Below are 286,491 nucleotides of genomic sequence, written 5' to 3' on the forward strand. Positions count from 1 at the left end.
ACTGTGCCAGTGATCAGATGGATAATTCCCTTTAAAATTATTGTTTTACCTCACTCCATCCAATTACTCAAGTTGTTTTGCTATCCCACAGATCTCTCAGTTAATGTCAACAAAATGATTATAGACTGCAACAGCGTCAAGATGTTTCACCCACAGGAGCACTGGTGAAATGTTTATGGCACAACGTGTTGAAAGCAGCGTTTGATGTGTAAATGTCAGGAATAATCAGCTTTCCTGTCACCAGAACCTAAGCGCCCAAACACAGGCGCTGAAAATGTCACTTGCATGACCAAAGAGCGGCTTTATCACAGGCAATGTAAATTGTCATGCAAATGGTCAACATCTGTGTCGAAGATGGCGTGAAAAAGCCATTTTTTCACTTTTTTACTCTTTGCTGGAGGGGCTGTGCAGGGCTTCTGGTCTGTGGCGTGGTCCATCCTTTGGCCTCGGGGTCGGAGCTGAGGGTGGGGAGAGGGATGGGGGATGATGGAGGGTGGCAACGCCGAACACAGACCTCTCTGAGGGAGAATCAGCTTTATAGAGGGTGAGGCTGCACCCTGGGAGCCACCTGGGCTAGCTGGAAATGGGTTGCGACGCCTTCGTGGCTGGGGGGGCTCACCTAGACACCTCCCGTCTTGGCAGGACCTGCAGAATATGGTTTTGTAACAAGGATGAGCGTTTGCAGCCCCTCACCCCTTGCATGGTGGGCAATGAAGTGCAGTGGTACTGCCGAGACCGCGGGCAGCCTGGTGCCCACACAGCAGGGTGGTGGGGTACTACGGCAGCGGGGCTGGGGTCCCCTGTCCCCATCACCCCATTGCCATCCCCCACCTGTGCTGGTACTGGGGCAGAGTCGCGCTTTCCGCTGGCAGATGGGTGGTTGAGTAAAGGCTGCTGCCAGGCTGCTCAGGGCTTTGTGACTCCAGTCCTACTGATGTCAAGGGCACCCAGATCCACTGACAATGTTTTCTGTGAATCCCACAGACTGATAAAACCCACATTATTTTCTCAAATAAACCCCAATGAACCCCCTGTTGCATCAGCACTCCTCATTTCTTGGTAATAGAAGCTACAAAAAAAAAAAAGTCTGATAAACCAAGCCAGATCTGAAGGCAGAAGATATTGAAATCTGGAAGATTTAATTTAATATTTTTATTACATATTTTTGGAGCCCTCATTATACCCTCACCCTCCAGGAGTTTATTTACCTAAGGAAAATTATACTACTGATTACAAGATTGCAGGTTCATTTTCACTGCTGAGAATGTTTTTTTTTTTTTTTTTTTTTTAACAGCTCACATTACAGTTGCATGACTTGTAAAGTTTTGTAACATCCTGAAATTTTTAACGCTACATTGTGGAAAGGTACTTATATATAGATGAACTAGCCAGAATACTTGCTTTGCAGTCTTTTTGAGGGGAGAAAAACTTAGTTTCTTGGATTGAATAGGCCTGTAAAGGGTTTGTTTGAGCTGTTGGACAGTGCGTTCACAGGAGCTGCCTTGCATTTGTCCTTCAGGCTGGCTGCAAAGCGAGAGACTGAGACAGGTGTCTTTAAAACATAAGAAAGGGAGTGCTTTCTATAGGGGAATAAAAATAAATTATGCAGGAATTGTGACTATAGTGTGCATGAAATTATACTGGCAAGATCCCTGTGGTAAATATTTGACAGATAGGACAACCATTTTAGTCAGAATCTCAGTTTTTACAATAAATCATTGCACCTGGGCCTTTTAAATCATAATACAAGTCAGCCAGCACTGAGTTAAGGTCAGGAGGGATTTCCAGATGTATTATGATGATTAGCCAACAATTCAGTTAATAGAGCCATAGAATTGGATGAGATTTTTGCCAGTTCCGATGTCACAGCAACAGAGACCTTTGACTGAAACAACATCATGAATATTGGATAAGATCCTGCAGTGCTGCTCCTCCATGTTATAATACTACCCAGGGATGAAGGTTATAAACATGTTATACCGTTCACTTTCCAGTGGGTAAAAACAAAGAAAAAAACCCCCATAATCAAGTTCCAATACACAACTAGAGATAATATAGCTTTTTCTTTATATATATATCTCTGTATATATATCAAGTAAAAAAATCTAAAATAGTTGGAAGTAAAAAATGAAAAAATAGCTGATTGTGTTATTTTTTTTTTCTTTACAGTGATATGGTAGCAAATACACAACAAATGAGTAATAAACCTTTACATAAGGAGCTCTGGTCCCACCTCCATCAATAGGGCTCAGACTAGAATAGAAAATGGAACAAGGTGATGTTTGGTTTTTTTGGGCTGCAGCTTCTGCAAGTGACAAAGATGATGTTGATAAGACAGAAAGAAATTATACCTCTAAATAAAATAAGTCCAAAGTTTTCCAAAAGACCTTAAACACCATAGGGTACAATTTGCTTCTGAACTGGGGAAACAAACACAAAGCATCACCAAGTCCTACTGAGGCTGAAAATACCGTATGTTTATCCCGGCCTCAAAATATGTCCTGTTTGTGCTATCTTACTGTAAAAAAACCACTGTCAATGATTTTTTTTTTTTTCCTCTGCAGCCAACAATAAAAAACCAAAGCCACAAATCCATTGAATGGACTGAGCCAGACACAAGACCTCAGCATTGAGCGAGTGCTTGGCTGCCCTTTGTCCGGTGGTGAATTTTCCCCAGAATCCTTTATGCTGAAAATGTTAATTGACTAAGCTTAGCAAATGGTCACACTGAGCCCTATTTTGGCCATACAAAAGAAAGAAGTACTAGTCTCAGCATAAAACAAGATCATATAGACGGTCAACACAAAACAGTATTTTTTTTTTTTCAGTGGTCTGCATAATAATAACATGTTTGCATATAGAACAGCTTTTGCATTATTGCTCTACTTATAAGAATATAGTAAGGAACTTATAACAGACTTGCACATTACAAACTTAAGGTTCTTTGGTGAAGAATGAGAAAACAGTATTTTCGCTGTAATTAAATATCAGGGTAGTTTTCTTTTTTTATCTGTTGATCCTTTGGATCCTCTCGCAGAGGAGGGAAAGGTACTGAGTCAGCTTTACCATCGCGACGATAGCGACCCCGCCGATCATCATGCAGGTGGGCCAGAAGAGGGAGTGAAACAGCACGTTGGAGCTGTACAGTTTGGTTAATATCACATTCTTCTGAACGCCTTCGGGGTCGTAGAAGCAGGAGAAGCGTTGGTATTTTCTAAAGTTTTCCATCACGACGTTCACGAATGACATGGATTCCTCGTAATTCTTGCCGCACTTTGGTATGTACGAGCACTGGGAAGAAATTAGGGGGATAAAAATGCATCTCCAAGCCAGATACAATGTCTGTTTTCAGGTGGCAAGCAGGAAAATCTCAAGATGATTATGCTTTTCATAGTGAGTGGAATACTATTAAGTTAATAATAAATATATTGCAGACAAAACTCAATATTTTGCACATCTACAGAATTTCCCATTGGAGAACCTCCAAGAGCTGTACAAACATTAATGCTTTAATCTGCAGAGCAGCCTTGTGAGATAGGTGAATATATTATTACTGCTAATTTACACATGCAAAAATGGAACTGATGAAGTACCTCTTCATCTTAAGTGGCATGCATATGCTTGCAGTTAGATGGGTAATTGACTCTGTAAATACAAATCTGGTGGTTTAGATCTCAGTTGGGTGGGATCAAAGTGAACATGCTGGGCAGAGGCGAAGGCTGATGAGAGACCTTTATACAAATTTTCCCATGGGGGTAATGCCTTGATTAGGGACAAATAGATAGTGTAGGAGAAAACACAGTTTTCCCACTGAGAAGCCTCGAGCTGAAGATCAGCCTGGATACCAGGGTGGTTCTTTGTATTGTTTTTCTCAACACCAGTGTGAAGTCCAACAGTTCCTTCTCTCTGAAGATGCTGCTTGAATTGCAGTCTCAGTCACAAAGAAAAGAAGATATGGGGGTAGCTCTAGCTAACATAGTTTCAACCTGGCATTCCCAAAGAATGCTGAAGGCAGGCTAATTAAAAACTAGGTTATGGACTCCATGCATTGAAGATATTCTATGGGACTTGTAGGACAGTAGCCCTGGGCTGTGCTGACCATTCCCTGCAAAGAGCTGACGTGGACTGGGGAGGTGATGGGCAGACACGCCAGGACTGAGGCCACAGCTGAGTTTTGACCTAGAGCAGAAACATCTGAACTGGTGGTTGCTGCTGCTGGTCTGGGAGGAGACTGATGGGAGCAGCCCAGGGCCCCTCACCCCTCCTCTCTTCTAGACACATCTGCCCCTCCACACCTGAAGGTTTTCTACACCTGCATAGGATTTTGATTAACTGCTTCAGGATGGGTGGAAATCCGTTGCTTAACTTCTCATTGAATGTGCATGGGGGGAGCTGGCAGGTCGCGGCTCCCTCACTGTTATGGGGTGGTGGTGGGTCGTGCCATGCCCCCTGCCTGCGCTGCTGGGCCTGTGTGTCCTGGGTGAGCACCAGATAATTCAATGACATAAAGCAAGTTTTGCAAAGGAAAAAAGGTGTTTTGATTAAAATAATGTGACCCGTGGCTTTTGATTACTATTGTTTTAATGTATATATTTTATAAACGTCCCTCCATTCTTTTTCATGACGGTGCTGTGACTTCTTTATAATGTACTGCAACAAATCTCTAGTCCTAATAATGATCAAAAGATTAACCTCCTAACAGTATTTGATTGATTCATTGGCAAGTTTATTAGCACAGAATATGATTTCAAGCATGGCAGAAAGATTGTCTGGTGTTAGCAGACTGGAGCATTAAGGGTAGAGCATGGCAGTACTGCCATTATGAATATTTCATAGAGCTCTAGAAATTAGAGATGGAAAATATCAAAGCAGTAATATCTCATCCATCTTCCTGCTGGTGCAGGTCTGCTCCCTCCAGGTTATTCTCTTGTACTCTGCCCAGCTTTGTCTTAAATGTCCAAAGCCACACGCTCTCTTCCAGTGCCTAAAACTCTTTAATAAATAATAATCTAATAAGCAGGGGAGATTTCTCAGTGAAGCGTACCTCATTTTATTTTACTAAATTATGTGCTATCACTGTTGTAACAGCAGTATTTCCAGCTCAGATTATTTTTTTTTTATTGCAACATTGTGCTGTACATTTTTGTTTCTTGAAATTCCATGAAGTATATTGAGGTAGGAGATTAAATGAGGAGTTGGCCCCTCTTGTCAAGTCCAGCCCTTCCCCCTTGACAGAAAACAGCAGACATGTAAAACACCAAATACTGACAGATTCCTGGATTCAAAGTCTGTGGAAATGTCCCAAGGGTGCAGCAGGGACAGGTCTGACTTTCTGCAAGTCCGAGTATTTCCCAAGCATTTTCAAAGGAGACCTGGTGCTGAAGCAGAACTTAAGCTGTTCCCACCTACCCCTGATGGCACAGAGCCACCATCCAAGTCGGGCTGGCTGGGTTGCCCATGACGTGAGGGTCTGGAAGCGTGAAGCTGTGAGATGCAGCTGTGCAAGGGAGGTTGGTTTACTTTGCCTCTCTGCCAGGCTCCTTGTGCTGAAACTGTCTCTCTTCAGGGTATTGTCTCCCATGCGATTGCCAGGACGTGGGTGCCCTTTACTCCATGTTCTATCTGCCCTGCTCAGGTTCCCTTGAGCTCCTGGAGGCATCTCAGCCTCAGCTTTGAGGAGGTCCTCAGCACAAGGACTCCCTCTGTGCATTAAGTTGTGGTTGTGGGGTGCTCCTGGCCTCTCCTTCCATGCCTCAGCTTCCCCAGGGATAGCACAGGGCTGGCTCTGCCATGCTGGTGTCTGCCCTGTTGCATAGGTCATCGGTGAATGGGTAGGTGGACGTGGAAAACGGGATATTTTGATGTTTTCTTTGGTTTGATTTTCATTTAGTTTTCTCCAGTGCATGGCAGGGAATTTTGTATCCACGATTCTTATGCTGTAACTGTGAACGTAGACTACTAACTCTGTGCCATCTTATTACACCTCTGCATTGTCAAACACTTAGAAATCTGAAAATCTGAAGGTAAACAATGTCTGGCTCTCTACCTCAAGTGAGGATTCTGTGATACAATGTGGGAAAAGTGCTTGTGTTACTTGCAATCTGGTCACAAGAAGGACATACTAGACATTTACAAAGAGAACTTGTTACTGAGTTTCCAGCTCTACTTTCCTAATTTAAAGGATTGGATAGGCAGACTGTATGAGCTGCCCACCTCTGGGCTTGCCCAGTCCAATGTCCTGCGCAGCGCAGAGCTGCTCAGGGACTGGTCCTGCTGAGTTATGAATAGCTCCAAAGATGGAGATTGCACATTTCCAAGCAAGCTGGGCACAGTTTCATCTAAATCAATGGCATTACAATGAAAATGCTGTTGTCAGTAAAGCCCCCAATTCAGGGGGTTACATGACTCCCATCAGAAGTCTGCAGCTGGGGATTGTGTCCATGCTGAGCCTGGAAACTTTGACAAGACGTGCTGTGGCAATCTTTGTGAGAAAGTGGTCAGGGCATCAATTTACATCTCTTTTGGAAAGTGCAATGGGTTTGAACCAAGGGCTGAAAGGGGAGCTTTGTGTCTGTGTTGGCCTGATACTGATTCCAGACTGAATTCTCCAGTCCCAGTCCAGACGTGGGTCTGCTGGGAATGGCAGCTGTACATTGTTGCTTCCCCCTGCACCAGGCAAACTCCTCCCTGGGCTATAAATACCTGAACCTTCGGCAGGAAACCATGAGAACCCCCATCATTTCTGAGTCTCAGGCTGTTGTAACTGGCTGTAACAGTGATTCTGGTGATTAAATCCTGCTTGTTATCTCACTTACAGAGCATGGGTGTAAAACAGCAGTAGCTCCAATGACAGGAAAAGAATCAAAATGATACAGTAGGAGATCAAAATGGGGCCTCTAGAATTGCTTTAACTACCGCAGCCCTTGCTCAGGGTGACAGCCTGGCTCCGTGGTGCAGGCACAAGGGGACATTGGCTGATTTACCTCTGGCAGAGGCTGTTGCAGCCTCTGACAGCTGAGGAAGGGAAGCGTAGCTGGCTAAGCTGCTATGGTTGTAGTATTGGCAAGGGGCTGGGCTTGTCCTAAAGGCTAGAGATGAAGTACACACAGCGGGAGCAACAAAAAGCCGTGAAAAATCTCATGCGCTTTCCTGGGAAAGACTTGAGCAGCTCGACTGGAATCTGCTTACTTCCCACTGATTCCCACCGGAGACTGCCGGCAGCACGCTGTAGATCTCAATATAAATTGCACCTACTCCTTACTGCACCTCGTGGGCCGACAGCTAGGTTAGACAGCAAGTCTCCTAGATTAATGATTATTTAAAATCCATGTGCATTTTTCTCCATCCACGCTAGCTGGCGGCGAGAGGAGAGAGACGGGCTCCAGATGCTGCTCTGCATGTGCGGCGGTGCTCAGCGAGGCAGAGAGGTTGGCGGGGGGATGCTGACGTTTTGAAGGTCACTGGTGCTGGCCTCAGAGGGTAAGCACCGTGCTCTGCAACGTCCCCAGTAATGTCAGGGCTCAGTGAGCCACGGATGATGCATTATTTTTTGTTTGTTTATTTGGCAAGGAGGAAGATAGGAAATGCAGACCTGAGTAGGTGGATAGAGAGAGAGCTAGTACCCAGCTGGAGCATCACAAAACAAGCCATGCCCAGGGCTGCTTGTCCTGCTGCGCAGGGCCACTCTCCAGCTGGGGGAGAGGGAGCACCTGTCCAGGGAGCTGAGGTGGGTTGTGCTGATCGGAGCTTGGAGTCTCTGCAGATCCCAGCCAGGCACAAGAAGCCTGGTATTTTATAGATGCTGCAAACTTCCATTCAAAACTGCATTTGGATTCAGGTCACACAGACAGCAGCATGTTAGGAAAACCTAGGAATCCTCCTGAGAGCAGAGCTTAACCTGTAAAACAACCTTGGGCTGGAGAAGTATTAACTGTGCCTACATTAAATTAAGAGGAGGCGGCATCTGGGAAAATTTCAAAGTCCATTTCAGCAGGCAAAAATCATCAGTGACAAAATGTGGAGATCTATGGTGAATCTGTTGATTTGTTTGAAACCAGTGGAATGCAGAAATCAATCTGATCTCTTTTAATCAAATTGCGGCGTGAGCGTCACTGGATTTTGCTTCTGCCCCAGCAGAAAGTGGGGTCTGTCCTGTCACAGGCTTCACGAACAGCGAGTGTCCCCTCTGCAGTGACGATGAGGGGAGGGTGGGGTTGATGAGCCAGAGGGGAAGGTGGGGATACTTTTCTCCATTTCACACTTCAGATCCAGAGCACTTTGTCTCTCAGCTACAGGAGCTAATTATCCAGCAGAATAACTGGCCCAGTGCAACCACGCTGTTCTTTGACTAATTTTAATATCGCTTCATCTTAATATGCAGAAGTAATTTGGTCTACTGAACTGCTGCCATAAATAGAACCACAATAGGTTACGTTGTCAGCAGCCTGAACTGAGGCTGTGCTGTTACGGGCTGTGCTTTGCCAAGTGCCTGTAGTTTGGGGTTCAGTGACCTTGGATAACAAAGCAGTTAATGCAAATCTGGCACTTGTAAGTTTAATGACTGAGCTGCACCCGGCTCACTGCAGCTTGTGGACTTGGGTACCCAGGCACTGTAGATACGAAGGAAGGAAGGTGGGGAGAGGGATGTTTCTCAGTCCGACCCTGCCTTGTTACGTGGAGGGAGCAAAAAGCCACCTGCGAAGAGGCGGTTGCTTGCTTGGGTGTGATGTACAGCACTGCGTCAGCTGCACAGCTGTGGCTGCGGGCTGGTGAGGAGAGCCTTCTGTGCATCCACTGCGTTTGTTATAGCCTCCAGACAGGAGCTGTCTCCATCCCACCTGGATGGAGTTACGCTGAATTTTGTACTTGCTGAAGCAGAGAGGAATTCTTCTGCAGATTTGTTAAAAATAATTTTTTTCGGTTCAACGTCTAGAATCAGGGAATTTGTGCAAGAAAGATGGGCTGGCCCCTTAGCTTATACATGCCCCAAAGCCAGGCCTTCTATTTTTCTGCTTCTGCTTTTATCTTGACAGTCCCTGCTCAGTAAACTTTCAGCATCTTTGCACCATAAACAGGGGTAAGTGCTGTGCCTTGAACCCAGCAGCACAGCTGACTTCAGCAGAGATGCTCAGGGCACAGAGTTTGTCACCAGAGATTGAGATGGAGACATGACTGCTGTTAGACACGGAGCCCTGGTCTCTCTCCGTTGTCCTGCCTGGCCCCGCAGTAATAAAACCGTTTCTGTTCTCACTGCCGCAGATGCTCGGTGCACATCACTAGGGGTGTTTGCTATCATGCAGTTGTACATGGGTGGGTAGTGGGTTGTCCGCAGCTCCGCAAGAGTATCAATGTGACAAGTGCTCAGCGCTAGCCTGCGCCTGTAAAGCACTTCCAAAGGATGAGGGGAGGGTCTAGCCCCCGGGGGACATCACCCCATGTGGGACCAGCTGCGGTCCCTGCATGGGATGGAGGTGGAAAACTGCCCCAGCTAGAGATACGAGCTCAGCTTGTGCACTGATTTCTGCTCTCCGAGCTCCTGTTTTTACCAGCGAAGCAGGAGGTGGAAGCCTTATATATTGTTTTAAAGTGAGAAATGGGTATAACAAGATCAGCAGCCCTCCAGAAACCCATTTAGGAAGAAATTTTATTTTGTGCTCCTACCTCAGAATTAATTTTCATTGTTTCCTCGGTGTGGTAAAGCAAAAGCTTCTGGCCAGAAGAGGTGAGATTAACGTACACCTGGAGGCAGGGGTACTGCGAGATTTTCCAGCAGTCTGGGCCGCAGCTAAATGAGCAATTGAAGGTTTCTGTGATGGATGCATTGAGAAGCGAGCACTGAGCCTCCTCTGTCCAGACACTGAGAGGGAAATAAAAGAGATGTTAGAGCATGGCTAGAATGGGCAGTAAGCACTAAACACAGCTCAGGCTTTCCATATACATGGGTGCATCTTGTAGGAGATGGTACGTGTTGCAGGGCTTTAAATGAGGGCTGGACTTTCTCACGTTGCAGACAGTGTATTACTCTGTAGTATCCAAAGTTTGTGCTTTGGGCACAAAAGTGCCTGATTCACTTATGTCTTATATATAAATGAAATATAGCTCTGGAGAAGGTATTTTTGAAACCAAAGGGAATTGGCAGAGGTATCAGAGAAGCAAACTGAGCAGCCTGCCCTGGGAGAGCACAGCGCATGCAGTGCTGCATGACGGGACACTGTGGACCAAGACTTGGACCAGTTCAATTTAAAGTGGAAGGTGGGACGATGAGTTTGAATTACCAGAGTGCATATACTCATATGCATGAAGACACAGTAACACACAAGTGGTACCGCATGCAGCTCTGCCCATGGAAAGGCTGTTTCTAGGGGCAGCTCGCTCGGCTTTCTGTAAGTGAAGTCGGTGCTTGTCATCATTCTGGAGGCTTATTTCCAATTCACGAGAGGCTAAAAGTGGAATGATGGAGCCTGGGTGTGCACTGGCAATGTTCACTTGGATTTCTTGCATGTATTTTAAAACCTACGGCTGTATTTTCCTTAGGGAGCAGTGAGAAGGGCACCCTGAGGGCTCTGTGAAAAGCCCTTTGGGTGCTGGGGGAAGGTTTCACCCTAGGGCTCCCCTTTAGTCCCCCTCAGCTCACACCTACCCCTCACCATGAACAGGCTGAGGGGCTGCTTTGCTCCCTGCCAAATGTACAAAAGGCTTTACGTGGTAAGTGATATCAAAAATTTCTGACTAATTCTCTAGCTATTTTACTTTGGCAGTGATTCTGCTTGCATATTCTGTTTTACATTTATAATAAATTATGCTATGATTTCTGGGGGGAAATTAAGTGAAAGGATTTTTAATTTTTTTTTTTCCCCTGCCAGGCAGTATTTTGTTGGAGGGGTGTTGCTGTCTGTAAAGGGGAATAACCCCTGAGGAGATCTGGCTGTGCAAAGAGAAGTGACAGCAAAGACTCCTTGGTTGTCGTCTTCTCACTTTCACCTTTCTCATTGCCGTTTTATTCATGCACGGGGCAATAAAGTAACACCTACCTACAGCAGACTTGTGAAGGTGGAATATTTGATACTTCATAGGTGCTTTGATATCTTCTGGCAATTTTTCACATAGTTTGTAATATAAATCATCTCTTTCCACATGAGCAGTTTTGACCTTAGCAGCCTCTGCAATTGACCCTGATATTGCTGAAAGGTCTGGGAGAGAAACTTGGAAAAGCAAATGCTGGTGGATACTTAAAAGGTCTTGATCTCTGTTTTCAAAATCTAAACTCTGCCTGGATTTAAAAAGGGACTAATAACTTTATTGCACAAATAAGATGCTGCAAATCAGTACAGTTCAGCCTCAGGCATCGCTAAATTTTCCTTATCATTGCAGGGTCAAGAAGAAATACTGTCCTGCAGGTGCACCAATATAATTAAGGACGTTCGTACCAGTTAATTCCAGGCACTTATTGTACCTGCCTAAAGAAGAAGCCTGAGGTGGATCAGCCAAAATGTGCCAGGTATTGGCCACTGCCTCAGGGGTGATTTTGGACATGACAGACTAATGTTTTGATCCCCAGTTACACATTTTTCATTATCCTAACTCCACTGATCAGGGCAGAAAAAGCATTGCTGACAGTCTTATTACAGTTGGGGCAGGATTTTAAATAGGGCTGGTGCTTGAAAACTGATTTCAAATGCTGCTAATGAATCACAGGCCAAACTTTCTGCTCCGTGGCAGAGAAGGAAGCCAGAGAAAGCCTCAGAAAAATTAAGTGCAGTGTAGAAATGATGAAAGATGATCTTTCCCTTTCAGCAAATTAATACATTTCAGGAGGATTTCACTTGTTAAAATGAAAGTAATAACCTACATGGAAAACGACATGCTACAAAGCAGCTTGATTTGTTTTCCAAATTAATTCTCCATTCTTCATTTGAAAGTGCGTTGTTTCTGAAGCTGCTAAATATTTTTGCTGTTTTCTCCTGAGTTTGGGCTTCGCAACAACAGCCCCTGGGAGGCTTATGGGGTTCAGCAGACTGCCGACCAGATGATATGGATATCATACTGGTGCTAAACTCTGGCAAGTCTAAAGCCTATGGGTCAATATTTTGTCAAACAGGGACAATTCTTCCCTTGCCTATGCTGGTATTACTCAGCTTGCTTTTGCTGTAGTGATGCCTAGTTTATATGGGAAGTGCAGAATCAGGCCTATGGTGTCCAAAGGAAAACTTATAAAACTTTAGTAAAAAAAGCCAAATGCATAAGCCAAGTGAAGTCATCTGGAGCAGAGAGTGTGAGACAGGGTAACCATCGTGAAATTACCTTTGCATGTAAGACCGCAGCAGGGTGATTCCCAGGAGAAAGTACATCATGATAGAACACACCATCATGGCCAGCCCGAGGAGTATGGCCCGGTCTTCTCCGGCTTTTAGGGCTGTGACTGTTTTCCTTTTGTCCAGTAGATCGTGATCCCTGATTTTTTGGTAAATATTTCTGAGGTTGAAAATAATACATTCTTATGTGAAGTTCATATTTAATCAATGAAGCCTCTACAAGGTGGGTAGTTCCACCTCCATACCCATCTCATGGGAGAGAAAGGCTTAAGGGTCCTCGGGTGTCCTTTTTCATCGGATTCACTCTGACCTGGTGGAAACTTATTCATCTCCAAAATAAATTACGACCATTTCCGAAAAGGTAAAAACCCCTTATAGCAAATATAAAGATTAGACATGTGTGCCAGCTCAGTAACTCCTCCTTTGGTACAGCTTCATTGGTTCAGCTGAGTTATACCATAGGTGAATGTGACCTGTCAATGCCACCTGAGGCCACTAGAAGATGTTTAGGTATATGGGGTGTCTTTCTTCAGCTGCATGTGGTAACAAATCTTATGTCACCGTAGGCAGAAAATAGCCTGAAGAAAGTTGGCACTAAAATTATCTGAAAGGGCCACGTCCCTCTCTGATCCCCTACAGACTAGTGGCTTGGGTAATTTTCCGCCCTGAGTGTGATTCAAAGCTCACAAAACACTATGGGGATTTTGCAATTGATTTCTGTAGGGTTTTTGATTGGGAGCTTATTTACTTTATTTATAAAATAGCTTTCTGGAAGCCCAGTTAGTCATTACAGTGAAAACCCTTGCAGAAAATTATCCACCGGAGCTATTTGTTCTGGGATTAAAAAAAAAAATAAAAAATACAACAAGCCGTTCCCCCTTCAGCAAAGAGTCCTTTGCATTTTCTAACCATAAGTCCTTCTTTCATCTCCGAGCCTTTGATGATTCAGTGGGTCACGAGGACACAATGGTGAAGAAGGAAATATTTGAGTACATTTCAAACACACTCAAACTTTGTGGGTTTAAAATGTACTTACAGACCTGAGGCTGGTCAAAATCTCCTGTGTTTTCTGTTACGGTTCTTTTGAATCATCCAGGCAGCACCCGAAGCATGTGAACCGCACGCCTCTGAGCCCTGGCACCACCATAACATGGACATAGTAGTACACGTGGAAGAAGTTCCTCTTCTCCTGTCTGCAAAATGGCAGGTGAGTAACATCAAAATCACTTTGGGCTCTAGCAAACCCACCACTCATTTAAGCTGAAACCACCAAGTTTCACTCAACCTTGGAAAAAAGCACGGTGTCACACCAGACATGTAACTTACATTCGCTAACAGGGACAGAGAAATAGAATTGACAGAAGTAAAGTCAGACGTAAACACAGTAGAAATGAGAAAATAGGTTTAATCATAAACTCCCTGAAACTGGAATTGAATTTGTGTTTCGATGATGACTCATAGTCAGGAAAAGCACATATGGTGTGGGGTTTTATAACAACAGCCTTGCTTAGATGGTACTGCAGTCAATAGTCTCCCATTCCTAAGACCCCTTGAGGCTTCTTCATCCAACTGTATTTACATCTTTAGATGTCCATGGTTTCTCTTCAAAACCATCCTTTACAGCTTGTCAATGTTTTCCTAGTTGGAAATGAAATGGTAATTCAGCCTGTCAAAATTTTCTCCAGTGTTGGGGAGAAAAAATATATCGTGAACTGGCAGATGCAATTGCCTTCAAAGAAGTAATGTAGAGTAATAATCTAATGTTACTTTTCTATTATTATTTATCAAAGTGTGTTTAACTCTGAGAGCTGCTATTAGGATCTGCATTGCTCCCAAATGGAAGCAGGCAGGAAGGCAGAGATTGTCATGCAGTTCCAGCACATTAACCGATCACACAGCATAACTTATGTCAGCGCGTAGACATAAAACAGACACAGTGCAATTGCTCACTAATGTCATCAGAGCAGCTAGGACATAAAAGGGATACAAATGGACAGTTTAAAAACAAATAGCTAATTGGGAATGGTTACAAGTGCTTCCCACGTGGCCTTGAGCTGAGAAACATGCAATGAGAGGTAAAAAAAAAAAAGGATGGACTGAAGGGTATGTTGTAGAGATGATCTACCTGGTGGGTGACTGGCCAAGGGGACAGTGCATGGTGACCACCTGCCGGGCGCGTGTCCTGTGCTCACCTGCCGCAGTAAATAACGCCCTGTCTCCGGGGTTGTGCTCGGAGCACCGGCTAGGTTGCTCTTCTGCAAATATTTGTTATTCAAAGCCCCAAACAGAAAAACTGGTAGCCTGGTGCACCATGCCGAGGGCTTTTTTTTTTTCTCCTGAATCCCTGCCAGGAGCCAGCCTGGTAACAGACACGCCAAGGCATGTGGTGGCTTGGCACGTGCCAGCACGTGAGGCACCGGCCCCGGCGCAGCCCAGGGAACACATTGAGTAACCGTTCCTCCTCCTCCTCCTGCTCGTGCCTGTACCAGGGAGGCACCAATTTTCTCTGTATGATGCTGGGAACACCTGCTATTCCCAGGCTTCACATTTGTGCCCCCGAGAACCTGGTTGTGGGGGACGTGACCCATTGTGCAGAACATTTTGCCACTAACAGAGCAACCTCAGCATCTCCCTAGCTGGGCTGGCAGCGGTGCCTGCACACGCGTGTGCGCTGCTCTTGGCGGGTGTGTGTCATTTTGTGTACGTGTGAACTTTTGGCACAGCCCAGGGACCTCTTTCTGCTCGGTGAACTGGAAGAGTGTCGTGCTTAGCTGGCTGGTTTTGGATCCCAGGGCTGCACAGCCACAATTAGCTGACTGTTGCGGTGTGTTTAAGTACAGATCACTGCGTTCCAGACACTGCTCATCTAGGCGACTCCGTCTAATACTTGTGACTACCTGTGACAGCTCCCTAGATATGACACTGAGGGGGTCTGTCTGTTTTTAAAGAAGTCCCAGCTGTCAGAAGATGGGATCTCTCTGCCCTGTGCAAAGACATTTATTAGAAAGGAAGCCCGCAAGGATAAAAGGTCTTTGCTCCCTTGGTCGTTTCCAAACTGAGGTTCTCCCCTGCTAAATCTCCATGCTTCTTTTGCCAAATTGCTCAGAGGATATGGGCTGGCTGCTCTACCCGGACTCAGCTGCCAGAGAGGGAATCTCAGCCATGACCGTGCCTGCAGGGAACAGAGCAGAGATTTCCCTCTCCGTATCTGCCTGCCCAGCAGCAGTGCAGGGATCCCTCTGCAATGTGGTCAGCAGCTTTTTACGTGATCTCCAGAGGAAGACTTAGGGAGGACCCGTGTGATGAAATTAGGCAACCCAGGTTGTGTTAGCCTGAACACGAGACAGCCAGGGAGAGTTACAATGCCAGTCTGAGCTCACCAGCCTTAATAAAGAAGTTCTGCGTCTTCTGTAGGGTTGCCCATATTGGCTGCACCCAGGACCTTTGTTTGCCACCATGAGGTACTTGGCATTTCAGTACTTGCTTATGTGAAGGACGATGCGTACCAACTTTGCTGTGTGCTCTGCTGGCACAAGACTGCAGCGCTAGGGATATGATTAATTTATTGGCATGTATTAGGAATGGTCCTGTATGCAAAGCGTTTGCAACTGGGCACTGCCACGTAGACCAGGAGTGACTAAATTAATGCTCCTTCTGTCCCAGTACAACAGTTCTTCTTTCACTCCAAAATGGGTAGATCTAAGAGCTCTGCAAAGGGGGTCAGTTTCCTCACTGGAAAGCTAAAGTAGCCAGGCACCTGCAATTACTTAAAAACCCCAAACAACCCAATAAAACAAAACAAACAAAAAAACCCCCAAACACAAATTACCTACCCTCAGTTTCCTTCCCTTGCAAATGAACCACGGTGTGGTGCTGAGGGAGCTGTTACCGGCTCTGGCACTGCGTGGTCATGGGGCTTGTCAGATGAGGATGCCTGCCTGCCTGAGTCATTCAGAGTGACTTTGAATTCACATTCATTTCTCTGGTATCACAGTTGTTACACAGATGTCACTCAAATTACCTCACGTTGAGGTGTTTACTGATATCAGAAATCCTTGAACGCAAGGGTCAAAAAAACCCTCCTGTATCTTACCCGCAGAATTTACAGTGCTCAGGAACTTTCCTGCTCAGAAGCCAATTTCATTACATTTTTCTTTATGGGGTATATTTAGCCACATCACTTTTTGTTATTAGAGCTATGGAAACAGGACATCTCTCTGGAGCTCTCACAAAAGTCTCAGTGATGGTTGTAGAAGGATTCCTATTGATATGAACTGATTTCATTCACTCAGTTCCTTCCCTGTCCCCCACCACACTGAACCAAACCAAACCAGTGCTTTGGTTTTCCAAGCTTACAGTTGTGGAAAGCCTAACTGACAGCTGCGAAGGAATGAGGGCTTGACTAGGTTTTTCCGAAGCATAAAAAGTGGCAGTTAGGGAACAGTGGACATCTGGATCAGCAATGAAATATATATGTTTTGGGCTTGGCCCTGCAAAAGGAGATGCCAGAGATGTATATTCCACCCAGTATGAGGTGATTCCTCCACAGCAAGTGACCCATTGCTGCACAGGTTATTATTACGGTACAATGCCTCAAAAACCTGTGGTTGCAGCATGTGTTAGGTGACAAGTTTGCTGCTCCGTGACAGTTTTCCTCTCTGAAGTTTAAAGAACAAAAATTCCTAGGAAGGGGTCATGTAGGGGAAGCAATTGCTCTAAAATGCACTGCCTGTTTGATATAGTGATGCTGCTGGTGACCTTACACATGTTAAAATCACTGCCAGACACTGGCAGATGAGTTTCTCCCGCTACCAACACTTGCTCTGTGTTCACACCTCTTTTCTGCAGTCCTGAGGCTGTGGTCAGCACTCTCCTATTTCCATTTTCTCTTCCTCCTTTTCCCCCCTGCATGTTATTAATCACTCAGAGGGCATGAACAATTCCTTCTGTACAGAACCACCCACAAAATAAAACCACCAGAAGGCTTGAAAAGGCACCTGAAATTAGCAGGGCTGGTGTGTAGGTATTGAGATGCTGCTCCCCACCTCCCTGTTTCTGCAGGCAGGCAGGGGTGAGCTCTGCCCGGGGCTGAAGCTGCTCAGGCACCGACGAGCCCTGCTCAGCACAGCCACAGCGCTCAGCCCGCGTTAGCAAGTCTCGCTGAAAGGCAGGTGTGACTTGAAGGCCATGCTAATCAGGAGCATGTGGCTTCCAGCCAGCCCAACGTGTGGGCAGGTGTCTCCTCCAAGTGTCTAACCTTGGACCATCCTCATCCTGTCCATGACAGTGTATTAACACAGAAGAACATTAGCCTGGGGAAAATTCAATTAAAAAGGAAACTTGCAGAAGTACATGAGGCGTTTAGATAACTGGCTCCAACTGAGAGTCCATGGGAACCTGCTGCCAAGCTGGCCTGTGTGGCTTCAAAATGCCTGTTTGGGATTGCATTATCAAAAAAAGCCAAACACCTATGCAGCCGTTGCAGAAAAGTTCAGCAAATGGGCAAATTCTCCAAAGAAACTCGGCGTCCTGAGGGCAGCTCTGCTGCCTGAACTCACAAGTGCATTTTTCCAAGCAGATGTCAGCAGTAATGTCTCATTAGAATAACTGAAGAGTGTGTTTTGCTAATTGGCACTGTAGCTACATTGACCTCTGGTTTTGTTTCGCCAGTCTGATTTTTTGTGATTACATTTAGTAGTGACTGCAAGAGGAACTGAAGGAGAGGAGGCAAGGGAGGGAAGGGGGATAGAAAAGAAAGGGAAATGTGTCTGGTTGCGACAAGGCAAGCTGTCCAACAAATGTCACTACAAAGGAGAGAGGTTTTGGAAGGATAAGTCTGAGCATTACTGCAAATTGTTCTTTCATCAGTGACATTTAACTTTTTTCTTCCCCGAGTGCTGCCTTTGCCTGTGGACTCAAATTTTCTCTTTCCCATCCTTCTCTTCTGTGTAATTCCCTGCTCCCCTGGGAGATCCACTAACTCATTCATTCCTCTGTCTCCTTCTGCTTATTCCCTCCAGCAACACCACTTAAGTGGGTTGGTGGCTACCAGCTCACTTTCATGCCACTTGCTGTCTCCCAGCTATTGTGCGATGTATTGCACACATGCGCATCCTCACACACGTGTGCATATAAACAGAAAACATCTCTGACAGCTGCATGCATCATCCAGATGTGTAAAAGTTATGTAGGGCAGTGATCTGGCTGAGGGACAGGAGGCACGGTATGTGTGTGTGTTTTGAGCAGGGTGCAGGAGCAGTGTGGGCCAACAGCTGGAAGCAGGACACTTGCAACCGGCATGAAGGCTTCATGGGGGCTGGAGCTGCAAACCTGAGGCTGGAGATTAGTGTGCTCTTCAGTGTGCGATGTGTGTGCTGACCTCAGAGATGGTCACAGTGTGCTGCTGATGTCCTGGGAACAAGGAAAACTTTGGCCATGGCTCTGGCATTGTCCCTCTGCTCTGTTTTGGCTTGGCACATTAACCCTGGCACTCATCAGCTGGTCCTGCTGTCATGGAGCAGTAGCTGGCAGGGTTGGAGGAAGGGCCAGACACCCTTTGCATCCCTCCTACTTCTCTAAGTGCCACCACTGAAGAGAAGCTACAGGCCACACTCCTAAAGATTCAAACCTGTAAGAGACAATCAGCATAGATGCCGTTTACCTTTTCTCATCATGTCTGTAAGATGTAGAACTTCGGCCACTGGTCCAAATAAACATTTTAGAGGATTGCCCAGTGTTGGCTTTGCTTGCTGCAGTGGGACGATGGAAGGACCTGGGGGAAGAGGGATAATTTTTGTCACTGCCCATCCAATGTGGCAGACCACGTTATATCCAGTGTACCAAATCCCCTGTGGCCGTGCCAGTGTGCTCTGAAGATGGACCGTTTGTTAACTCAAGGTGAGATGTGAAATAATGGGGATGACAGACCAAAGTGTGGGAATGAAGGATAAATCTTATTAGCCCCACTGGTAAAATGTGATCCTGGGTACTGTACAGGCTTAGCTATGCTCCACACTGCATGGACAGGAAATTATCAGTAGTTTAAGGAAAGGTAGTAGCTACATCCAATGTTCTTATGGCAGTGTTTCTGGGGGACAAAGTGACTGTTGTTTAAGCACATAAGTTCATTACAGTTTTTTGGTTGTACTGCAGCTCTCAGTAAGGTGAGGCTCCCCAGGAGCTGTCTGGATGAGGCACAGCTATGAGACATAAATGCAGCATTTTGTGGAAATGTAACTGATGTGGAAAAGATTTCTTTTCCCACAGATAAGTGGCTGTCCCAAGGCCATTTGGCCAGACCAGTTAGAATCCTGCCCAGGGGCTTCTTTGTTTCACAGCAGGGTATGAGACCTGTTGCCTTCTCTCAGGGTCTTCTGAAGAGGGGGAAAGTCTGAGGGATTACATTTTAAGGACTGAATTTGACCCTGTACTTTAATTAGATCTCATAGAATCAGAAATACAGAGTTGAAAGGCTCTCGGGAAGCGTTGCTGCTCTCTTGTCCTGGTTCAAGGCACACTCACTGTATCTACGTCATTCCTAGCAGAGTTTGGTTACGCCAGATCAACTGCATGTGAACAACTATCTTTCCAGATGGCAACTTCATTGCCAGGCTGGAAGCACAGGCTATATTGGACTTGCTGGTGGGGCTACAGGTCCCCTTGTAGCTCCTCCTAATCTGGTCCTTGTAGTATAGTGAGACTCCGTTAAAATCTCGATCTCTGAGAGCTGCCTGGTGAGGGCTGTGTTTTGCGTTATTCCCTGGCACAGCACATTGTGCTTTTACTGCATTCAGACCAAAGCTTAAGAAAAAGAAGAAATATTACAGATATTGAATAGTTTAATGCTGAAGTTTTTCATTGACTGGGGGCCATCCTTTAGTTCATTCAAAAATAAACCTGACTGCTGATGCTGTCAGTGGAGAAGGCACATGAATTCCTCAGTGCTCCTTGTCAGAAAAAGTCTGTCACTTTTTTTATATTTGCACATAATCATGCAAAGGGCTAATTTCAGTATTTGCATAGTGGTGAACCTGGGAGAATGCTTAAATCCCGTAGAGATGGCTGCAGGGGAAGACCAATGTGGACAGGGGCCAAAATCCATCTGTATGTGGACAGGTTGATGTGTGCCAAGGGACTGGGATGTCCATCTGGAGTCAGCCCAGAGCCCCACCACGGGGTCTGTCATGCAGATCCAGGCCAAACTCACATCCCCTTTGGGCTGTTGGCTGGGCAAAGTGGCCAAATGGGTGACCCCATCACCCCCTCCCTGCTGGCATACTGCTGCCATGCTCAGGGATGCTGGCTTGGCCCTGGGACTTGCAGGCAGGGACCTCGCTTGAAGTAAGAGATGGCAGTATCTGATGAAGCTTTTGTGCTGCATTCATGTGCAGCAAATCATACAAGAAGGGAAACAGAAAGAAGGAGGGGAATCTCCCCCAGTCCTTTCCCTGACTCTGTGGTCATCACTGCAGCTCTGAGAGCCAAAAAAGACTTTGCTTTTCTTACAAGCACTGTAGTTAAGTATTGGAGAATAAACAAGACGAGGCACTTCCTCCCTGAAATAAATATAGTTTAAAGGGTGAAATAGCATCTGCCAGAATCTAATCAATATAGCCACCGACTAAGAAGTGTTTTTGTAGCGATGTTGGCCAGAAATTTGGGTTGCAGGACCTTGAGTCTAATCCTCCCTCTGGTATGTAAGATTGCACTCACACTGCCACAGAGAGCACAACAGTGACTGCCAAGCCTGCACCAAACGAGCTGGTGTTTCTGCATCGAGCAATGGGGACGGCTCAGAGCAAATATCCCAGGGCCTGGAGACCACATCGGATATTGGAGGGAGACCTGTCCCAGGCTGAGTCCCTTAATGCTGGAAAATAAAATTACATGTTTACCACTGCACCCTTTAGGGTGTCATGTGTGAGCTGCATGACAGGAAAGCCTGGCTGGCTGCGCTGCCACAGCCCGAGTGGTCCTGGAGCCACCAGGAGATGGTGGTGAGTGCTATTAGAGAGTCTGTTCTTAATTAAGCAAAACTCGGGCACACATTAGAGGTGATCAGCAGCTCCTGCCACCTGTCTGAGTCTACGGGGACACCTGGGCTGGACTGCCTAGGCAGGGAGGCAGATTTGCAAGCTCCAGAGCAAATTGCAGGAGCACTGCCAGGGTGAGAGGTGGGTGAGAAGGGTCTGTCCCACCCAGGGGATGCCAGAGGAGGAGAAGGGCTGTCTCTCTTCCCGCCAAAGTCAGAGTGATTTCAGACTCCTTTACAGTGCCAGTGCCCTGCAGCAGTCCATATGTGATAGCATTAATGCTGTCTGCTTCATTAGTTGGGCAATCCAAGCTAACCATCACTATTTAACACACAATTGCATGCCTAATTTTGTGTAAAATCGTGACACCAATGACATCACAGCAGCTGTTCCAGAGGTCAAATGTAAGCAACTGAATTTCTTGGCTCCTTTAGGCAGGGGTTAGCTGTAAGGTAAGAGCTTTTGTGATAGTAAAAATGCAAACTCCCCAAGACCCTCCTTTGAAGACCTTTGGAGAACCTGTAACCTAGAACGGTTGTAACTTACACAATGGTGTCCTGCCCCACCAGGTCAGTTAGCCAACTTCCACGCCTTTCTCCTCCCTTAAATTAATCCCAAAGCACAACCGTGAACCCTGTTCCTTCCCTGTCTCCTCTCTCTTTTCTGAGAAAACAAGTAGCACTAATTTTTTGCCCATTGCCTCTCTGAGTCAGCTGCTGGCAACTTATTTTTATCACGCAACAAGTAATCAGCCTGTGAAACTCATTACTGCAGGATGTCAGCTTAGCATCTAGAGTAAAAGTGGATTGTGCTATTGCTTGAACAGACGGAGCACCTACAGTCATGACAATACCTGTTACAAACATTTAGAAGAGGTGCTTCAGACTGGTTTTTGACTGTCAGGAGGCTGCAGGGGATATTCCTATAGGGCAGGTTACCAGCACACTGCTGTACTTGGTGTGACTTTTGCTAGAGTCAGGATGCTGGAATGGACACTGGACTTTCTGCTTGACTTTGCCTGAACGTTGCTGTCTCCTTCGTTATTTACCCAGTGTGGCATCAACACAGTTGTCTCTCGGTGAGGTTGCTACAGAGACAGGCAAGGAGGCCAAGCTTTGGTTTTTATAAAACATGCCTCAGGGGTTTTTTTTATGTTTGAGTCTATCCTGAATAAATGCACAGCATTTAAGAGAAAAACACAGCGTAAATAAGTGTACAATCTCCTATGGACACATGTACGACTGTGCCCAGGTCACCTCACTGCTCTGCACTGGCCAAGAAGCAGCTCTAAGGGCCCATGATGTTCACCCAGTGGGGATGTCCAGGGCTGCCCTACTCCTCCCATCTGTCCCTGCTGTCATCCTCCTCTTGAAAATTGTCTTCTGGTGAATTTTATAGAACTCACTGGAAAACCTGACAAGCTTTCCACTTCTTCAGCCATTGCAAGATGAAGACTTGAGATAGTTCTTACAAGATTAGAAACACTCTGCCCCATCCTAAGGAGCATCAACACATCCACCCAACAGCAACCACCTGAGAGAGGACTGCAAGGTGAAGAAAACATGCTGGGACACCATTTGCTTCAAATTGCTCCAAAAAAAAAAAAAAAGTTATTCTGAGGGTGAATCTCAAAATCCCTTAGCTGGTACCTTGGGAACCACATTATATGCTCTGTTGTCCTCACTTTCACCCTGGGCTGGCTGCTTTGCTTCCTCAGGCTGCAGTTTAGGTCATGGTTGGTATGAAATGTCCCTTACCTCTAGGTCACCACATCTATGAACAGCCAAAGAGGAATATTGCAGACCACTTTTTTAGATGGAAAGTTGGGTTTTATATGGATGTTTATTTGTAATTGCCTCTGTCAATGTTTATGTTAATAATAGCATTTCTGAGACCTTGGAGAACCATTTATGGGACCAAACTAATGAGCTTTGCTCCTCTTATGGCATTTCATTTCCTGGGCAATGTGGCCACTGTAAAAAGATAAGCACTTGCATTAATTTTGCCTCATAAAAGACACCCTGAGTCATCAAAAGCAAACAAAAGCTAAACATTCACCTAAAGATACAATCACTGACCTCTTAAGCTTTGTCTGGATACACCCATGTCCTGCATTGTCCATGCTGCCAAGTGCTCTTGGTGCTTCATCCCAATATTTCCCAGCCAGAGGATTCATTTGAACCCCAAGGCACTTCCCTGTGAGCCCTGAAGTTTTCCTGCTAATCCACATGCCAGCCTCTCCCTGTACTACAAGACTGCGTCAGTGCCAGCTCCTGCACAGACAGGGCAGCCGCTGCCGAGTGATGGAGATCTTTGGTCTTGGTCATGGTTGGAGACACTTTGTTTGGGGTGGTTCCACCCCCCATCACCCATGCGAAAAGGAAGAGGCAAAGACCAGGCATCAAAGGCAACCTGTGGGGGGGGATGGTGATTGGCTCTGAAGTGAATTTACTGAGTACAGACAGTTAGATTTATGTCCCAATAGGTCTTGCCCACACCTATGCCTGGTGATAGTATGTTTTCCTATGGATTTGCTGAGCCAGAAAACAGGGAGAAGTATTGTGTGATGAAGGATGGGAGAATAAATCAAAAGGCCTGTTGGATTTCTGATGCAAAGTCAGGTAGCCTGTCATTCAGGTGCCTTAGTGAGTGGAACAGTTTCCCAGGCAGAGTGGCGGATGTAGCTAGTATATTAAGAGGGTCCCGTCTGGACCCAGGACTAAAACTGGTGCCTGAAATTCCTGACTCCCAAGTATGGTCCGTGGCAACATGAAGGGGTGGATGGAAGCAGAGCTGCACCAGGGAGAGTGTGAGAGACCCAGCTGGGTGGTAAACACTGAGCAGGCATCTGCCGGGGGTACCTGAGTGAGACCGACTGTGGCCGTGGCTGTGGTGTGACATGAAAGCCCCAGCACACATCTACCAAGGAAGGTCTCACCCACTAGCACTGAAGGTGCAAACCAGAAACCAGGTGAAGACCTATCTGGCAGTTCCTCTGTTCTGACACAATTCAGAGGGCGGTGCTTCTTGTATCATGAAGATACCTATTTTCTCTGCAGGTCTCCATCACAGTATCTGCTCGCCCTAATCCTACTTGTCTGCGGCCATAATGGAACAGCAAGCATGGACTAAGAACAGCAATAAGCTAACTCATAAAATAAATGCATCTGCATTAGTAGAAGACAGTTACCACTTAGGGAACATTTAACGCTCTGGCAGCAGCAACACTAAATTGTGAAGCAGCAACAGCAATATCAAATGGTGTATTTCTGCCTCGTGACTGGCCTTTGCTGTGCTGCAAGCTAATGGGCACAGTGCAGGACAGGGTGACATAAATAACTGTTCTCGTTGAAGCATCTCAGGAGCTCTGGCTGTACTAACTGACTAATCCAACTGGCAGATGACCTTGAATTTGGGGTTCCTCATTATGGCAAGGGGAAAATGGGCGATGGGCAGCTGGTGTTAATGTACTGACAAGAGTTTAGGAAGGCTAGTGGTTAATGATGCGTCATTAATGAATTCACCTCTGTTTCTGGCCCTTCTCCTAAATCTCCCCAGAGCTCAGAGCTGAGTTCTCCATCTAGTTTTTGAGTTGAAAGAGGGAGACACCCTGGACCCAGGGCAGTCTTTCTGGGCTCTCATTGCACTCCGTGTCCAAATGAGGAGGAGAACAGGGCTGCCAGTGACAACTGAAGCCATCACATGGGCATGCAGCTTAGCTATGTGTGGAACATAGTGGCATTTGGGTTTATTTAAAAAGGTAAAATTTCTTTTAACTTCAAGTCATCCTGTGCGATTCCTTGTTCCCTCTCCCCAGTATATACAGGAGTAGGGGAGAGATTCAGAAAGGCTGAGATATCTATACCTCTTTGCTACACGACTACATGCAATATATTCACACTTCAAAATTAAATATTCCAAAGTAATTCCAGGTTTCCGTCTCACAATGTTTTCTTCCCCAGTGCTGGCTTTCTGTGTTTTGAAAAAACTTTCAAGCCTTCCCACTTAATGCTGCCTTTCATCCCTAGGCTTCCCCTTTCCCAGGAGCTAGCTTCCTAGTATGAGTCTAAGTAGCCCACACAGCACGTCTGTAGACTTTATAGTCTTTATTCTTCCTGATCTTTTTAACTTCAACATCCTTCTCCATTTTTTCTTTTCTTTTTTTTTCCAGTGACTCTTCCTGTACATTACTATCCTCATGACGACTTGTTTCACTCACCTTGGCCACAGTGTTAGTCTTAATTATTCTGATTTAGTTGATTGAAACAGCAACTTCTTGAAGAAGTTCCTGTGTTCCCAGGTCAGCTACAAAGGAGGGAGCTACTATTTGTCATTGTAAGCAAGAAGAGTTCCAACATCTCTTCTTTGGGGACCTTCTGGTCACCTTGAAGCAGTCTGACACACTGGCCTCAGCTTCCTCATCTGTACAAGGGATGCTCTAGTCCCACCACAGTATGTGGCAGAGGACACTGTCAGGCCATCTCCAGGTAGCAGAGCATCTAGCAAAGAGCCAGCCCTTATTACCATCTTCATGTTTTGGCGCTGGTGAGTTTGCAATCCAAGCACGAGGCAATGCCTCTCTTGGCACGTTGTGGCCACTGGGGATCAACATTTGTGAGGAACAGCTGAGGATAATTGTCCCCTTTGCCTGTCAGGACTCTGCAAACATTTTTAGCTTTCTGTGCTGAATTTGAATTTACATAGCAAGTGACACATTGGACAAGCACAATGTTCATCATTTCAGCTGCTCTCTGGCTTTGGAAAAGGGCACAATCTGCTTGTAAAACGGGCTGGCTTTGGGATGGGGTGCATCAGTGGCAAGGGCTGGGTCACCCGCACTGCAACATGCCCCTAGTCAGTTAGGCCAAGAGAGTTTTATGGGGAGATTTGCTCTGCCAAAAACCAGGTAGCATTGCGCTGATGAGGAAGGATGCTGGGAGTGCTAATGAAGGCAGTGAAAGTGCTGCACTACCTCGCTTGATGCTCTCCTTTAAATCTTAGCGCAACACTCTGTAATTACAGAGGGATATAGAACTTGGGTGCTGCACCACACAAGACCTATATGGCCCTGAATCAGGCTGGCTGGCTAGAAGTATATGGGTGGCAGTGAAGATGCTCTGTTTATTGTGATCATGCCATGATCGATCAAGTGGGAAATGGAGAGGGGGTGAGAGAAAGGAGACAAAGGGGACTCTCACTGCTGTATTGATCGTCCGCTCCCAGGGCTGGGAGGTGTTTCCAGCTCTAGCTCCATGCTGAAATTAGTCTCTTTGATGGTCACCAGGAGGGAATGACCTTCTCCCTGGCTGAGGGTGTGTGCATATCCACTTAACCAGATCTTAGAGGAGGTTCTTTTCGATACTAAAAAGACTACTTCTAAGAATAATTCATTGCACAGTGGCAGCTGGACACCTCTGACTATGCTGAAGTGAAGTGGCTTCTGACTCAACTCATAAGTCCCTGTACCAGTGTCAGCTCAGGGTCCTGGGATTAACACCCCATACTGTGAAGGAGCAGGGTGTGGGCACTGCTATTTTGCAGACGATGAACAGAGACACAGAGGCTGCTGAGACTTGGACAAAGTCTCCTAGGAAGTCTGTGGTGGATGTAGTGGAGAAAATAGCCTAAAAGATGGTGGACAATCACTTCCCATCCAGCAAGGAGGGAGGACAGCCAAGACATATACAGATTCCCATGCCAGAGAGCAAAGGCAGAGCCTTGCTTTGGGGAAGCATCAAGTCACATCCATGGGGACATCCCCTCCAGCTTTGTGCAGCTGTGTCTCAGCTTTATGCCCCTCCAGAGAAGACCTGATCTAAGAAGTACACAGCTTTCAAATATCCCTGAAGAGAGCGTTCCATTTTGGAAAGCAACGCTAAACCCCTGATTTGTGGGTGGGAGCACAGGGAGGGGAAGGGTGATGAGCTGCTGGGGACCGGGAGGACACTAGCAGCCCTTAGGGAAGCCACAAAGTAGAAGCAGATCACACAAGTAATGTAGCTGGGGAGGGAGGCAAGGGCAGAGAAAGATAAACAGATGCAAAGCAGTACCCAGGGGAAAAGCACAAACCAGCAGGGCAGATACAGTGGGAGTGGTTTTTCTCCCACCTAAATCCTTGAGCAGGTCAATCATCTTTTATCTCCTTTGAGTCAGTCCCCGTGCCATTGAGAGCACCAGCCGGAACAAAGCAAAGGCAGAAGCGAGCTAAAACTACTGCCCAGCGGGAAGTGAATGCTCTGGCACTATTTATTTTTGAGTCCACATTTGGATTAGCTGTAAAGAGCTGTGTGGATAAGCAAGCAGGCAATTACAGCTGGGACGTGCTGCTCATGAATGGAAACAGCTCCAATCTGCTCAGGACATATTGAAATTCTAATTCAGTTAGATTCCTTTAGTTACAGCGCTCATCACAGACACTAAAAGAGATGGGATTAAAAAATAAATACGACTCATGTTGCCTTTGGTCTGCTTTCGCTGCTCCCCTTTGCCCCCTCCCCTCCCCAATTTTAGCTGTCTGACTTTATTTTCTGTGGCAAAATAGAGCAGTCCGCATTTAGTCTGCTTGTTAATCTTTACGAGGATCTAGCAGACTGCAGCCGGCCAAACACGCGCGCCGCTAGCGGGTGGGCAGCCAGCACGAGCACTGCCCCACTGCTGAGGTTTCACATGTCGCATCTTCCTAAAGACCGTTAACCAGAGATGCCTGTTAATACTGCAGAAGTACAGGTGTGACACTGGGGCGCAGAGCAAGGGGCTGATCTGCACAGGCTCTTCACTGGCTTCACCCCTGGTTCAGACCAGGGCCCAAGTGCACCAGCCCGTGCTGCTCCCCCAGCAAGCAGGCTGGCCGCCTGCTCTGGGTGTTGATGTAGAGCCACTTGGCCATTGCAGGCAACGGCTTTTGTTGTTCATTGCACACTGGGGTTGTGCGGGAAAGTTAGTAAAAGGTCTGATCCAAAACAGTGGCCAGGGAAGAGAACCAGGAGTGCTAGGTCAGCCCTGCCAGCGTGACCTGAAAAGTCAAGCAAGTTATTTAACTACTTGCTGGTTGAGTTTCCCTGGCTGTCAATGAGTGACGTTGTATTAAATCTGCTGGGATGTGCAAGGAACAGTTAGTTGAGATCTAAATGTCTGAGGCTGCCAGGTTGGAGGAGTGAGAGGAGCATGAGCTTGGGTGTCCAGCTGCCTGACAGTCATGCTTCCCTCACGAGTGGTCCCCTGGACCTGCTGGAGGACCTCTGGATGCAGAAGGATGTCTACAGACAGGTTGTGAATAGTACTGATGGCACCAGCTCAGAAACCTGGCTATGACAGATATTGGGTAGAAATTACTTGCCTGCCTTGAAACTAAGACAAGGGCTTGATGGGGGCACTGATACAGCACCTCGATAGTACTGATACCGAGGCATGGAGCTCTGAAATAAACACCTCTGTGGTAAAAGCAAAAGCCCAGCTTGGATCTCATGAGTATCCTTCCTCTTTTTCATATCACAAAAGGGTGCACTTTGCACCATAAACACCCTGCAGTGGCTCCTCATCCTTTCAGGACACAGACTTCACCATCTGTATCACTTAGTTGAATAAGATCATTTGTGTCAAATTCACAAAACAGAATTTTGTGCCTAAGTGCAGTAGAAAAGCACCAGAAAAAAATTGTTTCCTGCATACATTTCATGTAATTTTCACAGAATTGAGTATTCTAAGTGCCCTTATTTTTAAAAGCCTAATTCTGTAGAGTCAGCCACCTATTGGCTCTTGAGTCTAAGTGTATTATCGCTACACCCTCACAGACTGTTCAACCCCTGCACGTGCTCTCCAGAGCTCCCCGTTTGCTTTGCCCGCTGGTAAGGATCTCCAAGTCTCATGTTAGGCATGGAAACCTATTGCTTGACTGGAAAAACAATGCAAAACCCTGATTCCTACAGGGAAGGTGCATGCTCCAGAGAACAATTTCCAGTGTAAGAAGAAGAAAGCATTTCTAATGGATTCATTTGTAGTTAGGACACAGATCAAATCCAGCCTAATCAGCAAGACTGGGAGAAAGTTAGAAATTAAGTGGGTTACGTTAAGGCAGGGTATTAGAAAGACAGGGAACACAACATAAAAGGTAATAGTGATGTGCACACACAAGAGAAGTATGAACAGCTGCGTATTACAAAAGGTAGTAATGAAGTCTATGGAAGTATTGGTATGAAGTGGGTGAGAAATCTGGCGGAGTAAAGGGGTAAAATGACTACTGAGATGAGCCAGGCTTAGTACAGCGCTGCACCAGTCTATTAGGTCAAAAATCAGTGTAAACCCTGAATCACCGGTTTTGTGGATGAGTTCAGTGCATCATACACTGGACAGTACAGATGCAGATTTAGCTCCTTAGAAAGCTAATAGCTTGAGAGCTCATGCATCTCTTTGTAGGTGTGTTCTTGTAATATACTTTTTTAGTATAAACCCAATTTTTCTTGAGAGTCAGGGAAAAAAATAGTGAGAAAACCAAAAGCAAAGTCTCTGTAAGAGGCAACAGCATATGTATGCCCTCTACACAGTTTTGAACCGAGTGAACAAGATCTCTGCAATGCTCTGAGGCCAGCAGAGCACTTCGAGCAGTGAAGGGGCCATGTCCACAAAACAAATCCCCAATGTATTTTTGTCTCATAACTGGTCTAGAAAGAAAAACAATGGTAGGAGCAGGCACAGATGCTTCCATTCTTCATATGGCAATAATCTATATTAATTACAGCGAGCATCCAGCTTTGAACTATGTCACTGCAGAGCTATTACTGTTGAAGATTATTGAGTTTCCAAGGAGGTGAATGTCTTTTTCTCTTTCTAATCATGATTACTTGGCTTAGTACTTGGGCAAAGCTTTTGTTTAACCAAGATAAATGGATATTTCCAAAACTAGTGAGTTAACACTATGCATCACATTATTACTCTCTTCTCAGATTTCTTGCCTCGTGTGCTATTTTACTTGTCTGCTAAACACAAATAACAATAAGAATAGGAAGGAGGAGCTGTGTAGGATCCCATATGGATTAAAGATCAAAAAAATAAATAAATCTGTTTTCGACCCATTAGTTTGTCCTATTCTGTGCTAGCATTTTCCCTCAATCAACGTAATATAACATTATATTTTGTCCTACAATTTCCTTTTCTTGAAACATGAGTGCCCACACCACATTTTTGCAGACACCACCAGCCTATCTGACTAACATTTTGCTGCCTTCTATTTGGAATCCCTATTTATCATTTAAGCTTATGTGCCAATACTGTAGGTTAACATTCAGAAGAGCAGATGGGGAATTAGAGGCAAAACTTCTGTCAGTGACAACGGGACTTCCACACTTCATTTCCCCCCGGGCAGAGTGAACGTTTTCCTTTTCAATAGTGCTGCGTAAAGCTGCCTCAAGGAGCCAGTGGCAGCAAAACTGTGTGGTGGTGATGCACTGAAATTGTCAGGATGCAGGAATAGATTTTTGGTTGCTGGGCCATTTTGGGGAAGTTATTTTGTAGTAGCCCCTGGAAGATACCCATCTCGGTACAGAAGTTCAAGTGCGAAACAGCTAGCAAGAATTGTCTTTCTAGCAAAGTCAGCGAGAGGTCTGGCACTGAACAGCTTCTCCTACGCAGGTGGGTTCACCTGGCCATGTCACTGCCCAGTGGTCCAGCTTTTGATGTCTAGGACAGGCTGCAGATCCAGGAGAGGTCCTAACTCAAGTCCCTAAACTCACAATCACTTTATTTCATCAGCTATCCTGCTCCCCACTCCTGCACCGCAGGGCTGGGAGGAACTGCCAGGCTGTGCATGGGCATCTAAGTGTGGGTGGGCGGCTTCGTACCCACCTCCCACAGCTCCTTACACAGTGGTGGTGTCCAGGACATGCCATGTGTCCCTAAGTGTGGGTGTGTGAGGTCCACACGTGTTGTACCATTTGCCAGGGAAAAAAGCTGTTACTTCTCTTGAGCAGCTCCGTGTGCCATCCCCTTGCACACACTCAGTGGAATCGCTGGTGTGCTGGGGACCGGCACTTGCGGTATGAAGGACTTCACAGAGTGGGAAGAGGTTCACCTGCTGTAGGCACAAAACTCCTCACCATCAAGGACTGACAGTTGAACATCCCTTCTCTATCTTGGGGAGGTTCCCAAGCTGGAGAGCCCCATGGCACCTCATTGGGATTGATCATCCCCGTACTCTGCTGGCTTTGCAGCAGAGCTGCACTGCCGATGCCGGCCAGCTGCCGGCCAGCAGTTGCTGAATGACAGGAGCTATCAGGATCAAGAAAAAATTCACTGTCCTATCACACCAAATGTCATGCGGGAGATTACAAGCAGATTCTGGCTGCTAAAATGTGCATTGAAGACATGCTAGAAATCTGCTCAGAGAACAAGAGCTTGCCCCTGCCCTTGAGTGCCATGCAGATGGGATTTGTTCAGAAAATTACTGCAGATACAGCCTGCACGATCTTGCCTTCCCTGGTCTTTTTCTAGAAGGTGTCCATCATTTGGCCAGCCTGCACCCACCTTCTTCCTAACAAAAAAAGGCTCTTACCGAGGACTTGATACTGAAATTAATGAAACAAGGAAATAGATGTTGAAAATCAGAATGTGTGGGCTATGTCTGTGTACTCTGCTTTTTAGGGCAGTTTAAGAGTTGCCTGTTAATTTTCACCCTTTTTGATGCTTTTATGAAAGCTCCTCCTGCCTCTGTCCCTCCTAAGAATACCTGAGCCCCAGGAACCATGTGAATCACATTTGAATCAAAATGCAGAAAAGCTGTGTTTTCATATTGACCTTGAAATCCTGAAGACCAGTTCCACCTCCCACAGGATGCACTGGGTATTTCATTGTCAAGGTGCTTTGGAGCTTAGCTCGTGACTTCAGGAGGCTGCTAAGGTAAGTTTAGCCAAAAATGTTTCTCATATGTAGATGTTCTCAAGATCCTATCTTTCTACTAAAAGCTGGTAATTTAATTCTTAAATTTATTTAGATCAATTTAAGCAAACATACCTGTAGGAAAACTTGTTAAGGCACTAGCTAACACCCTGCAGATGTCTTGAGTTGTCCCAGTTGTAACACGTTCTGCCTCTCGCTGTAATACAGTATAGTAGATAAATAAAAGCCGGTAGTTTTCCTCCTAATGTGTTCAGAGGGCTTTTCTCCCATATTAATTTGATAGTAGTAATTCAATTACAGAAGATATTTCCAGCGGCTGCTGTAATATGGACTGCATTTTTATTTCATGGGGGTGTAAAATTTAACTTTCATCCCCACCTGTTCCTCTTTCTTACACTGGAAATGCTGTCATGAATTCCCCAGCTCAGCTATTTTTTTCTTCTTTGAAAGCTGATGTACAAGCTTAATGAAGTCTATCATTTAAATGCTCTTTGACAAGTACTTCAGAAGAGACCAGGTACTTGATTCTCTTCTTATTTACATCAGTGAGGTCAGGAGCTGTATGCAGAAGCAAAGCAGCAAGGCAATGCCACAGAACCTGTCAGCACCAGAGCAAAGGCATTTCTTTGGTTTGCTGTGGTCCCTTAGGAAATCCTAACAGCTGGACTGATGTTGGATGTAATTGAAGAAATACTCTCCTTAAAATGGCAGGAGGTTCAGTATCTAAATATAATCCCTGCTGAAAGAATGCTTAAAATCTGAATTTTGACCTTCATGCAAGGCAAAAAAGAGATTTTTCAGTATCTGTAAATTTAAAAAATGATGCAGAACGTTTTGTCCAAGTAGTAGCTTTTTTATTTCTTCATGCTGTTTGTATTTATTTTTACCTTTGCCACAATGGAAATTCAAGTCCAATGTTCAATCAAAATCAAGTATTTTATTGCCTTTCCACTCAAATGCCTGAGTCAGATGCTTAAAATGTAACACCACCAGCACTGTGAGTAGTGGATAAAAAAAATCAACCTTTTGCACTAGAGCCCAGAGAAGTGCCTTTTCTTTTTTTCTTTCTCCTGGTGGAGTCATTTTCTGTCAGAACATGCTGCCATCAAAAGCAGTCCGCTATTGGCACCTTACAGCTTTTGGAAAATGTTGCTGCCAGAGTCTATCTGTTGCCAGAGTGCTCCCCAGTCAGACCAGTTTGCTGGAAGAAAGCTCGGAGCTCGCAGCGGGAGCCCTGCTACCGAACGCGTTACTGACTGGGAATCAGCCACTCGCTTCCCCTCACTCAGGTGCAGAGAAAAGCAGTTTATTTAATCTGGAAGGTGTAAAGCTGGAGTGGAACAAGAATGACTATCACTCTGCAACTTTCCAGCTTCCCTTTACGTCCCCAGCACTTTTTTTTTTTTCTTTTAGCACACCCTCAAAAGCTTTCGCTTCCTCCGGCGCTGCTGGAGCACCGTGCTTTCAGCAGCCAGCTCCTCCTGGGGCTTCCTAGTCCCAGGCTTGGTCTAATATGAAGGTCACCATAAGGTGACAGAAGATGCTCATCCAACCCATTGCTACCATCAGTCCTACCAGACAGGACACTAACACTGGTGTTAAGGTGGTGGGAGAGGAAGGACTGACTAGGAGACAACACACCGAGTTCCGTTTCTGCAGGTTTTGACGAGCAAAATAAATTCCCATGGGATATGCAGGTATTGAGCATTGACCACTGAGCAAAGATATTCATGTGTGGGTTCTTACTCCACGTACCCCACAGTAAACACAAACCAGTTGACTGACCTGGAAAGTCAGGCTGGCTCCAGGAGCACCCCCCTTTCTGCTAGTCTCTGAAATACCATCACCCCAGGTGTTAGTCTGGCATTACTCGCAAGAGTACCAGCCATTGCAATAAGTATCTGACAGTATTTCCTAAGCATCTGTATTTTCACTTCTATGGAAAGCATGGAGCTGATGTAGGAATACCTAATTTGGGAGCTTTAACTCAACAGTGGTGACAAGCAGCGCTGGAGGACCACCCGTGGATTTCAGCAGGTCAGATCCCCTGTAGTTAAACTAAATGTCATCACAGTGTACACGGCTGCTGATTTCAGGTTTGCTAATTTGTAAAACAATGTGAAGAAGATGCTGCAGTTGTCAGCGGAGCAGCTGAATTATAGGTACTTAAGCAGCGCTGTAGGGATATGAATTCTGTTTATTGCACAAACCTGCCTCTATAATTAATAGAAATAGTAACATTTCCTTGCTCTGTTTTCATTAATTCAGACCAATAGCTTTGGAAGGTAAGAACGGTTTAGGAAACACATTTTGGAAGAACAGGAGAGAACCAGAGGACTTTCTTGGCTCTTCAATATCACTCCAGATCTTCAGTGTGCAAGGAGCAAAATTACTAGCAGTGCTCTGTGTGTAACAGACCATCTGTCACCATAATCCTAGCTTTATTTTACTTTTCCCTGCTTCTGGGAGAAAGGATCCAAACTTCTCTAGCTACCTGCCTGAACTGAACACTATGAAATGTGTTTTAAACCCCTGAAAACCAGCCACAGTCAGTCCAAAGCCCACTTAAACCCCAGCAGCTCTCTAACACCCACACCAGCATCTCCCAATACAATCTGGCTTCAGGGTTTACCTAACAAGCTGCAAACGATTCGAACAGCCATGCGTCCTTTAGCGGGAGTTTTATAGGCCTTTCCTCCTCTCTTAGGAGGCGTAAACATATGAAGGTTTAAAATTGTGCTTTGTCTGTCTGCGTGGTGTAGTATGATGTTCCCACAGGACTGCTGATGTTGTGCTGTGGTCGGGAGGAGGGCACTGCACGGAGCACAGCTGGTGCATGAGCCACGGCTGGCGACAACCGAAATAGAGCACCGGCTTTAGTCTGGGCATTACTTTATCTTTTAGATGCATCAGGGACTGGAATCAAGGGGTGTCCAGAAAGAAGCACGAAAACCAGGCAGCTGAGCAAGGGTCAGTGGCCTTCACCTCTCCTGGTGGAAAGCTTTGCCCCCGGCCCCATCCTATTGGGGTCAGAGGCAGAGGAATAGCTATGTCAGAGATGGCTTATTTTCCCAATGCGCCATTGAAAAAAAGTATTAATCTTAATAGCTTTCTAACATGGAGTATGTACCAACCACTGAACCGCTCTGACTAAAGAGGGCCTTTTATTGATACGACTCCTTAGCCAAATGTAATGCAATTAAATGATTGGATTTCATTACGTATATTGACATGGTGTCAGTGACAATTTCCATTCTCCCTATTATTTCTATAAATAAAGTCATCTGCCATAATTAGAAAATATGAACGTGCTAAGACCTCCATTAATTCTCCTCCATATTAATCTAAGAGCTGGGCAGATGTTTATTAATACCTTGTTACATTGCGTTCATCAGCTGTTACCAAGAATAGAAAGGCTGAGACCTGATTTCACACCGAAGGTTAAGTAAGAGCAGATCTGGCCAAATCTTGGCTTCTGGCTGATTTTTTGACAATATCTTGGGTTTTTATAAAAATTCTTTTTAAACCTTTAACCACTCGCCATCTTTCTTCCCCTCAGTGTCCTTTGGACCATATATGAAACTCTGCGGTGTTCCCCTCCTTCCAGCACTGAGTTCAGCAGTCCTTTAGCTGCATCCTGATGTCTGGTTTGACTTCGATGGAGCTGAATTACATCAGCCTGTGACCTGCCTTCTGCTTCTCCCTGCTGGAAGGTATTTAAGGAGCAGTGGTGCCAGGTGAAAGCTTGAGTCCACCCCATTCAATGCAGGGCACCCAATGCTGAGTGCTTGGGATGGGTGTGAGGAACAGCAGGTATGGATGGACCTGCACCAAGATGTGAGGGGTGCTCTGACCAGCCTGTGGGACCTCATGCACCCTCCCAGTATCCTGCATTTGTTAGGTTTCAGAGCTTGTCTAATCTCTGTCCCAAACCACCTCCCACTGTCACCTTCACCGGGTCTTCTGCCAAGAAGCTCCATAATTTAATTATGTTCTCTGTCAAAGTACTTTTTTCCCTGTTTCTTCTAAAAATCATGCTCGATAACCTCAGGTCACTTCCTGGTCTTCCTCTTCTTTCCCATTTGTCTGGATTTCTCTGTCTCTTCCCATGGTCTGTTCCCTCTCACCGCTACCTCGACCTGTTCTCTCGGCACTCAATGCCCAGGTTGGGTGCCCATCAGGGCACCTCCGCCAGCTCTGGAAGTGCTGCGTTGACTTGTACCAGCAAAACAACTGTCCTGTAACCTCTGCAAGCACGGCATATGCTTGGCTTTGTCCACGTCTATGTGGCTGTACCAAGGAGCTCTGAGGTTCAGGCCAGTGCCAAACTCCTGCTCGTTCATGTTCCCAGTGTGCTCCAGCTGCCTTCAGGGAGCACCTCCTGGTGCTCATCCAGGCTGGGATGAGCCAAGGGAAGTGCAACCAGTGTTAAGTACATCAGATATTTACAGAAACAGTACACAAAATACACATCTATTTTACTGCATTGAGGCTGCAATGGAGCCCATTTCCTTATTTTAGGAAAAGTTTAAATCTTCCTGGCAAAACCTAATGAACTTCTCCTGAAGGACTCAATCTTCCAGGCTAAACCAATTTTTTTTCAGCTGATAATTACTGTATTTTTTTGCAAGCTCTCAATATTTTGATGTACACCAAAGTGGATGAGATTAAATTGTACATGTCGCGTGACCTTTTCTCTCCAGAATACTGGGCTGTTGCTGTGCGTCATTTAAAGCCAAGCAAAGCATGGCTGTTCACAACTGGGATTTATTTTGTAGGGTAAGATGTAACGCGCTGAAGTGGGTGAGGCAGCGCTTGGTCTGAACCTGCCTTTATATTTTTGGCTGGAGCGCACCTGAAATGAAACTAGAGCCTGTTGTGAGTTGTCCAGGGCTGGAGCTGGCCTTTCGTTACTGCTGTACCCAGCACCAAGCAGCTGAGGCTCCTGGGCTTCATCAGGCCTTGAAGAATCTAAATACTATTTTCAAGACAGGCTGTCTGTACTACAGTGGAGGACAGGCATGACCCAACGCTTACCATAGGGTCATCAGCCTAAACCCTGAACTGATGAACTGGCTGATATGTACTTTGAAAGACTGGTGGTGGCGGCTGCCCAGCCTCATCCCATCCTGTCCTGTCCCATGGTAGCTTCAGAGGCAGCCAAAGCAGATGGAAAAATGGCTCAGCAAACCAGACAGGGTTCACGTTAAAACTCCTCCTAACCATAGAAAAGATCATGGCTGCAAAATTAGACTGCCCAGCCACAGAAAATATGTGTATGTGCATACCCATGCCACTCCTTTACTCTCCCCAGGCTAACTTCAATGACAGTGCTCAGACCTTGTTTTGTAGAAAGTATTTTTAAATTCATATATATATATATATAAAGAAAAAACCCAGCATTGCTTCCATCACTTTCTATCCCTTGCCTATCTCTTTGACTTGCATGCTACTTGTCTGTTCTCTTGTCTACCACCTCTGAAATTATCCACTTACTTTTTGCACTCTTTTTCCCTTTCTCGGAATTGCCTTTGCAGAAATGCATTTAAACAGCTATTCTTCAGGTCAGCATTTCAATTAGTTTTAAGTTGTACGTTTCTGTTTCCTGGGTCTTTACTTATTTATGATTATTTTTATTGAATCTGTTTCTGAGTGTTTACCTTGATTCCGATAACTCTGTTGGGTGTTTATCTGTATAAATAGATCAATAGTTTTTGGACTGCTCTTACTGAAGCAATAGACTGAGAGGCTTACTTTGAACCTGAAAGCTTCTGTACTGAGTCTATTAATACAGCAAACTATTACACACGTATGATCCATAAAATTACTTCAATTGCACACTAAAGTAAGTGGATTTTGTACCTTTTCTTCCTGGCCAGCTGTATTTCAGCAGTTGCCAATCTTACACCTCCTTTTTCCATTACAGACACCCTCAGTTCATCAGGGAAAGGACACTACAGACGTCATGCCAACACTCTTTCCAGAGTTGACAGGGCTGGGTTCACTGGTGGTCCAGCAGACAAGGATGTGTGGATCATCCTGGGCTCCTCCAAGGGACTAATATAAAGGGAGGATCTAACAGGACTCAGTCTCCCATGTCAAATGAGAGATGTTCCCCTCTCTTAAACTGCAGTAAAACAAATCCTCCTCTAATCTGATCCAAATTAAAATCAGGCACAAAGCAAGACTCATATTTCTAGCTTACTCAGGCTAAGGCCTCTTTGCACTGCCTTCCTCCAAGCCAATTTTGGGCTAAGTGAAAAAAAAACAGTTCCACAAAATCTCTGTGTGAAGCCACCAGGAATGCAGCAAGATAATAGTGTAGCAAGATAAGGGGGATTAAGATTCCTTCTGGGCTTTTTAAGAAATAAGGGGTGAAAAAGTTAATGGAACACTCACTGGGAGGCATTACTGGGAGCTGCAAAAAATGATAGACCAAGATAGCTGGGTGCACAGCAGTTGCATTGTATGAAATGCCATTGCATAGCCAGCCTTTTCCATGTACGTTGAAGCCTGCAGAATTCCATGTGGATTATGGCATGGAGCCTTTAGGAGCTGTGGGTAACAAAGCTGATCATTTCCAGCTGCTGTGCGCAATGAAGCACTAGCTGAAATACGATGAACTGGCCATTAGTGAAATGAGAAATACAATGGCTGGCAACACAATGGCATCTTGGTGCAAGATGGGTGCCCTGCCTCGTGTTGACTATTCATGGATCCCTCAGAGGATGAGCCTGGGATTCTTCTGTGGCATCTGCCTATTGATTACATCTCATTTTAGAAAGTCTGATGTCTGCCTCCCACCGACTTGTGATTTTTCGGGGCCAATTTGGTTCTCGTTTAACAGAGGAAACGGCTCTGGCACAAACACAGCGGTGCCTCCTGCGCTTTGCGTTCAAGAGCAGCACATATTGCGAATTTGCTTGTATTGTTGTGGAAATTAGATGTTACTTTAATTGCCGTGGCAAGTTTGAGTGGAATATTCTGTAGGGACAAGAACAGCCACCGACAATTCAAATCCAGTGGACGCCTGACCTGGCTCGTATTGAAGTTGATGAAGTATTTCTATTGTACTTAATGGACATTGGCCTCAGCCTCAAAAGAGTGCACTTCAGATTGAACTTCTCTGCTTTTGCAGAGATCTTATTAGATTTGCAGAGTTGGTATTAGATTTGCTCAGTTGTATGAGAACATTACTATTCTGTTAAATTACTTTTCCGCTTAATAATTTATTCTTTTCTACAAGGATTTTTCTTTCTTAAGTCCTTTTTACCTCTTTGCCTTCAGCTGGTTAGGGAATTCATTCTCACTTTCTACCTTGAACTACTACACACCGTTATCTTGCAGGATTAAACAGCTTTCATCCAGTTCTTAACAGAGTGCTCTGTATGCTAAACTTTATTTTTATTCCTTGGGCTGGGTGTCTCTTTTCCACTGGTGGAAGCAAAACAAGAAAAGCCTTGTGAATTACAAGGAAACCTAAATCAAAATAGGTTCTTGACCTTGAGGTCTTCCAGGGCAAGGCTCAGCACTAACTTCTGGGAAGCCCTCCTTATACCTGGGCCTTTTCTATCACAACATAGAGGTAAGCACATTCCAAATGAAACAGATCTCTGAGATCCAAACTGTATTATATTATTTGTAATATTTACACCTGTAATACCAGCAGCTTGCTGAGCGCTTTGAAGAGATGGTGGAAGACAAAGTCTCTGCCTAAAGAGCTTAATACTCATATTTTATTCAAACTAAAAAATATCCATACTTTGAGTCTGTAAGATATCGGATTAAAAAGGCTTTTCTCCTTAAATTAGCTCACAGAAATATAACCCCCTGAAGGGAGTGAAGGAGACAGCTGTGGAGGGAAGGGAGCCAGCAGTACTGAGTACAAAGCGACTTTCAGCTGCCTCATCTGGAGATGCACTTTCAGCCTCAGCCTGGGGTCCTTACAGACACTTTTATCCATGGGAGCCCGGCTGGGATCAGAGAGGATCCAGTCCGCCATGCAGAAGCGAGATCCAGCCCCGCTTCATCTGGGATGGGGGAGCCAGAGGCGGTGTGATGGGAATGCAGCCTTTGGATCTGCCTGTTCGAATGGCAGCCCCCACTATCGGAACAAAATCAGATCGCTCATCCTTTTTGTCACAAGTCAAGGGTGTGTAACGCACAGTTTCTTAGTTCTGACTGCTGTGCACAGACTGCACTATTCCCAATATTTTGTCACAGTACTATTATTTGCTATTTCTATGTGCAGCACATCACAGTGTCAACAGTCTTTATAAAAATATATTAAATTATTTAAAAACAAAGGAGAACTAAATAATAGCATATGAAGAAATCTTTTGGAAAAGGTCATATTTCTGCATCAGGTATATTTGGAGCTTAGTGGAAGCAGGATATGTTTGCCATAATGGACTACAGTGAGAGTGAAATGGAACATAGTGCTCGGGAAGGGCACAGCGAACGTGACCAATATGTTTTTGAGGAGAGGAAGGCAGACCCACCATTATATGTTGACAGCTGAGAAACAAAGCTGACAACTTTTGAAGCTGTAAGTTCCAGCTTGTTGCAGAATTTTAATGCGTTTCCATATGAGTGATATTTGGTTAGATATTGTAAGCACAGTACTGGAAAATTAGGATTAGCAAATGAGTAAATTAAACTGAAATTGTTTCCATTACAGACACCAGAGATTTTGCAAGGAAATCTGCTGGGCTTATAGAAGACCAGTAACAGAACAACAACAGGAAAGAAGTAGGTTGAAAGTGATACAGTTTTGACTTAACAATCTCTCTTTTTTGAAATGCTCATGACAGAAAAGGTTTCTGGGCTTAGTTCCTGGCCACAACACTATGGCAAAAATGCTTAACGCAAACCTCACTGCATCGTTCCCGGTTCTTTAGAAAATGCCGGTTACACGGCCAAAATCCACATCTGTCTTTGCAGGGTTAATTATTTCTGAAACCGAAGCGAGACACAAAGCAAACTGCAGGACATAAATAATTCCGGCTATTAGCTGCCCAGTGGGGAAATCACCCAAAGGAAGCAGGCAGGGGAGACAGATCCCTGGGGGATCCCGGGGTATGCCCGAGCACCTGGACAGGAGCACCCTGCCAAATGCACCACGCTAAATCCACTTCCGAACAATGGCACTTTGATGAACACAGAAGTTGGGATGCCGTGCAAAGCAGCCTCGTACTGACACTGAAATGAACCAGACAGCTCAAATATGAGAAATGGAGAAAGCAATAAGCATTAGTAAAAGAAAACAGCAGGCTGAGCGCAGCCCCAGTGACTTTGTCAGTATATTGCTTTTCCCGTGAAGGTCTGGAAGACCTGACATTTTTTGTATTGGTTCTCAGGGAACATTGCAAAAATATTACAGAGAGAGGAACAGAGGTGCAGAGCAGTCCGACAACTTACCACGATAGGACCTACCGAGTCAAAATTACATCCAAGGCTTCCCTCTCCAATTTGTGAGGTTAGATCATGCTGATTTTATCAGCAAGGTCATTTTAGCACCCGTGCTTAATCCAAAATCTAGTCTGATATTTGTTTAGGAGATTTGAGTAATCTCTTTAAGAGAATTAACAAGTGCTGGAGCCCTAAAGAACAATCTTCTTTCAGCTCTGTCTGGAGCAGAAGGATTTGAGGTCAAAGCTAGGTGAAGGGGTTTTTAAGGCAGTCTGGAAAAAAAGGAAATTCTCTTTGGAGCCAGTCACGTTATGGAGAATGGAGACACAAGGCCTGCAAATTATTTTAAGTTGTTTTTTGGGTTTGGTTGTCTGGCTGCCCTGGAGGCAACCCGTGATGTGCTGCATGGTGCTACAGTACAGTATTGATAACGTGATATGCAGAGGGGCTTGCTCCGACAGCTTTTCCCCTCTGAGCCATGTACACCTCCAGTCAGTGGTCAAACAACATGTGAACATGTTGCTGCCTTTTTCCAGCATCGCTGTATGCTGCCTTTTGGCCCTTCGTGATAGAGTGCTGGCCGTGGAGCTGAGTGATGGGCACTAACTGCTAGTTAAGGGAGCGGATGGGAAAATTCAGTGAAACAAAATCACTGATGTTCAAAAGCCAAGCTGTTAAATCTTCAGAAAGTCTTAGTTCAGAAACCAGTCATCTTTTTAAAAAAAAATATTAGAAAAATAATCAGCGGATATAAAGTCAAATGTTCACTGGAGGCTCTTGGGCTATATTTTGGGAAGGGCTTTGAGGAACTGGCTTTGAGTCCTTGCATCCAAAGCTACTCTGTGTTCTGTTTGTTGGATGGTTCTAAAATTAACCATTTCTACATGTTCTCATCTGAGAATATGTGGTTCACATTGCATAAGATTAGCCCTTCTCTCACAGATCCACCCAAGGAAATAACAAACACCCCACAAAAGCAGCGTTCCCACGAGACTCCTATCATGTCAGGCAGAACAGTCACCTAGGAGCTTGTGGCGTTGTTGTACTATTAACCTTTACAGCCTTTTCCTTCCCAGAAGGCTGATGAATTTTTATCTATATCCAGAAACAAGAAAAAATGTCCTGGCCCACGGGGGCGGATGCTCGGATGCTCCTCTCAGGCACCCTGCTGTTTCACAGCTGGCAGCAACAGATAAATTTGTCAGTTGACTGAGCCAAGGTTCACCAGATGCAATCACATCCCACTTAGAGGGAAGGGTGGACTATTGCAGCCTCAAGAGTAGATGCAGGTTTGGGTATTAACTCATTTCAGCTTCCAAGCTTGGACTAAAAGAAAATCTGGAGGAACATAACGGGGAATCCTGAGGCCAAATACCCCAAACGTAAGAGCACATAATGCAGCAGCTGCAGGTGGAAGGGTGAAATAACTCACTTAGCAAAGTTTTAGAGTGAACTTTGGTATCCAAGTTCTAAGGAGGTTGTTAACCTTGTGTGGCTGATAAATAGCAACAGCAATGATTTTACTGTAAAAACAAGCAAACCTCCTGTCAGACCAGTGAGAAGCAATATTAAATCTCATTCTTCTACACTTGAGAGACATTTACATAGAGGTCTATTAATGGTTTGATATTTGAAGAAACGGCAGCTTATACAAGCAAATGGAAGCACCTAACATAGCATATAGGTTATCTCCTCGGCAAGGCCTATAAAATCAAAGTTAAAAGAGGTATGGTGAGTGTTGGCTAAAGCAACACAATATTTACAGAAAAGACAGTAAGGAATATGGTAAATATGAAAGAAATTGTTGATAATTTCAACACCTCCTTGGCAGATCCTCTGTAGGACTGTGAAGGACCCTTGTCTTTAAGTCATCTGCTGCATTTGTTGAGATCTACCTTTAAATCATGTCCCAGCTTCTTCCCTGTCTGGTAGCTGCTTCAGAGGAGGGATGTGGTCAGAGGTGGGAAGAGGACATTGCGAGACTGCCCGGCCTTGGGGCTCCAAAGGTACCAAAAACAAAAACCCGACTGTAATGCAGGTCCTGACATGTCTCCTTTAAAATGAATGATAAGGACTTGCTGCAAGGCAGCCTGGCTGAAGGAAACAGGCATATATCCAAGGGCCTGTGTAAGTGTGCCCCCAAAACCACTGCTTAAGTCACTCAAAGATACGGTGAGCCAGCCGAGCTGGCCCGTCGGGGTGGGTGCCCTGGCGTGAGAGGCAGCGCTCCAGCAGACGGTCAGCTGGGGCACCCGTGCTGAATGCAAGCCCTCGAAGGTTAAATACTTGTCTCAGCACTTGCAAACTTCCATCATAAGAAAGCTTTGAAAGAAAGCAGCCATCTGCTTCAGGAAAGGCATCGTGCAACAATCTGCTTGCATCGCTTACCAAAGCAGTGAGACAGGGAATCAAAGAAGACGGGACCAGGCAGCCTAAACCCTGACTACGCTTTCAAGCTCCATGGCAGGAGCTCAGCTCTGCCCATGCTTTCATGGTGATTTACATTTACAAAATTGCCCCCACGTAGCATCCTCATGAGACATCCCTAAACATCCCAACAGGAGACCGGAGCCAGAGGTCACAGCACTGAAATGCCCAAGTGCCAGGTTCCCTGGCTGGGGGTTCTGGCAGGGGCCAACCAGCAGCTCCCACCAGCGATGCCTCAGATTTTTCTTTTTCTGATGATTACAAAACCGTCTGATGGCAAAATGAAGAAAGACGCAGTCCAGCTCCTACTGCATGGGAAAATGAAATGAGCCCTCAGCCAGGGGAAGAGGAGAGGAAGGAGGCATGCGGCATTTCCAGCTTTCTCAGTGCCGTGTGGGAGCAGCCGTAAGAAATGACCCTCATTGTTTAAGCCCTTAACACTTAGATACTTTCTTCTATTAATGCCAGATGGAAAATCTTGAGGTCTGAAAGTGTAGTGGCCATACCTTACAAGCAGGCACACAGATTATGCAAGTCATTGAATGCTCATTTCTACAATTCAGTACACCTTGATGCACCATTTGCTTCAGCAGAAACGCTACCAGCTCCCTGGGATCCACTCCAGATCTATTCCAGGGGAATGCCGAACAGGTATTGCCCAAACTAAGGGATCTGTGAGGTTGCTAAAGAAAAACACAGGGGTGAGAAATACCAGCTGCTGCTGCCCAGCTCAAAGGTTTGACTTGAATTTCAAGAAGGAACAGAACTGGACCTGATTCAGACTCCTGGTCATTGTATCTTCTCGTGGTCAGTCAGAAGAGCTCTGGAACATGGTGGAGATCTACAAGGCTCTGAGAGCTCAACTAGGCTTTTGAATGATTATCCAGATAGAGCCTTAAGTACAAGTATGTCATATCTCTTAACATTAGTGAAAGCTTTGTAATGGACTTCTGTAGTATTCACACTTCATAACAGCCAAAACCACCTGGTTCTATATCAAACTTATCACTATTTGTAGAAACAGAATCAAGACATAAAACTCCTGAAACAAAAAAAAAAAAAAAAAAAAAGAAAAAAGAGGCACTTCTTTGCTGGCTTCTCAGAGACAAGGCGCACAAGGTTTTACAGGGACCACATCATTTACAGGTGGGGAGCATATGTAAGTGTCATATGGGCATCACATTCACGTACAGCACATTTCTGTATGTAAGCACACCCTACCGGTTTGGTAAAAGTTAATAACCATGTCTTTCTCTTTTTTCAACCATCACATCTCCAAACTGAAACCTACTGCTACCACTAGTGCAACACACAACTCACGCAAACATCTATTTCTGGTGATAGTTTCAGAAGTGACTAGGCATTTAGAAACTCAGGCTTTGGCTGTATCATGTGAGGGGAACTAGAAAGCACTGATATTCAGAGTATTCTGTCACCAAGACATTTTTGACATGACATATCTTAATGTTATACCCTAACATTGGTGGGACCTGTAACAGTGTGTGGAAAAAACAGTGGTTTTATTTTCCCTATGTGTATTTGAAAGGTTAGATATAATTATTAATATACAGCGTGCTGCTACCAGAAAAAGTATTAATATAGATCTGCTACTGCTAGTGGCTGTTGTTATTAGCTGCTGCTACTAATGTATATTTTCATAGGTGAGTGGAAGTACACGATAGAGGCATTCCTTAGCAAGTTTTTGCAGTTTGCTCTCCAGCCATGACTCACACCTTACTCTGAGAAGCAAAACCCAAGTGACCCAGCTGCAGCGAGCACACAGGCACCACCCAGGCACTGACCTTAGCAACAGGAGCCACACAACAACATCCCAAACTTCTGCCTCCTGCTCACTGTCCCTTGAAGTTGTTGCTCAGTAAGTGTGTGCTAAGCCTCTTACCCGAATTTCAGATGTAAAATCAATGGATCACAAAAAACCCCCAAACCTTTTTCTTGCAAGCAAGTTAACTTTAGCTACTATCCTGACTTCAGGCTTAATAGGAAAAATAGCTTCCCCACCCCCCATGTTATTGCTAAATGCTGTCTGGGCTCCTAAACAAGACAGTTGTAGGTCCACAGCTGACCCCAATTGTCATCAGGGATCAGGTGAAGTTAATTGAACTATGGCAACTCAGGGCAAATAACCCAGGGTGTGCTGGGTGTCTGTGGGTTTCAGGTGTTGATGATCAAGGCCAGATTAAGCACAGATGAATAGTTCACCCAGTGACAGTAGCGAGGTGTTTTCTGGATGGTTCTGTGGTGTTTCTTGCTGAGACATTTTGAAGGAGACTACTTTTTGGAGCTGTTGGGCTGAAGAATGTGGAGCTGTTTGGGGAGAGATGCTTGCAAGCAAGTAGAAAAGTGCTGTTTGCACATCCAAGGTATTGTGCCTGGTAGTCTGAAGTATTTTTTTTTCTCATTTGAGTGTTGATTCTTGAACTATCTTTACTTCTTATATTGCAGCTTTCTGGGGTGAAGTATGTATTGTGGTACTGCATCAAGATGCCAGGTTTTTGTGTTCATTGTGATCTGCATTAAAGTTCAGTAAGGCTGAATGTATGTGCTTTCCTCCCTAGGCAGGCTTGTAGTCATGGAAGAGCTATGCAGAAATGAGTGTATTGATTTATGTCTATCATTGTTTGATAAGAGCAGATGGGGGTCCTGGTGTTTTATTTTAGCTGATGGACTGTACTAAGCATAGCCTGGCTCTGCTGCTACGATGTGTGAGTTAGCTTTGATGCAGCCAAGTCACTCCTGCAATGTTGTAGAAGGTGGAGCAGAGCCAGCTTTATAAGCAATAATAACAGAATGATATTATTTAGGCTAAAATGAATCAATATTTGGAAAATTCCACGCTTATTATTAAGACCTTTCCTGAGGGAGGCTGGTTGGTGCTGCCTGTACCAGATGGGTGGTGGGCTAGGAGCATGAGGCAGCTCAAGGGCTCCTGCGGCCACCAAGGGGTGATGCTGGGGGCACATGAGAGTGCAGCCAGAAGGGGCATGTGGGCACCAGGTATCTCAAGTTAGGAAAACAAGACATGAGGAATAGAGCTCTGCTGTAATGTTGCAAAGGGGACAAGTGCTAGTGGTGACCTGCTGGGTGGTGGGAGAGGATGAGGTGCAGAGTGAGCATGGCACAGCTGCAGGTTTCAGTTAAAGGTGGAGGAGGAAAGGCAGACTTGGAGATGGTGTAAAATGATAGAGATTTGAGCTCTGGGGGAGCTTGTCCCTGATAGCCCTTGACGGTGATCCTGTTCCCACCTGGCGCCCACCGTGAGGCTGCATGACCTGCTTTTCCAGGGCTGCTAGCTCCTGCTGGCATCAGAAGCACGAGGCCCTGGCTGTGTTATGCTGACTCTTGCCCTATAAAGCTGACAGCCATAATGGATGATAAGTCTGTACTTCTGTAGTATCTTCTTCAGGTCACTTAATAGCATGTCATTGGCAACGTTGAGGGCTGGGTTTCTTGAAGAATAAAGTTTGGCCGTGGTCCTACAACATGGACTCCCAGTCTTTAGTGCTTAAGATCAGGGGTGAGGGGCTTGCTTTCCCTTCCTGCTGACTACCTCCCCCAAAAAAACCACCTTTCCTTACAGCTTATGCTGTATAGCCAGGACTGCCTAGAGGGTCTTTAGGGATGTTAACTGCTCAACCCGAGCAGCTAGCTGGTCTTGGCTTGATGCTCAGACTCTGAAGCCACCTCCTAGTTGAACAAGCGTACATGTTCTAATCGGCGTTATTGGTGGGAGCAGCTGCCTGTAGTACCAGGCAGCAGAGCTAATGACACCACCAGAGGAGTTCTGGGCTAGACTATAGCAATAACTTATTAAATATCTCTGAGAGGGCCAGCTTTGCTAGTTTTGGAGGAATTACAAAGAATTGAGAAATAAATGAGTCTTCTTTGTGTCCTTGGTCCATTGCACAGGCCAGGACTCCTCTAGTTATTTGTGGGCTGAATCTGTTATTGACTGTTGTATTCCTTGGCATGAACTGAAATTTCAGCCTCCAGGTTCATGGCCATTAACCATGGCGAAAATAAGTGATGCATTTGTCTCACTTGATGAGTTTGCCTGTGGAAGCTGCAGATGGCTTGATTGACTGCGGCTGGGTACTTGTACCAGGTGCCTAGAGAAATGGCCAATCTGGAATGGGTGCGTGCTTGGGTGATGTGATGGGCCTTCCTGCAGATGCTGGGCACTTGGCTGGGAGCAGTGCTCCAAAACAGCTGTGGCTTTCTGGTGCTCTGATGAAATCTGCTGCCCCTGGGTTGAGAGTGTGGTTGTAAGGATAAAAAGGGGACTGGATTGAATGCACCTGATCCTTTATGGTGGATTCTGCTAGAGCTGTTCTGCTTGGACTTTGCCTTGCTTTCCCTGACACCTCTAATGTTAGTCACTTGCTGGTCTTTTTGATTCAGCAATGTAAACCAAAACGGTCGTGATTTCTGCCGCAAGAGTAAGGACGCGAGCTGAAGCTTTCAAGCACCTTATGAGTATGCAAGGGAGACTAATGCACTTGAGGCTGTCACTACTTTAAATCCTTGAGTGTGGGCCTGAGTGGAGTTTGAACAAGCTGTGTGCTTATGCAATTAAAGTGAAGCTGTGCTGCTTCTGGACCGCTTAGAGCCCTTGATAGGGATTCAGACAGGTCAGCTAACTGCTGTGTGGTCATCTATTTAATCCCCAAATGGGGAGAAATTGGCACCTGTGCTGTGTGGAGGAGGCAGTGGGTTTCTGTCTCGGGCTGTGTAACTGCAGGCTTGGATCCTGAGCAGTGATTGCCATTTCAGCAGCACCTGTGCTCTTATTTTGCTGGTGGTGTTGCTTATTTTTATGGATCAGGAGGCTGCAATCAATTCCAAAAATACCAAGAGTACAGTTTGAGCCGTGAGATCAGGAGTGGATGTGCACTTCGGAGAAAGCACTGAAGAAAAAATATTTTGAAAAGAGTATCAATTTTATAATTACTGTAAAGGATTGACACAACAAGGGACTTCTTTTTTTCACAGAGTGAAATGGAAAATCTGAAAACAGATTCTGGAAATTTTGATTCCTTGTTTTCCATCAACTTGTGTTTGGGAGCAAACACACACCTTCCTTCCCTGCTTTTGCCTTCTGTGGACAAGGCAGAGCTGTGGCTGGGAACGGAGCTGTGCTGTGGCTTTAAGACCACAGTGATACAGAAGAACAGTGATGGAAGGTTTTGGTGGATGCTCCTATGGAGATATGAAATGATTAATCTGCAGGCATTTGAGAATGCTTATGACTTAGCTTTTGGTCTTGTATCTGTTATTTTAGTTGTGGGGCTGTTAATATCTTGTAATGCACATCAGGTCATATCTTAATGATTAAAAAGGGTCTGTTTTATCTGTGACTAGTGAGAAATGCAATTATTTTTAGCGTAACTTCTGTACCAGTCAGAAGTGGTATTAAATGGGTTTAATAACTTAGCTGGAGGTTTGTTCTGAGGCATTGAAAGCGCGTCGTCCCTCAGACCAGCATGTTAGTGCAGCTCTGGAGCTGGTGTGAGGGCAATGCAGAGGGGCAGGGGCCCTGGAGGCCAGGAGATGGAGGGCAAGGGGGTGGGGGTAGGACAGCTTACAGTATCAGGTGTAGTATCTTAGATTCTACCTCCCCAGCTGTCCTCAGGCTAATGGGTCAGAAGTCTAATAAGGGTGACAGAGCTGGGGGACATTGAAGGATGGGGAGGGGAGAGGGCTGGAGAACGGGCTGAGGGGGAAGGAAAGGTCTTTTCCTTTCACACAAAGACCTTGTGCTGACAGTAAATCCCATGCAAGAGCAGCCTTAGCATCCTAGTGCTGACCTGCTAACTGCTGGGAGGCAGCCCACAGTGCTGAGACCCAGCGGGTCTGCTGGCAGCAGCGGGATTCTTCCTATCGCAGCCCCACATCTCAAACTGCCAGTGCTTCTCAAAACCACGCAGCTTCAGTCAGACCTACTTAAGTGTGAATTAGTGGAGGCAGACTTTGGTTTTAAGTAGAACAAACCCAGCTGTGAGCATGTGGGTAGGATGTAGATGGGCTTAAGTTATTTCTGAGACTTTTCATTCATTTCTCCCTTGTACGAGACTTATTTTGTCTCCTCACCAGCCTTTACGCATCAGCAGCAGAGTTAAGACTTGGAAACAGAGTAAAAAATGAACAGTTTTCCAAGCTTGTCACATTCTCTAGTGTGAAGGGCTGCTGTTCAATTCAAACCCAGTACAGAAGCTAATTGCTGAGAAACAGTGGGATCTTTCAAAGCTCTAATTAAAGGCAATTTAAAATCTCCACTGATATTAGCAAGAGCGTAAAACTACTGCTGGACACATACCAGTTAGAAAGACCAGCTTACTGAGGGGTGCAGCTGACCTGTTTTAGAAGTGGACATGGCTGTGCTGGGCAAATTGGGAGTTAAACTGGCAAATATTGTATAGAAATTTGTCCTGGTACCCCTCCTGCACACCCCTGGCAGTGCAGCTGGGAAATGACACTTGTGAGCACTAAGTGGCAGGTCATGTGCTTGTGCTGGAGGGCGAGCGTGGTGCTGAGCGAAGCCAATTGATCTGAACTCAGCCCAGCAAAGAGCATAGACATGTGCATGAAGCACAGGGGTAACAAGCATCTGTGGGGCTGTATCAGGGGTGCAGATTTTCAGTTCTGTACTGGAGAATCATTTACCTAAATGATAATGAAGTAATTTTTTGCCTGACTCCATACTTCCACGTTCATTTCTAATGTAACACTTACTGAAATGGCATTGCCTCATACTTTTGTTAATGACCAAATATCCCACCCCACAGTGTTTACCTGCATGTGGGCACATAGAAGTGAGCCCCTGCCTGCATGGGAGCTGGAGGGAGTTCTGCCTCAGAGTTCAACTGGCACTAAAACTATTACTGTGAAAGTGCATTTCTACAGTTGCACTGTAATATTTTTTGCTCTAGACCTCTAGTTAAATGCATGTTCAAGTCTAGGATTAAGCCACCTGGCAGTAAATTAATGGTCCATAGTGTAGCTACTGCTGTGATACTTCTCTTCCATTAAGAGAGGCAATGCTGCTTTTAGTGGCTTGTATGCCCAGAATAATGGTGCTTGTGGCTTGCACCTGCATAGGAGAAGATGCTTGTTGCATTTAAACAAGATTACATGAGTCAAAAGGCATTGCTCAGCCCAAGAGGCACTGCAGAGCTGCAGTGTCCCAAAGGGAGACTCTCGTGGGAGTGGAGGCTTCTGGCATGTCCCTCTGTGCATTGTGCCTGGGGGGGGTGGGGTGTGTGTGTTCATGTAGACCCCTTCACTGATTAGGGTCTGTTCTCTCTGCCTGCCCTTCACCTGGAGGGGTATTACAAGCATCAATACTTCTGTGTTTGTAGCCTCTGCACAAGCATGCAAAAACCAGGAGACTCCTTTGCTGCCACTGCCCGTCTGCTGGCACAACATGCAGCACCCGGTTATTCATGAGCTTATCTACCAAATAATCCTTAAATATCAAGGGGAGAAATGTTGGGTCATTCTGGACACACACATGCAATGCTCCAGCCTGCTGGGCTGCCTCTGGGCTTTTGAACAGCAGCCTGGAAGGCAAGGTTCAGTACTCGGCATCGGGGTCTCCCCAGTACCCTGCCACTTGGCATGCAAAGTAGCACAGGGAGGGGGGGACTTTTCCGGCTTCTTTATAAGAAAGAGTAGAAAGGGAAATAAGAGACATTTACCAGCTTTGAAGGTGGGAAGGGTGCTGAGGCCTTCTGCTTTCTTTTCCCATTGCTGTGTTCCTTGTCCCTCTTGGGCCCCATGTTGCAAATCCTATGCTCCCATCTGAAGAGCACTGGCTGTGGGCTCCCTCCAGAGCCTGTTGATGCAATCTGGGTCATTCAGAGAAGGTTGTCAGGAAGGATTCTGTGCCTCCCCGCTGTGCTGGCACTGAGCTTTGCCTTCCAGGGCATGTGAGGGGCCCGGCTGGTCCTGAGTCCTCCGCCCAAAGCTGGCTTGCTCAACCCACTGCAGCCTTGGGACTCCCAGGGCGTCCCCTGGAGCGAGCAGCTGAGGTAAGGGGGATCATGCTGGGGACACAGGGAGACACCCTGTGGGATCTGCCTAAGCCCCTTTTTTGGGTGGGGGGGAAGTCAATGGCTGGAGCTAGCGCAGAGCATCCCTGTGAGGCAAAACCCATCTGCCCTGCCGAGGGGCTGCTGGTGAATAAGGGGATTTCTAGCAAGGCAACAAAGCCCTCCTGGGGGACTTCTTCAATTGGGACTGAGTGGATTATGACAGAGCTAATCTGTATGGTTGTTTCATAAGTTTCCCCAGTGCCTGGATTCTGAGCTCAGCAACGGACTCTATATGCGCCGAGAATAATTGATTTCTCAAACACCATATAAGAATATGTGCATGCAGAGGTCTGGAGCAAATTACATCAGTTTCTTTGTATTTCAACTTTATCTGTATCAAAATCTCTCCCTGTTTCAACACAAGTTTAGTACTGAGGGACCAGATTTGCTGCCAAGCATATGGCTTGGTGGAGGCCACCCTTTACCTGGCAGTTCATATTCCTCTTGAATCCCCACCTCTTTCCTTGACTTTATTCTCCTTATTACACAGGCAAATGCTTGTGGCAACAAACCTTAAACTCAAAAGCCAGTGTTTAGACCACTGTCAACCTCTTATTTATTTGCTGCTGTCAGTGTTCACAAGCAAAGAGAGAATGCAGGTGTTGTCCAGCCCAGGGACCACACTGTACAGGGGCTGTGCCGCCCTTAGTCCCCGTGTCGAGGCCAGCTTTGCTGCATAGCCAAAGTCACGTGAGCGGTGCATTTTCAAGGCTTTCCAGACCAATAGTTACTGCAAAGCGGCGGAACTGAGGACTTAAGTTCCTATCTGGACACTTTTTCTGTTCGGCTGCAGTTTTTTATCCAAATTATTTAAATGCTCACTGCCTCAGTTTCTCCACTGGTAAATCCCTAACCTGCCTGTTTGCTGTTCTTGGATTAAAAGCACTCTGTAAGATCCGCTTCATGTTCTAGCAACTGCTGCTTGCACACATTTGGAAAAACAAACTCTGAATGCTTCCTGGGGAGTATGGATATCCCAAATCAGCCCAAGGCTGGAATAACAGCACTCTTGTGGCATAGTGTGGTTTGTAAGCTGAGTCGTCCGTGGAAGTTTGTGCTTTGCCTGTGGGAAGTTTGTGTGCAGTTACAGCTTTCTCAGCCCTTCCCTGTTTTAAATGCAAACATATAAACGACTTCAACTTAACCCTAAAGTGAATAAAGATCATAAATATGAAGTCAAACAAGACCAAATAGCCCATTAAGTGCATGAATGCTGGCAGCCTGTTTTAATTTGCTGCTACTACATCTTTAATTTGCCTGGCACAGCTGGGAAGGGCAGCAAGTGAATGCTGTACGAGCCCCTGTATGAAGCTGGAGGGGGACGGACAGTGAGTTACCCACTGGCTGTGAGCCATGGCTTGGAAATTCCTGACAATTTTTTTTGCAGTGCCAAAAGCAGCTTGCTGTCAGCAAGTGTTTCTTGCACCCCTTCCCTACCCCATATGCTGTTTTCAGTCTCTATTGCAGCATTCTGGAGTATTTTTGCTTTCTAAATAAGGCCCGCTAATAAGTGGTCCTCCCATGATAACATCACAATATGCATCACTAAAATGTTACTGTAAGCCTCTAGCTTCAGCCCACAAATGCTACTGACAGCTAATTAATTTCTGAGATGAGCAAGTGTAATTTATATCTCAAAACAGCACTTGAAACTGTTTGCTTATAAGAAGCCCTTCACTCAAATCCTTGGTTAAAGCCTGGCTTGTGCCAGCCTCTTGTCGGACACAATCGCTCTAGGAAAATCCTTTTCCAGGGTGCGGTAAAGCCTGAATTTGCTCTAATACATGTTTTAATCTTCACTCCCTGATACTTCACAGCAGCCCATCTAAGCTCTCGGCACTGTCCCAAACACCTCAGCGCATCCTGCAGCTTCCCCCGGTAAGGATCAGGTTTACCTTAGTAGCAGCGGAGCAGCAGCGCCCAAAACGGAGATTTCAATGGGATCTGACAGGGAGATTTTCCCTCTCATCTACATACTTCTGTAGTTTCCACCTTTGGGAAAACAGCCTATCTACAAGCAGGAGTTTTCCATATATCTTGTCTCTTGATGTCTCCAAATATTTCTCGCTGCTCTTGCAGTTCCCAGGCAGTTTTAATTACTTTGTTTTTAAATGCAGGCGAAGCACCAGGGTTCAGTAATTATTCAGAAACAAGATGCCAGAAGGAAGTGGGTGCAAAGACCATCTGAATCCAGTCAGCCCAAAAAAGCGGAGCTTTTTCTTGTCAAACTTTGTTTCATGCAGCTCCTTGTTATTCCCACCTTCATAAAATCTCTTCTTCTCATCTGCTGTCTGTGTATCCCTGGCTGCCTGGGCTCCTCCGGGGCATGATGGCCACCCCCACGAGGGCAGGATGCTTGGCACGGGGTCAGTGCCTTTGCTGTCATCTGGTGAAATTCATCTGTCTCACCCGCTCCTCAAAAGAAAACTGCAGGAGTCTGGCAGGAAAGCGGGCTCAGGGTTGGGGCAGTCCCAGTATTGCGCTGTGCCCGTGGCCAGCACACGGATCGGCAGCACCTCGCCAGGCTGTGCAACCTTTACTTTCCAAAATGCCAGGGCTGTGCAGAAGCAGGCATGCAGCTCTTTCTCCAGTGCTTACTCTTCCCTGTGTATCCTTGCACGTGCCGGTGTGAAATCAGGGGCTTCCCAGCCTTCCCCTCAGTCACCTCCATCGGACCACTTTGTCCTTGGGTGGTATTTGCTTTTCTGAGTCAAGAGTATGCTGGAGAGACGCTCCCATTCATCTCCGGCTGCTCACTGATTTCCCACACTGTGTGCTTGCTATTTGTTCCTATGGCAAAAATAAAAGCTGCTTTTGCTGGCGTGGTCCATGGCTGGTTGTGATAGGATCTTTTCCCCCCTGTTTAAAATGTAAGGTCTCACAAATTAAGAAGCTACAGCCTGTCTAGATCTTATACCAGTCAGTGTCTGATTCATCAGAGAATCTCCTTGGTAACTAGCTGTTCCTCTCTGATGATTTGCTACAAAAAAGCTCTCTCAATTTAAAGATAAAATACAGTGAAAGCAGAAGAGGAGCTGTACCATATAGGTACCTTATACAGAAACATATGCCTTGTGTGCATGCAGCTGTACTGGCTATTTTCTGGTGTGTGTGGGAAGCATTCTCTCTGTGAGACAGCATGGTATCATCCCATGGATGGGAAATGTGCCCCAGCTGCACTATCTCTGCTAGAAATCTATTTATTTTTTTTTTTTTCTCCAGGGCCAGTAACCCTGCCTACAGGGTAAATAATCCCACAGGTGAAGATGTTGTTGGCATCTAACAAGGGGTTCAGCAGTTCATGCTTTAATAAGCCTGATTTCTGGCCTTGTATGGGACTGATCACCAATTACAAAGATTCAGAGAGAGGGTGACTTTCTGCAGGAGATGTGCCTGGTCTGCTTGATGTCGCTTCGCAACCCTCCTGCTCTGGTAATGAGCCCCCACTGCGTGACCTCTCTTCACCCTGTGGCAAAGCACTGCCTGTGCTCTGGTGGCTGCTTGAGTTGCTGAAGATCTGTTTGTTTGTTTTAGTGGTTGGTTTTTTTCCCTGGAACAAGCATTGCTGAAAAAGTTGATCCAAGGGAGGCTAAGAATGTTCTGTGTTTCAAATAGCTGGTAATTGCATTCAAAAATCAGTGTAAGTGAAGCATTTGACCTGTGAATGCCCAAGGCTGGGCAGCTCTGTGGTGAGAGCTGCCTGGAGTTAGAGGGATAAGGCGAAGGTACGGGGCTAGAAATCTGTTTGTTGCATGTGTCCTGGGTACCCCCAGCCAGAGAGCTCTGACTTTCTGTACAAGTGCTGCTGTGTGGGGGCCTCTGTGCTGCTGAGCCCACCAGGGTGGAGCAGAGGACAGGCAACTGTAAATGAGTGCAGCTGAGCTGCTTTCAATTCTTTTTACTAGATAAAGTAGGAATTGAGAATCATTCCTAGATTTCTCTTGCAAAACCCTTCCAGCAGCCTTCAGGTGACTCTTGGTAGCAGCCAACAGAGGTCTGTCCCTGTTAGCTGAAGGATCCCTTTGAGGCTGGAGTAGGGCAAGTCCACAGCCAGGATGCTGGGCAAGGTACCTTCCTCGCTGTATTTCCTCAGTGGCCTTATATGCCTCCTGTCCTGTGACACTAATTCCTCTGAATTAATACAACAAACAGCAACAAAATGCCAGATCCATGATGTGTCTGTTTTCCCTGCCTCTGGCTTTGAGCTTGCTGTCAAAGCTCACCCAGCAGCAGCAGGGCTATCGCATGCTGTGGGTGTTGGCAATTTGGGACAAAATCTTTGTTCCTATAAAGTGTTATGGCATCTCTGATGTCCGGGCAGGATAGACCCAGGATTGTGCTCCCTGCTTGGGATCCAGCCCATGGAGGGAGGTCAGGTCCAACAGCACTGGTGCCTGGTGTTGGGGTGTCTAGTATCTGGTGCCATTCTGTGACCATGGCGTGGCTGAAGCCACCAGGCTGGGAAAAGCAGGCTTGGTTTTGTTTGCCCAGGGGTAGCAGGAGCTGCATCTGCCCCAGGTGAGTGCCAGGGCAGAGCCTGGGTGCCATGTCCTACTGCATGACTCTCCTGGAGCAGGGGATGCTCCCTAGGAACCTGCACTGTGGAGGCAGCGAGCAAACCTGAGGGTTGTCTGTTTACCCTCGCTGGAGCTCTGGAGTAGCCAGACAGGCAGATATCAATTTTTGTTATATGTTTTAATCATGCTGTTGTGACTTGGAGCTTGGCATGGGGAGAAGTGGGATAGCATCAAAACCTGCTTGTTCCTCACCCCTGACCTGGTTCCTGCAGCCATCAGCTGGTTCCCCTGCATGCTCCTGCAGACAACATCTCCCCGGCTGCATCACTGCCTGCCTTGGGCAGCTTTGGTTACAAATTCATGTTTATTTAAAAAAAGACACCAAACCTTATGTACAGTGTTTTACTGTTTCTATCTCCTTTGCAATGTGCTTCTATTTTTGGAGACAGAGCAAAGTGGCTGTGCCTATTTATAGCAGCGGAAGGTGTGTGGATCCCACAGCCTGGGGTGGGCACAGGGCTGCCTGCCTGAAGGTGGTGCGGTTGTGCCCTGCAGTTGGAGGGAAATTTTTTTTTTTTTGCTTTTCTATGACTCTTCCATTTTATTTCAATTGCTGGTCTAATCCTAAATCAGATTTGAACTTGAAGAAATGTCAGTGGCAGTAAGAAAAAAAACCAACCAACCAAACAAAACTGACAACAAAAACCCTGAACGAAATGTGTACAGCCTTGGCAAGTATTCTTTATGAATTGGATTTCTGGAAACAAAAGCTTTGTTGCTGTAAAACAATGAGCCTGCTACACTCTCAGTAGTACAAAAGGGTTACGTTTGTGTTAAGAAGATACAGGCTTACTGTTTTTAGTCTGTTCCTGTAGCATCAGGAATGTTTAATGTGATAATGAATGTAATTGAGGAACTGAAAATACAGAAAACTGCAACATTTTCAGGGGTGATAATGATTACAACTATAGTGCTGCTGAATGGTTGGGGGGGTGGGTACAGGTGTGGGTAAAAGCAGACTCTGATCCCAAGTGTGGGTGATCCCATGTCCTGTCACACTCCATGGGAAGGCCCCAGGCAGCTCCAGCGCAGCCCTGGCTCCAGGGGCTGGACCCTCCTGGGTGCTGGTGGGATGTGCCCACCCCAGGATGGCTCTGTTGTGAGGGCACAGGGAGGAGGAGCTGCTGCCTTCTCCCCTGAAAGCAGAGGTCGCAGGAGGGACAGTGTCCCCTCTGGGGTCTGGTGGGAAGCAGGGCATCCAGAAGCAAGCCTGGCTGTGGAATTTAGCAGCTACGTTTGTTTGAGTAGGTCTTTACTGAGTGTTTGCAAACCTTGATAGGTTCACAATTTGACCAGTTTTGCAGCTTTTTTTTCCCCCCAAAATAGCAAAAGGGACACTTCTGACACCAAAACCCTCCTCCTAAGTACAGGGTTGCTAAAGCTTTTCAATTAAATGCTTCAGAGCCTTTAACACGGACAAAACGTGGCATTTTGTCTCCAGCCCACTGCTCGGAAACTGTGAAGCTGTTCTGTGAAGCTTCCCCCCCACCCCACCCCTGCCAAAATAGTCTGCAGCAGGCGCCCACCATGAATATTTTCAGCCCAAATTCTATGGAAAGCGTAAGCAGCAAACTCATCGGAGGGCCTGCCAGCTATAGGTGGGGTCACCTATAGAACTTTGGCCACTGCTCACATGAGCCCTGTCCCACGCAGCTCCCGCTCTGGCTCTGGGAGGCTGCGGGTTGCCACGTACCAAATTCGACTGCTCCTGTACCTCCAGGCAACTTCACTGCTAATTTTAGTCCCTCTGCGATACAGTGGGGTGTTTTTTTATTTGTTTGCTGGTGATTTACTGTGTGCATTAGTCTGCAGCAGAGCTGGCAGGGAGGAAGGCGATTCTGCTGTGGCCACTGCCCCCGGGGCAACAGGGTTGAGTGTGGGGCGGGTGGGCTTCTGTTTGAGCTGCTGGGCCTCAGCCTGGTGGTGATGGGTGAGAAGAAATATCTGGGACCTAGGGGAGATTGAATATATTTTAGATGCAGCCTCTGAAGCCACTGAATTCAGAACAAGCCTGAAAGAAATGACAGCCTGCCAAGGGTGCAGTTGGGTTTGTGTTCAGCCCTCTCCAATTTTAATTTGTTGCTCTTAGAGGAGGGAAACTTTCTCCATTAGAAAAATTGCCTCGTTCTAGCGGTTTTCTAATAAATTATGGCTTCAGAGAGCAAAAGTCATTTGGTGCCCTCCCTTTCGAGGAGAGCTGATGAAGGTCCCCTCGCATGCCGGGATATGCTCCTGGCTGGCGGTGCCGGGGGCAGTGCCCGGTGCTGCTCCGTGGGGCTTTCTCCCTTTTGCTATGGTCTTGCACAGACGGCTACACAGCAGCTAGGTTTGTCCATTAAACCGACTCCCTTTAGCACATGCAATCAGTTGTGCCATGAGTTCCATTTAAGCCCACCGCAATCAGAGGGTACTTTGCCGAGGGGAAAAGACCGCAGGCAGGGCGGAAGGTACGGCTGCGGTGATGCATCGGCTGCGGTGTTCATGCTCATAATGCAATTGCTTACATTACAAAGCAATTATCAGGGCTTAAAATTCCAATAGCATTTTGAAGGCGTATATGCCTAGGGGTTTTCCATTTGCAGAGATGTTTCTTTTATTGTACCTCCTTGCCTAATAACTTCACCATTTTAAACACATTGAGGTGGTTTAGAAACCTATTTGTGATCTTTGTTGAAAAACAAAGGCAATCCTGCCAGCTCCACACAGAATACGTGCTCTGTTGCAAGCTACTCCTAAGGCCTGATTTAGGTTTTGTGCAGGTTTAATGAGGTAAAACCCCTATACAGTGTTTCCTGCCCCCTGCCTTAATTTTTGGCAGCACATCCTTCAGCTGGGGCAGAGCGCTTTGGTGTTCTCTCCATCACTGTGAAAGCACCAGCTTTTCTCAATCTGTCCACCCTCCCAGGAGCAGCAGTCGGTCTCTCTTGCAGTAAATTTTCACCCCAAATACACATCATTCTCACAGCCCGTTCCTGATGCTCTGCAGACAGGCTGGTATAGGCTGTGGGAAGGGGAAATTTTTTCCATCAGCTGTTGAAGAGGAAGTTTGCTGGTATTTTGAGGTGGTGCCCTGTTGGAGAGCAGGGCGTTGGGGCAGGCTCTGGGCAGCTCTGGAGTCCAGCCCAGAAGAACTGAACTGGGACCTACTGGAGGAGATGATTCAGGCACCCCTTCATGTTTAGCAAGGGAAAGGCTTTCTGCAGAGGGTGGTGTCCAAACTTGATGATTCAGCACCTCCTGGGAGTGCTACAGTTCCCTTAAACAGTATCAACAGACTATCACACAACTGTTTATCGTGTGCAAAATGCGTAAGAAACTGCATGAGTAATTTCCATAGTAACCATAATCATAACCTTCCTATGTAGGGATTCAATTGCCTAAGAATGATGCATAATTGATAGTTGCATGTACATATGTGTCCTTGCATAAAGCATGCATTCTTCTGGCAGCCAGCATTTTGTTTCTGGTCTTCCACTGCTTGCCTTATAAGCACTCACAAAACCTTGATTACTTGTGTGTAATACCCTTGCGCTAGACATATGCTTCCGTAATGTCTTAAGGTTATGTGGAATTCTATTTGCAATCCCTTTTATAAATAATAATACAAAACACTTGCTGCTAAATCTGGCTGTCAGCGAGCAAATGCCAGGAACCAAAAATTATTATTATTACTATTATTTGCACTATTCCAAAATCCATTCATTTGCTTGTCGCGGTGTTAGGTAATGAACGCTCTGCAGCAAGGTCACAATTCCGTTTTACATCAAATAACTATCTTTTCTCATGTATGATACATGAAGCATATTTCTTGCTTAGGGCATGATGTTTTATTAAAATTATTTTCCTTTGTTCTTTCTTACAGATTGTCTATTATGACTCTAAAGATTGCCTGCATGACATCTCTTTTTAAATTCTATGCGTAATTATACAAAACAAATTCATCTGATGCTACATTAATAAACCTCTCATCACTTTCTTTGAACGGGGACACACACTGCTATTATTTACCAGACAACATGGATTTATCCAAGCTTCATGGAATTTTTCAGTCACTGACACGTGTATCAGATAGGGGCAGAGCAATGATGGAAATAATGTGAAGGCAGACTGTTCAGTTCAAGCTGAAAAGACTAATGGAAGCAGTAAAAATAGTAGAGATATGAAAGCAAGGACTACTGAAATATCTGAGATGGGAACTTGCAGGAAAGGTTCACTGCAGCTGCAGACGTGCCTTGCTGAGTGTCAGCCTGGGTTAATTTGCAAGGTGACAGATGTCTTGGGAATGGGCAAATGCTGAAGAAAAGAGATGGTGTCCCTTGGCCATGTCTGTGCATGGAGCTGAGCTGCTTTCAGGTGTCCTTGGAGCATCACTGATTCACTGCAGTTGTGGCTTTGCTTGTTTTTGTGCATGATTATGCAATCCTACACCTGAAGTTTTTTTAATTTACCAAGAATGCAAAAATCCTCAACCTGCTCCTGGCAGCACAAATACAATTTTAACTGACTGACCGACTCTACACTGCTGGATCTTTTTCATCCACTTCAGCTGCTCTTGCCTCAACCCCCAGCTCTTCCTTTGAGCCCAATTTTCCCTCAGTTGGTTGTAACATTCTCTTGCTGGGCTTCTAAGTGTTCCTGCCAGCCACCTTGCCCAGGTGTCTCTGGTTCCACCAAGCCTGCTCCTAAATACCCACCCATGTTACCCTGAGATGTGACTTCACTGTCTTCTCGCTGTGACTGGAGGACTCTCCAGGATGTCCCCAGCTCTCGTAGCATGCACCACACAAGGACAGATGAGCAAAGTGGTCCCCCCACCCTAAGTTTGACTCTCAGTTCGCAGGAGGTAAGTGCTGCTGTTACCATTTTGTGGCTAGAAAACCTACTGGGTGTCAGATATTAAGTGTACGGCTCAAGGTCACAGTGTGTATCTTGGAAATCACTTGATAAACACTTCATTCTCAGCAAAGGATGTGCTTTGGGCTGTGATCTTATCCTATAACAAAAGCTATGTTCCTCCTTTCATTCTAGTCCAGTGGTGTATGTTGCTCACAATAATAGGAAAAAGATCATTAACTTTGCCTTCTGATATATGTTTTTAATTTCTTTATTCATAATGAGTTCATTGCTGCAGTGGCAGGAATGAAATATGTGAGACTACTGGAATTTCTTTGCAGTTCAGCATTAATTAATGTCCACTTCTTACACAGCGTTAACAATAACATGCCTAATCTTTCAGAGGCCTTTGTGAGAAATTCTTTGTTCTTTTCTAGTCGGCAAGAAGTGAGATTTGCATTTTAGCCTCTTGTTTAAAACAGCTTCTTAAAGGCTTTGAAGTGTTGTGTGTTGTAGGAGAGTTGAATGTAACATCCTCGTTGACTGACCCTGCACCATGTAATTGGGATTCCAGTCGATCTGCTCGCCTTGTCCTTCCCTGCACCGACTGGCAAACATGAAGAGACACTTCATTTCCACAGAGGCCATGATAAACTTCTTATTAGAACAGCAGCTCTGTCAGCCTTTATTCCTTTCTTTTTCCAGCAGAGTTTTAGTTAAATACACTGTGTCACCCACTGTCACTGAGGCTCTTTGCCACTGCTGGGGTGGGATGGACTCCCAGGTCTGTGAGGTGCTTTTTCTCACCTGTCTGTTGCAATAAGTGTGCTGCAAGTGATGTTGGTCTCTGGCTCTCTGGAGGGTTAGACATGAAATGGAGTAAAACTGGCCATGCAGTGGTAGAAATGACACTAAAATCAAGTTGCAATTTCTCTATACTGTGAGACTTGCCTTATAATACCATCTCCAGGTTAAACCTGTTTCTTCACAGGTCAAGGGGGATGGATTTAGTGGTCTGAAACACCGATTTTTTTTCAGCACACCTTGGTGCTGCTCTGGGTGTGCACAGAGTGTGCACAGCTCCTCAGCCCTGCCTGGGGGAAAGGAGGGCTGGGGCTGGGGAAATCCTGACCTGGGGATCTCAGTAGAGCCTGGGGAATAGCCAGGCTGATGGGTTGTGGCTTATAAGCATTGTGCAGCCCTCTGCACTTAATGATCTCTCCAGGTCAGCAGCAGGATTAGGTAGACTTCAGGCCTTCAGCACCACGCTAAATGTCTCTGTTGTGAGGATTAAAGGAGTAATTTGCTGTCAGAGGTCAAAGGCTGTTGCACTCTCCCTTCCTGACCCTTTAAAGCATGGTCTAGTGTGTCCTTTTTCAGTGTGGACAGAGCAGAGAACTTCATTAATGCACTGAAATTATGTGGATTTAAAAGAGAAATGGCTTTTCCTTTTCTGAGCACCCTGTAAGGCTGTGTGGGAGTGGGGGGATGTTGCATGGCAAACTTGAGAATTTCTGGGTGACCTTGTTACTAAAAGCTTCATCTTGCTGCACCAGGGAATACCACTGAACTTGTGCATGAACTCTTAATTTTTGCTGTTCCTAGGCTGCTGGATGAGTAGCTGTGGAAAACAATGGGTTTGAGCACAATTTCACTCCTAGGTGCAATTTTCCACTGGTTGGTTCTTATTTTTAAAAGCAGGAAATCTGGTGATCTATGCAGGGCAGATCCTCCTCCCCGGGGCCATGTGGGAGTTGGAAGCTTGTGTTCTCTGGGGTCTGCATGTTGCCTGTCTGTCCCTTCCATGCCTGGATGGGCTGCTGGGGCTCTGAGCACCCTGTTGTGCACAGCAGGCAGTGCCCTGTGTGTGACATGCCTCCTAGGGCAGCATGAATTGCCAGGGTGGCTCTGACCCCTCTCCAAGGGGGACAGCCAAAATATCACTGCCAGCTGGAATGTGCTGGCATGTATTGCAGGGGGTTGGACTGGTTTCATGTAATAAGCCCCTTCTGCCCTAACTACACACACCACCACCCCCCAGCTAAACTGTTTTCCATGGCTGCAAAAAAGGGTATATGATGTAGCAGGAGAGCACTGAGGGAGCTTATGGGCTTTACCAGCTTCCTCTGCCGCTGGCACCACGCGGTCCTCCCTGGACAGCCCTCTGGCTCCCCGGACCCAAGCTAGAATGAGAGAGCGCTGCCTCGCCGTGCTAGACTAGGAATGATGCCAGCATTAGGGCAGATTGCAGGAGGTGGGGGATCTGGGGGAGGGTTCAAAGCTGGACCTGGCTGTCTGCTCCTGCCTGAAGCCACCATCTCAGAACTCTGCATGCCACGAAGGGAGCTCTCTTGGACCTCCCTGGATCAGGCAATGGAGAGAACCAGCCGTGTACCAGCCTGTGTGAGGGCAGGGTGGGCTGCTCATTTGCTACAGTTTTCCCTGTCAAGGCTTATGCTCTGCATGCTTAGGATGGCATTCCCAAAAGCTCTTGCCATGGCCAAGGTCAGACACACCCTGTGTCCAAGGGCAGCTTGGGCATGAGACAGCTTCATGGTGTGCAGGGTGCTAGAGGAACCTTGCTCCTCACAGTGTCCCCATGGCCATCTCTGATGCCTTGCTGTGTGCATTGTGTATATCTGAACTTGAGCAGTGGCTTTGCTGGCTGGGACAGATGCAGCTGTTGGGAGTCCCTCGCCCTAGGAAGAGTTCTCTCTTTGCTTTTCAGCTTTCCAGCCCTGCTTTGCTCCAGGTTGGAGTTTGCCCAGTACTTGTGCAAAGCAGCAATTGCAAAGCCAAGTTTTGGGGAAGCTGTGGGCTGGGAATGCAGAGGCACTCGGAGCTCTCCTGCACTGAGGATGCCCAAGAGGCACCACGTCTGGCTGCTGGGCCCCAGGAGAGCAGCCAGGGCAAACTGCTCCTTTCATATCTTTGCACTGTCACGTCAGAAAGGAAATTGGAAGTGACAGCTACTGCAGTTTCCCATCCTAGCTCACCAGGGCTTGGTGCTCGCTGTTACAGCCAAGCCTGCCATCTCCTGACCCAGCAGCCTCGGTGGGAAAATTCAGAGGGTGGGATGCTGGATCCTGCTTTGCAAACTTTCCATTAGTAAAGTTTCTTCCTTTTTGTTTTTGTGTCTAATTTGGAACATGTGTAGATTTTGGTTAAAAAACATTAACAATGAAGAACCCCAATTACTGCACCCCAAGGACAATGGCATCAGCTTCCCCATACTGCATCTAACTTTTATTGGGGCTGGGGAGGGGCTAAATGCAAACTCCAGCAGTGGTACAGGCTCTTCAGTAGTTATATCATCTTGTTTCTAAATGTGCTTTGCAGAAAAAAACCCTGCTTTAAAGCTCCACTGAGAAATGTAGCCCTGATTTAATAAAATGCTGTATTTCCAAAGCTCCCATTTACATTTGTCTATGTTGAGTTTTGTATGCAGAAGTTTATACAAAGAAATTGCTAAAATTCCCAATGAATTTGGTTATCAGAGAGGCCTTTCTAATAAAGATAATATCTGCCAGCTCTACTGATGTATTTCTTACTGGGGCGATTTTTCATTGAGTCTAGAGTAGATGTTCTGTGATAAATTGTTAGTACTGTCACTCTTGGTCTTAATGGCATGAATAGCCATTTAGCTTGCAAAACAGAGCCATTTAGTGGCTTGTGGGTTTTGGCATCATGCTCAAGTGTTCTCCAGCCTTTCCTGTCTTTTGCCAATCTCTCTAATTCACTAACTTTTTTTATAATGCAAGAGAGGCTCCTGCTATGTCTCTCTTAACCTGTGCTGCTCAGACTCTTACAATGGATGCGGCCTACTTTCAGTGCAGGATGTGATCACTGCTGCAGTTTACCTGGCTGTGTTATCAAAGAAGCATGGATGGAGTTAACACTTCATTTTTAGAGCATCTCTAAGGCTTGTTTTGTATCTTTCCCTTTCAAAAGCTTTTGGATCACACTTCCTCTCTGGTTTTTGCAGCCAGTTGTTGCTCTGGACCAAACAGAAGCCTTAGAGATAATCCATGCTCTGTATTTTTTGCACAAACTATGGCAAGTTCGTTCATTACGGGGGCTGCTGCTGCTTGCTGAGCCAGTGCCAGCTAGATGCGTATCCCTTAGGCATCACAGTCTGTCTCGTTGAGGACCCACAGCCCCAGGCTGTGAGTCCACAGCTGCGCTGTTCGCTTGCTATCAGATGTTTGCTTACTATCATGATGACAATGACCTTGTTTCCCTGCCTGGGCTTGAAGTCACCACTGTTATACAGGGAGTGTACCCTGCAAATGGGGACAACTGGGAATCTGGACGCAGCCAGCCTGTGCCTGGTCTCTGGGACTCATGCTCACGCTCCTTCCTTGCTGCACAGTAGCAAGTGGTGGGAGGTTCTTTCTTTATTTCTTCTGTTAAAGTATCTGTTGCTGATCTTATATGTCAACACACTCTGGTGTCTGCAGGACACAATATCTTAATGAGTTGTTTAGCATCTGTGGAGATCTCAACAGAAACAAACAAAAAAGAGTAAATGTTGTGCAGTTTAGGGAGACCTGTGTATCAGCTTTATCTAATACCAACCTTGCGAGAAGTCCTTGGATGAAGTGAACTTGCTCTTATTGCTAGCAGAGATAATAAAGTTGAAGCAGTTTATACCAGCTGTGCACCTGGTCATTGTATCTAACGCTGTAAAAGCTGCTGTGGAGGCACAGGCTAAAATGGCTATTCATCTTTGATCCCTCAGCAATATGAGCCTCGCTAGTAATCTCCAAGACTAAGGTTAGAGAAAGCTCAAATTTTACCTACAGTTTGCTAAACCCTGTTTACAAAATCTTTCAGTTCAAAGAGAAAAGTACTGCCCAGGCAGCATTATGGGGGTCTCCCCTCCTTCACCGTGCCCCTTCTGGGCTCTCAGGTGTGAGCACGTGGTGCCTCGGGCGTCTGAGTGTGCAGTGCTGCGGGTGCTGCACCCAGCACCTGGTGTTCCCAGGGGAGGGGGTACCACATATTTACCAAACTGCCTGTCCTGGGGGAGCAGAGATGGAGCCAGATGGGCTTTGAGAGAGTAAAACTAAGTTGGAGGAATATACTGTCCTCCAAGACCGGGGTTGTGCTTTCAGTGTCAGCTGGCTGTGTGGCGAGAGGCACTTCGAGTTTCCAGGTGGTTTTAATTACACTGCCTCTGTAGAGGAGGGTGTGAAACACAACTACACAAATAAAAACAGCAGTTGAACTGCTAGGATGCCTGGCTGCAGGCTTTGAGCTTCCAAACCAGCATATGTCCCAGCCCCTGTTTCTAGGTTCTCTGTGTATAAATAGATGTCTTATTAAAAGCAATTAATGAGAAGGGTTTCAAATGCCAAGGCAGAAAGCTACAGAGGCCAGGAGCCAGCTTGTCTCTGGCTGTCTTGGGCCAAGCCTGGGCTTGCTCCCTGGGCTTCGCTGGAGTGGCACTGGGTTTGCTCTGGGAGAACAGTGTGCCTGATCATCAAGAGAAAACAGCTTTCAGACTGCAAAGCAGAACTGGGTGAATTTTGTGGTTTGCTTGCCAAAGTCTTGTTTTTGAGTGTCTGCTTTGTTCTCGCGTATGATGATGAGAAAGGATGAATTTGGTAAAGGTTGGAGTGCTTCAGTGATGGATGGAAAACTGTGTTGGTATTTTTTTCCCTCTCAGCTTGTAGTAGTAACACTATGTATCTGTTCAGCAGTTTCTTAGGAAACTGTTTGCATCCCTTCCTGCAGTACTTGGTACCCTGGGTATCTCAGACTGCAGGAAATGTTTACTCTGTCTTGTTTATCCTTCTCCCAACAATGCACAGGCACAAAAGACAATTTGGAAATGCTTCTGCCTTTTGACTGACAATAGTAATCTTTGCTTTGAGTTTTGGCAAAAGGTTCATGGTCCCCAGAATGCCTTTCTGTTAACTCTCATTTCATTTGCATGACTAAACAGTGGTTCTGCATCACTTCGTTACAAAAGGTTTGCAGAGCTCCAAATGTGTTTCATTGCTGGAAAAAAATCCAGCAGTTAATGAAGCTTCTATGTATGGTTAAATTGCTTTAAATTAAAAATCTCAATAACACAATTTCTTTTATCCCTTTAAAAGTTGCCTTAGGCAATAGGAGGTGGTAAGGCTTCGAGCTCCATAAGAATCTGGGTGTGGATGGTGGAAACAATGAAGGATGTCTTAATTTATAAAATAATCCTAGTTACTGTCAGCACAATAATGTGAAACACGGATGATTCACTGCTGGAACTTGCTGCCACATCGAATGTATTGTCATGAATTATTTAGTGAATCTAATTGAATGTTAATTTTGCTGTTGGAGATAAGTAGCTATTGAGTTTAGTCTGAAAAATCAATTTATATATGTTGTAGTACTGATATCCCTTGGAATGTGCTTGGGAACATCCATAGTGCTGCCTCCTTCATGCTGTGGTTTTATGCTCTTCTGTTGGTACTCCAGTTTGGCCTGGGATGTCCAGCAGCCCTGAGCTCCCTGATGTTTTACCTGTGGGAGGATGTAAATCTTCCTGGATTTCCAGGGTCAGGGGACATCTTGAACACCTTCCCTTTTCTGGAGCACTTATAACGTTTTTGGGCAGAACATTTTGGACAGAAACACCTAGTTCACTGAGCAGCGCAGAAGGGCTTGAGTTTGTGCCGTGCGGCCGGCAGGACTCGCAGTGGAGATGCTGTGGATCTGCTGAGCCACAGTGGAAGTGAGCCAGGATGTAATAAAGCTGGAAAGTAGCTCTGCAATGGAAGCTAGGAAACAGTGTAAAGAGGTTGTGTAGGCTAAGAAACCTAGATTTGGTCTATCGAGGTCGACATAATCTACTGGGGATTAGGTAGGATCAAGTAATTAATGAAAAGGATAATTTATACCAGTTTTCTAATCCCTGCAGGCAGACTAGATGACACACTTCTGCTGTCGACCCTTCTATATATGGTGTTTTGTGAAGAAGTGCAAGGAAGGGTGGGCAACAGGCTGCAGGAGTTTTCACTAGCGCTTCCCAAGTACTCTTTTCTGTCAATCCAGCAGCCCCCCTTCCCTGCAGACATTTGGTATGACAAACTCGATGCCTTTTCTGGTAGCCTGAATGCACGGACATGCCAGTTTCCTCTGGGACCCCTAAAGCATTGCACGGTGCAACCCGTGTCTGCCCCAGCACACCGCTGCCATGCCCTGGGGAGGATGGTGATGCTGCTGAGTCAGCTCATTGCTGCAATTACCCCTGGAGACATCATCGTAAGTGATACACGCCTCCATCGCTGTAGTTCAATAATTTGAAAGTATCAGAAAAAGCAGCATCCTCAGGGATGTCCAAACTCTGTTCTTAACTACGTGGTTTAGCCTAATTGCCTCTGTGGCTCACACAACAGAAATATTTACATGGGCACTGGTGTGTGACGGGGCTGGAGCTGCAGGCCAGCAGGTTCTGCTGCTCTGTGTGAAGGGCTGAATTCTGAATAAGCAGCTATCGCTGTTCCTGGATGTTCTTGTTGGCTCTAACTAGGAACGTGGGGAGAGGTATCTTTCTTAGTATATACGTCTGAATGACAAAAAAAATAGTTGCAGTCAATGATAAATTGACCAATGAAGGATTACCTACTCCAAAATTATCCACCTGGTCCATGAACAAATGGATCTGCCATCTTGTGAAAGGAGTCTCGTGTCAGGTAGATGTGCAGGTCTTAACAGAGTTATAGTCTGCTATCTCCAACAGTAGGGCTGAATGAGTTCTGTGAAATTTTTCTGCTTAGAAGTACTCAAACATTTTGCAAAAATGGCCTAAATCAAAGTGATAATTTTGGCTGCAGATAGGACGACTTCTGAAACTGTCACTTTGTTTTGAAGCTCACAAAAGTACTGTTCCAATACTTTCACAATTAAACTCTTGGACTCTGTTTTGAAGTAGTTTTCTAGCTTAAAAACATCCCTTAAATTTTTTTAAAAGCTAGATTTTGAAATATTTAATGTGGATTTTAATATTTAAATGAAAAAAAAAAAGTCCTTTTCAGGTCAACTGCAACAAACTTTTTCCACTCTGACCTGCTTTGTCCATCAGACTGGAAAATCCATTATTTCTCCTTCTCTACAGGAGGTATTAGGTACTTGGCAAGCAAAAATGCTGAGCTCCCAAAATGGGTGCTGCTTCTGCCAGTACCCGACCTGGACCTTGACTTGGGAGAGAACACAGCTGGGCTGGCCATAAGAAAAGTTTGCACCAGGGAACCCCCTGCTGGGTTTTGAGGTCCAGAGGTGTGATGTTTCATCACAGAACTGCATTGCCCTTCCTGACATAGCAGCTTTGATGCCAATGAAGTAGAGCCTGAGCGATCTGGTGCTTGCAGCTTCAATATGGATAGCAAAGGTTTGATTCCCACAATGTTCTCACTTTTATTGCTGAAACACGATACTCCAAACTACTCAGCTGTGGCATCTGGAGCCATTTAGCTGTGTGTGAGCCTGTTCCTGGGCGTACATCGCAGGGCTGTGCCTGCTGCCACCATCCTGGTCCCCTGCTGCGAGGGTGACTGTCCACCCTTGCCAGCCCTGTGTTGTGGGGAACCTTAATGTTAAATTAAAGGTGAGGCGTAGTGGGGAAATCAGTCATTTCCTTGGTGCTCATGTTCCTGCTTTGGCTGGAGGCTGCCAGCACAGGAGCAGGCAGAGAGCAGGACCTCGGCTGCAGCTCCCACGCCAGAGCTGCAGGGCTCAGCAGGGAACAGCCGGGTGCTGCACCCACAGATATGGGGATCTGGAGGTCAGCTGGCACCAAAAGACATTTAAACTGCTCCAGCCTTCAAGGAGAGATGGTCAGATTTGGAGGCAGCTTTGGTCCTGCTAGGCGAGGCTTTGGTATGCTTCCCTTGCTGTTTGCATTCTCATTTTATACAACATGGGGCACTTAATGTCTCCCCTGCTGTATTCGTCTCATCTCTTCTAAAACTTTTCTGGAAGTGTGAGTTTTGTTTTGCCTCTGACATCAAAGACATGGTGCACTTGCACCCTTTGAAATCAATGTCTGAAATACAAAGTGGCATATTTGATTGCGCTGGATTTGGCCTCTGCTAGGCAGCTCTTAGTACCTCTGCTGCGGCAACTTGCTCAGAAATAATGTTATCAGATTAGCATAACCAAAGTGGGAAGGGCTCCAAAAACACTGGTAGAGATAAAGCAACAGAATCAGATGCAACATGCCTGTTTCCCCCCATCCATGCAAAGAGATGTGATACATGGTCACCCAGGCAAAGGCAGGTAAGAAGTGCCTTGAGCCAGAGAGAAGAAAATAGACAGCTATTTCCCACTGTTTGTACCAGTTTGTAGAGTGCTACAAATTAAACTCTGCATTATTTTTAGCCTGTGTTATTGTCAGCCTGTAGCATTTGGGAATGTTCTTGACGTGGAAACATGTTTATGTGCACCCTTTTTTGTCTTTTATGTCACTTTACAGCTGTGTGACATACCACTGAGGCTGCAGCTGGGTGAGGAAGCTGCTAATGGGGCTGTGGTGGGGTACTGAAAACAGAATGGGATCTTTTCTTTTGGAGGTGGAATTCCATTTCAAATGTTTCTCCAGGAACACAAGCCCTTTCCTCCATTGTCAGCTTCACCTTATCCACCTCAGAGTGAGCCTGACTCCTGGGGACCCTCACATTCCCAGCAAGACCTTTGCATCGTTCTGACCCTGGTCCTCTAAAGCCTTGCCTGTGTATTTTGCATCATATACCAGAGCAGTCCTGCTCCTATAGCGCTAGCCCTTTGCATGCAGGGATGAGGGATGGTGGTGCAAGGTATCTCCCAGCCAGGGAGGAAGCTTTGCTCCCTGCGTGTGGGTTGTGCTCCCCATGAACTTTGCGCACAGCCTGGGCTGGGGGGCTGCTGCTGCGCTTACAGGCTTGAGCGCAGGCAGCAAACGGAGCCTGAGAGGTGCTGCCATAGGTCAGCAGTGGCTGTTTGGCTGACTGCATGGCTGTCGTTCTGCTTGGCAATTTGTCCTGCCTCCCTCCCCGTTTGGAGAAGGTATTAATTTTTTTCTGGGAATAACCCCAGAGACACTTTGATTCCAGTGCTGAGGACTTAAAGCCAGTGAATCGGCGTAATGCCTTGCGGGCTGTTACTGCACTTCATTGTACAGGACCTTCTTTACAGATGAACAGGGCAGTTGCTTTGCTCTTGCTATATTTTGTATGATAAAGTACTGACTTGTAGGGGATGGTGGTAAAAGCTAATGTGAAAGTGAGAAGAGTAGACTGAGAGAGCATAAAACGGGAGCAGCTCAAAAGCTTTGGGACTTGCAGACGGACATCCAAAAGCAGGATGAAATGCAGAGGTTTTGCCAGCTGAAGTGGGAAGTAGCACCTGTTAAATTTGTAAAGAGCTGTTGGGAGAAAGGCCAAATTCAGCAGCAGACTGTCAGTGGCCAGTGCCTGGGCCCTGTGCCGTAAGCCGCCAGCCACACGGTTTTCTGTGGCCCTTGGGATGTGCAGGTTCCCTCGTCCCCGTGTGGGAGCAGGGTGGTGGTATGAAGTGACTCTCCTCCAGGAGGCTTTGTGGGCAGGAATCCCACCCCAGCTGGGCTCCCCCTGTGCAGGGGACCCCTTTGACTTTACTGCCTGCTGTGTGTGCAGCTAAAGGCCATGAAGACACTTACAATCACCACCACTGTCACCAAAATACGCATTTAAAGCTGCTTTATTTCTCTTTGTTGTTGTGTTCTCTGGGCACTCTCTCCTGATAGCATGGGTATTGGGGGTAAATTTACTTTGAGGTAACGGTAATGGTTATTGAGCCGTACGCTGAGTGTCTTTGTGCCCATTAGTGGCGCAATCAGCACTAACAACTGGCTGCCCTGCAGGTATAACTGATTGAGCAATACAATGATGTTCTGACTGGCACAGGGATCCTTTTGGGATGTGATTTAAAAGGTTATCAGTGAAAGGAGGAGGAATGGATGGATCCCATAAAAGCGAGGGCACGGTTGGATTGAGCTCTTTCCACCACCCATTCATGTGGTATGATACAGCAGAAATGCTAAAATGAGTGAGCGGGCTGGGCCAGCCTCACCGCTGGCTGGGGAAGGGGATGACTTTCTGCAAGCCTGGACTTCGCTGACCCACCCCTGGCAGCTGTTTTGGCCTTTGCTCCTGCCCAGCCTCTTGATGCTTCTGGGCTTTTTCCTTTGCTGTTAGCCCAGCAACTTGCAGCAGGAAAATGGTTAGCTGGGATAGAAACCTCTTGAACGACTGGGAACTGTTCTGTGGTGGATGGCAAGATGGAGAGACAACAGGGAGCAGGGAAAGCTGTCCTGGGATTGCCTAGAGGGGGTGGGCAAGTGGCTGGAGTCTGGGGGGAGTAAAAGGAAAACTGAAGGAGGGGCAAGAAACTAATAGCCCTACTGCCTGGTTTCATAGGTCCATGGCAGGTTAGGGCTGTCCTGAAGAGCTAATGTGGAGTTGGAGCTCCAGGAAATCAGTCTGCAGGAGCTTGTGCATTGATCTGTTTAGAAGCATTAACCTGAGGAATTTCTCCATCTACACTTGTTTTCATTTGGGTGTGTGTTCAGAGGCATTGATTTTCTTAAGATCTGAGCATTGAATTAGATGTTTTTTCTGGATGTACTGGTTCAACCTCAGCTTTTGTAAGGAGCTATCAGCTGGGATTTTACCTAATTTGACTTTGTTATTGAGATTCACTGACAGTAAGCAGTAGGTTTGTGACTGCATTTTTCTCAGCAGCCCTTGAGAGGGCAGAGAGCTCTCTTATTTGTAAGACTTAACTGTGTTTTCACCCAAGTGCTGCAGAAAATGGGGGCCAAGCCCAGCTCTTGCTGTGCCACAGCATTGCGTGGCATGACATGGCCCTTGACAGGTAAAGACAACACTGAAGAGTTATCTTTTCTTGGGAAAAGTAATGTGTGTAGATACATGTGATGTGCATGTAAATACATGTGTGTATGTTTTTTTCCAGAGTTGCTTTGTGGTCCTCTGGCCACAGAGGAATGAGAGTGGAGCCTTAAATAAAGTGAAAGCCTGGTGACTCTAGGCTGTGCAGTTCTGGTGAAAAACACTTCTGAGGAGAAAAGGAAGCCACAGGACATAGCAGAGGGTACAGGAGAGGCTCTGCCACTACATCTGCTTGGTGCTGGTGCCGCTTGTCTTGCAGCTGATCGTGTTTGGGTGCAACCACGCTTGCCTCTCACTGTGGATCTTGGCAAGTACCAAGCCCCTTTGATGAAAGGAGTGGATATCTGTGCCAAAAGGTGAACACAGGCATTAATACAGTCTTGCTTTCCCTGTCCACCTCCCCCAAGGGCTCTTTACCTGCTCCTGCCCACTGCTTGTCACTTAGCCCCCATGTTCCCAGGATGGGCTGCCCTGAATCACAGAGAGATTGCTCCAAACCCAGCTGTAAACAGAGCCGTTGCATAGGTACAGGACTAGGAGTGACTGTCCTCTGTAAGCTTAGCACCTCTTTACCTTGAACCTCTGAAGAGCTTGACATTGCAGGGGTCACGTCAGAGTGAGATAAAGTACAATTCGTTTCAATGTGGTTTGGATGCAGGGTCTGAGCTCAGGCACACTGTCTTACCGAAAGCTTATAACAAACAGATAGGAAACACCTTTGAAATGTTAACTTATCCTGAAAAGCCCATTTCTTGAATACTTCTAAGCACCGCAAAGCTTCATCCTAGACATTTGCTTCCTTCTCTCTATTTTAATAAGCAAGAAGCATAGCATATGGCTGGAAAGGATGTGACAAATATTTTCACATTCACGAGGCTCAGGAAAGAAGGGATGATGAAACTGGGATTTCTTGAAGTTTTGCACAGTGCAGAGTTGAACAGACAGAAGAGAAAGCTGGGAGCAGTAAGCTCTTGGGCAGGAGTGTGCTTCTCCCTCTCAGCTGTATGGCCACATCTTTTCCCTATGGGCTATAAGTGGCTGCTTAGGCCGTGCCCCTTCCAGGGGATATTTTATTTTTAATCTGCATTACAAGAGCAGCCAGAAGACCAGGTTTCTGTCATGCCAGGCTCTGTTTAACACAATACGTGCTTGCTCTCCCAAGCTGCATTTTCCCTGTGCTCCTTCTGAAGTCGGGTTCACTGCTGAACTCCTTGTGTGGGTACACTGTGACCCATTTCAGTTCAAATGAACTAGGTTAGCTAAAGCAGTGTAAAATGTAGGTCTCCTGTTATTTTGCCTTGCTTTGAGTGAAATCCATTGGATGCAGAAGACCAGTCCCTTGGCTGATGTAAGTCAGTGTACGTCCTTTGACTTTGATGGAGGTTTGCCTTGTTGTTCCAGCTGCAGATCTTGCCTGGCATCTGGTACAATCTATCCTGTGTGGTGTTTATTTTAATAGCCCGATAAAACTATTATTCTCAAGGGGAGATAGCGGTTGGTAGCTGTGTGTTTAGCAAAAATCTGCACCCATACAGATTCCATAATTATTTGCTTCAAAGATGTAAACACCACATTACCCAATTAAAGGAGTGTGCTTAATAATTTATCAGGCAATTAAAGTATTCATTGCCCTTTATCCCAGAGAGTTCTACCAGTGATATATAATCTGAACCTAAGTTAAAATGCTATAATAAATGAACAGTGATGCAATGTATCAAACGTAATGAGAACATTAAGGCAATGAAGGGTGGTTTGTCAGGAATGGAGGGTATAACACAGTTAGTGGTGCTAACTTAATTTCGGGAAACACCATTGCTCTTGGAGTGGCACTTAGAGCGGGGATGTCTGAGGAAGATATCTCAGTAATACATTCCAGGGAAAACTTACCCGTTACAAAGTTAGAGATGGAAAAGTTCTGTCTCCACAGTTTGTTATTAATAAGCCTCGTGAGAACGTAATGAGAAAGGGAAATGAGTGACTGAAAGAGGGATTATAGCAGAAGCAGCGCTTCAGCATAGCTCTGACTGCTTGTCATAGTACAAATTTGCTTTGTACTCATGTAATAAAAAAATCGAAGGGATAAAAAATAGAAAATGGTTCTGTTACTAATTCAGACCTGGATGTTTTAAAAGATGACCCAAGAGGTTATGAGTCAAATTCACACTGAGTTGTAACCAGATTTGGACAGTTCGTTTCCCTTTTGAAAATCTCAGTTGCTATTGTAAAAATGCTAGAGCCTTGGTGGTACCAAATTTGCTGCCTGTGCTGTTGCCTGTTCTCCTGGGGAGCTGCTTCTGATACTGTTTTGTGGTGTGAACAGGTGACCCCAAAATATGTAGGCCACGTAAACATACAGTTGGGACATGTTGCACTGTGGATGGAGGAGGGATGATGATTTTAAACTCCCATTTGTAATAGTATCTTGAGATGAAGGGATGATTAAGGGCCACTATTACTGCTTTTGAAGAACTGTTATTGAGGTATTCAATTCTGGATATGAAAAAGAATGGGATGGAAGTGAACAGAGATATGAAAATGATAGTCTCATAGTTCCCCTTTCCAAGCTCTGATGCTCAAACATGTTGGCAAGTGATTTGCTTTAATGGGAAAAAACCCAAATGAGACTTGTTCTTTAATCGGAGTTTGATACGAGCTTCACAAATATTCACAGCTACTTTGGTTGTGGGCACGAATGTGGTATGCTTCGAAAACGGGTTCCCACAACAGTGCTTTTAGTGGGTGCATCTTTGATCTTTTTATGGTGACGCTCATCTGCCAGTTTAGGAAAGAACTACCCTGTCCAAGGCACTATTCCATGCTTGGTGGTTTATTTGTTAGCCTTTATAGACCTGTTATGATACCTAGGGGAACACGGTTATTAATACTGGAGTCTTTGAAGAGCATCTTGCATTGCAAGAAGCTGACTGACCAAAAGGCATGTTGTGGAGTCCATTGCATGCAGCAAGGACAAGGAGGACATGGGCTCTATCCCTGCCTCAGTTACTGACTTGCTCCCTAACCTTGGACACTTTGTGCTATTATTATTTTTTTCTTTGTTTATTTGGTCTCTTGTGAACTCTTTGGAGAACGAACAGCTGCTTGCTGCAGGATTGTGTGGTGCTTAGTGCTGTTACTATACGACAACTCATAACAATAGCAGAGAGGGCTGTTGGATAGTGAGCTTTATATTAACTAATTTGGAGTGGATTATATGGACTAGAACAGCGTAATTGAATGCAGGGCTCATCTTTTCCCCACCACTCGCAGTATACATTAACTCCATTTATTTATACTGCTGTGTTTTCTCCTTGGTGTGATGCAAAGGAGAGTCAGCCTCCTGTTACAAATTCCACAAAGACTTTTGGGGCTACGATCTACCCTTTGCTATGCACCAGAAAGCTGTTGCAGTTGTTACTAGTCTCTGAAAGAAGCTACTTCCAGACGTACATGCAACTCTGCCATCCTAGCCTGCACAGCAGTATCTGTGCTGGTGCACTGCGCTACCTGCCCTCCCTGGAGTAATAGGCTGGGGAGCTGGACACTTCTTTGCACCCTGTCCTAGTTTAAAAAATAACCACATTATAGAGATGAAATTCTCTGGTTTGTCAGTTCACTTAAGAATCAACTTTTTTACTGGACAAAACCTAAGGACAGGAGAATACATTTAAATAAAAGCCATAAAAACAATAGCAAAATATGCTTTTAATTGTAATAAACCTACAAAAAGTTGTTTGTGTGAAGTAACTCAGACAGCATTTAATTATTTGTTGTAGGTTAAAGCAGACATCTTCTCTTGGCTTCAGAAAGGAACAGAGAAAAAGCGATATCCCCGTTTCTGCTGTTAGGAGTCTGCATGTCCTTGTCTTTCCTTCTTCCCTTTTGTGCTTGGTTCCCTTCTTTTTGCAAATGAACATTTGGATGCCGTTCAGCCCGATGGGGGACTACAGCTGTTCTTTCCCTCCTCATCATTCTGGTCATTTGGCTGACATTTCTACTGTGTACCTAAACTTTCCCATTCCTGGATTCAGTCTGCTTTTCTCTACACCTTTTTGAAGGCAGAGCAGTAAGACCTTTTGTATTGTTATGAGCTTCAAAAGGAAAAAAAAAAAAGTACCCAGGCTTTTTACCACAGTCATTACTATTTTGTTGTGACTTAAGATGCTTAAATGAGAAATGGTTTGTGTGATTTAATGATGCTCCATCTCACTGTAAGGTTATGGGGAGTGCTGAAGGTCCCTCTGCAGCTAGATACTGCCACTATTTCCTTTGTGTAACTGCTATTGGTTGGCATAAAACTTAGAAGAAGATCTGAACCTAAGCCAAAGATCCAATATCCTATCCTCAGAAAATCAGGAAAAACTCAGCAATAAATTTGCTGTGAAAATATTTGATTTGTGATGAATTTCTGGTGGAGGGGGCGGCAGGACGATGGAAAATTGCTGCCTTGCAGAAACCCCAAGAATTTCAGTAGCTTACAACAGAAGTGTTCTTCTTGATGACTGCCTGAATCCTTCTCATGTCATATAATTTATGTTAATTAAATGCTGATGGAATCTGAATAAGCATATTGGTGGAAGATGTATTTGAGATACTGTTATTAATTCATCATTCAGTAGCTAGTGCGTGAAATAATGCATTCCTAGGCTCTGATTTAGGACATTTCACTTTTAATATTACCAAGATGTCTGTTTCCTATAGAAATAACCCTTTAATCTACAGTTGAAAAAGCAAAACACAGCAGCACAAAAACAAAGCGCAAAAAACTCACTTAAAAAGTCATTAGAGGCAGCCTGGTTGAACAGCTCTGAAGCAGTAATTATTTACGCACATTCAGAGCTACAGCACAGACGGATCACAATTCTCCAGGCAAACAGACAAAACATTAATTTAAAAATAGTTATTCAAGTATGAAGAAGGAGAACCTCTAAACTCAACAGCATGTGCTTTATTGCACCCCAAGTTTCCATTTCAGCAAGCATAAGGGCAGGCGACTTAACAATGTGGCCAGGGCTCAGCATCCCCCATCCAGCTGGTCAGAGCTGAGGTGGCCGCAAACCTGACCTTATGGCAAGGTGGTGTTGGGACATTGGTTGTGTCTGCTTGATGCAGGTGACCTGGTACTGTTCTATCAGGCAGCCGGTGGCCTCAGGGGTCAGGGATGGTCCCTGCCCCTGCTGAGTCTCTCCTCCTGCCAGGGTTTCCACCAGCACCAGTGCCTTGGGGTTAGCCTTGGCTGACTGTGACCTGCCACTGCAGGGACTTCAGCAGCCAAAAGCATGGAAAAGGGGCAAACTTGCCGTAGCTGTTGGGTCATCGCCTCTCTTGCACAATGGTGTAATTATAAGCAGTTAGGCCAGAGGAGTCTATAGCACATCCCAGCTGGTGCATTGCTGCTGTGCCCTCTGCCAGTGCAGGCGTCTGACAGCAGAGCAAAGTAAGGATGGTCTGGACACCTCAGACCCTCAGCTAGAGCTGAGCTAGGAAATAAACTACAAAACAGTGGAATGGGATGTTTTGGAGTGCAAAAGGCTAAGTACCAGTGGTAATGATAGTCTGATACAAACCTGAAAGCTTGTCTTCACTTAAGGAGGAGCATTTCTATTGACTTCTGTGGTTTGGATGAGGTCTCAGGTGACTTGAGTGCGCATAAATGGATTTGAATAAGGGAATAAAAGCAAGGGAGCCAGCTTCCCACCATGTCATGATGTTTACTGGTGCTGGAGTTGGTTCTATGGGTCATCCGTAAATGTTCAGCGAGTACTTTATAAGCTCATTTGGGGATTCAACACTGCCCAGAAACATAACTGCATCCTCTGTCCTGAGCTTTACTGGAAGAAGGGAAGCAGTTTGATCTCCAAAACCTACTGTTCTTTGCTAAAGGTTGGCTCTGCAAACTGTTGTGCTTAGTTTCCCCAAGAGGAAGGACTGACACATGTGCTGGGGTTTTCTCAGCTGAGGGACGGGGAGGTCTAACCCCAAATCCAGGCACAGGCTGATGGGAGGCTGTGATGTACAATTCCCACCAGCTCTAGAGTGTCTCTAAAAGGCCTTTGCTGATTTGTGGGGTTGTGTGAAACTGGGTCCTGATTTGTCTGCAAAGATTTTAAGGTGCTCACCCAAGGCTTACAGCTTTCTCCCCTCTATAAAAGCGACGTTGCTTCAGGAGGTGGGGAGGTGCTGATGTTGACAAGCCTCATGTTAATGCATGAGGATGTTCACGCTTTCCCCATCACTGCTTTGAGCCCTGGGGATGAGTTCAGAAATGATGGAGAAACCTAATGATGAGCTTCTCCGAGACAATTACAAATGTAATAGAGAATGCAATGAGGTAAGCAGTGAAAACCAAGGTGAAATTTGCTGAGTGACTGGAGCTGCACTAACTGTGGGCACTGCTGAAGGAAGCTATCCTATCCCCTGCTCCTAGGTGTGCAGGTTCTGCCACTTTCTTCACCCCATACCATCACATGGGTGGCAGGCTGAGTTGGCTAGAGCTCTGGGGTTCGGTTTCATGTGGATCACTGAGCTTAAGCAAGAGCAGAATCTCCCACCAACTTAAGATGGAGCAAAGTTGCAACATTGCCAAACTGTGCTCTACAACTGAAAGTATAACGTGACAACTGGTAATGCTGTAGGTTGGGTATGTGGGCATATGTGATAGCTATGCTCACTCTCGGTGGTGGGGAAATGTTGGTTTTGGCATGCCCATAAGTAACTGGAAGTATTTAATACTAGGTTTTAGCCTCAAGGGACCTTTGTATTGCACCATCGAGAGAGAAATTAGAATCTGGGAAGAGGTTTCTCTGAGCATCTGAATGGAAAGGACAGAGGTGCTCCAGATTGCAAGCAGCCACTTTCCCCTTCTGCTCCCTGAGACTTAACAATTCCAGAGTCATTCTGCACTTTGCTCACGAGCATTCAGACTGGTGAATTCTTTTATTTAAATGTAATTCTTGCAGCTCTTCAAATGATAGCTGGAAACCTTTCCTCGTCTCCACCACAAGGAATCACAAGTTGCTTAGAAAAAAGCACTTTTAGCCCATTGCACTTGGCAAAGGAGATTGTGTTATTCAAGTTTGAGGGAGGTTTGCAAAACAGTTTCTGTGTTTGCATACAGCAGGGAGGGGAGGCTGCTCACTGTAATTCCTAGTTAAGGCTGTGCTCGAGGGAGGCTCTGACTACCCCAAAGATCAAAGGTGTCTGTGTATATAACCTACTTCTCTGCTGCTTTCTGTGCCTGGCCCAGCTACTGGCAGTTGTAATACATGGATGGGTCTATGTAAAAGGCACAAAACTGGAAATAGGAATCGCTCTTTTCCCCCAAACCATTTGGTTCACTGGAGGATTGACTGGAAAAAGCCCTCACAAGAACATGGCTAGGAGCTACCTGCATCTCATGCTGGTTGCACTCATGGATTTGTGCATCTTTATAGCCTGCAAACCTGTATTTTCTCTCCCTAGCTGTAATTCTTTAGTGTTAATATGTTTTCATGATAACAAGGCTTGTGACTATTATTTGCCAGGGATGGCATTTGCCTTTGGTTTTGGCTTCTTTGCATCCCAGGGTGGGGCACGGTGCATGAGCAGAAGCTGTGCAGTCTGTAGAGCAAAGCATGAGAACTTCTCATCGCGTTCATGTCCTCTTTGGTTTTGCATTGCTATGGTTTTATGTACATCCACTTGCCTGGGGACTTGTCATCTTATTTGTAATCTATTGTTTTAATTATTTTCTGTGAAGGTGCCCAAAGACTTTGGGGTATTGAGACACAAATACATTATTCATTAATTATTCATTATTGCTAACTACTTGCTACAATGTAGTTGTCTGCAGTAATGTGTCTGGGTGAACTTCCTCCTGTGGATAAGAGGGCAGCTGTGTTTTTTGCCAGATACTCCGTGGTAAAGGGTAAGATTGCTCGAACGACTGGGGGAGTTGGGGTGGAAATAGCTCTATATTTGATTTGGCTGATAACTGTTTTTCTGATGTGAATGTCTGAGTTGACCTAAAACTAACCAGATGGAACATAGGTCCCATAATCAGCACCTGGGTGTCATTACCTATTGCTGATTTGTCCCAGAACTGCCAGGAGAGGGATTTACCAGGTGGGTAAAAGGGCTTTTGTTGTTCTGGTTATCGCTCCCTTTTCCCACTTAAGAAATGTCTCCTCCTTCCTCTGCAGCTTCACCTAGGTCTGCAACTGCTCTGGTTACCTCTGCAATTCAGAGCACAGGGAGTTGTCTTCCCTGTGTTCTGTTTGAAATGCAGAAATAAACACAGAAATGTTAAAAATAGCAATAACCCTGAGCTGAAATGATTTCCCCTTTCTGGCTGACTGCTTTGCACACCAGACTTTGGTCATATTTCAGCTGAGACTGTCGAGTGCTGATCTCAGCAATGGTTCTATCATAGAGATACTTGGTCCCAAGTACTCATGGTCTTTTATTCCTTTCTTGTCCTCCCTGTGATCAGATTTCCATGATTTCCCTGCACTGATGGTTATGAGAGGGGCCTGCAGCAGCCCTCCAGCTGCCATCCTGCTGATTTCCACAGCAGGAGAGGCATCTTCTTGGCCAAAACGTGGTGACTTCAGTCTGCCTTTCTCCCTGACACTGTGGTTCGCTGCATCCCTTGGTACCAGGGAGTAGTTGTGTGGTTTAAAACTCCAGTAGAGGTCTGAGCTCTGGTCCTGGTGGGGGCTGTGCTCCTTTGGCAGCCCGACTGCCCTGCGGCTGTGGGTCCAAGGGCTGGCACCCCGTACGGCTGCTGCTGGAGGATGTGCTGCTTTGGGGCTGGTCAAATACAAGTCTGAGCAACAACTTTAAACAAAGCCCTCTGAAACCTCAGGGAAGTTTTCACAGGCTGTGAGAGATCTGTTTTAGTGTTTTGTTGGCAATGAGTAATAATTGCTGGACTTTTGATTTTTAGCTTGAGGGGAAATCTCTTAATTAGTTAATTGATTGGTAGTGGGTCAATGAGGTTGAAATACCTCTGGCTGATTGATGAGACCAGACATTCTGGGGTTGGGAAGACAGACTTGGAGAGGTTGGAGTTGGATGAGAGCTGTGTAATATCTAGTGACAGCACTTTGTCCTCCCAAAAGAGCATCTTCTCAGGACTCTTGCAGCAATCTGGATTTGCATGTGCACTTCTGGAAATAAAACCTCCATGCAGGAAAATCAATGTGGGCTGCCGGGCACTGCTGCCATGACTAGTAGCAAGTCTGGTGAGACTGTTGGAAGGAATATTTTTTTTAAGTATCTTGAGATCATTTCTGGGAGCTCTGAAACTGAGAGGAAAACCTCTTTGGCTTCATAGTCTCATCAGAAATTCCCCTGGGACGCTGTGGTCACCGTGACTGTCTGCTCAAGAAATGTTTGTATCTGCTTGATTAGTGTGTTGGATTGCTACAATAATCAAGGAAATTAAGTCTTTAGTGATATGGACAGATTTTCTACAGCCCTGAAGTGGGAAGAGAGGAAGCCTGGGTAAAAGATCCTGGTGCTGGAAGGGTGAATTGATCACCCAGCGTTGCTGTCAGCTGTTTGATGGAAGACAGCTCAATCACTGGCAGGATCAATCCCTATAGATGGAGCCCACGGCTGTTATTAACTTTTCCTATGTCCTTGCTGCTTGTAAATTTAACCCCACCTCTCAAATTTTAAATAAAAGCATGGCAGTGCTGCAGAGAAATCAAACAAATTGTTTCCCTACATGTTGCCCTGCCTGTTATCTACACAGATTTGCAGTTTCAATTTGTACACTTCGCTCTCTGTTGTGGTTGAGCACAGCCACAGTGTGATACAGCTGGGATGTACCTGTCTCTGCCCATCCAGAGTTATGAAATCCACTTTGTAAACACTTAAAATGTTTTGGGGCAGCACAGCCCATTACACGTGGCTGTGAATCTCTCTAGCAGAATTGCGTGTATTAAATGGTTAGTGCCTTAGATGTTTTGCAGGTACTTCTCCCTCTATTGCTCTCCAGTACTCCCAGTGTTCCTACTCTCTTGGAGCTGTGTGAAAGCAGGACTTCAGTGTTTTCGGTCCCTTGCTGATCTACCTGGAGGGGTCTAGAAAACAAGGTGGGAAAGTGCTGGGAATGGGGTTATCAGCACTCTTGCTTGTACACTTGGGAACAGCTGTGGAGCTGTGCTGCTTGGCTGCCGCCTCCACTTGGGAGGACCATGAGGAGGGGGTACCAGTGACCACCCTAGCATTGTCGGGGCAGTGGCTGAGTGCTGCTGGGAGGAGATGGGCTGGAGCTGGGGTGAGGAATGACAGAAAAACCTGTCCTATGGAAGTTCCAAATTTGGCCTGTGGGCACACAGCGAGTATTTTTAGATTTCATGCTCTCCCTGACACTTGGGTGTTGATTTTATAGTGCCCCGATCTGTTTGCCTGCAACTGTCGGTCTCGCACAGCCCTGCTGTCCACTCCGCATCAAAGCCAGGCACGTAGCCAGTGACTGGAGGCATTGGATGTGGCAGCAACAGGAGCATCCTATGCCAAAACCACCTCCTAGGCCTGGGTTAATGGAATAGAGCTCAAATGCTCGCTCAGTTTAACAACAACAAAAAAGTCAACATGCCCTGGCAGCTGAAGGCCTTAGTGTGTAATTGTGTAGAGACTAAAATTGTGCAGAAAGTGATAAACTCTGAGAGTGTCTTGGCATTTATGGGAATGAATACACCATACATTATTACTGGACATTATCATACAAATTATCACCTTCTCTATACCTCCCAATTGTACTATAATGTTTCATAGTGCTGCTCCTCAGCGTGCAAGAAGCAATGAGGAACCTAGTGCTTCACACTGCTTTTCATATAATAAAAGTGCAACATTATTCTGACAGCCATTCTGTTTGATGCCTGGGTGCCTGGAGCACATCCAAAGCATCTACCCCGCACCTGCGAGACAAGCAGAGCTAATCTGACACTGCATCTGCCTACGCTGTCCGATGCTTTTCATAAATAAAGAAACAGTTCAGACTGACATCTGTAGAAACTGGATTTTACAAGCCTTGCTGCCACATATTTCAATCTTAGCACAAAGGAGAGAGAGAGAACCAGGAGTCTCGAAGGATCTTACCTTTGACGCATGGTTACCATAGTAAAACCAAGCTTCTTCCATGCAAAGGGTGTGAAAAAGTAAAAATCTGCACTTAAAGCAAGTAGGTTCATTACAGGAAAAACAATCACAGAGGGAAGACCCACAGGGAAGGAAAGCAACCCTTCAGAGATTTCATCATGCGAGACAAAGGAGCTATTGAAAAAGGCTTTAACAAGTCTCAATTATGTTGCTTTCAACAGGTCTTGCCAAAGTCTGAAACCACAAGCTTTCAGGAAGAATGTGGTAATGATGGAGATGGGGCTCAAAAATTCAAATCCTGGAAACTGTCTGATGCAGGGAATTTCCTTGAGGTTGTTTTGAAAAACACCATTTCTTTCCAAATCCTACCTGTCTTTGTCTGTCAAGAAGATATAGACATGTATATATACAACGTCAGAAAGATATATCACTGATGAATAAAGAACTTTGTAGCTGGATACCTGCAGGTTTAACACATAAACAAACCCTCTTTGCCACAGTGCGTTGCTGCCTGTTGCGATCTTCTAGTGAGCAAAAATACGGTATGGAAAGCTAGCAGCTTTTTGCCAGCAGGTCGTCTTCAAACACATAATTGGTACGAAGTTGTGACACTACAAAAGCTAGCAAAAACTGTAACCAATGATCAGAAAGAAGCATTTCCTGGAGAGAAAGAATTTTCTCCCTGGTTTTATAGACCCTGTTAATTTAGCTGACCACGCAGGATCGATGAGTGCTGCAGCAGCTTACAGCTTTCCTGCTCTCTCGGTGCGTACAGCTGCTCTCCAGGTTCACCTCCTGTCTACTGCTCATGGCTGCTTTGATCCCAGGCATATTCTGCAAGCACTTGAGAAGGTGTGGGAAGTGGCATTGCCCCATCTCCAGCCAGGATGGTTGCTTGCCTTCTTTGCTTGACATGGGAGCACTGGAGTGTGGGAATGGAGATAAAAGGACACTGCATGGAGAGGTTTGGGGATCCTGCCATTAGAAAAGCAAAACAGGACCCATCTGCAGGTCTCTTCCCTGTATGAAGGCAGGTTTTGTTCAGTCTTTCTATTTGTTGTAATAGGCATCCCTTGACCTGTGATAAGTGATCTGTGAAGATCACGTGTGCAGTGATTGCAAGGTCGCTTCATGCAGCGTGGGGCAGAACCTGAGGCTTTTACTCAGATTTTTCTCAGCCATTATTTCAAGCCAAAGATCTCCTTTAGACAAACAGTCTGTAATTACAGCTGAGCTAATGTTTGCAGCATTCCTCCAGCAACCTTTGCATTTCCAGTTCCCCTGCTTTTTGCCTTGCAGAGTGCACCTGGCTAAAGACCTCTTTGTGCCTTGAAGGAGCTCAGAGGGAGCCACAGTGAGGTGCTGTGATTTGACCTGACTCTAGATGAAGTCAATGCAAATTTTTTTTCTCTCATCTTATTTGTTTAATATGCACCAGGGTAAGGTTTTCCAGGCGGTGATTATGTTTGCAGTAGCGCTATGGCATGGTAAATAAACATCTAAGCTGACTGTGCCTATAGAAAATAAATTTGCCCCAGTGAGCTTGCCTTGCTGAGCAAAGGTAGCTGCAGTATGTTGAAAAAAGGCACCAAATGTAAGGACCTGGAGGTAAGAATAATCAGCAAGAAACTCTGCTCCACATGTACATAGGAAGTTTCTGATCAAAAGCAACACATTTTTTACTTTTCATAAATAATTTCCATAATGTATCTGGGGATTTTCAACTGGCACAAATTAAAGGAACTTGTCCTCCCCTCCCTGCAATTTGTCAGCCTCCAACTTCTCACCTTCTGGTTGTACAGCTCAAAACTGGGCTTTTATCTAGGGAAGTGAAATCTAGGAAAAAATATTTTTCTAAAAGCAATCTGATCCCTGTGACTAGAGGGAAAACACTACAGCTGTAGTATTTAATATAGTTTAGAAGCTGATTACCTTGCATGTGGAATAAGTACTTTTCATAAGGTTTTCTACTACGTATGGTATGTACTGTAATTCGTATTAACGGCTCCTAAGGAGCCATCATAGTTTATCAAGAAAGTAATATGCATTTTAAAAACACTCAAATAGAGATTTACATGATAAACCTTAATGACTTGGGGATGCATTATTAGCTATTGTACACTCCCAGCAGCAGTCACTCACTTCTGGCAAATTAGATAATTCAAGAAGAATTCAAGAAGCTATGAAAAAATCCAGCTCAGAATTAAGCTGCTGTTCAGCCACTCTCTAGGATTTATTTCATGCATTAAGGGGCACTTTCCACCTCAGCCTTTCTATGGCAAGTGGCTATTTTGTGCATAGGAACGCTGCTATGATCCCTTCTGAAGCTTAACAGGTTGTTTTCTTTAGAACTCATTATTTATCATATAATGGCCTTATATCTCTGGCAACATTTCCCTGCAATTGTCCTGTCAGCCAGATGCTAAGTAAGATATCAGTATAAACCGATTTCACAATATCTGTGAAATATAGCTGGGAGATAACAACGTTACTGAGATGATGTTTTAAAATCATGACAAAAGCCAGCCAGTAAATTGATAGCTTCTGTAAAGCCAATGGAAAAATTAATGCTGTGGAGAAGTGGGGCAACTGCATTTCCCCCCAGCAAGATGAGATCAAAGCAACTGTGAAAATGAAAATTCAATAATTTTTAATTGTGTTGAAAATGAAGACACACACTCCCCCATGACACAAAGACTCGCACGGAACTAGAGAAAATACATTCTGGGGAATAGCTACATGCTCCTAGTAAAAGGATTAACTCACCTTTCTCTGTCCTAGTCCAGATATTTTTTACTTTAAATGTACTTCCTAGTGAGACTAGTCATGTCTTTAAAAATGAGTGATTTACACTCTTTTTTTTTTTTTTTTTTTCCCCATGGAATTCTGAACTGGCATTTTCATGCTGTCACCTCTCCATTTTCTGACTATTCTGTATTTGCAATTATTCTTTTGTGGACAGCCTCAGCACTAGGGACGCGCTTTGTGCTGCTAGCTGCTCAGCCTCCTGGTGCTGCCTGGGCATGGAAGGTGGCCTGCCCAAGGAAGGGGGGAACGATTTAACTGCCCAGACCCGTTGCTTGCATCAGCGTGCAGCCGGCGTGGTGCTGAGCACTGCCTAGGAGATTCCCATGCCTTAGGCGTGCTTCCTTGGTGGGCTGCTTGTGCTTGGCCATTTTACACCTTCTCTGCAACTTTGGAGGAAAGCAGTCTGGAGCGTAGGTTTCGGGGACTTGCTGCTGATGTCTAGAGAGAATTAACGAGAGCAGAAGAACACGTTTTAAGTGCTCTGTACTTTTTAGACACTTAGATACCAGAGGGTCTTAGCTGGAGCAAACTCTGATAGGTAACAGCTGTCGAGGGAAATTGTTCTGAAAGATGAAGAGCCTTAACTTATCTTGAGTGGCACTATATACATCTACCCACCTTTGCATGGCATATGCTGCAAAAGATCAGCTTCTTCTCACTGTGGTTAGGGGAAGGATGTAGTGAGGGCAAGTGGGATCAGAGGGAAAAAGGATAATTTTACTGGAGTGATCTGTTCTTTACCCGTGTCCCTGCATGACAGGACAGTGCAGAGAAGTGCATGCAAGGGTGAACTACAGCTGAACGGGGCCAAGCAGGAGCTGGCAGAAGAATGGGCTGGCTGGCTCACAGGGATGGCCAGTGAGTGCCCGGCAGTAGGTGTATGGCTTGCGTTATCCAAAAGTTGTTATCTACTGGACTGCAGAGCAATTACTATGGCAAAATCACATAGCTGGCTATTGCAGAAGCAGTTAGCACAATGTACTGATTACTCCCCACCTGGGCTTGATCACAAAGGGGCCAGCCACAGTGCTGTGAGCACCGGCTCTGTGGCAGGTGAAAATTCAGCTAGCTGGCAGCGGGATTATCCTGCCCCGGGTGCCCAATAGTGAAGAAGCATCTGGAAAAGGCTGCCTCTGGGGCATTTCTGGGGACTGGCTTGGATGGTTTGTTGTTTTTAAAGGACTGTATAGCAGGGGCTGAAGGAGGAGGGTCAGGTTGCTGCATACAAGGAAGGGGATTGCACCACCTTTGTTCTTTCAAACAAAAAAACCCAACTTTTTTTGAGTTCTGTGTATCTTGTAGGGCAGTGATAATTGAGTCGTTGCTTTTGGAGCCCCTCTGCCCAGGCTGCTTTCAGGCCATGCACGAGTCCATTGCAACGGAAGCTTTGCTGCAGGAAAAGCAGCAGGTCTTGGTTTATCCCCAGCTGACCCAGGCTTGATGTTACCTGTTTATAAAAGGGCTAAATGTCTGCAAATGCAAGTGCAAATCTGAAAAACTGGGCTGCTTCCAAACGGGCTGCAGCTGCCTTTTGGGTGTATGATACACATTTTGCTTCTTGCTGGGAAGCAGACAAGAGGAGGTTTGGTAAGCGCCACACTCTGGGGTCTGTGCGATCTCACTGGGAGCATTGCTTGCCTTCCCTTGGGCAGGGTGGCCCCGAAAACACCATGGTCCTGCCTTGGTCCTTGCCTTACAACCCCTTTCATCAGAAGCAGAGAGGGTGAAAGGCCACTTTTAATTTACATCTGGTCCCTTCAAGGTATGTCTTTAATGAGGTACTAAAGAGAAAGCATGTTCATCATCCTGGCTGTAGCCTTCTCACCAAATCACAGAATGGTGAGGGTTGGAAGGGACCTCGGGAGATTGTCTAGTCCAACCCCTGCTAAAGCAGGTTCTCCTGGAGCAGGTACCTCCTTCCTCCTTTCTTGGGAGGAAGCCTGGGCTTAGGGTGGAGGAAGCTTTCTCCCAGCGAGGCCGTGGGAAGCAGCAGAGGGGACTGCTCCAGGGTATTTGGAGGTAGCTGGAGAGGGAGTGCTAGACACAGATAAGGCATGAGTCCAAATGGGATGGATGACTTGCACCCTGGGGTATTTTTCCTTGACATATGAGGGGAAGGCGTGGTGAGTCTCCCACTGACATTTCTTTGTTGAGTAGCAGCTCAAGAAAGTGAAAAACAGACGGTCTGGACTCATCTTTTCTTCCCCTCCCCTGTGTGTCTCACTAATAGCTGCTTAGGATGGATTTCCAGCTGTGATAATTATGTCTAATTGGCTGCAGCTTTCTGGCCAGCCTCACCTCCCCACTAGGAGGTGATGGCCAGGGTGGGAACAGGGGTGACCTGATCCAAGGCTGAGAAGCTGCTCCTGCTGCTTGTGGCCAGAGACCCCCTGCACATGTTTTCCCCCTGCGCTCAGCGCTGAAACACTTTGGGCATCTTAATATCTTTGGGTACTCAAGGGAAAAATAAATGTTTTAACTCCCACTAGTTTGACAATAACTAGTAATATGTAGATAAAAATGATGGGCTTTCCATGTGGGTTTCTTGTCACACAGATTTCCTTCAGCTGCCTGATTCTGCTGATCTCAATTTGAGCATTATATGAGTTTCTAGGAGCTGTAATGGGATAATGAACCTTGAAAAGGGAGTTTAAAGTGTTCCTATAAAGACACAATGAAGTTTTCCTTCTCTCCTACCCCAAAGCTAGACTTTGTTTTGTGTGCTTGAATAAAAAGCTGGTTAAAGTTTTAGGTGCATTTGGTATCTGTTTATGCAAAATCTAGGGCTTAGCTGTGATGAGATAAAAGTAAATCTGGCTTTATTGTTTCTCTTCCTCATTTAAGTGATCACAGAAAGAGCAGCCATAGCCCTAAATGCTCAGATGTGCTCCTTTCACGTTTGGTTTTTGCTTGTATTAGCGTAAGTCAGACTTTAAAATCAATTTTCTGCAAATTTGTTTGTATGAAGTTCGGCACAAAGCAAATTCAAAACTTGGCATGGCAACAGTGAAGGGGAAACCATTCAGAAATGCAGAGAAAAAAGGCTGGCAGCCGTTCAGTGTTATTTACCTTGATCTAAAATCTCACCTGTGACTGCTGGGACTAGTCAAAAATATGCTGTGCTCCTCTCTGTTCTCCTCCTCCGTTAACCTGGTAGTACTCGTTAACTGACGAGCCAACTCATATCACCCTCTAACATTCACTGCAAAAAACTGTGTTAATTAAATAGGTTACCAAATGGTATGGTTTGGGAGCGCAGTTCCTGGGGTGGAGTGGACATGGCTGAGGGTAACGTGAATGCTTTTGAGTAATAATATCTAGCACTAATAAATCAGATTTTGGAACGGCTATAAAAATTCATGCTTCAAGGCTTAAAGTTAATCTCTGTCAGGATAAGACCTTCATTGGCATAGATTACCCTGCATTTACCAATTAAGGAATTCCTTGTATCTTCCTTGGAAGACCGTTGCTGTCTGGCTTTGAAGACAGAATTGTGCCTAGGCAGAGAATTTGTCTTACTGAGATGGCAGCTCTCATACCAGGTGCACCGACCCAGGGGGATAAGGCAAAAATGGGTGTGATGCCATGAATGTAGGCGTAGGAGATGTGAATTGAGGTTTAGTCATTGTGTTGGGATTTGGGAGACTGACTGCTAACTTTGGTTTAGGCTTTATGTTTTTTTGGATAACATGGGTAATTTTTCTGTGCCTTTGCTCATCTGCTTTCAAATACCACCACCCCTCCTCCTACATCTTTTCAGTTAAACCACTAACCCTTTACTGAGTAGCGATCGGTTCTTGCTATGGGCTGCTATAGTAAGTACCTGGCACTGTACAATCATGGAACATTGACTGAATGTGAGGATTTTCATTTTTAGCTGTGGTGCTGTTGACGCTCTTCACGATAAGGATGATAGCTGTAGCTCTGCATTTTCTGAAGTTTATTGGTTTCAGCATTTGTTTTTATGTTTCATATTCTTGTGTTAAAAACCACTGTTCACACATAATAGCCTGTTTGTTTGAATTTTCAGTTGTGAGGATGGATAGTAAAGACAATCAGGAGACAGCAGAAGGTGAAGCAATCTGACAATATCACTAGAATCTGAATGAAGAAATCAGAGTTAATTTATGATGAAACACTTCTTTTGCAACACATGTTCTGTCCTGTTCACACAGATTTAGCAAAAAAAGATACCACAGAGCAAGATACATCTGAAATCTCAGGAGCTGGGGAGATGCTGTCAGATATAATTTCTAACTGTTTTTTCACGTCTGGAAATAAAATAAGTTATAGATGAAAAAGACGAATTAGAGAGGAAAAGGAACTCCGTTTGGATAAGCAATGTTTCCCAGACATGTGCATGTGGAAGCCAGAAATATAACACATAAGAAGGAATGGAAAAAACCCCAACAACCTATCCTGGGAAATGAGTGCCTGAGAATCTGAAAGGCAGATACTGCTTTAGAAAGGGAAGATTTGCGTCTGTAGTTACTATGGAGCCTCATGAATGAAAATGTCATTCTTCTGGATTTATATTATTCAGTGCAATTTAATGGCAGGTAACGAGCTCTTTGAAAGAAGAGCTGATGGTCTGGTTGCTGCGATGCTGTAAATACACCCCTCCACCCAGGAAAAAACATAGCCAGAGAGAAAGAGCTAGAAAACAGTACGGTCTCTGATTACCCCTCCACTTTTTGCTTCCCTGGCCAGCCCACTCTATCTCTGCTTCTCTCTGCCCCAGGATATTAGTTATCATCCAACCAGCCTCAAATAGCTGCAAAATAATCATTCAGTACCTGCAACACGGCGATTTGTTTGCAGCTTCCACTGTCCCAATCTTTCATCCCTCTCTGCTGCTCACACCAAACAAGAAATAGGAATAGGACCCTCCAGGGAAGTGAAGCAGCGAGAGAGAACGTGCGTGTGAGCTGTTGCTGGGGTCTGTGCAACTTGCCCTGTGCACGGCGCAGCACCGGCTGGTGGCTCAGAACGCTCTTGGGCTGCACCTGGCGCTGAGGCAACACGCTTGACTCTGCAGGATGGCCAACAGCCTGCAGGAGCAAAGGTGGCCAGGGGTTACTGCTTTCATAACAGCATACAGCATGGCATCTGGAGCCAGCATGGTTTCGCTTGCTGCACATCGTTGGTTCGGCACAGTGTAGGTATCTCTGTGTTTAAGGAGCACAGAGTGGCCAGCAGGATAATGCCAATGGTACCTCAGAAATGGCAGCAAATTCTGAGACGTTGCAAAAATAGTTCTCTAGGTGCAAAACTCACACAGCAAACCTGCATAGGCTTAGGGTTTCACTTCTTCTATGAAAGATACTCAGACCTTCAGATTTCAGTTGATTTGCAGTCCTGCTCAGGAGGGCAAGGAATGGGGTAAGAAGTGCCTGGGTGAGGTTGTGGGAGGGCTCTGGCTGCAGTGAGGACATCAGTCCCACCAAAATCCAGCCTGGGGACTGGCCACGGGTCATGACAGGGTGTGATAAGCTCATTTTCCTAGGAGGTTCCCCTCCATGCGGGATGCTCCTCAGAACATCTCCAATGTACCTCTCCAAAGCCCACTAGTGCATTCACAGGGGTGGTAGAAATAGGGTGCTGCCTCTCCTCCTACAGCTTGGGCAGTTCCAGTGCTTTTTGCAAGTGTTGCATTCATGTGCAACGTCTAAATGCATTTAATCGGTCTTTATGACCATGTTTGTCTTCCACCTGGCACAGCCTGAGGCTTTAATTGGCTACCATGTCACACACATCAATAATAAATATGCCAATGAGATAAAATTATGCTTATTAGTTCGGTGACTACTTAGTGTTATGTATCATGAATGAAGGTACACAAATGTTGCTGTACGCTAGCTGTGCAGTCTCACAAACCAAATACGTAGATGTGCATTCAGATCTCGTGTCGGGGACTCGCTCCTGTGCCTCTGCTTTTGAAGCAGCTGACAACGTGTTTCATCACAAGAATAGGGACTTTCAATAATAGGTGACACTGTTACAAAACAGGTTTGTGTGACCATGTGCAACCTCAAAATCCCTTGCCCACATCACGCCTGTTTTCTAAGCTCCAGGAAAGGTGGGAGGACTGATGGTTGGTTTATAGGGGCAGGCTGAAGATGAAAGACCAATGCCCCTGTTCTCAGTTCTCCATTTTCCAGGGAAGTCTGAAGGCACTCTTGATGCCAAGCTGCTTTGAAAATCTAGCCCTTAATTTTGGCAACTCTTTGAAGATAAAGTGTTGCTCTTGTTGGTGTTTTCAGCTTTGAGCAGATCCCAGATTTGTGGTATTGTGTTTCTGTCTTCCACCAGCCAAAACAAGGCAGTGCACAGCCACCTTGTAATGAACAGAAGAAAAGCAACTGGCTTTGTCATACCTCTCATGAAATACTTGTATTTGATTTTTTATCAACTTTGAGACAAGAATCAGGCTGGGTTTTGTCCAAAACAGTTTGTTCATCTTTAGTTGACAAGCAGGACTAAAAAAAGGTCTTTATGCTCAGTCTCGTGGCTCTCGTGGCACCGCACTGTATAATCCCTTCTGTTGGGTTATTGAACTCCGTCATAAAAATAGTCAGAGCTTTTCCCCTTTCTGTCACTGGGGATACTTTTCATATTCTAATCCCTTTAGGGTAAGGCGATTTGACACCTAATGTAGTTTTCAAGGCAATATATATTATGAAGGCAAAACTAAACAATAACATTTATTCTCTAATTGCCTTTATAAACTCCTAACACATCTTGACGCAGTCAGCTTTTTTTTTTTTATATTTGACATGCACACGAGGGATGGAAGTTATCGGTGTAAAGAAATGCAAAAGTCATTAAGGATGCTGTCACATAATATTTATTTGTGCACATCTAGGGGGCTTCTAAGGCTTATGGTGTGGTTCAATAGAAATTACAGGGCTGGGGTTATTTTACTATTAACAATTGTTAGATGTGTCAAAGCTAGTGAAGTCAGAGGAGCTTTGCGAAGACAAATGTATGAGAAGCATGACAGCTGGTGAAACTCATTGATGAATTCTAGTAAGATTGATTGGAAAGAATCACCTCAACTTCTTGTGTGCTGGTGGATTTTAAATTAATTATGTTTTAACTGCTTTGGAGACAGACCTGAGAAGAAATTTGTGGAGCCAAATGTAAGTGGCTGCTCAATAAATGAGAGAGGAATAGGAAAGTAATCAGTATTTTAGCTGTGTACAGAATGAAAAAGAAATCAAACACTGAAAATATTATTACAATGCCATTAACATAAATCAATTGCCTGCTTTATCCTCAGGATCTTTTTTCATTTCTGGTCATCCTATTTCATAAAGCCTTTAATGGGTATAAAAAGAGTAAAGAGATTGACAGTGAAAATGATTAGAGACGTGTAGAGATTTTTGTACAAGGGAGGCAACGAACTGGGACTGCTTAGAAGAAAGCTTTAGCTCTGAGAAGAGACAGGACCAAGGCAGGTTGTAGGCACAAAACGTGGTCCCTTGACCACCTTACCTCCTCCCCAGCCCTCGTGGTCCCTAAACTCCTTAAGGACACTGGGTTTCTAGTTTGTGGCCCTGGTGGCTCACACTTGTGCATCTGAGTGGCAGCTGTTGCTCCCGCTGTGGGTCACGGACCCTGTTGCTCCAAGGGATGTGGCAAGCAGGAACAGCTCGCCCCTGCTTGTGGGGCAGGCACAGCCAGCCACAGCACAGCCTGGGGCTGCAGGAACAGCCAAAATGGCCAAAAACGTGATTTAAAAAGATGCAGTTCCCTGAAATACCCATTGAAGGTCTCGCCCTTGAGAGCTGGTTGTGTGCCACGCAGCCTTTGGCGTATGGTGGGGTTTCAAGCCTTTCCTATCAGCGCCTTGTGCAGGTACCTTGGTTTGGGGGGTGTCTAGCTAGCTCTGAGCGTTTAAACTCCCTGCCCCCTCCAGAGCTAACAGCTAAAATGAAGCTGCTGGAATTTCTGTATCATGCTAAATTATTTGCCACACAATACATGCCAATTGCTTCATAGGATTTTAAAAAAAAAAAGTCTAGAAATATCTGTAGGTAAAGATAGCATGTATCAATTCTATTGAGCAAGCTAAATATTTTAAAGGATATGTTAACTCATGCTTTAAGGGCTAAGTCAAACACGCAGCTGCATATGGTTCGGGCAGTGGTTCCCTCGGCAGATTCCTCTGTGGTTTTGTGCTGTCCCCAAGAGGACACGTGCAGGCTGGCGGGATCCCCAGGCACGGTGCAGTTGGAGCTCCCACAGGCAGGCTTCTCCAGGAGACCCATCTTCCCTGCCATTGCATCCGGGGGGGCTCAGCCCCCTGCTCACTCGGGTGCTCCTGAAACCTCATCCTTTCTACCTTTTTCCTTGGCAAATATGAGAGAGAAAAGAAAAAATGTTTCTGAGATGTAAATAATGTTTAACAAGTGGGCCTTGGAGCTGTAAAGGAGCTCACGCTTACAACATTTTGGTGGTTGATTTATTGCCAGATCCTGCTGGCCTTACTGAGGCAATTAGCTTGATTATTGCTGGAGGGATGCTCACACAATTAAGGTGGGCAGTGTTTCTTCCTTATTCCAGAAACCAGTTGTCTGTGCAGAAGTAGTTGATGCAGTGTAGTGGCGCTGAGGCAGCACAGTGACGGGCACTGAGAGGAACTTCCAAACCCAAACAAAAACCTGGTGTCCTTAAAAGAAGAGGGATGGATAGACGAACCATCTGCCTGACACTGTTTTCAGTGGAAAGCTAAAGCCTGGCAGCAAGAGACGTGTCCTCACGTGTCTGCTCTGTAGGGCTGCAACTGTTGTTGCCTCCCCAGCTTCTTCAAAGGAGGGAACTGGCTAATTAAACCTATATGTGCCATTTATCAAAAAGAGCATTCGAAGTCTTCCAGCGATATTTTTCCCCTATGTTCCTCCTATTTCTAAGGCACCTATCAATGCGGTACATAAGTACCATCTGGATACCTGGCTCATGACCAGCAGGCTGTGATGTGTGAGGCTTTTCAAACAGAGGCCAGAGAATAGGGAGTGGAAAGCCTAGACAAACCGTGTGTTTTAATGGAGGCTGAAGAAGGGTATAAGTGGACTTGGAAACAAAAAGGGCCAGAGAAATTCCTTTGTCCAAGAGTTTCTGGTCAAAGAAGAGATGCAGTATGTGAAATCTTCTAGGAACCTCCCTGGGTATAATTAAATTGCCTGGGAAGCGTACTTGCAGACTAGCAGGGCTGCTTTGTTGACTCTGTAGATGAGTGAACACTCACCACAGAGCAGGTGTCCCTTCTTCTGTGGAGGAAACATCTTCCAGCTCTGCCAGGAGAACCTTGGCACCTTGTGCTGGATGCCAGCACTGATTTGCATTCATGGCACAGATGTGCTGGAGTTTTATTAAGGAAGGGCACGGCTTTGAGATCAAGAGTCCTGGCTTCCTTCTCCCTCACCCTGAATTCAAGGAACTTTAGAGGTTTTATTGGTTCATAAGAAAGCAGATGAACTTTCCAAAACCAGAATTTGGCTTTTTCATTGACCTTAAGAGTTTATGAATAGCCTCATCCAAGGTTTTAGTGTGAAGACACTTGTGTTTTCTTTTTGCTGATAATTTCATGTCAATAGTTTACTGTTTGTGTTAGCCCTGTCCCCATGTGGGTGCCTGTGTGTACAGAAAGTAATGTCTCAGGCTGGCAGAATATCTTTGCTAAGAAAACTTCTGTTGTCAATTGCTGGGAATTTTCCCTGAATTCTGCTGATTCTGGAGCAGAGTTAGGGCTTCCAGTGTTATGACAGAACTTTGCAAGTTCTGTGATAGCTTTTGACAGTCCACGTCCCAGCAGGGGAAGACTCCTCACTTGAAATCAATCAACAACTTTATCACACGGGGGAAAAAAAGAAACCAGAAACCTGCCTAGAAACTCAAACCTAGTTGAAAAGGGGATCCTCTTTGGCTGAGCTGAGCTAACTGCAGATATCTCTACACAACAAGCATATTCATGCAGGGAAGTGTCTAAAAGCGGGCGCACCTAACAAAGACATCCTGTTCACGCTTAATGCACCGGATAATTTTTTTTTTTAAATGCAGAGTTATTTTGTGAGCTCTTAGTGAATAAATGCATCCACACATGCATCTCTGAAGAGATTTTTAATTAATTGCTTTCAGTCATTTTCTTTTTGAAAAATTAGAACAATGATGGAATAGACTGGCGTGGAGTTTGGCTGAGGAAAGATTATACTAATCCACTTGAAATACGACTAAAACAGAAAGCAAGAGGAGATAAAAGTAATTTTTTTTCCAAAGCTTGTTTACCTGTGACAAAACCCTTCCACACAGCTGCACACAAATTACTGGATCATCTTAATTAAACTCTACCAAAAAAGATTTTGCTGTGGACTACTTGGGATATTTCACAACCAGACAGTATGTTCTGCTTTTTGCAAGAAGGGGGAATACGCGGTTTATGCAATTAATAATTAGGAGAACAGCAGAGCTTTCAAAAAGGAGAGTGGCAGCAAGGTCAAAGTGTTATATGGAAGCAAATGAAGAGGGAGAATTTGTCAGAAGTTTATGCTGTACCCCGATGCATCATAAACATGGGCTTTCAAAAGTCAGGGGACTTTTCATTTGCAGATCATCCAGTTAATAAAATGCTATCATTAGAAATGAACTTCCTTTGTTCCCTGCTTGGATTATTGCTCCCTGTACCTTGAAGTATATATGCTTTGTTGAAGGAATTGAGTGATGTCCTGTTTAAATTAGTGTTTCCTACTCAGGCTTTCTTTCTAAAACTCTTACTTCCTGGACCAGTAAACTTTGCCAAATCACAACAGTCCTCCTTACACCTGCTTTGCAAGGACTGTTCTTCACAGTTGAATCAGTTCTTTCCCTAGCACCACAATAGCAGCTCTGGAATTCAACATACAAGCTTAAAAACTGAGCAGGACACTTGCTCCTGTGGATGGAGAGGGACATCAGTCTCCAGAAGGATTTAATATTCCTTTATTTCCTCTGACTTTGATTTAACCATGGGCTGTGATACTTTAAGTACTAGATATTAATTAGAAGTGGTAGGGAGTCCCAAAGGGACCATACTCCTGATCTTCTCGCCATTCTTAGTTTGACTTATTTCAAGTTATTGCTCTGAAACATTATTTATTCACTCAGGAGCCTGACGTTTATCAGGCCTATCTAAATTTGCAAATAACTAATGGTTGTCAGTAAGGAGTACCACTCTGCTGAGGTGGGAAATAGCTTGCCTGCAAGTAAAATACAGCCAAGTACATTGAACGCTTCTTGCAATGCTTCTTCAAGGCAGGCAATGTTATCTTGTCTCTTCTTTTGTACCATGCCTCAGCAGGTGCATAAGGACAGTGCTGTCCAGAAGGGTCCTGGTGGGATGGTGACCTTGGGCAGATGAACCACTTTGGGCTTAAGCAGAAACTTCAGCCCCTCTCTGATCCAGATCTCTGATCTGAAAGGGAAGTGGGGAAGTGGGACAAATACTCTTTTGTCTACTCTTGTCTTCAAAACCCTTCTGGTAGTGGTTGTTTTAGGACAATGCAGTGGCATGCAGAGCAGGAGGAACACTGAATTCAGACAAAATTGCTGGGTACGTGGGAACAGCTGAGGCACAGGTCCTGACTACTTATGCCCATCATTCTTGCAGTCTGGGAATCTAGCTATAACCCCCTTTCAGTGTTTTGGAGACACTTACCACCTACAGCTACTTTGAGACTTTTCTCCTTTCCCCTGAAGGACGTGTTCCCCACTGCTTTTGGATCTACCAGTTCCCTGTGATGGAGGTTTATGGTGCAGATCAGTGCCAAAGGTTCAGCAGTCAAGACAGGCTGGTGCAGGCTTTGATGACATCTTGTCTAGTTATGTGATGCAGAGGGTTACCTGAAAAGCTTGTGCATTTACTTGGAGCAGTTTTGAAAGACTGCTGGGGACCTCAGAGCTGCCAGGTCACTCCTTCCTTGGGTTTATAGAAGTAGATGATAAATAAACAGTGGGACTTGTGACTTGTACCCCTGACCTTTCCAAGGATCTTAGAAGAAGATGTTGCTGTGTGTCCCTGCAAGGCTTATCAGTGGGATCTCCCTGCTCTCAGCCAGGTGTCAGAGACACCGAAGGATGGACCAGAGGGGCAATCAGCAGTGCGGGAAGAGGGAGCTGGGAATTGACTTTTTCTGTGTTTTCCCTTTAAAATTTAACTATTTCTTTAAAAGTGGTCCATCCAAAATCATCCTACTTGGCATAAGCAAAGATGGGGGTTAATTATGGTAATAAGATAGCTTTATATTAAGAAAGAAAAAGTATTTGAAGACCTAATAGGAGTTTTAGTGTTATCCAGGGGGAGTTTTAAGTTGGGATTTCATTCCAGACTACACTGAGTCAATTTTTGTCCTAGCAAAGATCCTTTGCATTTCCTTTGGTTTTAGTTCCTCTAATTCTTTTTGTTCTCTTGTTCTCCCCAAGCAGTATTAATCTGGCATTACACGTACCCTGACAGAATATGAACGCATGTATGTTGCCCATAGTGACTCCCGCTGTGTGACTCATGCGCAGCGCTTGCTGCGTGCAATTTAGGCACTTCTCTTTTTTTGGAATAAATAAGGATACCTAGGATCATTGGGCTTTAAAATCATTGGAAAGGTAAAAAAGGCCATTTAATGGGGGCAGAACACTGCTGGTTGGCTCTGTGTAGTTACAGCAACCCTCTTGATTCAGTGCACGCCTGACTTATTCTACATAAAGTAGGAAATAGTTGGATAATGCAGCTCACTTGGTAGGAGACGTGAGGTTTCCCCCTATATGACATAAACACAGTGCAAAAGTAATTCTGAAGGCAAATATATTCATGTTCTACAACCTTTTTCTCCTCATTTGTGTCAAAAGAGCTTGGTGTTTTGACAGCTGAATTTTCTTTTTGTCTCTGAGAGAAAATTCTTTGCCCAACTGATTTTCACTGTTTTTAAACCATGCACCAGATATTAGTTAGTTTTCTTGTGATCTGTTATTTTTACAACTCTTCCATATCTCCATGGCATGTCATCAGACCGCTGTATGACCAAAGCAAAACCATGTCACCCCCTTGCTTGACTGCACCCATGGTGTGCACCCGCACGGGGAAGGGTGGGGAGCGACTGCTCCAGGGCTTGCTATGGACTGGGTCTGGTGAGACCATCAACCTTGTGGTTAAAGACCCAGATTCACTAGACTTATTGTTAACATCGCACTGGTGTATTTATATGTTCATGCTGTGCCAACGTCCACCTCCTACACACATAGCCTGTGTGTGGCTGGCCTCCCCCTCTGCCAGCGGTCACTCTCATTTTTCCCTTCCTTCAGTGTTTCCTCTCCCGCACTCACTGCCTCACAGTTGATGCTCTCTTGCTGTCCTCCCTGTTGGCTGTCTTTATGTCATGCAATGTGCAAGACAGGCACAACAGGAGAGGCTACAATGTGGAAAATTCAGAAATTTCTGTGATGGTGTGTTTTCCTTCTATTTTGGCCACGCAAACAATTTCCACAGGGATTGTGGACTTATACAGGAGAGTTAGGGAGAATATGGGAGCACGGAAAGCACTGTGGGATAACAGCCCATGCAGTGCAAGATGGATGATGCTGACTATTCATTTTAACAGAGCTGTAAGAATTCAAATACTTTTCATGAATATTCATATGAAACTGAAAGCTGTTTAACCCGGCTCTCACATCTGTCTGGTGGGAGCACTTCAGTGCTTATGTGTTGCTCGTATGACTACTTGCAAGACATGAATTTTAAACCTGACTGCTCAGATAGTGATGGAAATCCAATATGAAACAGTATACTTGGTTATGAAATTTGCAATTCGCTTTCTGTGAGTTAGCTACACAAATCATCTAATCAAGGAACACCACATGACTGAACTAAGCAACCCAGTATGAATTTGCAAACATTTGCTATTCCGAAAAGATATGTAAGCCAAGAGTTATTCACTGAAAATATTTCCAAATAATACCAAATAAATAAATTAGAAAATTGCATGAGTTCCGCAGACAATTGGTAAGCTGAAAGGCAGGTGATATTCATGGCAAAAAGTACTCATTGAGTGTCTGAAGAAAACAGTGGAATTGTTTCTCTGCACAGTGAATCAATTTGATGCAGTTTGCTTCGTTATCTGGTGTACATTGATGGAGCAAAGAGTGCTGAGAGATTTGGAGTCACTTCTGTCAGGCTCTCAGATGAATGGATATTTGCTGCTGGCAGAAGTTTTTGTAAGTGGCAAATTTATCTTGAATAGTTTTGAAAGCAGATTTAGTTTTGGATCATGGGATTTGCATTATGTCTTATTTTACTGTTGAAAATACCTGAACTATTAACGTGCTCCTGATGCAAAACGCAAAGCAAGATTTTGTCTTATCTGGAGCTCTACGTTCAGCCTCGTTCCCTGAGCACCACCATCTGTGTTTCCATTGCATCATTAGTACACCATCCTCCCCTTTATTCGCAAGGCAGGGCAATTACCCTGCCCTCTGCAAAGAGGCTGGGGGACTTGCCCAAGTCCCCGGAGAACTTCAGCCTGGGTGCAGGTGCAGGTTGAACACAGCCTCCCACCTCCTCGGGCTTCCCACCTTCAGCCTCTTGCCTCAGAAAGGCACTGAAATAAACCAAAGTAAAATTGCCCAAGCCTCTGGGCAAAAGTGAGACGAACAAGAAAAAACAGGTACTTGATTTCCACATGCATTTCTGACACAGGTTTAATATCTCTGCATAGTATCTTTTTTGATCCATACTGCAAGCCAGTAGAAACATTTGCTTTGGAAGAAAGTTTGCACTGTTACCATTATGTACTGAGGAGTGTGTATCCCACAGGTCAAAATTATTTTTTTCCCCAGTTTGCAAGGCAAAGTAATGCAGTTGACTGAAAAGTTCTTGCTTGGATAAGATATTTATGTTTCTTAAAAGGAATTGTAACCATTCCTGTTCCAATATTGCTTCTCTGGCACAACCTGTATTTGATTTGACCGAATGCATTTAGCACTTCTGTTGTTAAATTGTCGTTGGTGTTTTGTTATTAAATTAATTATATCATGACCTGTTTACAACACAGTATAATACACTGAAATTCTCCTTAAAGGGAACATTAGTTAGGATGAGTAAATTTAAGCTACTTGCTAAGTCCCTGCACAATAGCGATTCTTTTTCTAATGAAGATTTAATGAAAACAATCAGTCTAACAATTTTCCAAGTTGTGAGCTTTTGACAACAGTATTGTAAAGTATGCTTAATAACACCCACATTAAAGTAGGTTTAAAATGGCATCATAACTTTAATTTTAAAATTTAAAACAGCAAGTGATACCGTACCTCATACTGCAAGATATGACTTTCAGCTTCTTTAAGTGCATTTTTACTAGCTCCTGTGAGAAGCATTTCCGCAAGCAGAACATTTTATTGTTACTAAATACCACTTAGCCTGAAGTCCCTCTGTTGTCTGGAATTTAAACTTTAATGCACAAGTCAAAACAATTCATCCACACAGGGAACGTCACACTCGGATCTAACACACCAAATGATAAGGATTCTGCATGTACACGGACATAAGATTTTCATTCATTAAGTTCCTGCTACTTGGTGAGGGTAGTATGCAATGACAGAAAGGCAAACTGGCAACCCAGCACTGACCAGGACCCCATGCAGACCTTGCTGCCCTGTTTTGCCATGCAGCCCCAACTCTTTGATGTTCAGACATTTTCTTGTCTAGTAATGCTAAACAGGCACATCATAAAAAAAGTACATGTGGCTTCTAACTTTGCATATCTCTTCTTGGACTTCTGGCTGGGAAGAAAGCTTTTTCAAGGGGAAGCTTTCCTGTTGTACTACTAAGCATTCATTTCCCTCTCAGCCCTTGCTCCCAGCCCTTTCAGCATCCAACTAAACATCGTTTACATCCTTTCCCACAATGTTGTTTCTCGGAGGGAGGGAGGGTTGGTGGAGGGGGTTGGCTGTGGCACAGGGGGAAATCGTACCTATTTCTGTCTGATACTACAATTCTCATCCAGCAAAACAATGCCAACAGTGCAGAGGAAGCTTTGATTATGCAAAATGGATGGACACATCATGCCTGTTTTTTTGCAATAGGTTATAACCTAAGGAGTTCCTCACCTGGAAAATCCCTCCCGCCCCCCTCCCTGGCTCCTTTTTCCCCTTTTCAAATTACATCGGTGGCACTCCAGACACATTTACACGTTAATAGCGTATCTCCCATATCTTACAGGCTCCATAGCTTTCCTCTTCTCCTTTTATTTTAGGGCAGCTACCCCTCTCCCATCTCACCAACAGCCCAGCTGGCTCAGTAGGAAAGGAGTAAAGTCTTTTCTGCATGACCTCTATGTATTTTACTCTGTGGGAAGAGCAACGTGGAATGCACACTCAGCAGGCAGTGAGATTTGAGCCGGTTTCTCCTCGAGGCATTTCTGCCATAAAACGCAGGACTATGGGCAGTATTTCCACCCTTGGCTCTCCCCCCACGTCCTGGCACCCCCTCCCCACTGCCGCCTCGCCGACTGCACCGGGCTGCGCGCAGAAAGCCGGGGAGCAAAGCACAAACAACGGGCACCGAACAGCAACAGCTCCCTTTGTTTCCCATGCAAATCCTACCTCTGATAGTTGTCACATCTTCCTCCGAGGCGAAGCCTAATTATTAATAAACAGAGATCCAGCAGAATCCTCCAAACTGCCACCAGTTGTTAAGCGCTGTCATCGTTCCCTCCCGGTGCTTAAACCTTTTTGGACCATTAATGTCACAACCCCTGCTAACTCATAGCTTAGTACTCCCTGCTCAAAATGTCTGAAATAGTTTAGAAGGACAATAGGAATGACAGGCACACTAGACAGCCATGCTTGAAATTAGTTCTCTCAAGATGACTTAAGGCTGTTTCGTAGTGCTTTTAAAGCATGCACACGATAGGGTTTATTAACCTAGGCTAGACGTGCCATTCCTGCTTTTATTCAGTGCTGTAATAGGATGGCTGCTAGGAATGCAGCGATAGGTCTAACCCCATTCATCCCTCCACAGCCTTTAAACCTCCCCGGGAGAGGAAATAGCTTCAGTCACCCTTAAACTTACTGAGGCTACTGTTTCTGCAGAGCAGGGTTTCACACATTGTTTTGAAACTAAGGAGAAAATCACTCCCGGAATGGGAATGGAAGGTGCCGTAGCTCTCACGACTGATGCAAACAGCAAGATCAACGCGACAGCATCTGCCCCCACCGCAAGCTGAGGCTGTCGCAGGAGTAGTGGAAGTAGCGATTGGAAGCTGAAAGTTCATAAAACTCTAGAAGGCAGATGTGGTGCAGAGCAAATGACGGGGATGGATGGACTGTACAGTGGTTTGTATATACAGAGTCACAGATGTACGCTACACTTCCCAAAAGGCAAAATGCAGTTTGCAGATAGCAGGGGTTTGCAATCTAAATTTGCAAGTTAACAGCACCTGGGATAATGATGAGCCAAAGAAACGCAAGTGATGCACAGCATTCACAGTGCCTGCGATGTGGGGAGGAGGGGTGGTGAGAGGATGCTATTGCCGACTGCTGTTTTCAGTAAAACCCTGCACAACTCCAGATCCCGGGTCAGAGATATTAGTGCTCTGCTGAAATCTTGGAGCCTTTTTCTTCTTGGTTGTTAGTTAATAACAAGCCCAGGTCAAGCAGGATCAAAGCTTGTTAACGATGCTGTCAGCTCAGTGTTGCTGATCACAGTGTGGTCCCTAGTGGACGAAAGTAAAAGCCACCGGCACAGATGCGTCCCCACCAGCAGCAAAGGCACACACACGGGCTGAAGGACTGGAGAGGGAACCTGGTGCCAAGGCAGGCTGGGGGGAAACAAGTGGGGGAGTTAGCACTTTTGCTGCTTGTTCAGCACCTGCCTGATTTTTTGGTACCACCCAGTTCGCAACCCTTGACTTGAAATGAAAGTACCAAGCATGGAGATGTCTTGGAAATGAGCGGCGTTTAGAGAGTTTAAGGAGGAAAGCAGATCATGGTGAAAACCCAGCTGTGGTTGCCTCACACCATGGCAGTGAAGGGGTTAAAAGAGCACTAATGGCAAATATGCATTAGGTTTGTAAATGATTGGGACCTGAGGGTACCAAGGGCTGGTTAAGGCTGAGCTTTCTCCTTTGAGAAGCTCTGGTTTGGATCGGTCGGTGTTGGTCCTTTGCGCTGGTGGCTATTAACGGGCTAGTTGAAAGTTGCCCTTGCAGGAGAGGCTGCCAGTCTGTGCTCAACCAGCTGGTAAATTCTGCCTTGTTCCTAGGGGGAAAGCGGCCAACTTAAACCTCTCTTTTCCACATCACTTGCTGCCACCAACACACCAGATGCCCGCGTTGCCAAGGGCTTTTACCAAACAGCATGTCAGTGTGTGCGCTCAGCATGGGCTACAGGTCTTCTCCATCTGTGTTGGTCTTCATGGAAACTACTGAGTGAAAGCAAGATTGTTGCTGGTGCAAGCAAGCCAAAGATATTAATAGGGACATCTGGGGCTACCACAAGCATGACGTTTCCCCCCTAAAACAACACTGCTCCTAATGGGGCTGTCTTTACATGCTGTGCTTCCCCATGCCTGTACTTGTTGTCATGCTCAGACAGCCTCCCCCTTTTCACCCCATGCACGTTACATGGTCGGTGTGTTGAAGGGGAAGTCTCAGGGCTCCAGTTGCGTTCCTCAGTTTACAGTGGGGGATTATTAGCACCTTAAGCTCTCCCAAAATAGGTGGGAGCAAAGGGGGCTTTGAATTTTGTAGGCATGAATCTCAGGGTGGACAATTACATGCTGACTGCTAGCACAGCTGCCAGAACAATACCTTCTTTATGAATAATTTAAAGAATTTTTTCACTGCCACCTATCTAGCACCTTTCACAAGCATGACATTCGCCTTAAGGCAGAACAAACAAAAAAAAAAAAAAGTGAAAAAAAAAAAAAAAGTTCTTGTCCTGGATGATATACTTCTCTCTTACTAAAGGGCTCACCATGCAATTGATTTGTAAGTGGGATGACACAGCAGTTCAAGAAACATTAGACAGATTCCTACTGGAGATACACAGGTCTAGGGGTGCTGACTTTGTTGATGAACTTTTGAAAGATTTCAATACTGACCTGGACACAACAGTGTCCAATGACAGGTTAAAACAGGAGATCATTGCCACCTGTGTCCACACCTCCCCAGTTATGTACACTGAGTATAAGGTGGCTCATAAAAGTGGGTGACTATGCCAGCTCCCCCCTCCCTTATGCAGTAAACAAACTAGCGGTGGACCTCCCTGCCACGGTGATCCCAAAGGCTTCGATCCTTTGCAGTACTTTAAAGTCACTCAGTCTTGGTGGTCAACAGGTGATAAGTATCTGTGAGAGCTGTGTAACCCAACAGACAAGATGTACTTCCTTTGAGTGGTAATTGAAAGGGGGACAAACTGTTCAAGGTGTAAGGTGTAGGATAACAGGGAATGATCAGAAAGATCTTCTAGGGGCTGATTAGTTCAAAATGGTTCAGTCTTAGGGAGATATTCTGTGATGCTTCCCCTTTCCTCAGGCTTTTTCTAATCACTGAGCAGCAACAGCAGCTGCCATCAGTGATGGGACTCGTGTGTACTCCCTATCCTTAGCAGGGCTCTGCTGCTGTTGCATTTTTCTGACACACAGATCTGCTCCTTGCTGGAAAGAAGATACAGAGAGTGATGGCACACTGATCTGATTGGGTATGGCAATTTTCTGTCTTCCAGGACTGTATGAATGTGCAAAGTAGGATTGCCCTGGGAAGCAGAGGGCTCACGTGTGTTTTTACTTTGCCCTCTATCAGTAAGATCCTATTGACTTCTGCAGGAGCTGAGATTGCCGCTCAGCTCTGCAGCAGCAAACCCACTTTGAGAAAACCCATGGCCTGCGAAGGAGTTACAACAATTTAAAACGCCTCTGTCTGTTTCTGACCAGTATTTGCTTAGGAAATGGCCAAGGAGGATGAAGGACAGGAAGAACTCGGGAGATTTGTAGTTTGCATACCGACTGTAACTCAAACAATATAATGAATGGAGCAACTAATGCATAATTTCATTATGAGTCATCCTAATTATAACAAGAATTTGATAGATACGTAACTAGAAAGTGTAACTATCTGTTACAAATACACATTCCTAATGGGACAGGGAAGTACAGTCAGTGTGGCATTAGCCTGGCAGAGCTACAGAATTGATGTGCACGGCAGGTGACGGGTTGTATTGAGTGTGTATAATTACAGTGTAAAATGAAAATTAGTCTTAACAAGAAGAAGCATCCTTCAGAAGAGGCCAAATTCTGTCATACACATCAGAAGAGGCCAAATTCTGTCATACACATCTAGATACTCTTGGGCTCTGTGGAGCCTGTACTCAGAAAGGCGTTTTGCAGAGGGCAACTATTCCCTAAAAAGGGTGAGTCCAGGGTAGGGGAAGATAAGTTCCTTGCAGTTATCTTGGCTACATGCACCAATCCCACCTCTGCCATTTAAATGAAAGAATTGTCAAGAAAGCTAGTCCCTATATTGATGTCAGACCCTACGTTTACAGCTCTGGCTGGTGTCCCTTCTTTCCTGTGGTGAAAAGCCAGCACCTGTGTCTTCTACAACTTTGGAGTGCAATAGCTGACATGCCGCCACAGGAAAGCACTCAGCCAGGCTGTCCTGGGCGACTGGTCGTAAACGCAGTCATAGACCGTGTTTAGCATAAAGTCAGAAATCACTTGTTTACTGATGGTGAAATGCAACCCTGTGTTTGGCTGTAGTCTCGCAGTCTCTCTCGTGCTGAGAATCATAGGACACCCAAGTGTCCTGGAAATCTGTTCATTTAACTGAGTTATATTATACCGACTAGGTAATCACTTCCACATGCTGCTTGATTGTCCCTCTTCATACGCCAACTCTGTCTTTTTCTTGCACATCTCTTTTTGAGCCACTTGGCTAGGAGAAAATAACTACATGTGGAGTGTTGTTAAATGACCCAGAAGTTGCTGCTTTGCGGGCTGACAGTATTTGATGCAAATATATGGCTTCTTGCTGTGAAAATCTCCTTGGTTGACAATCCATTGGGTACTTTTGACGATAGCTGTCTGAGGAGTTAAAACACAGGCTTCTCTTTGCATACTCACACTGTCATTCTTATAGAACTGCTGGTATTAAATTCTTCCTGCGCAGTTTCAGCAGAGGCCTTTCTACTCCCCATTTGCTCAACAGCTGCTGGTGTGCATTGCTCTTCTCTTTGCCTTCAGCTTTTGCCATCTGCCATCATTAAGTTGCCCAGGTGTCGGAAATCTTCTTGCTCTTCTCTTGTAAACATTATTCTGCCGCCTTCTTCACTAACTCAACCTTCATTTATATAGAGACTGATAGATCAGGCTAGCTGTTCTCAAAACATCTGCTACATCTCATACTTCATGGGGGCGGATGGCAAACAGAGTATGTATACTTGCTGGCAAAAAAAAAGACTGGTTAACCCTTCCTTCACTTTCTTTTCCATCTTCAAGAGCTTACTGTTTCCCTGCACTTCTAGATGTGCCAGTTAATTAATACTCACCAGTTGGGATGTTACCTAGAGCAAACATATCATAAAGCAGAGCTAATTTTCAGAAACATCAAAGCTTCCATGTACTGCAACAGCATCTAGTCCTCAGTGGTATTGCGGAGCAGCAGAGATGGGACATACCTAAGACAGTTATCAGCAAAGATGTCAGAATAAACCATTCTTCCTCTTCAGACTGCTTCTGCTAGTGCAAACAGGCCACTCCACTGACTTCAGTATGCTTTCTGCTCAGATAGAGGTCAGGCATCCTTTTATGATTACCTAGAGGGGAAATCCAGACTCAAAGAGCATCTTTCACAGTAATGGGTAGTGTGAACTATTGTATTCTTTTGCTAGTGATGATGAAATTAAATGATTTCTGCTATGCCCATCCTCTTCAGTAAATCACTGAAGACTGTAAGTTTGAACAGCAACAAAACAGAATCCAACAAAACAGGCTGCTTACACAATGCTGCTTGCTGGGCCCATTGAATGTTTACTGCTTAAAGGCTAGTAAAATATGTATCTGAGGATGCACACCCAGCTGCTGCGGCTAGTCTCCAGTGTGAGTGTTGAGTAATTCCAACAGGATTTCATGCTTCAGTGATTTTACTCTTCTCCGTGTGGGTCTCAGTACCAGTGCTTTGAAAGCCTGATTTTGTGTGCAACTATTGGGCAGAGATGGTTTCCTGCTCTGAACAGTTCTGCTGAGCAGCAATTGCTGCCTGCTGCTTTCCCATTTGTTAAGCAATGGATTACTGTTCAAACATTTGCAGCCCATGTTGGTCTAAGCTCTGTGTGCAATTCTTCAAATTTACTCCTCTCCTGGAATGCCGTGGTCAGAGGTTGTTTCTTGCTTGTTGAATAGTTTCCTGAAGCACTGCTCCAATCAACACTGCTGTGATTTCCTTGCTTTGTGACAGATAATGCATTGTGCTGTTCTCCTTTCGCTGAAAAACCAAATTGGCCACTTAGATGCTCTCTGATTTTATTCTCCACCATCTCTCAATGGCTTTTTCTATCCACACTTGCCTATTCCTATGTTAATATTACTTCTCCAGCAACTTTAGCAAGATATTGCTAGATAATTCTCTCCTTGCCTTTTTTCAACCCCCTGCAAATCATTTGCTATGCAGAGCCCTCCTTTCTTCAAGATTGAAGTACCTCCTTTAATCTGTTCTTTCTTTTATACTTTACTCAGCTGCTGCTTTGCTTTGGTGGAATAGTCGCTTCTCTGATGAAGCTCATGCTTCTATTTCTGTTCTCTCTCTTTGTAAAAGGTCTTTTACATCAGTGAAATGCCTGTTTGGGTTTCTTTGATGATTTGGTGCTGTACGCTAAGCCCTGCACTCCAAGTGTGAAAGATCAAGCTGTGGAGAGAGCATGCGAAGGAGGAGTGAAGGGGACTTTGCCGTGCCCTGGTGAGGGGAGTTTTCAATGAGGCAACAACAGGAGCAGACATGTAAATAGCCTGGGAGTCAGGATCTGTACTGTGGAGAGGCAATTTTTGTAGCACCGTGCCTCAGTTTCCCCATTTGTAAGCTAAGAATAATCCTCTGCTTTTACAAAGGGCTTTGTGAGCTTTGCTTGTGAACTGAAAGATGACAACTGGAATTCAGTCTTGTTAAGCTGATATTGTTGCTGTCTTGCTCTTATTAAACTTTAAATTCAGAATAGCAAGGGCCTAAAACTGCCCAAGTAGCATCCGTATCGTGCAGTGTGCTTTACACTGTATGTTGCTGCTCACGTATGTCTGCTCTTGAAGGCACGACTTCCCTTGCAGTGTCCTCACAGCCGTCTCGCAGCCGTTTTATTTTTCTTTGGACTAAAAGGCACCCAGAACAATGTGCCCAAGATGTCAGGACCATCAAGGTCTCGGCCTAGCTGTCCAACTCTACTGGCTCCATAAGCCTCTCAGTTTTCTGAGAGGACAAACAACACATCCCGTGACACTTGCTCTGGCACGAGGATTGGCATCTGCCTTTGAGCTGCGGAGCCGTGCAGCGGCGCGCCGGTGCGGGAAGGGCAGGACAACACGCTCAGCCGTGCGGGGCCTGTACCTCCTCTCCGGCTGTGGAGGCAGCCATTGCCCCCATGCTAACGCCAGGACACACTGTGCCTTTGCGGGACTGTGCATGGAACCTGGGGCTTTGTACCCTCTGGGATGGTTTGGGGTTGTGCCAGGCTTGGGAATGGGGTGGCAGGAAAGAATTTTTCTTCCATTTTCCCCAGGCTGTGTCTTGATGTCCCCTGGTTCTTGTGTCTGTGATCACCATGGATGCTTCTGTGGAATGCTGTGGGTGGTGCATCCCTGCTTGGAGGGTGAAGAAGGATTTTTGGTGGCAGCTTTGCAGCAGCCAGGGAACAGAAGGGATATTGCCTGGGCTGAGTTTGAAGCCCACCCTGTTTGGAGAAACCATGTGCTGGCAGGTACAGGAGAAACCTCTCACAAGATGCTGCTTATAGATTTTATTGACCTGTAGTCTGTAGTAGGTGTTCAGGGGGCCTTAACCCACCCTGGGGTATGCCACTGCAGAGTGTGTGGCTACCACCAAAGCTACCGGCACAGGATTTATGGTTGTCAGTATCAAAAATTCACCAAGGCTCAAAATGTTTGCTCAGTTTTCCTGTGTAAATCTGGAGTGACCAGAGGGATTTGACTGTATTTATTGAAGTGGAGTTGTTTGGGATTTATACCATTGACGGCAACATTTGGTCTTAAACATACATCTCCAAAGATATATAGGTTTCATACAAAGTCATTTCCTCCCTGTGAAAAACTTACAGTCCCTGTGCAAAGCCTCTTCCCCATCAACACAGCAGCTGAGGACACAGGATGTGCTTATGGATAAATAACTTGGAGGGAAAAAGTGGTATTTGGAAACCAAGCAAATGCTTTCCAAGAGGAAAAAGCTTTGCCTTTAACACAGGCCACAGGGATACTCCTTTGGCATAAACACACATTTTTTTCATTGATAAAATAAATCTCTTTTTTCCATTTTTCAAGTCTGCATATGCAAAAATATTAATGTATTATCAAAGGCTTGAAGTGGAAAGGACTCCACAGGAGTTTAGCACAGCCAGTTACCTCTATTTTCTATTACTTAATGCTATTTGTTTACATCTGTTTAATGTTATTTTACACTCATTATTATGCCTATTGTGGTAATGATTCATTATTTCTCCACTTTTGGTAATTCTAAAACCAGGAGAAATAAAAAGGATCAGCTTATCCATAAATACACCTGTAACCTGACCTTTTCTCTGCTCAGAGAAGTTTTAAGTAGATAATCTAAATTTTTTGTCTGTACTTGCTCTATTTTGGGATGCTCAGAAATAACCTTGACTCTAAGAGAGACACAGAAGATGCACGGCAATCTGTGAGTTCATCCCACCCAGGATGAGGGGCCATATCCTTAGCAAAAAGCACTGTGCAAGGATTTGTCCAACAGTACACAAATCCTGTGCTCCTATTGCAGGGGGTCCCAGCTGGAGCTTTAGACCACTGAAATCAGCTATGTTTTAATGGTGAGTGATTAAAACCTGAATAAACAGTCCCAGAAAGTCTTTACTTCTGCAACTAATGCTCCAGCTCCAATGTGACCAGCTGGATGTTGCAAGATCAGGCTCTGGGGACGCGTTTTGGCCTCAGCTGCCTGTGCTTAAAGAGAAAAGCACCCTGATATGCCTCTCACACACACACACAGCATCTCTAACCCTTGGCTCACTCCTCTAATCCAGTCTCCTCCTGCCCACAGCCACTGCAAGAAGAATGTATTTTCTTTACTTAGTTTTCATCCTCATATTTCAAATACCCCTTGGCGCAGTAAACTTGTAAAAAAACCCCAGTCCCTAGAAATGCAATACCCTTTGGGGGAAGCAGGACAGATCTGTAGTGCAGGAACAAATATGCCCCCCTAGGGTCTCATTTATCTCCCACAGCATCATGTCTATTTACCCCCCACCCCAACTTGCTGTTATTTTTGCACAGAGGACTAAAGCAGTTCTCTCCCTTCGTGCCCCTGCCACCCACTGGCTCCCCTGGCCCCTTGCTGGTGCACTCACTTGGCTCATTGATCACTGGCAGGCTTAAGCCACGCTCAGCCTCCAGCAGCAAGCTCTACTGGAATCCCTCCACAAAGGAAAGGTGGCTTCTTGGAGCACCTGCCTGGTTCTCCAGACACACTGTCCTGCCTGCAGAGAGGAGGTAAATCACTGCAATAGAACAACAGGCCCTCAGGTGTCTCACCAACGCTAACAGGGGCAAGTCCCTCAAACAAGCAAAATATCTCTGTTGCTCTTGGTGCAATGCAAAACCTCTGCTGTGATCAGGTTGAATTGCTGGCTGGTACGGACAGGTCGGGAAGGGATGGTCCGGGAGTGTGAAACACCCTGTGATGAGGCTTTGCATTCCCGGGCTCCCTGCCTGAGCCTGGCACAGCCTATCCCAGTGAAGAACGCACCAAAGCCTCCCTCAAACTGTGGGGTGTGAGAGCCTTGACACCCTGTGTCAGTGATGAGTGTCTGCCTTGCATGCAGCCTGCAGTGTTTAAAATATCTGTGTGAATAGCAGTTCCAATAAAGGGTCACTCGCCTGTCAGTGGGAGGCAGGATCGGGCCCTCGCGGGGCAGCGGCACGGGTGCGTGCCGACCCAGGCATGGGCAACCAGTAGTGCCGGTGCTGGCATCGCCCCTGCCGCCCCTCTTTTCTCTATCAGAAATCTCAGGGGGAAGCCAGGGGCAGGGGCTGCGTTCATGTATGAGGTCAGTAATGAGATACTGCAGCATCAGGCTTTCAAGAGAGAGGAGATCCAAATTATACCTTTCAAAGGGGTAAAGACATGGAGACCCAATTCAGCTCTCAGCTCCACCGGCATAAATACAGAGCAACTCCGCAGCAGTTAATAGAGTGGTGACGGGCAGAATTTGGCCTTGTGGAATAACATGAAGGATCATTGATCTGAAGCCAGCTAGGAACCCAGTATTACTAGACTGGTAGCAAGTGGTATCTCTCCCATGCACCACCATGAGGAATACAGGTCTGAGTCCAAAATCTGAAGATCTGCTTTTTCTTTTCTACCTTTCGCAAAGAAATCAATCGTGTGTATTAATTATTTTGGACAGGTCAGTGCTTTCAGGGTTCCCTTTCAGGGACCACTCCATTGTGTCAAGAGCTGTACTACCAGTGAACAAAAAGACACTGTCTGTCCAGTTATTCATGTGTTTTATTTCAGTAGCCTCTCAATAATTTAGCTGCTAGAACATTCCTTGAATTATTTGAGGTACTGTGAAGAAATTTCATGCTGTTAATTTTTAATATAGCCACTTTTAATGAAATAAAGGATCAAGATTCTGCATTTATGTATTTGGTATGACACATAGGAGGTATATTCTCTACCATATAATTACTACTGTCTGCTATAATTCCTGGCTCTAGATGTACAAATGCATTTTACTCTTAAAAAAAACCTTAAATCCTGAAGTGGGATTTGCTCCAGAGATCTTTTGTCTGTTTCATCGTAACACTTAATAATGTTTGAGTATGATGGGAGAACCACCTAAACGTAAGTATGAGCCCAGTTACTGTCAAGCAATATAAGGAAGTCTTTAACTTTCCTGAAGCCATTCTGATTTCAGTGGGTTGACAGGAATATAAATAAGAAAGAAATTTCCCCCTTTGCTGGCATCTGATTTCTGAATTGGATTAATTATGACAAGAGCTTTTTCCCCTGCATAATCAATTCTGCTAAAATTTCCTTACTAAGTTCATAAAACTGTTTTGTGAAACAGAAAATTAAGTGGGTTTTGGGGTTTTTTTTGCCACTAAGTTCAAATTTGTTTGAACTTTCAGCTGGACCCTGGTATCCTATTAGAGTTTGTCTTTGATAATAATTGTGTTTCAATTTCATTACTTTCTTTTCTGACTTACCTTTTGTTTTGCTTTTTATAATAGGAGTAGGAGATTAATTGTCCATGCGGGGTTGTTTGAGATGGTCCTAGAATAAATAGCTCGAGTGAAATACCCTCATTTTTCTTAATTTTTCATTAACTCATCAACTTTATTGTTTATATGTAGTATAAACAGTTAGTAAAATGGTATATTGCAGTCCTGAACAGTATGGCTTGGAGGTCTGTCTCAGTAGCTATTAAAACAACCTTAGTGCTCCTACATTTCAGCGTGGTTACTGTAACTGGGAAGGGAGGACGAGATGCAAAGCCCTGGCCAAGGGCTGTGCTGAGCAAAGGCGTAGTAGAGGAGCAGGCTGAAGAGTGTATCATTGCAACAGCCAGTCAACCATGAGAAGCAAAAATGAAGCATAAAGATGTGATGTGACCTGCACAAGGCACAGCATTTCTGGGACTGGAACCTCTCCAGCTCATGGCTTTCTACCCTCGTCTGCCCCCATCTTCCTCCCTCACATAAACTGCACCTCTCATGAGCTAATGATCTCTTTAGGGCTTACCCACAGACTAGATCTGTGCAAAGCTGGTGCTGCTTATTATCTGGCAGGATACAATCACATCTGGGCATCCTAAGGGGTAGTAACATCACCAAAATAACGAGCGGCACAGAAGGTTAGAGCGGGAAAAGTCAAAAAGCTGCCCTGGCTGAGCCAGGAGAAAGGGATTCCTTGGTGGGTAGGATGAAGGGAGGAGGGACAACAAGGGAGAGAAAAGATGTTAGTACGGATAACTCACTAACATAAATTTAGTACACAGGGGCCTATCAGGTCCCTACATCCAGGTCCTTTTCCATGAGTCACCAAAGGATATAGAGATGCTTAAGATATAGATCCCCAGCCAGGAGGCTGTGAACATTTAAGAGCCTGTTAGTTGCACCATCCAGAGGCCTTTGGATCACACCCAAGCAAAATGTAGGCTACTACATGTAGTAGTCTCAATTTTATTTTAATTTCTCATCACCTGCTTCTATGCACTATGCAATTCTTTGGCCTGTTTTAGGGAACTTATTCCCTAATTGCCACGGGAAAAGATATAACATTGTTTCCACTGGACACGCGGAAATACAGGTCTTACGTTATTATTCTAGAACTTGGTATGTTTGATTCCTAAACCCCTGATTCTGTGCTTTGATGCTATAAAAGCCTGTTTCAAACCACTTTTCAAGTAAAGAATGTAAAAAAAACATTCTAACCACAAAAGAAGTAGGAAAGCAGGTAATAGAGGTTAGGTGCTATTCTGCTGGGGTTTTGCTGGAGCCGGTATGTAGGGAATCTGTCTCCAGATGGGGCACTGCTCTTGTCACCCCTTTGTATGGTACTTGCTTAGCATGTTTTAAGAGAGAAATATGATTGATGTGACTAAAGGCTGATTTGTCTGACCTCAGTGTTATACGGAGCTTTATGAAGGAAAGGGACTTCTTTTAGAAGGAAAGAATGCAATACAGCTTTACCAAAGGTATATTGTGTCAGATGAATTTGATGATTTTATTTGATAAGATAATTGATTTCCTTGACAAAAGCAGTGCAATAGATCTAATCTCACTGGACTTCTACAAGGTACTTGACATAGTGAAAAGATTAGTCAAAGGGGAGAAAACAGGGATTAGTGGAATTGTACAGGGAGTGCCTGGAGATACAGAGAGAGAATATAATGTATTTGGGGAAGTTTGGGGTGCAGTGGCTGCCCCTGAAATCCCTTTAGGGTTGGTGGGGAGGTTGATTGCATCTATAATTCTAATGTTCCTGTCACAAAAGAAGATGCTTTAACATTTGTGGCAGAGATGAAATTGGGGTGGATCGGCATAATAGTGGAGGTCCAGAAAACTATTTAAAAAAATGGGATAGTCTTGAAGGCTGTAGCTGGAGAGATGGAAGCATGAAAAGGGATGTAATCATACAAAGGAGAAAGCTGGGCACTGGGAGAGCCATGCCATGCAGTATTTCTGTGAAATGAGGCTTATCTTTTAGAAAGGATAGAGGAGAAGTAAGTGAAGTTAGCTGTTCTGAGGTGCCCTGAGGAACCCTGGAGAAGGTATTTTTGAACCTGTGGATGTATCAGACATCCAGTGTGAACGTCACTGATCCAGGCCCCGATGAGATCCTATTTGGAGCACTAGGTTGTCACTCCTGGCACACAAGCTCATAAAAGGTCTGTTAAAATAGGAACAGCTGCAGAGAAATGCAGCAAATGCAGCCTTTATGTGGCTTTGAGATGTGATTGCTGTCTATAAATGCAGGGGGGAGGAGGATTAACACTGGAGAGTGAGAAGAACTATTTCAACTCAAGAACAGCATTGGCAGAAGAACAAATAGGTATAAATGGGTCATGGATAAACTTAGGCTGGAAATTCTGAGGTTTCCAGCCATCAGAAGGATGAGGCACTAAATTAGTCCTCTTGACAAAAAGGTAGAGGTAAAAACAGGCTAGTTTTAAGGCACAGCTTCACTGCTGGGTGAAAGGGATCTTATGAAATGGTGGCCTATGATTGCAGAGGATTGGGCTCAGTGATGCAGAACACCCTCCCAGCCCTCTGTTTCTCTGCTCCTGCCAGGCGATCTTCAGTTTTGCAGTGATTCTATGAATTCCTACTCCCTGCAAGACAGTAGCTGAAGAGGGCTTGAAGAGACTTTGCACCAGTCAGGAGCACAGAAATTATCTACAGAAGGCCAGCTCTGTGAGTGCATGCATGAATATCCCTGTTGTGCATGTTCATGGGTGTCAGCATCTTTATGGCCTCTGGATGAAAGAATCCACTTGCTCCAAGCTGGGTGCTCCAGCCAGGCAACACTGAGCTTGGCAGGCACAGCAAAGTGGCTGTTTTCTTGTTCCTGCCCCACAGAAAAAAAGTCAGGCTTTCTTGCAACTGAAAGATTCATGACCTGTGACTGAAACTTTTATCTAAATCCTGAAAGCAGAACTGGTCTGATCCTCAGCTCCAAGGAAACAGCAGCAGAAGGGGCAGCCAGGCATCAGCTTAGCATCAGTAGTTCTTTTCCCCTTTTCCCTTCCTCAGTCTCTCTTGCTAAGTGACCTTCAGATGCTGTCACTTCTGCCACCTTCGTTTGAGGGGCAGCGCTGAAGCAGGCAGGGTCTCTCCAGAGGGCTGTGGCATCCACAAGCGAAGCGTGTGTGCTGCTGCAGACAGGGCTGCCGCTCCGCTGCAGTGTTGCTCACAGGCCAGCACCCTCAGGATTTGCAGTCGCAGTCTGCAGAGAGTTAGTAGCTCATTCTAACCCCAGTGTACCCAAAACCTGCATGGCTGTGGTTAGCCCAGTTTAATTGCACGGCCAAGATGCAGGGATGCGAGTGGTAGGTTGGAGCTGTGCTGATGCACTGCATGTCTGGAGGTTGGCTCGACACTTTGACCGAGCTTGCTCATTCCTGCTGGAAAATGTCGTAGCTGTGTGCCACAGTGATGCTGCTCAGCAGGTAGTGGGAATAGAGAAGAACGATACGATTCTTACTGAGGACTGTGGAATGTTCTCCTTCCACTGGCATGAAGTAGATGTCTCCTTAGCTCATTTAAGAAAAGACTAGCTGAGGAACAGCGTAGCATGGCTGAGACGTCATGTTACCCATGAAAGCACCTCTTGACACATTTTCTTAGGAGTCACTGAAGCAGCAAGGATGTCAGTAAAGGAATTGTTCATATCTGAGCAAGCATCTCCTCAACGACTCCTGCAACTGACCCTGCCTTTTGGGCATGAAGATACTTGCAAAGTCCATAAAGTTACTATCCTAATTGAGTCAGGAGGCAAAGGGGACTCTCTGTTTCCGCAAGTGTCTGTACATTTTCTTTTAAAAAGTTCAGGCCTTGAAAAGTGTACCGCACTGTATCCAGGTGGTACTGTCTGAAATGAAAATACAAGTGTGTGAGCGTCCAGATCCTATATGCATTTGAGATACCTGATACTTCAGGAAAGAAGAATGAACATTTGCTTTTGGGAAGCTTCTTAGTGTCACAGGGTTAAAGATAGGAAAATAAGCCTAGATCTGTAATCATCGCAGAGGAGACAGTTTCCCAGAGGTAAAGAGGTCAGACCCAACCTCCCTTCCTTTTGGTGCTGTGTGACACCTACCAGAGATTTTCCAGCAGAGATCTTCACTGTAGTCCTTTGTAACTGGGACTGGTGTGTCTACAGCTTATCTTTTTTTTCAGAGGAATTGAAAAGACTGTGCCAAATAAAGAGCACAGATCTTGTCTTGAAAAAAGTAGCAGACAGAAGAATTAAAAAGACCCAAGGGACAGAAAATGAGTATTTAGAAGAAAGGAAAAAAAAGACACAAGCCCATTTTTCAGTTTGACTGAGTTTTGGCTCTCATTTTCTTGTACTTTCTGTACGAATGTCAGCAGCTCTTGGAGTCAGAGGTGCACTGCTGGGTCTGCTATCACCATGCTGAGTGCAGACGCCTTGGGGCAGCTCCTGCACCCCCAGGGCTACGGAAGGAAGGGACTTGCCCTTCTGAAACTACCCAAGATTCTCTTCCAATGTTTTGGAAGTTTGGCAGTTCTCTAGGGAAAGAAAAAACTCTTCAAAAATTGCTCATTAAGGAAATGATTATGTATCTTGTGAATATCATTTTGAATTACTCTGGTGATGAAGGCATTGACATCTTTTGTCACTGAGCAGTGTGTGTGAATGTGGACACTGATACTTTTCCCCAACTTACTCCCAAGGAGAATCCTGCTAAAAAGAGGGACTGGCAGTCACAGTCTCTGTGGTGGCTGAAAGTGTTGACTTCTTGGGCAAGACTTTATTTCATTGTGTTTCAGTTTGCTCATTCATAAAGCAAATATTTTTTTCTATTGCTGCTGAAGGTGTTTGTAAAACCAGGCAGTGTCCATGGAGCACTCCGATATCCCTGACTCCATGGGAGTGGATAGGGTGCTGCTACTCAAACCCAAGGTCATGTTGACCTCAATTGCTGGACATGCCTGAGACGCCTTTTTTGTTGTTGCTAAAAAAGATGAAAACAGTTCACTCACTTTTGCCGTTTTGGCAGGTTCCCTTTCACTCTGAAAGCTTGCTTCAAGTCAAATGGTCAAATTGTAAAAGATTTCCGTCTATCCGGTAGATGCCTTAGAATGAGAGGAAGCCGACAAAGTTGACACTATAGCAGACATAAGCTGCCCGAACTCAGCTATTACCGAAGACTTTTCCCCATCAATACATCTGAGTACTAAATAGCTGAGAAGTAATTACGCCTAATGTTTCCTGATCTCTTCCCTCTTTGCACATGGTAGTCTATTCTGTTTCTGAAACACTCGCCTCACATTCATGGCATTTGGCCTGCAGCAGTGAGGTGGAGTCCAGCCCCAGAATGTCTAAAACATTTTCTTCTAATAGATGGCTCACCATAAGCTGGAAATGCGTCACACACCAGCCAGTTATTTCCACATCATAAACTCCTAATGCTTCTTTAGACTGATGGGGTTTTGTATTTGCTAAGACCTGGAAATATGCCAAATATTCTTCCATGCATGATGCTTCTTTTACTTTAGCCACTGTTGAGTTAATCATTGGGTTTTTCTGGTGCTTGAAAGCCCCTCCATTTGCTCCTGAGCATTAGCTTAAAGCACCAAGCCCAGTCCACAATTAGGAGCACCCTGTATACAGGGACAGGAAACATTTGTGCTGAGAGATGACCTCCCACCCTGGCCATGGGGTTTGCATTCCGGGCATTCCCAGGACTGCAGGGAATTCCTGGCGCTGGGAGCTGAGCTGTCCTCACATCCAGGTTCCCACTCGGTGTACTCCTAGGCATCTTCTTTAAGCTCTGCATGTCACTGATCCTATTCCCCCACTTCTCCTCCTTGTTTCTCCTCCACCCACCTTCCCCATTAAAATCCCAGTAAAGCAGCCTGGCTGGGAAGTTCAGCTTATCAGTGTTTGCTGGAAGGAGAGGTGTTTGGGAGGGCGGTGAGAAGGCACTGGCTGTGAGTACAGATTTTCAGTGAGGGCTTGACTTCTGCACTCCAGTCTCTGGTGATCCTGTTGGGACGGACTTGACTGCCGGTCCCAAGAACCAAAAGGCAATTCTACTTCATTAATCACGTTGCTAGCTGGTTTCTAATGGTCTTATCAACATGCTTTGCTATCTGCAAACTGTACCATCTTTGAAGTGCCCTGCCTGCTCACCTCTCCCTTTAATTTGTTCCTTTTATGGCAAGATTCTGGTAACTGCAGAATTTCCTCTTTTCCCCACTGACTCCAAGTCTGATATGCTTTCCAGATTCTCCAGCTGCTCAGCACTAGTTAAGATTGTGCCAACTTGTCAGTGATAAACCTTTCTTTCTTTTATTTTTTTTTCCCAGAGGCTTGTGTGTACAAAGCTTCAAGCATAAAAATCTGCTTCAGTCCTGAAGCTTGGCAGACAGCATCTCAGGCCAGGAGCAAATATCTTTGCCAGGTTAAAAACAACGATAATATGTTTGGCCATTTTTCAGTACTGAGAGTATAAAAATAATAGTTTGTGTGATGGAGGACTTTATGAGCTTATTTAACTAAAATGAGTGTGATTTAACACAAGCATTTTGCAAGGGATTTATCCTCAATACAGCCTTATTGCAGTGCTTTTAATTCCTACTATTTCCTCTTTTAAGGTTAACGCAGTTGCGTTCACACAAAGGTGAGAATGTTTTCTGCAACTTTATACTTTGTTCTCCAAATGCATCCAGGAACCTAGGAGTTAACTATATCCACAAACCTACTTGCATATGCACATACGTGCAAATACACACAGGCGCATGCATGCACGGTTTTCTCTTTGCCCTTTCTGAATACTCTGACCTTGTATCAACTCTTCTGTAGCTACAGGAACTGCTCCTTCCAGAGCTCTGCAGAGCTGTTCTCCACAGACAAAAGCTTTACCTCCTTAACGCACGGCAAAAGTCTCTGTGAGCCACTGTTCATGAATCCTGGCTTCCCAGGCTGACAGCAGAGCTCACCACATGCAGTGAATCCTTCAAATGCCAGCTCCCCTAGGGACTGTGTTTCAAAGGACAGCAATAATGGTAATCTTTTCACTTCTGCCATGCTTCTCATCAGAGTATAGCAAAGCATTTGATCAGTACTAGGTCCTGACTACAGGTTTGGAATAACTGCAAAAGAGGGGCACGCTGGCATCCTCTACCCTAGAAGCAAAAAAATTCTTGACTTGAGTGCAAGCCTCAACAGGACCGCCTGCTACACCTATGGCCTGCTTGTACCAGGCCAGCTGTAGGGCTGCAGATTGGACATGACCAGCTATGCAGGCAGGATATCGTGCAAGGAAGGAAGGAAGACAAGGCAAAGCAGTTAGAGCATTGAGATCCTGAATCCAGACTATGTGAATTAACCTGATTCAGCCCAAAGTGTTTTCAGATCACAGCAAACTGCCATAAATCATAGTAAACATGAATGCCTGCAAGATCACCTTTGCATTATCAGTCTACCTCCTGATATATAATCTTACAGCCATCCCTACTTACATGACTGTAGAGGTGGACAAAATCTCACACTTCAAGATATATGAAACCTCCAAACATTTCCTGATGCCTAGAAAATCGTTTAGACAATGCAGTAAATTTACTATGAGTCATAATGCACAACAATTAATAACAAAAGCGCGGTTCCTGCCCAAATTCCTATAAGCACAACACAAAAGCCTTCCCGTTATAAACACAGAATCACACTACGTTGCTTAATTCCACCCCAAAACACTTAAAATCCCCAGTCCTACTGAACAGCTTTATAGTTACCAAAAATCTAATAGATGAAACCAAAAAGGCATAGCAGAACCTAGACTGTCCAAATTAAAGCCTCTGAGATTCTCCGTAAATCCATCACAGAGCATAAAAATCATTAATTTGCCTCCTGGCTTCACATCCTCTTGACAACTTAGTATCCAAATGCATTATCAGTGGCCATTCCTTTGCAGTTGGTAACAGCTGAAAGAAAACTGGGAGGGAAAGGGCTGCAGTTACCGGCATATTGCTGGGCATCACAGGAGCTGCAGTTTGCCACAGGCTTGCTGTATCATTTTGGTCAAGTTGCTTAACCTTTTTATGCCCCATCTCCCTCTCTGTCCTGGATAACAGCTGCTGATTTACTTCACAAGGCTTTTGTGAAGCTCCATTTGTCAGTGCCTCCTATGTATTATTTATTGTCGAAGACATAAACAATTGCATCCTGAAGGTGCTGAACACATCACCTGCATTTTGATTCCTGCCAAAATCTCTTTTCCACTTAGGACAAACCCTTTCTTTCTCCTTCACTAGCGTAATAGTCTTTTACTCAATTGTGATTAAAATCAGCAAGCCAATATGCATGTTTGGGGCCACGAAGTCAGCTCCCAGTTACTGACTTTCTGTAACAGGGGAGGCTCAAGGAAAAGCCGCTGGATTTGTGATGCAGCAGTGGCAAAAAGCGTTGCTCATTTTGAGGACTCTGCAAGATGCTGGCAATTGGTGGCCCTGTCAGCATCTTCAGCGAGGCGTTACTCATGTCTGAAGGACAGCTTTTGGGGTGAGACTATGTCCTGCATAGATGTTTAAAGAGCAGCAGGATAAACCTATGTGAAGAAAAAGCTGAACAGAGCCCAGATATAGCAGATCTATCTCTGTTAATGCTACACAGTGTAAATGTATCTGAGAAAAGGCACATAAAAAGAAGTGCATTTTCTATAAATCTTGGTGAAAATATTGGCTTGGTTTTAATATTTTTTCTACTGGAGACTCTGGTCTATCAGGCTCCCTTGTTCCTGTTATAAAACCTCATGACAAACTAGGCAGTGGCTAGATTTAACATCCTGACTGACCTTATCTAACTGACCTTGCACCAAAACAGCTCAGTGTGCTGCCAAATTTTCCAATTCTCTTCAGTATCTGAAGTCTCAGGAGGTCCATTTCCTGAATAATTTCGCATCTGCTGACCTTATCACGTTGCCCAGAAACGAAACTGCCAAGCAACCCATGGGGGCATCTAAGCACACTCACAAAAGGGGGAGCTCTGGGTGCAAAGCTTTCCTCTGAAAATGCAGAAGCGCTGGGCTTGCCTGGGTGTTGGTGGGTGTTGTAAATTACCGAGAACAACAAGGTGTCTGTTGCTAAAATAAATTCGGCCTCCAAATTCAACCGAGTATTTGACTAAAATCCTGCCACACTCTGGAAGGCTGAAGATGGTCTGAATGATACGGAGCGTTGAGTTTCTACAGATGGGTGGTTTCAGTTTTGGGAGAACTCTTCTCAACACTTAAAAATAAACAAGAGAAAGTTAGAAATGTATCTTGTGACTCTCCAGAAGAGCTTTATGTTACGTCACTTGTTATGCAAGCCAAAAGTGGGTTTAACACAAAATGGCACTGACTTTTCAATCATTAATGGCACAATCAACTAAAATACATAATCTGTTGCAGTGAACACAGTGTTTGTAAACATGTGCAATTAAAGTGGAATAAGATTCAATTATAATGGGTTATGTGTGCATAATAATTCAGATCATGCAATTCTTATTAGTTGGGCTGTACCCCGAGCTTGGTTCAGGAGGAAATTATATTGAAATGTGCTATAATGAAGAGGAAATTTTAATGAGAAGACAAGGTTGAAAAAATATTACTCAAAGCAAGAGGAATAAAAGTATCTGGAGGCAGAATACAAATGACAGTAATACAAAGTCATTTGACTATATCTCTGGCTTCATGCAAAGATTAGAAATTCACACTTGACAGGTGCCAGAACTAGGTAGGCAGAATTCGCCCCACTGGTTGCCACTGTTCAGCGAGTAGGTCTGCACTCCCTCTCCAGATAAGCTCTCTACAAGCTTTGCTCATTTTAGGAGTTTTGCATGGTGCAAGTGACAGAAGAATTTAGCTCTCCGAGCCACAAGAGTGCCTAGCTTCTCCCAGCCTGCTACTTTTTGGGTGGGGGCAAACAGTTCTCCCAAAGATGCTTCATTTAATTTATTTCCACTTTTTTCCACGATAGCGTAGGCTTATATCCAAGGTAGACGTTAAGCACCTATCTGATCTTTGCCTTTATTTAATCACTCACAGAAGTTGATTTACTTCACATGAATTGCTTTAATTAACCATCACTAGGAGTGGGGGAGAACCAAACCACATTTTCTAATGCACAGAAAATTACTAGGTGATACTGAACACATAAGGGTTGATCTCAGATAAAACATGCAGACCTTGTCTAACTCTGGAAACAGATAGCTCACAAATTACTTTACAAAAACCAGTTATAATGGGTATATGTGTATAACAATGCAAACTGTGCTACAATGATTAGTACAAGGCTTTGACTTGATTTAATCAATATTTGAGAGGTGAAAGCAATATAGCATATGAAGTAAACCAAAATAAACGAAAAAACCAAGATGCTGTGTTGCATTAGCTACACAATCCTTAGGAGGCTGAGATCCTGAAGAATAACTTGTATTGGTTTAGACAAGGCATTAAGGGTATCTGCCCTGAGCTTGCTGCTGTTGGCACAGGGCAGCTACACTTAAGAACATAAAGGTGCACTTCTGTAGAGTGATAACAAGTGACTGTGAGAGATTAAGCTGGAAATTTTACATGGAGGCAGAAACCTCTGTGTGCATCTGGTCCCACAGGACCACCAAGGATAAAAACTCTCAGATAATCAAGAAGGAAAAAAATGTCCAGAGACCAGATTCAAGATTCTTCATTGTGAACAAATGTTCACTAAAGGAAATTTGAAATTATATGAAGGAAATGATACTGTCACCACAGCTCACAGTAAACAATAGTCTCATACATATTCCTGTGTTCATTGCTGTCACCTAATGCTCCAGCCAGGGATCTGTGCCGTTCCTACAGAAAACAGTAAGAAGCATGGTGATCTTCTGGCTCTCTGGGGGGACTGGGCGAGCATCCCCCATTGTGCATCTTCTGTTTTTTGTTGTGGGTTTTTTTTTCACTTTAACTTCAAGTGTTGCAACCTATGAAGTTTCCCTTGCCAGGAATTTTTTCTGGATGTTTCATCTATGTTCCTCTTTTGCGCTCCCAACTCTTCATATTTTCTTTTACACCTTACCATGCTACTTGATTCTTCCCTGTCTTTGGTGTTCATACCTGTCAGCTCTAGGTTGTGATGTGTCTCTGTAGCCATTTTTCTCTGAGCGTCAGTATATTACAAATGCAGTTCTTCCAGTACTGATTTAGCTCCTTTAATCATTCTTTATAAATGAATGTCTCCATCCCCTTGATAATTTTTGTTGCTTTTCTCTGAACTCACTACAATTTTTCAATATCTCTTTGCTAATGAGTTTCCCCAAACTGAACACAGCATTCCAGGTACAGAAAGACACAGAGCAGCACAAAAGTGGTCTGAACCTGTGCTGCCCCAAACTGCACAGCCCTTTTGCTGCTGTATCTCATTTGTAACTTGGGTCTAACTTGTACCCACAAGTTTTGAGAGAGAAGATGGAATTTCACCTACTGTTCTGTTTCAGATATTTAACAGGCAGATTCTAAAATGCTAAATTTGAATTTTTTTTTAGCCAGTAGTTTTGGGTGTGCGTAACTGTCCCGAAGACTGCAGTCTGAACTCTAAGCACCATCACCCATATGGAAGTCAAACCCCTGCCTTATGTCAGTAATTTAGAAAATACCCAAACTGCACATTTGGATGTGTAATTCAAAACCTGCCATTTGGGAAGGATACTGGGGTAGAAGTGGATTTTCCTGTTTTCAGGCTAGGAAGATTCACATCTGCAGAAGCGGACATGCAAAATTATGAACCAAAACTCCTTTCTTCCTACCAATGAAATCTGATTTATCTGGTTTGTTCCAGTGAACAGGAAAGCTGGTCAAATTCTCCAGTTCTATAACTAACCACGAATTCATGTTATGGCATCCTGATCCAGCTGTTTTTCTCTCTGGAACCATTTGCATCTTTAGTGGAGGATTTTAGTTCCTCCTAATTTCACCTCCTCTGCGTATCTCATTAAAATGTTGCTTCCTCTTCCATTCCTAGATGAACAGTGAGGATGTTAAAGAAAATTTACTTAAGAGTAAGCTTTGTGGCTCTTCTATGGTCTCCTCATTTTCAACTCCGTGCTTTGCCACTCACTGTTAACCTCTCTTTATAGCCTTCCAGCTTGTTTTCAATCAAGACAACAGTGCTCATCTCCAAGCTGATTTAAATTAATTTTTCTAGAAAGATTTCATGAGGCACAGTATCAAATGCACTACTCAGATGCAAATATATTACAGCTCCAGCATTCCCTTCATACTTCAATTTGTTGTTTCTATCAAAAAAGCAATCAAGTTTGTCTGGTGAGATTTATTCTTGCTAGGCTGATGCTGCCTGAGGCTTCGTGCTGCTGGGCCAGCTCTCAGGCACGCTGAACACCCATGATCAGAACTGACTCCAAGGTAGCTGGGTGTACCAGCACCTCTAAAAATGGGTGTTTGGAGGGCACTGTTATGTTAATCCTGCACTGTGGGTTCAGCTAATTGGCAGTTCTTTCTTTATTGTACCAATGCAAGGCCAGACAGGACTGTGATTTCTGTCCAAAAGTAGTTGGGATCCCACACAACAACCTGGGGCACAATTTCCGTGGAAGGTTGCGGCCAGGGGTTGTGGTGCCTCCACTTGCTGACAGAGACTGCCCTTGTGTTGTGGCAAGGCCACCTAAAATGCCTCAGAAAGCCGTGCACTGGCACATCTTGCTCAGCACCATCTGCAAAGCATCCTGTTCCCTGCTAGGCGTCACTCCCAGGGCTCTCCCCGTTGGTGGCATGGTGCCTGGCCACGACGGAGACCTCCTGCCAGGAGTCTCATCACAGATTTAGCGAGAAGCTGCTGGGTAGCAGTGGCCACTGCAGCCACCCAGGGACCATTGCAGGGACCTTTTGATGGGCTAGGTAGCGCTACTTGCCTTTGTATTCCTCACCCTCACCACATTCCAAAGGAATGCCGATTTCTTTATTTTAGAAATGGTAAAAGGTAGCTTTTCAGAAAACAATGTTTTGTGATCATTTATTTCTCCTTTTAAGTGTCTGTATACACTTTTCTTTAGTCAGTTCTTAGTCTGCTGGTCACCAATTAGGAGAAATAATCACTTGCAGTGTGATGTTTTCACAACTTCCCCCAATAAACCAGACTCAACTGTATCAGCTGATTTACATATTTCCCTCAAATATTTTCTCACATGTTACTAGGAAAAGATACTTTATTGACTTTTCCTAATTTCTGAATTGTTCACATTTCTTTTATGCTTCATTAAAGATAGATTGGAGTCATCACTACTTTCATACCCACCCTAGTTTACTAATTAACAGACATACTTTTTCTCTAGGATTTTTGCTTATCTTTGCCAGATACTTGTATAAGTGTCTTTCATAGTCCCTTTAAATCCTTTGATAACATTAATTCACTCTGATTTTTTTATTTATTTCTACTTTTTTGTTATCCTTATCCATTCCCTGCTGAGCTTTAAATGAATCTGTATTCTTGTTTGATTTCCTTCCCACTGTTTCCTATTTCTGTAGAGGTTTTTTAACCTCACATCTTTGAGCAGTACCTTGTGAAGTGACTGTAATTGTAGAAGATAACAAACTTTTAATGTACACTTATTAGTCATGAAGATTTGTGCATACCTGACTGCCATAGGGACTGGAGGGGTCAAATCTGGAAATAGCCCCTTGTGAATTACAGGTGCAGAGTCTGGGTCAGGACAGGACCACTGTCACTGGCTCTTTCTAAGCTGAGCATCCTCCCATGAGCCATGCAAGATAAAGGTGGGCTTCCACCTCAGAACACCATCCCTCAACCCACCAAGCAAGCAGCAGCCTCAGCAAGTTCAACAGGGTCTTTCAAAAGATCCTTGGTTACATTCAATGCATGTGCTTAGAACAGACAATAAACATCTTTTTGTCAGTAACTAGTTCCTTAAATAATTAGTTAATATTGGCATAGTACTTTGAAGATGTTAACTGCTCTGTAAGTGCACACATTATTTTTGGCATTTAAGGGTCTTTTCACTCTGCTGGCCATGCCTAGTTCTCAGTATTAATGAGTTACGTGATGTTGCTTAGGGGTAGATGTGTTTAAGAATGGATTAGTTGCTATCTCTCTCCATTTTATTTTATTTTATTTTATTTTTAAAAAAAAAAGATGAGAGATTTGTTGTTTGCTGGGAAAGGGAGTATCTAGCTTCATTGTCCCTTAGGGCAAGAGAAAGGCTCATAGTGAGCCCTTGGTCCAGCTGAAAAGCTTTTGTCCTGGAGGTGGAAAGCATCATTGCTAAGCGAGTATCACCCATTCCAAGGTTGCTCCTAACAAGTTCCAGCTGCACATCCTTCCCTCACTCAGGTGTGGCTTGGTGGTGTAAGGGGAAAAGGCAAATTCTCTTCCAGGCCAGGTAAACCATTACATTTTTTGCTGTCAACTCTAAAGCAACGTTTTTGAAAAAGGAAAGATTTTTTTTTTTTTAAGAGTTGCTAAGATTTCAGCAGGGATACTGGTGAAGTTATTAATGCTAGGCTATCAACGTATTAAGTAGCCTCTTGATGTGATTTATCTAAAGCAAATGGCAGTGGTGTCTGTGTTGGTACTGTTTATATTGTTCTTACAAAATTACTTAAAGCTCCTAGCTAATTCATTACTCTGGAAGTCTAATGCAAGGCAGCAGGTACTACAGTTCCCCTGCAGAGTCTATTTTCAATATTAATTATCTTGCTGTGCATTAAGTAGTTTTTGTTTTTGCGTTAAAAGGTTTATGAAGATTAGATGATTAAAATGATAAAAACTAATTTTCTCAAGCATAGTCACTCTGCAGCAGTCAACTGGAAAGAGAAAAATATGTGCACTTAGTTGTCTTGGAAAAATGGCACTATAACTGAATTATCTTATGGGGGGGAAGGGAACAGTGGGAAAAGCTGTTTTATCACAAATGTTGTTGCTGTCCTTCTGGCCACACACTTGTGCTTGTGTTGATGTGTCTGCTGCTCATTTTCATTACCAATAAGGCAGATTTTTGTCTGAGAAATTAATTTCAATATATGACAGGAATGGCTATCACTTGCAAACACACTACATCTGCTGCAAAGCTAAGCTCAATGTGACAGCAGAGTGTATTTTGACTGGTCTTGGAGGAGGAGGGCTGATGAAACATCTCTGTGGCTGGGTCTGGTTTCATGGCATTAAGCTGGGCTGCAGTACAAGTGCCTCTTACAGGGGCAGCTGTTACTGGAGGATGATCTTATGGGTAAAGAAATCTCTTTTATAAACACTGTTACTATGCCTTGGTTCCCTAGCTGCAAAATGATGAGCAAACTCTGAAGGAGAAGGATAAGTCACAGCCTTACCTTCTGTAAGACATTGTTATTAGTCTGCTAATGCTGACAGATATCTGGTTTCACTCCTTTGCTCTTTATCCCCAGTGACATCCAGAGGGACTCTGCAGAGCTGTTATGGCTTATCACAATATATTGCTAAATCTGGGGCTGTTGGACCTCAGCAGATTTGTTGGTTTTAATTTTGGCCTAATAGTGAACTCTGAAGTGAGATTCAGTTGGTTGAGAAAGATATATCTATGCTTTCCTCTCTTTGAAACCAGTGGACTGGAAGCATGATCTGGGCAGCACAGCAGCAGAGGTGGGTGCAGCTACCCAGAGCCCTGCCCTGCAAGGCTGCCACCCTGAAGAGCCCACGCTGCGGTTTTCTGCCTTATCACCGCAGTCATCTAACTTGCTGCCTGCTCTCACCTCTGCTGCTTCCATCACAGGACACACATGTTGGCTGAGAGAGGGCAAAGTGACCCCAGGCAAGCCAGCCGCAATGCCCTCCCCATAGCGCTTCAGATCGATTCCTGTGTTCCTGTGACTGGCACAGGGTCTCTTTTTCCTCCCCGCCCCATTATAACCGTGGTGACTTTTAAACAGCATAAAATGTTCTGTTACAACAAAGTTTCTTGCCTGTCAGGTAGAGGAATCTGCACAGGATTTGCTAATGTTAAAGACATGGGAATTAAAGTCGCTCTTACCCTCAGCAGCAGTCACCTCTGTTTGCAAGTGAGGATGAAACCAAAAGAGCAAAAGGTGCTTTGTGCAATACAGTGTAAGTCAAGAAGCTGAGGACAAGCGGGAGAATTGCTCTGATTATTTTGCACGTTGGACACATCCATTTTATGCAGTCCTGTGGTGGTTTCAGCATTTCAGGATGCTTTCCTTCAATGACTAGCACTCTAAATATTTTTTTTTTCTATGAGGCTGTTGTCATTAGTGTTATGAACTGCTTTTTGTTGGTATCATGCAGTTTTTTCAATGCCCTAGATCATGGGTACTAGACGTTTATCCATTTCACACCTTCATTTTCTGATGTAGCCCCATTGTTACTCCAGATACTTACAATAGTATTATCACTGTTGTCTCATTTCATTGTAATTCTCATTTGTTTAGTGCTTTATTTCTCAGAAATAAGGCTGAAGCATAATCAGCCCCTATATTATGTATGTTTGATTCTGAGATATTTGATAAAATCTGTCTGTGACTTGGAGGTGGCACAGTGTCTGTTTTAGGCTGGTGTGTTCATAGACTGGGCTAACCAGTACATTTAATACTGGATCCTGAACAGCCTCTGAGAGCCTAAAATGTCTGTAGTGGATACTTCAGTCTCCTGCATGTCCACAGTGAAGGTTCCTCTCAGTGCTAAATATAATCTCTGTTCTCAGAAAGTGAGGCGTTTGTCTTATTAATACATGTCCTACCTACAACAATAATGACTGAAGTGTATTTGATCTTCTTGCCCTGGTTCTCCTGAACTGAACCTGTATGTTGTGTGAGGCTTCGTAGTCAGCTGTAGAGAGGGGAAAGGAGGAGAGAAAGAGGGGGGGGAGGAGGGGGAAGAAAAGCAAAGCAGGATGCAGCTGCCTCTGACTAAGATGAACATAGACGTCACCCTGTCATGGTGGCAACTGTTAGATGTTTATGTTGAGAAGGTTTTTAAGGATCAACTAAATAGAAATTAAAGCTGAGATGAGAATGCAGAAAGGAAAGGGGCCAGAAAGACAGCTGTGACACGTCTGACATGAGGGGACTCTTGATTAAGGAAATGGCCTGTCACACTAAGCAGAGAAATTGCACTCGGAGCCTAGGAAAACTCGCTGAATATCCTGCCTGAGAGAAAGCATTGAAAGGGCTGACCTGAATCCATTTTTAGCAGTGACTCTTCTAACTGGAAGTGTTTCTGGCTACAGTGAAGCTGCAAGCAGGTCCTGCTTTGCTGGACCCTCGTGATGTCAGTTCTCAGCCATCAGTGTAAGGTGGCGGATGCCACTGGCACTTGGAGGAAGAGAGCTTTGGCTTGCTCGACAGCCCTTACCTCTGACACATGATGTAGCTTGTGGCAATCTTTGGCCACAAGTAACATAGAGTTACAGGAGGTCTTGCAAGAGCATCTGCTGCCGTAAAAGCAGATAAACAGTAAGTCTGGGTTATTAATCCCAAACGTAACACTTCATCCATGTTAAAGGCTGGAAGGGAAGAGCCCTAGTTTCTCGGCTTGTAAGGTGTCATTAATAGATCAACCCATGGAGAAAATACCAGAAACGGTGTTTTGGAACAAATTATATGGTTTTAAAAGTATGTTTCATCCAGCAAGTAATTATCACACCTGCTGATATTTGTTAAGATATAATTCAGTGAAAAACAAAATCTGTGTTTCTGCTATAAATTCTGGCTCGATTCCCACAGTTACCAATCCTCAATCTTTAGCCAAAATTTGCTGAGGCATTGTCTGGCACAGAAAATGGACTCTGAGCTCTAACATAAAACCTAATTACAGGCGGTACTGCAAGACAGGGTGAGAGATAATGCCTGTAGTGCTGAAGAAGACAGGATTTGGTACTCATTCTTTTCCAGCAAAAAAATACCAGATATCAGTGACACTGCCTTAGATGCAGAACATGCAGACAGATGCACACTCCAGTATTGAAAAGCACAAACTGCCTTCTGTCCTCTTTGCTCAGAACCCAAATGTCTGCAGCTATATCAACAAATATCATAAAAATTAGAAATAGCATTCCAATTCCCAGTGCAAGGAAGCCGTGGTGCATGCATGTGCATGCAGGGGGAAGTGTGAGGATTTGGCTAGCAGGTAACAAGTCAAAATTGATTCCACATCACACAATCCTTTGAAAGCCTGACGATCTATTCATCAGGACCTGCCTTGTGTCTGGGCAGTGATGGCAGCTGGGGCAGTCACTGCAGCAATGCCCATCTAGGGACAGCAGGATATTGCAGGGGGCTTATGTCTCTGCAGGCATTAAGACCTCTGGCATCAGGACTGGATTCCCCAGATGCCTTTCCCTGCTTAGCTGTTGGGAAGCTGCACTTCGCTGACAGTTTTGCCTGGAGGCCATATATTCGCACAAATGGGAAGTTTGCCATAGGCAAACGGCAGAGGAACCAAGGGGGCTGGCAAAGGCAGGTTAACAGCATGGCTCTGAAACAGGCTGGAGGGAAAGTGCTGCAAAATACGCTTTTGTGTGGGAACTGTTCAGAATTGAAGGCTCAGTCGGCCATGGCAGTAGCGTGCCAGTAGTGGGAACAGTCAGCCGCTGTGTTCAGCAAAGAACCAGTTCCCAGTGTCCAAGCATGGACCACAGGCTGCATGGAGAGTGAACACAGGTACCGGGTCTCAGTGTTCACCTTTCATCACAACTGCATGAGTGACATGGAGCAAATGTGAACACACATGTTAGAGTGAAATGAGAAGCACGGGATCTCAGTTCTCCAGCAGGTGCAGGGAATCCGTCTACAGGTTTGTTGGGTAGGTGGCATAGGCTCTGGTGCAGGCTGTGAAGTACCTCTGCTTCCTGCTATTTCTCAAGCACTTTTCTCATTTGGGACATGGTTTGACGTTGCAGACAGGTGGGTAGGACCCATTCCTTTGTAGGTTTGTCACCCTGCAGTGCTGTCATCTGTACCCACCCAGGACCTCCTATCCACAGTTTGATATTCCTGCTGGATTGCCTGGACACTGTTGCAGCTGAGAAGTGTCTGTGTGGTTCTTGTCAGGGACTATTTTCTAGAGAATAAAGTGGTGACAATTAAATGTACCAAGGTTAACAAGGTTTTTCCTTCCCTGAGGTATATGCCTCCTGTATCTCCTAGGATCACCTGTGTCAGACTAAGCTGCACAAGAGCACCTTCCAGCTGCTCCCATCACTGCACCCTACCATTGCTCTCTGTCACCCAGCTAATTCTCACTGCATGTCTGAGACTTTCTCATTCTATAAGCAGCATCACATAATCCTCACACATCAGCATGCAACAGCCACCAGAGATTACATATAGGCATTAAAAATGCATTTGTTGGGAGGAGGGTTCCCAGATGGAAACATTAAAGAGCCATTCTCTAACGTTTGTGCCTGATTGTGCACCATCTCTTCACTAAGCTGGGATTAATATTTCAAAGAAAATGCAGTCTGCTGTGGGCACTTGCAGAGAGGCCCCCTGAACCAGCTGAACTAGGGTAAACTTATGAGATATACATCTTTTTACTTCTTTCTCTCTGCGGTATGTATAGTAACCAACCCCTTATATAAGTATGTGTGTGCTATCAGGGATGCAATGTGAACTCTGCTAGTTCTTGTTGCCCAAGGGCAGGCAGGTCTGTTATTTGCTGTTTCAGTGCTTGCAGCATATTTGTGGGATGGTGTTAAGGCTTCACCTGGACACAAAGAATTCATGTTATATCCTGCACAGCATGGGATACACACAATAAGACACTGTTAATACAGCATCTCTCTACTAGTAGTGAGGCAGAATTACCTTCCTTGGTTGTCCCAGCTGGCACGGGATCAGCTGGGTAATGGACACCTTACATTTGCATTGCTTGAGGCAGTGGGAAAGGAGGAGCAACACTTTACCTTAATGCAAAGTTAAAATCATAGTATAGTAGTGAAAAGGAAAACTGTGAGGTTGCCTTTGGGAGACAAGGGAATATTTGTCACTCATTTAGGAAAGAATAGGGTGGGACTCACAGATTTGCTAAATGTCTGAGTAAAATTCCTACAGAAGAAGCAACTAATGCTTTCTGGCACATGTTCTTATTCTCCATCACTGGTTAGCACATTGTGGTAAGCTTATGGTGGTCATGACAGGCTTTGTGAAAGTGATCAATATCTAATTAGACAAAAAGTTAATTTGTTAATGCCTGAAGCCTTAAGCCTCACCTTCAAGCACCAGCCCCATGTACATTACTGTTCTCTGTGACCAATCCCATGTGTTCTTCACCTAACAGGGTTAACTCCTATCATGGCAATGCCATTAGCCGAGTTTAAACTCTTCTTTTTTCTTTGTGTGAAAAGCTAACCTGCCTCTGTCGCTGAGTCCGAACCTGATGCAGAACTTACTGCTCAGGCTTATTCCCTCTGCTGCAACCCCCGCAGGAAATACGGGCTGATAGCTTTGCCCTGCACGCTGCTTTACACAAGAATGAACAAGATGCTTCAAAAAAAAGCACTTTCTGATGAGCCAGAACTGCAGCAGTTTCCTCCTGCGACATGAGGAAGTTACCGACAGCCCCTTTCCCTTTCCTCCTGCCGGGAAATCCATTGCTGGGAGTACAGCAGCACCTAGAGGCCCCGGGCCGGAGCTGGCAGCACAGCGGGGAGCTGCCGGGGCCAGCCCCTGCCCCTAGAAGCCTGCAGCAGGGGCACGGGGGGGGCTGGAGACAGCTGCTGTGGGGGTCCCCAGGAGCACTCACAAAACTCTGGGGCTCAGGGAGCAAGTGCCATTTTCCTACTGTCACAGAGAATTTGGGGATGAAAGCAGAACGGACTCAACCTTCCACATCTCAGGACAGTTCCTCCCTTCCACATTCAGACCCACCAGCTCCGAGACCAAACACACCTTCCAGAGTTGATTTTGGGGAGGGGGGGGATCCTTCTGCTCACTCACCTTCCCAGCAGGCAGGGAAGGGGAAAGGTCAGCCAGTTTGTACTTAGAAACAAGCCTCCTTATCTTGCTATACCGAGGCTCCCTGTTGGCAACACCTGCACCCCCAGCCTGCCCTACCCCTTTCCTTGCCCAGGGTGTCCGCTGCAGCCCCAGCTCCTCTGCCTGCTCTGTTCTCCCTCGTGCCTCTGCCACGGTTCCAAGACAGCCCAGGATCTTCAGGGGCAAGTTACCCTAGAAAAGATCCGTGAACAGCTCTGCCCCATGGAAGGGGTCTCTGCATGGAAGAGATCACCGCCTTACCACTGAACAACGCCTTTCGCTGTAGGGTAGGGTTTTTTCTGAGTAATGCTTTTTCACGTGTGTCTAGAGATCTTGATACAGCACAGTTAAAACTTCTGTGGGAGCTGGGCATGTTATCCCATCCTAACTTGGCCAAGGGAGGGAGAATCTGCCATCCACACTGACGTGGTTAGTCATTAGAAAAAGCTCTGCTCACTGCTTGCTGCAGCTCAGCTGGCTGCTTCTTTCAGGTGTTTTCCAGACACCTTTATCTCAAAGATGAAACTGTTCTTTATGCCTGATATTTTCCTTTTGTGAAACTACTTTTGTGTTCAAATCAAGTCACTTACCTCTCTGACTTTAGCAGTCATAAAAGCTAAGAAACAAACTCGTCCTCCACAGCCTTTTGCCATCGCTATGGATCTGAACTAGTGTTGGTATTTAAGCATTCATGACAAAATATGGATGACAGAAATAGTACAGCAATTAGTGTAATGCTGTATATGGAGGTAACAGCACTTCCTCCAATTAGTCATAATTTCCTTATTAATATAGCTGTGAAGCTTAGACTGCCTTTGGTGTCTGCCTTGGAGAGACGTTCATTTTCACTCTGGGTTTAGGAGGGGAAGCTCTGAGCAAAGGGTGGAATTAGAGGAGGATAAAGAGATCTGAGGTCAGCCCAACCCTTCACAGCAGGTTGGGGCACATGTCTGAGGTTTAAGATGTAGGAGAAGGGAAAGAGGTATCAAACATCTGAACAAGGGGATGAGATGGCTGTATGCCACCTGCTCTCCAAATAGAGTTGAGCTACTTCTCTGCGGGGGGAAATGAGAAACTTGTTCCATTCACTGGGAAAGCTGATGAGTACATGGAGACCTCACCTTGCCTCTGCCTGTCACTGCTCAGGCCAATGGTGGGTTCATCCTCTCAGCCATTCCTCAGTTGCATGGCTCCTGCAGTGAGGGCTATGGTGAAAGCTGAGCTGTTGGAAGGGCTCTGCTTCAGACAGGTGGGCAGTGTATCCATAAAGTGATAGATTTTAGAGCAGACTACTTTTTAGTGTGCATGCATGCTTTTTCAGCCCTTTCTATTGATCTTATTTTAAACTAGGCCTAATCCTAGCATAGACAGAACAACACTAAGGACAAAAACGTCCCTTAAGACAGGGTCTCAGTTCTCTGCTGCATCCTACTGGCTTTCCTTTTCACCCAAGGTTTCTCCCTGTGGCTGGCAGCAAGCATCATTAATGCTGCTACACTGGTGTCTAGGAGGTGCAGCTTATTGTCGTGTTCCCTTTGCACAGGACCTTTGACAAATGTGTAAGTATGTATTAGAAGACAGCCCTGGAATAAAACGGGCTAAATGGCAATAGAGACATAACCAGAGAGAAAGGAGAATGGAAGTAATTTTCACAAGTGAGACAAGTCACTCACTGCTGCCTTGACAGAGACACCTTGCTTTTTATGCATTCTTACAACCAGTTGCTTTCTTTCACCCTGTTTTTCTTTCCTTAATCTCCCATTACCTTCAAGCCACACCAGCTGTGGTCATGGTTGTACAAAAGCTTTTATGCAACACAGGTGTTGTGGAAACTTGGTATTTTCACCATGCCCTGCCACCATCAAGCTAGCAAACTAATTCATCACAGCTATCCCTGTGCCTGGCAAGCTGAAAGGTAGTGCCTGTAGATGTCAGTGCTCATAATGGTGATTGTATTTTCACTTTCTGGATCATAATGTGCTGGTCACTAACCCCAAACAAGCAGGGAACTTTTCTTGCTCCTGCAGCCATTACTGAATCATTGCTCAATCTCCCTGGGTACTTTTGGCAGCTTCTTGCTGCCTCCCCAAAGGACTTTTGGCCGCAGAGGGCCCTACGGCAGGCTGGATGTGGTGGGGTCACAGCGCTGAGGTGCGTTTGCTGAAGGAGATGGTGCAGTTCATCTCACTCTCATGTGATGAGAGCAGACCTACAAGCTCCTGCTTCCTTAATCTAAACCTGATATTCCAGCAGGAAGTGGCATGTGGAGCCAAGCAGGGTAGCAGGACTAGCACAGCAATTAAAGCATGTTAGCAAACAAATTTATCGTTAATACTCGTGAATAAGACTGTACAGGTGGAATGCTTTGGAAAGGATAGGAATGTGCAGGTAGGCCTGAGGCTGTTGCTTGCTCTCTTACCTGAGTGGCACCATTGGGAGCCCTCTTTCTTGCTTTTGAGAGCAGCAAATTGCAGGGAAGGATTTATCTCTGTTCCCAACTTCCAAAACAATAAAATCGGCAGAATGAGGCTGTAACTCCTGCTCTCTGATTAGCTCCACTGCCTAAAAACCCCTGAGTTCTATGACTGTTGTTCCGGGAGAAGAGAGGTGGCTTAATCCCATCTTGTCCAATTATCTCCCCCAAAGCCCATTCAGAATTAACCAAAGTTTTCCTTAACACCATGCCTGCGGTGCCAGAACCTAGCTGGCACTTCAAGTAAGCATCTTTGCTACTGCAGCTATTCTTAACCTATTGGAAAAAAAACCTCCTTCTGTCATCCAAGTCTAAAATATTGGTCTAGAGAGAGGATGAAGAGGGCTGCAGGAAGATATTCACAGCAGAGTAAGTTACATAATTGCAAAAAACCCCACGTCCCGTGCAGGCCTAGGCACTAGCCTACAGAGTCCAGGCCTGGAAGTAACTTTACTGATGTTAGTAAATCAATATAAGTGTATATGAGATCAAGACCTATGAAAACTGATAAGGGCAACTAGCCAGCTGGTGTGTGTCAGTGCAACTCTACAGATTTTGATTTGCACCAGTTGATCAGCTACTGACCATAAGGCCAGAAGTGTACATGTGCCACGGGGTGTGAGCTGCTGCAAAGTAGGAGCCCTATGGAGCTCCACTCACCAGATGCTTCATGGAGTCAGTTAATTGCTTAAAGAGATGATGAGCTGTTTGAGTGTTTCTTCAGGAAACGTCGACCGAAGCGAAGCAGAGCATTTGGAGTGGAGTTTCACAGGAATGTCAGGGCAGCCATGGAGAAGCCCCTGGTGGGCAGCGGGTAGGCAGGGCAACAGGAGGCAGCAGGATGGACTCTGCTTGTACACACCACTTGACATTAATTATACCTGTTGGACTTCTGCATTCTCCTTCAAAGCTTCTGTGGGAGATCAGGTATGGCACTACTTAAACTCTTTGAAATGTGGTACAGATGCTTGTCTGGAAACTACGCTAACAGAAAAATCCACAAAAACATCATTTTCTTTTCCAGACTGTAGGTAATCTTGTTTCATATCTTTAGTAGGTATTACTTGTAGGTCTGATGCTCTATTTTCAGTGAAAGGGGCACAAGTAGTAGCTGTCTTGTTCAGTGTTATGAATGACTATTGAAGTCAGTGAAGTCAGCATTGATTGTCAGAGCCATTTCCCTCATTGCATTAATTCTGGTGTACAAGATTTCATTAAATACAAGAAAACAGACATTGGCTAAGTGTTACAAAACCCCTCCTAACTGCAGTTATTCCTTCTTGTCCTTTATTTATAAACTGCATCCATGCTAGAACTGTACGTGCAGCAATTCACTTAAAAAATGAAAGTATCTGGTATAGTTGAAAACTCACAGATAAGAATGATTTAGCCTCATGAGAGGGAAAGGTTGTATTTACCATTCTAAGGGTGGAGGTTTGAAGCCCAAACCTTGCCTAGATCCCTCCTGTTACCTGTGTAAGAGCCAGGAACAGCCATCAGATCTCCTTACCAGCCCAAACTTATACTACAGGGCTATTCTCTAGTCTCTTATCCTGCAAGCCATTACTCTATGAATGTGATAAACAGACTGGTAGAAGTGTTTAGCGTTAAATGTTTCTAGAGTATAATAATTCCAGCCTCCCTTGGCAGCAGAAACATTATTCTTACGCTAGAGATGGGGAAACTGGGATACAGTGCTTTGTCCAAGCTTGTGGGATGTTAGGATCTGAGTCCTACAGCTCTGGACTGTGGCTCCAGGTCAGTCCTACACACTGTGTTGCCTGTCAGTGCTAGCTACTGCCAGTGAATTAAAGAATAGCTTAGTGGAAGAGGAAAATTAAGCAGTAATGACAAGGGAGACAAGATAGGCTTTTCAATGAGATTTGAAAATTGAGACAGAGAGTTGATTAGGTTCATATCACTGTGTGATCTAGACATGCTAAACAACCAGGTCCCTGCAGCCACACTGGTGGGAATATCGACCAGGTGGAATTACTCCTCCTGAAATGCAGTAACCTGTTAGTACTGTAGTGTTGCTTGGAGGGGTTTATTTTGTTGTGGGAGGAAAGAAACAAATCTTTCTTTCTCTGACCTTCAAAGTCTTGGGGAAACCTGTGTGCAACGTGGTGCTTAAGTTTTCCTTGACTATTTTTCAAGGAAGATAGTGTCAGAGAAGCACATGGACACACAGTGGAAGAGAGAAAGCTTATAGGTAACAACACTACTATTATCAGTACAACGAACATATCATGCCTATGTTGTGATGGGACAAATTGCAGGAAGTTTGAGTGTGCTGACCCCCAGAGTGTGAGCACTCCTGTCCCTGGCACATGCTGTACCTTGGCTGTGGTTGAGTTGTGCTGGACAGAGGTGAGACCAGAAGGCAAAGCAAGTGGCTGCACTGCCTCTTCAGGGCTTGTGGCCAAATGATACTGGGGTAGATCAACTGCACTCAAGACTTCCCCTTCTAGACAACTCTAGGGAATGTCAGATGTCAACAGGAGAGAGTGATCTTGACGGTAGGCTGAGAACTGCAATGAGTTGACAAGTGGTAGAGACACGGTGAGAGAGACGAAGGTGTACAAACACCCACATGCCAAACTTGCAAGACACAAGGTGGAAAGGGAGGATTATTGATACTGAAAATTTTTTGAATACTGGTTTTCCAAAAACATCTATCTTTGTTATGATGCTCCCTCTCCACTTACCTGAATGATGCTATGTTATTTGAAATTTAGTTCCAGCTGACTAATGTACTGTATCAAAGAAGGCACATTGTGAATTAGTGTGTCAGCCTGGTAAACTGAAGAGGGAAAAAAAAATCCCCATTTCTGAAAACTGCCTTTAAAAAGAAAAGTTAAAACCTACACAAACAAAAATACCAAAAAAGCTGCTTCTGTAAGTAATTGCTTATGACTATGTTACCAAAAGGCAAGGGTATGCTGCTGAGGCAAGGTGGTGAGGGTCTGGATGATGTGGAGAGGTTAATTTTATTCCCTGGTCTACTGAACTCCTGAGGGCAATGAAAGGCAGCAGTGGCAACTCCTACTCTGTACTCGCATGTGTCTGCCTGTCAGTTCTGCCTGACTTAATGGGGCACGTGGAGTCCAGGAGGATCACCTCATGGTGAATCCTCCACAGTTCACATTAGAAAGTATCGCCTGCAGTTGCCCTCTGCAGACTGCACCGTCGCTCAGCAATGGCCCTCGTGGTGATAAGTGAGCGGAATAGAGCTGCGTTGTTAGTGGAGGTTTGCCTGCTCCTTTCCAAACTGAAAAAGCATGCTTTGTTGGAACAGAAGCGATTAGGGACTATTTACAAACATCCCAGCTTCCAAGGTTCTGGAAAATCTTTCAACAAGTTTCTTTGATTGCAGAAAGGTATCTCTCAAAGCACTCATCCTTTCTGGTGACCTGCTCTGCCTTTAGTGCTGTTGTAATCCTATTTCCCTTGTGACGATTAATCTGCAGAGAGCAGAAGTGTTCCTTGCTCTGCCTGCCTGCTGCCAGAGATGCTCCTGCTGATCAGGGGACGAGCTCTGGCAGCCCTGGCAATGGCTCTGCTTGGGGGACCCTGGGTGGCCTAGGGGGACGTAGCATGTGGAGCTGGAGGCAGTAAGGATACCAAAGGCTTTCTGGAAAATGAGCGGTATTTCTGGACGGCTGAGCACAGTGGTGAATTCATAGCATTCTTCTGCTGCCTCAAAAAGGAGCAGCAGAGAAGCAGCCTGGGAAAGGATCAGCATTGATTAAGTTGACAGTTCTGCTAATGTCACTGTGGACACAGCCACTTTCCTTTTCTTTGCCAGCAGCAACTTAAATAAATAGATGCAGAGGGAGAAGGAGGGAGTGTCAGTGCTGGGCTACTCACAGTGCTCTTGGCAGTATTTAGATGAGAAACTGGTGGTGTGATGGATGGCCATGATGCAAAGATACATAGTGATCAGTGCTCTGGAAACGCAGGCAGATTAAGTAGAACTGTGCCTGACTAGTCTGAAGGTGACTCTACTAAGAGCTAGTTGTTAGATGTTAATTGCTTTTTGTCCCCCCAGAATTTTTATACTGAACTTAGCTGTGGGTACAGCAGTGCTTGAAAATATGTTGGCAGCTGCTGCTTTCTCACTTTGGCGTAGATCTGCATACTGTGCTGCTCACTGAGTTCACAGGCAGAGAGGAGCTTGTTTGGTCCTGACCAGAGCGTGATGCAAAGTTGCATTTCAAGCCTTGGCAGAGCTGAGTGGTCTAGTTGTCCTGTCTTCATGCCCCTGGTCCTGCACCCAGTGACCCACCGATTAACCATTGCACAGGCTGACTGAATGGCACTCTTGTCACACTGTGGTTTGAGGATAAACTCAATTCTCAAACTCTATAGAAGTCTTTTTCTAAAGTTTACTTTTCTTCTAGCAGTCAAGGATGATCTGTACAGCTCTACGTACCCCTAGCTTCATGACGTAGTGCAAGTCAGCATGTTACTGGCTGGTCTGGGATGTACTGGCAAGTTGTTGTGAGACAGGATAGTCTTGGTCATCTTCATAGACACCAGTGAGGGATGGAATGAATAGGGGTAATACCCGGGTAAGGAATGTGAATCATGGTGACTGTGCCCTGTACCTGTGTCAGGCCTGATGATAGAAACTAAATCTCTTACATGAGCTGTTTTAACCCTAAACCCCTCCTTTATCGAGGGAGGAGGGGGATTTATAAATAGCATCTAGACTGGCTGCTGTATTGTGTGCATTATCATCAGCACATGGATCTGTACACTAAGTTTGTAAGTGTTTTCAACTGTAGTTAAGGACAGTGTCCACCAAACCTTGTATTTCACATGGTGGCTCTTAAGTCTTGTATTAGACTTCTGGACTTGGATTTAGGCCTTATCCATCCATTTTTATGGACAGATTCAGAATAAGTGAAGTGTGTTTCTGGTTTTATAAGCTTGATATGTTTTGTATATAGTTAGCTGTGACAGGCAGCCCTGAGAAGAATCATTTGTATAAATACCCAGACATCATTATTTGGATCTACATCTCCCTGGTCATTATGAAGAGGTGATCTTTTGACATTTTTCAGAACACCGCATCAAGCTATTTCCAAGGAGGTTTCTGCTTGGAAATTAGTATAACGCTTTAGTTTTAATTTTGTAGGAGTTAAATTGAATGTTAATAACATCTCCAACACTAGACTTCACATATAGAACATTATGGATATCTATCTAGTGATTCTGATTAGCCAGGGGCACTGTCTTTGCTGCCTGTTTCATCCAAGGACAGAAGTAATTTGTTAGGATAGCAAATTGCCTTCCACTTTTGCAAATTAGCATTAGAGCATCACTATAGAAATAATCCACGCTATCTGGATTATGGCAATGAAATTGCTATAAATGAAAGATGTTTTCTGAACTAATATTTAAAGAAGATGAGAGAGTTATATACATGAGGGCATTACCAAATAGATTTCAGTATTTATTTTTCTGATAGAGGTTTTTTTTTTCCTCCTGAAATGGTACCATACATCTATCTTGCAAGGAGTTTCCTTAGAGGGTAAATGAAGAGTGAAGATTTAAGAACAAAGTAAAAATGGAAGGAGAAATATACTGCTATGGGAAGCTCAAAAATGAGGCACTTGGTGTTTCAGAGAGTTACCATTAATCTGCTCTTGCCCCTAGGACATTCCAGTGTGACCATCAAATTGACACACATGTAACTGTCTGGCCATTTGCCACATCTCTAGGTTTGATGGACTTTGCTCTGGGGATGGCTAAACCTCCAGCTGTTCGAATGGCAGTTTGTTTTCCTCAACAAACATGCTCGGATGTTTATCTGACCTATCCAAATCTGCAAAAGTAGGTTATATATTGTTTCAAATGTTTTTCAACACCTTTTTCTTACCAGAACCTGGAAACACAAGTGGTTATCAAAACCTGAAAGCCTGTCCTGCCTGCGCGCTGCTTTACTGTTAAATTAGGTTCAATGGTTGTACCAGGGGACTGCTAAGATTGCTGTTGTACTTGTGGCTTAACAAAACACGTATTAAGGTGCACCTTCTTCATACGGGGGGAGAAACCCAGGCATGTGTCTATCTGGCTTGGTGATGAGACTGCGAAGCTCACACATGCCCCAGCACAGCATGAGGCAGTCACCAGCTGGTTCCCTAGGGCAGTACAGCTCATGCAGTTACATGGCTCAAGCATATACTGGAAATGAGTAAAAGGAGGCAAAGAGTGAGTCAGAAATACACTCCAAGAGGCTAATTTGTCTCTTGGCTCACTCTTCGAAGTGAGAAGGTTCTCAGTGATAGAGCTGAGGGTGTGATGGAGGAGTATCAGCCACAGGCTGGGGCCAGTGGCAAGGGCTCCCGAGAAGGCGGCGTGTTTCTGTGCGCATGGCTGAGGCATCAGTGCCTGAAATAGTCTGGTTCTGTTCACCTTATCCGCTTGAGCAATCTCCAAATCAAGATACTTAGAGCATTGAAAAACAGTTTAATAATAACTGACAAAATAAAAGCATTGATTTTGAAAATGCTGCAGAGGTGTGATAAAGGAGTGGGTATGTGATGGATGACGGAAAACTGTATGAACCACTTATTTGGGTTTGGTGTCGAGTAAAAGATGGGGGAGGGGTAGAAGGATCTTCTATATAGTACCACGAATCTTAACAGTGTAAGACACACTCAGACCACATAACATATTCCAGATACTCCCTTCCTATCTATGCAGAGCACACTGATACAGGGATGGTTACTGATGTCTGCAGACAACTGTTTATTTCCTTTTATAAAAAAAAGTGAGCTGGAAGTATGGCTCGTGAGTGCAAACTGGGAAAGAGGACAGATATTTCCAAAGCTACTGCCAATCCCCTTAAATGGATATGACTTGATCCTGCACGCACTCGAGAGCGACCCATGACTCAACACGTGAATCTGAATTGCATTCACAGGTTTTGATTCATTATGACTCCTGAGCTCCAAAACCAAGAGCTTTTATTTTAAAAAGAGGCCAGGGGGTGATTTTTAAAAAAAAACAAACAACAAACCAACCCTTCTGAAATAATGGGAGTAGCTGTACATATTTCTTAGCAGTGAAAGAACTGAAATGCAGGTATTTTCTGACTCAGATAAATCTTAAGTTTCCCCTGTGTACATTGAGACTGTAAATTTGGAGAAAGACTGCTGCAGGAAGATGAAAGTTCACTTGCCAGATGAGGACTTGGCTCTTCTTGCTCAAATACACGTTTTCAAGATTATTTGCTTTGTGATAGGCAGCTCTAAATCTAAGACTTTCAATTTCTTAACAAAACTCCTGAACATAGTAACTGCATGTGCAATGGACAGGATTCAGGAAAACTGAAACCAGTTGTGTGTCTGCCAGAAAGAGTCGCACGTCTGCAAAAAGAATATCAAATTGGGATGCCTAATGCATTAGGGCAGGAACACAGCAATTTCAGAGTACCTGGAGTAGATGCAGCATGATCTGCACTTGCAGATTTAGGTCTGCCTGGAGTCATGGAAAATCCATCCCCAAAATGTTTGGTTATTCAGTTAGTGCCTTGGAAAATATTGAACATTTTGAATCTTCAGTTCTTTAGTTGACTGACATATGTGGGCTTGAGGCTCAGTGTTGCAGCAACATGAAGTTTTAGTCTGGTAAGTTGGGTAAAAACTGAAGCTGTGGAATGATGGGAAGATGTTGATGCCTTCCTGAGCTACCTGGGTCAAAGCTGGTGGCTCTGACTGTGGTGTAGTGGTGTAGTTACACCCCAGGACAGACTGCAAGGCTCTGGTTAGTCCTCTGTAGCAGGGTGGACCTCAACGCTGTGCTGTTTTTGTGGTATTCATTTGGCCCTCACTCAAGCAGGGCACTGGAGGGCTAATTTAGCAAGATGTAATTTACTCAGCAATTCTAATTTGTTTTCAATTTCCATCTAATTCAGATTTTTAAAGCAAATACCTAAAATGCAAATCAAACCTTTTGTATTTCGGGTGGAACAAAATTTAGACACAGAAGAAAATACTAAAAAAAACCTCCATTAACCAAACCATCAGCCTGGGTTCATCTGAAATTTTGTCTCCTGAGCCTGCAGAGCTGGTAGCCAGGCTGAAATCAGTGGAGAGCAGTGTCCCAACTTGAAGCAAGGCTTTGAGGAAGGGAGGGTGCACAGGCTGCTGTCTGCACGTCCCTGGGTCAGAGCAGGGAAAGTAGAGCCTTAAGTGTGTCAGGGGTACAGAGAAAGCAACCAGGCTTGGCTAGATAAAATCCCCGCTTTATGGCTTAATCCTTCTGCTGAGGGACAGCTTTTGAAAGGAACCATTCCCCTCCCGCTGAAGTCACTGGGACCTGCTGCTGCAAGTGATTTCAGCCAGCACAGGTGAAAGCAGAATCAATGGCATTATCTCTCCAGCATGGCAAGGCCTTTGCTTCTTTTCCCAGTGCTACAGTAACGCACAAACAAGTGCTGCATCATTTCCAAAAAGCCTCCGCATCTGAACTGGTGAGGTCAGTAGAGACTGCAAACAGGCAGGGCCATCATATAGTCAAAGATTCAGGGTTAACTGTATTAACCTGGGTGTCATGCTTGAACATGCTGATCCCAGCCTTCCATAAGAGATCAAAGTTCTCAGGGCTCAGCTTGAGAATAAGGTCAGAAACTGACATCTTTTATTCTACTTTTAGAACTTCTGCCTCTAAACATAAAGACGAAGTCCATTTCCTCACTTAAAAGTTAATATTGAGATAGCAATACCACTACAGTGGAGGAATAAATATCACTCAAATGGTATCACAGACTAATGTAGGCAACTGCGTATTTTCTAAAAAGCTGTACAATGATTAGCATTTGCATATGCAACCTTTCTTTTGCTGGCAAAGATTTCAGCTTTTCAGATGTCTGAAAACACAGACAAAGACCAGTTGTGCATGTAGCCTGTTAGTTCTTCTCCAGAGCTGGATGACTGTTCATAAAATGAAAGCAAACACTCCACACTGGCCTCATCTTAAGCCATCCTGCATTGCTTCTGTTATTTGTCGACTAACACAGGGCCAGCTGTCTAGTTAGTGAAAGAGAAGCATTTAGAGAAATCATAGAAAACGGAGATGGGGGAGGCCCCTTAAAGGTCACCTAGTCCATCTGCTGCCCCGTGGCAGGTTCAGTTCTACCTGCACCACCTTTCTCTGATTTGTCTAACCTGTTTTCCAAAATTGTAAGTGATGGAGATTCCAGATTTACCCACCATTAGGTAAAAAGTAAAAGTTGTGCTTCATGAAAAATACTGTTCAGCCAGTAGTTTCTCTCGATGAGGTTAATCTGATGTACTACACATCCACTGGATGGTTTACTAACGCTTTGAGGAAACGTGCTGACCCTTTGGGAACATGCAAATCTCAGCACTGGAAAATGGGAGATACATGCTAACTTTTGCCTATAAGATTGTTATTGGTAATGTGCATCAATGAATTTTGGCTAGATGAGATTTTTGGTCTAATGTGCGGTTGCCTTTAAGACCTTAATTGTAATGAATGTGATTAGCCTACAGTTCTCTGAGATGCTGCACTGTGACAGCGATGGGAGTATTTGCTTCCAACCTACACAGGCCAGACAGCCCACATCCCAGCAGAGGATGTTGCTGTCCCACTGGCTGCTCACTTTAATTAGCATATCGGGGCTGTTTAGTCTGTACAGTGATGAGGCACGGCCATAACCCTTTATACATGCCATCTGCATTCTTTTTAATTGTCCTCAGCCTCTCCCAACACACATAATTTCAGAGTGTACAGGAAGGTTACGCTACTGCTTTCGTGTTGCTTTCACCATGTCTCTATTTCCCGGGCACATACTGAGAAGCTTTCATGTAGTGCCCTGTTAGTGATTTCATTGAGACTACTCAAGTCTTTCTTTGCCTACCCAAGGCATAAGGTAGAATGGCCTGAACTCTGTTTTGTGCATCCTCCTCACCTTTTCCTTCAACTTTTCATCCCTGAGTACATTTTCTGTGCAGGCAGACAAAATGCCTCCCAAAAGGGTTCCCTGACAGACTCAGTGCCACAGTCATTAGGGGAAGGTTGCCACATGTTCCTCAGTGAGCCTCTTCCACACTTCAGGTCCAGTTACTTCTCGCCAGCACCTATTGGGAATGGCACCAAATTGCTTCCTGCAACCATTCTACCAGTGCTGTCAAGCTGGCACCCTCATAGTGTTCAAACCAGTCAGTGCTAGAGTAACAGAAACATGCAAGCATACCGTTAGCACTTACGGATTACTTTTTTTTAATATCACATGCCCACTTCTTAATCCCAGTCAAATTAGCTGATCTCCTAAACACTTGCAAGTGGGTGTAAAGGAAGAGTGCTTGTAACTGGATGAGATAAAAGAGAAGGAAGAGGTTTTCACAGAAGAGGCAATTCAGAGCTAACCCCAGGCTCTGCTGCATGGCAGTGTCTGTGAATGCCCTCTTATTTACTGATGACGAGCAATTGACTCTTGGGTGTTACCATTCAGACAATTTCTGAATTGCAATATTTATAATATGATTTAAACATTTTTTCCAAAATTGTGTGCTTCACAGGAAGATGGGGGACAAACTGGCAAAGGAAAGGAGCGATTGTAAACTAGTTAATAGGCCTGACTGACATTTTTATTCAGCCTGTATACATAAAGCTGTTTTAAAGTAACTTTAAGGAAAATGAGAATCAGCCCTCTTGAACTTACGCTGTCTTATGCATTCCGAGGACCTAGCAAAAAGTTTTGCATTCCCTTCTTCAGTTCATGGCATATAAATCTGAGAGTATTAAAACACAATAAATTCTGAATCTGCTCCACTTAACACTGGGAAAAGCCATGATTCCAGTATATACATGATTCCATGATTAACAGTATAAAATTTGTTACCTTCAGTTCCTGACTTACTAGCAGCTCTCTAGATCAGCTGGACTTTCTTTGTAGCTTCATATTCCAGTATTTTCATAGCCTGAAGCTTTCTAATTTGCAAGATATGCCTAGTGTTGACCATACAAAACAACCTCTTCTCTGGCAGATCAAAATTCCCTGTGCCCAGTCAAGTGGATACGTACGTATTACTTGCTTCCTAATCCAGGACTCCTAGAGTTTCACTTTTTGGCCTCACTTAACAAGCATTAAAATTAGAGAAGGATGAAGGTCAAAAGATTTGAGGCCCTGAGGGGTTGCACTGAAGTCTGGGTGTTTTTGTTGTTTGTTTGAGTTTTGTTGGGGTTTTTTTGGCTTTTCTTTTTGAACCTCATCCAGAGTTCTTGAATGTGGTGGAAGTAAGAGACAATGCCAAATTGCTGGCCTACCCATTGCTATCTTTTTCCTCCCTATGACATATTCTCCTGTTCGATAATTGCTTTTGTTTGAGTAGATATGGTTGAGTGCAGCTTTTGTCTGGGTATTTTAAATCCCTCTCAAAATGGGGCCACAAAACAGAGAGCTGAGGAAGAATAAATTAAGAGGATAAATTTCTGGGGGCAGAAGAGCTGAGTTAAAACCCTACTCTCATACTCAGAACTTTCACACATGCTTTTTAATGTCTGCACATATATCCAAAAGAACAAAATTTATCAGAGAGTTACCTTTGCCAGTATTTCTCAACAAATCACCAGGAGCTTTGGATATGTAAGAAACACTGGACATTTTCCCTACTTTTTAAACATCACAGTATAATCAGAAATAAAGAGATTATTGTTGGTTTCAACATAGTTTCATACTGTCCAGAAATAAGGTGGCAGAAGAAACTTTTTGGTAAAAGCAGAAATGTTTCATTAAGAAACAACAACTGAAACACTTTGTTTAACAATTTGTTAAGCATAATTAGCAATTCAAAGACACTTGCCTTTCAAAATCTCTGCTTTCATTCCTGTCAGATGCAGCAGCAGTGATATATGACATGACATTCATCAACTAATTCTCAACGTAAAAAGATGTGATGATTTTTTTCCAATTGAGGGGATGGGAAAGAATTTATTTATTTTTTTTATTAATGAGCTTGAGTAATAATTTAAATGGTTGTCAAATATCCATCAGCGGTTAGTAGAAAACTGGATGGAAGATTTTCAGATCCAGTTTTTGCCCATTCCCAATGTTTTTCTTTTGAAAGGATTTTACTTTCTGACATTTCAGATATTACTTACAGGAGTATTTTTTCCCTGTTTTAAAAATACCTCCTATTCAAATTTGCCTGCTGACTTCATTATGCCATTCTGACAGCTTTCTTTGGGACCAGTTGGCTCTTCTGCAGTGTATTCCAGTTGAGAGGTTTCAGAGTAGTTTTGTTTTATTTTATTTTTTTGTCTTCCTGTAACTATGAAATATTATAGTGGCCTTTTTTTCTTTCTAGTTGACTGCTCTAGTGTATCTTTCTCTTTACTCTCCACTGACTTACTGACTCCTAGCACATTTTTATTTTACAGGTGAATATCGTTTTGTGTACTGTTCTTTGCATATTATTTTTCTCAGCATCTGGATTCTAGAATTAGCATGATTCTTCCTTTATATTTTATAAATCCAGCTAGAATAACTCAGGAGCAGAGGAACTTCTGAATATGAACTGCTCACAGCAGAAATCCAAGGTCTGTGCTTTAGCTGAGAGTTCAGGAGAGAAGGGGTGACTGGTCCTACTTCACAAATACCTCAGTGTGGCTTTGATGACTGCAGCAAGTTATTTCCATGCATCCAAAACCTGCCCCTTCAGATTTTACACAGGCTGCGGAGAGCATTTCAAGCTGTGCAAAACCAGAAACTGAAGAGCTAGTAGAAATACTCACTGGTATAAGTGAGTCTAAAATCAGGCTGTGGAAATAACTATATGTGTTAATAATGTACCTACATCCTGGTTTGTTTTTTGTATCAGTGGTTCGAGCTTATAAACATAACCCAGACCTGTCTTCTGGGTTTGCTCCTGACACAGGACTTTCTCTCTCTTCCCCTGTTATCAGTCTGATAGCTTGGAAGTGTGACTGCCTCTGGTTTTGTCTCAGTGCAGCACATGAAAAGCAAACATCTGCAACAAGAAGCATATTGGAGGCCTTGGTGGAAGAGGAAGGATGTACTATGGAAAAGCAACTGTTCAAATGAGCCATAGCTTCTGCTTTGTGCACAGTGACTCAGCTCTCTGGGCATGGATTTGCCAACATAAATGCAGTGTAACTCAGTATTTCCATGAAACCAATGAACTGACAGTCATACTTTGAAGTCTGGTAGTACCACATAAAAAATTCCATCAGCTTTAGTGAACTTTTTGCTATGGAAAGGAATGAATAAAGCCAGAACATTTGATTTACTGTCTGTGCTACGCTGCTATGTAAGTGAGAGCAAGCCACTTACAAGCACTTTATGAACACCTGGTCGGGGAAGGTCCCTGCCCCAAAGAGCTTTGGGTCTATATGGGAAAGAAGATCAGACAGGAGGAGAAGGGGAGAAGCCAGAGCTAATGTAATCAACAGAAAGATAATTCATATATCCCCAGTTCAAGGTGGTCCCTCTCTAGCATCCTTGCAGAGCTAAAGTCCTCTCATAAGTTACATATCTTTCATCCACCAAAATGTAACTCTTTCTGGTACTTCACAACATGAGGAAGCATAGTGTCTATGTGAACAGAAGAAGAAACTAATCTAAAAAGTTTGTTGATTCTACAAAAGATTTGGGGGAAATGTTCATTCTGTTTCATATATGAATTAACTTGGTGGTTAGTTAGACCTGCAATTGTTTGCTATCAAAATTTTCCTAGAAAACTTTGAAATAGACATAAGATTGAATGATCAGGAAATAGTAAATAACAACCATATTTTTTTTTGGCAGTTGAGTCTGGAGACCTGGCTCTAAAAACCATGATAATGCAGCTGGAGACCAAAAACATATCATGGGTGTGCATGCAAAATTAATGTAACTTAAGGTTTGATATCAGAAGTATCTAATATCAGTAATTATTAGTAATAACAGTACAGAAAAAAACCTCCATCTCAGTAAATTTCAGGATTCTTCAAAGATAAGCTAGAAAACAGAAAGAAGGGGTGCCAAGAATATTTAGGTTTTTATTGTCTGCTCTTGATGCACATATGGAGTCTTGTTTGGACATGCACCCCTTTCTTCACTAGACTGAAATATTTGCCGCTTTTGTACAACGCAACAAACGAGACTGTTTTCATCCACCTAACTGCCAGATATGACACCCTGTGAGTAAAACATCTGCATGCCATCAAATCCTGTACTGAGTGGTTTTCCTTTAAAGACACTATTTTCAATTTATCTCAAAGTCCAGCTTAGCTCCAAGCATCTCTTTTATGCTGGTACCAACAAATTGTATCAACATTATAGGATTACGCAGTGGGATCACTTACCCTGTCAACTCTGGCTTCACACTGATACTACCAGCAGAGCAGGTGCTGTATTTTATTAGTTACAGAGATTCATTGTGTATCCAGAAACTGCCCTCTGCACCCTGCCTTTATAATAGGATTCAGTACAGCTGAGCAAATACAACCTCTGTAATATATATGAAATACAAGAAGATAAAAGGAGCAGGATAAACTCTCTGATTACGTATAGTGTGCACAGTGAATCAGAAATACAGAGAAGCTTTGCAAGATGAGGAAAGAGGATGAGGGAAAATGTGTTTAAGGTCTCCCATGAAGGCCTAGGAAACCCTGCTTAAAAGATTTCTGTCCTAACCAACTCTGTAATCCCTACCAAAGGCCTGAACACAGTTACAACTTCAGTATATTTCCATGCCAGAGTTCAGTTAAATTCTTAACATTGCAGTCAAACGGGAAAAAACCCAAAACAAATCCAATGTACTAGTTGTTAGTAAGGTTCGAATAAAGAACTGACAGCAATTCCCCAGCCCAAACAGCTTAATCCATTTGTTTCTACTTACCTCCATTTGTCTCTTGGATATTTAAAGCAAAGGCTCATTTTGTCCTGCAGATTCAATGCTGCTGCTCAGTATTATCTTGCCTGATCATAAAAAGGCTCCTGACCGAAAGGAAGAGGAAAGCAATACGTAGAACAAACACAGAAGCCCAAGAGGAAAGCTACACCCTAAAGACCAGCACTAACAGCAATTGCGAGACAGGGAAAGAGAGAACACTCCCAGTTACTAACTTTTTCCATTGATACATCTGTTAGAAAACAATTTTGCTGCAAACTTCTCTTCCGTCTTGCAAGCAATGCTTTGCTGTATGTGTAGACCTCAGATAAACTACTTAAGTGTGGGGTTAGGGGTTGTGGGTTTTTTTGTTTGTTTGGGTGTTTTTTGTTGTTTGTTTGTTTGTTTTTTACCAAGTAAGCAAATTAGTGAAATATAGACTAGAAGCTCAGCTGACTGCTTTAAAAGTGTAGTGCTAGGCAGTAATTATCACAAGGTGCATTTGTCCATACTTCAGATTTTTTAATTTAAAAGTCTTCAATGGAAGCAGAATCATATTTGAAATAAACACTTATGGGACTTTCTGGCCAGAAAGCCTTATTGCAGTGGAGGTGAATGGTTAGATGATTAATAACTTAATTTTTTAAGAGCTTGATGGGCACACAGGGAAAATATGCCAAACTGTCCTTGCCTCAGAGGAATTTTTAGTGCCAAAAAAGAACTGCATTAAGAAGGAGAGCTTATGATTTCACCTCTAAAGACTTTAAGGCTAGAGCAATGTGCATGAGGGCAAAATGGGATTTACTGTAGCAGCAGAAGCTGCTGGGCCCAGCTGTGTTTTCACACCCTTGCCTCAGTGGATTTAAGCTTCTCCAAGCTCCAGGGCTGTTGCTCGGTGCGGGTCATGGGGTAGCTATGCGTGTGAGCCCACAAAGGCCTTATGGGAGCTTTTGTCATTGACATTTAATATGTGGCTTGGAACAAATAACAAACAATTTTTTTTGAATTAAAAAGTTTTGACAGTTACATTTTGCCAAATGTTAGTCAGAAAGGAAAACTGATGGATGTGTCATGTTTGAAAATTCCCAGGGTGAGTAAACTCATTTGTTTTCAAAAAGTTAGGAACAGATTCTCTTCTTGCCTCAGAATAGATCTGCAACTACTTCAAGGAGGCTGACAGGTCCTTCCATTCACCCGGGTAAATGAAATCTGCCTTGAGCCCACAGCCAGTAACTGAGTAGCAGAGGTGTGAAAGAACTGCTGCAGGTAGTGAAGCTGACAGTGGTCCTATTAAAGGTAATATTATTCCTAACCCCCACCTTAACCCTCCCTGTGGCACCTTGCTATTGCAGTTTTCTGTCGCCACATGCTGAGGTGATATGCTGAGGGGCTTGTTAAAAGTTAGGTAAGGAGACACACAGATCGTGTACAGAGGTGGCAAGTCAGCTCATGGGAGAAAGGAGTCTTCTAGTTCCCATCAGGGACATTCAAGGAGACCTTGAAGGCGTTTGGCTTCCCAGTCCCCTTGGACCCAGTGGAGCAGATGTGCCTGTACCCTTGGGGCTCCTTGAGAACTGCAGTCAGCATCTCCTCCAAGTTTTGTTTTCTGAAGGAGTTTTCCCATGTGTGCTCCTCTCAGCTAGCAGCAAACCAGAAAGCTTTTCCATTCAGACTGCCAAACAACGGTCACTCAGCAAGTGATGGTCTTGGGACACAAGTCCATGAGAGGCATAAGTGTCCCCAGCCCAGCCCCGGGTCTGACTTACCTGTTTCCTTTAAGCTGAGAACTGCTCACTGGGCCCCCACTCAGAAGGCAAAGTTAGATGCATGTCTCCTCTCCAATGCAGCAGGGCCCCATGCCAACCCTAGAGGAGAATCTGGCCAAAGTTCTAAGGCTGAGGTCTTAAAACACTGTACAAGGGGTGAGGACTGGTTTCGGAGGGACAGGACAACTGAAGTTACACCACTGAAGCCCTTGTGTATAAAACCAGACCTTTAAAAGAACATAGGAGTGACCCTCCTTTTTTAAAGAGTCTTTTGATTATTCCTTTATGAGTGCTCCTTTTGGTCTGGCATGATCCAGACTTAAATGGCAGCATGCTTTTTACCCCTTTATAATTTTCTCTCAGAAAAAGCATCCAGCCACACTGCCTTTGTAGCTGGTTAAAAGCTTGACACACCAACTCTGAACAATTGAGCCAGGTTAATGGTAGAACATCACTTACATGCCTCCCAATTACTTTAATGAGCCTGGTTGGTACAGGTGTTTGGAGCAATTGCCAGATATGGATTTGTTTGTTTTTTTACTTTCTCACTGTTCACAGAGCTGGTCACCTTAGAAAGGAAAATCAGTGGTAATTCCAGCTCAATTATATTTAAGCTACTGGTTTGCAAAAGGCCTTTGTGTATCCTGAAGCAGAATATTTTCTTCATCATTATTAAGGCAGCATTGCCAGCAGCATAGGTAACTTTGTCAGGATTACCAAACCCTGCTATACACGCAAGCAATGACATGGTTTATAGTCAATTCAGAGGTTATTCACTTACCAAAAACAGTGAAATTGTCCTGTTTTCCACTCTTAGTATCATTCTGTATATTAATGTTATTAATACTTGAGTGTAATATATATTTAGCTGTTGTAATTAGTTACATTTAATTATACAATTACATCTTACTCTGTATATACCCTCTTTTGCATTGCTGCTTGCCTGCGCACATGGTGAGCTGGTTCAGGGAGTTAAACAAGCGGTAAAAGTAACTTCACAGATAGTGAACTGTTTTCTATCCATTTAACTCCCTGAACTAGGTCTCTAAGAGGGTAGGTAGCACCAGTGCTAGCACAAGTGGTAAAAATGAGTGGCTCAGGACATAGTGAGTAGGGAAAGGAGGTGTGAGGTGCCAGATTATTTCATGTGATTGTAAGATTTTCTAACTGCATTAGAATGGTTTAACCCGGAAGGTTTGGGGATTCGAGGTGCTGAAAACCAAACCGACAGTAAGGGAAGTTTAACTATTGAGTATTTGTACCTAGTCTATGTGAGGGAAAGACTACATCTTTCACTGAAAATAGCCTGTGCTCTGTTAACTCCACACTATTCCTGAGAAAACATTGGCAGAAAGAAACAGGCTCTACAGATAGCTGATTATCAGGGCACTGGATTTTTGCTTCTGGAAATGCCCTGACAGTGTGGGGTGCGAGACTTTAATGCTTAAGAGTGTGGTGCCATGACTGCAGATCAATGGGCACATTGCCATCCAGCCAAAAGAGAATTAATTACTCCATTGCTGCATGAAGGTGCCATCATGGCAATTTAACACCAAGGTGAACTAGAAGGATTTCTAGCTGGAAACTGATTCAGCAGTGTAGTTGTAGGGCACCCAACCACTGGCCCACCTGGCTATTCCACACTGTGCCTAAAAAGCAGGAGCTATGGTGGAAAGCTGGTCACAGCTGGGAGGGTGTTCAGAAGGATAAGGGCAGTGAAAGTCCCTGCTCTCCAGTCTGCAAACACTGCAAGTGTCCCAGAAGCATGGGTATTATTTTATGGCTGTTGGTCTTCCCGCAGGGTGGTTCAGTGGAGCTAAGGACAGCTCTAAACCAGCGTTGCTCCAGTCAGACTTCTAGTTCTTCAAGAGAAGGCCGTTACTGATTTGCTGCGCTTGCCTCACTGACATGTTTTGGTGATCAGCTCATTCACTGAGTGTGGCCCTTTGCGCACCAGGAAGCTGTTACGCTGGGAAACAGATTTCTCTGTGAAGCTTTAAGTAAGATTTGTTTTCTCTTTTTTTGTTCATTTGGAAGAAGCTCTGTGCTGACACATCAACATGTTTTTCTTCCATCTGTATGTGTTTATCCTTGAATTAGAGCATCTCAGAAGCTGGAGAAGGGGAAAGTCATTTTAGTCCACCTAATCTACCCAGGAGGTCAAATACAAAATGGGCCGTTATTATTTATTTTTCAGAGTTAATGTTCCAGTTGCTGTGTTGCTTCTAATATTTTGCAGAGAATTGTTTAGCTCAATAGCTCTTTTTCTCTTTGAAGGAGGTTTGTGATGGCCTTTGTCTCACTACTCTCCTGATAACTATAATGCCATTGTGTCACATTCATTCATCTGTGCAGCATTGACACTTTCCCTTTCAAAATCAACTTTTAATAAATGTCGACCAAGCCCCGTCAAATTCTTTGTTCTGCTGTTGTTCATGCTTCCTACTGACAGACCCCCAAATTGCATCTTTTTCTTTGCCTTTTAATTGAAACGTGGCTTTGCAGCTGAAAATGTTATAGGCTTGGCTGTTTAATATGACTCCATGATCCCATCCTTGCCTCCATGGAGCACAAGTGGCTTGCAGACTGCCCGCAATTTGATGGCTATCTCAGTTCCCATGCCCTGATTCTGCCAGCCTGAAAGCATTAATTTAAATACTTTCCTCTTTGATTGAGCGTTGGAAGATATTTCCACAATGGTGGTTTTTCAAGACAGTCTCATTATCGCTGCTTCTGGTGGTGCGGGGAGATGTGCAGACATGGAGACAGGACTTCTAGTTCTTAGCACAAGGCAATTCACCCTTAACAAACAGATATTCAAAATAGCTCAACAGGGTGGAGCTGAGGATTTGCACAACTTTGGCCTTAAGTGGTTTGCTCAGTCATCAGAGAACAAGTCTGCGGCCGTCAGATTGAATCTGCTAACTTAACTTGGAAGAGCAAGTAGATGTCTTGCGCAGTGTTACACTCTGTCTTGCACAGCATTACACGCTTCGGTACTGTGGTCTAACATTATAGACTTCGGTGTTAGAATTTCCGGTTTCTTCAGAGTTAAGGCTACAGGTTATGTGACAGATGAGGAGGCACTTTCCAAATCTAAATTCTGGATTTATGCTCTCAGACTTTGCTTGTTAACCTTTCAGCTCTGAAAGCACTCTATGAGCTTGGGCCACAGATGCATATATGCTAACATACAGTTTTATATAGCATAAATACATGTGAAGTGTGTTGATGTCCATTGCAATGAAGTACTAATGAACTCCATAGAACAGTGGAGCTGATTGTACTCAGCTTCATTTGGAAAAGGGATCAATGCAAATTAATTTTTTTCTCACAATAGCAGCAGGATCCCTAGGAAAGCAGAGAGGAACTGGAAAAGGGCATTTTAGAAAAGATGTTACAAAGTGATTTACAGAAGATTAAAGGATGACGTAAAATACTAGTAACCATGAAAAGCCCAGAGGCAACTCTGTAATATTTTGAAGCAGCAACATTTACTCTTGGGAAGCAAAAGAGGAAAACAGAAACAGAGGAATCAATCTGTACTTAGAGGGGGCCAGTGTAAATTCACTGCAATCAACAGTAACTTTTCCACAATGGGTCAAGCCCATATCTATAGCTATGTTGTAACTGTTGCACAGGAATCATAATGGTGCAGAAAAAGTGGGGAGCATCTGTGTAGGTCCTTTTCAAAAGTCAGAATATACTGTCCTTTGCTCTGCAGACAGGATTAGGAACAATGGATCGCATTTATCCCTTGGGATTGCCAGGTAGCTGCAGGGCTTGGGTCAGCAGGCAATAGTAAAGTCAATTAAGCACAATAAGTGATGAGGGTGAAAAGTGAGTTGGTGAAGGGAGGGGTTGAAATTTTCCCACCTGTGCAGTAACGCATTAAATCCTCTTTACATTGTTTTCCTCTCTGTTTTTTCCCCACCTTCCTCATTTTATCTCTTTTTTTAAAAAAATCTTTTTTTCAAAAGAGAGACCCAGAACACCCTCCACTCTGCATTTTCTTCAAGAAAATCCCATGCACACTATAGTTTTGTGATGTTTGGCAATACTATCGATCTTCCTGACATAATCTGTTTCAAAAATTCGTCTCCCAGGGACTGCGTTGTCCCAGGCAGCCATTTCACAGCCTCCTCAGGGCAGCTGTTGAGAGCAGCACCGTGAGTCATGGCAGCGAGATGCAATCTTGGATGAGGAAGCTGGAATTCCTCAGGCAGAGACACAAGAACGTGTTTCTCCACCCAAGAGTCAGGGGTTTGTTTGTAATTGTCCAAAGCCGCCATGACACGGGATGATTTTGGCTGTGTGCTGAGGGAGGCCGCAGCCCCCCTGCTGAGGGGGTCAGTGTACGGCCCCCCTGCCCTCCTTGTGGACAGTGCTCCCCAAAACGGCTCTGTAAACCCAGAAAAACATTTTCTCAGTGCGCACTACTTCCTTCAAGAAGTTTGGGAGTTTCCCAGGTGCTAGAAACCCTCCTTTGGGGCTGGCTCCAGCCATGACTCGTCACAGCACTCCTGCTCACGCAGGGAAAGGCCGACCTCGGTGGGGCCCGGCCGGCGGGAAGGGGAGGCGGCGCTTCCCGCCCGCCAGCGGAGCGTCCGCCGCCAGATGGCGACGTCGCCATTGCAATGAGGGGTCTCCGCCGCCTCTCCCCTGCCTGCGCTGGGTGAGCGCTGCGGGGAGGCATTTCTTTAAGTGTCACTTCTAGTCACCGTGGCCCTGTCTGACCACCCCGCGCAGCTGCTGGCCCTGCTGCCCCTCACCCGGGCCCGCGGGCTGGCGGCCGGCCCCGCCACCCCAGTCACCCCGAGCTCCCTGAGGAGATGAACATGGCCACCACCACCCGGCCAGCCCTGCTTTGCCATGAGCCGGGCCCGGCCAGCCAGGGGTAGCCCTCACAAGCCTCTGACTCCTTCAGCAGTAGGAAATGAGCACAAAATGGCTTTGGCTCACCCTCCGTGACGGTTTAGCAAGGTACAAGACCTGTTCCCTGTGTGCTGCCAGCGCCGTGCTTAGGTACGCAGGACAATTTCCTCAAAAGTGGCACTATCAGTGCTGAAGGTGTTTTTGTGGTCTTCCTAGATTATTCTAAACACACTTTAAAACCAAAAAAAATTATTAATAGTGTGGCCAGCAGTGCGGAAGTGCACACTTATACAAGGAGAGGCTTTGGAAGAATAATATGAAGGAAGAGAAAGATTTTCCACTTTATTATCTTCTAGCTAACAGATTGGCCCTATCAGGGGAAAGCAAAAATAAACCTGAAAACAACCAAACAGCGGGCATAACTGCAGTTTTGAAGAAAAATGGATACTCTTATGGGGTTGACAGAAAATCCCAAGTTCGTGGTATAGGCACATAAAGATCACCCTTATAAAAGATCAAATTCACTTTCTGGCTTCCAACTACAGATCATACTCGTGTCAGGTGCTTTCAGAGGATAATATGTATATCTTGATAGAAGTTGGGTTTTTCAGCACTTACAGATGCCTTGAAGGTTATTGTTCCTCCTGCATTTTATTCACGGTTAAAAGTATTTGGATATTCTTATTGATGGAAACAGCTGAATGCTTTTTAGAGTCCTGCTGGTTTGGCCTCATAGTAATTCATGGGAAATGCGTCACAAATTAATTATGTGTTCTGGGAAAAAATATTTCCTATCATTCCTTCTACTGGTTCTTGCCATTTAATTTCATCGGTACACCTCTTGTTGATATAGTGTGAGATACAGTAAACCTTTAAAGTCTCTTTTCCATTTATTTTTCATAAACATCTGTTAATGTCAGTTCTAATCTGCTTCCTCCTTCCACTAAATTTTATTTGATCTATATGCCATTAATGTCTTTTGCATGTTAATAACTGTTCTTGCCCTTCCTTGAAGCTTCTCCATCCCTATTTTATGGTTTGTCAAAAGGGGAGTTTAGTTGAGACAGCAGTATGAAAAACACAGAGGTGGAAAGGGCTGATGCAATGCTAAATACAGGTGGGAATGCTACACTGGATAGGGGAGGTGGTATTACCTCTGCAGTAAAACTAGCAAGCCCATATCTCAGTACCTTTAATGTCAGGTCCTACTGAGAGTAGTTCCAAATGCATGTTGAAAATTTAGGAGTGAAGAGTCATGAAAACACTGAACACCTTGGAAGACTTTACCTGCAAGGATAACTTTCAGGGCAGATCCATCTGTTTAGCTTTATGAATTTAAGGAAGATTTGATCCATTTTAAGCATCCTACAGAAACAATATGAATTTAATAATTAAGAAATCTTCAGTTTGCTGGAATAAATATAAACACATAGCTGAGGATAGTCAACTGTAGACTTACAAGAAGGTGCAAAATCCTAGCAGGAGAGTTTGCTGCCAGAACAGTTCTCTGGAGACTTTGGTGGCCATCCATCCTTGGAAGTTTAAATGTGAACTACCTAAAAATCCTGTAAATTAACAGGGTTCTGCTACATTTCCTGAGCATCTCTGTTAAGAAAAGGAACCAGAAATCTAAAAATACAGTTTATTTCTGTAAGACCAGCAAAGGCAGCCAAGCAAACGCTTCCAGGTAATAGGTGCAAAAAGGGAATGACGTGTCTCATGGAAATAATATTTAGAACAGCTGAGATTAAAAGTGACCCTGACTGAGAGACTATTCCAAGATACTGATGGTTCCTCATGCAGCCAAATTCCCTGTGAGGTTGCGACCAATGTTTAGCAGGCATAAAATGCAATTTCATTCCCACTGGATAAAAAGAACACAAACTCATACACAGTGCACAGGTGCACTGGAAACCAAAGGGGAAGGCATATTTCCACATCCAGTCAGTACTTCACTAAAATGCCCTGAAATGATAAAACTCACCCTGGGATTTTATATCCAGATGTGGATAACTGAACTAGGATCCTTGCTGATTCCCTTCCAATCCTATCTGTGTATTCATTGTGCCTTACTTGGCCTGAGGCAAAGGGTCTCAGCCTTTCTCATGGGCAATGTCCTGGACTGTGGGGGATGTACTGCTTCTCAGCACAGCCTCCCCAGGACTGCTAACTCCTTGGGCAATCCTGGGAGTTTCTTCTGTGCTGTCATCTGTTCATAGTATTTTCATTCTTTTTGGTAACACGGGAAGGAAACACCAGCAGCATAAGAGTGGGAGGGAGGCAATATCAGATAATGTCTGTTACCCCTAATTACAGCAACGCCAGACCAGAGTGTGAGCTCTGGTAATGAGCTCGTGTGGGTGGTGTGGTGCTTCTGAGGTGAAAAGTAAACCCAGTATCCTTATGGCTTATACTCACCTCTTTTATGCAACACTGGTTTGGATTAGGCCTACCCAGGTAACTTTTACACCTTCTTTTGCAAACTTTTGATCAGTGTTGCTGTGCAAAGGTCTCTCCTTGCAATTTCCACCCTTAGAAGGGCTGAATTTTAATAGGGAGGAAACTGAATCCTGTAACCCAAGCTGTGTGTGATGTGAATGAGTAAACTATGGGAAAACATGAGACACAACACCAGCTCCAATATGAGAACAAACAAACCAACCTTATATTTACCTGCCCAGTCAAACAGGACAGAGTTTAAGATTCTTTTCTTGCTACTGGCTTAGATAAACCTGACCAGACCTGACCCAAATCCCTTTGAAATGCCTGTATGTTATTGCCCAATTTCTTTAGGTTTTCCAGCATAAATGCAACTGGGTAGGTGGCTGCTGCCAGTGTAACAGTTTGTAAAGGAAATAAAAGACCCATTAATCCCTTGAAAAATCCACGTGTGTTTTGCCTTGGGGCTCTACACTCAGCATGACCTCAGTTTGCGCTCTTTATTCATACAGAAATGTTCTTGTCTTTAGCCCTGTTGCCAGGAGTTAACTTCTCTGCTGGGCTCCGCTGTCAGCCTCCTGGTAGCCCTTGCCAAGGGCACTTTCTTTGAATGTGCCTTCTGTTGGCACCCTGTCTTGGGACCTGAAGATATGCAGTGTACCAAAGGCTAGTCACATCTCCCACGATGGATTTTTTTTATAGCTGCTTCATTTTTTTTTCTTTAGTGTTATGTCTCCTAACTTAATATCTCAAAGCTGATTGTTCTAACCTACTCCTTGAATCTGATGCTCCCTTTGTGTTTTTTTCTACCATGCAGTGTTGCTATTCTGATGTTTAAAGATTTGAGGTTCAGCTTTTGATTTCATTTTGCTGTCCTGTTGCATCTTCCATCTCTGGCATTTAGTTTTGAGATGTAGTTTCCTGTGAACCTGTTGCCTCTAAGCCTTGTTCTCACTGATTCCACTCATTTGTTCCAAAGAAGTGCTTTGCATGTAAAGTCTCCGTCTGTGGACTAAAATACCTGTGCAATGCACATATGTGAGAGGTAGGGCATGGAAGGCAGCCACAGGGCTAATGTGAATAGGGCACATAAATACAGTTTGTGCTCAGAGTTTCTGCAGCCTTGGTCACTGGGGAATGGCAGTTTCACTGGCTTATGTTGGATAACTTCCAGAATGGTCCTTTTGTGGGACTGAAAATGGCACTGAGAGGTTTCTGCATAGCTCATGCAAATGCCATAAACATTTTAATACAACTAACGCATTGAGAAGACATAGCTACCATATGTTATGTCCGAGACATGGGCATTTATCCAAAATAGTAATTCTCTCAGTGCACTCATTTCTTTGGCGTGATGATGATGAGGAATTTCCTTTAACAACTATAGAGGACACCTGGGCCAGCAATGTTCTTTTAGAAAGGTTATTTCAACAATAGATAGATGTTTTCTTGTCGTTATACACAGTACAGTATCTGTTTCCAGAGTCATTGCTTTAGTAGAGAGCCATTTTATTGAAGTATTATTCATTGATAATGGTCATATTCTTGCCATGTATTGCCAAATAAATATAACAATAAATGAGCAAATATTACCTCATGTGCACATGTCTGAGAACCTACAGTCACTGAAGGTTATTGGTGCAGACAAACTGTAAAATAGCCAGATAGACCTTAATCCTGCAAAGTGCTTCACTTGCTGCAAGGGGTCTGTGTCCGCAGGAGTCCCAGCAGATGTTATTTGTCAGTGGTGCACTGCCAGCCTCTTTCACAGAGGCAGAGCTCAGATACGGTAGGAAGGAGGCTCAAAGAAGGACCACATGGTTAATATATGCCATATAATAGTAGCCACCTCTTTGAATTTCAAACATATGATCACTAATACTCTCCTGTGCCTTTCTTCTGTTCCAGGTGCATGTATGACCCATTTCTGTACCACCTAGGGATTCTGTTAGGTTGATGTCACGTTGTTAAAGTTTCCAGTGTGTAGTGGTCTGACCCTGGCTGGGTGCCAGGTGCCCGCCAAAGCTGCTCCATCACTCCCCTCCTCAGCTGGATGGGGGAGAGAAGATACAATGAAAAGCTTGTGGGTCGAGATAAGTACAGGGAGGTCACTCAGCAGTTACAGTCATGGGCAGAACAGACTTGATGTGGGGAGATTAATTTATTACCAATCAAATCAGAGTAAGATAATGAGAAATAAAACCAAATCTTAAAAACACCTTCCCCCCACCCCTCCCTTCTTCCCAGGCTTAACTTAACTCCCAATTTTCTCTCCCTCCTCCCCACCAGCAGTGTACAGGACAGGGGAATGGGGGCTGCGGTCAGTCCACCAGTTGTCCCTGCCACTCCTTCCCCCTCAGGGGGAGGGTCCTCACACTCTGCCCCAGCCCCAGTGTGGGGTCCCTCCCATGACAGACAGTCCTCGATGAACTTCTCCAATATGGGTCCTTCCCATGGGCTGCAGTTCTTCACACACTGCCCCAGCATGGGTCTCTTCCACAGGGTGCAGTCCTTCAGGAACAGACTGCTCCAGCATGGGCCCCCCACAAGTGCACAAGCCCTGCTGGCAGCCCTGCCCCAACCTGGGCTCCTCTCCCCACTGGGCCACAGGTTCTGCCAGGAGCTGCTCCAGCACAGGCTGCCTGTGGGGTCACATTGTCCTTTGGGCATCCCCCTGCCCTGGTGTGGTATCCCACAGGCTGCAGGTGGGAATCTGCTCCCCTGTGGGCTCCATGGGCTGAGGGGGACAGCCTGCCTTGCCATGGTCTTCATCACAGGCTGCTGGGGAGTCTCTGTTTTAGTGCCTGGAGCACCTCCTGCTTCACTGACCTGTGTGTCTGCAGAGCTGTTGCTCTCACATATTCTCACCCCAGTGCCTGGAGCTGGCTGGCATTGGCTCCATTGGACATGGGGGAAGCTTCTGGCATCTTAGAGAAACCACCCCTACAGCCTCCCACTACCAAAACCTTGCCACACAAACCCACTACACGTGGGAAATACATCAGAAAGAAACGTGGTTCATCTATGTTTATGTGTCTACCTGTAATACATAGATCTGGTGGTTTTGTACTTGGATAAAATAACATAAAACACTACTTAAGATCAAGGTTTCTCTCAAGAGACTGTTTCACATTGTGGCCAGTGGAGCCCAGGCTCAGCTGTGTGTTGCTGCTTGTCAAGCACCAAAAACCCTTGGGATCGCTGGCTGTGTGAGTTCAGTGTCTCCTGGCTGTGGTTCATACCTCTGCTGTGTTATGAGTTACAAAACACAGGCTCCAGGCTCCTGCGTCTTTCCCTCTCCCTTAGGTGCTATAAATATATTTTGCTCCAAGTCACAGTGCTGTCTGCAGGAGCTGCAAGCGCATTCTGTAAGTTGCTGCCCTTGCAGTTAGGAGATGTGTAAAATACATGTGTCAGAGCAGCCCTGAACATTGTTATAGGCTGTTATAATTTCCAATCTGTTGAACACACATTGTACTGTAAAATACTTTGCCAAAATGGTAGCACTTCTTTGATTTGTCTTCTATGAACAGGACGTTGAGGATGAAATGCTGCATGAACCCTTGTGTGGTGATGCTGTAAATTGTAAAGTATATTACCCCAAGTACACTACGATACCTCAGGCAGATGCGTACCTCGTTATATTGATGTGGCCTTTCTGCTCTTCCTGCCACATGAAGACGTGTTGTGTGGAGGTCACAGTTACTGCTGGGCAAGGAGGTCCCTGGGCTATGGAGGTGAACCCTGAGAGAATTTTCTTTGCTTTAACATCCTTGGTCAGAAACCAGATGAGCAAACTTCATATTTGCAAAATATTCCTCCTAATTTAAGAGCTCTTCTGACAATTTTCTGCATCATTTTTTTGGTGGTAAACTGGGCAAAGGCTCACTTAGCGTGTTAGAGAACATTTTTTCTATTGGAGACAGGAGGAGCTTGCATATTAATTAGTAAGGCAAAAGACAGACGTGTACCCCACTCGGCTGCCCCAGCCTGGATGGTAAATAACAGTGCGATAAAAAAATCCTGAGGTACAGAGGAGTTTGAGCCTAAAAGAGAGAACAGAGGGCTTCTGTTGCTCTCTGGTGTCCATATGCCCCCTGAGTGTGAAGCCTCACTTAGCCTGTCAGTGAGCTTTTCATTTGCCGTTGCAATCAGAAGACCTTCATGTTGAATGAATACACTTTACCTGCGTGCACCTATTCAGTCTTCTATTTTAGCTGCGTGGTTGCAGGGAATCTTCCTGCTATTAAGTCAATGTGCAAATGATGATTTGCAATTATATTCAAATTTTGCACTTTGAAACAAAGTCTGACTGTATTCCCTAAGTCAAGATTTCCCCCTGCTTTAGATTTGAGCTATATTTAAGCAGGGTCATCAAGCTCTTGGAGGTGGGTGTGTTTTGCTGCCCTTGCCAAGGTTGGTTGCTGGCATTCTTGATTCTGAGGTTGAAGCAGGTTCTAGAGCGCTCTGCTGACTCCATTGCTGGGGCTGTACAGATCAGCTGTGACAGGCAGACCCTGTCCAAACAAGGCAGGATCACAAAGGGGCATTGATCAGAATATGGATTGTGTAGACCTGAAATTACACAAAAGCTTATACTTCTTGAACCATATTTTCTCTCCTTTTTTGGAAGTGTCTTCCAAGCGAAGAGAAACATATTATTAATGCTGAAAAAGGGAAAGCTGGAAAGATCAAAAGGATCAAAGTATTTCAAATGGAAACACTTTTTTTATTCTTCTCCAAGAAACTAGTAAAACCAACAAATGTAGATTTTAAAAAATGTTATTAGGCTTCCACATTAGGAAAAAAATGCAATTATTTTGTCAATTACTAAATCTAATCCAAAGGATTAGAATGTAAGAAAGGGTAGTATTTTCAATTTTTTAGTTTAAAGCAGTTAAGAGAGGCCCAATTTTGCAAAATTCTGCACTCTGGTGAAGGATTTTGCTGTCAAGGGTCCCTCTGGATTTTACATATTTGTCCTAGTTTCCTTTGCAGGAATGCAGGTTTTGTATTCATAGCTTACCTCTTCTTCTAGTGCTGTCTTAAAATCTGCTATGCTGGTGATTTTAAGGTGTTCCCATTGACTTTCTAGATATTGGCACAGACCCTCATGAGGAATCAGTGAACTACACTGACTTAAACTCTTCTTCCTTGCCCAGATTTCTGCAGACTGAAGATGAGGAAGGAGAAACAGAAGCCTTACAACAGCTCCCTATCGCTGCTGTATAATCCCAATTCAAGCCTTTGGTGACTCTAGAAAAATGGCAGGAGCTCTGTTTGGCACCATTAACCTCAACTGTCAGGGTGGGTGAGCCTGCAGGAAGAAGAGGCTGTCCACCTTATTGCTTTGACCCCATAAAATGCCAGGTTAGTAGTAGTTTAATTCCAGTAAATTCAATAGAGTTACACCAGGGATCAATTTATTCTGAAGTTTTTTTGGTGCGTTCATACATAGAAGCGTCAAGTATTATTAGCAACAGAGGTTTATCTTGTGAGATAGTATTAAGAACCTGGTAGAAGTTGATTTTGTTTCATATGGGCAGAGAATACAGGAAATGCTGTTTGACTCCCTTCACAGCATGGATTAGCAAAATTAGACTTGTCTCCTTTGTGCTAACAAGCCCCAGAACAGAATGCGATCCATTAAATGAACGAAACTCCTTTCAGACACACACAGACAAAAAGCTGTGGGAAAAAAAATCCCCTAGGCTTCCAGGAGGATAGGTTACTGCAGAGTCCATATCTGTAGGGCATCTACTCTGCAGGATTTTTTGTGCACAATGACATGACTTTATGGTTTTATTTACATTTTCTGAAGAGTTCATGTGACTTGTTGCTATGGGGAATGTTGCAGTTGTCTGGGATACCCTTTTATATTTACATCACACACACGCAATTCTGCCTATATACTGACTTGATGCTGCTTGACAAATCAGTAACTAACTATGATGGGCCTGTTAATACAGTTTGAGTCAGGTTTTAATCTTGTAAAATTATTGTTGGATCTTTATTTTATTTTATTTTACCATTTGTTTGTTTTCCCTTTCTTTGAATTTTTCATGAGTAATGCCTTTGGAACCCAGACAAATCTGGAAGCTGGTAAATCCTGTTCTCTGAGGCTGCACGTAACACTACTTGCCGTAGGCAAGATTTGCAGAGAAGCTAATTTCTGTATAGGCACGCAAATAAGTGACCAGAATCTAACTCAGCCTTCAGGGACAGTCAGAGCCCTGGGTGTCAGCTGTCCCCTAGACAGGTGGTTGAGCATTTCTGGTGACAGCCCTGGGTAGGCATAGTGAACACTTGATATTTTCCCTGAAATCTTTTGAAAATCTGCCCTCAAGGCTAAACCCTGAGATGATGTAGTGGAACAGAGAGACTTCATTCATTTTCATCTAGTGGGTCTTGAATTTGGCCCAGACTAGTTTCATTTACAAATAAAGCTCAACTTTGAGTAGAAGCTAGGTGAGAACAATAAGCATGAGTTAAAATAAATTGATATTCTGAAGTCTGCTGTTTCAAAGCGTGCCTCTGTGGAAGTTTGGTTCACAGACTCTGTTCACACAGTGAGAAGCAAACAGTAATGTTTCAAAGTATTCCTGGAAATTTCCTCCCACGGCTGTCACCTTAAGCACATACCATCCTCTGCTTGGTTTTACAGAGGATTGTGCTAGGAAAGTCTTGGGTTCAGAGCTTACACCTCAGGCAGAAAGGCCTCGGGATGTAAGGAGAAAGCTGCCAGTTTTTCCTCAATAGATTCTTTTGAGCTGGAAAGATGTGTCCTTTCCATGACATTTTTCCCTCCTCACCGTCTCCTTTCTTATCCCTGCCCAGCCCCCATCTCCCCATCCTTTTAAACATTTTTAGATACCTGGCTTCCAAATTTCAGAAAGGAGCCTGACACTACAAAGCTCTAGAGCTTCATAAAATCCTCAGAGAACTGGTTGAATGCCATGAAAACATTGCTCATGTCCAAATGACGTTATTTCGGTTCTGAATGACTGTGCATTTTGACCACATTTATGTTCTTCATTATTAACTAATCTCAGATGTTCATACTAGACTACTTTTGCTCACATGCATGTTTAGCAAATGACTGTCTTTCAGAGGAACTGAATAATTAGACGTTTGTTCCCAGAAAGAGTGCTAACTGCGTGTCTTGTATTACCCATCAATTAACTAATTATTTATCACTTACCGTCCTTATTTAGGAAGTTCTAGTTATGCAGTTATCCAAGAGTGGTATCATGCAACTTGTCCCATAATTTCATAATCACATAAAATCATGAAAAGTTGTCACTAATTCTGGAAGGTGGTGCTGCTGCCTGCCCATTCTTGTCCATCATCCTACACAGTCCCTTCTTCCATCACAAGAACACACTTGCTTTTTCAGAGAAGGAGGCCAAGAAACTAATCTAGGTTAAAACTAACACTACAAAGGAAAATCCTGGCCACACAAATGCTTGAGTTGGTATGCAAAGGAGCTGGCAGCACAGGGCATGCACATGTATTTCTGGAAGAGAGGTTGACTTTGTCTTCTGGTGACCTGCCTAAACTGGCTTAAACTGATTGAGAAATGACACTGTAAAATTATTATTACCCATTCCTGAGGAGGAACTGGTGTGTAGCCAAAGCAACAAGTTTGTGAATGCCCTAGGTGGCAAAAAAGTTTTAACTTCTCCTAGATGTCGATGCTTTCTCTTGCAAGGGAAAAGAGATTCCTAAGTACGATTGTCAGGCCTGCAGCACCAGTAGTCCCCACCATAGCACTGTATGATGAATTTTCAGGTGGGATTGAGAGCATAGCATCATATAAAGACACTGGCCAGTGGTTCTCTGCCCTGAGCAGAAAAGTTGGTCTACCTCAACAGAAAAAAAGATTTAAATTAATCAAATAATTTATCGAATAATGTTTTTGTATCATGTTAAGGTTTCTGGCCAGTCCAAGTTGGGACATCCCTGTCCACAAAATGGCTTTCTGCGGGCCCACCCCTATGTCCCCAGTGCTGTCACCTGCTGCATTTCTTCATCCATTCATAATCGGGTCTAATCATACAGGCTTGCAGCCAAGTGTATGCCCCTGCAGAGAGAGGAACGCCACTGTTTTTTCAAATACAAGTTATTCAATAAAAATCAGCATGGCAGAGCATAGATACAAACCCAGCACACTTTAAGGCTCTTACAAACTATAACAAAGCACAGTGTCCAATGCATCACCCTTTCTACCTATATTTAGAAAGGCTTGCTGGCAGTTTCCCACAGTTTGGCCACAGGACTTCAGGCATTGCCCTCTGCTCCTCACTCAAAAGCGAAGCACTTATTAAATGAGGAAGAGAGTAGATAACAAATAACAACAGGGTTAATTCTTTTCATTTCTGGGTCAGGAATAGGCTGAAACATAATCAGAGGTTAAAAAAAATATTAGAAACAGCTTTATTATTAGAGGTTATTAGAAGGAAAACAGAAAACCCAGCATAGTGTCAATTACTAAACAGCCTAAAGAGGAAGAACTTTGGTGGCAATGACTGCTGATCAGCCAAGGTGCTCTTGGAACAGATAACTGCATCCTTGCATTTCACATGCAGTAAGAATTAAGATTAACCCTTGACCTGTGTATTTGCCCTATGCAGAGTGTTTTCTTCAGCTCCTGAAACACCAGGGCCCCAGTCTGTCTTGTTTTGCAGGCACAGCTCAGCTGCTAGAAGAGCTGGGCTCCCCTTCTTGGCACACCTTGTCCTCTAACTCTCCCTTTTGCTTTTCTTATTGTCTTATGGGTTGTTGAATTTTAGTTACTTATTTACTACTTCTATTCCCAGTCCTGCCCTGGAGAGTGCACACAATGAGTCTGGTCTTCTGTTTCTCTTAACTTTGGGATTAAGAAACAAAGCAGCACATCTCAACAATGCACATTGGTTTTTGACCTTGAGCAGTTAGTGAGTTTGGTTTTGCCGTCCCCTCCTCCAGCGTCTCCAGTAACATCAAGTCTCTTGAGCCCTTCGAATCTCCTCTCTGAGGTCTCTTCCTACTTTGTGTTCCCAGAACTGCTTATCATGCAGGTAAAGGGAAGCATCAGTTTACTAGAAAGGGAATTATACATTTAAAAATCACCAGTCTGACATATATTGATTTTTATTTTAGGAGGTAACATGTAAAGCATATAAATAAAATGCAGGCTTTGGTGGCTTCCTTCTAGGCTCAGGTTGCAGCCACTCCTTCGCTGATACCTGATCATAGCAATGTTCACAGACTGTGCAATGCACCTCCCTGCACCGACCTAACTGCAGACTTTCTCTAGAGATTTAATTCCTGCTGGGTGGTTCGCATCACAGCCTTGTGTGTGTGCGTGTTTTGAACTTCAGAGTAGTACAATGACACACCTCCAGCCCTCCATAGTGCTTTGCAACTGAATTAGACCCTTTCCTTCTGTGGTGTCTTCTGCCTTGTATGGCTTTCCAGACAACCTACCATGTCACTGCTGAAGTCCTTTTTGAATCTACCGTGCTAAGAGTGACTCTATGCTCCAGGCACACCTACCATATTCAGCTAGTTGTCCTGTACCATGGCCATGCATCAGCCTGAATGTGTGCTAAGGCTTGGGGATCAGAAATCTCAACATCCAGGTGTCAAGACACCTTCAGACTGCTGGGAGGCTTACAGTGCCATAGCACGAGCCCAAAAGTGGGTTCATAGAAGGGTGGTATGTACTGCTTCAGGCACATGGCCCCCTTAAGAAAATAAGATGCATTTTAAGGCCCATCAGCTGGAGGTGCCTTGAAGCTGCAGTGCTGAAGACCCTGCAAAGTCTTTAGGATTAACCCAAAGCACCTGCATCCCCACTGCAGTGGGTTAGACAGAGTTCTGTATTGTCTTTCAGCTCAGTTTCCCCCTGTAGTGCAAGGGCAATGTTAACTTCAGTTGCCCAATGACATCTGCAGGGGGATGATGATTTACAGCTGTGAATAGAGTCTTTGTGGGCATGTGGTGGGTGCTAGGGAGAATGTGTTAGGGGGATTGTTCTTGTGAGATCGGATTCCTCTTGCTGACCTCTTCTCCTCTGAGGACGGTTGAACTGCCAGCAGTGCTGCAGAGGGGGTGAGTATGTGCATTTGCCTCCATTATGAGTGTCTGCAGTTTGTGCTTAGTGGGTGCTGTGTTTGTTTGGTACCCCAGTGCAGAATGTTCTTAGCTTGAGCTAGGAGAACCCGTTTCTTCTACTTGCTGGCTGCCGTGTACTTCCATCCATACAGTTGGTGTATAAGCTAGTCTGGAAAAAACAGCTCCTTTCTGTATAAACCTGTTGTATCCTTTATTGCTCTAACTCTGCAACTAATGTTTTAATACCAAGTTAGTTGGCCCCTGCCATTTCACTTGATGTTTATGCTCAGCACCTGACTGCTCAAAAATCTTAATGCTGATCTGTATTTATTGACAATTGAGCTTTTTGTGGTGTTGTGAAAAAGTACATGCTGCTTTTGATCATGAAGGGAATTAATGCAGAAAATCAGCACTAAGTCTTCTACCTTTTGAAATCTTAAGCATGAGGCTTGCTTTTCATTTAATGTCTTATTGGAAGTTGCTATTTTTAAAAATCATAGAATAGCTTTTTGTAGTGCAACATACATCTTGGAAGGGCTTTTAAAATATCAATTCTTAGAGGATCTTCTTTTTTTAACAGAAAAACTCTTACCAGTGCTGTGTTTAAATTTACTGTGAACTGTGCTGAAGTAATACAGAGGATCAAAGGAAGTGACTTACTGCATTCTAGTCAGTGGAAGTTCACAGGTCTTGCCTGGGACCATACCTGTTTGTTACAGACTGGTCTGACGCCACATGAGGGAAGGAATGAACAGAAACAGCTTACACTAAAAAAGAAAGAAAAAATATTGTTGCTGGATATGAGAAGCTACTATATGTTGTTAAAGGTGATCACTGTGCAAACAAAACCGTCACCCCTAAATGTCTCTGATTGCAAGATAGCTTCAAAGATCCAGAGAACTTTGTGCTTGGGGTGCAAAATGAAATTTTTAGGCATTTGGCTGACAATGTAACTTAGCTAGCTAATTCTGTTGGACAACCCCTGCCAATTTTAAGAACTACCATATTGCTTTTGTAGGCTGTCTGGGCCTGTACAGGAGCAATGCATCTCTTAATGGATTCTCTTACCCTTAGTAATGTTTTCTTAGGTATTTTTATTTCTTGACTATACCAAAGAGGCAGCCCAGGAACATGGTGTAAAGCAGTGGTTTTCTGCTCTCATTCTGAGAGTGAGGCTGTATTTTAGTAATTTACCAGTAAAAGGCCATAGGGGTTTCCTGGGGAAATCTAGGTGACAAATAAAGCCTACTTTTAGGCTGAGTATTTCTGGAACATGCTTTTGAAACCTGGAGAAGTTTTTCTGAAAAAAAAATCACACTCGTACTTAGGAAGTATTTTAATCAATATTTTAGTTGACTGTTCAGACAAAGGAAAAGACAAAACAAAGGAAATTTATACCATTAAAGAAAACTATGGAGAATTGTATATCGCTACGTGAATGCTTTCAGCAGATGGTATATAGCTCAGAATGTGTTCAAAACTTATGCTATTATTTTGAAAAGTGGAAATGAGAGAAAATATCTGATGTTGTGTGAAGTTGTTAATTTGTATGACCCTTCCGTTTTCTTGTCCTCAGGACCTGAATCAAAATGTAAGATGCTGCATGGGGTTGTTGTGAGACTCTTAGGACAACTCACAAAAGCTATGGCACGGCCAGATCCGTATTCCAAGTTATCAGCGTGACCCAGATCAGTTTCAGCCTTGAGAGCTCCATGTGGCTCTGGTGCCTTGCTCCTGGGATCTGTCCTAAGAGCTGGCAGGTCCTGGTAGTCCTCCTCTCACTGTCCACTTCTTAGTTATCCAGCTGATTTATCAGGTGTGCAGCACTTCTTACTCTAGAGGTCAGTATAATGTTAAGAATGGAAATAGTGCATAGCCAATTCTTTTTCCCTGATGAGATGTTCCAGGGTGAACTCCGAATTATACTCTTTCCCATATAAGATGGAAGAGAAATTTCATACTGGGGAAATGTACTTGTAAAAGCACAACAGCCAATATGGGAAGCTCAGAGGGCGTTAAAGAAAACAATCATTGAGCCTCACTGTTGAATGGAAGTTATGAATGCACTAGTAGTAATTTTCTGAAGCCATAGACAATAACATAATGTGAGTGGGTGATGGAAGAAATTACATAGGGTGAAATTTAGAGAGCTGACAGCAGCCTATGCATCACTTAAAACCTATTTCTGAGGGCTTAATTGCAACTTAAATAGTACACAGGCCTTGTGCTCATCTTCTGTGTAGAAACAAATTCCATCTAGAATGAGCACCATGAACAGAACACGGAAAATGTAATCTGATCAGCTGCAAACCTCCTGCTTTGGGGAAGGGGTGTTCTGTACTGAGAACAGATGTGGGCAATGTAGATTTATGTTGTAGCATGCACACTATAAAGGTCTAATGCTGTGTTTCGCCATAGGATGCACTGATGTTAGTCCAAAGAGATGCCATGAGAATATCAATCTTTAAACAAATGGGAAAACTGAGTAATGAGCACACCCCAGGCACTGTGGTAATCTACTCCATTTGTGTGTGAGCTGTGTGGCTGATAACACTAAAGCAATCCCACTTAAATTGCTTCAGAGGCATTTATTTTACTTTTGGGCTGGCTTTCTGCAAATATTCAGACTTAGTAATATGAATGCTTACAAAAGTAAATTTTCAGCTTTGTTATGTGACTATATAAGAAAAATCAACTAGATGTCCCATGTGTCTTTGCTACAAAATAGTTGCAAGCTGGTTCAGTAAGAGAAGAGGAAGAGCTCTGTACAGCCTCTCTGGAAGACATCAAGCTAGCAAGCCATTTTGCATAGTGAATATTGAACACTTACTTTTTAAAAAACGTTCTGAGAATTGACTGAAAAACTATGGTGGGGATAATTAAAACTGAACTCATTGAACTCTTCCTTATCTTTACATGCTTGGATTTCTTGTAATATTTAACTTTTTCTTTGCATTTCCTGAACGTAGGAATTTAAGTTCTAAGCTAATCAATATTTCCTCGTAATTTATTTTGACATATGTACCTGATAAGCATTTTCAGCTTGAAGCCCTAACAAATGTTATTTTTGTCAGAATAGAAAAGGTAAATTGAAGTAGTCTCCTGATAGCCACTTTGAAAGTAGAAATAGAGATGAAACATTAGGACTATACTAACAGTACTCTTCAAAACACAAAGCTTGATGGATTTAACTGTGTTCTTTTTAATTGAGAAGCAACCTGCAAATCATTCCTGTTCTCTGGAAAGAGATCTGTTATTCAGATGTCTGCTACATGGTTTGCATGATTTCTATTCTGGTTCTGGGTTTGTTCACAAACCATTCACAAATTGTCTACTTTTATTATTCACAGTGTGATTGGGCATGTGGTATATTTTATGCTCTCTGGTTAATGACTGAAACATTTTGACAGAGAATAGCAAACGGTGAATGACAACTAGAAAACAACATGCAACTTGGGGCATTTGAAAAGACTTTCAAGAATATTAACAATTACAAGAACATTGCTGAAGCCTGGGTAGCCTGACCTCTATGAATGATAATGATTTGCATCTTGGCCATTTAGTTAAACACTTATTTGAGTCAGTTTGTCATTTGTCCAGCTCCGTTAAGTTTGCAAACAAAATCACTGCCTATGAATGATTGTGTCTTTTGGTCAATTCAAGCCCTGAGTTACTTGTCTAGTTCTGAAACTTGGCCACAGGAGAGCAAGTTTTCTGATTTCTGTATTAGAATGCTGAACTAAAATAGGCGCGCTTCTGTCCTCTAGGGCTGTTGGCACAGAAGCAGGTACTGTATTCTTGTTCAAAGAGTTATAAATGTGATGCTAAAGTCAGTTTCCCTGTACATTAGTATTAGAAACATCACATTTCTGAGATTAAGTAGCTAAGTTAGTCATTTAAAGATACCCTGATACTTTTATTCATGTATAAGAATTAGCCCAGTTTTATTTGATAGACCTCAATCTCTGTTTCCATGCAAAACCCATCGAGTTTCTTAACTTCTTCAGCCTGGTGATTGAAAAACAACCCTATTCCAGTTCAGTAGGTTTTGAAGTGGTGGATGGTGTGATTCTCACACAAAATATGTGCAACTTTTCTTTGCTGCAGCCTGGGATTCTTGAGCTGTATGAATGATTAAGATTTTGTAACACTGCAGGCAAAATTCTTTCCCTTGATCCATGCTGTAGATATCGTTTGCATTTTCTGTACACATGGTATTTTCATTTCCATCAATGGGAATTCCACATGCTGAATAAGGAAGAAATATTTGCATTCTGGATAAGTGCCTTATTTGGGCACTTATTAATACTTACTCACTTGGGCAAAGCTCCTACTGACTTTGATCTTGTTGGCGAGCTGCCTACTGGGTTTGAATCCCTAGATTGAAGAATTGGTAAATGGCATTTTAATGGCAAGGGTCAGCAATGATTGCCATACAATTTTTCTTGCGTTCCCCACCACAAAGCTATCATCTGAAGTAAGGCATTGCAGTTCTTTTTGGAAGATTAATAGTTCTCCTCTTGTAACAGATTTTCCACTAGCCAGAAAGCAGTACACCCACTGATGAGTTTATCATTTGAACTTTGAATCCAGTCGGGAAGTTGAGATGTAAACTCTTCCATGATGGTGATTTGTGGTATATTTCCAGTTTTCAGGGTCAGGTTATTAACCAGAGTAACAGTGATATAAGCACATGTCGTAGAGAACATGAATCAGAGGAAGAGTCTGACAAAGACCTCACTGTGCAGGCAGCTTTCTTAGGAGGCTGTGAAAGTCTGACATGTGTCATGAAGCTCCAGGTGTCAGGTTTGAAAATACCACAAGTATTAACACCCTGTGTATGTAAAACTTTTCTTGGCAGCTTTTTTGGTACTCAGAAGGTTTTTATGCTGTGGCCTGTCTAAGGAGGGATTCATTTCGCTCTAAGATAAGCAGTTCCTAGAGTTTTTCTTTGCTTTTCCCTATCAGTTTGAGGGAGAAAAAGAGCAACAAGAAACCAACCTGTATTGTATAGCTTGTAACTTTTTACATAGGAGTGTTTCTCAATTTTTGTTTGGTAACAGTGCTCTGAGTTCCTGTTAAGATATTGAAAGAATATAATTGTCTGCAAATTACTAATGCTTGCCCTGTCATCCCAAAACTACTGAAATGTAAAACATTCTGGGAGAAAACCTGTTGCGTAAAAAGATAAATATTACTTGAGCTGTTCTAACACTGGAAATCATTACCCATAGACAATTCTGATATTCTCACAAGTTTCTGTCCTGAACTGGAATAAATATTGAAAATATTTATGAACAGGGAATTATGAAGAGCACTGTAGTGTAGAAACCTTTTGTTTAGAACCACTATAATGTTTTATGACTTGAGAATATGTTATGGAAATTGTAGTTCAGGGGTTCTTTTTCCTCTGTTCAACTGCAGAGGATAGGAAGTTTTGCAGTGTGTTGTGTCCCATACTATGCTCTGTGTTATGGTTTCCAAAAAAACCTAAGCACAGAAGAGAAACCAGAAAGTACTTGCTTGGCAAATTCCAGTCTGGCAAAATCTGCTTCCCCCCCGCCCCCCACCCTTGCCAATGGCTTTGAGGGGAAAAAAATCCCAATCAGATATAATAATATGGAATTAAATTTCTTATTTAATAGTTGTACTCAATTATGGTATCAAGTTCTCTTTCTATCTGCACTGTAATGATCTCTTTAGATCTACTGTGTTAGGGGGGAAAAAAAGTCTGTCCTTTAACTGCATTCAAAGTAATGCTGCATCCCACTTCTGTAGTTACTCCTACTCAAGCTGATGCAGACTGCAGATTCGAGGGTGAATCATATGCAGTGAAGTCACGCAAGTTTTGTGGACTAGGTGAATAGCATGTGAGAATTAGTAGTCCTTGGGTTGGGCTTGAGAGAAGAAGCTTTTCACTTCCGTTTCAGTGGCTTAAGCCATACTCGGGGTCAGGAGGTGAAACTTTTAATTACGGTTCTGCCGACAACCTGCCTCTCTCCACTTCTGCATGGTGGCTCCTCTGCTCTTCATCTGGGAAGAGAAAGCAGTCCCCACTGAGGAACTGTTGTCACATATTGACATATTCTCAAGCACTAGGTCTCAAAATATGCACAATAAAATTTCTGTGTATTGCATGTAGTTATTGCAGTTGAGATTATATATATTATTATTCTGCATATTGCACATGCGTTGTAAACGTGGGAGGCTGAAGCACTGGGAGAAGCTACCCGTTCTTGCAAGGATCCTTGAGCCTCTGAGGGCTTTGCTTTAGCCACTAGGTGATGCAGCAGCTTCTCTTTGTGTCACAGGAAGTCGTAGAGGGAGAAGCTTGGAGAGTCTGGCATATGAATTAAGGATGAGTAATTGGAGAAGATCCCCACTCCTCTAGAAGCAATACACAGACTAGATAATAGGCCCTGGAAAACTAAGAAGATGATAGGGTTTCCAGCTTTACGTTTTCTAATTGCTTCAAATGAAACCCCATTAGAAACAGCTGATCTGATTCTCAACTGATACAAATTGTCATATATTTTTAGATTGAAACATCATTCGGCTGTCCTACCCCAGATGTAAACTCTGGCCTAGATTATGTGATAGCTATCAGCTTGGAATGGAAACTTTAGCACCACTTTTACAGGCAAATTTATTTTAATATATTATCAGGAAAATCCAGCATATTTCCAGGTATTGTGTATCTGAAAAAATAATTACCATTACAAGACTGCTAAGAAGACAGAGTTAACTAATGCATGTATCCACATCATCACTGCTCAGGGCAGCTAGATGAAACTTGAATCCAAGCCACATGCTGGTAACAGGTAATCTAGGGCTGGATGCTCTGAGCCAAGGGTGTCTCCAGCTTCCTGAATACGAAGAGAGAGAAAGGTTTCATGTTTTTCAGTGGCTGGTGAGACCCACATGGAACTGGAAATACATTAAGTAAGATGACTGAAAATATCTTTTTAGTAAAATGAATCAGACTTGAACAGATTTATCTTGTGACATACTGTGATTCTTATTTGGAAGAAATTTAATAAATTATTTATTGTTCATTCTAGGCCAGATTCTCGCCTACCTTAAATTCAGAAAAACTCACAAATGTGGCCCTTAATACTTCCTCTTAATCGGAGTTTGGATGACTGTTGAACAGTACATCGCTATAGCCCTTTCCAAAAGTGTTGTTTTTATAGATTTTTGACCTGTGTCAAAAGGATTGTCTTACTCCTGGATCTAAGGCCTGAGGGAATCGGGTCATGGTATCTGAAGTCTGCAGTGATGCAAAATTATGGGGATGGGGAAGTTTACTTGTCTCTTGTTTCTACTTTTCCATGGTGTGTTTATTTTCTAAAGCAGGAGTACAAAAACCCAACAGGGCAGGATTAAAGTGGAAGGGAGAAATATTTTCCAATAACCATGAACTAAGCACTGATCTATAGAAGAGAAGAATTTTATAGGCAATAGATCTATTTCTGACCTAATTTAAACTACTTTGAGAGCAGTAGATGCCAATATAAATTGCTTTCAAAGAAAGACTTCAAATGAGCTCACTTAGGGAATGAAGCACTGAAGTTCTTAGATATTTGAAGCTGTGGGACTCATTTTTGAGGAGTAAACTGTGTGAAAGAATTGGATTCCAGATTAATTTCCAAATTGACAACTTTCCTGCATGTTTGTAGTTTTACAGAATTACATAATCGAGCAATATGAAGCCATGTAATCAAAGGTTATAAACCTGAAGCCCTGTGGTGTAGACATCAATATAAATATACTCAGGAATAAAAGATTTTTATGTTAATCTGTATATATTGATCAGTTAAAAATTACTAAGAAGGCTTGATTCAAAATCACATGGTTTATAATAGGACAGTAGTTTATTGAAATTATCTCATCACAGATGACAAATATCCTTTCTTTGGTAATAAAACATTAAGTCAAAGCTAGGAAAATTCTAAAAATGCAACGAACTTGTCTTGTTGCTTACATTTCTCTCAATGCAGACAGTGTAAATCACTGTTCATGTTATTGCTATTTGCATATTACTATTTCCTATTATCTGTTTTGTGTTAGCCTTGCCACAATTCAGTGTTTGAATTGCAGCCATAGCTGGAGACTGTTTTGCCACAATTGTTTCCATTGCAGTTAAAGCATATGAAGTATCACGAAAATTGATCTTGGTTTTCTTAAATTAGTTGTTCCATGAAAATTTCAGTTTGGGAATGCATTTTATTTGGGTGCCCTGATGGAAAAAATGAAGGCGGTGTACTGGGAATCAAGACTGGGCAGAAAAACACAAAACAGGGGACTGGCTTGAAGGCTGTGTACATTAAAAGTCCTCAGTGAAGTTGGACCCCATTTCAGTACCTTAGAGGTCATATTCTCATGCTTTTGGGTCCAGTCTCAATGATTAAAATTTACTTTCCTCAAATATGAAGGCCAAGGATTTCACATAATAACATGCTTTCAAGAGGAGTTTCAAGTCATTAATACTGTAAAACCTGTTGTAAAATGGAAAGGGTGGCCAAGTGGTGGGACATCAACTTGCATATATTGGTAAGATCCCATTCCAGGAAAGGAAGTAATCCAAAACTGACGTCAGCAGCCATCTGTCCCAGTAAGGACTGCGTTACATTCAGGTTAAGTGAATTTAGAGGGGGACTACACTGTTATCTGAACATATTGTGAGACTAACTTTTTCATCTGCAGCTTATGTTAATCTACTGATAACCATGTTTCTGAAACCAGCTGAATTGAATGTGGGTACACTCACAAATTCAGAAATATTTGGTCTCACTTGCTCTTCCCTCTCCTGTTGTTTATTTTGCACTTACGAACATTGATGCTTTTAGGGGCGTTTCATCAGACAGTTGATGCTATAGCTAAGATGCTTCTTCATGTGTTATAAAAGCTTGTATTTATATTCATTTGATTAAGACACTTCAGTAGATAGAACCTGGCCCTCACTGTGCTGAAAGCAAAGGAGCTCTGCTGATATCCACCAGGGTTTATAGGGTTGGAGGTACCAAACTGCTCTTCTATATTGCATGTCATCATTTTTTTGTGAAAGTGGGGAACAAGGAGAGGAAGGAGAAGCAAACCCAGTGCAAAGCATCATTCCCTGCTTCGTGGTTTTGTTTCCTTCTACCATTCTCAGTAGGCTATCTTCTTTTTCATGGGTGAGAAAGGCAAGTACTGTTCGCACCAAAATCTGGCAATAAATCTGCTTGCTTATGTGGCTGCTTCTAGCTCTTTTTCTGGATACATTTTCAGAGTAGTTGCCAATGCCACTTCTTGGTGAGTAGGTCCGAGAAGTGAGAATTTGAATGAGATGTCTGCTTAGGGGTAAACCTGGAGCCTTTTAAATCACAAGCTTTATACTGTTTATTTTAGGACCTAAACTGTAACATGCATCTTTCAGTATTTACTGGCTTTCCATTAGTGGAGAGGCTGTCTGCATTTGCTTACAGCTTTCACTCTTTTAATCATATCAGATTTTAATAATTTGGGCTGAAATTAGAAGACACATTCAAGATCTCAAACAGCAAAGACCTTAGTGCCATTCACTCAGGTGCTATCACCAGTAAGGGAAGGACTGGATTTGCTCCTTTGGTAGCTGGTAACATCTAGCTGGCAGACTTGTACAAATAATTCATGTGACAGAAAGCAAAGACACCACAGCTTGACCCTTCTTCCCCATGAGAGGACGGGCTTCCTGCTGTGGGAACACTAAATCTCTCATCCATACCCATACTTCATGCTGAATGAAGACCACGGGGGTGCCTTCCAGGAGATGCTTTCCCAGTCTGCCTGGCATCCAAACTGAGAATGTGCCAGGACCTCTTGTGTGTACCTAAGCCCCATGGAGACTGGTCCCTTGTACTGGTGTTCAGACTCACCACTCTGCTGAGGAGGTAGCTTCAGTGATGTGTGGGAGGTTTCAGCAAGACTCAGGCTGCTTGGGGTCAAAGCCCGTTAAAATGCTGAGCCTTCTGCCACTAGGCACCAAAAAGCTCAGTTTTCAAGGCTTTGTCACAATTTCACATGCGTGGAAAGTAATTATCCTAAAAATGTGAAGGAACAAAGGGATATTTTTTTCCCTTTTAATCCCCTTACATCTCAGTTTTGCATCTGTAAAATGAGAACAATATACTGCTGCTCATAAAAGCGAAGATGTGTGTTGGATTCCTCATGAATCATGCAGATGCTTTGTGCTGTCCCATAATATAGTAAAGCATACAAGGTAACAAGCAATGCTATTGTCAGAGCTCAGCCTCAACAGAGGCAGGGCGGAAAAGGCTGAGAGATTTTTCCAAGTGAGGATATCTAAGGAAAGCACTGAGTAGCTGCTTTTTCTGCAAATGATTTCCACCCTTTTCACTGAATAAGTGGGAGATGTTGAAGAAAGATGGTGTAACACAGAAGGACAAAATTTATATTTCATGCATAGCAGGATGAAATGAAAGTAGTGATATATTTGGTGTTTCTAGACTTTCTAAGTACTAATTAAATGAAGTCTTCACACATCTTTCCTGCTGACAGGCCTGGCCTGGATGCAATGATATGGTGAAATAGGTGTTAGTGGGTTTTGGGGATCCGCTTCCTAGTAGAGATGTCTATCATAAATTCCTCTCTTGCACCAACCTGCTCGTGGCTGTGTCTCCATTCGCGTCCGAGTCTGTATTTGCTGACTGTGCATACAACCAGGGCTCCAGTCCTGGCTGGTGACCAAGCTGGCAGCAGAAGCTGATCTGCCTTACCCTGTTGGGATTCACGGGCACTGGAGAGGACAATTTCACAGCTGAGGTGGGAACACCAGAAGAAGTGGGGAGATGTGGGATAGCACTTCAGCAATGTGACTGTTTCAGCCTCCCAGCGAGCCCTATGATGAGTTTGTAGGGTAGGAAGGGCTCCATTGGTTTAGCAGGCTTGGTCCTGTGCTCTCTCAGGCTCCTGCATCACATAATCCATTTTATAAATGCAGTGATTTAGGGTGCTCAGTAGGTGAGTTCCCAGATATATTGCCTGTCTGATGCTGAAATAATTTGATTTCCCTCTCAAACGTTCTGTTCACACAATGGAAAGTTGTGACAGTGTAGGTATCCTTGAGTCTGCTCAAGTGAGAATGTTCCCATTGTGCTGATATGAAGACCACAGATGAGAAGAGGTGATATGACTCAGTCTTATTAGAAGGCATTAAACCACTTCATCTTTTATCCCTGCAAGCATAACCTAAGGAAGGCTGTGGGTGGCTATAATGTTGCTGTCACATTTTTCTTTGTATTTCTGTTGCTCAATAAACATTAATGCGCTGTAGGAGAGTTAGAGATTTTATTTAGCTGGAGCTGTAAAAGTGCTTGTTCCCCTCGAATTTCATCTCCTTTTTTCCTTTGTTCCACTGATGACTGGCATCATCTGTTCAGCTCCTGGAGGGTTTTGAACTCAATTATTATGATTATCTCTTGCTGCCCTTGTTTTCTGTGTACAATTTCTATATTCTTATTGTCTTAGATTAAATTAGCCCAAATCCAGTCCTTAGCCTTAGCAAATTTAAGCCTCAATATGGGGAAGAACATTCCTAGTTTTTAATATGGGAATTGTCTTGCTGGCTTGGGAATTTTCTGAGCTTTTGAAAAGCAGTGATCTTGTTCCTTGTAGGAACTCAGCAGACATTCTTGCACTTTTTGCTCTTCTCATGTTCTCATCTGTCCAAGACACACAGTTCATGGTTTAGCACCTTGGTTTCACAGTTCAGAAAAATTGGCCTAGCCTTGCAGTTTCCACTTGAGCAAATCTTTTTGTACACTTACCTAAATTAGGATCAGATCCTAAAACATCAGAATATTATAACTGTATAACACAGCAATGGCCTTTTACAATGTAGATGACTCCTTTCCCCACAAACCTCCAAAATGAATTTCATGTAAAATTAAAATTTGGCCCAAAATGCAGGGAGGGAAGAGTTCTGCTTGTGGAAATCTTCTGTTGGAATATCTTCTTAGGCAAAATAAGTTTCAAACAGAACAGAAAGATGAGACTTGTTTTTTCAAACTACCAGATTAAAATATGCACAGAATTTTTTAGAAGCTTGTTTTCCTTTCCTTTATTAAACCTCTGAGGCAATTCACTGAATTTGATCTGCATTTGCAAATTATTTCAGTTGAGAAATAAGTCCTTTTTGTGAATAAAATATTTGCCTGAAAAATATTTGCTTGGCTCTAGCAATGTGGCATATGGACCTGTGTAATTCCTCTCCACGGGATGCATTTAACCCCGGGTGACAAGCATACTGTCAGTGCTTAATAATCCTTAGTGGAGAACGCGTCAGGAATAATGTGGTGGTTCTTGGGATCTCAGCTTATTTTATATGTACTTGTAATGGACCCTTACCCAAGGTAGATAGGTTGCCTCATGGGCAAGTTCCCAGGTGCAGATTTCTTTTGTAGCTGAAAGTTCCTTTTTATGCTTTCCAACTGTCAGTCCGTGAAACACACCTGCAAAAGAGGGCTGTTCAGCAGAACTGCTCTTCAAACCTCGGCTCCCATAAACTGAGCAATAAGCATGCTCTTTGTTGCCAAACCAGGCTTCTCTTAAAATTCCTTACTGCCTCCTTGTTGCTTATTACACTCCCATACAGAGGAGGGGGGAGAAGTGGTGTAACATTTGATAGTAAATTGGAGGAATGATAACTACAGGGTTCCACATTCCTTAAGAACATTTCTGCTGTGCTATGCTGGAAGCTACTTAAACTATAGGTCCAGCCCTACTTCAGAGTATGCTAATATGTTAATTTTAATGACTGAAGAAATGAAGGATGTTTGGATAGCTGAAGTTCTAATACAATATGTAAGACTGAATGAAAAAGAAATTAATTTTAAATGGTTTGCAGACATACAAAAGATTCATTTGCTGCATATAACATGCTCAGTAAAATAATATTTTTAATGTGCTGAACTCTTCATGCTTTTCATGAAGCTGCATCTAATTGTACTACTCAGAGTTGACTAATTCTGCCACTGCCTTCCTTTGAGAAAAATAGCATTTCAAGACACGAATAACACTCTAAGTAGTCATTAATTCTTAATTCCAAATGAAAGTTAAACTTCTGTACTGTATATATCAACCTGAATACCATACAAAATGCATACAGTCAGGTCACTTATTTTGAAATTAATGTTAGTCAATACTATATGATTTTAAAAAACAAACAAAAAGAAAACCCAAGAACCCCCGTAAAAACCAACCACAACCCTTTAAAGTATTAGCAAAAGCCAAACTGTTTACTAATGTAAATGTTGGGTTTATTGACATATGCATGTTAACGTGGTGTAATAAGGCTTTATATTGCATGATGAAGCTCTGCTTATAGGAGCACTTTACATTTTGAACATGAAGTATGAGCTTATGACCGGGGTGAATGATCCACTAGTATTTTTATTTATGTTAAGAGTATTTAATCTAACGTTCTTTGGGTTTTTTTTCAGTGTGCATTAATTAGAGGAAATGGGGTTGCCTGCCTGTCATTCTCCAAATAGATAATTCCCTCAGCAGTTCCTAGGGAGCTGAATTAAAGCTTTCTGGGATGAAGCTCACCTTTTCTTTATATTGCAAGAAATCTCCCTTCTAGAAATAACCCTTTAGAGATGGTCCCACAGTCACATTTTGTTCCAGCTGTGTTTGTGAAAGAGCTCATAGTAACCCAGGTTAGCAGAGACATATATTTAGAGTGGGTTAGCTTGATATTGTGCCTTCTTGTGCTGACAGCTGGATCCAGATGGGACTTTGGTGCTTAGGGACATGGTGGAGGAAAGTATCAAGGGATTTTCCTTTATGTAAGGACAACAGATTCAATGACTCATGTTTCTGATCATGCCCCCTTGCCTGGTATTTGGACAGATTTAGGCTTGTGCAACATTTTGCCAGCACATTGGCATCTATGGTCACTAAGAGACACTTAAGCACTGTACAAATATATTGGTACCTTCCTCCAGTGAATGTGACTTAAAATTGTATTTATTTTTTAATTCAGAATAATGGCTATGAAGACCAGAAATAATGTGAACACTAATAAATATACACACACACTGCCACACACACGCTATGACTACATATATATACCGGCATGTCTGTGCCAGAGCCATCGATGGGACATCTTGGCGTCTACTTCTAAGGAGAATTCAACTTTATCAGTCCTGTATGCCTTTGATCTTTGCATCAGAAGTGATAAATAATGAATTCTGGAAGAGGCCCTGTGGGCATTTTGCGTACAACAGAATATGAAAAGAAATAGTGTCTTTGAAGGAATCCATGATTTCACTAAAAATTGTTTGTTAACATAAAAAAGGAATAAATTAGTTTAATCCATTTGCAATGTAATATAGTAAGAAATTACATGAAAACGAATGAAAACAACAGTGACAAACTGTCCAGATTGATGGTAGGGATAGTGCCAGAAGAGAGGCAGCGTGGGATGTTCAGCAAGGGGCTAGCCTCTCTAGAAGATGAGAATAAAGAAATCATTTAGGGAGTAGGCTAGTAAGAAGTTCCAAGACTCTGCAAAGACACGATTGAAAATATTCCTTTTGAAGATCTGGAACTGAATCACAGCCTATTTGGACCTTTTAGCATGTGGCAGGTTGTGTTCATTTTAAAATCCACCCTTTTGCAGTCTCTGAGCATCAGACTGAGCAGCTGTTTCTCTCTTTTTTTTTTTTTTTTTTTTTTTTTTTTTTTTTTTTTTTTGTCCTCTCTCTTTTTCGTCCTTTCTCTTTTTGCCAGGACCTGGCATTATTTATCTCTTGGGCAGCAGACACTGGAAATAGGTTTCCCGATCCTTTGTGATAACTGGAGGAGAATGGTGTCCTGAAATCTAAACCTTCTAATGAAGAACTTAAGAGGGGAGTCTAGCCTGTTTGAAGGCCTTTCCACCTATTTATTAGACACAGTTCTACAGAGAAATCGGCAGTTGTCAGACTGCCAGCCAGAAGACAATACAATTCTTTCCAAGCCCCTGACCAATTTTTGTTCATCTCTGGAATTGGTTGTTCCTGCCTCTTGCATTCAGTCTCTTAGAATAAAGACGGCTAAATTTAAAACTATAATATCAATGCAGCTCTAGCTTCTGTACTGGTAATCAGGACACAATGTACCGCTGAGAATGCACGCTGTATTATGCAACTCATTCAGCCTGTAATTATCCCTGATTCCCCTCCTATTGTAGCAGAACAGCTACAGACACTTACATGACCATTTCAGGCTGTGCAGCTCCTGCAGTTTGTTAACTGATGAGATAACAAACTATACTGGTGGTGGTGACCTGGTCTTCAGGGATACAAAGACCTTTAAGATTGAAGTTAACTTACTTCTAGGGTTCTCATGAACATGTCAGACATCCAATGTTTATAGCTCAGAAGCAGGATTTGTACTGTCAAGATCCTATAATATTTCCTGGTGCTAAGTGCTGAAATTTTTTAAATCTTCCCATTCGTCTTGCTTCTTCAGTAGAAGTTGGTCTAGGCAGTTGTGTGACTTGAAACATTAAATGGTTCAAATACCTCTTCAATTTGTGTTTGAACTGAGTGATAGTTTAAAGGAAAAAAAAAAGTGTCATGTTGACTGAAACTACCTACTAGCAGTAGGGAAAAGCAAGTGCAGCAATAGGTATGGCTAGAACAACTTGTTTGACTTACAGGAGCAGATCCCATCCATAGACAGCTCAGAGTTGGGCTTCCACTTCAGCCTGGTATGTGGCACTATCCCTTGGAAAATTGGAGGGCCAAACTCAGCTGCCCTGCCCAGTAGGGAAGGAAGTATGTGGGCAAGCAGGCGTCTGTCAGGGGCTTGCTCCAGCAACGTTACCCAGCCCCAGTATTGTTTTTGTAGCTGGTGGCACAGCCAGCTGGGGACAAAAGACCAGAGACACCCTACTGTGAGTACCCTCATCCTTCTGCCTCTACCCTGGTATGGTTATCCTATCCTTTGCTGTCCTAGTCATTTCATTCATGCTAGAAATGTGCCAAGTTCATCAGCCCATTGTTTTGAGATTCCCCCCCCCCCAAAGAAATCATACAACCGGAAGCCTTACTTTCCTTGAGGAGCTTAGGATCAGGTCATCAGTGTGGGATGTAATTTGTAGGGCTTCCTGTAACTTGTTAAATAGGCAACATTGGTGCAGCCTTTTGCAGTGGGTGGGAGACGTACTAATAGCGATAAACACACCCTTGTGTAATTTAGGCTCCATGAAATTCAGAAACCTTTTTTTCAGGTTTCTGAAATATTCAACCCTATTGATTTCCATTTTCTCTGGCTGGATTTCCAAATTGTAGAATGGGAGCCATTCTGTTACTTCAGTCAGTGGCTCATCCTGGATTTCTCACTGTACAATGTTTCTGCTTCTGCTCCTTGGAAAGCCTGGCTCCCCAGGCAGGAGAACTCTCACCTGGGAGCCAGGAAGACATCGCTTTATGCCTGAAGGAATTTGCCTACTGGTACCAGATGACATTTTTCTTTCTTCAGCACATAGTTCCCTATGGGGAGATGAACTGCTATGTAAGACATCCACAAGCAGTGGCTTTCTGATATTTCCAGCTGGAAGTTGTGGGGATTAATTTTAAGCCTTGAAGGTTTGGGTATGTTCAAGTCTACGCTTTTTTGCGCTGACTAAACAAAAGATAAGACAACCCTGACATTTGAACCAAGACATCTCTTCATGGGTCATAAGACCTCATAACCCTGGGTTAGATTCTGCTTTCATTTGCATTTGCTTAATTTTTTTTGTAGTGACACTGCAGCTACCAGCTAATTCTCTGCTGGATGTAATAGAAGTTAGTACATGAACCGGGGTGTTCTCAGCGAGCCCTTTGCCTTTTTTGTACTTAGTGAAGCAATTTCACATTGTGAGCATCAAAAACATTGGCCAGCACTGTGGTGTTACAAGTAAATGAAACATGGAATAATTCTTAACTTAATTTGTGTTTTTGAAAAATAACTGAAGCACAGTGCTGTTAGACAATGAGGCTTAGTGAGTAATTTAAAACATAGTTTTAAATTTTTTGTAATCTTACTCTGCTTTTTATAAGTAAGATGTCAAGGCTATAAGTGAGAAAAGCAATATAACAGGGATTTTCAGTGCAGTGAATCTTCATTGAAACAGAAGTGATATTGCAGTAGTACTTAAGCAGAATATACCTTCTCCAGTGGAGAAATAATTATTTTCAGGTAACAAAATATTAAGCAAATGATTGGACCATTAAATCATGATTAACACCAATAAAATGCTACTTTAAAATAGTTCAGTGACAGGAGGAAACAGAAAGCATTGCAACCTACTGAAAGAGGTATACTTCTCTTTTAGAAGTAACTAGGTGCTCAGGTCAGGCTTTGGGCAGAATTGCTGGTTGTGGAAGATGAGCAGAAATGTTTTACCTGCTTTTGTATATCAAATACAACCCATTCCTTTAGCACCACTGGGCTTAAATCTGCACAAATGCAACCTTATCCAAAATTTCAGGAATTCAGTGAAACAGTTTCATTGATTTCTCACTTCTTGACCTGAATTTCATTCAAATATAGCTACTGAATTGTAACCAGTGGTACTTGACTGCTAATAGGAAAAGTGACTTTCTCACTTCACCACCCCTGACTTGAGTTTCAGTAAGGTTACTAACAAAGTGTACTGTCGTTAGGATTTCTAAAATAAATGAGATAGGATGAGACAACCTATACTTGAATGTATTGTTTTGAATATTTACAAGGGGGGAAAGGTAATGGAATCTGAATGCCTGAATTATTACTGCATTGCCTTTAAAAAAAAAATAATATTGCCATATAGAAACCAAACTGCCAAGAATGTGTACCTATGAACCCAGCAAGGACTCCCCTTCACATGTTCCTCCTGTGGGTATAATTATGGTGTTTGCCTTTTAAATCTCTACAAGTTCCAGCATGATGATGACTGAAATAATAATAATTGAAAAATCTGATGTTACCTAGCAATGATGCAGTTTATGCCTTACCAGTGTGTTCTAATGTTATGCCTAATAAAAGATGACAAGACTTGCTTTAAGTCTTAATCCATCAGCAACACTATAATCTACTTGGGTGAGCTGTATTTTCCTTCTGGCACAGATAAAGAGCGTAAAAATTGGATCATTTGGAGAAACTTTGAAGCAATGTTCTAGGAACAGTTACTGCGTATGCTGGTTTCCTTTTGTCCTCTATACCTGGCCCAGCTTCAGAAAGTTCCTCATCGCCGAGGAATTCCAGGTTATCATAACTGGCGATGATTTTTCTTTGAAGAGAGATGTCACCTTTTGCCCTCTGTACTGAGAGGGAGGTGCACATCAGGAACTAGGAGACCACTTGTGGCTTCCATGGACATGTTTGAACTCTGTGTGGGCCCATGGCTAAGGGTGAGGTGCAGAATAGTTACACTTTTTCATCACCATTCCTTGCTATTTAGTTGGTCAGCCCTTCTGGGCAAGGACCGCCTCCTCCCATGTGGGAATGCTAGATGAAAATGAAGCAGCAGCCACAGCTTCATCAATGATGGTCACTTATTTATGGTTGATGGTGAGAAGGTGCCGAATGGAAAGGAAAAATGTTTCCTACCCTGAAACACTACTTCTGCCTTCACGCAGAGGTGGCTTCACAGCAGAGTAAATAACACTGACTGTTGTTGTCTGGAAGTTAGGTAGGGGAGAACAGGGGGTGGGAAGAGGGACAGTGTGCCAAGGAAGGGATGGACATGGTGCCTTTGCTCTTCCACCAGCATAAATGATTGGTTCAGATGCCCAGGACTTTTCCTGACTGGTGCAGCAGAAAGGTATGAAACTTGGCTTCATGCACAGAGGTATAGACCCACAGCTTGCAAATCAGATGTAGGATTTGTCGTCTTTTCCTCCAAAAGCCATTGCACTAGTTGGAAAACATGAAAGACTGTGGGGAAACTGCAGAGCCTGTTATGTCTGTGCTTAGCCATGGCATCATTCCTTAAATTAAAGCTATGCACAGTAACTTCACATGTCATCGATGTGGTCTAGTCAATGTAGAGCTCCAGCTCCTGTTATTGGCTCCCAGAACTAAAGGAGTAATTTTAGAGAAGCGTATGAAAGGTCAATTAATTTTCCCAAACCTTAATCTTGAAATATCTGTTTATTTGACCTTCCAGTTCATTCAGAATTGGCTTGAGTTCAACCTCCTGCTAAATGAATGCTGCCTATTGATTTCACACAGACTTACACTAGTTCAGGTATATCTAAAAGGCATTCCTTCAGCTTTCTGCAGCTTATAAATTGAAGTATTATAAGGCTGCCAGGTGTGGGTTACCTGGACAAGATACTGCAAATGCAAGTCTTTTGTGTGGATGTTTCTTAACAAATAATATTTTTCATGTGGTAAGGTTGGATCCTGGGTTAGGGGTCTAATACCTGTGGCAGTCTGTGCCATCAGCTGATATCTTTGTCTCAGTTTTAATTTCTGTGTTTCTGTTAGAGCAGAACTGGTCAAAATGTTTTGGTTGTTACCTAAATGTTAAAAAGTTTCAAAACAGCTTCAGCCTCCTGGCAAGGGAATCGCTTTTTCCCATTTCAAAAACATAAATGAGGATTTTCTTCTTGAGTTTTCCAGATGGAAAATATGTTGGTTTCTGGAATGCTCCTTTAAGCATAGGATCTTTGTGTCGTATCATCACGCTTTCCAGGAAGTCGCTGCATTTCAATGGCAAAAAGATATACAAAACATTTAGGATGCTCTGTGTTGTACCTGTCCTTGTATATGGTGAGTGGAGCTGACTGGTTAGAGTAAAATGAGTGGCGTTAAGGACAGTATGTAGTAACTGAGAGTCCTGGAACACACAACCTCTGTGTATCTATTTATTTTTATAACTATTGAATTCAATGAGGTTTCTAACTGTGATGTTACAGCAGCAGCTACATACTCAGTCTATTTAATCTTCTTGTATTTTTAGTATAATTCTCCCTTCTTGAACACAACTATAAAAATCTACTTATTCTCTCTTTCTGTTTCAATATATGGCTTTACGTTTTAATCTTTTCTCCAATGATTCACTTTTAAATGGGGAAAAGACATTATTGTGTGTATTTATTTTATTTCTTTGGTGAATTTTGAAGCCTCAGTAAGAATTACATTTTATGCTTCTAATTATTATAGACTATTTTCCTCTTATTTTTAATCTGTCACACTGTGGCTTGGTCAGTCATTCTTTACATGCATTACTACAACCCTTCTTCATCAATTTGTCCTGAATACAAGGTGACTGACTTGGTTATTCTTCTTCCAGTTTGTTTTCTCTACCACGTAATCAAGACAAACTGACCAGTGGATGGGAAATAGTTACAACACAGGTTTTTCCCTTTGTCCCTTCAGTACCTGCAAGGTTATATCTAAAGGAGTGTGAAATCCTCAAAAAATTGTCCTATCTCTTACTGATAGGAGCTTTGTTTCATGCTTGCCATCTACAGGTATTTGTGCTTTCTCACAGCAGTGCAGACTTGCTGGTCATGAAACACCTACAGAGTACATCCTGAAACTGCCCAGCCCTTAAAATGGCTGTGAACTGCTTATCCAGATAATTTTCAGCACTGTTTTATGGAGTGTTCAAATAAGTCTGCTTGATTTTTTTTTTAATTATTTTTTTTAAATAATCTTCTGAGGTCTTTTAATCACCTACCCTGTTTTTTTTTCATCTCATAATAAAATACATGCTCAGTCTTAGAATTACATATGTCAAAGACTTTAAATTAAATTTAATAAGGCACTTATTGAACAGTATGTTTGCCAAATGCTACAAGATTATTAAGCAAAGCTTAATAATGTTTGTTGGCCAAGTAATTTGTTCATTATGCTGTAGGAGCTCAGTAAAGTTTTTGTCAAGGTTATTTAATATATGGTAAATGACCATCGTTGTATTGAATTGCTGGGGTTTCTACAGCTTAGAGGCAAGCAAGAACTGTGAGACTAGAAATGTGGCATTCACAGTTTAGTGTTTTAATGAAGCATTGGAAATGTGCAGAGATGTGACCGAATGCCTGTCTGCAGTGTAGGAAGAGGCTGGTCATCTTGGAGAGGTGTGAGTTGGTTCCAGCTTAGGACTTCATAGTGCAAGAGATCCTGTGAAAATGGCACCTTTTTACTTTTGTTGAATAGCTCCATTGTGGAGAAAGACTCTGGTCTTTATGTTCTTAGAAGAGCCATGTAATAGTGAGAATCTGCTGGAAGCTACATTAGCTGTCTCATTTTGGAAGAAACATGCTTTTAGGAAATGAGCAAAAGTTTACATCACCTAATTAAACACCAGACTGGTGACGGTAGATCTGCTTTGCTTCGTTATGAGCAGTAGAGTCTTGCAAGCTTTGAAAGTTACACTCTGAATGTTTGTATAGACTATGTTTAAATTTGAGGTGTGGCCTGGTAGAATGGGCAGGAGGGTGTGATTGATATGGGCTTGGTATGGTACTGTGTTTGGGTGCAAAGTGGTATTTTGCAAAGCACTAAAATGATTCAGGAGCCTTAGTCTCACTTAAAGGATGATTTAAGCAAGTGAACTCTAAAGTACATTGACTCCTAAATGAAACCTGAGTTCTAAGTGCTTGAAGACCAGACCTGCAAAAGAATTCAGATGTTTATTAGAATTTTCAAGAATACATAACTACCCAGGATTCCTACTTCTGTTGATTTCAAATTATTTTGTTCTAAATTATTCTTGCTGTTCTTCTTAGATTTCATGCTACCTACTAAAAAATGTTTCTATTTTGGCTAAACTTCTTCCTGGTGTAAGGGCATTTACTTAACACATTTGTTCTCAGGAAAGACTGCATTTTGCTCTCCATCTTCATAAGACGGAGAAACAGAAACGTCTTTTGTTTCATAAGAACAGAAAAAACAACCCTACCCTTAGATTGTCCCTTTGGAGTTCCTTACCTTTTTAATCTGTGCATATTAAGATTCACAGAGAGTATAAGATATTTAAAAGTCCTCATTATTCTGTGTTTGTCAGCTTTGAACTGTCTTTGCTGTTAGCTTCTAAATGATCTAAGTCTTTCTATAACTGACTGGAGTATTCCTCATTTACTGTTCCCCAGGTTTTAACACCATCAATTTGTAAGCACTTCTTAATTTGCTTCCTGTTCTGATACTTTTTATATTCTGGGTCAGCTTTCTCTGTCTGTCCTGCTACTTGTAGTATTGCAGGTATTTACTATTGACCTTGAATTAGTGTTTTATTTTAAAAACCCAAACAAAACTCCTAATTTTCAATGAAACGAACCTGTGTTGTCTTCATTATATCATTGTACAATGAAGTATATGACCGTTTCAGATGTGAATCTCTCTGCATCCTCTGCCAACAAACTTCTCCAAGTTCCTGGAGCTTCTGCTGGTCTTGCCAGCAATACAAATGTGAGTCCAGGAATGCTGTTTTGGTAAACAAGATCACTTGTTTACCAAAACCTAGCGTAACATCCTTTTTACAAAGCTACCAAACAACTTCCATCGCCGGGGACTAGGCTCATCTGTTGTAAATGGTGCTGTTACCAAGTCAATCAATGTAAGCAGGGAGAAAACAGTGGCAATATGCAAATAGAATTTGCTTGTTTTGTCTTACCTGGCCGACTTCTCCCTGCCTTTCTGTATCCCTTCTTGCGTCTTCTCTCTCCTCTGGGAAAGAAAGCTCTCCTTAGGTCAACCAATTTATATTAAACCAAGATGAAAAATATTTTCTTCCATCCCTGGCTGGATTCTGTTGCTAAAAGGTAAGATCTTGCTGATGCTAGAAAGATAAAGGCAAGGTTCAGGAAGTACCTCAGTGAAGGATCAGTGTTTTTTATCCACCTTAAAAATGGGCTATCAATGAACACCACAGATCACAGACTGTTGAGCTTGATATAAGTATCTAGGTTAAACAGAGGAAAGGATGTTGTGAAGCAGGACCGCTGCTTTCCTGTACCTGATGGGAAGAGAAGCTTTTCTGGAAGGTGGATATGAGCCTATTGGGCTAAAGTTAGCCTTTGACTGCTAGGTGACACAACGGTCTCTTCTAATTCAAACTCTTAAATCTTGGTAGGCTCAAGATAATGATGAATCTTTGCTTTCCCACCACGCTGTGCAGCATCTGAGGTTTTGCATTGCCATGGTGCTACTGTTAATTACATGTATTAGGAATAAGAGATGTTACAAGAGCTAAACAAAGAGACAAGCCTTTGCTCTGCAGAGCTCATGTTTTAAATCAAGGGCTGAAAGTAACAAGTGATTACAAAAGGAGAGAGGATGGGAACTGCTGAGGATAGTGAAGCCAAAAGGCAAAGCTGACAGCTCTTCAGCTGCTTAATTGGCAGGGTATTGGTGTTGTATCTATCACAGTGGAAGATGTTTCCATAGTTTTCCTTATTGCAGTTAGCATAACTTTAACAGCTAACCATGAGTCTCCCAACACTGAAGAAAATTGCATTATAATTAGAAGTAATGCCACAGTAAATACTATTTTGTACTAGTTTAAGGTTTTCACTTCTTGCAAAAATACACCAGCAATAAAAAAAATTCCAATCAATGCTTTTCCAAAACAAAGTAAAACATTAAATATGGTGATTCTAGAGGGTGGAGGTGTTGGTCTTTTTTTTTTCCTTCTGCCTGGATAACCCCAGGAAGAATGTGTCTGTAGGAAAGATATATGGTATATGAAACTGCAAGTAGTGGCACTGTCCACTAATTCTTAAGTGAGCACAGTTTGTTGACAACCTTCTGATTAAACTTTCTTCCTTCCTCCCTTTCAGTCCAATTTAAATCAAAATATCGACAGAAACAATTTCTGTGAGGAAAATGGAAAAGTTCATAGGGTAGTTGAAGTTGCATAGCCATTAATGGGCCTGGATGTTCATTCAATTTATGTATTATTTATCTTACCCCTGAGGTATAACATGAATAACATTTGTAAGGTAGACTTCTTGCATATCATGAAGAAGTAATATTCTGAATAGGACCAAGTTTCACGCAGCAATCTACCATGACAAGTTCACAATTAAGGTTGTACACAAATAAAATACTGTCAAAATAGGCATGTATTCCACTTATGAGAAAGCTGTTCAGAGGACCAGCAGAGCTTTGTAGATGGACTTATGAAAGCTGTGTTTCCAGCTCTGGCAAAGAGCTTTTCTTTGACCTTGGGCCAATCACTTTGCCTTCATTTTTACTCCCACCTCTCTCTGCTTTGATATTTTGGTTAAACACAATGGTGCTGGGACTACCTGCTTGTGTTTACACCCACAGTGTGATCCTACTCCCTTCAGCCTTTGCTGTGACCTCTTGGCATGCTGCTAATGGAAACAGTGAAAAGTCACACCTCTTTCAGTGGGGCTGCAGGACTGCTAATAAGCTGTATCCATTGACATGTCAGCATCCCTGTGAGATATAAGCCAGCATCCCTAAGGTGCGAAGTGGTGTGCCCACACTGCTGTTATCACCTCCAGGCCTGGGTATGTAAAATAGAAATGCAGTGGCACTGGGGGAATTAAACCTCATGCCTTTCAAAGAGGAGGCTGTCCTGCCTGGGAGATGGAGCCAGCAGTGATTTACCTCCCTGAAAGCATGACTTTTTTTTCTTAACATTTACAAATAAAAGTCAAGAATTGAAGTAGAATGGGTAGGGCTGTAACTGGTAAAAGCAAAACTACTGGTAGCTCAGTGTTTGCTAGCTGAAGCAGATGTTTGTTCAGCCTGCAGCTGCCATGTGTAGCCCATGCTGCAAACTCCCTGCTGGAGAATAGCTATTAAGGGACATGCCCTCAAGCTCAGCTCTTAAGCCAGCTGATAGGAATGAGGCTGGGTTGTATGAAGTGCAAGCCAGCAATACCAGGAGCAAGAGAAATAAAGATTTCTGCTGATTTTGGTGGTCCTGCTTTGTTCTCTCTGAGGAGTGACACATACAGCAGTAGTTTTCTTCTTTGCTGGCCCATTCTCTGGGAGAGCAGAAAATGCTCCTTGTGAGCCAGTGCCAGAAAAAGGTATTACACACACACACACTATCATCACAAATGGAGCAGAGAAACCACTTGGTTTGGTAAACAAACAGAGGATTTCAAACAGAAAGTACAAGGACATGTAGCATTATTTCTCCTTACTGGTAACTGCAGGTATGACACAATCCCTGGGCTGAACAGCATTCCCAATAATGCACAAGTATCTCCACCAGAAGCAACAAGGTTACTCCAGATTTATGTCAGTGTTCCCAGGAGATTACTATGTTTTCCAGTCATCTTTAAGAACAATCACTGCAATGCCCCTGAGCTCATAAAAAGGATAAAATGTAAACATTATTGAAGCCTAACATGGCACAGACATCAGTGTGATATTAAAGGAGTTTTTTATCAGTAGCCTCTCCAAAGATTTATATCCATTTAACAATGCCTTTGCTAAATTAAATACATAAAATCTTTACATGAGACATAACAAAAAGTCATGAACAATATCAGTATTCAGACAGTATTAGTGACATTCAGCATGACAAACTGCGTAGGAAGCTGGCTGTCAAAGCCCTGCGATAGTGAAAATGGCTCCGTTCACAGTATGAAGATATTACTTATCTCAGAGTCTGAAAGGCTGCTAAAAAAAATCCCTTAAATATTTTGTACTTACATTAGAGGCACGAGCATACCATTAAAGTGCCTGATGGTTTGTTTCTATTGCTCTGCTGAGGATATGTGGGAGCAGTCCAGGCTCTCCCCTCCACTCTGCTCCCCCAAGAAATAAACCCTAAACCTGGGCAGCTGCAACTCTGTTTTGTTTTGTTTTGTTTTGTTTTTAACCCAATGCTAAACACAGAAAGCCGTGTTCCGTGTTTTCTAAGAGAAATCTGAAGACACTGATAATAAATTCAGAATCTATCTGAGAATTTCTAAAAATGGTTTATATCTGCACATGGAAGCACGCTCTGTCCAGGAGTTCAGACTTGAATCTGTACATCTTCCCTAAAAAGGGAAATCCTGAGGTGATGCGTAACAGAAGCAAGAGACCCATAAAGATTTATCTTTTATTTTAGTACACTTGGAGATTAGAAAGCTCCCAAAAGCACAGGAACCAATAGAGTATATTAGGGAAGGGATCTAGGTGTTTAAGTTTTGTTTGTTTTAATGGGAGATTAATACCTTAGCATCTTTGTACATCAGGACTAAGGTGCTACAAGATATGCGCCTTGCCAAACAAATGCAGCAGATGTACAGGGCAGGTATGTACTGATCTGAGGTGTCCGTGTGGTACCTGAAGTGAGGGGAACAGCCCCCAGCATTCAGCACATCTGTGGTAGGACCTGCACTGGGTCTGGGCTTGACAGGTGACTTGACATCTGAGGTGAGTTAGGCCTGAGCGTAGTATGCTGAGGGGCTTGGTTTCCAGATGAACACGGATATTATCTCCATGCCAGAGTTAGTGCAGGAGAAGCTATAAATACAGTTGTTACTCTGGATTGTCATTCAGGAGCATTATTCAAAGTTTCTGTGTGAAAGATTCTTGGAACCAGATTTCTCCTGCAGTCTGTCTGGGTTGTTAGCAGCATTATGGCTATTTTTTCGTATTTGTCCAGCATTGCTGCTCAAGGACTGTGGAACATGCCCATTGAATCAGGGAGATAGAGATGGAAGAGAGTAACAGGGGAAACAACACTGTGTGCTCTGCCAACCTGCAGCTGTGACCTTCCTGTTTACTTTTTTTTTTTTTTTTTTTAACATTTGTTAAAGGAATGAAGCAGCAAATCACCAACAATAACAGAAAAATCAATATCCGCCTCTGCTTCTTTTGTGAGATCTGGAACATGGCCTCAATCTGTCAGACTGAATTACAGAGACTGTGGGTGTCAGCAAGGGCTCAAACAAATAGACCTGCCACACTGCTCATTGATAAAAGGCTTAGGTCTGTACCAGTGTCACCATTACTGCTGCCTCCAAAAGGCATGGAGGGAACACTAACATTTCAGATGGAAGGCGAGTTAGGGAGCAATGAGTGTGTTCGCTCACACTTTGCATGTAAGATTGCACTAATCTCCAGAATAAAAAGAGTAAACAGTTTGACAAATACAAAGCTCTGGGGCATTACCTTGCTAATGGATGTTGAATCAAATGGATGTATTTGAATGGAAGGTGATATATCAACACAGGAATGTCGTCCTAAAATAGGCCATTGATCCACTAGCTAAGAATCCAGTCTTTGACAAAGGTCAATGCATCAGAGAGAGGAACAACCTCTTCCAAACTCATCATTTTCCCAGGCAACAGTAAAAGGCTGTATCAGTATAAAGAGGAAAGCTTCCTCCTGTGACTCCAGATGGTAATTAGTTTATACCCTGGAGCATGAAGATTAACATCCCTTATCACTTTTAATTTTGCTGGTGGATCTTAAGCTTTTGCAGTGAGCTTTTGAATCTTTGAGTAATATACCATGTGATTTTCATCTTTCAAAAAAGGAGCTGGTAGGGAAGGTCCAGCGTGGTCTTTGTATGGTTCCACTGCTGTTTCTGCAAACAGACCAGTCAGGATAGCTGCTCGTGCCAGTGGAGGAATAGGATTGTGACCAGCAGTGCTGTCAGGAGTAGCTTCAGAGAAATCAAAAGTTAACATCAGGGATTTATAGGCAAAGAAACAAACTTACAAGAGGAGCCAAGCATAACTTTACTATTATGTTTACTATGAGAGAGGATTAGGCCACCTTTTGATTTTCTTATTTAAAGATGCTTGACACTGTGAAATGTAGCGTGGTGCAGTTTCCTGAATAATGAAGGTTGCACTGATGAGTTTGTATATCAAACTGCAACCTACAGAGCAGTGTGGAGCTTGGGCTGTGCAAACAGCTGCCCTGCTTCTAGAGTTGCTTGACTTTTTTGTCCTGGCAGGCAGGGACTCAGCACCCGTCTTCCCTGCCCCTCTGACCCCAGGCTGGGGCAGGCAGTGCCACCTCAGTACTCCCTGTGTCCATTGTTTCTGGCATGCCCCAGTTCAGAGAGGCACTGCTGACTTGCCTCAGACACCATTCCCACTGTGGGATAGACAGAACTGCCCATCCTACTCTAGAAGTCCACCCAGACTTCTGAAGGTCTTCAGCTTGTTGAGTCTGCATGTCATCCTCCCTTCCTTTGTCTCTCCCTTTTCTTCAGTAGCTTTCTTGCCCCCATCTACTTTTCAAGCATCTTATTCTAAGCCTCCTTCTCTTAAGAGTGTTGTTAAGGCTAATCCAGCCAGACAACAACCAGCAGCTCCTGTCAGGCCTTGTGCAGACCAATACCTCCTGTTTCATCTTTTCTTTTAACTAAGATGTTCCCTTGTTACTCTGTTTCAAAATGTGCTTTGAGGATAAGAGTATTGCTAAATACCACATAAAAAAAGAGCACAGAAAATATGAACTTGTTCTTCCCCAGCTCTGAGTAGGCTGCATTATAACAGGCTGGTTATAAACTATGTTCAAAGAGGAAAAGTCTTTCCTTTAATCAGCCTTTTCAGCCTTTCTAATTTCATGAAATGTCTCCTTATTCTTCTCCTGTACTACAGGTAGAATAGGAAAATCCAAGGGGCTTTCATTGTGTTGTTCATTATTTCATACGCCTTTGTCATTCCATATCTATCTATGCAGACATGAAATATTGTTAATAAGTGAGCAGGAGCCTTTTGTTAAGGAGAGCAGCTGATCGCAATAGACATGTAACTAATAATATATGTGGTTAAGATCATAATTTGGACTAAGGCTAGCACCTGAGAAAGCAGTGAGGAGTATCCTGTTTCTCCAAACGAAAATAGGCAATGCCATAATGGAAGGGAAATAAAGATGAGCATCCAGGCAGAGGGGGGAAAAAAAAAAATCCCACTTTTTAAGATTGCATTTACTTCTATACCAATGCCCCCTTTTTTGCCTTTCTTGTTTCAATTCTCAGTATAATGGCAGTGCCATGTAAAGGCTTAGTCTTGCAGTATCCTCGTTTTCAAGACTCTTGCGGTAGCATTTGCTCTTGCAAAGTGCAAAAGTCTGGGTGATTTCACATATTCAACAGATCTAGACAAGTCTCTGAACTTCTGTGTGACTGAACCAAAACTGAAATTGCAACCTTCATTACTGACCTGATTCAGCTTCCCATGAAGTCAGCTGGAGTCTTTCCATTTAAGTCAGCATGACCACTTAGAGGCTAATAGGCTTGTATAAGTTTGTTCTAACTTGCTTTTTGGGTAGCATCATTAGAAATGTTTCTACACAGACCCAGAAGGAAATGACAAGCAGTAGATATTTAAAGTAACATGACAAAAGACCGTGCAGTCTAAGAGTGCTTGGATTTTCACAGAAGACTATGGTTAAAAGCACCATATTGAAGGAAATTTGAATGTATAGTTTCTAACCCAAGACCCCCAAATCCTGGCCCAGATGGAGCTAAAGTGGAAGTCAGAATCACGCTGCTCCCTGAAACCCACCCTGGTACACTTTAGTCAGGTGTTAATCCTTATTTTCTATGGAAAGGAGACATCTATAGCAAATGAGGATCTAGCTCTTATTATTAGAATTAAACCTGGCTAGAAGCTGAAATTCTCATCTGAAACCAGCATGTAGGAAAAAAAGTCAGAGAACAGACTGATAGAAGTGTTGGGGAAATCCCTCTGCATAACCAGAGACCAGACAATACCCAGGAGCTACAGTCTGATTTGCAAAGAAGTGAAAGAAAATAGGATTTTGGAAGGTGGGACTCCCAGACTGGTGGGTAGTCAGCCTGGCAGGTGGGTTGCTGGCATCTAGCAGAGAAGATGCTCACTGTGTTTCTGCTATACACTTTCTTGATTTGTGTTGTTACCATAATCAGCATCATTCTTCAAAGTGTTTTTTGTTTCAGTGAACCACTATTCTCTGTTGGCACAATGGTCTCCTCAGCAATGTTTCTGAGGTTGCTGCAGTGCTGCTTTCAGGTGGTAAGTTCCCTGCTAAGGTTATGTGATGTGCAACTGGAGGTGTATTTCAGAGACAGCTAAGGAGGCGAAAGCTGTTTCACTTGATCATTCCCTGCTACTCATTTGCCAAAGCCTTACCAGCCATTATAATGTCAGCAGAAAGCCAGGCATGTACTCAGCCTGTCATCTCAGAGATTCGCTAAGGATCGGCTTTGGAAAAGGATTATGCTGAATTTTCTTTTCATCTGTATTTATGAAATTTTTGGCTTGGTTTTGCACTGTGCCAATCTTGCGCTTGCTCAGGGGAATATGAACCGCAGCATTCTTCTTGCCAGCTATTTCCTGAATACCTGTGGTAACAGTTTCCAAGGGGCTGTGTGACTTATTTGTTCATCTAAATGGAAAAACATTGCAGCAGCAGTGTTCACAGCAAACTGGAGGGAATTGGAGAGTGAAGTTGCTACAAACTGAGGAGCTAGGAAAATATGACTTACCCTTGCCTGGAAAATAAGCCACAACACACAGCAGACCCTTTTAAATGAAGCATACAAATATGCAAATGCCAGTGTGGCTGCATGTCTTGCAGAATTGTTTTGTGAGCACAGTTTCCATTGGCAGAGACATCCATATTACATGAGCTACAATCAGTCAGTTTTAGAAGAGTGTACAGTTTTGCAGAATGATGGCAAGGCATAGTTATCTACTAGGCGTGTGTCCATAGCTGTTTCCTACACAGCATTGGCACAGGATCTCAGTAGCCCAAGAATAGCAAACAAAATTCATATTCACAATGTACAGCACTCTGCATAATTCACAACCCAAACTATTTGTCCTGCACCTCAGGTAAGGTGGTAAACAGAAAATCAAAGCTATCTGATGCAGGAAAGCCAAGTGACAGGATGCACCAAGAATGTGTGAGATATACCAGGATTATCTTGCATAGCAAAAAGGAACTAGAAAGAGTTGCTGCTCTCATTCACCCACATAGGCTTTTGAAGTCAAGCAACTTCTTATGCTGTGGTCTGTGGCTCCAAGAATAAATCTGCGGCACAGAGCTTGGGAGAGTTGTGGTTTTACTTGTGCCTCTGATTTTAAAGAGGTCACTTCATCTGTTTCCTTTTCCACCTTCTGCAGTTTAAGTAGGAAACCTCCAAAGACTGGTCATTGTCCTGCAGATCATCAGTGCCATTAAGTGGCTCTTCAGGAGACTGGTACAGTACCATTTAGGCAAACCCCTCCACCTCAGGCTTGACTGACAAGCAAAGGTCGACCCCTGAGTGCCAGAGCTGGATGCTGGGCCCTGGGCAGGAGTCATATTGCCTGACTGCAGATACCCAGTGGAGGTGCCAAGTGGTCAGCTGAGAAGATGCACCAGGTTTAGGTGCATCTAGATTTAGAGAATGCTGAGAGTGGGGCAATGGGATTATTTCATACTGAGCAACACAGACTGAGTACTGTCCTCTCTGTAGCTGTTTGCTGTGTGGAGTTGTAAAAAAGCATAAGTCCCTTGTGTTAGAGAAGTTTCAGAGAGCAGTGTATTTGCACTACCATAGAAGTGCATTACCTGCAATGTCAGCCTGGTGTGAAAATTTGTAGTTCATGGAGGTATAGAACCCCATGTTCCCTTTGGTCCCAGAAAGATAAACACACAAGCACACAAGTAATGAAATTGATTGGTATGTGGCTTTCCATGTTTTTCTGTCCTACCTTCAGCTGCTGTGCCTTTGGTGGCACCATGCCAGCAGTCGGGTTCCTGCACAATAATCACATCCAGCAAAGTTTTGTGGGTTTTTTTTTCCTGTTCTTCTAGTTGTTATTTTTAAAGCAACAATGCTTTCAATGCAGCTTAACAAAATGCCAGTCACACAGCAACACACCATTTGGCAGGTGAAGCCATGGACACAACAGAAGTGCAGGGAGAAATCCTCCAAGCAATCACAGAAGTCTTGCTCTTCTCAGGGTCAGCAGAGGCTGGAGAGAGCTGGTGACTGATAGGCGGAGGGTCTGCCGCAGGCATGTGGAAATGGGGTCCAGGCAACGCTCTTGAGCACTGGCTGTGCCCTGCCACTTACTGCAACATTTTTCTGATAGCAGATAGCTGGAGTGAATATAAGCCAAATGGGGAACAAATGCATGCACCAAAAGCTCAGGAAGATATTTTGGCAGTTTGTTCTGTCTGGGAGAAGATTCATTCAGAGGCTCAGTACAGCCGAGAGTGGTTTGAGGTGGTGTAGGGAGACAAGCACTTCCCGTGCTGACTCAGGCCTCCCCACCCAACATGTGAAACCCATGTTAGTTCTCCTTTAATATTCTTTGGAAAATGCTTCTTTTCATTTTGGTGGGTTTTTTTCTTTTTCCTGAGGCTCTGCAGGCACAAGCGTGTTTCACAGCTGGTTTAGCAAGGATGCATCTAATTTAGAGGACATTAAGGGTTCCCACAAACCGTAGCGACCCTGATCGCATGAGCAAACCAAACCACCCAGGAGGGTCTTTCCTGAAATGGCTGCCAGGCACAGTGATGCTGAAACCAAGAGGCAGGGAAAGTACTGAGTAGTCCCAGAGCAGCTCCTACAATGACAGCTCAGACACAGGAGATGGTGGGATACTCTGCTCCTCAGTTGAATATACTTTCTTCTGCCTCTCGCACCAAGCTTTACACCTTCAATTTTTCTTCAAAGCAATTCCACATGCTTGTACTTTTAGCACTGGCTATTCACTTCTTCCCGATTTCCCATTTCTCCTGGTGTCCAGGACACATTGCTACTTAACGCTTGGCAATGGCACAGCATGTCAGACACCAGCCTGTTGGTTTCCTGCTTCGCAGTCTTGTGAGATTAACTGCACCCTGCACTGACCAGGCTAACTTGTTTTGGTGGGAATGGACATCTGAAGCTTGCCTTGGGAAATGCAGCCTGCAGCATTCCTAGCAAAATGAGCATCTAGTGTGCTATCCGAGCTTGGGAGAATTGGCCTTATCTGTTAGTCTATGAAATGTAAATGGTGGGAAGAACACTGCTGTACATGATCAACAAATACAAAGTACCAGGTACACTAGTTGCTCTGAGAGGAGCCAGAGGCAGGGCTGTAGGTAACGTGTCTGAGCACAAGCCTGGCTCGAGCAGCCCAGGGTCTGCCCCTGCTTTAGTGCATTTCCAAATCCAAATAGAAATAGCTGTTTGGTGGATACAAGACGTACACAGTAATACTGTTAAAATTTTTCTTTTCTGTTTTGCAAGAATAATGTGGTTTCTTGTGCCAGTTCTGGTAGTGTTCAGTTGAAGCCTTGGGGGGATCAGGAGGAGTTAAGGACTTCCCACCCAGTTAATCTCTCACTTGTGGTGCTTGCTTCATTTTTGTCTCTAAATTTAGAGAACTGAAGTGTAGTATGTGTCTCATCTGGTTTTCATGTTGAACCAAGACTTCCAGATGGTTTTGGTTTTTCTCCTGAGTGATGATATCCCAACTGTGATGGCAGGACAGCCTCACAGGTCTTCCTATTTCCCTGTGAGAGGACGTCTGGTAGTTCGAAGCAGATGAGAAACATGTGATATGAAAAGGCCTTTGTAGCACAGAGTCACACTACAATAGCTCTGTGCTCAACAACAGGTTGTGGTTCGAAGAAATACTGCTTCTGTCAGCCTTGCATAATGGAAACAGTAATCAGCATCCATTAGGTCAGAATGTATTGTCAATCCACAGTGAAGCAGAAAGGACTGCATCTCGGAAAACCTTTTCATTAAGCAAAGAAAATTGATACCAGTGCTTGGCTCAGCCTAACACTTTGTTCATGGAGCCGAGTGTGGATAATGGCAGGGTTTGTTTTCCTTTCATTCATTTCTCTATGCACAGTTATTTTGATTAGGAAGCATCCACCTTTCATTTTAGATGAACAATTCTAAAAACTTTCCCCCAACATTTATTATCTTGTATACACAATCAATGCTTGTGTAAAAAACAACATTAGAATGTAGTTCAGGAAAAAGTATTTTGGCTTACATGATTGAAGTCACGCAATCTCATTTTAGTTGATTTTTTTCCCCCTGCATAGTAACTACAGTATCTTTTTTTTTTTTTTTCTTTGTGGATTCTGTCAAAATAGGTATAGACCATGTTCATGAGTAATACTGTGCCTGTGAGTATCTCATTACACGTGTGCATTAATGATGTTGTATTGGTTACACAGGGGCCTGTCTGGTTAGCTGCCTAGCCAGTGTGTGAAAGCACTAAGGGCTGAAGGGAGTAGGATGGTGATTTGACGGAAGGCATAATAAAATATCTTTGTAGTGGCATTCTGTGAGGATAACAGAAAGTAATTAATGCTAAGTCTGATTCATTAACTAGAAATCATTACTGTATATCAGCCTTGCAAATACCACTATCCCATTACCATGACGGACTGATGATGATGAGAAAGAGTTGATGGATGGGTGGGCTTTTGCATACCATCATCAAATCTAATACTTGCAAGAATGAGTGGTGAATCACTGCTACTCCTGTTGCTAGAAGATTTGCTCTCTCCATACTTTTTCTACTACCATTAAGCTTTTCTTAGTAGAGAGGAGGATCCTTCCCAAATCTTCTTTCTAGCCCTTCTAATTCCATGTGTTTTTCTTGCTTACTCTAAACCTTCTTTGTTTATAGGGATGTAATTAGGAGTAGCTCTTTCTCTCATGCTTATACTTTCATGAAATCTTCTTGGTTAAAAAATAACTTATTTCAGGAGGCAGAGGAGAGAAAACATTTTATTTTGTTGTGTTGCAACACAACACTGTTGCAGGTGGCTTTGGCAAGCTTTGATGTTGTAAGTAATGAAACATAAAATAAGAGGTCAAGGGCTGGGAATAGCAACACTGCAGGTTAGGTGCAATATCACTTCTTTCTCTTCCCTTGTATAATTCATGAATAATTGTGAAGGAGTTTGTTGCTGGGCTCTCCCCTGGGATCTGTGCACTTCCCTCACACATCAGCTGCCAAGGGCTCAGGGCTCAGGCAGGAAGGCTACAGGCAGGCAGCAGAACTGGCCAGCTGTGGGTTGGAGCTACCTCCTTTCTTGTTGTGGGTTGGAGCTACCTCCTTTCTTGTGGTCAGTTCATCTTGACTTCTTGATGGCATTTACTCAGCTGCAGTGTGGACTCCACAACAGGTCCACCTGTTCTTCCACTTCTGCTGAACTGTCTTATTCTCTGGGGTTGAAACATTCTGTGGTCTGATGTTGGTGTCCTTTGATTTGGTGTATAGATAACGACAGCCCTACATTGTTGTGAAATTTGTTGTCCTCTGGATCAGGCTTGATCCAGTGCATATGAATACGAGGAATGAGTGTGAACATAATGAATGTGCATAGGAAGGATCTGTACTGATATAAAGTATAGCACGGTATACCATCACCAAAAGTAACAGTTCATTGTAACTGGAGGAAGTCATCCCAAACTTCTCAATGCATAAACTTTCTGGGATCTTGGTTTTTGGCAGCTTTTTCTAGCACTACATTTCCCCATTGTTTGCTACTCTTACTGCTTAGCTGTCTCTAGATATAAATGGTTCTTTTCACCACGGTAACTGAACATCATGAATAAAATGAGATTGTAAATTCCTGTAAGGGACATCTAGCCCACATTCAAGTGCTATATAAATAATGATCCATCTAGAAGGAAGGTGCTAGAGAAATATGAAGCTGTTATCATGGTTACCTCCACAGTATGTACACCCAATATTGTGTGTAACTGCCACAAAACTGTTTAACAAGTCCCTTATTGCAGAGCTCTAGAACAATTCCTCCCCAGACTAGCTTTCTTCTCTCCTGGCGCATTTATCAGTCTTTTGGACCACAATCATACCTTATGCTGTCAGGTTTATGGTTCTTCTCTACTATCACTCATAAGAAGTGTTATCCTTAGTCATAAGATTGCAGCTAAGAAAAAAATTAGTGCATCTAGCATTATTAGGAAGCCTGCGTGTCATCATCTATCTGTTCAGCATTTCCTTTGATTCCTCATTTGTGTCCTCTCACAAATCTAGGTTGCTGAGCTTTTTGGCAGAGAAGATTTTCATCCTTATCCAATATATTCATTTCAGGGAAGAAATCTATTGTTCGTGTTATTTCCTTCTTTTTCTATATAAAACATGAATCTGGTTGTGATACAGAAGTTTTGAGGGGGGGACTTTGCAATGGCTTTGTCCCTGGGCTGAGATGCAGAAGACAAAGGCCAGTGTTAGTGTTCCCAAGAATTCTTGTGTGAAGGTAAGGACTGCAGTAACCTGAAGGACAACAGACATGGAACTGTGTCACAGCTGCAGTACAGGTACTTCTCTGATAGGCAAAGAGCATCACAAGAGAGAAAGATATAAGAAATACACAAATCTTGTCCCAAGAGGAGCAATAAAAAATGAGTACAATGGGTGTTGCTTTGGCTTTAATTTGATTTTGGGCTTTTCTTTAAAATTTGCAGGTTTTAATGACATTGAGTCCCTACTCATGTTCCCAGAACAATTTCTCCATTATTTTTCTGAATTTCTCTTACTAAAAGTATTTTTTAACTAGATCAAAACATCTTTGGTTTAACTTTGATTAAAATGCTAGATAGGAGAAAAATGTCAAAAACCCCCTCAAAAAGATAGTTAGTCTGTTTCAATATTTTAGTTGTGATTCTTTTAATCTGTAAGTGATCATCTTAAAAGCTTATTTCAATGATTGTTTAAGAAAAAACTAAAGTACAGTGCTGAAAAAAATTGCAGTTGTATTTATTTGCTAATTGAAGCTATGTTCTCTATTTTGGATTTAAAATGAACTCCCAAATTTATGGAGTATTCAGCAAATGAGAGAATTCTACCACCTCTTCAGAAATTCTCTCATAGGAAATGTGCTCTTAGACTGGACAACCTCGCTGATGAAATTGGTATAAAACCAGTATCCAGTTATGGTCAAAGGCTGGTAAGATCTTAAAGAGTCTACGCTACACGCCAAAAAATGGTGCGACCTTGAAGAAGAATCCAGATCCTCTCCAGTAAGGTCTGGCCTAAACCACAATACCTTTCTTTGCTTTCACGGGCTTTTCCCATCCCCAATGTCTTACGCTTTCACCGCATCTTGAAGCTGTCTGTGCTGAAGGAGGCAACATGGTCCATCCAACAATCCTTACCTAGCAGAGGGTTGGAAAGAGAGAGACTTGGCCATAGGGTGAAAATTTAATTTTCTCTCTTGGGTCTAAGAAAAGCAGCTTTCATGGCTGATGTCCCAGCTCTGAAATTGTGCAGGAGAGAAAGCAGCTTTTTCAAAGATTGACTAAAAAAAAGTGGGGGACTGGGGAAAAAAAGATGTTAAAATGTAGAAAATGTGGAATTTGCTGACTACCTCATTCTTGGAGAATGCTACTTTCCTTTTGTGTTTTGGCCATTATATCATCAAAACCTGGCATGTTTTCCACTGCCTGCAGGGATTACCAGTACAACAAGTCTGTACCTGGAGGCCTGAACCATGCCTTAACTATTTAATGTTGTGCAATGATTAGGCCATATCTCTAGGCCCATTTACTCCATCAGATTAACACATCAGGCAAGAACACATACTTAGAGAGAAGTATATCCTGACAGATATAATCAAACACCATTTAAATCAAGGGAGACAACTGTGACATTAATCTACCCTGGTATAACAGCCCATTTAAATGAGTAGGAGGAGGGAGGTGGTACAAGTGAGGATAGATGGTGTGTTTAAGTAGAGAAATGAAATCTCTAGAATGACTTCAGTAGAGATAGTTTTGATTGAAGTCAAGTAGTAAAATGAACAAGTGAGACAGCTAAATTTTTTTAAGCCAGAGACACTTCAGGTTAAAAAATGTGTGCACATACCAGGGATCTGTAACCTGCTCAGACCCACAGAGATCTGTGGTCTTGATAAAGATAAATTAACAAACTGGAACAAAATGGCTCATATTCCTTCTGGAAGCCTAAAAATTGTTTTGTACCTTTTACAGATCATTCAGCGTGAGCTTGAGTTAGTAGATTAAGGCCAACCAGATTATAAATAAGAGGATTTTTTCGAGGCTAGAGACCAGTCTAGGTTGCCAGCTGTGAAGTAAGAGAAAAAGTGTAAGGCAGGTTCATAGATAAGAGTGAATTATTGAGGCTCTGTACAGAAGGTGAGGCTGAGAGTGCTGTCACTAATTAATGGGAGCAGCAATGCAAATAAATGCAATTGTGGAAATGCAGACATGCAGTGGCATTGGTACCTTGCTCTGTGCAGTTTGTTGTATTTGAAAAAGGCAACAGAGCCTAGCTAGTGAAGGGGAATTTTTGCGGTATCACAGTCACGGCTTTGTGTACATGCTGTGAAAGTACTGCTCGAGGCTGCAGGGAGCACAGGGTCTCTCTGAGAAAAGGCTGTCAGAGAATTGATACAGAGCACTCTTACTCGTAGATGTTATCTGTGGGTATATTGCCTTAGCCTGGACTTCTGCAAAGTATCTGTCATTTCACTTTTATTCTTGTTGTGCAAATACTTCATTCATATAAAAAGTGGTTTTGGCTCACTGGATGACTTAAGTGGGGGAACCACCTGTAAGCAGAGAGAACTGATTAGCTGTGCTTTTGCCATTTCCCCAGAGCTCAGGCCCACTGATGTTCCTGAAATCATGTCACTTTGTTTTTTACATCCAACATGCAGCTAGCTATGAGTTACTAACTGTACTTTCTCAGGATGCTTGATGTGGTGTGTGCCCTCCTCCTGCCAGGACTCTGCAGCTCAGGACCCAGGTAAATCAGGCTTTTAAGAGACAAATGCCACATGGATCATAAGTAGCCCTTCAAAGTTGCATAGAAAGCTAGGAGAGCTCTGTTCTAACTAAATGTCATTACAAGTTACACAAAAAATTAGTATTGAAAGGTACTTGCTCTGCTATTCTGGAATGGCTAATTAGCTGATGCAGATCTAGTCCAAAGTACTATTAAGGAAATCAGACCTAGGAGGTAGGTATGAATATTGTGTAAGTCTCACCAGGAAGAACACTAAGACTAGACTGAGCTTGCTAGACAGAAATACTAAACTTTTTAATCATAGGGAGACATAAATAATCCTGAGATTACAGCCTTTCTATTAAAACCTTTTCTTTTCAAACTAAAAAATATACCCTGAAAATATAACTACAAAGAACTATTACATCTTAAAAATAATTTCTTGGATCAGACTGAAATCAGCCAAGGAAAAACTTTTTTAATAAAGCACCTTACAATACAGAAATTTATTTTGTCAAACACTTCCTTTGTTGGACTGTCTTCCTTTGACCTCAAAGAAGTTGGGACAAGAAGTTTATAGAGCTGAAGGCAGAGCGTTCATGAGCAGCAGATGAACCACGTTCTGTCACATATGTCCAACAGGATTCCTTGAAGCTGGACTCAGATGGGCCTTTCTATATCACTCTTCTGTTTCACTTTTCTCTCCTTTAGGGCAGGGACACTGTGATAGGAGAAAAACGTATCTCAGTAGGTCTACTCTCTTTATTAGGAGTTTCTTTCTCTAACATTTTCACTTGGATACATGCTACATTTTTTTGCTAACACGGACTATTTTGTCATGCCGAATAAGTTTTCCTACTCTTCATCTTCCAATGTGGGAATGTGGGCTAAACCTCAGAACAAAGGATATGATAAAAGACAGGCATAGCACTTTCATTAGGAGGACAGGAAGCTTTTGAAGTACACTCCTGAAGTCAGCAAACAAAAACTAGACAGCAAAGAGAGCTGCCTGTTACAATGTGCTGCAGAGATGAGACTAAACCCAAATGAAATATTATGCTTTTTAGTCACTGGTCCTGCTCCTGATTGATGAAAGGGATCTGATGACTTTCTCCTGAGTCAGAGTTTTCACTGCCCCTGAGAAAGGGATACATTGGTTATATAAATGGCAATTAATTGAAGTACCTTAGAGCCTGGGAAACTCCAGAGCAGAGAAACACAAGCCTTTGTAGGTGGCAAACAGAAGCTATCAATCAGAAAAAGTATAACTTTTTTTCTTCTAAGCTGCAATTGTTCCTGCTAATATATTTATTTCTGAAATCCTACATCCAGCCCCCAGAGGCTCAAAGATGATGTGCAATACCATTACAAAACCAAACTCACATTTGAAATGCACAGAACATAATAAGGATACCCTCATCAAACTAGAGCAACCACTCTTGCTATTTTGCCTGAAACTGTCTCTATATCCCAGATGAGAGCTCTTCCTCGCACTCATCTTCTAAAGATGTAAGACCTACTTTAAAGAATGACATTTCCGAGTATGGAGGGCAGAGCTATGAGAAGCCCTCAGGATATTGGAGTGGCTTCAGATTCCTCTGTCTACCAAGTTTGTTCAACCATGCTTTATCTACAGTCTATACAATTAATTATTGTGTGATAGATTAGTAACTCCCAAATAGGAAATCATGTTTTTTGCCACAGGCTGTAGCAGAAGTGCACAGGGTCTTATTCTGATATTGCTTTTGCTGATAAATCCTGAGAGCAACTCTGCTGAGTCTATGAGGCTGGCAAAGTCAATGCAAGAAGGATCTGATGGGGCACAGCAGCTAGCAAAGCCACCCATCACACTCATATCTGATTCAGCTGCTACAAATGTACAGACACACAGCTGTATGCTAGGTCTCAATTCTTTTGTTTAATGGGATGAAAAATAATAAGCATCCAAGGAAAAGCACAGCTCAAGATGACTGAAGCAGTCTGTCTAGTGAGATTCTGTAGCTATTGGTGCTTTAGCTTTGCTGTCCTTCACCCTTGCAGAACTGTTCCCTTTGAGCACATCTTTTGTCTCTGGTGGCATTGGTGCCAGCCTCTACTGTACGAAGGTCTCAGGCTGACACATCCCCGTATCGCCATGCCATGCCCCACTGGGACTCCGAATGGCTGTGGGGCAGGAGCAGCCCTTCCTCTTACCCTGCTTTACTGTGGCACTAACTACAGTTGCAGCAGTAGGACTCACAGCCACTGCTTCTCTACAGAAGTGCATGTGCTAGCAAGGACTTTCATACAAACCAGGCAGCCCTTCCTTGCTTTTAAAAGTGGAAAAGCTGTTACTTTCCAAAAGCAGTTTACAAATCAATAGAAAAATACAAATGAGTGATGACTACCTCTTAAAGCTCTTCTGTCTAGGTTGTTAAACAGGACAAGTTATACCAAGGATAGGAGAAGCTCTGCTGCTTTATGAAAGCAGAATTACCATACCAAAAGAGGGAGCTGTGCTTGTTGCATACAAATATTAGTGTTTTCTTTAAAATCTTGGGAAAATGCAACCCTAATTGCAAATCCACCCACTATTAGTATCCCAAAAACATAAAAGAATTGTGGATGAGCAACCCTTTGAGACACATCTTTAAGTGCTATATACTTAACCCAATTACTCCTAACAAAATAGATCTATTTGTACCGAATCTGAAAGTTGGAATCAAGCACAGTGTGGGTTTTTTTCTGGTGATGGTTTTGATAAAAGGTCAAACTACATCAATACTGTGGCTGTGGTCTGAAGCACAGTCAGCCTATAATTTTGTCTTCCTCAGTAAAATCTCCATATGTTTAAATTTCTGCACATCCACTCTTGAGATTGTATCTCTACCAGAGGGTGGAAACGCATTGATTTCAGTGGGGTACCAGCAGTGCCTGTGTAGTTTTGTTACACTCATCTTTGTGTCAGCGTATGACCCTCAGAATTTATAGGAGTGCTTTTTCAGCAAAAGCCCCATGCATTTGTATGCCATTTCCCTCCCTCTGTCTAGATCTCACCTTATTTATCCGTGCATTGCAATGATTTTAGCTGGCTGCAGAAACATTGCTGAATTCAGTGACTTGAGTAGATATTTTGCTAACAGACCACCCAGCTGTGCTTGAGTATCATCTTCCATACATATGCTGCAGTTTGTGCTTACAGTATCTGACGTGACTGCCTTTTACTGTGCTTGGATCATATGTTCCTCTCTTCCATTTACTTTTGTCACTTTTTCCTCTTTACGATTTTCTGAAGTCAGCTGTGCACAATCTCTCTCCATCCACCTACTTAACATGAAAGGGCTCTTAGCTGAATAGCACATATTTAAGGTTCACTTTCCATAAATGTTCCTCAGGATTCTTTGGCAACCTGTGCAGACAAAAAACAATTATGCCAACAAACCTGTTTTCAGAACAGCTGTAGAAATTTGCAATCTGTCCTGGTTTCTGACACAGACTTCCCTTCTAAGGATGGAAAATTGCTCAGTGCTTATCTGTCTCAATTCTCCAGCTCTAAGGTGGGAATAATAACATTTCCTTTCCCCAGTGCTTTCTCTGTATATTTAGATTAGAAGCACAAAAGGGACAATGGCTGCTTGATTATGTCCTAGGGTAGCTGCTAACACACACAATTGCTTAACTTGGTTATTATTAATGTACATAAAAATAATGCTTTCAAATACAAAGGAAAAATAGTTATAAATTTGAAACTATTGATTTTTAGTATTTTCTAAAGTCTACTTAATAACAAATGGGGAGTTCTTCCTTGCTGGTGTTTGTGTCATAGTGCTGTGTCATGTTAGTCCTGGTGCTAAGTCACTGTGTATGTCATGCATATCTTCAAAGAGTTTTTCCTAGGCTGCTCCTGATAATGGTGCAGTGCTGTGTAGCCCTCACGCCTGCAAATGCACAAGACCGTTCTCGTTTGTCAGCACATCTTTTAAACCCTTTTATATGGCTATTTAGAAAGAGGGTTTCACTGTAACTTACAGTTATAGTTGCAGACTAGGCCACTAGGTAGTCTATCATTCCTCGAATATTTCTATACAGCTCGTGTTTCTGTTTTGTTTTGATATTTATGCATTCTGAATAGTGAGAACAGATGGTTGGGAGGCTATATTTCCTCCTGGTTGGGGGGGTGGGGGTGGGTGCAACGGAGAGAAAAAAAGAGCGAACTCTTGGTTTAAAAAAGAAAATCTTCACTTGCATGTTCTCTGAAAAAAAATTCAATTTTTATATTCCAAAAAGGCATTGGTCATCTGAAAATGAACACTTTCTAACTTAAACATGCTTTTTCTTGTGAAGAAGTCTGCTTTGGTAAAAAAAAAAACTTTTTCCTTCAGAAAGAAAATATGACCATTTCTGTAACAGTGAGCACATCTATGTGCACATCTATGATTTTCTGTCACATAACCATAGTGCTGTTAATACAGACAGGGCTCTGGGTCACTTGGAATCGCTCAGCTGCCAAATATCGTACACTGAGTGCAGGGAAATACAAACATCTATTTCTCTGGTAGTTTTCTATACTTTTCTATCCCAAGAAATATGTGAAGTGTTGGTAATTTAAAAAGTAGTCAGAAAGCCTCTTAGCCCAAGATTCATACTTTTAGTTTCTGTATTATTGGGAGGTTAGTGTTTTGTGTCTGAAGCTGTTCAGATGAGTACTAAATTGTCCTAAATTTTCCTCTGGTTTTGAAAGTGCAGCTAGTGGCCACTTAATCTCCTTTATTCCTGTTAACTGTCTGCAGTATATCTAATTTGCTGGATTTCTAAGATACTTGCTTAGTTTTTAACAAACTTTGAGGTATAGGTTAACTGATGTCTTTATAGAGTACCTGACTACAATCTGCTGAGCTAAAATTTGTGGCTCAGCTGTGCCTTTTCTCTTCATATCATAAGCAATTCACCATTTTTATGATTTTACCCCTAACCTGACCCTGGGGGGAGGAAAAAGTCCATAGATCACCTTGCAGTCTGAGCCTTGTGCCTGGCAAGGTACTTTTCCTGCTAATTACCAGAGCTGTTAATTCTGTTGTCAGGTTTGACAGTTGAGAGAAAGTGGCTATAAATGTCTGTTTCCTACAAGTGGAGTGAAGAGTTAAGGGCAGGATGAAACGCAATTTTGAAAGCATTTCTGCTTTTCTCACTGTAAAATTGCAAGATTTCAGCAATATTCTGTTTCCAAAGGAAAGATCAGCTCTATTTACTAAGTACCCCTGCAGGAATAGTGACCTGCGTCGTGAGGGCCTTGCTGCAGTTTTGAACAGATTATTTACTGAAATATTACTTCAGAAACAATGCACGGTAACTTAAAACGAATGTATGGTAACAACCCAGCAGTCCTTGCAAACAAGAGTAACTGCATGTTTATCTTGTGGCAATACCACTGCTTTATCTTGTGGTAAAATGACAATTTTAGCCAGCACTGCAAGTCGTAAATTTAATCCAGGGCTACCTCCATGCTCAACATTAAATTCTGTGTTTGACTGAAATACCTTTGCCCCTGCAGATTGCTTAGCAGAAATGTGAATGTCCATCTCGGGATCCAGATACACTGTGGTGTTTCATGCTAGGTAGGAGTCAGCGTCATGAACAAGGTGGCCTTCTATCGCTGTGGTCTCTGGTATCATACACTAAGCCCCTTACCTTTCAATGGTTTCCAAATCTGGTATCAGCATCTTAGTTTACATCTCATACACACAAAGAGGTAATGACAGTAGGATTAAGGAATAAGTCTGCTCGTCTGTGTGTCATAAGCATCAATCTATTAAAGAAAAAGGAAATGCTCTCTTAGCTCAATGGACTGGGATTTTGGAAGAGGTAAAGAAGTTTGTCACCACAGTTTGCCTGGGGACAGTACTGAAACTCTTGTCACTGGAGGGTTTTAGGAATATTCATAAGCATCTCTGCTCTTCCCTACAAGTGATCTGTGTTGGGAAGCTGTGGATTTTTGACCTGTCAAGATTGATGCAGCTTTGGATATGCTTGGCAAAGTCCAAGGATATCTACTGGTTTCCCAGTTCTGCAAGAAGTTGGCTACTTCCTTCTGTTCCAAATGTGTTGTAGCCTATAAATGTGACTGCTACAATTCAGCTCCCAGGTCAACACAGGTATGCATCAAAGTCTTTCTGATTGTGTTTAGATTATTTTTTTTTAACAAATTACTTCCTTTGCTGCCCCTCATGCACATCAGTCTTTGAAATTAAAAGTCTTCTCAAGCACAGTTAGTGAGCTTTCTTCAAGAATAGTGCTGATCTGGCTCTTGATCATCAAAAAGCCTCTGAAAAACTCAATTTAGCCTTCCTAAAGAATCTGGACATCTTCAAATACTTTAAAGTATATTAAGTATTCATTTGTTTTTTGCATACAGAAAAAGTGGAGGTGATAAGTATTTTACAGAAGCCTATGGCTTTTAGTGCTTATCTGGGAGGTTTAAAATATTGTGCTAGCGTCTGGTTCCACTTCTCTGGGGCAGGTGTTCTCTCCACAAGTTATTTTCTACTGATAACTTGTTATTCTCTGAGTATACTTGCCTTAGCTTTTAGCAAGCAGCACACTGTTAATGGAGCAGAGAGATGCAATCAAGAAAATCTTGTCAGTAGGGCTGGAGCCTGATTTTTCAGCTTCAGCTTTCTGCAAGCAACTGGGGCTTCCTGTCCACATGGGACAAATATTTACGGTGAAAATTTTCCAGTCTTGTTTGATTATTTTTGTTTGTATAAGGCTGGATGAGATTATTATGGAAAAACTTAGGCTCTGAACTTCACAATAGGAATTTAGCATGAAAATGTTTATTCTTCCTCGTGAAAAGATTTTTTTATTTTTTCAGTTTCCTTTTGCATCCTCAGTTAAACCCTGCCCTGAGGGGTCTTTACAACCATTGATAACCGTGACAGCTCTCTGTTGCTGTTTCTTCCTGACTTTCAGTATCTTGCCTAACTCTAGGAGTTAATTCTCTGAGGAGGGGAAGATCTATTGCTCTTCAAAACCGAGTCTCCTCTGAGGCTTGAAGGAGCTACCATAACTGAAAATAATGCTATTGTGTGGATGTCCTCAAACCTGTAAAGGTTCTTTGCATTTTTCCAGGAAAAGATGATGAAAAGCTTGGTATTTTTCCCCTGGTGATATTCCACTTTGAAGATGTATTTATCTGAATATTGACTGAAAAGCAGAGCACAAGATCTCAAAGTCAAGCTACTCTGAACAGCAAAGCTCCTGTGAACCACTTGGAGCTAAACCCATGGTGTTTTTCTTAACCTTGCTACAGAGGGTGAGGAGAGCTGGGAAGCCTGTTACACTCCTCTTGCTGCCTCTGGGCATAGCCGCATTTCACCTTAGCTGTCAGCTTATCTCTGTTTCACAGAGATACTGCAGATTTTTTCCGTTTTAAAATTAAGGTTGTTCATCTATTTAAGTCTTTTATCCCCCTACTGATAACTGGGATAACAAAGCCTGTAGATGTTGTCTCTCTCAATACACACTTTAATACATTTGACCTACTTGTCATATTCTTGGCATCATAGTCTGTGTGTTTTAACAAGACTGCTTGGGAAATGAGCTAATAACACATTTGCGTAGATACAGTGTATTTACACAACTGCATGATATGCTTTAGAAGCATGGAGAGTAGCTCTGTAGTCTATTGCTTGAAATGTACATCACAGCAGGGCTGGACCTATTTAAAAATCACCAGAGGTCTTGCTAGTTAACTTCCCTTTCATGTAATAGAAAAAAAGGTTGAATGAGTCATGTGAAGCCAGCCATGAGATTAATATAGACAAAGATGTCATATCCTCATGCATGCAGCTGTGAATGGCATATCTACTTTGCCATCTGCAGATTAAATGGACATAGTGTCTCAGTGGCTGCTGCAGGGCTTGGTATAACTCAGTTATCATCAGGCAGATTTCCTGTTGCCTAATACCCAAACACAATAGTTGTTCAGCGTCAGACTCTGGTTTCTGGAGTAGTTTCAAAACCCGCCAGCCACAGTATGTAGTTTTATAACAACACCACCGTTAACTAATTGCACTCACTTGCAGAATTATGAAACCCAAGAGGATAATTTGGTGCATCATGAGTATATCTTTGTGAATTTTTCATAGGCAGTTTATATTTTAGCTGATACTTAAAATGAGAATATTTTCCTGTAGATCTGTTTGCTCTAATTTTTTTCCTCCTGGTAATTTGGGGCTTTCTTTTCTAACAATTAGAAAAACAACATTCTGTTTAATTACAATATTTACAGAAACAGCTTTCTTCCATATTGCAAGTTGTAACAAGTTTTATGTCAATTAACCTCTACATTTGCAAAGACACATCTGTATTGACCTTTAAGTATCATTCATTCCATTTGCAAATTGGACAGTTGAATGCGAGTGCTTGATTTATAAAAAGTGTTTAAGGACATATTACGTTAAGCATGCAATAAATCTTGATAGGAAAATACCATAAGTCCCTCAAATTATTCTGGTATTCTGGTCACGGCTGATATCACTAAGCGAGTTTATCCAGAATCTTCATCAAAACTTATTTGTGAGTTCATTCCAAAAGGCCAAAGCTGAGAGAAAATGTGTGCTCTTCATACTGAAATCTTTGATGCAGTCATGTAATTCCCATTTACTTCAGTGAGTCACCCATGTGCCCAGAGATGAGAATTCTCCCTTGTTAGGGCCTTAAAGATTTCCATGGGAGTTTGCTTCCTTGAATATTTTATTTTCAGCTTTGTTATGGTAAAATGATTTTTCTGACATTTCGCTGATCACAAAGCAGCTGGCCCCATAAAAAAATAAAGCGCACACACAAAGAAACAAATGACTGGGTGTCTAGGGGAAAATGTGAGTTCTGCGTCTGAGCTGCAACAGATTGTCATCATTAAAACAAAGCATCAGCAAATGCTGGAATGATGGGCATTAAAGAGTGGAAGCATTTTCTCAGGTTGAAAGACAAAAGAAAGGTAGTACTTTAATTAAGACATTGTTCATTTATGGTGTATTACCTAGCTTTGATCCATTTTAAAAATTCTAAAATAATGGTGTTAAGTACAAAGAAGATAACAAATAGAAACACTGTAAAGTACACTTGATTTAACTGTACAAATCACATTGTCCCTTATTGCAGGTCTAAACGTACCAATGCACAGATCTGCCAAAACTGGAACACCATAAAATCCAAAAATATAGATGCATGTCCATGTCAGGGGATTTCTGACAGAGAACTGTTGAAATCCAAATTTAAAACTGCAATAGAACCAACCCCAGACACAGCTATTTTCTACTATGATCTCTCTTCCTTCTCTGTAGTGTATTTATAGCAGAAGATGGTCCTTATTCTTCATCCTCACAGAACCCCTTTGCCAGTTCCCACAAGGGTCTTTGCTTCTAAGAGACCAGACAGGTGAACGATTGAGGAATCTGTAATTAGGTGCTGGAAGGAGACATGGGAAGGACCTGGCCTCCTTGTCATATCAGTTCCATCACTGGAGGAAGAGAAGGAGCTCTACCAATTTCAAATACTTTTTGTGTCACAGGGAAAGACCTAGGCAAAAGAAATGGCCTGTGAAGGAAAAAAAAAAACCCAGCCAATGGTATTCAGTGGGGAACTGGTTCATTCCCTGCCCTCTTCCCTGAGTTTTTTATTAAATGCCGTCACTTCTGAGTTTTCCATTTGTTTTCTATTTCTATTTAATTTCTTGATTTATTTGTTTCAGCTTATCTATATTGCATGAGTCATCATGCTGTTAAAGACCCTTATTAAGGAAAATGAATAATCTCCTGGAAGTTACTTGTATGTGTCTCTGTTCCCTCCACTTATGGATGTTTTCTCCCTCGTTATTGGAAATTAAAGGCCAGAAAATGGGTTTGGCTTGGAATTTTCATTGGATTTTTTTTTTTTTTGAGGTTTCCCTTAAAAGCTTTTTAATCAAAAGCTGGAACTAAAACCCAGATGACTTTTACGTTTTCCAAAGGAATAGGTCAGCACTCTGGGTTTATATCAAATGTTACATTTTCGGAAACAAAAAATTGTAACCTCAAGTTGAACAAAAATGTTCTTAGGCAGACAGCATCCTGGCTGCTGGCCCAGGCAGCTGCATTGTTTCTCCCAGGGCCAGGTTTCTGGGAAGTCAGAAGTGATGCAGAATCTAGAAACCAAGACTTCAGAGCAGAGCAATGATGGAAATGAATGTGCTGTTGTACAGGGATGATTTCCTTGGTGCTTTTTCAGCAGCTTTCCTGTACTTGTTTTCATTCTGCTTCCCTCCTTCCCATTCACTCTTTCCTTATTCTTCCCTTTTCCCTTGCCTCTCACCACTCACTTCCCTGTCCTCTCCTCACCTTGTTGCTTTCACTCTTCTTGTGCTTTTGTCTTTGCAGTGACACACTAACATGACCTAATAGTGGCAAGACTTTGCAGGGGCATGTTCCATGAAGAAAGTCAAGATGGGTTTCAAGGCAGGCTCAAAGTGTTATTTCTTCTACATGACAAGAGGAACTGGGTCCATTCCTCAAAATACACTTACTTGTTCATCATGTGTTTGCTTAGCCGGTGCCTCACAAAGCCAATGTGAGTTTTCGTTTGTAGTGGTTCATTGAGAGGGACCTTTCAAGTCTTGGAGTGGTCTTGTGGCCTCTCAGAGCTTCCCCCTTTCTCTATAGCCAGCTATCAGAGAGGAGTCTTTGTTTTTCTTTTAAGTTCTTGTTGACTACTCTGTATTTGCGTTATCAGCTGAGAAGAAATGTGATGTATGTATGTGTCTGATCAAATATTTAGACTTAATACTAGCAGCTCACAAGATACATAAACCATAATTTATTTCTGTTTACAGCACTTCTGCTGGAAGTAACCTGCTAATCTACCTAATATATGTAAGAAAATGCAGACATGCTAAGATTTTTTTTTTTATTATGACTATCAATCTTCAGTGCAATATTATGAAGCAACAAGAAATGGACTTTTCCAGGAACTATGTGTTCTATTTATTAAAGACAATGCCTCATGTTATCCTTCAGAGCCCTGTACACAGCACTGAGTGACCTTTTTTTTGAAGAAACTCAACTGGGTGATGTAGTTTTCCTGCAGGCTTTAGATGTAAGATTTTGTCACTTTTCCAGATGAAGTTGCATTAGATCCTATACTCATGCATCACTGACTGAGACATCCTGTGGCATCCAAGCACAGCTGGACAAACAGAGTTGCCTGGGACCAGTGGAGGAGCAATATTCACAAAAGAGTCCTTTCCGCAGGCCTGATGCTCAAGGGAGCATGTCTCAGGGATGAGCCTGGGACTAAATTTCTAAATTTCAGGGGGGTAAAAATCAGAGTGACCTTAGGTCTTTTGGCTTCATGACAGCCAACCCCACATCTCACCTGCAGCCACGTCATCAAGGCAAAAATGACCTTTCCCATTGTCTTTCTCTCTCTGCTTCCAGTGACCAGAAAACCTAAAAAATAAAAATAAAAATTGTTTTGTGACCATATTTAGCTTTCAGCTCACTTTCACTGCAGCCTTGGACAAAGGATTTATAACCCCAAAGCTGATCAGTGTTTATTCCCACTTGCAACTCTTGTGTTTTTTGTTTGTTTTTTTTTTTTTTTAAAAAGCATCTTCTTTTTGGAACTTTACCTTTTTCTCTGGAGTTTTCTTCCCACTTGTTATCTCTAGGTGGGTGTGGTTTAGCCCTGCCTCTTCCCGTTACGCTTTTGCGTGCATTGTGGCAGTGGCATTAGCGAGGTGTGTTTTTGTGCTTAGACACAGTGCACATGGGTATTCACAGGGCAAACTTGAGAAAATGAGATCTGGCTTTTCCTCTCTTTCATCTGATATGGAAACTGGTGCTCTGGTGACTTCTTGAAGCAAGAAATCTGGCAAGGCAGACCCAAGGGAGCAGTTTAACCCCCAAAGCTGGCAGGGAGGCAGGCTCAGAAGTGGGGTCTGCACCCTACACTTCTAACTGACAGTTTGAGCTTTCACAGCCATGATATATATAGGTGTTCTAAGCTAGAACTGGAAATGTAAATGGACCCCAAGGTAAAGGAGATGGGCAATACCAGCATGCTTGTCTGTCTGAAGTCTGCTACACATTTTTAAGTTAACCAGATGCCCTGCACTTGGCTTCAGTGTAAAAGATCAAAAAATAAATCCTATTAATACTTTTATTTAAACTCGTCTGTCAAATTTGAGTGGGCTGAGAAGCCATAAGCGCTCAGGTTTGCCCAGGATTACCCCTGGCATAAATTATGTGTACGTATCAGAGGTACAAGAATATCAAGTGAGTTCATTTAAATTAATGTTATTAAAACAAATGGAAAATTGATTTTTGGTAAGAGGGCTTGATTTACCCTAGCTTAACTCCATTGACTTTGGTGGATTTGCTCTTACTTCACTTTAGTATAAATCAGAGGAACACAAAGTCCAAGGAGTGTAAACACTAAGACCAAGTGCAATATTTACTGTCTCATGTCTTATTACGTTCAAAGTTAGTAGAAAATGCATTTCTTCTGATTTATTCTCCTGTAATACAGACAGTGGCCAGGAACAGCAGAAGTAATGATTATCTGTTTATTGCAGTGTTTGGCCTTAATAACAAATATCCTGCTAACACAAACATAATTACGAATTCAAATTGAGCTTATATTTAAGATACTTATAAAGCAACAAGCAGAGCTCAGGTATTGACCATTCACAGACAGAACTGGTTTCCAGTCTCCTGGTTCAGCTCTGTGCTAAGGTCTGAAGTCACTCATGTACCTGACTGGAGTCTTTTCTCCCCCTTGTTTGAAGTGCTCCATGAGTGAAAAATTAATGGACCTTCTTTCGTTTGCTTTTGTGATGAGGAGGAAGCACTTCCATTAATGACACTAAGAATAGGATTTACTGTAACTTGGCCTCAGATGGTATTTGTGGTTCCCACACATCCTGTAACAATATGCTTTCTAAACTTAAACGGATATTGCCACACTGACTGTTATAGAAAAGCAGAAGGAAGATGATGAAGCAGCTCCTCCAAGCTAGTTTTTTTTCTGAGGCAAATTTATTGGCCTAGTGTTCAACACCTTGGCAAGGGAAAAAAAAAAAGTCTGACATGAAAGCCAGACAGGTTGTGAGTGTATTTTACCAGTGTGTCTGTAGTGGGGTGATTTCCTGCAATTAATTATGAATGTGAGGGGTAAAGTAGAAAAACAGATTTCTACAGCTGTTTTTTCACTCTTGCATGGTAGTATTATCTGACGAGGCCACAAATACCATATTCAGTTCCACCTTTCCCATTCTTTGGTGAATCCTCTCCTCCTTTTCATCAATTCCCCCCCCAGCTGCATCCTCTAGCAACATTCTACTGATCGCTTTGCACACAACCCCCCCAGTCAATGCTCCTCTGGGGTAGCTCCATCACTGATTGATGAATTGGTAGTGTTCAGCTCCAGCTGGCAACCAGCTGCCTCTGCTCCTTGACCTCTTGCCCGAGGCTGCCTGTAGACCCGTCAATCATGGAAATATTTTTTGTGAAGTCAACTCTTTAAGCAATTATGGATCTATATGTAGACAGCCAGCACATGGTGCTTGGGCCAGCTAAAACTTCTCTTACCCATTACAAGCCTCTGAGTAAGCCAGTCCTGCGTAGAATAGATAAATACCAGCCATCCATCATCCCCTGTATGGTTTAGGAGTGTAATTTCATGAGCTGCCTGTGTGGGAGAGAAGTGTGAGAAGATGCTGCGTCAGTGTGTGGGCTGCACAAGGGACAAAGAGGTGACTTAAAATTTATACTGGAGATAGAGAGTGAATAATAATGTGCCCACCACGGACCTTTCTTCAGAAGAAATATGCAAATGAAAAGTCATTTGAATGATGGATTTAACTACCAGCTGAAATTAAAGCCAGGAAGCTGAGGTGTGAGGTAGTCCTCTGGAAAGATATGGTAGCAAACAGGCACGCACCACATTGTGTGTGTGTGTGTGTGGGGGGGCGGGCCACGGGCAATGATGTGGGATTTAAAGTTTGGAAAGATAAAGTTTCTGTGTACCTGCTAGGTTTTTTTCTTTCTTTCCGCTGTGGTGCTTCCCCATAATTAATGGAACCACCAGGAGACTGAAGTGACTTGATGTTCCAGACGTGATATCTGGAGTCCTAGGAGATTTCTCAAATTAATTCAGACCAGAATACTGTATCCACAGGGCTGTGGGAAAGGGATGGAGTTTGTGCCTTGGACCTTAGAGACAGATGGATATGAACCAGACCACCAGATCAGACCCTTCAGGTTTTGGAGGCATGGTAAATAGGGCTCATGTCCAAATTATATTTGCTCAAAAAAACCCAAACAAACAAACAAAAGTTTAACATACATGCATGAAACAGAAAATAAACTGCTAGGAAAACACAGACTATATTTGAGCTCATGGACTGATCTGTCCTGATATGATATTTGTCAGCTGTGATCCCCTGAATTCACTTATGCAATTCTCCAGCATTCATCAGTCAGGCTGAAACAGGTTTTTAGCAATAAAGAGAAGACTTTCTTCAAAGAAAGGCTTTCTTCATGCACATGATCTGGAGAAGAGCATTCCTTTATTTTTCCTGTTGCCATTTGGAGTGAGTAGGATGTAATCTTTTCTCTTTTATCCCTTCTTATGCATCTTCCTGCTTGAAATCCTTACAACTGCAAAGTCAGTTCAGTGAAAAACATCTCTCTCCCTTCCCCTTCCTTCATTTCCTAAGAAAATAGATACTTTGAAAGGCATGAAATATAATGCCAAGTGCTGCCTTCCTAAAGAATGTCTAAAATTCCTGCGAGACAATGCATTGTTTCAAAACAAAGCTATTTCAGGCAATTCTATCCTTGTATGTACAACGCTATTCATCTGAAAGACTTTTTTTCAGCACAAATATTCTTGCTCTGGGGTTTTATCTTCTAGAAAGAAAAAAGAAAGTGTTTTGGAAGATCAGTTTCATATTGTTACAATTTAAAATAAAACAAACAAAAACAGATTCTGCAGAAGTTCAAACCAACTGCCATTCTTGCTGTCCGTGTCTAGTCAAAGCCAGCACGATCCCTGTGGAACATCTTTTACAAGTGTTATTTATTTGACAGTCAGCCTCTGGTGGGTGTTTTGTCAAATTTTAGCAAGAATCCTGTGCCATGCTTAACTTTTAAAGGAAGAGTGTAGTGGGTTTGTTTTTACACACTTTAGATCTTGGTGTGGTGGGAGCTACCCCCAAAACTGCTGAATGTGTCCATGTCCCTGTCTCTGTGTCAGCTTTCCCAGGGTATTGGCACTGTGTTTATTGCTGTTTGGTGTGGCTAGCAGGAGAGAGAACCAAAGTACTGGCCTGTTGAAAGCCATTTTCTACCAGCGAGGATGTGGCCTACAGATTTTTAGGAACTTTGATTCACAAAGTCACAGAGCTGGAAGGTTATGAACTCTGTAGAAGGGCTGTCATTTCCAAAGGAAATATTTTGTAGAAGGCAGGTAGGTTTTGGCCAAGTAGAGAACATCAGCTGCTGTTTTATGCATGCCTCCCACCAGGCTGGTGCCCCAGCCCCTGCCTGGCTCTGGACATGCTCCAGCCCCTCAGGGTCCCTCCTGCGCTGAGGGGCCCAATGCTGCTGGCACGAGCCAGGATGCTGTTGGCCTCCTTGGCCACCTGGCACCCTAGGGGTCACGTTCAGCCGGCCGTCAGCCGCCCCCCCGGCCCTTTCCCGCCGGGCAGTTCCCAGCCCCTGCCAGGGGCTGGTGTGACCCACGGGCAGGACCCGGCACTGAGCCTTGGTGACCCTCCTGCCATCGGCCCCTCTGCCCGGCCTGCCCTGCTCCCCCTGCAGAGCCTCCCACCCCCCAGCAGATGAGGTGTCATCTGCAAACTTACTGAGGGTGCACTCGATCCCCTTGTCCAGATCATTGATAAAGATGTTAAACAGATCCAACCCCAGTACTAAGCCCTGGGGAACACCACTTGTGACTGGCCGCCAAAATTAGAGCCAAATTAAAATATAGCTGAGATATTTCTAAATAAAACTGTCAATGAAGATAAAAAGTTTTTATTTTGACAGTAAAGCAAATGATTTTTTCCACTCTGTTGAGGTTTTGTAATGGTGCAGTATATCTGGTTGACTTATGGCACACTAGTGACAGATTAACAGCTGCAGGAGAGACAATTGCTCTGAGAATCACTCTCAAGCAACTGAAGCTGAAGGCCTGTGGGCAGGGGCTGGATTTGGAGGCAAAAATGGGTGGAGGATTTATGCAAGGCTGCACATCAGTAACAGAGAAAACAAATTAAGAAAAGCACTTACGGATGTGGGAAGAAGTGGTTCCTAGGGTGGGGGAAGCCCCACGCTGGAGGTTATGTCTTCACACTGCAGGAACTGAGGTGCAGCAGCAAAGTAACTGAGCTCGGGTATTTTCTGTAGGTTAGAGGAGGTGTGCATCAGCAGCAGTGAAAATTGCTGGGGATATTAAATAGGTTAAGCGAGAATTTTGTTCTGCTGCAGGTTTTTAATGCATTGCTAACATGTTCATCCAGCACAAATATCCCTGCAACCAGCCTGAAATAGCTATTTCCTTGGGTGTTTCCCTGAAATATTCACATGGACAGGAAAGGTCACACTAGAGGAATTTTTCTCTTCTCGCCACCCAAAACTGAAGACCTTGTTTTACTTTGGGAGAAGTGTCTCAGAGTTCAGCTATCCCCATGGTCTGGCATGTTGAGGAGTCCTGCTGTGGTGGGTAAATGCTGAACTGTCCTGCTGCATTCAGGGTTGCCACATTTCCTCCTGGGGAGACATGAAATGAAGAGAAGGCTTTGGAAAGTTGCCTCCTTGGTGGAAACACCCATTGAATTCAAAATTCACTCTAATTAGCTCACTAAACTACTATTATTTTATCAGTCTGAAATAGTGCTAGGTGGTTTGTGTTTGGAATTTGTGTTAGTTGTTGCATACAAGGCAACAGAACGGTTTGAATATCATGATTTGACATGGATCAAGTATTCCTCTGCTCGCTACCTTCATTGTAAGATGATGGCAGTGGTGGCTGCACATTTTATCTGATGCTCTTTGTTGTACACAAAGAGGGTCTGGAACGTTGCAGCTGCAGAAGCTGTTTGTTGCCTCTCTGGAGAGAAAGGGACTATGAATCCTTGAGCCATAACTCATTCTCAAGTCTCCAAATGTGCTGAAGCTACTCCCTTCATTGTACAGTGCCCTTTTATAACCTTGTCCAAGGACAGGGACTACTGGCAGCTGTACCAAGTCCCCTACTCCTTAGTTCTTGAGTCCTGAATTTTACCACCTCTAGCAAAAAACATGCATTTAGCTTTTCAAAAGTACCATAACTTGGAGATCCTTGGATGCCTCCAAAATTAGTCTGTGATAAAGTGAATTCACTTGGAGATATCTTCAACATTTAATTAGACTAGTTATTCTGGCAGGGAGGAGGAAGGAAAAAAAGCAGAATGCTTAGAGAAGAACAGCTTTTCCTTGGGTTGTGACATCTGAATAATTTAAAGAGGTTTTGAGAACTATGCTTTATTTTAATTAGTTTCTGAATCAATTTCTGCTTTGCCTATTCTTTCTCCCCCCTCTTTGTACTGTTTATTTTTGATGACATCGGCAATCCTCAAAAAAAAAACAGAAAAAGGAAGCAAATTAACTTGGTTCAAGCCACATCAGCACATCCCTTGGAAGATCACAGCAGTCAGCTGTAAAAAATGGGCTTATGATGAAAGAAAATGAGGAGCTCAGAGGGCTGAAAATGTACTTACCTATTTATTACATATATCTTTATTAGTTTTGTATCATACCAAAAAGTGTTCTTGGCATTTCACAGATGGGCACAAAGGACGTGAGGTGGACTGCTGTGGCACTCTTTTATCAAGGCCACTTTGCATTTACATCTGCCAAACCCAGAACAAAGTCTATCCTTTGACAAATTCTGATTCTAAATAGGCACAGTCCAGGAAAGCAATGGGGGAAGAAACAAGCTGTGTGGCTGTGATTAAGGAACATCACATTAGTTTCAGAACTCTTTTGCTTATCGTAGACCCCTGCCCTGTGATGCTCTGTGTTTTGCCAGCAGTCTTTCTTCTTGTGTCCAGTTCCCACCAAGCAGCAGGTGAAGGGTAACCTCTGTAGAGACAGTCTGCCCACATAACCAAAGGATGGGCCTAAGGAGACCGAAGGAAGTCAGAGTGAAGGAGGTGATTCCCACAAAGATCTTAAGCAGAGACGTGAGAAGGAAGAGATCCAGCAACCCGAAGCTGAAGGAAACAGATCTGATCAACTGATTGCTCTTGATGACAGTATCACTTGGCTACAGCTACGTGTCTTTTCAAGTAAGATGAATTGTCCCTGTTGGACATGGACAATGCTATTTGCAAACTTAGTTGCTGATACAAAAAGCTACTCTTTACGGGTGCAAGGAAAGAGGAGCTATGACTCCCTTGTCATAAACCTGGGGGCTACAGAAGTTAATAGAAAGATATATGTATCTTTGACCTATCATTGCTAGTCCACATTCAACATCAATAATCCTGTGTGCTTCCTGGAAAGATAGGATGTCTATGAAGTAAAACAACATGAAATACAGTTGTAATGTTAAGATAATTTTGAATGAAAAATGAAAAAAATTGCCTTAACTGATAAATTTTGCAAATTAATATAAGCCTCAGCTAATATTTCAGTAAGAAAGAAAAGCGCCAAGCAACCTGTCACAAAAAAAGACAGAATGACTGAAATGTTTCATTTCAATATTTGTCAAACAATAAGTTTTGAATTTTTCATTTGAAGTGAACCTTTTTGGTTTTGAAATGCCTGTCCTCCCTCCTTTTTTCAGAAAGCTCAAAGTGAATCATACATTTTTTCACCCCCAAACAATATTTATTTTCAACCTTTTGTAAATGTCGGGCAAGCCAGAAAAAAAAAAAAAAAAGTTATTTGTGCAACTGTGTGAGAGATGTGGTTTCTGAACAGACTGTGTTGTGATGAGGTCCTGAACACTGACTCACTCGTTCTGATCTGAGTTCAATAAATGGTACGCATAAGGTGGGTGATGGAGGTAATTCTGTTATCATGTCATTCTGTCCTGCCAATCCTCTCCTAAGCATTATCAACTAATGTGTGACAGGTAGAAAGTGGATTATAGGCCAGTCTGTCTGATATAGCTAAGCTGAATCCATCAAACATATATCACTCAGAATCTCAAATTGGACTTCACTCAGTCTGTGAAGTTACAGATAAGTAATTTGTCACGTTTTGCTAACACCTTTCCTCTGCTTGGTGTGTCCCTTGTGGTCCCATATTGCGATTCCGCATGCTCATTTTAGCTGTGTTTCCAGGGTGTAATATGGAAATTACTAGGCATTATGAAAAGGTCATCTCTGTTAGACTCACAGAGTAAGTAGGAAGAATGGAGTTGCTCTTAAGATATTAATCATCTGTCATTATGTCTTATTAATCATCCCAAGCAAATCTTGGATGGCAGTTCATTAGAGACCGCATGTCCTACAACTATCTGTGATAGGTGCCATTTTTACTGTATCTTTTCTTCCTGACTTTTTCATGATGTTACTAATTGAGATTCTTATTGTGGCATTTTGATTATTGCGAATATAAAATACATGCAAACATGTTACCTCTATTAGGAAAAGCTGTGTAGAAGAGTGAGAGCCTTAGTGAGCAGCAGGGCTGTCTGGATGGGTGAGGACCTATGTGCACAGTTCACTGCTGAAATCAAACTCAACAGTTCAAGAAGATTCAAGAGATCCAAAGCATTGCCAGTATGAGAGAAATACACGGTGTCAAAAAAGTTTGACATGCTTGGTCTAAAGGAGGAATTAGACAGCATAATAATGGAAGTATTTGACTCCCTAGTACAGCCCAGTCTGCTGTTCACATCAGAGGTGCAGCTTTTGTAACAGCTTTCTCTGAAAGAACTGCTGATGCCAAAATGGGTTTTTGCGCAGGTGGACTGGATAGGGTAAGCCCTTCCAGAGGAGTTTGACTGAAGTCATGTTCCTTGTTTCTGGCTTCACAAGAAAATCCCAAATAACAAATTGGAGTGGGAAGCAACTGAAATAGTAAACTTATTCCTGTAGACCTGAGGAACCAACATGCACTTCAACACTTCAAAACATCCCTTCAGAAGGAACAGGTAGATCCTGCCACTTCAGAAGTATTGAAGATTTAAATGGGCTAGGCTGAAATGGGCACTGGAAAATAGCCAGCATTCAGGAGTTATTCACTTACTAATTTGGAGTTAGAAAAAAAAAATATCTTGGTGCCTTCTTAATATTTGTTTTCACACCTCAGATGTGAAAGTTTAAGAGTTTCTTTTTGTTCTATGTCTTTTGATGGGGTAAAGAGAGGGGAATAGAGGTGTAAGTTTTATTGGGAATACATGTTTCTTTTACTGCCCCTTTAAATTGGAATAGTCCAAGTTCTTCACTGGCAGGATTGTGCTGCTGAATTTAATGAGGCTACTATCACTAGGTGACTAGGGAAAGTGAGATCTGGAGCCCTGTGTTACGTTTTTTCTGTTGCAGGAATTGCAGGTCTTGCAGAGAACACATTCACCTGGTTTCTGATGGGTTTTTTACCTGACCCCTTAGAATGATGAGAATAAAGCAATAATCTTTTCAGAAGCAGATGCTGATTGCTTTTTTGAAACCGTAGGACCAGGCTCCCCTCTTGTGTAAATAGGCACAGATCTGTGTGAGGTAACTGGAGTTATGCAATTCTGTTCAACTCCAAAGTCTGTCCTAACTGTTTGCATGGCTGTCTTCTCTAGCAGAGTAAAGGTTGTGATGAAATGTTAGGAAAGACAAGGAGACAGACAGGTTGGCCGCTGACCAGTATTTCAGCTCCGCTTGTGTAATGCAACGGTCACCTTATGCAAACTGCTCTGGCAACCACCTGCACTGCTTCCTCATGCCTCTTTGCTAAGTTGCTTTTCAGTACTCCTCCCACACACGAGGGGTTTCCATGAGACAAAGCCAAGTGGCATAAAGAGAATGACTCTGCTTTCACCCAGCCTCCAGCTTCTTTCTGGAGTGTGACGTATATGTCTATGTATAGCATGTGGCATATATGGCTATGCGACATACATGTATGGCTATGTATGGTCTCAGGCAAGGAGGAAACATGTCCCAGCTCATAGTGACATTTCTTACAAGGATTGTAAGCATTATTAAGGAAAACACTTCATTCCCGTAACACAGGTACTGACAGAAAAAACTTTTGTGGGAGCTTTTCTCCTTCGTAAGTGAGATCCTGGTGGTGTTGGCTTTGCAGATCCAGGCCACGGGCCAACACCACTTTACACATTGTCACCAGAAGGATTGGCTGGGGGAGCATAAGCTGGGGGCTCTACGGAGCCTGTCCGCTTTGCCTGGTGTTTTACTTAAAGGCAGAGGGATTTGCTGCATTATGACTAAGAGATGCCAAGAAACGGGAGCATCTTTGCTTTTCTCTAGGTTCTTCCTGCATATTAAGTGCAAGAAATAGGAGAAATATATTCAAGAAGTAAAATGGAGGTGGCTGCATGGTAAGCAGGAGGGCTGCGCTGATCCAAGATAAGCAATGTCACAGTCTTTTGCTCAGTGTTATGGGCTAGCACATGTTTTTTCCTTCTGTGTTCATAGAGATCCTAGCACAGCAAAGTATGCTTTCAGAAACCACCACAGTACAAGTAAGAAATGGATAATAATTTATTTTGTTTCCTCCTTCTTCTGCAGAGTTCAGTCTGTTTTTACAGTTATATGTAAGATGAACCATGCAGTTTTTCAGCTTTCTTTGTATTTGGCACACTGCTGGTAGATCGATACATAACAAAAAGTTCATAACTTGGCTTTTTGTTCCTCATATCCAGTATTTGTTTAGAGAGATTGAATCTGTCATTCCAGTCTAAGAGGCAAACACCATATGATTTTATGATTACCATGGGAGCTCAGTTGTTGTGGGGCTAAAAGGTGAGCATGCACTATGGAATTTGTGGATAACCCTTTAAATAAATTAGTAGTTGTAAGAGCAGATTTGTTTCATGGGAGTGTCAAGAATAGCACGTTTCAAATCTCTCAGGTACTTGTGTGGAGTCTGGACGGCAGGTCGTTGTGTATGATGCCCTGCCACATTGGTACCAGGACCAGGAAACAGAACTTGGTACCCTTGGCTGTAAATGAGCAGGTCTTGCCCTTGGGTACTACAGGGCCTCCCCTCTCAGTAGTGAAGGGTGGAGGGAGCAGTCAGGACAGCTGGGCTGTATCAGTCCTTTTATAGCTCAGCCACCTCTAGAGGGTGACAAATGGCCACATTGAAAGCTGTTACCATAACTTTGTCATGAGACACTCTGTCATAAGGCTTTGTCATAAAGCTATATGGCAACTTTGTCATAAGACTATCTCTTATCAGGGCTTTTCTGGTACTCCTTTGCAGACTCTGGTAGCAGGGAAGCTGTGGAGCAGTATGAAGAAGGTGAGCAGGAAATAATCATTTACTGTTTCCCCTAATGCAGGAAATGGTGAGCGTCAAATTAAATCGTTGCTTTCCGGAAAGTTGAAATGTGGCACTCCTCATACAGGGCTTTTTTGATACTCGCACTTCACATATAATCTCTAGAAAGTCCTTACATTGCAGACGTTTGAAAGGGAGGGCAATCTATTGAGGCAAACAAGCTTTCTCTGTACTTTTGTTTTCTCCTGGGCCACAGTAAGGCGTTGGGTTTGAGCAGAATGACCTTTGTTCTGACTTGGTATGATAATTCTTGTGTTGGGATGCATTGTAGTGGAACAAAACATAACGTTTTGCAAGAATCAAGTGGTTTTATTCAGTATGATTGACAGACTTGGAAATCACAAGGGCTTTGCAGTAGCATAGCTGTATGCAATGCAGTTTTCCGAGTCAGAAAAAGGAGGTGATGTCTGCCACCAGGTATGGAAATGCAGCATAAAATCAGTTCCGCTGCTTAGATCATCAGTGGACCTTTTAATTAAGAAGAGGACAAAATGTAACTGTTTTTTCTCCCCAGAATGATAACAAAAACTTTGCACAAAATACCCTCTTTTATAAGCAAAATTAATAGTTCTAGCAAAAGCTTTACATTTCTGGAGATCAGAAGAGGGTTTCTATCCAGCAGGCAAATGAACTCTAGTAATGCTAGTGGGACAAAGCGATCAGTGCTGTTGGGGGGATGATGTAATGTAAGACTTATGAATGCAGAAGAAGGGACTTGCATTCATGCTTCAGCCATGAATAACCTGAGAATCCACTCCCAACATAAAGATATTCAAAACATATTTTCAGTATTAGTATAACAGATAACCAGAATTGAAGGAGAAACTCTTTTTATATAGGAAAGTGAAGGTAGGACTTGGAATCTAATGTCAGGAATTGTTAAGTAAAATGCCACCCAGACACAGCTGCTTTGTCAGCAATGTCTACACATCTATTTTTCTTTTGCGAGGGACTGCAGAGATGCTTATGATACAATTATGTATTATAGTGCTATTGTTGCATACAGAATGTGAGAGGGGAGAACGTTTGGAAGGAAGAACAGAAATAAAAAAAGTATGAATTAAAACCATCGGGACAGCCAAGCCGAATAATACCAGCTGAGGACCTGACTCATTTTGTGATGTCTGTGGCACGCCAGATGCATGCACATGTATTGTGCTTACTGCCCTGTGGCAGTAGCTGAATGAAAGAAAAAAGACATTTCTAGAACAATACTGGCATAAGGCATGTATTATAATACTAACCCCCCTGATGTGTTATGGTTTTAGAATAATTTGTTGGTGTTTGAAGGAGAAAGGAGAGAGACTGCAACGAACAACTTCTTCTTCCTCTCCTGGCTTTTGTACCATGGGCAAGGCTGGTGGTACTTCAAAGCTTTTTCTCACTGTACCACAAAGATCTACATTGACCTTTTAATGTCCTTTAAGGTCACATGAGACCATTTTGCTTTAATTGCCATAATCCAGCCCAGCAAATGCTGCCTGAGAGAGGGGTGTCCTGACTGGCCAGAGTGCAATTTCCATCCTTGAGCTCCCTGGCTCCCCAAGCTCTTCCTTCACCTGCTTTGCTCTCCCCGCCGGCACAAGCAGCTCATTGATCTGGTGTTCTTTTGCTTTGGTCTTTTGGGGTTTCTGCCCTCTGTAAAGGACAAAAGAGCAGCCCACATTAGTCCTGACTACGCAAGAGAGAAGTCTGCACTGTCTGAATTTCTCTGTCAGGTGGTGGGATGCAGGTGCATGGGGTTTTTCCCCACAGTAGTGTCTCTTTGGAAGTGTGCTTTGGAGCTGAAATCCTGGCTGCAAGGAAAGTCAAGGGAAGGTTTCTATTAAGTCTAATGGGGCTAAAGCCTTAGCTGATGAGACAAACACATAAGTGATGTATTCTATTTCTACTCTACATGATTAATACGGCGAACCAAATGTCTGTATCAAATTCAGTGTCTGTTGTAGCTATGCCAAGTTTCAGGGCTCAGACAGCTGGCAACCAGTAAGGAATTTCTTTGGAAATACAAACCATTTGCAAATGGCCCTAATTCTTTTACTACCTTTTTCCTTTTCTTAGCTATTTTTACCTCTCCTTTTATTTATTCCTATTATGTTTGCCGGGGATTTTTCACAATCATTTTGAGACCTGTTGGTTTGCACTGCAAAGATAAAGCTCTGTTTAACTGAGGTGGCTGGCCCTGCTGAGGAGCTGTTGGGGATCCCGATGCACCTCACTGCTTGGCTCTTCACAGGGAAGCTCTAACGCAACATTTCTGTGGCCAGAGAGCAAAATTAGTCCCATGGGAACAGCTTAATTTCCTTTGATGTTTGGTGGATTTGGCAGTTCAGCATCACTTGATTCACCAGCCTGGCAGAGAGCTGGGATGCCTGCAAAGCAGGTCAAGGCTGTCATAATTCCACTGTGGAATAAGCCCATTTTCAGACGCGGTTTCATAACAGCAGCTGAGAGTTTCCCCTGCTCTGTGGAGAGGCTGGCCCAAGCGGCATGCAGTGGTGAGGGGGTGAAACCCTGGCTCAGCGCTTTCTGATCCCCAGCCCCGTCTCAGCTCCTGGCTGTGCTCACACATGCACCGAAAGTACTGCAAGCACTGCAGCCAGGACAGTGTCCTTCCTGTGGCTGCAGAAGTGGAAAAACCCATCTAAGAAATGAACTGAAATTCTCTGCTGCAAAAGGACAGCTGTGTGGTGCAGGGAAACTCACAGCTGTCAGCCCATGACACTGTTTCTGGGTCAAGCTCTGTGCAGGAGCACTGGCTTGGATGGCCAGGGAGTTGCCAGCCCCAGGGTGCACCCAGGGACTTGGAGGAGAGTTTTCTAGAGGTTTGCAGCTGTCTTCTGATCTCTTGCAAGGCAGGGAAGGGAGCTGTGAGAGCTTGATGCAGCCCCCTTTCATGCCCATTGCTGCAGCTAGAGGAGATGCCATGCGCCTAAATTAGGGTCTGCAAAGCTGGAGCCTTCCCCACTCATGGATAATTTATTTTTGCTGTGCAGTAGTGTCCAGGTACCCTGCCCATGCTGTGTGTATATATATATATACATGTATGTATGTATATATATACACATATATACACACACATATATGCATAAATATATATATTCTTTTGGGAGCCTGAATTGTAGTTCTGTATTGAAAATCTCTGAGTTTATCTTAGACTTTTATATCTTTAAACCCCCTTGATATTTTCTAAATCTGCATTGACTGTGTGTTCCCAGCATTCTGAACAACACTAGTGATGAAGAGAGAGATCAAACGCAGAGATACAGGCTCTGCTGAGCTTACGTGGAAAGCAGTTCTGCTTGCTTTATTCCCCAGAACTGGTCATTGCCATATGGCTTATTTTGGGGTAAAGTAGCCTAAACAGGCAATAGTGATTGTCAGGATTGGGGAATTTTGGGTTCAAATGCATGTTGCATTAACAGAAATGTTCAGTGCTCAGTAGGGGTAAATATGATGGTGCCTGAGTCCGTAGGCTGGTCAGCTGCTCGCAAGCGGCTGCTGTCTGCAGGAGGACACTATGTTGGTGCTGGTTCTGCGTGCATTGAAGGGGCAGTGTTTGTCCCCCAGTTTAGCTCACGTGTCCCTGTGCAAGGGGCTGCCCAAGTATAATTCTGTAATGATAGCTCTTTCCTGCTTCCCTTCCTGTCCTACGTGGTTAACTGGCCTGAGTTAGAAGACTTGGGATATAATAGCAAAATGCAAGCATGCCATACATTGGAACTAATAATAAAAGGGGTTAATTATCTTTAATACTGGGAGCTGTCATAGCTGAATGAAATGAGATAGCAGCTTAGAGTCTGTTTGCCTGCGTATGTGGGAGGAAGGTGGTGGAGGCTGTTTATTTACAATTATTCCCTTTCTGGAGAGCTGGTGCAAACCAGTGCTCTAACATCGTGTTCAAAAATCAATGAGAATCCTCCTTGGCATTGATTTTGTTGCCATTTCACTTAACCTTTAAACTTTACCTGTTGGGTAAGCCAGGAATCATCAAACCAAAACAGTTTGGATGTGTCTGAATGAAAGCCAAAAACCCTGAGCCTTAGCTTTGATATATGTTGCAGTGGAGCACTGCCTGGTTTTGGTGCTCGGAGGTTTGCAGCACAAGATTAACACACTCAGTGTGCCTGCTGAGACATCATGTTGCTGCCGGATCCCAGGGCAGCCCCCATTGATGATTTGTATGAGCACTTTTTGCTAAGTCATCTCTGGTTTCTTTGTTCTCCTGAGAGTGAAGAAATAAGCTGTGATCTTGCTGGTTTTTTTCCCTTTCACCTGGAAGTGCTAGAGGTCCTGAGAGAGAAGGAAAGGCTATTTGGCCACCTTCCATGCACCCTGAAGGACCTCCACCACAAAGACTGTTTTCACCTTGGTGGCCCTCCCCACTGTGCTGCAAATGCCATAGCCCCAGAAAGCAGCTTTGCTGTTGCAGCCTCTTGCCCTACCCTTCCCAGGGTGGTTTGTCTGGGGATCCACTATGCCTTTCTGTGTTTTACCACAGAAGCATCATTTGAATCTTTTCACAGGTTCCACTCTAACCAATAGGTTACAGGAACACCTAAACAAAGGAGAAATCCTATGCATATAACTAGGTGCAGGGCCTTCGACCCAGCACAGCAGCTTTAACTGCCTAGTACCCGTGAGCAGGATATAAGTCCTGCGTAATAGACTTGGCACAGTAATACTGGATTTCAAGGTTTTCTAGGTGGAGAGGGTTAAGCAAGCTGTAAGACTCTGTGACTTCAGCCTTTGTCCTGAGACAGGTAATTCCCTTTAAACAAAGTTTTGGTGCTGGATTGCTCTTTCTGAGAGCTGAGATTGCTCCAAATTTCTCCAAGCATCTGTGCTTCCTGGAGTGCATGGTGGGATAAAATTAATTCCCCTCTGCTAGGGCACCCTGGATGGCACGTGCCAGAAGTGACATAGTGGTGGGATAGGGTTGCTGTACCTTGGAGTAAGTCACTGTCAGGCAGACTGTGAGTCTTTGCTAAAAAAAATGTGGTAGAAATACTGTAGATATTTAACCATTATGTCATGTTATGTTCTTGCTGTGCAATGCACTGAACAACTTGCCTCAAGAGAACAGGCTCAGGATGAGGATGAGCAGACAGGAGTGAGGCAGCTGCTGGAAGGAGGTGGGAGGGAAATGTGATTCATCCTTAGAGCCGCAAGAAAGAGCTATGGCCAGGGCAGTAAAAGAAACAGAATTCCCTGGCTACATTTGGTGCCCATGACTGCAAGTGAAAAGGTGTTCTGCTACATTTGTGCCCTTTTTCCTAGTGATTTATCCAATTTTGACCTCTTCTTAAACTGTCAGCTTTACACTAGGCATTTTCAGGAATAAGCACTGTGCTCACAGCTGCTTTGCTGTGAAACTCTGAAAACTCCATTTCAACTTCAAAAACGTTATTCTACAAGAAAAGGAAAAGATAAGAAAAAAGGGGTCAGCATCATCTATATCTGTGGAATTAGGTGTTTAAAACTAAGATCAACACGTGTTAGTTCACTCACGATGAAGCTCAATTAAGAGTGTTACCAGTTTTAATAACTTGCTGAGATTATGTAGCGGAGTTGTGGGTGCCATCATGTCTTTGCAGAGAACACGTTAAAAATGGGTATTTTGGCTTGCACCACAATGCTGCATAATGACAGTGTTATGCTGTGTGCCAGCAATTCAATGGGATGCTCCTTTCTTTGGATCATGTATCTGTTATTGCTCCAGACAATGAGTATCTGATACAAAATAAAAGTGATGGATGCCAAGTGAACCAGTGAGTGGGGAAAAGATACTGTGGTTCATTGACTAACCAAATTACTTTGGGGGTATTTAAATGCATCTCTAGCTTTTTATTCTGCATGGGCTATTATAGATGAATTCTGTGATGATTCAGCCTTGGAAAAGTTAACCTGTTCTGTTCCATGTGGGATGGTGGTGATTGCAGGAGTATGATGATGTGGTGAGGGACTATAATGCAGCTTCCAGGATGAAAAGGTGCTGGGTGTGGACACTGATGAAAATGGTTTTAACATTTATTGTTTAATTTTAGTAGAGCAGTGTAGCTGTTCATATTTATAAACTGAGCTAAAACAGAATCTTGCTTGGAAATATGGGCTGGGCTGTGTAGCTTTAGGCAGCAACCATTGTGCCTATTAATGCATTCGCTTGACTTTATCCCCCATTTCAATGTTGGGTTTGCCTTTCCACCATGACAGAAACTGAGGTGGATTCATGAGTTTTCCACACAAAAAGGAAAAATAGCTGTTAACTGAAGCAGGGAAAATCCCTCAACAAGTTGTCTGTAAATAAGTAAACAAAACCCTGGATTGGCTTTGCTGGTGTTTGCACCCATCTTGTATTTTGTTCCAAGGAGATTGTAACAGAGCAGTTTGTTTGCAAAGACTTTCACATAAGCAGGGAATTAGAGGTCTGTGGCAAAGAATGTGCATAGAAAGGCATCTTGAACTTTTACATATAAACACACAAACTGGAAACGTTTTCAGTAAGTGGCCAAAATAAGATGCCACCATCTATATATATCTTGTGTAAATTAATGAACAAGATCTATATTTCCAGTATCAAACTCCAAATTCCTTATGAACAGCTGTAATTGTCATGACAAATATTCAGACTGACAGTAAGTCAATTTGGAAAATCTGATGCTACTTTTGAACAGTCCATACCTAGAAGAGATCTTATTCTGTCTGATCTATCAGCTCAAATTTTAATACAAGCTTACAGAAAACACAAGCCATTCAATTATCAGGCAGTCTGTTATCCACTATTACAAAAGAATTCCTGAACAAATATTTATTTTAAAATAAATTTTTATATTGCCGTACAAGGAGCACAGATCAGGGCAACACAGGGGCACTCTGGGTTTTTTCTGATCTGTGTTTGCAGTTGGATTTTGCTGCAGACGGGCTGTTGTCACGCAGAGAATGATCTGCTGCTCTTGCTGTCATTTCAAATGAATTTGTGGTTGACCGTGAACTCTTTACGTTTGGCTACAACCCATCAGCTGGTTAACCTGGAAGCTGCTGTGTCTTCCTTTACAGCTGTTCAATTAAGACAGTGACAAAATAAAGTTGAACTTAAAGACATCTGGGAGGCTCAGGAGCTGAAAACCATAAACATGGAGAATTATTTTTGCAGATAAGCATGTATAAGCTGACAAGTAAAGCCTTTAAATTGAATATGTGCTGTCAGTGAGGTGTAGTCAAGTTATTATTGAAATCCAGGGAGTGGGAGAATATATAAAAACCCACAAATATTGGTTAGTAGGAGGGAAGCCAACAGGAGCCAGTTGAAGCCCTCCCTGCCCGGAGCAGTAACCCACCTCTAGCCATTGCTATTAGCCTAAATTGTTGTCTGTTGGGCTGTTAAGTGTTACACATTCCATTTAATTAACACCTTAAATTTGATCTTGATGGTGTAGGAGCTCCTGGGGAAAATGAAATAAATTCACAACTTGTATTAACAAAGAGTGTTTGCAGGGGCGTGGAAATCAACAAAATCGATCCCAAAATGTTAAAAATGCTTTATTGGCACAAGAGCTAGAGTCAAGTGAGGACTGTGGGCTTGCTGTGCAGAGCAGTTGGCTGGTGGTTCTGCCCTGGTTTTGGTGAGAGGTAGCATGGGTGGGTGATGGTCTCACAGCATACCTGGAGACCTGCTGAACACCTGCCTGTGTCTGGAACCTTTCTCCAGGTGCTGGGTTGATGCAGCACTGTCCCAAGCTTCCTTCTGCTGCAGGGGACAGCTCTCTCCAAAACCAAAAGCACAAGGAATGACACCATATCATTGAGCATTGATGATTAATCAACAAGCTAATTATCATTCCCAGAGCAGGCTCCCAGTAGCATTTCTGTCAGGAAGAGTGAAGGCTGAGAAACGAGATTTAGTATGCAGTGAATATGAGCCGTTTCCCACATTGCCTGCCACCAGATGACACTGGAGAAGGTTTTAATGTTCCAGGAGTAGGAGGACTTCTTTCTGTGTGTAATTGTGGCTTGGTGACCAATGTGAGACAAAAGCTTTGCAAAAAAGACTAACTTGAATTTTAAAAAAGAATGAAATAGATTTTCTGTGGACCATCATGCGATCCACCACTGGAGGCCCTTAAAAACATGTGGGGATGTTTGAAAAGAAGTACACAGGATTGGCTCTTCTTTGGGAAGAAGGATGGACTAAGTAATTCCTTGCATTTCTTTCCAGTCCTATTTCTTATTATTACTATTATTCTTGCCAAAGATACCCAGGAAAAGCAAAACTCCAGATTATTTTTATATAAACTTGTTATTCCTGCTCCTTTTATAGGGAAATAATAATTTTGTAACTAGTTCAACATGCACAATATATTCCATGTGGACAATTCCTGGCTTTAGGAGCAGGGAATTGCATTGGCTATGCTGCTGCCTCACTGGGCGTCACTTGGTGGGCAGTGTTGCGTGCTGCCCCACCTTACCGAGGAATCACCTTTCACGTGGGACTTGAAATTCCTCCCTCCTTCCAGCAGCTGTGATATGAACCAACAATATCCTTCTCAGGTCTCGACTTGGATAACAGACAGTATCTCTTTGTCATTCGGCAAGATGCTTGTCCTGCTTGCATGTCTTACATTGCTGAATCTGCTAGGCCCATTGGGGTGCTCAGTGCGTTCCAGAACCCACAGTGTCAGCTCTGGCTGCTTTTTGGGGGTGGGGTTTTTTTGAGGGAGATACTTTCTTCATTCTTTTACTGTGAGTCAGTTTAAAATCGGGGCTGCAGCCACCCTGGAAGGAGTGATCAAGTGATCAGAGCTTGGTACCACAGCGAAAACAACCTGCAGGTGAAGCCTGCAGTAGTGTGGGGGAAGGTAGGCTTTTAGCTGCACTGTGGAAATGGTTGCTTAAAATACAGGAGCCCTGCCTGGCCACTGTAGTGATTGAACACCCTGAGTGTGCTGGAGAGGTCAGCTCTCCAGGGGTGCAGGCTGCTAGCATGCAGCTGGTGCATCCTTGGGTCTGGAAGGGGACTCCGCTTCGCCTTTGCACTTTGCGTTTAACGTATCAGCCGAGTCACTCTCGCAACTCGCATCACGTGCAGCCCTAGGCAGAAAATCCTCGGTGTAACCATGGGAACCCAGTTTTGCTTAAGCAGCGCTTGCAAGGATGCAGTTCATAATGAGCCAGGGGTGATTGGGGTGGGTGTGCGGGAGAGAGAGCGAGAGCATTCATCTTTGCTTTCCTCTACCCCCGCACTAATCAAATGCAAGAATATTGTGTAAATGAAGGACTATAATTTCCCTTCACCCCCACAGCTTTTCTCAGGCGGTCTGTCGCTGGATATCACTCCTGCATTAAACACAACAACAACACCAGGCTTATTTTCAAAATCAGATTTTTTTGATGGGTAGATCAGTGAGATGCTCTGCGCCCTGGAAGCCCAGGGCAGCTCCAGCAACACCCATGGACCTGGGGTCATGGGGCTCCAGCTGCCCTGGAGCCCCAGGGTAGAGCACCATGAGAAACGTGCTCAGTGCAAAGGTCAGGTAGCACGTAATGGCCACCTCCATGACTCCTAAAGTAATTTTTTTAGGGGTTTTGCTGCTGGTAGTATGTAGCCCCTAAATGACAATTTTGGTGCCTGCTTTCTTGTATTCTGTGTTTTAAATTATAGTGACCACAGAGTTGGTGTCAGTAGTACAGACACTCAGTGGCAGTAAATTTATTACAGCAAATTGGTAATCTCTCCCCAGGTCTCCAAAGTGACATATGTGGCACCAGTGTTGGCTTCCCAAATGGACATTGGTGGGAGCTGGCTGCAGCAGGTCGCAGTCATAGCTACTGCATGCTTTTTTGCTCTCAGAGACCAAAGGCACTTAACGTCAGTTGCTGTTCATGTTTTCTCCCAGGTGTTCCCATGATAAGAAGTCACCATAAGATGGAGTTCAGCTGCATGTGGGCTTGTCTGAAGTTTGCTTTCTGACCTTAATAGGCCAAAAATGGGCATATTTAAGGACATACTCAGCTGCAAGTGAACAAACTTGCTTCAGTGCTGCCCTGAGGAGAGGCTTCCCTAAACCTGTTCTCATTGCCCCAGCTGAGTGGGAGCTGCAGAAAAAGTGTCTTTTTCAGAAATGTTAATGCAAGAAACATTCCGCTCCCTCATGCCTTTCGCACCCTTTCTTTTCTTTCTTTTGTGTGAATATTTTTTTTCCAAATTTTCAGTTGTCTATGTGCATGACTAAAGGCTGAACCAAAGCCAGTTGGATTGGTAGATCCATTCCCACAGACTCACATGAGGTTTGGGTAATCATCTGGTGCACTGGGGTGTAGAAGCTGTGCTGGTAGGTCTCAGAGCGCTCAGAGGTGAGTGTTTTGGGTATCACATGGCAGAGCATATTGGATCAATGACTGCTTTCATCCCCTCCAGAACAATTGCTGGTTTCCCCCTGTTTTCTCAAATTCATTATTTTTTTTGTCTGTTCTGTATTTTTTTTCTATAAATAGTGAAAAAAAAATCTATCCAAAATAAAGTGTATGCACCAGCTATTGCCTACCCCCTCAGGAGAAACCACTTGGGTACACTAATATATATACATATATATGTATGTATGTATGTATGTATAAATCACTACAGCTATTAAGCAGTGAACTGAGACAAAATTGAACTTGCATCCTGGTTTAGCTGCTCAACACAGTGGTGTGATAATTGCAAATATATACTTCTTGAAGTGAGAAAATGGTAGAGATTTAGGAAGCAGTATCGATTATTTTTCACATGTTGGATTACTCTGTTACGATATTCTGCCAGGTTGCCGTGGGCAGGGGGAGGTACCTCACTTTCACATGGGGGTGCACAAGTCAGACATGAATCTGTAGCAAATCTCTGAGATGTACATAACCACCTCCAAACTTCATATCTCTGCTGTTGTGTTATGGAGTGGAGTTAAAAGATTGATCCATTAAACCAGTCTGCTAATTCCTTCACTGAGACTGAGTCTGGGCAGGATTCCCAGTCACTAAACTTCATCACCTAATCTATGGTTTGCGAGTCATTCAGGCAGAATGGAAATTCTCCCCAGCTTTTCACTCACATGGCCCTGCCCTCCATAAATAACGTTTATGGAGAAAGCCTAATCATGCTTACTTTAGAGAACATTGTTTTGCTTTCACAGCTACACCCACTATGGGACTGGGACCAAAACCTCAGAGCCACAGACTTTCCATCCTTCAGGATGGTTGAACATGCATCTGTCTATTGGAGCTCAGGATTCCCACTCATTCTCCATCTTTGTCTCAACACATGGGAGGTCTCAAGCTGGGCAGCGTGAGCGTTTGAACACACAAGCTCTTTGCCTTTTTGTGGACACATGCTGTGAGATGCAGAGTGCTGCCCGATATTCTTCTCTGCAGTGCTGGGGCTAGGCCCAAGCAGAGCATCTGGAAAGCAACGAAGGGCTGAGAATGATCTGGGGCAGAGCTCCGTTGGGACTCCAGGGTCTGCGGCACTGATCTCAGGAGAGCTGGTGGCATTCAGGTGCTGTGTGCTTCAGCTTTGTAAGGAAATGACAGGAAGGTAATAATGATGACAGTAATAATACCTTTTTCATTCAAGAATCTCAAGGATAGTTTGTTGAGGCCAGCCTGGTATTTTTACTCTGGTTTTGTTTTTTGACTTTTGGTGACAGCCGCAGGAAGTGCAGTTTAGCTCCTCCATCAGCAGCAGTCTCTGTTCAGACAAGCCCTTTGCTAAGAATGAAATTATTACCAAATTGAGCTGAGTGTGAAAGGAGGCTTCCAAGAGATGGTTTTGTTGTGTAACAACCTCTTTGCTAATAAAAAGATAACAAGCTGGACTCCTTCAGCACATATGTTTGCACTTCTGGGGGCAAGTCACATTCCAGGACCCTTCCAAGAAGGGAGAGAGGAGAAGGAAAGAAAAGTGCACAATCTCATGTGCCCTAGCAAGCTGTAACTCTCTCCTCCTTCCTTCCCACCCACTGGGAGATGAGGCAAGAAGCAGGGAACAGTCTGGGTTCCTTTCAAAGTGGCTGTCACTCTCTAGGGTGGTGTTTTGCCCCATTTGTGAAAAGGCCTGAGATCGTCCAACATCTCTGCTGCAGAGACTGTCCTGTGCCCTGCTGCCCACATCACTATGGCACTGCTGGACTTGCAAATCAAAAAATAATGGCATGTATCCTCAGGAGTTGTAGCTATCTTAGTTGCCTTGAAGGCAGTGGGAGGAACTGCTAGGTGCATAACTGACCTTTGTTCTAGCTGCAGAAGAGCACGTGCTGCACAAACTATGTGATCTGAATCTTAATCAAATCTTGTTTGCATCACGATTCTGGCTCAGTTTCTGGGCTGAATTTTCTTCTTGTTTCCAGGGCTGAAATCAGGAGGTGTGCTGTTTTCAGATGGGCTCGGACAGCAGGCAAATTCTCTTCATCTGACACACACCAAAGAAAGCAGCGCGGTTTGGACTAAGGGCTCTTGCCTCGCAGGCCTGGGTTTGGGACCCGCTCCCACTGTGGCGGTGCTGCTCTAGCCGCAGCATCGAGTTGGGGGACAGTGATACCCCCCCCCCCCCCGTTTTGATACCTGTAGGCTGGCTGTCGTGTTGGCTGTTTTATCAGCAAATCAGGTGCTGGCTGCATGGAAATCTCATTTTTCTTTTAAAAACAGATGTCAGATTCCCTTCTACAAGGAACTTTAATTTTTTCACCTTGTAAGACAGCATGTAAAAATGGCCAGGCTGCATGTCTGAGGCTGCGCTAGTGAGCAGGGCAGGCTTGAGCTGGAATTTTCCCTGGGTATCCCCTTAGTTACCCAAAGCACCATGTTTGCAAGCTGGGGCTGTTGTAGCCCATGCAGTACTGGCAAGCAGAAGACAGATGGTGGCCTGGTATCTGCGGCAAAGGGACATCCCAAATGGCACTGTGAATGCCCCAAGAGGTGGAGGGAGGTTGGAACAGGTTTTGTGCCAGATCTTTCCTAGATCAGTTTCTTACTGCACTGCGTGGAGCAATGAGGCACAAAACTACATCTGTGTAGATGCATCTTCTGTCTAATGTCATGAAGACACTGGCTGATTTTCTTCTCCTTCTGTTTTTTTTTAACAGAGTAGGAGTTTACCTTATAAAAACAAAACAAGCCTGTTAGTGGGCTGGTGGTAGTGTTGTTTCAAAGTGAATGCAGACGATTCAGAGAGTTGGATCGAATCCCTTTTTTTTTTTTTTTTTTCTGGCATGCTGAGTGATTTTGGCCAAGTCTCTTGTCTCTGTGCTTCATCTTATTTTTGCTTGTAAAACAAAGACAAAATTGTGTTCAGCTGAAAAGACCCTTTTTTATTCAAAGAGGTTTGTAACATGCAGAGTAAAGGGCTGTGGAAGGGCAGAGAAGTGACAAGTGGGTAAGTTATATAGCAAAGCAAAGGGTGCAAGCCTTTGTAACCATTTGGAAGAGTTATTTGGAATCACCAAATGGCAGGATTCTAGACCAAGTTGGTTTTTTTGTTATGCAAATCAAAACACAGCATCTTTTACAAATGTCTGTCAAGTGACATGTGGATCTTAAATGCAGGGAGTATTAGAATATCACCACAAAGGTTCCAGGTGCAGAGTCTGAGAGACATGATGAGTAATCAGTAAAACCTCACTTCTAGGCATGGTGGTTGCGGGGAGTGCAGCTGGCTTTAGAAACTGGCACAGGACAGTGGCAAGCTGTGCATTTCCAGGATTTCCACCAAGGTGGGGTGTTTTTGTGGAAGAGATGCTGCACCCCAAGCAGGACCCAGTGCTCAGAAGTGCTGCAGATGGGACATGAAGGCACCAGGGCAGCTAATTGCTGCAGTCTCTGCTCCCTTTCCTTTTTGCAGACCCTGGAGTGTGTCAGCTGTAGACCTCAAGAGTCATTTTAATAGGTGGCAATGAAACTATATGCATTTTCCAATTAATGGTGCAGGTAGCATTATTACATTTTTTCACCGCCTGTGTGATGTAGCAATGCTCAGGTCATTGTGGCCTTTCTGAAGAGGCAGGAAGAAATGGATAGGACTTCTGTGGGATGTCTTTTCTAGCAGCTTTCTTTCTCTTTAATAGAAGAGATCAAAAGAGATTGTAGAGAACTTACAGCAGAGACGAAATGGGTAGCACCAGGATAAATAAGGCACACAGTCTTTTGGATTTAGAGGACATCCCTTCATTTTTGCTCAGTACAGTCCAGTCTCTCCTTTTACAGTTTTCATGACAGATCTGACAAAGACAATCCTCTCTTTTAATGCTGAGCTATGAGTACTGCCAGACGCTCAGTTCTGTGAGAGCATGCAGTTTTGATCAAACCAAACCAATTATCCTACCAGAGTGATAGTTTACCATGCAGAGCATGTCCATCTTACGAGACACTACTGGAGACTTTCTTTTTTTTGTGGGGTGGGGGGAACGTACATGTAGGTAATTTTTAGACCTATACCATTATTAGTCTGCTAGAGAGCAAATGACACACTGTCTTGAAGGTAAGCTGCCTTTCAGCTAAATAAAGACTTAATTGTGGCACAAGTAATTCAACACACATAATGGAAGACAAGCACATTCCATCTGGAAGATCGATGATGTTGACAACTTATGAAAATTGTAAAATGTAACTATTATTACAGCAAGGTGGTGGGTAAGAAACAACATGGCCCAAAGTAGATCTTGTCAGCAAGGCTAATATATATATCTTGAATGACTTGAGACCCACTGAGGAGGAACTATAGCTGGTTTGAACCTCCCAATCAAGTGTGAGGTACTTGGGAGCTGGTCACAGAATAATTTTTGGAAATGTAGAACTGCAGGCTGGGCTGTAAAAATTAGAGAGAAATCAAGCGAAAGCTCAGCAATATTACAGTGTTAGGTCTGTGGGCCTCTAAGTGATGTCTCTGAGTCTTATTTGTTTTTTATTTAACTACTGGAGAAGTGGTCCTGTTGGTAAAAAATTTATTCCCATGTACCCCAGGCCACAGGCTGTGCAGGGAGGGCTTTCAGAGGTGACTGGTCTCAGCAGACTCTGTGAGCAGGCTCCCATCATCTCATGCAGCAGGCCTGGGGAGGAGGACTTTCAGTCCAAGAAAGGAAGGAGAAGGACATTGCAGTAAAAATAATCTAGGCTGCTTTGCAAGTCATTTAAAAATCTTGAAAAGAGTTGCTTATTTTTTAGAGCCCACTGGAAAGTATACATCAATGGAATATTTTTTTTTTTTGAAAGGTCGCATATTTCCTGAAAGGAAATTACTCCTCATTCTGAGTCTCAAATTCACTGTCACTCTACCACTCACCTAATGTGTGGCACTCTTAAATGCACTTGGCTTTAACTTTTCAGCTCTTCTGAGCAGCATCACCCTCTTTTCTCACGCTTTTGTGTTTTTTTCCCAGCCCTTTCCAATTCTTATACTGTTGTCAGCCTCCTTTGCAACGAGCCGCCTCTCTGACTCTTCTCCCAGGGCTCCTGTATGAACTCTCTACTCTCTCATGCTTTTATACCTGGTGTCTGCTGCTGATTCCTTCAAGACATTTTTTAAAATGCCTTTTGTGCTTCTTGCAAGCTCTTTGCTCTAAGCCCCTCTCTCCACTGTCACCCTCTCTCTCTGCCTTCCCTGCTGCAACCAAAAGCACACTCCCTCTTGAGTCTTTCCTATTCAAGCTGCAAAAAATGATATATTAAAGTAGTATGTTAAATTTGAACTGACAAGGGTTTGCACAGGACTGACATTTTTTTAAATGCCTATCTCAAAATATTCTTCCTTGTTACATGGTCTTTTGCTTTGTTGTGGCTTTTCTTAATTAGTTTTTGACTTGCTGCTGTAAAAATTCAGAAGTAAAGTTTCAGTGATATCTGAATTGATTTCCACGCATTCTATAGAAAGCATGATGGAAATTACACTGGAAATTGAACATTATATGCTGTGATAACTTGTAATTTGGAGGTATATTAACCTGCTTCCTCTAGGTAAAGAAATGTCTTATACAATAACTGTCCTCATTCAGGAGTTGACATTTCCTCCTGATGAGGCATTTATCGTATGGCTTGATTATCTTTCCGTGAAAACACTTCAACTCTGACCTTTCCAGATGCTATAGTGGGCTATGCTTTCACACTGACTGGCAGCTTGTGGTGGCATGAGGGCAACTGGGAATATGAGGTGTTCTGCCTACCCTAAATCATTGAGATGGTGACAACTTGTTGAAAAGCTCTTTGATGAAACCTAATTCCCTTCCTTTCTCTAGAAGATAACTTATCTAGCAAAGTAAAATGAGCTGATGTAACAGGAGATCACGTGGAAGCACAGAGCAGGTTGTGTGCTGGAGGGAGGGGTTGCACTGCTCCCCAGTACTGCTGATGGTGATGCCTCCTGGGTAGCTGACAGCTCAGGGAGATGACAAAATGTTTTCTGCCCAAGGTTCAGTGTTACGAGAGAGATTTAGGTACATAGCAAAACAGTGCTGAAACAAAGCCAGGTGCTGCTGTTATTGTTTGCTGATTCAGGAAGTCAGACCCCCCTGGTCTTCCCTTGGCTTACCCTGACCTGGGATGAGTGCAGAAGCTGGCTTATTTCTCTAGGAGATGTGAAAAGCCATAGGAATAAGCTGCACCATTTAAAGATTCTGATATTTTACTGCTATATGCAGCCAGGAAGGGGGCAAAGCAGGACTAGGGAGCGACCCATGGTGCCCCAACCACTTCCAAGGGCAGGCTGTGCATGCACAGCCCTCCCCTCTCACTTTGCTCACTTGAGGGCAAGCTCTGTCTGCAGCACAACTCCCACTGAAGTTGCTGTGAGATCTGCTAAAGTCAGTATACTAGCATCATGCCCTAATTTCTTTTGCAGTCACTGCCTGACTGGGTGTAACATAAAGGATGTCCTTGAAGTATCTGCTTACAAGAAAACATATGAAATGTATCCATGCTTTTGGGAGTACCTTAGATCTAAGCTGTGAATCCTACAAAAACTGCAAAAAATGAAAGCATCCACAGAATACATCTCAGTTTTGGTGTCATCTGAGAGTCAAAAGCCACTGGTTCATGCCCTGCATCACCAGCATGGCTGCAGAGAGTATAGGGCAGCATCCCTTGGGGCAAGGGCTGTCTGTACAGATGGGCTGTGCATGCCTCTGTGTGCACCCCATTAACAGGCACCATGAAGTCTGTCCCTCACATTTGCATCTGACCCTCCCAGAGAGATGTCATGGACGTTGTTAGCTTTTGTAGTTGGCTTGTGTTTTCCTTCATTGTACACTACAACCATTTTCCTATGGTCACATCCCCCCTGAAGAGCCCAGGGCTTGGTACATGGTTCTCTCTCTGCCAGCCTCCCGCTGGAGTGAGACTGGCTTCTGCAAGAGGGAAATCAGAGGATCAGGAGAGACACATGGCCTTACAAAGCTTTCTCTGTAAGGAGAGAGGTAGGGCAGTGGTGAACTGTCGGGCCTCATTAAAAGGAGCCCAGACAAAGACACAGGAATGACTGAGACAGCTGAATTCCCTCAGATTGTTGTCCCCTTGAGTTTTTGCTCTGAAATGATTTTCCCTGCGGGCTGCTATGCCATGCTCCTCTCGGCAGTGACTGTCTAGCTCCTGCAGTGTGCCTGCCTGCGCCTCAGTCCTCTGTAACTGCTTTTGGGAGAGAAAGTGCTCAATAATGCCTTGTTATGTAGAAGAGTTTTAGGAATATATGTGTATATATCTTCATATTAACAATAGCTAATTCTGCAAGATGAGCCTTGTGCTAGAAATGTTGTACTGCTTGTTTCTTCTGGTTGTCTGGCCCACCACCTCCAGCTGCTTCAACCAGAAAATCTGGTGTCACAGACACAAACCCACTGCTCAGGGAAAGCTCCCATGGGCTGAAGCAGTAGCGATGTGGGAAACACCTGGTACCTGGAAGCTTTAAATGTCCATATGGGTGTCCCAGGGTCAGGCTATTGAACACTTCAGAGACAAGAGCTGAGATCTTGAATATGACTCCAAATGTTGCAAAATGCTAGTGAAATGACTGAAGGTCAGATGTGATATGCTTGCAGTACCCTGCGCTGCTGAAGACACCCACTGCAGTTTTTTGTGCTTGTATCTGTGCTTACAAGGGAGCTCATTACCCAAACCAGAGCACCAAGCCTTTTTCAGTAAAAGCAAACTAGCAGTGCTGCTGATGCCCTTGTGACCTGGCAGCTCATTACAGCATACATATTGCAGAGCTGAATGCAACCATCATGCTGAGACTGGATCCCACACCCTCCCTGTGTCCCATTGTGTCACCCAGAGTTGTTTCGGTTCAGACCTGTTATTTTTACCCAGCAAGCAGCAGCCTCTAATGAGGAGAGGTCTCTTTCCTTGTCCAAGTCCCTGCTGCTTGGTCACTTCCAAGTTATAGTCTGAGGAGCAATGAGTTTTAATCCAGCAAAAGGGCTCTCTAGACTATGCAAAACCAGCTGCCACATCGAATTTCATAGATGCCTTGGAGGTCCCATGTTCAAACACTGGTTACTGTGATGTGGTCATTTTGGGTGGAGGCCACTATTGCGGGTACACTGGTGCTGGAGGTAACGGGGTCCCCGTTGCACCCCTATTGCTTAAGCAAGGCATGGAAAACCACAGCAGAGAAATGCCAACATGATGATTGCCAAAGGCGTGTCAAAGCCGGGTACTGAGTGAACAACCTAATTATAGCTGGCTGAACAGACTAGTAAGCAGAGGATTGCTTTTTAAAAAGGGGCTGTGTTGGTGGTGCCGAATGAAGACGTGTATGCAGGGCAATCTGTGTTTGGGACTCATTTGTGTGGCAAATGCAGTGGTTCAGGCATGGAGAAGATTACCCACCAGTAAACATAACCAGAATTAATATGCTAGTTAAATAAAGCCCAGACATGCTTAGCTATGGGTTGGAAAGGACTGCAAGAGATGAGAATCCTCCAGAGTTGAAAATGGAGGCAAAAGTCTGAGCTTGGTTTTACTCATGCTAGCATGAATCAAGAATAAATCCGGGTGGAGTGATGCTTACATGACAGAGGGGTAAAAGAGAGGAGTCAGTCCCTGCAGTCTGTCAGAAGAGAGTGTGATGTTATCAAGAGTTGTCCTTTATGTGCTTTCTATTGCTTATCTACCAATGTTAATTGCAAAAATAAAGCTCCTGTGTATCTTGCATGTCAAAACAGGATGCAAAGATTGGGAATGTAATTAACAGCCATTGATGGTGCACTGGAAGAGATGTCCATGTATGGAAAGAATGAGCTTTATAAATTTCCCCTAAGGAAGAGGTAGGGCAGGAGAACATAAGTCCTCTTTGCTCAGGTCCCTTGATGCTCTCCTGGAAGGCTTTCAGGTGCTGGTGTGACAAGGAGAAGGAAGAAGCAGATGTACTGGGCACAGCACTGAGGAGGATGAGCCCCAGGAGCAGGGCTGTGGTGCAACACAGTTATTAGCTACAGAGTAGCTCCACTGAGCTCCAAGGGCAAACCTGGCCTGTTCGGCAGCGGGTTGTGCGTGTAGAGGCTGCTCACACCTCCTGCGCTGGGAGCTGCCTGCCAGCGGCTAGAGCTGTGCACCCTAGAGGGGGAGTCGTGTTGTGACTCATTCCGCACTGCAGCCATGGAGGGTTGAGTAACGTTTGGTGAGCTGAGGGATGCAGCAACTTGTCAGAAGAGTTTGTGAGAAACTCCCTGCCAACATGCTGGAAAAATCTGTTTACAAAATGTGACATTTTTAAAGAAAAAAATCGATTTTGCCACATTACTTTTTTTTCATTTTTAACAAAGTACCTCCTCACTTCCTGCATCTTCAGCACCCAGTAGTCAGCATAAGAGCTGATGACGAGGCCTGAGGATCCAAGTTCCTTGAAGACAAAAGAGCCTCCTTGGTCCTTGGCCTGCCAGGCAGGCTTCCCACTCCCCCTTTCCCCCGCACAGACCATCCCTAAGCTGCTCCAGGGCTCTCCGGACTAAGCTGAGTTCCCAGGGTGCTCAGGCAGCCAGCTGCCAGGAGCCCTTCCTTGCATGTTGTGTTTCAAAATCAGCCAAAGATCCCTCAGCACCCATGTTCAAGTGTTGCTGAGAAATTAAACATTGCAGAAATCCAGCTGTGTGGAAAAGCATCAGGCTGTGGGTGTTCTGCCCAAAACCAGCATGTGGGGCTTACCACACTCCACATTTAGAGAAGCTGAAATGTCCCTGTCCCCACCAGCCCAATATGTGGCATATCTCTAACACTGTCGGCAGGACTGACTGGTTTTTGTCAGCATTTTGCTTTCTCTCCTGTGGCACCACCGAGGTGAGTGGGAATTGTAATCACTTTCTCCCCCCTTTCTTTCCAATTAGTGGTCCCTCTTTTATGCATCCTAAAATTGGCCCCTTGTGACATTTGCATGTCTACACGGCATTAACATTTCCAAATTGGCACACAGCAATGCTGTAGCTCAGCAACGCAACCACCTGACGTGCTTTTTAGCTAAAATGAGGGTATGCGTGTGTGTGCTGGCGGGGTTCAGAGGGGAATGGCTGAGATGACTAATTGGTCAGGGATTTTAACCCAATTAAGACCAGTTAATGGACTTAGGAGGTGGATCATTTGTAAATATCACTAAAAGTTGTAACTGTTTAATTGAAAAGAATTTGGAAGTTCCTGAGGTTTGACTCGACACCAGCTCCCGTCGCACTGTTGAGCCCAGCCTGGTGCTCACAGCTACAAGGCATCTGGGGGGCAACTGGATTTTGTATAATCATCCCTTTCCTGTACCTGATGACTGAGCACTTTTTGTTAGGGCTCTCCTCATCTTTTGGAGCCGATGCAAAGCCGAGGTCCTGACCGTGTGTGGTCATTAGAGATCCCATGGCATTCTAGCGGCGGTACTCTGGCCAGACTCCAAACTGGATAATTACATTACATTTCCCTAAATTCCCCCTGTAGTTTCCACTGGATACACTTTTCTTTTCACATCCTGACTGAATCCATACTGTAGCCCTGTAACTAATTAATTTAAGAACTCTGAAAGTATAAAATGCTATGTAAGTGCTACAAGTACTATTATTACTAGTGTCCCAGCGTGCTACTGAACAGCTGTCGTGGGCCAGCCCCACAGGTGGCTTTGTCAACGAAGGGGCTTCCTTTGGCGGAGCTTTGAGGCTCATGGCAAGAACACTCTATAAACATACAACAAAATAATATCCCTGGAAAAAGGAACAAGCAAGTAGATTGCATTTATTGAACTTTAAAAAGTTTAATACCAGTATAATCATCTTCTCCTAATCTCTTTGAATGAAACAGTTCAATAAATATATTCTTGTGATGTTGATTTACTCTCATTTATATTATAGTTACCCACACAGAGGTTAGCATGTCCTTACGTTAAGAACTGTACAAACTGTAGTAAGGGTTGGAGTTTTATAATCCAAATAAATCAGATGGACAAGTAGATGAAAATAGAAGAACTAGTCATCCCAAATGAGAAGCTATGGTTGCATGGACCAACATTTTTAATTCCCCTCTGTAATTCAGGCCTCAGTGTAGCAAGCTTGCAAAATACCTGCAGGCAGCTTTTCCTTGTTGGAATTTCTCAAAGAACAGGAGTGGCATGTTGATTGAGTTAAATCTCCCCAGAGAGCTGCTCCTGGAGAGGCAGTGGACAGGAACCTCCTGAGTCCTTTGGTGGTACTGTTGAGAAGACCAACAGTTCTTCACCCGGTTGCATGCAGCTGCCCAAGCACCAGTCTCAGCTGGGGCAGCAGTGGCTGTGCCATATAGACATGCCACTTCCTTGGTACTAACTCAGGAGCTTGACATGCTGTGAACATCCCTGAAATAGCCTGAATTTTCAGAGGTACTGAACTCTTATGAGTCAGCATTTAAACTACAGCATCTGTTGAGACGACCAAAGAGTTGCCTGGTGTTTGCTAACAGCCCTTACAGCTAGGTCAAAGGAAAGGGAGTGTATAGCTGTAAGTGGTATGGTAGGCTGTTGTTCATGGTCTGGCATTAGACACAGAATCATCTTTAGCATCAATTTAGGGTACATGCTGGACTACAAGGTAGGGCAGGGGGGCTGGCACTTAGCTGGAAAAACTGTGGCTGGAGCTGTCAGCTTGTCTCTCAGAGCTGGTACTTTCAAAGGCCAACTCGCAGGGCTGAGACCCCTCACGCTTTTCTAACAAACGGACACTATACATGCTAGCAGAAAACCTGCAAACTTCTCTCCAGTCTAGCTACCTGCCTCTGCATTTATTTATCTTGCTCATTCGATGACTGAGTGAATTGTTCCATATCCTCTGTAATTATTATATGTCATGTTTTGATATAAAGAAACGTGCTTACTTCAAGAGCAGCTATCATTTTAAAGGGATGAAACTCAAGCCTGAGGAAATTGCAATGATGCAGCATACCATCTGTTTAGCTGCTTTGGTTATGGTAGGCTTTATGAAGCCCATCTTGCTCAGGAGGATGAACTGGATGTGAATGGTTGACAATGACATTTAGAAGAGACAATCTGGCAAATAAGAAAGCATGAGTGTCTCCTGTGAACTGTTAAGTACTGAAAAAGCATGAATAGTGCTGTGTTATTACTAAAATGAGCTATTTTTAATGATTCCACTTATAACCCACCAGCCCTCACACATGACAGTTAGCAACAGCACTCAAAAAACATGAATAATAAAGAAAGCATTTTAAAAGTTGGCCTATATATTAACATATATTCTCACATGGGTCTCAGGTGTCTCTAATGAAGAAAGATGATTGCGCAAAGAGCTTACAAGAAAATCATGGATTTCGCCCTCCCACCTGAAAGTTATTGATTTAATTTAGTGTAATGATGCAGAGAAAAACCAAACAAGTTTGATTAAAATTTTCTGTGCTGTTTTTGAGCAGAAGCAGGGAGCTGTACTCATATGAGATGAGGAAAAGGGCATAATTTTATGTTTAACAGCCACTGAAGAAAATGCTCAACAAGATTTAGTGAAGTTACATTTTTTTGATTTAGCAGTTCAGGATAATTTGCACTGAACTTTAACAGTTTGGATGAGATCTGTCTCTGGTTAACAGATGTTAATTTTTAATACATCTTGGAATACCATTAAGGAGTGATAGACCACAACAAATACAGGAATAAAACGTTCTAGTTGTGATAGGCAGCTGAAAGAGGAGAAGGTGGTTTTAGCCCAAATCCAACTTCTAGCTGAGTAGGTTCATATCTGAGCAAGTGGTTCCAATGGTTGTCCAGCTTGGAAAGTCTCACATCTCCTTGCCTTGCTTTGCCAAAGGCAGAGGGTAAGATCAGCTCAGTGGTTTGGGCATTTTCAAGGTAGCTGCCACCATGTCTACCATCTAGGTAAGATGCAGCGTGCCATCAAGGACGCAGGGCTGCCTGGCTTCTCCCCTGCAGTGTGGAGTGGAGATCTAGGCAACATCCCCAGCTTGGAGTGAGCCACAGGAGATGGTACAGGACTGTGCTTTAAATATTGTCTTGCTGTGCATGCATTTACATCAAGGCTGTAAGTAGAGACCTCTCTCCAGTTAGGATCAGAATCCTGGCTTGCTCACCTAGATTGTAAAGATCTGACATTTTATTAAAAAAAAAAAAAAGGAAAGAAAATGGATCAAGCTGTGATGATCAGACTAGGGTTGCTCACTATCATTGTTTGGTTGTGGGACTTAAAAAAGTTAACCGGGGCCAGAAAGAACTTTGGATGCATTAGTGTTCTGGAGCATCCTGAAGGAAGGGAGAATGGGTGCAGTGGTGGGGTTAGCCCACACTGAGGGGGTTCAGATATTTCTCCCAAAAAGAGTGGGCCAACTTCAAGGCTGCAGCTGCAGTGCTGTCTGCCTCTTCTGTTAGAGTCGCCTTGCTGGGCCAGAGAGACAGCAAGCTCTGAAGCAAGCTGAGGCACAGGGGGCTGCATTGCATGGTGGTCTGAGGTGGTTCTGTATGAGCAGGGAAACCTAGAGGTCTTGTTTCTGCTTTTGGAAAGGGCAGTGTTCAGTCCCAGTTCTGATCTTTGGGCTTTTTATGTCTTTTATATTTCAGGCTCAGTGGAGAAAATGCAGAAATTGAGCTAGAAGCAAGGATCAGGACCCAAGAGTGGGCTTCAGTGTGCTACAGAAATTGTAAAATGTGTTGTTTGAGGCCCAGAACTTATGTCGGTCCCTCTACTGACACGGCTGCTTCTTTCCCTGTAGTGGTACTCCTCCTCTGCTGTGATGTCGTGGCAGAGTGCTGCACTGGCAAGCACCGCTGTCGGGGTGAGGAGCATGCTGGGTTAGCAGGTCCCCAAGCCCTGAACTAGGAAAGCAAAGGTTAGCCGGGCTAGGAAGCAGCTTGGGGATGTGTTAGTGCTTGGGACCATCCTTAAGGAAGGGGAAATCAGCCGCTAGGGATAGGTAAACAGTCATGCTGACACACAGCAGAAGGATTAGCACTTTGATAGAGATGCTGTCTGTGGCTTTGAAAAAAATAATTCCTTGCCACTGGAAAAAATGCCATTTTAGTCTCTTTCCCGTCCTCAGTCCTCTTTGTCTGAGAGAAGGTAACTCGATGTCATCCTGGCAGGGAATCTGAGAGTACCATAGGAAAGGCATGATTTAGGAAAGCAGCTGAAGTGCTTGCCTGCATGCTCGGCTGCCCTGAGCCCCTTTTTCTTTGGCACTGAGGATGTGCAGGGAGCTGCAGTTCCAGTGGTGCAATGTGTCCTTTGCACCTCCTTGGTCCACCCTGTGTCCTGTGTGTCCCTTTCTGTGCACTGTTTCAGTCCCTGCTCCTCAGGTAAGACAACCACGTCTGGAGCTGAAATTACAAAAATGAGCCAAATCAGCCCCAGACTAGGTTAGCTCAATGGTGATCTGTGGTTGTTACACTTCCTTATGGAAGCGCAGCTTCTTCTACCAGTCACAGCCAGTGAACCAGTGATTTATGCACATACTTGTATTTTTCCAGGGCTTTGACCAAGACCTTGTTTCCATCCAGAAAATTAAGGTGGATGATTTCCAAACCAGACGTTCATGAGTATAATCCTTATTTATGTGAGAACTTTCATAAGCCCTAGCTTTTTATTGCCATTGCACTTGCAGTGCCTTTAATGGCTGTAGGTACATAACGGGTAGACCTTCAGGAGAACAGCGTCATCACTCAAGTTCAGTAATCCTTTTTCAAGCAGATGTTGAAGGATTTACCAGGACCTCATGATATGTACACCTGGACACCTCTGAATTTGATTTAAAGGTGCTCACAGAGTAGTAATTAACTCAGAACTGCCAAGCACAAATACAGTTCAAGGAAATAATATTTCAGCTTTTCAGCACTTAAATGGAAAAACGAATTAATCATTGGCAATTACTGAGTTAAAAGACTTAACTCATGACTTGAAATACTCCCACACAATTTTGTTTCCAAAGCTTTCATTAACTGAGCTAATAATTACTACTACAATTAGGGATGTGAGGCATTAAGAAGTCCAAGATAATACAACATATGTAGTTATTTAAAAAAATCACCAGTCAGTTTTGCAGCGTGTAAGAAATTCACCTTGTCTCTTGTTTGGAAACGTTCCATTTTCACACAAATACTCACCGCCTTGGACAGTAAAACTGTCCCCATGCTGGCAGAAAGCATCCTGGGACAGCCTCAAAACAAAGCTTTGCTCTGGCTCCTTGTGTTTACCTGGAGGAACTTGTGGTCACCATCAGGGGTCTAAATTTGTTGAAAGGTTATTTTTTCTGGAGTATATAGAATGAAGCTGGTATGTCTGATAGTTTCGGATCGGGTCTCGTATCAGCATAGATGGTATTTTTTATTCATATCCCTGGGTTTGTCCTGTTGAATACAAAGGCGATTCAGCGGTGGTAATTGAAGGAATGACATCAAATGCTAAACTAGGCCAATACTGAAATCTCAAACAATCGTGTCTTTATGGCAAAACATCTCCTCACAAAGTGACGGGTCCTCAGCCAAGAGGAAAGCTTGGAAAAAAGAAGAGGTGGGTGGGAAGGGAGGTCACAGAGATGTGAAGGGTGGCTGGCAGTGAACTGTTTGAGAGCTTGACTGGCAGAGAAGAGAGGAAGAGGAGGAAAACTAGGACCCCTTTTTTAATTTTCAGAATGGTATTCTCATGCACAGAGAAGCCCAGCTTTGATCAGGGGAAGGGTTAACAAACACACAAACAGACTGTGATCTTAAACAGATACTTTTTTACTTTTTGGTTTATTAGCTTAATTATTTCTTGCCAAGAAAATGTGGAAAAATGCTGCTTTGCATCAATACAAAGTGATTTATTTTCTTTCTTTTTTTCACCCTAACTTGGGTTAGCCACTGAACAAGAAAAACGGTTATTTGCAGGGCTGTGGTGTGTCTCAGGCATTCCCCAGTGCCAGCTACCTGGGGACACATACCCTCACCCAGCATGCTTTGCACAGCTGACCTCAGGGCACACAAGGGACTGGTGTAAGGCCAAAGGAAACAGGGATGCAGCCTTTAGGAGAGATGAGGACTTGCTCTGCATTTTCCTGTAGTAACACCTATGTTGGTGGAGTTCCTGGATGAATAACTTAAGGATCTTGCTATAGTGTTGTACAGTCCCTTTTAGGAAGAGAATTGTAAAGCACTGATCTTGATTTTTTTTAGTCAAAAGCAGGATGGCAGAGGACCAGAAATAAGAGTCCTGGCAACATAATGAATGAAATTAATTATTTGGAAGTTGCTCTGCAGCTATTAATTTTTTTCTCCTTTGAATGATGTGTATGTATGTGTGTGCACATCAGCGTATGTATAATTCAGCAGCTGTGGGCATGGGGAACTGGGAAATTCAAAAAACTGTGGCAAAAAGCAGGAAGTTAGGGGGGGAGGCAGATGCATCCTGAGGTACTCCCTGGTCAGGTGCTGATGGAGTCTCTGGGATACAGATTTGCTTTGCAGTGATGATGGGCTTTACACAAAATCTTACCCTTATGGCTTGTCTTACCTTGTTGGCTTGTTGGTGATGGACTTGAGAGCTTATTCGTGTCAGAAATGTTCACTGATCTGGTCCTCCAGCCCCAAAAAGCCTGAGCTATTGGTAATTCCTTATATAAAGCTTCAAGGCTTTTGGAAACAATAGGAGAGAGATGGGCTTAAACCAAAATCAGAACATGTCTAGGCACTGAAATCCTTTGGTCTCATTTTTCTTGGACACTGCAGCATGTCTCTGTGGCATCAGTCATTAGGCAAAGCATTTGCAATAATTTATTTGATGCATTTTTGTCCATTTTTACTCTTCCTAATTATTCTAGAACAATGTTTGATGTCTCTGGTTTGTTTGGGGTTTTGGTTTTTTTTTGAGGGGGGGTGTGTTTGGTTTTTTCTGTTTGTTTGTTTGTTTGTTTTAATATTCAAATCAGATCAGAAGCATTGTGCCATCATATTGGTGCCTGTTGGGACTATGGATAAACTATTCACTCTGACTATTTACCATTCAGTAGTCATTCTTCTGAATCCATGATTGAGCAACAATGTGATCTAATGCTAATTCTGGTACTTGGCTGGCTCTCTGAAAAACCTACAGAGAGGAAAAGAGATTTCCAGCTTCTCCTACTAGCCTAACTCAGTAGGACCTGTTCCATGAACTCGCTTTTCCAGCCTCAACAATTCTGTGATCTATGATTTCTCTAGCAAACTTTTCAACCAACATTTTTATGAACATAGATCTCTTATAAATATGTGAGGAAAACCAATAAAAAAGGACCACAAACTGAAGCAGATTCATGGGCTTTGCTCACATCACTGAATATTGGTATATGCTTTCCAAGCTGTGATGTGGATAGTTTTTCATCTGATTCATCTGATTTCCATATAATAAGAAAAAGAATTATTTTTCTCTAACTGTAGGCAATTGGATGAGCCATAAGTCAGAATTTAAATATGATTATCAGTTACAAAGATCATAGATTCCTTTCAAAGTTTCATTATTTACAATCCTTTTTTTGGTGACATTTCAATTCTCAGGAAATTATGCTCTAAATTGTACCTAACATGCTCACCACCCACATGCAACACATGCAATAAACTTATGAGATAAGAAGGGTGAATGTTTCCATTTTATTTTTGTTTTTTAATGAGATTTTGGAGTGGAGGGTGAGTATTTTGCTAAAATATACGGCAGAGATTGCACAGCAAAGGAGTCTAACAGGGCTTTCAATGGCAGTTATCTGCAATGTCGTTTTCCTGCCATCTGGGTAAAATCCACCCTGTTCTCTCCAAGCCAATGTAAAGCTTCTTTGTGTAGGAGAAGTGCACAGGGTCAGTAAAGCAGAAGTCTCACCTCAAATCAGCACTGAGGTTGCTGCTGTGGTTGGTGCGGGGCGGGGGGGGGGGGAGGCCCCCAGATGAGATGGCCTCACTGCAATGCAGATTGCCTCCTTGTGCTGAGCGCTGTGCGGAAGGCACTGGGCTTTCCCTGCTTGGGCTTAATTAGTTTAGTAATATGAATATAACCTATGGTAGCAATAACAATGTGTAGAAGGATGCATTATCAATGGATTTTGCATTCATTGGCCATGTGTAGCCCTTACAGCCTCACCTCTCTCGGTACCTTCTTCCCACCAGAATCCCAGCTGTTCCCTGCCAGTTTATCACTGGCAGAACAGGATTCGGTTCCTTACGCACTTCAGCAAAACTTCCTCAAAAATGAAGCCACATCCTTTTTCTCAGAAGAAAACTTTATAAAACATATGTTGAGGGGGGAAATAATTAAAAGCCTGTAACCGGGTCAAAATCTGATCTCTGTTGATTTAGTGTGATCCTGAAATAATTCTGTGGGACTGAAGCCAAGGACTCCAGTTATTCTGCCTTTCTTTGATATTAAAGGAGCACAGAACCTGGCCTCTCATCAACTGGGAAATACACTGTTGGAGGTGATTTTGTCTTCTCTTTCTGGAGATTAACTGCTGCCTTTGCTCAGAGCAGGTCTGGAAATCAGAGGTCTATAGATGACATACCCGTAATCATAAAAGATTTATTTAAGGGTATTCCTTTCTCATTTCACTGCAGCAGTAGCAGCACAGCCTAAAACCTGTTTCCGCAGGCTTACAAAACTAGCTTCTGAAACCAGTATCTAATGCACTGTTCAGTTCTAAGTTCTTCAGGGAGCTGGCAATATTGGAATTACACTATTCCCATATAGCAACTGCAGGCTTTCCAGCAGGCTGAGAGACTGCCTGGAAAGACCATACGGATTTCACTTGTCTTCACGTTAGGAAAGTATTCCCACTTTATACACTAGTGTCCAGATTCTCAGCAAGCCTTTGCTGTTTACAGCCACAAAATTTGTCAGCTCATATGTCTGAATGCTGTGAGATTATAACAGCGGATGCACTAGAAATTCCCCAAGCAGCTCTGTAGTTACATCTCCCATGTCCAAAAGACAGCTGCAAAATGTGTTCATTATTGCACAGTTGTATACAAAGAACTACTGCACCCCAAATATCACAGATGGTGCTGCAATAGCATTGGGCTTGGTGTTTGTTGACACGAACAGCTTGGGAGCTGGGGCTCATGTAGGGGAGGGACAGCCCTGGCTGGAGACCCAAGGGTCAGTGCATGTCAGGATAGCATCTAGGGACAGTGTTAGATATGAACTTCCTTGGGAAATTCTTTGTGTTACTGTGACTCTCACAGATGCAAGTGAAGATCAGAGCCCACTGATTAACGTGTACCAAGGCTTCCCAGTCTTGCAAGGGGAGGACTGGTGGGAAGCAGTATGGGGAGGCTGGATGACTTGCTGAGATCTGCACAGAGGCAGAGGAGAGTCAGGACTGAGCCCACATTTCTGTTTTTAAATCTTGGCCCTGAGACAATCCTTTCTCGCTTCTAAATTTTAGAGCACCCTGATCTAGATTTTCTTCAAGCCTGTGTCTGATCTACTCTCTATAAATAGTCTTTGCATTCATCAGCTTAGACGAGAGAAAAAAAAAAAAAAAAGGAAAGGTATACACTTTGCTGCAGAGCTTGCAAAGATTGCCTTTTGAAAACATTCTTGTTAGTAGGAAGGGGAGGAAGCAATGGGCGTTTGACTAAGTTAATGTACTCAGTGAACCATTGGAGAGCTGCCAACTCACATTTTTAAATAAATGTCAACATTAATTTTTAAAGTTTAAATGCCTATTTTGCATTTGTGCTCTCAGCTCTCTCCAGCGCTATGGTGCTTTGCAAGGCACAGGATCCAGGATGGCCAGGGCTCCCTGGGGAGCTCCCCGTGGAGGCAGCCAGGAGCGGGTGCTTGGAGCACCGCTGTTCCCATGGCATTTGCTATGTGGGCGTAATTCCTTCCTCACAGAGAAACCCTTACCTGCTGCTTAACTCACTTCAAAAAAGAAAAAGATTTTATGTTTTCATGGCGCTGTTTATTTCCTTCAGGCAATACCAAACCGAACACAAGCAGAGTACGTGTGTTACAGACTATCAGTACAATGGCATCTCCTATAAATAGGGTCACTGTTGTTCTGTCAGAGCTTTGTTGAGCACAGATTTAATTTAATCAAGGTATCTTTTAGTGTCAAGGACCATCTGTTTAAAATTAGCAGTATGATCTCTCTAGGCCCTCTTTAAAATCGTGATGGTCCGGAATCTGTATCCCTTAAAGGCTTTTGCTGGGCAAACAGCATCCAAAATGCTAAAGGGAAGGATATTTTTCCAAGGATGAAGCGCTCTTTGGAAAGCTTGTAGACAGGCAGTAAAAACAAATAAGTGAAGGGGGAGTTGTGCCATTCACTGGGGACTGCAGGGAGGAATTTGGCAAAAGGGAGGGCTATGGAGGGTAGCGCAGAAGCAAGGTGTAAGCAAGCTGTTCCTTGGCACCGAAGCAGGAGGAAAGGTATTTCCAGATGGCAGTTGGAGGGACCAGCTGCAGAGAGGAGAAGAAAGCAGCCCTCCATGTGGAGGATTCCCCCTGGCCCTGGCTGAACCGCCAGTGCAGCTGCGGCCAGGCAGGACCGAGGAAGGCAGCTGTCTCCTCATGAGCCTGCTCGTGTGCAGGATGCTGGCTTGCCTTTGCAAGCTGCAGGATTTGCAAGGTTTTCCCCCAGGACAAGATCTCCCAGAGCCAAAAGCATTAAGCAGGTTGATGTTCATCTTTCCTCTCCCTTCCTCTTGCTGTGTGATGTGGGCCAAGGTCCCCAAAAGTGACCCCCAGCTGCGAAGTCTCATAACCTGAATTTCTTCGGTCATCCCACAAAGGAGGACAGGAATCACACAGGGTTGATTTTATCTCCACAGCACCATAACGTTTGAGCCTACTGGGAGCTGATGTCAGTATAAATTTATTAAATATTTTTTGGATGAAATAGGCCTATAACACCACCTAGGAACATATCACTCAGTACATGAGCTTTGCCCTCAGTGAAATGCAAACACTACAGGCTTCTTCCAAAAATCCACAACCATATCAGTCCCCTTGGCCACCAGTCGTCACCTTAGCCCCAAGGAGAGGAGCACACTATGCTTGCATCCAGTTAAACCTGGCCAGCCTGGAGATGCTTTCTTGCCCCTATTGCTCTCCCTCTGCGCCTGTCCTTTTCAAAATATCAGCAGAATTTAAACGCAGAGCTTGCAGTAAAAGAAAAGCTGTGTCTTAGCAAAAAGAGCACCTTTAATCACAGTTTGCAATGGCAGGTTGCACAGTAAATAATAGTTGTCTTAAAATCATGCTGCTCCTCTTCAGCAAACTCCTTTCTGTGAATAGAAACACTGCCTGAAAGTCAAGGCAATGACAGTCCTCCTAGCTGGGATCCTTCTCAAGCCACTGTGCCCTCTGTGGACCCCTCTCCCCATCCACATGTGCTGCTTGAGACAAGCAGCAGATGCCCATCTGCACTCCACAGTAATGTGAGCATAACTTGTCTATGTCTGAGCTCATAGATTTAGCAGACCAGTGCCACTAAATATTTTTTTAATGAATCTAGGCTTTCTTTAATATCTTCTCTTTGAGAATTCTCTTCCCCATAACAAACCCCTGCCCTAGACATGTGAGTCAGAAAACCAAGAGTTTGTGTCCCGCTTCACATGTGATCCAAAGTGCTCTGGAAGCCTTGGATCCTAGAAGCTTTCCTGAAGAAACTGAATCCAGACTGGCCACAACTCCGTAAAATGTTGCGTTTCTGATGAAGCGGCATATCTGGTTTATGTTGGTTTGGTGTAAACACTCAGCCAGGCTGGGGCAATGGTCCGTAGCCTCCTCCATTTCCACCTTGCCCACCTCGAGCCCCATGCAGGCTGTGAGCTGAACAGAATCAACTCAGCTTTTCCCATCGCCTCTTCCCTGCCTTGACTTAGCTGAGACAACTTCTCCTCCCTCCGTACTTGTCTATTTGCAGCTCTGCCTGTGATGGCTGCTGCAGTCTCTAGGAGGAAAGGCAACATTAAATTGAGGGTGATTACCCACATTCATGGCATACTTTCGTAGCTAATGACATGAGTGACCTGCCCAGGGGAAGACAGGGCCACTGTGGCCCACCCCACGGGTCACCTGACTCGGCAGGAGGAAGCTCTGAGTCACCTCACTGAACTGCTAAGGCTGAATAAATTCCTTGGCCTCGATGGAGTTTACCCTAATGACGTGAGGCTGCAGATGTTTTCCATTTCTCTTTTTGAACTTGCTCTTTAGTATTAACCAAAGTCATTATTAATTCCTTTTTTAACCTAAAATGAAGGTTATCATGACTGTCTGTCAAGTTGTCGTGGTTTAACCCAGCAGGCAGCTAAAGAGCACACAGCTGCCTGCTCACTCCTTAAAAGCAAGCATTTTATATAGCACCTTCAGATTAAGATATATGTGAATAAGATATTACAGATTAATTAGTATGTAAATTAAGCCATATGTTATTTGTGTATACATATATCTTTTGAAGCCTACTGCCTGGACAGGCCAGCAGGTATCTTGAGTGCTTGTTTATGAACCCATACGTATTACTCCATGGTAGCAATGAAGCTGTCTGGTGTGCATGTTATTTCATCTGCCCCTGCCCAAAGATACAGTGCTGAGAGTTTAAAGGATCTTCCATATTTTTCAAAATAATTTTTCATGCCTGCAAATCTTTGTAACTGAGCTGCTGATCTCCAGGTAAAATCACATTGTTCGACTTCAAAATGTCACCATTTCCAACTGAAATCACTAGTGGGATACCATTTACCAAGTTCAAGTCACCAAAATCTCTGAGAAATGAGAGATTTTATGCAGGTTGTTATAATAACAGCAGCAGAAGCTGCAAGCAGTCATTTGTAAGTGCAGGAAAGAAAACCCAGCATTAGCAAACCTAAAATGACTTGGGAGTAGCTGTTCCTGAATCAGCAGGTTGATGAATAACAGTGGGGATAACATGAGCAGCTCTGCTGGAGGTCCTGCATGAGAACTGCTTTCCTCGTGGTTTCCCTGGGACAAGCAGGGGCCAGACCCAGCCAGTGGCTCCTGGGAAAGCCCACCTGTGCAGTAGGAGGTGCAAGGGTTGAGCTGAGATCTCCGGGGATGATGCTCTGACAGGTGCATTGCCACACCATTTGTCTTTCCCAAACTCCAGATCATTATCTGCGCTCCACATGGGTTTACACCCTAATTCAGAGAAACATAGAGTTTGGCTGCAGATGTTAAAAACGGGGAGCTCAGGAAGTGCATCCATAGGTTCTTCTCATGGCCCGCACAGTTCTTGTGGTGCTCCCTGCATCATTTTCTTCCTATTTTCTAAAACAGCATGGCTGATCTCTTGGATTGTCTGGAGTAGCTGTCAGCTTTTCCAAAGCCTGTTTTCCCTGCCTTGCACCACTGAGCACGCAGGCAATGTGGGGCCAGTTCGGTGGGAGGCTTTAGTGCAGCCAAGTGTAATGATGAGCCGTGGGGTGGACCAGCCTTCTGTTTAAGAACATTTTCCCTGTGTTTTGAGCCCAACAGTGAAATCCCTGCATCCAGCTGCATTTCTCCCCCTCATTATTTCATAGATCATCTCAATAATATGATTCCAGAGCTCCCAAACTCTATTCCCACTTCTCCAACCATCAGCCAAGTGAGCTGTGTTAAATTTCTTGCAGCACAGAGGGGACTAGAATAGACTACGCAAGAGCCTAATTAGCAATCTTTTCCTTTTACAACATATTGAAGTTTTCTAGGCATTGAGCCATATTCTTTCATAGCCTTTCTACTTCCCTCCCTCTCTCTTTTTTTGGTAGCTTCTAATTTTTTATTAAAGGATAACAGCATTATTGACAGTACAAGATACTTTCTTGCATACCACTGAGCATTAAAAAGGAAAGTGTCAGATATGCAGGGTAAGAGATAAGTAGAACTAAAGCAGCTAGGCTCATAGCAGGAGCTATATGTACAGTCATAATGGAAGCTATACCTGTAATTTGCTTTTAGTCAGTTCCTGTCTTGGGACTTTCCTCCAGAGTTATTCAGTATTACCTGCCTAGGACAAGCCATAAAGCTTTCCGACTTTCTCCATTGGGCTGTGTTTCTGGATTGGGCCTCTTAAGCCTGAGTTTCCTACTGCTGAGGTTGTTCTGTAGACAAGTGGAAGTGTCTCTGTCTGTGTGTCCCTCAGGCCAACGGCAATTAAAACTCGCTTGGTCATATGGCGTGTGTTCAGCTGAAGTACAGTTGCTGCAAGTTCCCTGAAAACCAGAGGAAAACCCTGCGTATTGTGTTGTGAGCCTCTTAAAGACCTATGTGTTTGTTCTGAGAGTTGGTTACCAACCATTTAGAGCGTGGACGGTCCATGTGAGTAGTGGGAACTATTGAAACAATGAGTGGAGTGAGGAGATGCAGTCCTTCAGCAGCTGGTGCACTGCCATGGGAGCTTTTCCCTTTCCCTGCGTGTGCTGAAGGAGAAGTGATTGCAGGAGGTTCGGGTCCATGCCCTTCATCTACCTCATGTGAGGCTTTAATTCTTCTCCTGCAGCCTTAATGAGTGCCCTGGGCAGTCAAGTTAGATGTTTTTTCTCTGTCCCAATCAATGTTTAATGGCTCCCACCAAAATGACTGAGGCAGGCTCACCTTGAAGAGTCAGCGGTGTGTTGGGCCATTTCCAGCTCGCCTCTATAAAACTGGACCTGCCTCTTAAGGATTTGATTAAGTTCCCACTGAATTCAATAGCAAAACTGCTATTAAACCCTACCGGAGCAGGCCACATGGTAACAAATGTTGGATTTTAATTTATTATAATAATATCAAAGCTAATACTGGCTTTGAAATGAACCCCTGGAATGGTAGAATAAGAAAGAGGTGAAAAAGAACAGTGAAAAAATGCTATTAATTCAGAGGCAGATATATTTATTTCAAGTAGATTATTCTTAGAAACACTTGTAGCATTATTTACAAGAATCTTTAAAAAATTGCAGTGCTACAAAACTGAGATTCATCACTGAGGTAAAACATTTCATTATTATTTCTCAAATCAATTCCCCCAGCAGAATATGAATTACAGGATTTCAGCCAGCCTTTTCAAGAAACCTCTTTTAAAAATTTACATAGCTTATAACAGATTGCCAGAAATATTGCAAGCAGCCATTAATTTACTCCTAACCAATTAAAGCCTATGCTAACACATGCACTGATATGCACACACTTGTTCCTAATTTTTCTTCTGCAGTTAAGCATGAACAAAAAGACATGCCTTAGAACTAAAAAGGATTTGAAGGCATTTTCGTGCTTTCTTTTTTCAGACTCAAGGGCAAATATGCCTTTGATAAATATCATTCCGTTTTTTTCTTCCAAAGAAGGAATCTCTTTACAAACCGCTACTTTTTTTTCTGCTGTTGATTGGCAGGTAGATTTGCAAACAGCAGCATACCATCAGAAACAATGTCTCCTTTAGCTTTTAAACTGTTAGGGGGTTTGAGTTAATTAATTTATTAAGGATACTAGGCTGAAGAAAGATATGGATCAATGAGATCTGGGCTTTTTTGTATTACTGAATTGACAAGGTGATTTGCAAAAATGGTGATGATCACCAATGCTCTTATGGGACCCTGCATATGAACACCTTTATTTGCTCTTTTTGTTAGTGGGGATGGTGCTACTTTAGTTAAATGTCATCACTTAGTAGTAATCTGCATACCCAATAGGTTAGTGCATTAGACTTTTATCAACTATGAATTTTTACAGACCTGTGGGAAAGAAAAGATTTCAAGGAGAAACACTTTTTGTCTCAGCTGCATGTCCCACTCTGTATCTGGTGTGCGTGTGGTTTGTTATCTGACCATCTCAAAAATTACTCTTGCATTTTTAAAGGTTTTTCTCTAACCAGACTAACAATGCAATTTAGGCTTGCCTGTGGGTTGGGGTTTTTTTCAGATGTTCTGTGTGCAATGCTACTGAGCGGGTATGTATAAATTTAAGCGCTATATATTGAATAAAGGTGACGTTTGGACACACAAATGGTCCACAATTACCTACCATTGGAATGGGGTGTCTGTCTTGTTTGTAAAGTGCCTTACGTTCAGCATGACCCCTAATTATGAGCAGCACTGGATAAAAGAGATTTCTGGCTCTAAGATGTAAGCTATTCCTGCAAGGGGCAGGGAATTGGATCCGCTGATTCTTATGGGACACTTCCAACTTGAGATAGTCTATGATTCTACCTCAAGATGCATCCTGCTACCTGTGCACACCTCAAGCTGAGAGGAGTTAAGGGATAGGGAAAACAGCAAAAGGAAGCTCGACAGAACTAGGAGAATGGGAAAATAAATTATTTGGCCATCAGTATGTTCTACTGGTGTCTCAAAGTGATGGTATTGCCTCATATCAAATCCATACTTGGTGGCATGGAGGTAGGAGAGCAGTCCTAGCTGAACCCAGATCTTCCACCTTGCCTCTGCAAATGAAAATCTGGTTTGTAGCCACCTATCACAAGAAAGTCTGTGTAACAGGTGGAGCAGCCTGGCTTATTCATGGGGAATCTCAGAGATGAGTCAACCCAAACGTAGCAGGTCCACCTGCGGCCAGCCTGCAGGAGCCCTGGCTTGCCCTACAGTTCATGCAAGGAGTAAGTCTGAGTTGGTGCAGCTCGCGCCAGAGTTGTAGGGAGTGCGTGAAAGCTGGCATGGCTTTTGAGGGTTCATGCTTCATACTCATTCTCCTGGCCAAGTAAAATCCAATATGAAAATTGCTCTGCAAAACTGTGGTCACCCTTGAGAGTTATCCATCTGAGCTGCTGGCTGTGTTCCACGGGGTAAGAAGTGAGCTAAGCATTTCCCAAATTATAATAAAACCCAAGTAAGACAGATGAGGTTTAAAACATTGTGATCCATGCTGTGAACTTTCCACCATGTTTCAGTTCAAGCTGTAATATTATGATCACTGTAAAAAGGCTTGAGATACTGGATTTACAATGGAAATACTGCCTTGTGCACATTGCTATACCTGGAGGTGTCCACGCACTGGTATACTCATAGCATTAAAAGGCATCACAAGCACTTCTCTGGGAAGGCACCATGATTACTTTTCCTTCTGCTGTGGCAAGGCTTGCCACCCTTCCACATAAATTAGTACTACAAATTTCAATAGGAAAAAGAAAATCAATTCCACTTAAATATCATTTTTGATGGTTGCTCTAACTCTTCTGATGGGCCCAAACAAAAGACTCCAGTTTAATGTGTGTGTATTTTGAGCCATGCCCCTTGCTGACCCTCCAGTTTAATTTCCGTCCTTCAGATGAGATGAATGGAGCGTGAAGCAGGTCATATCTCAAAACACTGACACATGGGTTACAGACAGAACTCACAGGCAGGAGAGGCAGCCAGTTTGTAGATTAAATCAAAGCAGTTCTGAATAGATGGGAGGTCAGCAAGGGCCAGCTTTGACATTTGATAGGACCTTGTGATCAATCAACTCTTTCTTGGGTCTTCCAGGTTTCTTGATGACAATGTTTCTTAAAATAATAAAATAATAAAGAAATAAATAAATAAACCCAGATAAGGCATGTTGAAAACTGCCAAAGCATCTCTGGATTGTGTCAAACGATAGGAATTAATTATTATCAAAGATGATAATAGCAAGAGTTGTTTAAAGCAGTCAGCCTAGAAGTTAGTGCTCTTTAAGTGTAACAATTTTATCTGCATGCAGCGGTAATAATTTTTTGCATAGTGTGTATTATAACACTATGATTTTGGTAATAATCCAAAAGCATGATAGCAAATCCTGGTTGTTTATGGCACTTGGTAGTAATCAGAAAGAGTCCCTGATTAAAAACCTACTGTTACATTGAAAGGAAGGCTGAGGTGATATCCTGGCTTCTGATGAAATTTGCCTCATGCTAAGTCTTCCCTGCCAGCTTGATTTATCTGGAGGGAGTGGAGGATCATCCCTAGGAAGAAAATGTTAGGCTTTGGGCCTGGACCAGATCTCATGAAATGAAGCAATTTTGCCCAAAATTCTCTGTGGGAGGATGCCCCCACTGTCTGTGTGCTCTTTGCCACATAAACGTGCTCCAGCAGAAAAAAGCTTGTTGGGGGACTATTTGCAGCATCACTACACTGATTTTGTCTCTCTGATGTACACGGGAATTTTCCCACCGGCAGAGACCATTAGAAAATCCTCCATTTCAGTGTGTTTGTTCTCAGAGACAGTGTCGAGCTTTTCTGGGAGAGTATGCAGCCTAGGAGGGTTTGTCGTGACCAAATGGAGCTGTGCTCTTACAAGGTTGCAAGCAGATTGTTTTGGTTGTATTTTTCCATCCTTAGGAAAATAAATTATATGGTTTCTTGCTTTCCTTCCTTGCTTCATACAAGAATTGGAAATATGGCATCTATTTGGAGGGTTGGCTGTGAAATCTCATTAGAGATCATTGTGAAAATATTGTTTTTCAGGAAAATATTAAATTTAAGAAAAAGTGCCAGAAGTTTCTTTTTGGAGCATAAAAGAAAAATAGATGCAAAGGCCTCATTTGATGGCAAGGGACGTGCTGTAATGAAACGGAGAAGAGCTGATGAGGAAAGCAGAATTTGGAAGTTGGTTCAGAGAAAAGTGAATTTCCCAAATGAGCCACAAACTTCCCTGTGTGGTCTTAGCCTCTAGGTCATGGTTCATAGGCTAGGGCTAACATTTCCTTACCTTGGGGGATAAACTCCTTTCATCTACAACAATATAAAGACAGTAGGCACTGCAGTGATGGAGAACCATATAAGTAACTTGACAGGCAGAGTAATGGGCTTGTGTTTCAGTGCTCTGCTAAATAAGACTCCCTGGGCATCTCTGGACACACACTTTCAGGAGAAATGAAAATGTCAGAATGTCTTGTTGCTGCCACAGGAATTCAGCCAAGCTGTGACCTCAGAGACACTGGCTGAGTGGTCAGTGCCACGTGAGGGCATGAGCTGAGCTAGGTAGAGGTCATCAAAAGATGTTAACTTTCGCAAAACCCCATTGACAGAGAGAAGGTAGGAGTGTGTGATCTGCTTATGACAGTTGCAGAGATGGAGCCGACTTCTCTCGCCTTGCCATGCAGTGTCTTTTTGGCTTGGACTGCAGTCTCTGGGCAACTCTAGTCCTCTGTACTTTTGAAATTGGTTAGGAGCCTCTTGGGAAACAAGGTCCATCTGCATACTTGCCTGTGTGCCCATTCTATGCCAGTCAATGCCAGTCACCTTGAAAAGATCTTGAGTTCAACACTAGGATGTTGCATATGGAATCATAAATTATTAGAATCACGTGAAACCACTGCTGTAGTTGGTAAAGAATTAGTTAAAATTATGCTGTAAATTCATAACTTAAAAATATGCCAGTCCTCTCTTCTTTATGCCTTTTTCTTTTATTATAGGAGTCCCTCAACCTACCTCACCCCAACCACATACTTTTAGAGTCTTCTCCAGTGTTTACACATTTTTTTTCTCCATGATAGCCCAGATTCTTCCTGTTTTCATCAGTCATTTAGGGATAAAGATTTGTGTGTGGCTGTTTTCTCATCAGAACACCCCAAATCAACACTAGATGTGTGTACTTGGGAGGAAGAGGAAGGTAGTAAGGTCGTTGAAGACATCCAAATGCCAAATATGTATTCCCTGCAAAGAATACAGATTTGGTTTTTATGAAGAACTTAAAGCAAATGTTGTTATTTAATAAGAGATGCATACAGGGAATAACTCTTGTGATCAGTGATTTGGAGACCATTTGTGAGAGTCTTAAAAACATTGTGAGCAGCAAGAGGCTATTGTAAGCTAGAAGGACTGTCTTGGGGAAGGGACACAGAAGCACCCCTGGCTGGGGAGAAGAGCCCCAGAGCAGCCAGCCCTGGTCTGAAGTTCAACTACTGCTTCAGCTGAGGCTCTGAAACAGCTCAGAAAGAATCTGGTCAAATACAACCTGTAACTGCATTTTATTACTTCATTTCATTTTATAGGAACTCTGGTCTGAGTTTTATAATAGAGAACTTAACTCTTTGCTCCACTGAAATAAGGGGCTGTCTTCCTTTCCAAGCTGGTGATGGTGTGCAGAGGTAGATCTGACATCTCACATGGTTTTACTCCCCAGAGATTATGCAAGAAAAGCAATGAGCAGCACTGCAGGCAGATCCTCAGGGAGCCTCTGTTCAAGGGCAATTCTGGGGATGCAGGGAACTGGGGATTGTTTCCTACTAAGCTAGAAGAATTAGCTTTGGGCTGGTAAAGGTCAAGTGCCAAGACCTGGAGGACAGCTTTTGCTAGAAGGTAGTGTTACTGTCCCCCTGGAGAAGTGATATGTGCAAAGACATGCCCCAGCAATGGGTAGCCCCACTGTGTCACGGATAGTGTGTTCTTGGACAGCCTCCAGAAATACTTTGACTTTTTGCAGGTCTTGGTCTTTATAGTTGAATGCCTCGGGTGTTTAACACATTGCCTCCCAACAACTTCCTTTGCTATCCTCAGGCTTCAGGAGATGAACTCCAGCATTAAAAGCAAGCAGTGCAAGCAGCCTGCAGGCTCCTCAAATGCCCTTTTCTTCCATAAAATCCTCAGTCCACCTCATCTTCAGAGACTAATACTAAAACTGTTTTCATTTTTAGGGATCTGTGACAAGCAAGTTATTCTGAAACCATTACATATTTTGTTCCTATTCCAAGTGCTGGCTTTGACAGCAAAAGGGCAGCAACCAGAAAATGTTTTGAATTCCTGCCAGTGGAGGGAGGAGCAGATGCAGACCTGATGTAATGCAATACCACATGTGATGCGTACATGTGCCTGCACTGAGCACTAGCAATGAGGAGGAACACTCTCCAAGACCTTTAGAACACCCTTTTCCTACACCCCTTCTCATCCTCCAGTAAGTTTGTGCCTGGTGCGGGATCCATCGCTTGCCTGCCCCATTGTGAGGAGCTATAAAATGCACAACCCACTCGTTAAACATAGTCTAATGTTGATAGTTGCAGAAAGACATGAGGCAGGAAAAAAAGAAACTGTTTGGTAGAGTTGATCTTTATTACTGCAGTTTAGCAAAATATGTCTGAGGGAAGCAAGAATGGCCCTTCTGAATCATTTCTTGCATTTGTTATACAGCCTGTGGGAGCGAGGAATGCTTGAGGCAAGCTTGCTGCACAATTTCTTGTAACAGTGCCTGCTCTGTCTGTATGTGCTGAAGAGCTTGCTTATGTAGGAGAGCCCAGGGTGATTAGAGGCATTTATTTCCTCCCTGATATTTGTACTTCTGAAAGCATCTTTTGACTTGAGCACCTGGTCTGAGATAAACCAATTTGTCATCACAATGTTTGATCATCCACTGAGGAAGGACAGTTTCAGCACAAGGTGCTTATTCAGAAAGCAGAATCAGTATTTATGAATTTGATTTAACCCTTGAGGTACCAAATTTTGTTTTTCCTTTGCATTAAGCAAACACTTAAAATACATATATCATGAAGCCATGGATTTCCAGCCACGTGCTAGACCCTCATTTTTTGGTGACTGCACCATCATGAAAATTAAAAGGTAATTGAAATGCTTTAAGAGGAATTAAAAAATAGAATCGATACATCATTAGTTACAGCATAATTTATTTGGGAAGTATCTGCCCTTTTTCTTTTTTTTTTTTTTTTTGTTTTAAATAATCTTGCTCTTTCCCAATTCAAATACTTTCCAGGCAATACAGAAAACTATTTCCCTACTTTTATTCACAGTCTGAAAAGCAAACGCCATTGCAAGCTGCCATGTTTTTCACGCTTCATTATTGTACATTTTCTAGTACGTAATGAACTATCCCCATGAAAATTTGCTGTGAATTGTCTTGTAATTGCCTAGATATGAAGGAAAATGTGGTTAGAGTAAAATAACATTAACATTAAAAACAGGAAAATTGCAGTTAATCCATGTGAAGAGAAATACTTTGTCTCACAACAGAAAAGAGCAAGGGTGCTGGAAGAGAGCTGGTGGCAATAGGGAGCTCAGCGTACCTTTGGGATGTGGCCCTGACAGTAAAAGGACATAGCAAAGGCATTAACATAGGGGCAGGTCTCATCATAGAAAGAAGCAAGGGTGCTGGAAGAGGGCTGGCGGAAACAGGGAGCTCCGTGTACCTTTGGGATCTGGCCCTGATGGAGGAAGGACATAGCAAAAGCATTTTCGTAGGGGCGGGTCTCCTGCCCCAGTGGCCATGGGGAACCTGGTAGTGATGTCACTTTCAGCTTTCAGGCTTCTGCATAAGAAAGAAATCAATTAGTTGAAGTAAAATCTGAGAAGCTCACAGTCATTATGGGGAGTTGGATGGGTTAACTTGTAAAAAATCATATAGCAGGGGAAGAAAAAAAAAAAAGAGTGGGGGAGGAATTAATGAGAGGGAATCCTAGAGTGCAGTTAGAAAAAAATAAGGATGTTTTTAAGAAAGATGCAGAAAATACAAATGTAAATATAAATGTGAAGGAAAGTGTGCAGTCCACAGGGAGGTGATCCTCATGCTGCAGGATTTTGCAAATCAGGCTGGAGAAAACTCCAGAGGCTGTCACTAAGGAGCAAATCATCTGCCTAACAGTGAACAGGACCAAGTGATCTAATAAAGCTTTTCCGTTCCTTGTGTCTGGGACTGGGAAATTAATGCTGGATGTGGTGCCAAACTATGTATGTTAAATGTGTCTCTGTCAGTATTGGGTAGAAGTTAATTTTGTATGTTGATGATAGCATAATCCGTACAACACTGTACCAAACAAAAGGCAGGCAGTTAACCTGGGAGCAGGGGATGTTTATTTCATGCTTGCCTTGGGGTAAGAACTAATGGCAAATGTAGAAACAGCATGCTAGATACCATCTTGTCTTTTATTTAAGTGTACTGATTTATCTCCTATGGGAGGTGGTGGAGTCCCTATCAGCTCTTGAGTCATTTAAAACTCGACTGAACAAAGCGCTCATGAATAGACTCTTGGGAGCAATCATGAACCGCTTGGGGATGGACAAGATTAAATACGAGGTTTTTATCCAACTATCGTTCTGTGGATATAGAGTATTAATCGCTCGGGTGAGAGCAGGGCAGTGAAGTGAGGAGATGCTGGTGTCCCCTGGCTAGGATTTCACCTGATTCTGTGTGAAGCAGCGAGGAAAGGGCCACCATTCTCCCTGTTACAGGGCATTTAAAATCAAAATCTTAAAAAATATTCTTGAGGTATGTAAAGTAAACACACTTGGGCTACGGAGCTAGCGCTCACTTGTTGTGACCTGACCGCCACGTTCCGAGGCGCCTTTTTCCACCCTTGCTCAGTCACAGCACAAAGCAGCGTTTGGAGAAGAGCTGCAGAGAAAGTGCATGTTTGTCACATGTTTCCAGGGCGTGATGCTTTCCAGTCATAAATGTATGTGGCTGTCAGTGTGACAAGATAATTATTTTATTGGTGGGTTTTCAAGAAAAATATGGGCCAAAACTTCCTTGTCCTACTCATCAGAGAAACTTCATTGAATTTAAAATCACCATTCTTCCAAGTGAAACAGATTTGGCCCTAAATCATAATTCATCAGTTGTTGGTACTCTGCAATTTAAATATTTTCTGCAACAAGGAAATAAATCTTTAAAAAAGTATATTAAAATCAGTATTGATTATTCCAAGCAGGAGCGCTGCATTCAGAGCTGTAAATCTTTTTTTTAGGATCCCAAGATAAAATATTGCAGCAAAACTGCTGTATAAAAAAATCACTACAGTTTAATCATGTGGTAAATTACTAGGATTTTTGTATGTGGAATTTATAGGGCACCATTTCTTTTAGATTGAAAGGGAACATTCCTGATTTAGCTCTGATTACTCATCTACAGATGGGGTTAATGTCATGCGTCTCTTTGGAGATGTATCTTCTTAAGTAATGATGTCCATATTGTGTGCTCTATGGATCCGTTGTCAAGATGCCTTTAAATATACCCTTGATGGCACATGGAGGTACCAGCAAATTATGTGTTGAATTAACAGGTAATTCAGTCCACCTTGGTGTTAATCATATTGCAAAATAACAAGCTACATAAAAGCCATTTAAGTGCAATTTTTAAAACCGTTCTATAAGATTTAATCTCTTTAATCAGAAAGAGATTTTGTTCGATTACCTTTAGTCTTCTCTGTAAAAACAATGAGGCCAGACCCACCATATCTCCCAGGAGCTGATGTCACAGCATGTCTGTGCAGCTGGGCACAGGGGTTGGACTGGGGTGCCACTGAGGCAAATTTGTTGTGCCCCATCACCCGTGAGATGGAGAGAGGTTTGGGAGAGCAGCTATTCCTCTGCTCCCTGCTCGCCTCTCTCACACACCTGATGTCCCTGGGCCAATGCCCCATTCAGGGCTGATACAACTTGCATCCTGTTCCTGACACTTCACCTGTCCTTTGGCTTTGTTGACTGACCTGCAGGAGATGTGGGATGATAGGTGTGAAAATGCTTCTTGGCACTTGAGACGAGGAAGGTTTGCTGCGGGTGGGGTGCAGACGAGCAGTACAGTCTCCTCCGGTTATACTTTCCCTGCTGTGCCTGTTTCCTTACAGCAGTGAGGATACCAATAAGGTTCAGTGTTTTCAGTCCCTGGAACATCTCATGCTTTGCTGGAGGGCCAGGGCTTGTGTGGCTTCCCTGCTGCTTCCTGGGCATCTGTGGCTGGAGGGGTCAAAGCAAGTCACTTTGCAAGGGCCTGTACCAGCACTGAACAAATTAACACACAGAAACAAGTTCCTCTGTGCTTTCTCCTTTGCAATTTTCAGGCTCATTAGCTATGCAAAACTATTTGCTTATCCACTACCAAATGTCTTTCCACTGTATGAATAATTGCTTGGTTTGCTGAGAAGCGTGCACTGTTTTGGTTAATTTTCAGGCTGCCTGGTTTGCTTCTGCTCTGGCTCCTGCCAGCAAAAGGTTTCTCAGCTTCTGCTGGTCTCCTGCACCACTGCCATGTATTCCTAAGCTTAGCAGAAGAATTATAGATTTCAGATCTTACAGTCAAATGCAGAATTCAAAACCCTGTGTTTTTTCCCATGAGTGAAGAACTTGCTGTTTGTGAGTGCACGCTGTGGGGGCCTCACGGCAGGCTAATTTGAAATGGTCAAAAATTAAAATTCATTCCTGGAAAGAAAGATGTATTCTTGGAAATGCTCTGTGCTGTGCACTTCTCCCTTGGAACAACTATCAGACCATCCTGTCACAAGCTAATAACCAGCAGATGGGAAATTCAGAACCCACCAATCCCTTTAATTAATTCCACTACTCTTCTATACATGGCCAGTGTTAATCCTGATTTATTTTTTTTAAGAGGGATGTGGAATCCCTGTCTGAGAAATAGCTACAAAATACCTTGGTATAAGCCTACAGCTGGACTGTACATGCAAAGGTATCTGGATCTGAAAGCATGGGCCTCAATCTGCTAAAAATGCATCTGTGGTCAAATCTTGTTACAGTCAATTCATTCAGAAGGAGAATTAACGATGACTGGCATCCATTGTCCTAGGAATCTGTTTCACCAGGGAAAATGGAGAACCATGTTACCGTACAGCCAGGTACAGAGGTCCAAGTGAGGCCATCACATTCTGTGGGACATTAAGTGTCAAAAATATAATTAATATGAGCAGAAAAGGGCGAGGAAAGATTTTTCTGAGCAGTCAGAACTGCAGAAGTCCTCCAAGAACTAGTCTGCCTTCAAATCACATTTCTTTTTGCATCAGCAGCTCACCTTAGGGGCAGGCACCAAAGAAGTATCACTAGTCTCTAAATCTGTTCTTCCTGACCACTGCACTGCAATGGGCTAAAACCTGCCTTTGTATCCCACTTTATGCTGTATTCCCTGAGGGATGTTGCATAGAAATTTGCAGCCAAGGAAGGGAAAAGCAAAACTAACTTTCTAATAACTTTTCTTCTTCTAGATTCTGGCTTATGGGAAGGCTAAAGTGACACATGACATGTGTTAGTGCAGACTTTGCAGCTGCTCTAACTCACAGAATGCTTCCCAGAGCTGCCGTTAGGTTGCACAGCCCTGTACACAGAGGTTCTATGGCTTTCCTCTGTCCTTGCATCATCCTGCAGCCCACAGCTAAGCAGCATAGCCTAGGACCACCAAAGCTGCTCCCCCACTGCAGGGGTGTTGTCACCATGTCCTTCAGGTGTCCTGCAGAGCCCACCTATGCCACCGGAGCAGCCAGGTAAAGCACGAGAGGGGCAAGAATGAGCTTTAGTGTCTCTCTGCAGAATAAAATCTTTATTGTGAATAGATCTCTGCACAATAGATAAGGCTTCTCAGATGAAAAACTGCTTCCCTTCCCCAGCAGAGTCTAAAATTTCTTCTGATGGTGATGATGCCTTGAACAATGACAACCTTCATTCATCTTTTCTGGCCAGGAGAGAGCTGAGAGTTCACGTTTTAAGCTCTTTCACCATGCTGAAGGCACATGAAAGCCTCTCATCACTGTTCAAACAGTCTTCCATTAGGAGTTATTTAAGCAGGAACCACTTTCCCTGCTCCAAACCTCTTTGTATGAAATCCTTCCAGCACCGCGTGTGGCACTGGCCAGCAGCTGATCTGGTGTGCACTGTGCTGGACGTACCTGTAATGGATAGTTAATTAACCCATCTATCAGTCAGTCCCTTTCCAGGACAGTATTGATTTTAAAGTTTAAATGTCATATCTTTTTTCTACCTTTGCATCATTGTCATATGTTAAAAAAATAAATAAATGAGACTAGAGAGCTCTTTTGATTACTACAATTTTTCTTCACGTGCTTCATTTGCTGGGTCATTTGTATCAGCCAAGTTGTCTTTATTTGCCAGACTCTGTCAGGACTTGGACATTGACCTTCTGGCAAAATGCAGTTTGAGCCCAAATTTGTTTTCAGCTTTTGCCTCAATATCTTTGTTGTTTTCCCAAAAAGCTAAAATAAAACCAAAGAACAATCAAAAGCTAGTTGATTTATTTATAGGTGCCAACAGTGCCTTTTTTCTCCTTAAAAACTCTTCTCGTCATGAAAATAATGACCATTACCTGCAAAAGTATTTCTTTTCTGCTGGAGCTAACACAAGAAGAATGGTCTTGCAATTAAGGTGATTTTGAACAACGTTTACTCCATGCCTGGCTTGTCCCATGCCTTCTTGCATGACCTTGGATGTATCCCCCAACGCCTGACGATTCTCCCCTCCAGTAATCAGACTCTGTAAAGGTATTGTCAGATTAAAGGTCAGGCTTTCAAAAGTGATGAGTGGTTTTGTTTCTCTGACTTAATCTACGGAGGCTGGGCTCTCCAGCACCTCTGAAAATGAAGCGCTGTTACAGAAATTTGGTGTGAAGGGAGTCATCCAGCAACACAGGCACCTAGAATCAATAGCTGCTTTTGAAAATCTTGGCTTACACCCATGAATGCTTGTAAAGTACTTTAACATCCAAATATTGGAGAAGAGAGAATGATTTAAATGTTTTGAAGTTATTCCCACGACTAGAAGTTTGCAGGGTTGTGTCACAATAAGACAAAAAAATAGCAAATATAATGAGGAAATTCTCACAAGTTCAGGGAGAAGAAGATATTTTCCAAAAATGCTGCTGGTTGGCTTTAGTTTGATGTGGTCCTCTTCTTTCAAGGCTGACATAAATCTTCTGAGCAGAGGTGCTTTCCTGGGAGCTGAGCAGATGTCTGCTGAATCACTGAATTTAACTCTTTCTCAGCAGCCTGTCAGGCAGCACACATCCATTACCTTGCAGGGTACAAGTCTGGGGACAATTTGCTGATCTGTGCTCCATGAATATCTGGCCATCTGCTTGCCTGCTTGCTTCCCGTCTCTTGCGCACAGATGCTTGGGTTCTGCAGTGGGGACAACCCATCCCATCCTGCCAAGGTTGCTTCCTGCACAAGTCTGCAACCATGCTTGGGGCAGAAGGTCCCTTCTCCAGCCCACCTCCATGTGCAGCTCGATGAGGGTGGCTTCCTCCCTGTGGGTGAGCGGTGGTCATGTGTCAAAACTGGAGGGAAAAAGGTTCAGAAGAGAATCTCAGCCTTGACCAAAAATAACCCCACTGTTTAGGGGCTGTGCGAGAGGTGGGATCCCTTCTGAGGAATTTCGTGTTTGAAAGGTGAGACAAGTCTTCTGAAAAGGTTATTATCTTGAGCAGACAAATCCTTCAGCAGGTTGGGATTTTTTTTATATACCTCAAACAAAGAGCCAGCGCCACCAAAGAGCTGTAAGATCTTTTTTTCTTTTTTTCTTTTTTTTTTCTTTTCTGTCTCTGTGCTGCTCCCTTTCATTTTTGCTGTCCCACAGAAACTACTGTGCCTCCCTATCTTCTGCTGAATATACATCAAATAGGAGGTGAAGCACTGGCAGTCTTCACAGGAGAAGCCAGGTGGCGAGGAGGAAGGTGTCTTACATGCTGCAATGTTCCATTAATTTATTTTTCCTCCTCTTCAGGGAAAAAATAAATGTGGGTGACCCAGAGCAGACTAAAAAATGCATGTGTGTCACAGGCTGGGAAGGAGTCTGAGAAGTGTGTGATGTGTGCAGGTCAGATGCTTCTGCTTCTGGGCTAAAGGGTTGTGGGTCTGCAGTGGGGCTGGTGCCAAAGGGTCCCAGGGGGCTGCTGGGAGCCCCCCCCCTCCCCCGCCAGGCCAGGATGAACTGCTGCAGGCTGGGTCTCTCTTGTGGGTACTGCAGAGATGCTGCCCCTGCCCGTGCCTTGGAGGATCTACCTTTTCCCCTTTAGGAAAAAGGCTTTTCTTGAGCTCCCCTTTAAAACAGGTCTGGCATGACCTCAGGACCACGTCGGATTAATGTTTTCCCCCTTCTCCAAATGCATCTGTCTCTTCCTTTAGTCTCACTATAAAGTGTAATTTGCCTATTCAAACCAACACCACTTCATGTTCCTTTCCGCTTATGTACCAGATATAATGGCTATAAGCATTACCTTGGCCTGGAGAAAAGCATTGCTATCAACCTGGTTTATTGTGCAATTTATTCAGCATGAATTAATCTCGGAAATGTTATCATAGAGGCCACTGCCGTTCCTGCAATGCGCACTTGCTTTGTGAAGCCTTTGCTTGAGGGGTTATTTCTAACATTTGGCTAGTTTTCTTCAAGGGGTTTTGTTGGTAATTATCTTGCTTGCAAACAGGGTTCACTGACTACTTAGCAGTAGATACCATACTTATTTTATGGAAAATCAGCTGCACAGACAGGTAGAATAGCTGTCAGATACAAGATGACTGAATTGCACTTGCTTTGTTCGCGGGTCAGACAAGGAAGTCGTGGGCTATGTAACGCCTGGGACTATCACAGCAAGACCCCTGGGGAAAAGCCAATGCCACAAACGCCTTTGTGCCCCAGCTTGTTGCACGGGGAAAAAGCCTTGAAAGTCCGTGTCTCTGAAACCAAACCTTTATATGTGTGGATATTGTCCAAGCGTTGCTCTGGTTCTTACACTGGAAGGTGAACTGAGAGCACATTTTGGCTCAGGTGCTGTAATGTGCTTTTATTGCTGTGCTTTGAAATACATCTTTTCATTCCTCCCTGGAGCACTAGGCCTTTCTGGCAGCTTGAACTCTGTCTCCTGTAGTCTTTGGGCCATGAAATATTTTTGGTTTTTTCTGGTTTTTGCATTGCTTTGCTGAATGCCTTCAAGGACCACCCTGCTGGGGATCTTTCTGGTGATGCTCACGGGAGTGGTGTCAGGCTGGGTTCTCAGTCCACCCTGGTCCTGCCCTACTTGCTTGATACCACTGATGACTGGCCAAAGTGGAATAGGTGCATTTCTCCTGCTCAGCACCTGGCAGGGGGAAATTTGCTTTTTTTCGGGGGGTTCGTGTTTCTACCAAGCATAACTAATGAGCCTGACCCTGCTTGCTCTCACTCGATGAAGGGCTGATAGACATGCGTGGGTGAGAGCACACAGTCCCGTACGGCAGCGCTATGTCATGAGGAGCTGACAAATCCATTATCCCCCGTAGCGCTGGCTGCGACAGGAGCATGCTGCTGCAGCTCTGGGCTGGCACGTGACAGCTCGAGGTTGTGGCAGCACAACCCATCTACAGAGTTTTATTTTTTTTTCTTGTAAGCCACAGATCATAAAGGGAGTTGCTTTATTTTTAAGCTCTGCTACTATAGAGGTAGCCAGATGGTTTATGGCATGATAGTAGGTCACTGAAATTTCTCTAGAAATGCTTATGTGTCATGTCTGTGTGAGACAGGTCATCTGCAAAGATGCAGATGTGATTCTCCATTTAAAACATACAGCAGCAGCCTGATTTATATGGAGCACACAGCAAAGGTTGCAATATGTGAAAAAGTATCTCTCCCTTTTCTGTGCAGATAGCCTCGCTTTCACTGCAAATAATCCATTCAAGTCAGACAGCAAAGGTATGTACAGTTCTTATGTTGTTACACTACAGGCGTTTATTCCTCCTCGCATCGCGAGGTTTCCTATGTGGAGCAGTAGGTAGCTCTGGAAAGCTGTTCATCTTTCCCTGCCACTGTCAGTTGTTTGGGTTTGTTTGGTTTTTTTTATTTAGATCTGGCACATTTTTAAAGGCAACATGGACATGCTGCTGTGCTGAGACTGTTGTTTCATTAACATACATCCTCCAAAAGCCAAATCCAGCTCCATGCCCTTCCCAGGGGGCTGAGGTGCCCTGTACTGCACCAGCCCTCCTGGGCTGCCCTCCCTCAGGGTGTCAGAGACCGTGCTACTGCTGCTGAGCTTGATGCTGTGCCCCTCATCTAAGAATAGTCTTACTGTCTTGAATGCTTGCCAGTTTCTGATAGCTCAGCAAGCAGAGGGAAGAAACACAGCCATTATGTAATGGCTTCTCCTGGCCAAGAAAAAAAATCCCATTTATTGATCTCCTGTCTGAAAACCTCAGTAACTCTGTGTAATTGATGACCAGCTGTTAAGAAAAGCTGTTTGGAGGAAGAACATTTATAATTAAAGAACAGACACTTCAGATTCAACTCTCCCTCCATTTTCTCATTGCATTTCTCTGTGCTGTCTCAGGGAACAACCATCCTGCCTGGGCCTTTAAGCATCTCATTTCAAAACAATATATGCCTTTCCCAGAGAGCAATGTTGCATTCTCCAATTTCACTCCCTGTGCTTCGGAGGGGAACTATTCATGGAGCTGTGTGAGAGAAAGAGATTAAGGAAATATCAAGACTAACAGATGGGAAGCAGGCAGTGGATGACGTGTAGGCAGGGCTGATGTTACAGCAAGTCTTATCTTGTTAGCAGAAATATGTTGCAGTAAGCAGAGTTCTGGGAGAGAGGTTGGTTTTGAGCATGGAATAGGAGAAGTCCATTCGATCTGATGAGGGGCCAGCCTGTGTCTAAAAATGTTTTATTATTAGATGCTCTGGTACCCCATAACATTTATATCTTGATCCTGTTTTTCCAGATCTACCCACCTCCTCCGGGCTTTGGAGGTGAAAATGTTTCTGGGTTTCTCTGCTGAAAGCGTGACTGTCCCTGTATGTCTGAGGGAATCCCAAAATATAGGTCACTCATCTTGACCATACAGCATAGCTCTCCCAGACCAGTGGCTATCCACAACTTAAGCTGTAGCCTGCCTCTCCTCCCCCCTCACAGACTGAGTAAGGACTACACTGGAAATAGATAATTTAGCATAAAAATTATTATTATGCATTTAAATGTAAATTGCTGGGGAATTGACAGTTGCTTTGTTTGAATTGTAATTATTCAAGTATGCATGGTTTTTTTCTTAGAGTACATTTTAGCTGGTATTTATGTCCTTTTACATCCATCTCAAATACCAATGTGCACATGTCCTTAAGCCTTCAGCTGTAAATCCTTCAGCTGTCACATTCTTCTTAGGAAACCCATTTCTTTGACCTCTCCAGCAATTGTAGGCTTTCCCTATCTTTGTTTTTTGGAAGATCTCTTGTTTTAATTCAAGTTGATGAAAAACTCAAGTCCAAAAATAAAATACAAGTTGGGTCCTCTCCTGCTCCATAAGCACCAGTGACAATGGTCCTGCTCCCTGCATCTTCACCTCACTGCCTGCAAATGAGATCCCCAGCTCAGCAGCTGGGGAGAGCTTTTACAGAGGCTGCTGAGTGCACGTGTTCGTTACCAGTCCCGCTAGCGTGAATGACACTGCTTGGAGCTGAGCACATGGAAAATTTACTCTGTGCTCTTTGGCCAAGCCAAGCACAGCCGAGGGTACCAAGCCCATCTTCCAGACTTGGCAGCCCCTCCATCCTTGTGCTATCAGTTCAGGATTCGGATGCTGGGGCTGAGTATCTGACATGAAGGCAGTTTGATCCTATTGCTTGTGCAGGGCACCCAGAAATGGGACTGAACAGACTGTATTTTTTTCCCATGCTAGGGAAGGAGCGAGCGGGGGAGAAAGAGATGTACACAGATCTGTTCACAGCAAAGATCTGGTTTCATCCACAGATGCTCCTATCCTGTTAGAGGGGTACCAAGCACCAGCCCTCAGCAGGAACGGAAGAGCGTAAAAGGGTGATGGGTCACCCAAGTCTACTTTGAGGCTTGGCCCAGAAAAGGAATTTTTTACCATCT

The 286,491-nt window shown here is 43.6% G+C and overlaps 1 protein-coding gene across 4 annotated transcripts; it reads right to left on the bottom strand.

The window, feature by feature from the left end:
* Positions 1-817: 817 nt before the first annotated feature.
* On the bottom strand, positions 818-153,385 carry KCNMB2 (potassium calcium-activated channel subfamily M regulatory beta subunit 2). 4 transcript variants are annotated; one of them, XM_055724030.1, is made up of 5 exons: positions 153,224-153,385; positions 18,973-19,083; positions 12,301-12,471; positions 9,661-9,856; positions 819-3,291 (listed from the first exon to the last, which is right to left on the bottom strand). In XM_055724030.1, exons 1-5 carry the CDS (start codon positions 153,259-153,261, stop codon positions 3,007-3,009), a joined length of 801 nt encoding a protein of 266 aa, XP_055580005.1. In that variant the 5' UTR covers positions 153,262-153,385; the 3' UTR covers positions 819-3,006. The 4 variants fall into 4 exon arrangements, with proteins under 4 accessions (XP_055580007.1, XP_055580005.1, XP_005442258.3 ...); XM_005442201.4 differs by lacking the exon at positions 153,224-153,385 and adding an exon at positions 104,021-104,530; XM_027809685.2 differs by lacking the exon at positions 153,224-153,385 and adding an exon at positions 51,784-52,224.
* Between the last annotated feature and the right edge of the window lie 133,106 nt (positions 153,386-286,491).

Source organism: Falco cherrug, chromosome 11, assembly GCF_023634085.1.
Source record: "Falco cherrug isolate bFalChe1 chromosome 11, bFalChe1.pri, whole genome shotgun sequence".
Taxonomy (NCBI): Eukaryota; Metazoa; Chordata; class Aves; order Falconiformes; family Falconidae; genus Falco; species Falco cherrug.

Excerpts from the sequence above, each read along its gene's own strand:
- KCNMB2 (XM_027809685.2), bottom strand. The coding sequence starts at position 51,833 with ATGGGAAAAGAAAGCAGAAGGCCTCAGCACCCTTCCCACCTTCAAAGC. Across the intron at positions 9,857-12,300 it reads CTGCGGTCTTACATGCAAAG|TGTCTGGACAGAGGAGGCTC; the intron begins GTAATTTCACGA and ends TTTCCCTCTCAG. Across the intron at positions 3,292-9,660 it reads CAATGAAAATTAATTCTGAG|TGCTCGTACATACCAAAGTG; the intron begins GTAGGAGCACAA and ends ATTTCTTCCCAG.